This window comes from Camelus bactrianus, chromosome 9 (assembly GCF_048773025.1).
Source record: "Camelus bactrianus isolate YW-2024 breed Bactrian camel chromosome 9, ASM4877302v1, whole genome shotgun sequence".
Classification (NCBI taxonomy): Eukaryota; Metazoa; Chordata; class Mammalia; order Artiodactyla; family Camelidae; genus Camelus; species Camelus bactrianus.
The window spans coordinates 55,457,462-55,745,819 of NC_133547.1; the positions used below are offsets into that span (position 1 = coordinate 55,457,462).

The window sequence follows — 288,358 nt, forward strand, 5'->3', positions numbered from 1 at the left end:
TCCCCTAAAACCCTGTGAATTTATATAGTGCTCCCTGGCCAAGTTCTCTGCCGAAGTAAAAGGACGTCAGCCAATTTAAGCATATAATAACTTTTCAGTAAACAGTCACTAACAGTCAAATCTTTGTTCTCCAGCAAAATGTAAAACCTAGTTTAACTTCCTTTACCTTGTTATAATCAATAAACATCTTTCTATTTTTTTCTTTCATCTCTGAGTCCACGTAAAAGGAAAAATACATTATACATGCAGCTTTTGTTAACAGTTCAGAATAATCATGGGAGGTATCAAAAGGTTTAAAAAAACACACACACCAGTAAAGAAGGCATACATCGACACATCTTTTTACTGTTTTGAGAAAAAAAGGTCCAGTATAATTCCCTCATTTTAAATTTTTATACAACATTTCAAAATATATTCTGCATTTTACTTCAAAAATGCATTTTATTAAGAAAAGAAGAAGGAACAGATTACAAATCAGGGAGTGAAAGTTCTAGCATACAACGTGCCGGCGTGCTTTGATGGCACCGCGCTGCAGGTCCCAGCAGTGCGGCCCGCAGTGCGACCTACACACCCGTCTGCCTTCTGCTCCCACTGGGGTAACTCTGCTGCTGAATGACAAGAACGCCTCTAAAAGATTCGGGGCTGTTACGCTGTCTGTATTCAGCTTTTCATCAAATGGAAACTACTACCATTTCTCTGTACAATCCTCTGAGAGCTACCACAAGCCTTTCAATGAAGAACAAAATGCCATTTATCCACAGAGGTCCTTCATAAACTACTGTTAACTCATATCCTTAAGATTCACATTTACAGAAACATCAAAATGGAGATAGCGCTTTGGGGAAAGACAGGCAGGTTTTGTAAAGAGAGTTAAGAGGGAAAATAAGGAGAAAGTATGTTTAACGTACATGTTTTCAAGTGGTTCTGGTGTGGACAAACCAAGGAATCCGGTTTTCCCTCAGCAGACGCCTGGAAAGCGGGAGTGTTAATGCCGAAGTGCGCTTATTATTGAACTGACTTGTTTGTGGACTTTAAATATAGCCAAATGCAAGCATCGTGTTTACATGGCCGCAAAGATAACTATCACAACAGGTTCATAAAGTTACTAACTTTATGAATTACCAGTGTTCTCTGATCTTCTGGTATGTATCTACCCCCTAATCAGAATGTACTAGTTAGTAAGTTACATTGATTTGGGTACTTTTTGAAAAATTTACCCCATCATTGTAAATGAGAAGCAACTAGAATGACAGACTTAGAATAGGATCTATAATATGTCATTACCCCTTAAGATGAGCATTCTTCAATAACTACTGGTTTTGCAAAAAGGGGACGTGACTGCAGCTTACATTTCAAAAAGTATGTCCTGGAGGTGAGTGCACAGCAAAATAAACGCCCAAAGAGGGGATGTAGTTTAGAGTGGGGAACAGAGCGCCACACTTCAAATTAGTCTTTTTTTCACTCCGTAAGAAGATGCTCCATGGAATATAGTCAAGGGAGATTAAAGGAAAGTTGGTGATAAACTTTAGAAAAACAGAATTACAAACCTGTAAAGAAAGCTGACATAGGTTTGGGGAAAATATTCTCAGAAGTATACTTCATTTGAGATATTACAGTTGTAAATAAAAATAATTCTTTGCAGTGTTCAGAATTGTGTTTTTTACACCAACAAGTTTAGTTGCAAACATTTCACATTCTTTGGGAAACTGGCATTACCTGGGGTCTTAACTGCTGCCAGTACCGAGCCATGATAGCAAACTAAACAGAAAAACATTTCAAAGACAAGACATCATATACTGATGACCAATGCACTTTCTGATGCTGTCACATATGAGTTTTATGGTCAGAGCTGGAGTCTGACACTCAAAACCTAATGTTTTCAAAATCATTAAGAAGAGTCAAATAGAAAAAGAGCAATACAAACAAACCAGTGACAACAAAACATCTTTCGAGACTAGTGATAAATTGTATTGAATGCAACACAGAGAAAGGCAAAGGGGGTTGTATACTTTTGGCCACTTAAGATGCAAACACCAGCCAAATGGGATCTTAGAAGCATTTCCAGGTCTGTGAACAACACCAGGGGGACACGAAAGCAAACACAGCGTATGTTCTCAAATAAAGCAAGGTCATTATAGTTCAATTTTGATTTTTACCTCTAACAAAACTTACGTATCACGTGTTTGAGAGACCAGTGCTACAGTTTTCACATTGAAAAGCTGTAGTTATCAAGCGAATTAAATTTCCGTTTTAGATCGTATCAGGACAGTTAGAAATCAGCAGCAATATCTCACTCCTTGGTATACAGAGTGACTGCTAGGGGGAGTATGTCACCGGAGGAGGCTCCCTGGCCACCTCGAGTCTGACATGGCAACGTGGCAGGGCTGCAACCCCACTGCCCATACATTCAGTGAAGGAACGTCTTTTTGTCTGTTGAGCGCCCTGGCGATTAAATCGGACTGCTGGAATTATAAGGTAAATCATCGCTGCCAATCAGAAGAAGTACTCTTTCTGATTTTCACCGACTGTATTTTGTATCTTAAGCTCACTTTTCAAAACAGCCTCAGCACTGTCCACATTCTCTGACCTTTTTGCCTCATTTCTCTGGTACAACCTTTTCTGCTGGTAAATGCGAACAGCGATGGCAGCGATGCACAGCAAGATAAAGATCACAACAGCGATCAGACCTGGGGAGGGAAGAGAGAGGAAATACAAAATCAGAATTGTTCAGATGGAACCTGTGTGGACTTCACTGTGTAACAAGGCATAATGAAACTATTTTCTCCTGAAATCAAGCATCTAGTGTATACAACTAGAAATATTGAAACCTCAGGTATTTCTGGACCAAAACATGGTGCGTTTACTTGAGTTCTTCTATCAGTCCTGTGGGTTCACCTTCATTTATTCTGAATGCATATACAGGGCTTATTTAGTGTCTTTACATATACAATATATTAATAACACAAGCCATTACCTACATGTCTCTAAGACCATCTGGTTACTTCAGATTAATATCTAGACAAATTTTAATTATTTTTGAAATTATAGAGCAGTAGTGACATCATAAAATAATTAAATGTTTTTAATGCTTACATCTGCTGACATTTTATTCAAGTTAATTATCAATAATCTGTCATATTGCTAAATAGCAGGCACAGGTTATATGAATGATCTTGACTAATGAAATGTGGATATTGATAATATAGATTAGATTAGGTTGACAGGAGGAACACCGATTTTCTGAAACATCTTATTGTAAACGAAAAATTTAAATACCGCAACTCTTAGTGCAAATGCTGATCAATCCTGGCATTATGTTAGTTCAGTCATCTTCAAAGTGTGATCTCTGAATCCCGGGTGGTTCCCTGGACACAGGATCACAAATATTCATGATAATTCCAAGATCCTTTTTTAATTATGTTGACATAGCCACTGAGAGTACAAAACAAGATCAGGCAAAATTCCTGATACCTTCATGAACCGAGGCAAGGCCACCCAACCCGAAAAGTGGTCTTTGAATTCATAAAGTAGAAAGCAGGCATTGCACAGCCAGAGTGTCATTTAAGAAGACTGTCCTTGATGAAGCACTAAAAATTACTCACTTAATCAAATCATGACCTTCGGCCGTAAGTCTTTTGAACATTTGGGGTGATGAAGTGGAAGTATGTATAACGCACTTTGAGTGCATCCCCAAGTGTGACAGCTGTCTCCAGGAAGAACACTCGTGTGAACGTCTGAGTTGAGTTGTGAGCCGAACTAGTTGCTTTTTGCTTTATAGAACACTGTTTTTATTTGAAAGAACACCTGACAGACAAACTATGGTTGTCTTAACGTGGATATCTGGCAGATATTTTCTCTAAAACGAAGTAAACCTGTCACTTCAAGAAAAACAACTGACGGCGTACGATGCCAACGATAAAAGCCAAGCTTTCAAATGAAAAACAGAATTTGGAAAACTGTTGTCTGTCACCCAGAATTTGAGAGTTCTCTTACGCTTAGACTTCTGGGATGAAATCAGTGGAGGTATTACTGTAGCATTTTCAGACAGAAACAGGAATAATGAAAACAACCTGGATGGAGTCTTATACTGTAAAATGAGGACTTTCCATTCTAGTTTAAATTAGGTGTAAACAACTCTAATGAATCTAGCTAAAGGCAAAACTTCAAAGGTCCTCACCGGTCACAATGGATTCCAGAGCACATGATTTGATGGGCAGATTCGCCCCAGCCAATCACAGTATTGCCAGGGGCTAAGCTGACTTTTGGCTGGGTCAGCCTTCTGAGAGGCAGAGCAATTCCTTTCTGAGAGGTCTAACATAAATCTGGTAACTAAATTCTGTACTGTACTTGAAATCTGAAGAATTTACTAATGGATATGACTTTTTTGTTGTTGGTCATATTAATAAAGAATATTTAAATCAGAATACCCATTTGTTTTTTATATACTTTGCTTCTCATCTTGGAAAAGTAATCAGCTGAGTTGCTATAAATACTACTCTTGTCTGGTTATAGGCCTCTAATTGAAAGAAAGAAACCCTGGACAACTTCAGTGTGGGAAGCTGATGAAGCAGTTACATTCAGTGAGCAGGCTACTGCTTCCCAGGCAGGACATCCTGACAGTCGGAATCACGGATGGATGCTCAAACTAGTTTGCTCCATGTATGTGATTCATCTCTTTTAAGTTGGGGAAGGTGTTAGATCAGGGTTTGTTATGTCCAGGAAAAACCTTGATCTAACCTGTTATATCAAAAAAAAAAAAAAGAAGAAGAAGAAGAAGAAGAAGGAGGAAGAGGAGGAAGAGGAGGAGGAGGAGGGGAGGGGGAGGAGGGGGAGGAGGAGAAGAAGAAGAAGAAAGGAAAAAAGATCATCTAAATGAAATACAGCCAACTACTACATTCTACGACGTTGCCATCCAAAGACCTGTGTGAATGTGTTTTTACGAGGAAATTATGCAGCCTTCTTTCTGTCTAAATCTGACCACCCTGGAGAGTTCCTGAGTAGCAAAACTTCCATTTTGTCTTTCTCTGCTCTGGGCTTCTGAGTCAAATGAGAACTTCACAGGTGACCTCTAACTTGCGTCCATTCTAGAATAACACCAAATGACTTACCAACACACCTCTTCCTTACTCTGTAAATCTTGCCAAAATCTTTGCCCAAAGTGACAATATTCTAAAGATTAAGTACTTGTTCCACATTCTTAAGACCATTAATCAGGAAGAAAAAGGTTTATTTAGGGGGCTGATTTTGAATAAATTATGTCTCAGAGAATATGCTGTTTCACTGCCAGGAAGATATACTTTAAAATTTTTTGTATTAATTTTGCAATTTAAAATAAGTATAAGCCACTTTTAATTCATTAGCCTAGTATATGACAAAAATGCAAATAAAACTGTACTCTTCACTGAGGGGAGCATCTAAACCATGGAAATATCCACCTTATTAAGTATTAAGACAACATTAACTAAATGCTTCTAATGTTAATCCCAGGTTTTCCTACTTCTTACATGAACCCTTCCAGAAGCAGTGATACGTGCAAGAAGCCAATGAAGATGCTAATTCCTCAGATACAGTCAGAGCACCCTAGGGAATGGGGATGGCCATTGATAGCTGAACGATATTCACTGGTACGCAGTTTAATCACTATTCTTTGAGTGTGATGTTTCATTGAAATTGTCAACTATTTACACTGAAAATCTCCAAGGAAGCTGGGAATTCAGGATGACTATAAGATAATCCAGTACAAATAATAAACCACCTCCACTGACCTCAGTTTCCCCTGCCTAACTCTTCGAATATGTGTAGATTCTTCATAGTTTCTATGATGCTAAATATTCACCATCGTTAGTAACGATACTAAGTACCAAAGAGGAGCTCATCCATGCTTTCTATTACCTCCAATCACCGCAGAGTCACTTCTGATTGTATTAGTGAGGGGTTCTCTGTCATCTCTTGTCCCAGAATGATCTGCAGTTAAAGGCCAAAAAAAGAAAAAGGAAGGGTGGGAGGTGAGAGGTGATATAGGCAAGTAAAAAATAAAAGAAATTATGAAAAATTCATTCACATTTTGAACCAGAACAGAATTATGGAGTTCAGTGCAGATTGTCTGTAATCTGAAACTTAAGTCATGGCCCCCATGCAATGGTCCACATGAGTAAAGAACTGAGACTCTAGGAAAGAAATCAGAAAGGAAACTGAAAGTTAAACAAAGCCAATTTTAAGAAACCATCTCAAGAACACAGCGTCACAACATCAGAAGATTTTAATATCCAGTGGACAAGCTGTGTTCGAGTCTGGGCAAAGGAAGAGTCAACAGTCACCTGCAAAGGAGTGTGTCCTCTCCCTTGATGTGGCATCAGTGCCAGCCTGGGCCACACAGCTGGACTCCGTAACATGTCCTGAGACGGTGATAGGGGCTGGGCGGCTGGGGTGCAGAGCGGCCTTCAGCGGGGCCACGTGGCTGAGCTGCACCGCAGAGAGACAGCCCAGGAAGCCCTGCGCGCCGGCCAGCGCCGTGTCCTGGTCTACATCGCTGTGTTCTGTGAAGCCCAAGAAACACCGCAATACTGATGACAGTGAATGTGCACACAGGAAGGCCACAAATGGGATATTCCAAGTCTTGATAATGCAACAGCCATACATCATAGCTAATAAATCCCTTTTTCTTTTGTCTTTATTAAAAGGGCTCCATTAAGTCTCTCCACAACTACTGGTGAGACATCCCAGGTTAATGAAGGCAAGTTTTTCAGTATGGCTAATTAAATACATTGAGAGTCCTCTGGACATGATTAAAGCCTCTACAAGAATTGGTCAGATAATGAAATGATCAGGGTTCATGTGGCTGTCATCATGTTAGAGGCTATACCTCAAAGTTTTTAGGGATGCTCTCTGATTATTCACATACAGCAGTGAAAACTTTCACACCTCACTCCCTTTTCTCCCTGTTTCACCGTCCACCAGTCACTCAGAAATATGTGTGCCCTCTATGGACAGAGAACCCCTCCCCGTATTTTAATGAGTGTTTAGTTAGCGGGGGACTATTGTGGAACAGAGACTGGTTTGAATGTCAAAACATGAATTCATAATTTGACAGTGAAGAATATATTTCATGCTTGGCGAGCACGAAATCTAAACAAGGGGAACTAACTGTAGAGTTTTCAAGTCCAAGTGGTCTCAAACTGAGATGCACCCATCCGCCCAATAGGATCAGAAAACAGCAAGACTGCGCTCCCCTCCACTGCACACACGTGGACACCAACATTTGTATTCTGGTCTCTCTTTCAAAACATAATATAATAGATATGAAGTATTTACTGAATGCTTATTATACGGTAGGCGCTATTCTAAGGGATTTGCACATTTGCGTTTAAACCTGACAGGAGCCACAAGCATCCGATTCCAGTTGCACAGACAGTCAGTCCCTTTAGGTCCAGAATTTTAGTGCTTTGCCTGAGGTTACTCAACTCTTGGCATCATGTACTGGACTCCAGGCCTGTCTGACTCCAAATCATAAGCTTCGTTCTGTTTATGAGCCACTTTCTGATTGACACATTCTTTCCTTTACTCTGCTTATATCTTCTGTGGTGCATTTTTTAACTTTAAAAATTTTTTTGGCTTGAGAGTTATTCTTGAAATAACGCTGGGCAACTCAGTTCTGGTTGAGACTGTCTTGTTATATCAGTATTTTGAAGAACACTTCCTTTTGCTCCATTTTCATTCACATTTTATCCCTTTTAATAAAAATACTGATTATAGACGTTCAGCATCATGAATATCACTATGAAAAAAATCTGGAAATGAGAGCGATTATGTCACTTTCCCTCTGTGCTGTGGGATATGGTATTTAGACCCAGGTGTCTAGCTCTGGAGGCCGTGTTCTTGCCATCAGGCTGCCCTGCCTCTCTGCACAAAGAGCCCTGAGAGGTACCGCTCTGCTGCTCACCTGCAAGACTGTAAACCCCTTGAGCGGACAGGGGACCCTCGACATACAGCATCACGACGTTACATGTGAGGCACTTCATCAATATGTATAAACCAAAGAACTAACTCAGTCCCCCTACACAGGAGTCGCTCATTTGAATAGATGTACATTCAAACAAACCTATTTTTAGAAAAGACTGCATTCTTGTTTTGGAGTGTTTTGGTTTGCTTTGTTTTTTACTTTAACAAGAAATAAAAAGGAATACACTTAAATAGTGACATAATCAGGACAGTGCTTTTTGTATTTCTTCTGCAAGGTTAAAATCTTAAATAAAATTTCTATAGACCTTTAAAAAAATCTTTCCTTTTGAATGAAGAAAAAATGTAAATAGCTAAAATTCACTTCTCTGGTAAAGATCTGGTAAGAGGCAATTTTTAAAAACCCTACCCCTCCAAACTGAAAATATTTGCCTATTATCAAGTATTGTAGAAAAAAACATTCAACTCTAAAATTTTAAATGGTCAGTCAATCAATATTTGTTTTAAGAGCTAAATTATACAGGAAACATGTTCCCTGCTGTTCAAGCATCTTACATTCTAACAGGGGAGACAGACAATAAACATGAAATGGGAACGGATGAAAATTCTGAAGAGTGATAATGCTATGAAAGAACAAATCAGAAAATGTGATGGAGTGTATCTGGAACAGAGATTTCTCTTGATGAATTAGGTGATTTTTAGTGTGTCTATTTTCAGGATGACTCTGCAGGGCCCTGTTTGTCTATGGAAATTACTCCAGCATCTTCTGGTTCTACTACTTGTTTCTCAAATTTTGCAGGATTCCCTGTGACTTAGGAATTTTTTTATCAGATTGTACCTAGGTGTGTGTCTTCTCTCATCTATTTTGCACAGAACAGGGAGGGTGGGCTCTTTTGATCCGCAGACACCAGGTTTTTCTTTAGCTTAGAAAACTTCATATATTGTTTGTGCAACTATTGTTTCACTTTCGTCCTCTTTATCCTTGTGGGCTGTGGAGTATTCACGGAGGGTCTCCTCTGCATGTTCCCTAACCGATTTTAATTTCCCTCCTGGCTCCTGTCTTTTAGGACTTGTTTCTGTGGGCGTCAAGAGCTCCATTCACTTGCTCCTCCCAGGGATGATTTCAAGTATCCACAAAGATCATCCTTTTTCAGTCCGGAAAAATCATACTTTCAGTCCTTGAGGTCTTTTTGTTGCTTTGCTAGGATTTCCTTAAGGTGCTTTTACTAAGCTTCATTCAGGATGGGATGGGGTCTGTCTCCTTGGATAGCTTAATTCTGGTTGTTTTGGTTTCTCTCTCATTTGATTGCTGGTGAATCTTCTCAAGGGCAGGGTTGTTTTTCTCACCCGCTAGTGGACTCTCAGGCCCTGCCTTCCTTAGGTGGCTGACCCCCGGAGAAGGAAGACAGAGTAGCCATCCATGTAAGTGAGGCTGCAGGCCACTCACCCTCCCAGCCTCAGGATAGAGTAGGACTTGGCCCAAATTTCAGGATTCAGGAAATCCTCCCATTTCAGGTCATTCTCTCCTTGGCAAGGAGGGAACACAGGAGCATTAAGGTTTTCAATGCTGCTCGTCCTCCCCGGGGCCCAGGGGTCTCTGTGAGCCAAGTGTCTCCCAGGATTCCCACAATCCAGGGTCTCCCCAGAGAGTCTTCCAGGCTGGTCCCCAGACTCTCTTCCAACTAGAAGCAGGGAGTCTCACAATACTTTCTCACAATACTAGCAGCTTTCAGAACCCCTGCCTGCTGGGCTGGACCATCAACTCCTTGTTTCTGGAGAGTCAACAGGTTGGAATTAGGATCTGGAGAGAAAGGGAACTATGCAACTTTGCAGCCGTCTTCCTAGAACTGAGTCCAAACGAAATTAACAGCTATATGAAGGTGCTCAAAAACAACACGTAGCATCGGGTATCTGCATTGGCAACCATGCTTATAAAGCCAGTGACAAAAACATTTATCTTGGGAGGGTATATATAGCCCAGTGGTAGAGCACGTGCTTAGCATCCATGAGGTCCTGGGTTCAGTCCCCAGTATCGCCATTAAAATAAATAAATAAATAAACCTAATTACCTACCCCTCAAAACAAAAAAACAAACAAAAAAACCCCCAAAACCCACCACCACCACCAACAAATATTTATCTTTCCTATTATCTGATTGCTGAAATGCCAACAACATGTACAGGTTAGAACAGGGGAGATGGAGGAACTGAAGACAACTGCTTCCTACTTCACTGAAATCCTGATAAGACAATTATGTTTGGGATGTTTCTGGCATAAAAGTCCTTCACGAACTCATGTTTTGAGGGTGTTCTTGCTTATCAATAAACTAGCCTCAACTGTATTTTCCAACCAAGGGAACGACTTCTGCTCTTGTAAAGAAGAACTCTTCTACAAAAAGCTCTAAAAGAAAATAGAGCACTAAAGGGTTAAAATTTGTATGAAGTGACTTTCTGTTACCCAGAGAGAGGACTGTTCTGGACAGGGTATGAAGTAAATGAAGAACAATTAAAATAGGAGATGCTTCATGAAACTTCCTGTGGCTGTCTGAACACCACCACCACAAAACAAGCCGAAGTAGTTTGGCCACACCTACGAAGAAAGGGCCAGCTTACAAAAAAAAAAAAAAGGATCTCAATATATTTAATCCACAAAGATAAAGAAAGCTTGTGGGAAAACGGTGCAATGAATCAGAGGAGCAGGGCCAAAACCCAACAGGACATTTTTACCATCATCATACTCAACAAGGATCCCACAACAACCGAAGGCAGTGGAAGTGAGACGGCAAAGCAGACAGCAAATACTGTGTGGACAGAGGAGCAGTTTTTCATAAAAGGTACTTATTTGCCAACCAAGCCTACAGCGCTGAGATATGACCTTGAAAACCTGATGAACGTGAACGCTATTTATAGTGAGGCACCTCGGGTCACCCGTGCTTCTCTTTCGCTTTCAGCGTGACCTATCTCATCTGAAGTGTCATATGGCTGGATGTTTGCAAAATCACAGTGTCCCTAAGTGACCGAATTAAACTTACTTATGTACCCTTTGGGTCAGAAGCAGGTTTTACATAAAATATCTGTGAGACTGAAGACTGTTTTTAAAGCTCCCCTCAGGGGATGCAGTAGACATCCTTCCCGCTCGGACCATGCGCTTTACTTACACGTGGCCCAGATCTCCACTGCAGAAATCTCAGTTACTTCCTGGCTCTGCAGCATCAGAAGAGATAAATGATCCCCATGTGCCACTGCCTTGAAATATACCAAAGCTACTGCTCAGGATGCGTGAAAACATCTTCAGGCTTTTAGAAAACGCTTCTAACATAAAAAACAATCTATAAACAGAACTCAGAACTTAATCCAATGAGTCTGAGATAAACAAAGCAAACATAATGCATATTAACTCTGGAAGAATATGAAACCAGTTTATCTGATGCCACCTGGTTTTTCTCATGACCACCATGACGTGCCAAGCAATTTCTGCTGTCAGTGTTCTTGTACCACTACCTGTCTGACATAAAAAAGTAATAAATAGTCATTGTCAACTTCGCTCAGCCTTTGAACGGTGATTTTCTGTCATTTTGCAAGAGAGTAAATTATATCATTATTCAAAACAGGGGCACAGTTTGCTATGAGAGGTTTTATGCAATTTCAAGAGTATGTAATAACTTTAATTGAGATTTTTTTTCTTTCATGTGGTCGAATTGTGACCCAATAAAAGCTGAATAAATTAGTCAACAACTTTACACCTGCATATTTCCTTTGATTAATTACACTGTAAAGAGATCTCTTTTTATATAATTTTTGAGTAAAGAGGTCTCTTAAAGGAATGGATTGAGGAATCATTCACTTTGGCCTCAGTACTTAATACATTTTGAACATACTTAACAAAGAAATGACATGAGACTGACTGCCTCTTTGGAAGGAAGAACAGAAAGGGAGGATCTGCTTTCTCTCTGTCCTCCAGGACTCATTTCTACACATGAGGATGAACCCCAGGAACAATTTTAGCTCCAATCATTGTTAACAAGCATTACTAGCAGCTATTGAGCAAGGAGGATAATTTATAGGTAACAATATTGAATTGTATTATGATGACATGGAAACCATCTCTAACCCTCTGTTACACTTACCAGACAGAACTAGCAGAATTCGAATTTCACTGCCCTGGTTCAGATCAGTCCTATCAGTCATCACTAGGCTGGTCTGTCCAGGATCTCTCTGCGGTGGCTGTGCCCACTCTCCACCCCAAAGGTCCCGCCAATTCCAGCCTCTTTCTCTCTCTCTCTTCCATCAATGCTTGTTCTTTAAATTCACTCACACAAGGGTGTAAGTCCCTGATCATGGCTTTACTTTTCACTTATTCCCAGAGCAGGAACATTTTAAAGCACATCAGTAATTAAAGAAATAAACAGTTGCATTCTCCCTTTTATTTTAAAAAATTATTCGAGCTTTATCATTGTATGAGGGTTCTAGATTCTGGCAGCTGATTAATTTGGAATTTGTGACTTGATTGTATCATTTGGTATTTTCTGAGGTGGAAGGAGAGCTGTTTTATTATGTGTGACTGCCAAATGGAAGTGATGAGGGGGACATCCTAGTCAGAGGAGGGTACCTGCCCATCCCCACGGGAGCACGTACTTGTGATAATACGTGCCTCTGACAAATTCTGAATGTCCACCTCATCATTTGCTCTCTAAGTAAAATCAGCTTACAGTATGTTTCAGCATCATGAGTGTTCTTTGGTTTTGGAACATGACACTTCTGACCCACGCTCATGTACCACGATGAGGAGAAAGGGGTTTTTAAGTTTCTAGGTGAGGCCAGTTCAGAATGATATAGCTGACTCTCTGGAAACCATTAAAGCTTCCACAAGGATGAAGTCATGTCAAGCACTGAAGATCATCTGTGACAATTTAATTGTGAAAATAGTAAAAGAAATCAACCTGATGAATAAAAAAAAAAGACTTCAAGGAGATTCCTTATTCTTCTTTATCTAAACTGAACTCCTCTTTTAAAGTGTGCTTTTAAAATAATCTCTCCACTATTTTAAGAGATGTTTTACAGGATATTTACAAAATTCCAGTGCCTGTAGGTTACCTAACTGACTTTTTCCCCTCACCTCTGGGTGTTGAAGTGAGTTTCATATACAGGATTCCTGACACATTGAGACTGTTCTCAAAGCTCTTCATGGGAGACTGGGTAGGTGTCCTTTCCTAGCTGACTACAGACTTTACTTCCCTCTGGCCTCCATCTCCCCGCAGTCAGCTGAGTGCACTTCTGGGGGCCTCAGAAGAGAAGAGTGATCACGAACGGTCATCAGTCACCTCTAATGCACAAAAACTACTTCTCAAAACAAGTGAAAATAACCGTCCAGCTTTTGCTCAAATAAATCATAAAACTATTCAAGATATTCAGATATGAGTATGAAAAGCAAATTTATTGTACTGTATTGATATCGGAGTATCTGAACTGAGTTGCTGGGCTAAAACCATGATCTTCCCACCACCACCCCCAACTACTAATGACTCTTACTGCCAAAGTTATTGAGTCCTTAAATATTTCAAGTGTAATAGGGAATTAGAGATGGCCTCCGTATCATCATTGTACAGCTTCACATTATTTCTAAAATTTACCCTCCTTTTCAGTATCTCCTAGTAACACTGGGTTAATAGTCACAATAATCCAAAATTACCCCCTATGATTCTTCCTAAGTTTAAGAAATGAGTACTGGAGAAAGGTGGGGTGGGGGGAAGAATTTCCTACATTTCTGGATTTCCATCTAAAATGGCAGTGGATGGTCAAATCCTTAAGCCTTTGGTTGAAAACGTAGGCAAATACAACTCCAAAAAAAACTGGTCAATGTTTATTTTCTGCTCCCTTAAAAGAAATATTCAGAAATTATAAAGTGATACAAGTATTTCAATTTATTTTAATTTGGAGGGTACTGTTTTATTTAAAGCAACAAAGGGGACATTATACTCAATGAGATACCCAGGAACATTCTGTATAATGATCATCTGTATGTAATGACCATCCACTATCCATAAGTTCTGTGAGGGCAGATGCAATGTTGCTTTGCTGAGTGGCATTCTCTGGGTAAAATACATGCTAAATGAATAAGTGAGCCAAATGGCCTTACAAAAATGAAAAACATAGTTGATAACTGGGGGGCTATGAGAATGTGTCCTGCAGACCTGCAACTAGATGAGAGTAACTGACCAAGGGCCTCAGCTGCTGGGCCCTGAAATCCATCTTTATACTTGGGCCAAGGCCTTACTTCCCAGTGGCCGTTCCCAGCCAATGGCTCATCACAGCAGGGACTCTAAGGCAGACCTGTCCTTGGGACACACGGGACTCCTCAGATTCAGGGCCTCCCCAAAGACTGCGTAACCTTTCCTGACTGCACAGAAGTCTAGGATACATCTGTCTAACTTTCCCTCCCTCTCTCCTTCATCTCAAGGCAGAGGTGCATGGCCATCTGATGGCTCTGGCAGTCTTGGCCCCATCTCTCCCCAGTTCTCTTTCACAAGCGTCCCCTTAATAAAACCCTCACGTAGTTAATTTTGTCTTGGCAAAGGCTTCTTGGAGGACCCCGACCAACTTGATAAAAAATTTTAAGACTGAGCAACTCTCTGGAAAATTAACAGCTCCATTTTAGTACTTATTTTACTATAAATTAACATACCATATTACAATATCATAATACACTACATAACATTTTATTATAAATTCATACACCACACCAAATGATCATAATTATCAGTCTTCTTATAATTACAAATGATTTGGATGTAGCATCAGTTGGTCAAGATCCACACCTTCGGTGCATGCCAAGTAAGTTCTCACTGATACTCCTAGGAGAATGAATTGATTCGACCGTAAAGTTCATTGCTGAATTTGAACTTTAGTATTACTTCTCAGCATGAGTGACATGCATTTTCATAATACGCTATTCTTGAATAAAAACATTAATATCTTTAATTCTTTGCTAATCTCTCCTATTCATTACAAAAAGGAGACAAATATTTATATAATGAATGTTGTTATTCTACTTTTTGATTAATATGATCCTCCTTGTAGAATGCAGATCAGTTTCCCAATTGTTTAATAATTTACATAACATATTTCTATTCACACAAAATATTCTCATCAGTAACTGGCATTAAATTTGAAAATGTTATTTCTTCGAACATATGATTTTATCAACATTATGCATAATTGTTAGAATTTTCTATCTTGTGTTTTACATTTTTATGCAATGCCTCATCTCAGACCCTGCTAGACTGAGGAACTCTTGAGATAAGGATTTGTTATGATTATTTGATTTTTTACTACTGTAGTTTAATTTATATAATTTACACCGTGAAACTCACTTGGAATTTTCCAGTTAAGCTTCCAAATACCTAAATAGTACTTTGTACATATTTTTATGTCCACTATAGCATACTGAAAGAACACTGCAATTAATATCTCCCCTGTTTCTTTCAAGAGCAAGAACACACAACACTGGTGCTTATCTTGTAGTACTAGAAAGCCAATAAATATTTATAAACTTAACTATTAACCTTCTCAAAGGCCAATATTTTAATCAGTCACTTAATCAAAAATTCTCAAGATTCTGAGGTTACATACAGGGAATACAAGAAATGATTCATCAAGGTACAAGTAACTGAAAGGTCAAAAAAGAAAAGATTCCACTTACTATCTTGGACAAAATATTCCAGGTTAGTGTCAAATATCAAAGTAGGAAAACTCCAGAGTACAGGACATCCCCCACCCCCACTTTTATAACTAAAAAGAAAATCCCTTTTAAAATTCACTGCCCATCTTTCTATTTAGTTAGTCCTTGTTGGCAAGTATTTTAAAAAATGATACATATTTTGATGTTAAAATGGTAAGAGTATGTTTCTACTTTGATGCTATTATCAGAAGTAACTGGTGGCTAGAAATGAGGATGATAAGATGTGGGGTGGTAAGTCCCAAGTTCTAGCAGGAGTGGCCAGCCACTAACAACGTCTCAACAAGACAGACGGGATCCAGACCATTACCTAAAGCATGTTCACTCGTTAGCAGAAAATAAATTGCTTTCTCCTTCCTTCTCTTCGAGACCTAATCTTAGTTTTATTCTTAGATGATGGTTTGTGTATCTGGCAGCTGACTGATACACAGTCTGTAATTTCTACCTTTATTATCCTATATTTTTGAAGTGTGAGAGCAATATCATGTTTCATTATGCTGGACTGAGGCGTGGCAGAGAGCAGTGTGGTATTACTATCAAAGGAGAATGCTTGCTTCTCTTGTAGAAGTCCTTACTCAATGATTACACACACCTCCAGGAAAGTACAGTTTCTGCCTTGATTATCATGCCCTTCAGAACCGCAGTAAGGCAAGAGAGCCTTTCATTCACCTTTCAGCGTGATGAATTTGTATGTGGGGGGGATGTGTGTTTGGAACATGACTCTCTGATCCATGTGTATGCAACACTATTAAGGGAAAGGTCTCTCCTTTTACTTACCTAGAATCCGGCCCAGAACAAGAGATCTGACCGCACTGAATTCTGTACCTGATGCCAGGTGGACTTGTCTCCTCGCATTCTCGTCAATCTACGATTGTTACATGAGGTGCCAACACCACAACGGATGGCAATGTTGACAAGAGGACAGGAAGCGAAAGGAGGACAAAAGAAAATGATAAAACAGGCAATTGTTAATATGGCCCCAGAGGTTTAGAAAAACCAAATGTAGAGTTTAGCCATCTACAAAGGTGAGTACGATTTTCTGTACTATTTCTGTGGTACCCCCAGATACCACTGCACCCCACCTTCTAGCCCTTTACCTCACTTTATTTTTCTCCACTGTGTAAAAAGTCCGAAATTGGGAAAACCAACAAAAAGATACAAGTTATTTTCATCTTGATATTTTTACTTAGCTGGCTATTTTTACTTGAGTAATCCAGCTAAGAAATTTTCTTCTATGTAGAGAGCTGAAACATTAGTGCTTTCTTCAAAAGCTGGCAGAATGAATAATTCCACTTTCTCTGCTGTAGTTCACATCATTTAAAAAATTTATTCTGGTATTGCAGTCATTAATTTCTGTGCTAGAATCACAGCCACATTCATACCCATCTGAAATAAGCTGGTTGCATGAGAGTAGCCATGGTCCCACCATGCTACTCTGCACTAGGATAAACTAACTAAAAGCATTTCCCTCCTGATCAAAGTAAAACAAATAGAAAAGTTTGGCATTTTAATGTATAAATACTAATAACATATTGGACAGAATCTTACTGCTTAAAAATACTGAGCACATTTGATGGTCTGTCTATGATCTGGGCTTGAGCGGCATTGAAAGGATGTCTTTGTTTCATCCACTCATTATCAAATTCCTGCTGCAGGTCCCTCCTGCTGGGGAGTCATAACTGTAACCACTGCTTGTGCTGCATGTTCTCTGTTACCTCCACAAACACCACTGCTTCTTCTCTGCGGATCTTTACGTGGTGAAGCTGCCCATCCGCCATGTTTTTGAAATCGAAGTTAACAACATCGGGTTCTTGATAAGTGTTTAGCTTGTACCTGATCTGCAGACTCCCTGAAGTAAGGGGGAAAGTTACATTTTAGTTAAAATTGTATTTTAAAAACTACTTTTAAAAACTCAGAGTCCTTTTTCTATTGTTTATTAATTTCTTGGGAAAATTTTACAATAGTTCATTTGGATCTACCCTTTCAGCTTAATTCCTAGAAGTCAGTTTCCTTGTGAAAGTGCACTGTTTTCAAAATCAAGACCAGACACGCTGCTAATAAGCAGGCTCTTTCCCGCAAATTAAATATTTATTTGTCAAATATGTGACTAAGTACACGCAAATCTTTGTAGTAGCCTCTAACATAAAAAAAAAAAAAATTTAGTACATTATGAAATGCCAAACTATTGTAGAATATCGCAGTAACATTCTGTTTCTGTAATCTTATCTTTCAAAAAAACCGTATCTACCATTTCTGAAATGCAACTGATTAATGGAATTATTATAAGCAAATATAGTTTCACTAAAGATGAGAAATAATTCCCAGTGGTCACAGTCATAGAGTTTGGAATGAAATTAGGGTAAAATGAATAGTTTTAAGCCAAACTTACTATTAGAATTAATGCCACTCACTTAATTGTCTGCAAAGATGTCAAAAATTTACTTCACAGGATGTCTTCCAGCTTAACAAAGAAAATGTCCTAATATATAGATTAGCTTCAAGCTCAAAATGTATACAGTGAGGAGAAATAAACTTATTGAACAATGTTATTTTTATTTTGGTGTTCAGTGCCCTGGGGGCCATATAAGATTTAATTGAAATGACACATTCACATGTTTGTATGTTCATTTGTTTTCCTCAACCAGAGAATTTATTTATGAAATTTTAATCTCTAATCCGGATAAAAAGAAGAGAACAGTAACAGTAAGGGGCTTTCTGAGACAGGACTTCTGGAGCATACACACGTCCTAAGCCACCTATCACTGCCCTGCATGGAGGCACTAGCATTTCCCATGAAGGTTTTATTGCCTAAAATTGGAAACAACAGATGATTTTGTGGACATTTTCTTATACATAATGCTAGTTTGTTGACATTCCCTCAAAACTTCTCCACTTTGTTTTGAAGGAAATATTCGTTATGTACAAATAGGCATCTGATTTCAAAATGTACCACAAAGCTGACACTGACACTCCCAAGGAATAGTAAAGAGATTCTAGCAATAATAAAACAGAATAAATATTTTCTATACATAAACTAAAAAGTCATATTGAATATGTTAAATTATCAAAATGACAAAGTGATCAAGGCATCTTAAGTGCTTTAAATAATCCCTTTAGATTAAATGTAAAGGACAGCACTGAAAAAACAACCCTGAATACAAAGAACAGGCACACTTTCTCCTGCTTGTGGTTTGAGGAGCAGGAACACGGGAACCACCCGTCTTATCACTGATCTATGTTCTAGTTCAGTGTCCTCTCACCTGACAAGCACTCACCATTTTTGGCGATGATGACTGAAAGGTACTCTTTATAAAAGGAGCTCACGTAGAGCAGTAAGCTTGGTGTCCGAGTCGTGCGGAAGCTAAACCTGATCGTCTCTCTGCTTAGCCTCGTATCGCCGTGAAACGAAGCAGCGTGGGAGCTGGAATTTCTACTTAAGGAGTAATTTTCTTGAAAATTGTAAATCACAGATGAGCCAGATCCAAAATAGGCAGAAATCTCTGAAATGATATACACATTTTATGTGAAACAATTTTCAGTACAGGGATCTTGTTTCAGTTATATTAACTGATAGTTTCTAAATTAATGAAATAATTATCCAAACTTTTAAAAGTCATTTTACTTAAGTGAGATTAATATCCCGAATTCACACACACACACACACACACACAAATAAATCTGCATAAAAACGAAGAGGCTGGCAGGAGGGGAAACTGGTCTGGGACTCCCTGAGTTCTGCCTGGTCCGATACTGTGATGTCAGGGCAGCTGCTGAACGTGAGCTGTGGATGATGCTCTGGGTGGCACAGCCACATCTCCACCCCCTCAGCACTTCAGGGGCTTTGTCTGTCTGTTTTGCTAGTTTTACTATCTATGACATACACTTCATACCCAGTGTAACATGCAGATGCACAATACTGCTCCTGATTGCACTTCAAAAGATGAACTGGAAATCATTTAGATTCAGAAAATCAAGGCATGTGCTTGTGAGGACATGGTCTCAGTTCTAACTTCAAACGTGAGGCATGTAGAATGGTAGCAGCAAGTGTGTGATTTGTCACCACTGGTAGGTTTTTAAAGGATAACTTACTCTTGATAAAAAGTAGATGAACAGTGCATTTTGGCCAACTTTCTGTTAAATAATCCCAAATGCTTTTATTGCAAATCAGGGATTGCTTCACTTTGGAGCCAATTTTTGTTAGTCTCCTTGATGAAAAGATTCAGTAGCCCAGAAACGCTTAAATAAAGCAACTGAATTAAACTGGATGACAGTTTTCTATGAGGAACCACGAACGTGTAACAAACGTTTGCATATTCAGAGAAGCCTGTTCAGAACGCTGAGTACTACGCTCATTTCCTTCCTTCTTTCATGACACGGATCAGAGAACAAGACTAGCTGGAAAACAGTCCACTGTTTTACTTCACCCACAGACAGCCGGCATTTCATAGAGCAAAATGCCTGAGGACCTCTCTTTTTTTTGTACATCAATATTTAATGGAAAATTTATTTATCTTCTTGGAAAAAAAATTTGTTTAGTAAAACAACAAATCTTCCTAAATGTCTTTGCATTGTTGACCATCTTCATGAAAAATAACAATAATGCCTTTAATGATTTAAAAAATGAGAACTACCCCGTGGGACACATTGTTGACACATGGATTATTTAAGAGCATCAACAGTAGATTGAAAAAAAGCAGACTGAGCAGCTAACACTTTACAACACTTATAAGTGACCACTGGGTCTTTATCATCAATAGACACTAGTTTTTAAATAACTGAGGCAAATATTTAAGTAATGAAATGTGACTGGTATAAAACAGGTAATTTTCAAAAAAAAAATTTCAGAAGTGGAAATATTTTTGTTTGAAATAGCTACACAGAGAAGCACTACTAGAGGTTTTTTCATGCTGGATAGGTCCCCCTGTGGGTACCATGTCTCACCCACCGTCCGAGCAGAAGGGCCCCGTGTACGCGGACAAGGTGCAGTCACAGGAGAACCCGCGGGGCTTCTCCCTGCACCTCCCGCCATGGTGGCACAACTTCCCGTAGCTGCTGCAGTGCCCTCGACACCCTGGCTCCACTCCCGGAGTCACCGTGGCTCTTTCTTCCAGGTCCAGGGCCACTCCGTTCAACTGCAGAGACCGGATGCATCCCAGGAAGCCCCTCTGTCGGGTGGCCGTTCCACCTAAAAGGGAAATACTGCAAATGCAAACACGTTCCTAGGTGTTTCATTCAGGATTTAAAGACCAAACAAAACTGAGGCCTCACAGGGACCGGCCCCAACCATGGCGTTAACGGGGAACCGCCGAAGTTAGACGAGCCAATATAATTTGGGAAGCATGATCTGTGGCACAATGTTAGAAGGATTCAAAAAGATCAAAGAGAAAATATTGATTCAATTTTTCCCAGAAGTTGAATATGTCACAGATTTGTTTTCTAAAAGCGTTTTATTAAACTTTACATTGGAGACTTTTTTATTAGTCTCTTTACTTCCAAGAACAACATAAAGGCTCTTTCATTCCAAATAAAAGTGACATGCATTGATACTCTTATGTAGAAACCAATTTTTTCCTGCAATTTTAAATAAGCGTATATTTGTGGGTAAGCGAAGTTTGTCTTTCACATTGAAACCCGATCCTGATGCCAGGACAATTTTAATTCAGTGAGAAGTCCGTAGGAATCCTTGAGGTTTTCTAGCTTGACTGTGCGTGGGTGTGGTCCTTGAGCTGTTATCCTTTCATCAAAAACTCACAGCATCAGACTGAGCACCAGAGTATTTGCTTTCGTTGGGCATATTTCCCAGTGAATTTTCTCTAAGAGTCAGACCAGCGTTCATTATTTTAAGCTTGGAAAGATTCTCAGCAACATCGGGAGAGGGGATAAATGAAGACACACAGTGATGTAACATGTATTGACTGATGTATGGCAACATGCATTTATCAAGCCCCCCATGAAGACATTTACAGCGTTTGGGTAGAAACAGACCCTGCTACCTTAAGGCAGAAGTTCTCAAATGTTAAGGAATATGAGAACCGCACAGGAATGCTCCTTAAAAATACAGGCTCAGGGACTTGCTCCAAGAAATACTGACTGTGTGGGCCAGAAATATGGCTGTGAATCTAAATGGTCAATAAGCACACAGGTGAATCTTAATCGGTCACTTGCGCCCACGTTTAAAGCACTATCCGAGTGGGAATGAAAGCTCTGGGTGTACCTGCCCATCAGTTTGTGCCCAGCAGTACCATAAATCAATGCTCACAACGCGAAGTAGGAACACTGTATCCTCATGTAAGTAATCTATATGTAATTGTTCTGCATTATGATCAAGCGTTTTCAGGGGAAAAAAAATCTAAATGGCTGATCTACTCGGTTTACCCAGAGGCAGGGGGATGGTCATGGGGCCTCTAAAATGGAGCTTGATCTCTGAGCAGATGCCGCTGCCTCGCCGCCAGGATCGTATCCTGCTCTGTCCCTGTTCTTGTCCTAGAACGTGTTCACCGCCCCCCAGCACCCGCTGCCGCTTCATGTAGCCAGCTCCTAATCTGGTCTTAATTACTTAACATCTCCTCATCCTCAAAGGTTAAACAGTTTTTTAAATTTGTATTTCTAAACCAAAACTTGGCCAGGAAGACCCGAAATAAATAGGTCTTTGTCATCATCCAGCAAGCTTTACATTTTAACAGTTTACTCTGTATATGATCAGCGTCTCTCCATCAAAATGCACATCAAGGGCCGCTTCAATCACACTGTAACCCAGCACACAGAACAGTGCTGTGCAATAACTATTTATAATAACACTAATTATCGATTAACATTAATCATAACTAATTATTAATACTCAACTAATTTACCGTTAATTAATCATTAACTCACTGGTTCATTAAACCAGATTGTACCTTAGGAGTAGGAGGTGGAGCTTGGGGCTTCACAGGGTGAAAAGAGGAAAAGCCTTTCTTCAGAGGGATGCTTGGGTCCCTGAGACTGAGAATATCGATAAAACTCAATGAATATTTATGAATAAATTAACTCTGTATTTTGGATAATGAAATACCATGAAGAGGCAACTAAAAGAATTCCTGAGAACTTTGGACTCATGGTACTAATGCCATTTATAATTCAGATTCATAGACATAATGGTCCCTATTCAAATGACTGTATTTAAGTGTCCGTATTCAAGTGGCTTCAGCTGACATAATTTGTGCTTTTCAATGAAGAGTATAAAAGTCTTGAGGATGTGGGTCATATTTCCTATTTACAAACCCAGATGAAGTACGATATGGAACCAGACCTCTTACAATTCCAGTGACGTGGGCAAGGCTGGCCAGGAGCTGATTTCATCCCAGAGTTTCAGGAACAGTGGACAGTCTTCCTGTTGCCTTTGTCCTACGTTTACTCAATCTCCTGCCATTTCTGAAGTCTCTCTTCTCTCCTGATCTTCGGGACATTTTCTCTTTCCTTCCACCTCAAAGCTGCTGCTAACTCTACTCCGTGAGAATGTCTAGGGCTCAGAGTCAAGTCTCCGACAGAGATTCTTTCGCCATCCTTGCTGGAGTTTTTTTTTCTGGGTAGTAAAGGCATCCTGAAGCCTTGCTTTTAGCTTTGGCCCAGGAACTCTTTGGAGGCGGGCCAGATGCTGTGAAGTCTGGATTAGAGGTGTACTTCTGGTGTATTTCATTTACTTCATGTTACACTACTTTAAATCATGGTGTAGAGTTTATAGTACACAGGAACGTTAAATCACGATCTGCTATGCATTTATCACTCTGAAACACCCAGTCTCTCTGATTTAGGGGCTGATCTCAGTCTGCAAGTGACATAATAATAAGTAAATAACCCAGAGTCCACCAACTGAATACATTCATTTTCATCCATTCCAACTCCTTCATTCTTGTTTTCTTTTGTTTTGTTTCACGTGATAAGAAACTAGAGGCACAGAGAAGTCCAGGAACTAGCCCATGACCATAGCTGAGAAATTTTAGAATAAACACATCTGGTTAGAAGCAGAGTTAAGACTAGAACCTACAGTTGGCCTTTTGTTACAAGGACACCCCTTTCCTCTCCAAACCAAAATATGATCAAAGAAGAAAAGTTCGATTTTCTTCTACCCTGCAGATCATTTTTGGTTTGATTGGCATTTCAGTTCTGTAAGGTTTATTCAGCAGCCCTTTGCCAGACACCATGTCTGGCACTGGAGGTACTGAGTTACATGCAACTGACCCTGCTCTCAAAGCTCTCACGTCTAGTAATAGATGCAGACAGGGAAACACATCATCACCACATGCTGCTAACGGCAGAGACAGATACAGGTGGAGAAGAAGGTCAGAGGACGGGGATATGCACAGGAAAACATACGCATGTATATGTGTGGAAAACATTCTAAAATAGTATCTGGGGTAGGGAGAAGAAAATCAACACAGCTTCACAAAACAGGACTTCTTAATTCTGTACTTTTTAAGACTCAATGTCTGCCTCATCAAATGTTAAATTACATTTCAAATTTTCCAAGAAAATGTAATGTCTAATTAAAAGTAAACATTTGCAGCATACATGTAGTGAGGGTTTTTACTTTACCATTAGGTTTCAAGTTAATAACCTTTTATTTTAAGTTGCAACTATTCAGGAAAACGTGGCTGATGTAAATGGGATTGGGCTTGAAAGCTTAATTAAAGATCCCAGTGACTTTTCCGGGTGAGAGTATGTCCAATTAAAAAGAGCTGCAGTTTGATTAATTGATTCCGGATGTTTCTGCTGAGTTATTATGTTTGCAACTGTCTTCCAATTAATTTTCTATCAATTTACCTGCCATACTATATCACATATAATGGATTCCGGAACTTCACAAACACCAAGTATTTTGTGAAGCGAATGCGCAGCCTTCCTGTGTGGATGGATACAGGGGAACCTGTTCCCTTACATAACAGTATGGGGGTGCAGCACCCACCAAGTGCTTGGTGCTGAGTGGAGACTGAGCTCAGTCCTCTTCTCATGTTCATTACCCTCAGGAAGTTGGTCTCAGTGACAGATTCTATTGTCACAGAGTACAAGCTGGCTCTTTCCTATGCCAAGTTTCTGCTACTTTTGTGGCAGGAAGACCTTTCATTTTTTAATGGCAAGTTATTTATGCGCCGTGCTTGAATATTATTGAGGAGTAGTTGGGAACAAAGGCATAATTTGCCCAGGGGTCTTAGAGGGAAAAAGAAATCAAGATCCCCATGCCTCTCTTTAAAGTCCAAAGTCACAGAAGCTTGTCTGGCAGGGTACAGGGGCTCCCTCTGACCACGGCACCATGCACAGATGCGGCCATAAGGCCCTGACCACAGGCGACTGGGAGCAGGAAAGTGAAGGCACACGTGAGCTGGGCCCAGGGCCAGGACTGTCGGGGAAAAGGGGTCCTCGGCACATCACTGTCGGATCTTTAGTCCTGTCTCCCAGCCATCCCCTACATCTGGCAGAGGATGCAGCCTTGCAGAAGTTATGGTATCAGTTAGTGTACCGAGCTAGGAGACTGGAAGCCCTGCTACAACTTTGCCATGGAATGTTCCTCATTCAGCAAGGTCCCAGGAGGGCTGGGAAGAGGAGGCCTGTTCTGCCTCATAGTCAAAGGACTATTACAGTTGAAAGAGGCAGCTGCTGTAAGCAACCATGTCACAGGCAGAAAACGCAGTCTTCTTCCCTGAACCAAAGTCAGTGTGAGCACATGTCCTGGTGGGAGTAGCAGCAGGGAAAAGTGGGTCTCCTTAGACTTAAGGCCACGGCAGCTGTCCGGTTTGACCATACTAAGGTCTGTTTTAAAGAAATGAACTGTTGATGGTATTAGCTATATTCCCTGATCTCAAGAGATCCCATTTAAATTCTGATTTTAGTCAACAATCACTCAGATTTGCTCACTGGACATTGAAAAGTGCACTGGGAACTTCTTTGGCTATTCATGAAAAAGACGTCTCAAGGAGGGGAGAAGAAGATAATTGAAATAAATGATATGATTACATTAAAGAGAAATGTGACTTTTATTGCACTGGACTTTGGTAATGAGGGAACATATTTATGACTACAAAAGAAAATTAGTCTAATAAAAATTATTCAAACATAAAGTTGTTTGGCATTCTCTTCCTATAACTATATTTTAGCTTATCAAAAACAAAACAAAGCAAAAAGAAAAAATGTAGCATATAATAAAGAACTTCTGTTCATCAAAATACCTCATTGACAATGTGCAAATGCAATCCACAGAGAGAAAGGAAAATATCTGCAATAAATTTATCTGAGAAGGACTCATCCAAAATATATAAAGAATTCCTACAATTATTTTTTAAAGCAGACAACCCTGCAGAAAATGGGCAAAAGATCTGAACAGCCACTTTAGAAAGGAGGAAATCCAAATGGTCAGAGATTGGCAGCGTCTCCTGATGCTTGACATATGCGGATTTTACGACCCAGTAACTCCAATCCTAGGTACACACCCACCAGAAACACAAGCATATGATCAGCCAAAGACCAGCACAAGGATGCATTTGTAACATGCAGCCTTGAAAGTACACGAATGCCCATCACCTCAAGTAAATAAACCTTTTACTGGCACTGCCAGTGTCCCAAAAGCTCCCCAAGTGATAACTGGTGTGTAACTAGGTTGAAAATCAGCCTTCAGAGCTGCAACATGCTTAGGGTTTAACATTATGTATGTTAAACATGGCATTTTGTGTATGGCATTTAGAAATGTTTTGCTCCGGATACTCAATAAATATCTGTAGATTTGATGCAATTCAAATGCAATGCAAATGACTTCTATGTCAGGAGTCCCTACCTCTCCTTTGGGTCCTAGTCCCAAAGAATTGAAATGAAGTTTGCCCCATTTGAAAACCTGTCAGTGAAAGAATTTAGGCTGCAAACAAAAATTGCAGAGCTGGTTGAATGAAAATCAATTCAAGGCTAATTTAAGATGCTTCTAAGAAAAATGCTGAGTTTACAAACCAAAATAGAAAATGACCACTGTCACATTTCAGCTTTAAAATATGGATGGATTCTTTTCTCTACAACATTTCCGTGGTTGGAGAATGTCTGTGGACCTATAATCGCAGCAGTGACTCTGCACGTTGAGTGTTAATGAGGTCAAGGGCAGATGTTAAATACATGAATTGGCATCGTGTTGCTAACCTTAGGTTTTAAGGTAAGGAACAGCACCTCTGACTAGGACTATTTAACAAGATACGGCATAAATCACACACATACAAAAAAGGACAGAATGAAAGAACATGGAAAGGTCAGTCAAGGCCCAGTAGCACAACTAAGAGCACAAATGGAGAAAGAGGGGCTACAAACAGAAGGCGAATGAGCATTTTCATTGTGAAAAGCAATGTGCTGGCTGAGGTCACCTGGGGACGGGAAGACATGCATGGCGTTGGCGCTACTGTTCTCATCTATCACATTGCGTTAATGCCAGCTTTTCCACACGAGGACTCGTGTTCATGGTCTCACCACTCCTTCACCTTGCGTGCCATCCTACAGCGGAGTCAACAATAACTGTGCTAATGCTGGGAACTACATGGACTGTTAAAATCTCTCCGTCTTATAACCCTGTGGTGTAGGCTAACACTAGCTGAATCTCTGAAAGTATAATTTCCTTATTCCTATTTCAACCACCAGATATTACTGTCACCCAGCTGAATCACATTTGTGATCATGCTTTCTATTTATTTTCACTGATTTTTGCTCAGAAGTTAAAGCATTAGTCTTGCCTCCGAGTTTCATTCTGAGATGTGAACACCCTTTATGACTGATCTTTAGGGGAGAGAGTGAAGCAAGCGATGGAGAAAATACACTGGATTCTTCCATGTTCTCCTTCTGCAGGAGTCACTTCTGAGAGACTGCCAAAAACTTTAATCTCAAAAAAATGTAATGTCAATAAATATCATCAACATAGGCCTGCCTATGGTGGCACAGAGCTGGAGAATAGAACTTAAATCAAAATTAACATATATTCAAATACCTGCCACATTTTACTTGTAGATAAAAGTGTTAAAGAAATTCTTTCAAACACATTTCTACATCATTGAAATTCCTAACATTTCATATTTGCAGTACCATAAAATTTGACATTTGAAATATTCCACAATAGTTTTAATGTATTCTGTCATATTTGTTTACAAACAAGAAGGTATCTTTCTAGCTGAAACTACTAAATGCTGGAGTAATAACATAATCAAACTTAAACTGACTGACTCTAACTTTGTTTTGTCCTGTGTTTACAAAAATTGTGTTTCCATGTAATTTAAAACATCATCATCATCATCAGTGTCAGTTCAAATGTTTTTATTAGGAGAAAAAAGTTATGCTGAAAACTGTAGACCTACTCTTTGCAATCACATTTATCTCACTCATTTGTCCTGATACCTAAATATAAATGATAGTCGTTACGCATACTTGAAAATACTGATTACTCCTAATTATTTTTAATATGGATGGGTGAACTACAAATTAAACTCTCGAACTTGTGAGTAAGGGAAATGAAACTGCCCTTTAAAATCTTAACCAGAAAATCAATTATATTGGATTAGAGCAGAGATTCCCAGTCACCCTCGGAGTCGCTGGCTCTGAGCGCAGACTTCACTCCAACAATTTGAAGGAACTAACTAGTACACGGGGGAACAGTTTAGAAGAGAAGGTCCTTCTACCTCTGACTTGTGCTGGCACAGAACACACAAACAAAGACGCCCGATTTCCTGGTGAGGGTGTGATCGTGGGGCGGGTGGAACCTCAGGGAAGGAGAGGACGGAGGTGGGAGACTTTCCCCGGACTGTGAAGAATGACCAGAGGTCTCCAGCCTGGCAAAAGTTTGTTTTGTATTTGTGTATTTGTATTGTATTTGTGGAGCCAGGGGACACCTTCAATCACGCCGCAAGTTAGGACAAAGGAAGAAAACCAGAAAAACTAACTTCAGTTGATATTAAAGACTGAGAAATGACGTGAGGAACCCAGAGACCTTGCTGACAGGTATGAGCAGGAGTAAAGAGCGGAACACCGAGAGCAACAACCGACCGGTAGCGAGCTGTGTGCACCTCGTTTAACAGAGGCCGCCTCTGCTCATTGGGGTCCCCGGCAGCCCAGCCCCCACCGTCCCACACAGGGATCAGTGCCGCAACTGCTTCTACCCTTTCCCTCCACCCACTTTCCTCAAGGCGAGAAGAGAGACCATGGAAAAGGTGGAGTAGGTTACAGCACTCATCTGCCCTTCAGGGTGAAATCCACAGTCCCTGCTGTGGCCGCACAAGGCCCAGCACCCAGCCTGACCGCGCGCCGCACCGCCCTTCCTGATGCCCCTCGGCCCCCACCAGTAGCTCCTTGACTCCCTAAAGCTCATTCCACCGCCTGGAATTCTCTTCCTTCCGGTGTTTACAGGGTTCCCTCTTCTGCTTCTTTTGGCCTCTGTTCAAACGTAGGTTCTCAGAGAGGACTTCTGTGAACACCCTTCTTGAAATAGAAGCCCCGAAACCAAATTGTTGCCTGATGCCTCACTCTACTTTTTACTTTACTGTATTTATCATTATCAGACATTATACATATGTGAATGCATATATATGTGTATGATGCTTGCATGTGTGTGTATTTTATATATATGTGTATATATATACATAGTTTTTTGCCCTATTTTGTCTTTTTTTTTTTTTTTTTTACTTTTTAATTGATTGTCTCTTGTCTCTTCCTGAAATGTACTCAGGAAGGCAGAGAATTACTTTTGGTCTTAGTAAGTGCTACGTCAAGTTACCTGCAATTACTACTGTGGTTTTTTCTTTTTTTTTTTTTTACTACTTTTTCACCTATTTGGCATTATAATTCAGTATAATCTTTTAATTATAATTTAAGTTCCATTGAATCTTTCTACAGGGAAAAGATGTTTTCATCTAGAAATAAAAACATTCTTATTTGTTAGTTAGTAATGTTGTGAATTGACAAATAAATATTTTGTCTTGTACAAGTTATTTTATGAACTTGGTTGGGGCCCCTTCCTAAGAGTGGTCCACTCTGGTGGTAAAGATAAAACAGACCTTATGTGGCCTCTTGACAGCCAATGATGTGCCTCTATTTAAAGCTGCAAGCCTCTTTCTTAACATGGGTCCATCTTTGAGTATTATCACATTAATCATTTCAATTTACTCAGTCACCTGTGAGGAGGAAGCAGGGAACTGTACAAGTACAGTTCTATTAATAGATACCACTTTTTTCCCAGAGATCTTTCTTTCTGCCTTTCCTTTTTAATTTTCCATGACTTTGACTTAAATACAATAAAGATTTCAGTTTTTAAAACTTTCAAGTAACATGATCGCCCTTGAATTTCACACACATGGGAATGTCAAAAGTCTAACCAACTGCCTCCACAGATGAAATCTCTTAGATTCTTATTAAAATTAGAACACATGATTCATGGCAAAAGACTCAAGTCTCTTCTAACACAGTCGTCTGTATGGTGCTATAATAGGACTTCTATCCATTACAGCTACCTGGAATCAAGTCAAGGCCGGATTCCTATCAGACATAATACGCAGGGGCTCTGTTTCTCTGAAGTTAAGATTCATACCAAGAATGAAAGGTCATGCACAAGTAAACTGCAGCAGGTTTCACTGAAAAATTCGAGGACTGTTTCAGCCTTCTCAGTTTCTAAGAATAGTAAGGCTATTTTCTAGATACTGACAGGTTTTAAATTGCCATACCTTTTGTGGTGGCCATCTCTTATTTTCTATAACTCGAGAAATATCTATGTCAATTTTCTGACTGAGCTCCTAGCATGTTATTAAAAGTTATGTATTTCTTCTCATGTTTCCTTTATTATTTCCATGCCCTTAAATAAGTCAGGGGAGCGTCCACAAGATCATGATTAGATTGCCTGTTATACCGCCTTACTCATAGAAGCTGTTCATCAAATATTTATTAAGTGAAAGAATAAGTGATAGAAATAATAAGTACGTAAGTTCATTAGAAATCTCAAATACGTCTTAGCCAAATATGTCACAAATAAGCTTCATCCTCTGCAGTGAGAGAGAGTCAGTGAAACAAGGCTGTTAAGCCACAGAAGATGTAATGGGGATCTGATGAATTTTCTTCCAGAAGGTAACTCTTACAGATGCTTGAAATATAATGTTTGATAATCTAGAACTTACCCTGCGTGATAGTGCTGCTGTGTCCTTATTTACATTAAAATACATGAAAAGTGATCAAGTAAGAGATAATTCCCTGAACTTCATGGTTGATAAGTTCTGTAATTAGCAAAGATGCAAAATTAAACAAACACACCCAGAAGGATTCTGTTATTAAGTCTATAAATACAAGTGAATGTATTTAAAAAAGAAAGGAACATTTGAATATAACTATAAAGTAGGTGATCAGAAGATACCAGGGAAATGGGCAAAATAAGGGATACCAGCAGAAGAACTGGTCAAACTGGTCAAACTGTGGATTTTACACATTTTGCTCATCCTCCCCACGCCCCTGCTATTTGGCCTGTTTTTGGCAGGGGTAACTGGTTGGCATCAGCTGGAATTACAAGGAGGCATCTTCAACTTCCCAGGGAAGAGAAACATTTCCAGTATCATGCTAAAGGCACTAGTGCTAAAAAAAAAAAAAAGACTGTGACAATCATATAATCTGTAATATTAAGAATGTTCAAGTTAGAGTTGTACAGTGCTGTGTGTCAATCACATCTCAATAAAACTGGAAGAGGGGAAAATGCAGGTTTAGGAATCAGTCAAACACAAATTTGAGTTTCATTTAGTAGGTGGATTTCTGAAGCCAAGTCATTTCAAGCCCGTGAACCTCAGTTATCTCTTCTGTAAAACACAGAAAAGACCCATTTGATAGGTTGGCTGTGAGTCTAAGAAAGCCCCGGGCACAGCCTGGAGCACAGGTCCTCCACAAAAGGTGGTGTGGTCATTATCTCATTTTGGCCCGTCTCTGCACTTACATCCTACAGTTGAATGACAAACTGCCTGAAATGGGACTTACCCACGAAGAGCTGACTGTTGAGCTGCAAGAGGACGTGCCCGTCAGCAGGAGCAGGCTGTGTCTTCGGCGGGAGCTGATCCACTTGAACGGACGCCTCCTTCATGTTCCTCTCAACCCTAACGTGGTGCCACTGGTTGTCACTGAAGTGAGAGGGTGACTGCACGGAGATTTCAAAAGGCCCGTTCCCCACGTCAAATGAAAAGGTCACAATTGCAGGAGCTGCAAATATTAGACATGAAGACGGTTCATGTGAGCCCCGGTGGTGGAGAGGTGCGTCTTCAATACACTCAGAACAGCACCACAGCAGAAACAATCACTAAACGTGAAGATAATGGTTAGAACTTTATTGAAGGAACCAGTGATGTCGGTACAGAATAGATGTGAACTAAGACATCAAAATACATTTATATTTGCAGGGAAAAAAAAGGATTCTAAGAAATTCATCCCCATAGTTAATTTTTTATACTGATAAAAACTAAAGCTCTTTAGCTTGGGCAAGAAAACTAACTAGCATCTGGTATTTTATATAAAAATAATTTTTAGAGTGATTCAAAGTTGATATAATTTCAAAAGCATGCAATATACATCTGATATCAAAATACTAATAGCAGTCAGGATATCAAAATAATTTGGCTGGTTGATTTAATTAAGTGATTAAATTAAGTGAGAATTTCGCTTTTCAAAAATTTTTAATTTTTTGAATTTAAAAGACTTAAGTTGGTTCTAGAGAATACTAACAATTTTCCCAAATGATCACACGTTAAATATAAATTCATTCTTGCAAAAATGCTACCTTAATATCATAATTTTTTTCCCAAAAGGACACAATGAAGAGACAGCTGATCGAGTAGAAACACAGAACTCTAAAACTTAGTTAAAAGGTTGCCTGCTAAATAGAATTCCAGACTTGGAAGGAAAAAGAAGACTTACATCGTAGCTCTATCCGTATAAAGTCGGTAATGCCCAGGTTCTCTAAAAATACCCCAGATGAAGCTGTTGTCTTAAAAAAGAAAGACACGTCTGCACTAAGTTCTCCGTGGAAAGTAGGAAAATGAAGATATGAAGCCTCAGTGTTGAAGGAAGCCGAATTCCAAAATAACCCTGTTTTTTTTAAAAGAGAAAAATCAAAAAGAAAATAAATTCATAAAATAAATGGCGTAACTACATTTTGTTTTACTTTTATTTTTGCATTTTAACTGTGAAAAGATTGCTCATTTATACAAACCTGCTTTTCTTTTTTTCTATTAACTATACAGTATACAAGATATGAGAACATGATTGGAGATTTTACAAAGATTGAAATCCCGGATTCCTTCCAACACAGGAGAGGAATGGTCACTGCAGAAATGGTCTAAATGTTATGCTTCATGTAAGAAACACAGCCTTCAGCTTGAATGCCAACGTGTTATGAGAAGGATCTGGCAAACAGTAATAGACAATTTTTTTTAACTTGAAATTTAAATACCTACATTACTTTGAATAACAAAAACTCTAAAGAAGCTCAGTGTTTTTTATTTTAACACTTCTTAAACACACACACTTCACAGAGTTACACCTTCAACTAATTGTGTTCATTAATGGGCTTTGTAATTTTCTAAACTGAGATTGGCAGTCAAAATATTCTCATCTAATTAAAGATCAAGCCACTGCTTACTCTGTGCTATGCTGATTTTCTCATAAAAATGCTCTTTTCACGCAAAATTACATTTTACTTTGCTTATAATAGTGAAGTAGACAGTAGGAGAGGGGTTCTCAAAAAGTTTTAAAATGCTCAAAATAAGGACAAAATGTTTAAAAAACTGGGGTATAAAGTAAGACATCTGCAAAAAATTGTGTGGACTATAATTATAATTTCAGTACAAATACAACTTCATATCTTCACTTTCTCATTCATTTTTTGGTTATATCTACAACTTTCCTTTTGAAAAAAAATTGTAAGTCTTACATAGCATAAAGTATGGGAAAAAATCTAAACGCAGTGGTATGAAGTGACAGGGGAGTGAAATCCACCTGGATGTGCGTGGCTGGTGAGAAGCAGTACCAGAGAAATGAACTATGTGCTGCTGCGGCCACCAGCAAGTCCTCAACACATCAAAAGTAAATACACATCCTGAGTTTTAAGCAACTGCTTTCATATGCACTCACAGCACTGAGTAAAATTCTCCTACTGAATTACCTTCCTGGAAGAAAGATGTATTGATCCTCTGACACTGGAACACAGTAATTTCAAAACAACAGTTCGTTACGTTAGCAGAGAACAGAGACCTACTTAGAGCTAAAAGTCACAAACTTGACTCAGCTTCTATTTGTTCCTTAGATTTTAACTTATTTTCTAGACATTCTGGACCCAAATAAACAGTGCTTATATCTACTGTAATTTTTTTGTTCTTCCTAAGGATCTGATTCAGAAGTCAATTCTTGGCTGATATGAGGACAATTTTAAAGCCAAATTTATTTAGCTGAGAATACACTTTGAGGGCTTTTTTCCCCCTACAGCCAAATAAAAACTGTGCATTTTCTGAGTATGTCCAAGTTTGTCCTTATTTCCATTTTACAGCTATTTCTATGCTTAGACACTTTGATTTATCTCTAGGAAAGAGTGCAAGAAAATGCAAAATATCAAGTCAGGAGTAAGAACACATTACTGTTCTTAAAAGTTTTTATCTGACCTATTTTTAGAAGGAATTAAATGCCTTTTTGTTGAAATGTATGAACGTTAAAATAAAGCTGTAACTTTAAATTATGGAATATTATTAATACTTACTCATTTGGTCTGATTATAAAGAGGAACACAGAATTACTTAGAGGTCTAAATTAGATAATATTACCATAAGAACGTAATATTCCAAGTGTTTCATTTTCGTATCACAACTAACCCAATAGGGCATCATACAGAGAGCTTCAGGGGCCTGGCTGCAGCAGAGAAACAGTTCTTTGAATTGCTATCTTTACAATGACTGCTTCTACAGCGATGCAAACAATGTATTACCTAAGGTAGCTTAAACTCTCACACACATAATACCTAGTTTGTCTAGTGAGCAAATCTTATTTTACAGACTCACAGTAGGTAATAAATGAACATTTTATTGAATTAAGAAATTGCAGCTAATACACAACAATTATAAAGAAAGCGAAGGCCAATGTTTCCACGATCAAATAACATTACTGGCCCGTCATAGCTCAGCTCTTTACAGACTGTGCTAAAAAGCACCCAGGAGGATCTGGGCTGCCTCAGAGAAAGGGGCCCGAACAGAGCCCACCAGGCAGGCACCAGGCAAAAGCAGCAGGTCTTTTGAAGAGAGGACACTCCATGGCTAAGGTGGTTTAAAAACCCCTCAGCCGCACCAGGAGCAGACCTGACGGCAATCACTTGCTATAGGAATGCTTTTTATCATCTCAGCAAAAACAAATCATGATGGATTAGTCTAATCAATTAATTAATAATCAGTAATAATAAAACTAATTAACAATTAATATATTCTCAATTAAATTCAATATAGGGTACTGGAGATTTGAAAGATTCCTTCAGGGATGCCACCTTTTGACCTTCCAAAATTAAAAACAAATTGTAATGAATAATGGGGTTCACACAGTTTTTTACATAGAAAAGGAAGCTGTCCTAAGTGTTTAAGTCCATACATAAAGTAAAAAGAGCCCATACAGGAAAACTTCACTTAGCAGAATATTAAGATTATAAGTACTTTAAAAAATACCCTTTTTGCTAAACTTTTATTTATCATTCATTAATGATAATGATTCTTCTTTTAAAAGTAGCAGACATAGAGACAGAAAGTAGAGTAGTTGGCTGGAAAGATGGAACAACGAAAAAATGACAGGGTGTAGGGTGCCTTTTTAGGATGATGAAAATGTTCTGACATTGATTACGGCCATGGTTACACAATGCTATGAGTATACTAAATGTCACCAAATAGTTCACTTCATATGGGTGAACTGTATGCTATGTGAATTATATCTCAATAAAGATGTTTTAAAAAAGGAATAGTATTTGAAAAATGTTGTTTTTTAAGACACTACGTTTTACTTTTAAAATAAAAATGCGTACGACATGCTAACACTACCTTTCCTTCTCTTCTTAAACCTCTTACACGATGTACGATTGACACGCAAAAAGCTGCACATATTTACCAGCTTGATGAGTGTGGTGATGCTCCCTTTCCTAAAAGTGAATAAGATAAGTGAAATACAGAAATGCCAAAGCAGGGGACAGTTTACTAGTCAAATGAATCTCTCTGAATACTTAATCATTTAAAAAAGCTGGAAATTTGGGTTTCTCTAAAAAATTTTTTTATTTTGAGATAACTGTAGACTTTCAAGCAGTTGTGTGAAATAACAAATATTCTGTATACCCTTTACCAAGTTTCTTCCCATGGTAACATCCTGCAAATCTACAGTACAATATAACAACCAGGATACTGGCACTGATACAACTGAGATGCAGAACATGTCTATCACTGCAAGCATTTCTGATGCTTCCCTCTGAAAGCCACACCCTCTTCCATCCTGCCCTCAACCCCTTTAACCCCTGGAAACCACTCACCAGTTTCCCACTGTCATTTGAATAAAGGCATAGAGTCTGTAGTCTTTGGAGACTGACATTTTTTTCCCCTCATAATTACTCTCTGAATGATTCGACCTGCTTGTTGCGTATATCAATAGCTCATTCCTTTTTACTGCTGAGTAGCATGTCACGGTGTGGATGGTACACGATCTATTTAACCATTTCCCTGTTGAAAGACATCTGGGTCGTTTCCAGTTTTCAGCTATTACAAATAAAGCTGCCATGAACATCCGTGCACAGGTTTTGTATGAATGTGTGTTCAGTTCTCTGGGGTAAATGCTGAGGAGTGTAATTACTGGGTTATTTGAGACTTGCATCCTTGTTTTTTATGATACTGACAAAAATTTCCAGAGTGGCCATATCATTTTACATTCCCACCAGCATGTGTGAGTGATTAGTTTCTCAACATCCTGGCTAGAAATTTGTATTGTCACTATTTTTAAAGACATTTTCAGTCATTCTGAAATGTATGTAATGATACCTCATTGTGGTTTTAATATGCATTTGCCCAAGGGCTAATGACTTTTAAGTATTTTTTCATTGCCCTCTGTATTCCTTACTTGAAATCTCTTCATGTCATTTACCCATTGTATTCCTGGCTTGCAAATGGCTGCATTCTCACTGTGTCCTCACAGGGCCTTTCCTCTGTGCACTGGTGGGGAGAGAGAGCCCTCTGGTGTCTCTTTGTCTTCTTATAAGGACAGGAATCCAACCAGATTAGGGCTTCACCCCTGTGACCTCATTTAACTTAAAACTATCTCCTTAAAGACCCCACTGCCTCGTATAGTCACATTGGGGTTAGGGCTTCAACATATGAATTTTGGGAGCAAGGAAAAAATTCAGTCCATAACATCCATATTTTAATTGGATTGTTGCTTCATTTCTCATTGTTGACTTTTGAGGATTCTCTGTATATTCTAGATACTAGTCCTTTGTCAATTTCCAGCCCTCATCTTAAGCTATCCGTGACAATGAATGGTTGACTGTTTTCCACTCTGCAACACTGTCTTCATGTGGAATCCAAGATACCAATACTCCTTTGCCTTTCTTATCAGTGGGAGAAATCTGTTTCTTTTCTTTCCTCTTCCTCAACTCTTCACCCTGTCAATGCTGAAATGCTCCAGGCCCCATCACTACACAGCTTCACCCACAATAACTCCTGCTGGTCCATCTTGTGACTTTAAATATGCTGATGACTTACAAACATATAGCTGAAGCCCGAATTCCCAAACTAACAATGCCATATCTCTATCTGAATGTCTAATAGTATCTCAACTTTAATATGTTCAAAAAAGAAATTCTTTTTATTCCTCTGCAACTCCATGACCCCAGCAGCAATCTTCTCCATCTCAATGTATGCCAATTCTAAGCCTCTGATGCATTGTTGGACCAAACAGCTTGCCTATTCCTTTTGCAACGTACATCAATCCATCAGCAAATTTGATTGCTTCTTCCTTTAAACTATTCACATATTACCACTATCATCATTGTGCCCACAGTCCAAGTTACCATAATCCCTCAGCTTGGTTGATGATGCAGTCTCATAAATGGTCTTACTTCAGCCTTACCCAGTTTGGTCTCATGAGTTAGATCACACTGCTCCTCTTCTCAAAATTCTCTAATATTTTCCAATCTCATTCAGGTTGAAAAATAAAGACCTTTCAAAACCCTCCATGAGCTAACCACCAGTTGCCTCTCTGACTTATGCCATTTTCCTCTTTGCACACTCTGCTCGGAACACATGGACCAGTTTGCTGTTGCATGCGCGTATCAGCTGCAGTCCCATCTCAGTGTGGTTACTCTGGCTTCTCCCTCTGTCTAAAGTACTCTTTCACAGATACATACATGCCCTGCTCTCTTATCCCCTTAGATTTTTCTTCAAATGCCACCTTCTTAGTGAGCATCTAATAACTACCCTATTTAAAATGTCTAATCCCTCCTCATTTCTGCCTCAACTATAATGCCTTCAGAACACTTACTAGTGTCTATCATACCATATATTTTACTTATTTGTGTACTGTCTATCTCCCAGCCCCCGAAGAAAACTTGAGCTCCAAGAATGTGAGTATTTTTTGTCTATTTTGTTCACTCCTTTCTCTCTCTCTCTCTCTCCCTATCAGTCTTGATGTGAGGAAGATACAGTACAATGTACTATGGGCTCAATAAATATTTGTTGAATGAAATTACAAAATTCCCTTTGTCATAAAAGCAATCAGAAAGCTTAGAGCAATCACTCCCAATGATTTGGATTTGACTGTATTACATATATCTCATAAATATACTCAAATTCTTTGGTACACAAGTAGAAAAAAGAAGGTAAAGAGGGGAAACAAAGAGAGAGAGGGAAGAGGAAAAGAAAGAAGAGGAGGAGGGGATGGAAGGTGGAGAAAATTCAAGAAAATTAAAGGATATCTAAGGAAATAAAATAAAATAAACTATAAGAATAAAAATAAAAAGAATTTCTTAATGGTGGAGGATTATCAGATACAGTGGAACTTGCAAAATTATATTATATGATTATCTGTTAAAATGGAATTGATTCTCATTCTTTTTTAATGGTTTATATGTAGTTCACCAAATGGAACAGAACTCTGTCAAACGGAAGAGAAATTAACCAAATCACTAGTCAATATCTTTTTCCAGTCTAAGAATACAACTTCTGCAAAGTTATTTATTGCCTACATGCACCTTTGATTATTTAATGCATTCTGAGCAGCTGTGATTTCTCAGACAGCTGAACAAGTCGATGCAGACAAAATGAAGAAACTAATTTCAATGACAAGAATTTCTTAGAACAAGAAACTTAAAACAATCTTTTCTAACCATGTAACTTTTGAGGGTGCCTTGATTAGACATAAAATTTCAACACAATGAATTAATTGAGAAGAACTACATTTAGTAAAACTGGCTGAAAAGTTCAAATGCCAAAGAGTTAAAAGTACCACCTTGTTGAGATGAACGAACCGAGAGCAGACATTCAGATCACGCTTGCAGCAACTCTTGAAACAGATTATAAAATGCAGGCATAGGTTTTTACCACATCACATCCTATTCCAGGAAAAATTAATACCAGTACACAACCCTGAGATGCATCCTTGTGAAGCTACTGACGTGTATGGATAACTATTCCTTAAATTACCTCAAGCTGGAAAAGTCCACTTGGCCTCAGAATTTCCCACAGCAGCATTCAATACTAGAAGCTAAAGAAGCACCGTCCACAAATTACTAAGAGAAGGAAAATGTACCCAGCCTAACATTTTTTTTTTAAGTATTAAGGCAACAGGTAGACATTCTTAAATTTGAAAGAATTCTGAGAATAAAGCACATACAAGCCCTTTTGGGGAAAAATAACAATAAAACATCACTTCATACTGAAATATAGCCCATCAAAAGATATTTAGAAAAGCTATAAAAGAGAAGATTGACTGCATCTCTTACTGTAGGCAGAGGAGGATAATATGTATGAATTGATGAAAAGCCATAAAGCGTGATCCAAAAATATTACATCAGTTTCTAAGACGGTTAAACATAGGGTTGCCTTATTACCCAGAAGTTCCACTTCTGGATGTATACTCATAAGAAGCAGAAATATATATGCCCCCCAAACAGATTTATACATGGCTTGTTCACAGCACCATTATTCATAATAGCCAAAAAAGTGGAACCAACCCAAACGGCCAAAAACTGATTAATGGATAAACAAAATGTGGTGTATCCATATGAAGGAATATTATTTGGTCCTAAAAAATAATGAACACTTGATACCAGCTACAGCATGGATAAACCTTGGCAATGTCAGGCTAAGTGAAAGAAGCCAGTAACAAAGATGACATATTCTGTGTTTTCATCTATATGAAACATTCAGAATAGGCAAGTCTGCAGAGATAAAAAGCAGATCCATGGTTGACTAGGGTTAGGATGGGAGTGAGAAGAAAATGGGGAGTGTCTGCTAATGGGTACAAGTTTCTTCACAGGGTCTGAAAATGTTCTAAAATTGATTGTGGTGATGGTTGAATAACTCCGTGTAATACACTAAAATAATTAAATATACTAAAATACCTAGATTGTACACTTTAGATAGGTGAATTGCAGGGCACATGGATTATAGCTTAATAAAGCTGTTTCTAAAAAATAACCTAAGGTTAATCTCAAGTACATGCCAACTCAGGCATGCCCCATTCCTGTGTCTTTCTAGAGGGGAAAAAACCCAGAAAATATCAATTACCTGGCAATGCAATCCAAGAATAAATAAACAAAATAAAAATCACTCAAGAATAGAGAGGCTGTGATGATGGGACCAGTGTTTTGCATTTAAAATTAAATAACTATACAAATAATAGCATAACTAGCAAAAATTGGGAGTTGGGGCGAGAAAAAGAAGAGGAGGGGACAGATGAGTGCCAATTTGCCCATTTTTCAGAATAGATCCATGCTGTCTAAAATTTAAAATGACTTTAATATAAAACCTAGTGACTCTATAAGCTTTTAAATTTTTATAATCTTTTTTTAAGGTTTAGTGAGATCATGCAAGTTGGATATATATTTATTAGATATATAAATAATATAAAGCAATCCCCATGGCTTCAATTTGCTTTCTTCTTCCTCAGTCAATTTCAGTTAATAAAGTTTTGTAAATTTATTTCTCAATCTCTTTTTCTATTCTTCTGTCTAAAACAGTGCTTCTCAACCTGGGGCTATTCTGCACCCCAGGGGACATTTGGCAATTTCTGGAGATATATCTGGTTGTCACAGCTGAGGAGGATGCCGCTGGCATCTAGCGGGTGGAGACCATGGAGACTGCTGAATGCCCACAATGCACAGGACGGCCCCCGATCTTCACAAGGAACTGCCTAGCCCCAGTGTCAAAAGCACTGAGGGTGGGAAACCCCACAGTAGATATATTTAGAAATGTCTGGAATAATACTCACTGGTATTAATGATTATTTCTGAGTTGTATGACTTCTTGGTGATTATAGTCTATTCTCTGACATTTCTGCATATCTTAACATTTTGTAATGACTTCATATCAATTTTCATTAATATTTAACACAATAAACAAAGGTATATGTGTGCATGATCTTGTCACAGAAGGATATTATTGTAGTCCTGAGAATCATCAGGATTCTTAGTCTCAAAAAAATGGAAACCTTATGAACATATTGGGAAGAATGTTTGCTCTCCCCAATTTAGGAAGTTTCTTGAATACCGATGACTAGTTAGTAATGTAAATCTTTTCAAGAGAAAATAAAGCAAAAGAAGTCATAAAATATTTTTTCTCCAAGAAGTAGAAAGTCTTTCAGATTTATAAAGGCACTGTATTATTAAAAGAGTGAAAATCAAAACTATTAAGTAAAATCATGTGCTTATTTGAAAGTTCTTCCACTGCCTCAAGCCCAAGCGTACGAATGAGAAATGGCTCAGGATGGAAATAGATGTCCTCTGTATTATGTGATTTTTTTTTAAATCAGAATAAGTCTTTCAAAATATAATCTAAAGTCCTTTAATTAAAAGCATATATTTGCATATCATTTAATTGCTTATACAATCAAAAACGTCTTCTTGTCTCTCTTGGATGATTCACCAGCTATAGACTTCTCAAGCTGTGTATGATGAATCATTCTCATTCTTTCATAAACTGCTACTTATTGATTATCTTTCATGTAACAGGTAATGTACTAGGTGCCAAGAACACAATGATAGATGAGTGGGGGACCTGCTCTTGAGAGGCTCAAAAATAATTAAAAGCCAGCATAAGCAATATATCTTTGTAATTTACTGAACATTCTTTGAAAGTGTAGGATTAAGTCCTCGAGAGACCTGTGGAAGACTTCTGGAGGAATGGTGTGAATGCAAATATGAAAGGTTTCTGTTTAAGGACTGGGGAGATTTTGCAGATGAAGGAAAGAAAACATGTGAAGAGGAAATGGGGCCAGAGGCCATCAGCGGTCAACAAATTTTCTTTGTGCCGCAGGACCTGCAGAAGTAGGGAAGGACTATGCAGATGCCCTCCTGACTGATGTCCAAAAAAACATTTAGTCCTGGGTGTCAACACCAGACTTCTAGTCTTTCTCCTCAGCCTGTGCGGAGAGTTCTGAAGATAACACAACTACAACTGGCATGCTCTCCAGGTAATTTGTAATGCATGCTGAAGTTGAGGAATTATTGGTCTAGAAGACTTCTGATGGTACCTCAAAGACGAAGATGTTCCCAGTGCTCCCGGGAGAATGAGTAGGAAGGAAAATACGTGTGCGAGCCCTCCTAGTTATAACCTTCCTGCTGACTGTAAACCCAGGGGATTTCCCGTGGTTCTCTTCTTTGACCGTTTTGTCTCTAAAGTTAGTAACAGTCAGAAACATAATCAGTAAGATCCTCGGAACAACCTGGAGAATACTCATGTTACTAAAAACTACCAGTTTGTATGTTTTATGAGTTCACTTCTGGTATTTTTTTAAATGCCCCAGTTTTAAAACTAAGCAACATTCACCTTTGGTAAACAAAAAAAAAAGTGTACCATTCTGATGAGTGATGCGGATAATGGGGAGCTTATCCATGTGTCAGGGCAGGGGATATACTAGACAACTCTGTAGGTTCCTCTCAATTTCGCTGTAAACCTAAAACCATTTAAAAAATGAAGTCTTTAAAAATTAAGCAACAATAACTATTCATATTATTAATTAATTGTGGGTTTTCATTTTTGGGTTTTTTTTTTTTGAGTCAGATGTTTTGAGGGATAATTTACCTGTAATAAAAATGAGTGTTTTTTGTGTATCACTCTAGGAATTTTGGCAAGTGCATAAAGCCACAAAGCCACCACCATACTCAAGATACAGAATACCTCCTTTACCTGTCTCCCTTTGCAAAATTCCTCTCACCTTGAAGCCAATTCCCCAGGGATTATGACAGAGTAAGGGGTATGGAGGAAGCCAGCCTGAGCCCTGAAGGGTTAAGATCAAAGCCAGCAGTGCAGGGTGCGTGTGATGTATGAAACAATTTCTCTACAGTCACGCAAAATCATTGCATTCCTCTGGATGCATCCCGAGTTTACAACCTCATCTCTTTGCACATAACTTTTCTCTCCATGAAATATCCTATGTCAAATTCAAGTGACTGTGTAAGGCCTACTGGCAGAAGAGGAAGTAGAGATGATACAGATTAGGGATGGGAGGAGTACTGGCAGACCGTTCTTTTTACAATGTGTATATATATTTTTATAGGCCAGTGTCATCTTTGCTTTTTAACTAAGCACCTTCTGCTATGTATCTCCATAAATCCAGTGCATTGTCAGATCATCTCTGTCTCCGTTGCACCCCTAGAGTAAAATTTTATTTTAGGATAGATATACTTTTAATGGAAATAAGTATTTCTTCTATTTGCATTTTAAATTCTGGAAATAACTTAAAGCATAAATAATTAATGTGTCAGTCTCTAACCTAATAGATTTCAGAGAGGTTATGAATGGATACATATGCTCATTTCATTCCCTGCTGAAAATATGTATTTTCTGTGAAACTATATGAATTTTAAAATTCTGGTTTAGAGTGTTAATACAGTGAAAATATACAAAACAGTATGTCCCACTGAGTTACAGTAACTACACACAGACACACACACACACACACAGACTGGGGAGAAAAATGACATTAAAAGTTGAAACATGTTTGATGAAACTGACATTTGATTCTAATGATGTTCTAATTTCACCCTCGGCCCAGTAAGAGAAAACTCACCATACATTTTTAATAATTGTATGCAGCGCTGAGGCTTTCCTATATGGATTACAGCAGGCAGAAATTTAGAAATGATGGAGTGAATTTATGAACCAGTCAAATCGAGATGCTTAGTGATTTGTTTCTCTGGGAATCTTAACCAGGTTTGCCATCACAGCTTTTATTCCAGAGCTTTGCACTTTATAGGGGCACTGTGTTTGTTGATTGACTAAAAGAAATATTTCAGACACAGCTTATGCGTTTCCACAAGAGAAGCCTGATTAATTATGATATGATAGAAACATGGCTCTTAAGTGATGGCACTTTCCTCAGATACATTTACGGCACATCATCACTTACTGTCTCCTCGGCAGAGCAGAGGCCCGAGTTTATAAGCTGCTTCTGAATGCGGTCGACCGGTGTCTGTAATCACAATCTTTGTTACTGGCAGATGTTCTTTATAAGAAAGGAATCCGGTGTCATTGGTCCTAAAAAACAGTAACAACAACATTCTTAAAATTATTCTAATTAATATAATTATAAAGTAAACAATAGTCCTTAATGCATTTCAAAGCCAAGAGGTTCTGAGCGAAATTTGGACCCACAAAAAGAGTCAAGATGAAACTGCTCATCTGAGCACAGGCAAATCTGGCCACATTTCAGTGTCTCTTGCAGACGGAATGTAGCGGGTGATTTTTAAATTCAGTCGGCCATTTTCTACCTTTTAAATGAGAGTGTTAATCCACTGCCATTTAGTGTAATGATTGGTGGTGTGTTTTTAGATCTGCCGTTTCGGTATTTGTTTTTTTTCCCCACAGGACATCTTGTATTTCTGCTCCCGCATCATGCCCCTTCCTGGTTTACTCCGTATATTTTTTTGTATTCAGTTTTATTTTTTTGCTCACTTTTTTAGCTATGTGGTCTGTTTTTTGTATTTTAACATTTGCTTTAGGAATTACAAAAAGCATCCTTAATTCATCACAGTCTACTTAGATTTTATGTTGTCTTACTTAATACAAAATGTCAGAAGCTTACTATAGGATAATTTTTAACACCCTTCCCGACACACACACACCTGTTCTTTGTGCTACGGTTGTAATATGCTTTAAACCCAGATGCTGAAAACCTTATAATATAATTAAACAATGAATTTTAATTTTTTCAATCAAGAGAGGAATGTAGGCGCTGGCTTTTACATTTCCTGACATATTCTCACTTTCCAAGGCTCTTCATTCCTTCCTGAGGATCTGTGTGTCCAGCTGGTGCTAGTTCTCTTCAGCATGACGAATGTCCATCAGTAGGCCTTTATCTCACCTTTACTGGTGAGATGTCCTTTCGTCCCTGATGGAAGTCTGGGTGACCCTGCTTCTTCTTTCAGCACATTGAAGATCTCATGCCATCATCTTCTGACCTGCGCTTCTGATGAGAGGTCAGTCTTCGTCTGAACCCTTACTCCGCTGGATGGACTGTGTTCCACCAGATTCGCTGCATCTGGCCACTTTCAACACATTCCTCTTTATCACAGGTTTTTAGCAATTTGAACAATAAGCCAAGGTGTGCTTTTCTCTGGCTTTACTCTGCTTGAGGTCCTCGGCATTTCTGGCATCTGTACACTGAGGCTGTGTTAGTTATCTATTATGGCCTGACAAATTACCCCCAAAGGCAGTGACTTAATGCCTTTTACGATCCGTGGTTCTTCTGACGGATGGTCCTCCGGCGCAGGGCCCCTCCCAAGGCTCCACTCAAGTGCTGGCAAGGGCAGCAGTCATCTGAGGGCCGGAGAGAGGAGGGGTCTGCCTCCAAGCCCACCCCTGTGGCTGCTGGCAGTATTCTACTCCTTGCCGGTTGTTGGACTAAGGGCTTCATTTGCTCACTGGCTGTTGGTAGAAGGCCACCCTCGATTCTTTGTCCAGAATAGCTCACAACGTGGCAGATTGCTTTATCAAAACAAGAAGGCTAGCAGAGTCTGAGAGAGAGCTTCCAGCAAATCAGAAGTCAGTCTTTTGTAGCCTAACCTCTGAAGTGACATCTCATCACCTTTACCATATTCTATTCTTTAAAAGCAAATCACAAAGTCCTTGTAACACAAAAGAGAAGGAAATTACACAATGGTGTGAGTTAACAGGCAGTGTGGATGATCGGGGAACATCTTGGAGGCTGCTACCAGAGATGTTTATTAAACAAATCAGAGAAATTTTCAGTCATAATTTCAGCAAAAAAAGAAAAAAGAAAAAAGCGTCATTTTACTTCCTATCCTTCTGGGACTCCAATTTCTTGCCTGTTAAATCTTTGATATTTTCTCACAAGCCAGAAAAGATCTGTTAATCTTTCTTCCAATCATTTCCCCCATTTTCTTCAGATTGAATGATTTCTATTGATCTGGCTTCAGGTTTACTGAAGATTTCTTCTGCTATCTCCCATGAGAGTTGAAGTCTATCCAGTGAAGATTTTACTTAAATGTTGTACTTTCCTGTTCTAAAATTGACATTTGCTTCTTTAATAAAGTTCTCATTTATCTGCTTAGAATACTGTGTTCACCTGTGGTTATTTTCACCTTTAATTCTTCATGCATGTGTTTAACAGTTGTTTTACATTTTTGCCTGCTAATCAAACACCAGCGTTCCAGGGTCTGTTTTTAACGGATGCGTTCATTTTCTTGACTTTGGATCACAGTTTACTCTTTTTTTGGAATAAGCAATACTTGTAATGATGTTCTGGATATTATGGCTGACAGACTGTAGAGACTCTGGGCCCAGTTATCATTCTCTGAAGACTCTGTTTTCCCAGGCAGTTAAATTCCAACCTTATCCCAAGAAACAGTGGAGGCTTGGTTTTAGACTTTATCCTAGTGGGCCGCTGTCAGTCTCATGTTAGCTTTCAATCCTACTCAGTTCTGAGACAGTCTTTGTTGCAAAGGCGTGGACCTTCTGTTATTTCTATGGAAAGCTGAGGGCTTCCAAAGTCCATCTCAGTCAATGAGACAAACTCCATATTCTGTTTCTCCCTGGTTGTCGCTGCTGAAATCTCTGTGTAGTCTGTCCGGTTTCCCAGTTGGATCTCCCTCCTTAGTTCCCAGAAGCCTTCCCTGTGCATGTGCAGCTTGGGGGTCAGGGCTCTGGGGGGAGCTGATCTAGTGGACTTCCTCCAAGTGGTTTTCTCCTTTCTTACATGTCCAGAAATCAATTTCTCGTCATTCTGGCAGCTTTAAACTTTCCTCTGATACCTTGAGCCAAAAAAAAAAAATTAAGTATTCTCTTTGAGTTCTAGCCACCCCATGGCAGGCGGTCTGGTGAGTAGCCTCAAGGAAAAGGCTTAGAAACATAAATCTCACCTACTTAAGTTCCCTTCTTTCCAGGGTTGAAGGCTCCCAATCCTGGTGATTTCTGCCTACATTTGGTTATTCTCCACTTGCTTCAAGTAGGTGTTTTTTATAAACAGTTTCCCTGGGATTACAAACGTTATCTGGGTTAGGTTAGTTCTATGCAAGCTACTTCACCATAAGCAGAATTTCATATGAGAAGTTTCAAAATCTTATTTTTAAAAGTTATTTTTGATGGATATTTAAGCAGGCATTAGAGAGGTGATTAGATTAGTTTTTAATTTTTTTAAAAAAAAATTCACATTTTAAAATACAATGTTACTGTGTGGGCATTTTTTGTGAACACAGAGAGGAAAAAAGTGTCTTCCAAAAAAGTAGAAAAAAATTGTAGTTTGAGTAAGAGAGACAATATTTTTTCATACTGAACCTGTAACAATAAATGTATAATCATGACTCCACATATCACCTCCTTTAGGGTATCCTAAAACAATCTGTTTTTTGATATAACATAGTCTTTGGAGTTTGCCAAATGAATAAATGGAATATCATACACTTAAAAATGTGAGCTCAATTAACAGCACTGATCACTGGAATTAATGTACATTCTGTAACCAAAGCAATCATATTTACAGCCAGGTGGACAATTAATACTTTTAAAAATAGTTCTTATGTGCAGACACAGTTGCTTTATAAAGTAAGATATATATGTGGTATGTGGAAACGTGAACATGAAAATTTAAAAATATTTTCACTTCACTAATAAATAAAATCAATGTATATTCCAACTCTAGTCTCAAATACAATAAATATCTTTTTTTATTGTTCAAAAGGAAACATATACATAAGACTTTTCTACTTAAAATATTTTAAGCTCTATTTTCAAACCCCTAAATATTATAGATTTCCTAAATATGATAAACAGAACATTAGTTCCTTGTAGCGTAGAGTATCCTTTAAAAAAATCAAAGAGCTACATGTTCAAATAATTGTGGGAAATTCTAAGTTCACATGTTTAAAGGTTTTATAGGCAGATTGCTGAGGAAATACATTAGTAATTAAAGGCTATAAATATATTTTGAGAGTAATGTAATTCTAAATTATACTTAATTTTAAAGAGAATGCTGGTTGACTTACAATGAAGAGCAGATATGAAACAGATGCCTGTTTCACTCTATTACAAAAATAAAAGGTGCATGACTAATCGTCCATTACCAAAAAATTCAAATAAAAAAACAGTGATCTTAACATTTAGAATTAGACTGACTGTAACACATTTCATCAAAACATACTTTAATCTAATTTCTTCTCTGTACTAACTTGTTCAGTGTTTGCCTAGCTATATATATTTTGAGGGATTCATTTAAAAAAAATAAACTGCATTTGCATAAGGAAATCATATGGAAATCACCATTCGTTCCGGTCAGCATCACAGTTGCAGTAATACTGAGAATCAATGCAGCTCCCGTCTAATCCACAAGTACATTTTTGAAGATCAGGCAAAGAACCTCCCCAATAAGTCTGTGTTTCATTGGTTCTTCCAACCCACCAGCTCAGAGGGCTTCCATCTGAAAAGACAAAGGCGAGAAGTGTGATGTCCCATTCACACCCCACTGCCTTCCATCCCAGTATAATTCCCTTTCTTCCCAAACCGTTAAAAAGGATAAAAGGAGAAAGAGAAAGATCTGATTTGATGTCGTAATATTCCAAACACTGTAAATGATGGTATTCCCTTAAGAAAGCTTTTAAAAAAGTATTTCATTATTTAAGCTTAAATGATTGATATATTTTTCTTTGAGTAGAAAAGAAACCAGCAGTTCCTACTTAATTCAGTCATAATAGTAAAAAAAAAAAATGTATTGAGAGCAGTTCACATATGCAATTTCCTTAAAAATACTTTTTTGAAACAAGAAGGCATCAAATCACAAACCACAGTGATTAGCCTATCAGAAACAAAACTGATTTGAGATCATGAAATGCCCATTAAAACATTATGAAGTGCTACATGAAGTCAGTGATTTATCTCAAAGTATTTATTGGCCAAAAGTAGACTAGCTGTTTATTACACATCGGCATGGTATGGCTCTCCCCTGTTATGATTTAAGATCTATTTGGAAGTATGTGCTTTTCCTTCCTTTTGCTGTCTTGGCTACTTACTTGGAGACTGCAGAAATAACACTGACAGACTCTATGCCCAAAGCAAATACTACACTCAAAAACAAGGTCACCCCGAACCAAATGCATCTCTTTCTCCAATGAATGTTCAGCTACCAGTTCAATCAAAGAGCTGAGACTACACATTGATGCCAAGGAACCAGAGCAAAGAACAGACAGAACATTTAGATGTGGCATGTAGGCAGTCTGTCTCAGGGAAAAACAAGTTAGAGAGGAAAAATCATAGTCATTTGAGAATCAGGGAATGAGAAGAGGGTGACATCAAATCTATCAGCTCCCCAAAGGCGCCTGATCATTTTTCCATTGACCTTTCAACTCTAAGTTGTTGCCATCAGCCCTGCTTTTACTAATTTCTCCCTTACAGATGTCAATGCTCATAAAAACTTACTATTAGATCAGACCAATGCTAATGCAGAACACCTTTCTCCCTGTGTTACTATAAATTCCTGTCCATGCCATGCTGAGAAAACAAGGAGTTATTGGAAGCTTGCGTATGCATTAATTAATATCCAGAATCTTCATTTTTCAATTGCATGATTAACTTAATTGAAGGCAAAATCTACTTGAAATATTTAATAGATCTATTTTAACATATTGCTTAAAGTATTATGTGTTCATAGATTTTAAAAAGTAAATCACTATTCCTAAATATTGAATAATATTTTCACATCTAAATTTGTTAACTTTCCTATAAAATAGAAACTACTGAATATTTTAAAAATACCAAATACCTTTGGTTTCCTTCAAGACTTTTTGAAGTGTCCTAAAGAACTTACAAAAGTATAAGAAAGAATTAAAATCATGAGAAATGTTTGAAGTTGAAAATTAAAATGATGAAATATCAGATATCATAGTACATCATTCCAAGTCCCACAGTTAAAATTCCAAATGGCTTGAGCATTCACACTGATCCTCCTTCCAGTGTGCTGAGTTGCAGAATGACAGCCTGCTGGAAACATATTTTCATATACATTTCACTTTATCCACAATTATGACACCATTGTTACTTGAAGCTGCTATATTTTCAAGATCTGAAACTGAAGATTTAACTTGTCTGACACCACCTTCCTGATCGTCCCCGTATATATATATATATATATATATATATATATATATATATATATATATATATATATATATATATATATATATTTCGAGTGACTTCAAAAATCCACATTGTTCTCTCTTTTCCACCTCAAATCTTTTCTGTATGACTTCTAGGGTCATGGACCTGAGGAAAATTGGTGTGTTTAACAGTTATCATCATCCCCTTTTCTACAGCCTTCTAGAGTTTACTGTTTTCTTCACTAGTGGATCTCAAGCCTGACTGAACACCTGGGGAGCCTTAACAGAGAGACGCAGGGGCACCACTGGCCATGAAGGTAGAGGGACCTCCTTCACATCCTATGCGCCCCCTGTACCTTGTGTGGAGCTTGCTTACTAACATCTTTGGGGATTTTGTTTTCTGGTTCTTTTAGACTTTGGCTCAGTTGTGACTGATGATCGTCTTTCCTTTTGTCTTTCTTCTCTAGTTAAGCAACTCAGTTCATTTTACATCACATTCATGTGCCCTTCTATAGTGATGGTTTCTCATTCTTCTTAAAATACACTTCTGTATTTGCTTACCTATTTATTTAATTATTTATTTTAGATCCCAAGACAAATATGCAGCAGCAATGAACAATTAGCTGACTACTAAACTGGTATGTTCACCATGGCCATGATGCACCGGAAAGCCAGGAAGAGAGGGGCTCACTTCGTATGTACTGTCACCCAGTCATGACCACGCCCTGCCCCAGGCTGGCAGGATAAATCCCAATTCGGTGAAAAGAAAACAAAGACAGAAATATTCATCCACCCAAGTCCTGTGCCTGATCAACAAGAGACCTGGAACCCGAACTGAGATCTCTTCTAACCTCTAAATCCTGTGCACTTTGCACAATTCTCTGCTGGTCAGTCTCAGGTGGGATTAAGGCTTCAGGGGGATAAGATTTGAGGGGAGATCAGTGAGATGGGAGGAGTTAGGAGGTAAGAGGCTAAATGAGGACATTCTGAAAAAGAGGAAGAAAGAGGAAGAGGAGGAGGAGGAGTGGAGCGCAAGCATCAGGGAGAAAACCATCAGACTGAATCAAGCGGGTGGAGAGTCAATAGGAGACTGAAGGTTCAAAGGTCATACCAAGGGCTCAGAATGTTTCTGTATGACTGATACAACATATGCTGTCACACAGGAAACACATTTCCTTTTCAAGTTCTCGTCACTCTATCTGGACCTCCAACCTTGTTCAAGACAACAAATGGGAGTGAATGAAGTGGCTTTATTGTGCAGATGTCTTAGAATCTTCTCTGACTTCCGAAAGAAACACCTAAATAAATACTGCTGCTAGAAAAGTGTATTGGGAGACACACGATGGTTCATAAGCAGGTGGGTCCTGTTGAGGTGTCCAGACAGAAGAGTCTGTCCTGGACAGATAGGAGTGAGGGAGGCCCTGGAGCTCCTTAAAGAGGAAGGGGTCATGACAGAAGCAGTGCTTCTTAAAGATGAATTCTCTTCACAAAGATTCATACTTTGGATTAAATATGGGTGGTTAGGAGACACTAGCAGACAGCAAACCGAGAGGCCAGTGGGAGTAACTCCATGAATTAGGTCAGTGAGGCCTGTGTGAGGGCCTCGAGATGTCCTCACATGATGAGACGTTCAGCAGGGAGAAAACACAATGCCAGAATCCTCACTGAGGAGAATACTGGTTATTAAAAGTGGAACAAAAGAAAGAGTTAAAGATAGTTTTCTGGTTCCTACTTGAGCTACTGAAAAAAAAACCTGTGTTTCCAGCAGCCTGTTCTAATTTTCAGTTCTACCCAGAGGGTAGCTGTCAACAATCCATGAAAAAAGAGCCACACAGAATAGTCATTTTCAGACAACAAAGTCATATTTTTATTAGCTCTTTTCCATGAGAAAACAAATGGTACATGTCACTTGCCCTTTACAAGGGATCGACCCTGTGCATTCATCGAGTATCAGAATGAAGCTCTTGTCGGCTCAGCTCTCTGATTAAGGCCAGGGAGAGACTCCAAAGACAATCAAGATTTGGAACAAAGCTCAGTGCAAACTGACCTTGCTCTTTTCTTCCAGCAATAGCATCTCTGTGACTTCCAGACTGTAGCATGTCTGCTGAATACACAGGGGGCACACACCCTTGGCGGCCACATGCCACCGCCTCGGCAGAATTCAGCTCCGCAGGGGCTGGTTAAGTAAAGCGCACCATGTAACATGTGTAGGGGGGCAAGGGCCCCAATTTATTTACCTTGCTTATTTACAAGCCGTGACTTCTTGCAGTAGTAGGTCAGCTCCTGTTCGCAGTGCTCCGCACGGTTAATTGCGGCCTGGAGTTGCTCCATGCTGGCCACATACTGGAAAAACCCAGCGTACGGGTTCTCTGGACTGGTATTTCGGACTCTTGTAACGTCAGAGCCGTTGTGCTGTATGATGGTCCACGCAGTTTCTTGTATGCAGAAATGGGGGAAGAAAGAGAGGAGACCATCACTAGTCTGCAAAAGTTAAAATAAATAAAGAAAATCAAAATCACCTTTTATTGGAGTCAAAGTTTCCTAGTAATCAAACCTCTCTGAGAGGTAGAATCAACACAAATGGATTCTTAAAATTTTTACATTATAGTAAAATGATTCTTTTCCCTGACATGTATATGACTGCCATGCATTTGCAGTGATTTTATTCTACTTTTTCATATAATTCAGCCAGAAAATATATTCATGGTGAAAAATATTAAGAAAACGGATTATTAAAATTTGTGGTACATTTCATTAAATCTGACATTCAACTCTTAAAAGATGCGTCATTATTTTTCTTCTAGAAAAGAAAATAATGCTGCCTATTAAAACTGTAAAACATTGTTGGTTGTTGACACACTCTGAATTCAGAGATGTTACAATATGAATAAAATGCATCTTTGAATTTGTAAAATATTTTAAATTACATAGTGTAAGCAATAACTTTTCTAGTCTTAGAGGTCATTCATACTGCCAGCAAAAAGAAAGTCAAATTTTATGGCCTGTGTAGATCTCTCTTCAGACAACTTTTAATTATGAGTGTACATCTATTTCCTTTTAAGTCAAATTTGAAGCATTCATTTTGGTATCATGTCATCTGCCTATACTCTTGTGAACACAGCATCAGCAACTCAACTAACACAGAAAATAAAATATCTCAGAGTATGTCCTAGAGATATCGCTATTGGCACCTGAACGTCTGTAAACATTTCCATCATACTGATTACCAAAATTATTTCGATGAAATAAAAATCCTACAAGGTTTGTAACAGAAGATAGGCATATTGTATCTATCCTTCAACTTCCCCAGCTATAGACTTCATATTATATTCACTGTGATAGATGCAGGCCCAAGAAAAGATTAATCAAAAAGCCTCTGATTTAATAGGTGAGAAACAGATTGGAAGTTGTCAAAGCTCTGCTATATATGTGCTGTTAAGGCACATAACTCTTCTGTATTACAAAGGAATATTCCAAATAGGAGGAAAACAGTAGGTAGAAATCCTACCCCCTCTTTTTAGCTAATATGTTCACATGGATGAACAATCAGAACAAGATAAGAAATTTCACTCCCACCCCCACCCCTCTCTTTCTTGGTCAACAGAATTTTGAATAGAGAGGCCTGCGAAATAAATGAGGCAGGAGGCAAATTTGACAGCCTTATTGCCTTCCACACGTGGATCATTATTTTTCTCTGAAACAATAGCTGTTACTTTTACTTCCACCATGCATTTCAGCTCCCCCAAGAACTTTATCAGCAAATTAGTTTCCTTAAAGAGGACATGATATATAAGCTAATGAAATTAATTACGGATGGCCAGGCAGCAGTACACAGTAGAGATTATCAGGAGACCTGAGCTGCAGATCTGGTGTGGGTCTGTGCCCTTATGAAAGTCACACAGAATCAGCCTCCATTTCCAAATATGAAAAAAAAAAAAAAAAAAGGCAGAACATAGGAGGCAATATAGTAGGTCTGAAATTCTATCACTTTACCTACACAACCTTGGCTAGTAGAAATTTAAGATTATCAAGCAGGCAAACCCATTAACCTAGCATCTGTTGGACTCTGCCTTTATTATGCAGCAGAACGATTCATCTTTTCCTGCGGTGAATCAATGGCGTGCAGGAAGCCGCTCACCTCTGGCTGAGTAGCTGCCAAAAGAGCAGGACAATAAACCGACTTGAAGCCTTTGTCTCTCTCCCTTCTGGGTCACCCTGAGAGGGATCTCTGTGTTGTTTAGCATCCGCTGGGTCACCATGAACACACTGTGTTCTTTTGAGGTCTTTTAAGGTGTTGTAAGAAATCCAAGGCCATGGTGCACGACAGCGCTTAAAGGGCAGCTCATAGAAACGTTTCCTTCTGAAATTCTAAAATTTCCATATTATGATAGTTCCTGTTAAGTGATTTCATTTTCTAATAAAAAGTGCTACAGAGGATGAAGTTACATGGATGCCTCTCTTACTAGATAATTCAGCTGTGCGGGGCGAAGTGGAGACAAGGAAATCATCACAGCAGATTCTGAGCAATGGAAATGAGGGCCCGGCAGCCACGCTCCACATCTCATGTGCTTTACTAACAGGGGAGCCTCTGCAGACTATTAACCTAGGGCGTCTTTACTGTTGTTTCAGACATCATCATGTTATCTGATGTTTCTACAAACACCTATTTAGAAATTACAACTGTAAAAAACATAGACTTCACAATTCCTAATTCAATACTTTGTGATATATTTTATCAGTTTTTTCCACTGGTCTGTAAACTCTATTAGAAGAGTGATAGGTTCTGATTTGCTAACTTCCAGCATGTAGCGTGGGGGCTTGGCACAACACACAGAAGACATGAGTTACTGAAGGAATAAACAAGTGAATGAATAAAAATTAAAGCAGTGTCCGGACTAGAGCATAGACTTCCAGGTTATCTGGTTGTGATTCTATGGTGGCTCTGAGATTTTCATTGTCTTTTAGCTGTTACAGAACTCTGTAAATGGTAGGTACCTGATGCAAACACAAAATAATGTTAAGGCTAAAACTGTGAAGGTTATGAGGGTTACCCCACTTGCAAGCTAACAAGTTATCTTGCCTCTTATACAAATTATATCTATGTATCTGTATCTAACTGTCTAGATACAGTGAGTGCCAGATGCACCTGTGCACGCTGTAGCTGCACCGCGAGAGGGATTCCCAACTTACACAGGACGGCTGGGACATCTCTCCTTCGAAGAGCGAGAGAGAAACTCTGGCCCTGGAATGCAACAAATCTCCTCTGAGCAGAGGATGGGCAAGTCCTTCCTTAGGTTTTTGTCACTCCTAGAATGCATCTGGGGGAAGATAAGCCTTTAAATCTCTCCAGAGAAATCCACCATCTCTAACTTCTAAGACGTATTTACATTAAATTATCCTTTAACACAGGCCTCTGATTTTTTTTTTTTTTTTTTTTTTTTTTTTTTTTTTTGCTTAACAAGCAAGGCATTGTTTCCTTACAACAAACAATTCTTGTCTACAGACAAGCAAATTCTAGCTGGGGGAGGTCAGCTGAGTTCCTTCACTATGGAAGAAGCCAGTTTTGCCTCCACTGGCACAGTCATTTCAATATTACTGAGATACAGACATATCTGTTCTTTGGATCTCCTTCGAACTGGTTATAACATCTTATCGGTTTCCTCATTAATAAGGTGAAACATTAAAGAAGATCTTCAAGACATGTTTTTTAGCTTTTATTTTTATATGCATGTAAGAGTCACGATTTTATTTTTTGCAAATTATCTTTTACCAAGTGCAAAGAGAGTTGTTAAGATAAGGAAACACAGGGAAATGAGTTAGAAGAGATAGCAGAAAAATCTATGAAATTAATAAATATACTAAAAAGCAGTTTCGGTTGACCTGTGTCTCTCCCTGAAGTGATTCCTAATACAGAGATTGTATGTAAAGCAACTGGGTAATTAAGAACTTGATTTATCCTGGGCCAACTGCTATTTTTCAGTGTGGTAACAGTATAAAGAAAAACATGCTGTTTAAGCAACACAGTTGCAGAGTGCCTGTTCCTTCAGGATTAATAGCTGCAGGTGATAGATAGATGTGATAAAGACTGTCAGGGCAGGTAGGAAGCGCTGTGCTGAGGCAAGCTGGGAGACGAAAGCACAGCTAGCTTCCTGGAGCAAAACTTGATGTAAACAAGGCTGCGTCTGAACAAGGATAGCTAGTTATGAACTCTTGTAGCTCTTAAGAAGATCTTTATTATTGAAATCCCCAAAGTAAAAATATGTTTGCTATTACAAGTTTTACGCTCTCTAGCCTTCTCACGTAAGGGTCTCAGGAACCCCTATCTCAGAATCCCCTGAGAGCCTGTATTTAATAGAGCAGAGACCCAGGCCTTGGTCTCTCAACTTACTGAGGCAGTGAAACTACGTCCAGGAGTCTTGGCAGTGGTGCAGCAGAAAAATATGACTTTAAGCCACAGAATTATCATTTTCACAATGGTTAGAAAGCCACCGCTGTAGCTCTCATCAGTTTCTCCCTGATGAAACCCCCTGTCCTTACAGTGCAATGTTTGATAATGAAACATTTCTTGAACACAAAATTATTTCATTATAGTAAAAGCAATGGTTTTTGTGAAGAAGAAAAAAGCTCTGTACATTTCAACAAGGACAACCACTGGGATTCGTATTATCCTAATTGTTTTAAAGTTACATTTAGAATACTCTGTTTAGAAAGAAGTTGCAGCCTTTAACACAGTTTAGGAAATTACCCATTCAAAAGAGATTTTCTTTTTATCTTTAACTTGTAATGCCTAAAGATGCTTAAATCCACGTGAAATCATCTATTGCACAGTAATTCTAGGCTAAGAACTGTTTTGTTCTTTATGTTACTGCGTCTGCAAGCTGCCGGTTCGGCATTTTGCCTCGGCTTCATGATTGGCATACCTGATAGCTGTACGTTGAGAATATGTTACTGGCTACAAGCGATGAGACATTGATAGAATAGCCTTTTCTAGAGGAAACATTTTCAGGCTGGGAGAAGAGACCAGGGTTTTAGGTCTTGATCTATCCCTAATGATATTCCTCAGCCTGCTTCCCTGAACCTCCCTGAGTCTTGGTTTCCTCGTTTGCAAAATCAGACCAGTAAGGAATGTTGCAAGTTGTAGCACGTACTTCTCACTGGACTGTTACATTCTGGGACTGTCACTTTTGTTTGAATATATTTCAATACTCCAGAGCTTCCAAAGACACTCTGCTGTTTCTGTCCTCCACAGATGCTTTTCAAATGGCTTTAAGTTGTGCAATGTCCTCTTTTTCATCAATACTTCTTGATAATTTTGCTAAAACATCTTTGACCTCTGTGTGTGTCCATATATAAATGTACTTCTTTGAACTGTGAAGTTGAAGTGAGACTCAGGTGACTAAAACAAGACACATTAATTAGTAATGTAATATGATGAGGTAAATGCTGATTTAATAGAAATGAAATAACTCATTCAATAAAATGAAATTGATAATTTCCTAATCATTTAGATGGTAATGAAAAATGCCTATAAATTACCGAGTTATTATGCATAATAAACGTAATACAGGCATGTATGTGTATATGGTCAGTCCTCATTATTTGCAGATCCTCATTATTTGTGATTTTGCCTACTCACTAAAATTTATTTGTAACCCCAAAATCAATACTTGAGGCACTCTCATATGTCTGCAGACAAAAAGCAGCTAAAAACTGAGTGGCCTGATACGAACTTCAGTTGCCCAGCTAAAGCTGAGCAAAGAAACGTTCTATCTCCTTGTTTCAGATTTCATTCTGTAAACACATACCCCATTTGTGGTCATTTAGTCCCTTGATCATTGCGCTTGGTGATGTCACTGTTTATAATGGCCTCCAAGTGCAGTGCTGAAGCGCTCTAAGCACAAGAAGGCTGCGGTGTGTCTTGCGAGAAAACACGTGTGAGATAAGCTTCCTTCAGGTATGAGTTATAGTGCTGCTGGTTGTGAGTTCAATGTTAATGAATCAACAATATGCATTAAATAAAGTGTCTCTGACCTGAAATACAAGTGAAACAAGGTAATGTATTGATTGGCTGATGAGAATATTGTGACCAGAGGCTCACAGGAACCTAACCTTACTGTATTTCCCCGGGAAGTGATGGTCCAGTATTCGCCAATTCAGTGTCTGTGGTTACTTTACAGAACGGGACTATCACAGATAACGAGAATTGTGTGTGGGGAAGGGGTGGGGACAACGGGTGTTCCTTAAAGCTTTAAAGATTACAGATACTTATCAACTTAGACGTATCTGATTCACAGAATCAAAACTCCATAAAGCATGTGCATGTAAAGAGTTCAGGATGCTTTTGTGGGAACGCAGGATTCACAGGGATGCAGTGATAAGACTGTTAAATCTCACTCACAACCCAAGTTACACAAACAAGAACCATCACAAAGTCACTTGACACTTGAATTCATGTCTTTCATTCAGAAACTTTTCCTTTTCTTTCTGTGAAGCCTTTTCACTCTTATTATGTTTAATTCCCAGATAGTAGAGCAGGGAGTTCTCCAAAGTTTGGGAACCACAGGTTTAAAACAGCAATTCCCAACCCTGGATACACAGAAGAATCAGTTGAGAAGATTTTTAAAAATACTGATTTTACTGTCTCACCCCAACCCTTCTGACTCAGGGTGTGGCCTGAGATCTGTACTGTGCAGACTGGGGAGGTTCACTGAGTGGATAAACACGGCGGGATCAGCAGCTGTCTCAGGCTGCTTTGGCATATTAGGGGGCAGTGCTGTGGTCTGAAGTTTGTGTCCCCCAGCAAAATTCATACGTTGAAGCACTAACCCCCAAAGGTAATGGCACTAGTTGGCACCTCTGGGAGATGATTATGTCTAGAGGGTGGAGCTAATGTCAAGAGGGTGGAGCCCTCATGACTCGGCTTAGTGCTCTTATAAAAGAAGCCCCTTAGAGCTTCCTCTACCATGTGAGGATACCGGAAGTCTGTAACCTGGAAGAGAGGTTACAATGCTGACAATGCAGGTGCCATGATCTTGGACATCCTTGTGGTATTTCGCTACAGGAGCCCAAACAGACCAAGATAGGCAGGGACCTCAGTGATGCTCCTGCCTGGTTGTGTTATCTAAAAAATCTCTAGACACCTTCTCTGGTCATTTTCCTAAATATCTGTGGCCAAGGTTTTACCACTACCCTGCAGTTTTCAGATTTTCACATTAATACAAAGGAACTGTTGCTCCCATATTCAGCTGCCTTCTCAGTATCTTATTGGAATGTGGAACAGACATCTCCAACTCAAAATGTGTAAAAGTGAGTTCCTGATCTTTCCCTTCAAACCTTTTCTGACCACATCTCCAATGATGGCAACTCAGTCACTCCAGCTGGCCAAGCCAAAAATGTGGTATTATTTTTTGGTTGCTTTTGTTTTCTCATGCCTAACACATATTCAATGAGAAAATGGAATCTCCATCCACCATCTACATTGCTGTCATCCAGTGCAAGTCACCACCATCAGCTCTTGCATGACTTGAACTTGGTCTCCAAACAGGTTTCCTAACTCCTATTATACAAATATGTATACATTTACATTTTATCTATATGGATGTACATATTTGGTATGTACATAAATATATATGTATATGTCTTCTAACTCCTTTCTACCCCTGCTCTGAGATAGGCATTTCCCAACACATGAGCCATCTTGATCCTGTTAAAGGAAGGCAGATTGCAGCCACCACTGCTTAAAACTCTCCAGTGGTTTCTCATCTCATTCAGAGTAAAAACCATATGCCTTACATGTTAGAAGGACCCACGACTCTGCCTAATATTTCCTTTTTTTCTATTTATTTTGCTCCATAAAATGTTGACTTCCTAACACAGTCCTATCCAATGTAAAGTTTTGCAATGATGGAATAGGTGGTTATTGAGTTAAAATGTGGCTAATAAGACCGAGGAACTGATTTTTAATTTAATCTTATTTTAATGAATTAATTTAAATTTGTAAAATTTGTTTCAATTCACTTAGTTTTATTAACTGCTTTTAATTAAATTTGAATCTAAATAGGAAGTTATTGCTAGTGGCTACCACACTGCACAGCATAGTTCACCTAGAATCCATTTGTGTTTGATGATGAAGGGAACCAGATTCCTTTTTACATTATTTACATACAACTTCCCCAGCACCACTGGTTGTACTGTTCCTTAACTGTAACTGTTCCTTAGCATCAGTGCCACCTTTGCAATGAATTGACTATCCATATATGAGGGAGTCTATTTATAGATTCTCTATTTTGTCTCATTGGTTTATTTGTTTATCCTTGTGCCAATCACACACTGTTTTACTTAGCCTATCAGTGGAATGTCTATTTTTTATCTGGTAGAGTTGAGTCCTCCAACTTTATTCTTTAAGATTGAAATGGTTCTTCTTGTCCCTTCAGATTTGTAGATAAATTTTAGAATCTGCTTGCCAATTTTCACCAAAACAATTACACCAACCAATAAAAACCCTGCTAGAATTTTAATTAAGGTTTGCCCAGTACCTAGTTGGGAAGAACTGACATCTATACCACCATATTGAGTTTACTAATCAATGAAAGTTTTATATTTTTCCATTTATCTAGGATTTAATTTATCTCAAGAGTATTTTATACTTGTCTGTGTAAAAGCTATATACATCTTTCTTTAGATTTATTACCATGTGTTTGAGATTTTTGATGCTACTAAAAATAGAATCCTTTAAAATTTCATTTTAACTGCTTATTACTAATAAACAGAAATGAAATTAATTTTTATGTTAACTCAATATCTAGCGATCATGCTAAATTTTAATAGCTAATGTAGATTGTTGAGAGTAGTCTCAATACATAACCTGGTCATCTACAGATAATGAGAGTCACAGTTCTTCCTTTCCAGTACATCTTTCTTTCTCTTGCATTACTGCACTGGCTAGGACCTCCGACACAATGGTGAACAGAGTAGTAACAGCAGGCATCCTTGTGTGCATGTTGTTAACAGGTGCAAAGTTCTCAATATTTCACAATAAACCATGATATATGCTGTAGGTTTTTGTGGGTGCTCTTTAACAAAATTAAGGAAATTTCCTTCTATTGGTAATTTACTGAGTTTTCATTTTCTCTTTATCATGAATGAATGTTGAATTTAATTAAGCACATATTCCACGACTATTAATTCCTATTTAACTTTATGTAAGTAAAGAATTCAAGAATAAAATTCATGTTTACCCCAATATAAAGAGTATTTTGCAAAGCTTTCAACTGTATCAATCTTTTTTCTGTTATTATTTAAAATATTTTTCAGCTTTATTTGTATTGACAAAAATTGTACATATTTAAAGTATACAATATGATGGTTTCATATAAATATACACTGTGAAATGATCACCATAATCAAGCTAACTAGTATTCAGTACCACATGTGGTTACATCATTTTTTCTTTTCATCCCTTCACTCCCCTCCTCACTGGCAACCACCTGTTTGTTCCCTGTATCTATGAGTCTGTTAATGTTTTGTTATGCTTGTTCATTTGTTTTGTGTTTTACATTCTACATATAAGTGAAATCATATGGTATGTATCAATCTTCTCAGAGGAACAGAATCTATCCTTTTTGTTTTAGGACTTAATATGATACATTTATTATTAGATGTTCTACACAGATACCACATGCATGGAAACTTAAGATATTTTAAATCATTATCATTAAACTTTTAAAGATTTACCTTAGGTTCTTCTACTGAACAATATACATTTTAATCAAGTAGCAAATTAGGTCAACTTTTTACTTGTTTCATTTTAATTTTGTGTGCTTAAAGCATTCATGCCAATTTAACTATGAAATGAAAGTTGATTAACTCACCAGTCATATTGCAATATAGAAGAAATGGTTCCAGGGGCCCACTTCCATCTGCATCTACATAGTAAAATCCTGAAGTATTTCCTTTATGCTTATAGGCTTCACATGACTGCTCATAGATAGCTGTAAAAAAAAAGGGGGGGGATCATTGCAAATGAAATAGTATAAAATTAATATCTTAAATTTTAATTTGGACATAAAATACTCTATCTTGAAATTTAATATGTACATTACTGACCAGGGGAAACAGTAGCACATACTTTAAAATAAAACTCATTAAAAAAAATTAATATGGATGAAAGAAGGTTAGATAGAAAAAAGGAAGAATGAGATTGTGCTTTATGGCATTTCTTTTTATCACTAAGGGAATATGAGATTACTCAGTCAAAATGACAATTTAGCTTCTGTTTACACCAGGCAGAACAGCAAAAGAGAACGTATGTGTTTTAAACGTTAAGATCCCTGTAAGTATAATGTGACATCCATTCTGGACATCCATCCAAATGGATCTTTTGACAACCATTTTGGTTCTAATCCTAGTATCAACTTGTAATAACCCAACATCTGAAGCATAATAGTGTAATCTCCTTAAATAATCTGCTGTTATCCAATAATTATGCAATAAAAAGGTTTTAAATATGCTGTAACTATTCTCCTTTCTCACATAAAATTATCTATAGATAAAAATCCTTTTTTCATTAAACAAATATGACTTACAAAGCTCCTCGTCAATAATTTAAAAAGTAATTTACAGAAGAAACTTTCTCTAATGCTCTGTAATGAGAATTTAAGATAATTAAAATTCAAAGCAGAAGAAATATTTATATGAAATATGCCCTCAAGTGGTCTAAAAATGTTTTGATCCATAATTGGATGTTTTTAATTATACAATTATATATTTGCCATGTACAAGATTTGATATTAACAACTGAATATGATGCAGTCATCTCACCGAACACTTGGCCAATGTACTGATTTTCATCAAGCTTTTATTTTGTGAAATGAGAAATAAACCATCCCTGAATGTCCTTCCCTGATTTATTCTATATTTTGAAAATTACGTTAATGAGTTTTTAGACAATATACAATAATGTAATTAATTTGCTCTGTGTTACAGAAATTTCAGATAGTCATACAAACTTACTTCTTTACTCCACAATTTCTTGGTTTTATTTTGTTCCTATTGTATATCATGTAGACAGAAATATAAGATGGATTGTTTCCTAGTCACATTTGTATTTTGTGCAGTGAAGTGGGCATGTGAAAATGAATTTTTGTATTTCTATATGCACATACGTATGTTCATAAATTCCTTGGAAGAGGCAGGTGGGATACGCACATAACTTTGCAGTGAGGGCTGGTATTACTGAGGACACATGATTACAGGAGGGTAACTGGGAGCACATTTGCTTCATGTGGATTGCTTGACTTTTTATAATATGACTGTTTAACATGTTATTTTCTAATAAAACCTTTTAAAAGACCCCGTCCCTGTCCCTCCCTCCACTCAAGCTAATGATAGGGCTGGCTTCACTATAATCCAGTTTGTCCTCCTGGCGCCATTTCTCAGAATGGTCACTGGCAAAAACCCTTCCCCTCCCTTTAGACTGCCTGCCCAAGAACCTAATAAATTAACTCAATGATTGGATCAAGTTGTGGGCCACAGACGACAATACTTTATTGATTTATTTGCTCAGAGCAGTTTGTGCTTACATTTAGACTCAGTTACTGATAACAGTTGAAAATAAGCAATCAGCCAATTAAAACATATTCAGTTCGCTTTATGTTTTGAGTTAGTTACTGTAATTGGGATGATGGAGGACATGAAAAATTAAACTACATTGTGTCTCTGCTACCGGTGACCTGGGACAAGTGGCTTGGCCCTGGCTTCAGGGATAGCAGGCACTCTAACCCACACAAGTTGACGGCGGGGGGGGGGGGGGGGGAGGACCGGCTGTTAAGGGCAGGGCTCGGAGCTGCTTTGGCTCAGGGCTCCTGAGGGTCCTGAGGGTCCCTCTGTGGAGCCTCTGGGGCTAGGGGGCCCAGGATTCTGACCTCCACGGTGGCAGGAGGACAAAGCAGTGTGGGTTGCAGAGACGAGAGTGGTGAGGCTGACGACTGCACCTAACACCCTTGCCCGTAAGTAAAGGCTACAGGCAGCAGTACCAGAAGCTAAGCTGCCCAGCAATGGCAGCAATAACATGAAAAACGGGAGGGAAAATGAGCCCTGGGTCTCTGCAGCCTGTGTCCTGAACAAACGGGCCAGAAAAATGACACGCGCCTGCAACACATGCAAGCATTCCATCAGAAAACATGCATGGCTTCTAACACAAGAGAAGAGCACTGGCTGCGACGCCTCCTTGTCTGGAGCACAATGGCAAGTGTTCACGTTCTCGCTCGGCCTCAACTATTTCAGGAGCTTTGGGCGAGGTGCTTCATCGCTGCTCCCTCAGGAATAAACTAGGGGCAGTAACTACACCCACCTACCAAGGTGGTCACCGACCTGAGTGAGCTGGGACATGTAGAACACTAGCATAATACCCGGCATTCAGAAAATACTCAGTAAAATTAACTATCATGATTAAGACCATATCTGCCATCCTTATCCTCAGCATCCTTATTAATGGGGTTGTGAGAGAATTTAAAGATTACCTATTCTGCACTGTATTTTATGTCTGTCCTTAGATACCTCTGTTTTCTATATGTCTTGTCCTTTTGCCAGCTCCCTTACTCTTTTCCATCTCATTTTATATTAGGCATTTCTATAAGCTACCTTGACTACATTATGAAAAGAGATGTGGATTAAAAATAAACTAGAGACCAACTGAATGCTAAGATTCGGGGTTGTACATCCCAGTATGTGGCAGCACACACATGGGCACAGCCACACACAGCAAAGAAAAAAGAAATGAAACAAGGGAATCAGAACAGAGGCAAGAACAAGCAGGTGTGTTTGGCTTACAGTTGTGGCAAGTAGCTCCCGTGTAACCAGTGTTTGCACAGTTGCAGTGAAAGGTGTCCCAGGACTGGGAGCATTCGCCGCCGTGTTCACAATAGTTGGGCAAACACCTAAAAGAAGGTGCAGATACAATTACTACTATTCATTTTGAGATATCCTAAAGTATCGATAATTTATATACAATCATGAGAAAGAAGAATGTCAACAGTAACATAAAGAGTAGACAGAGCATGACAAATGGTTATTCCCACTGTCGTTTATGGTACCTAAATCACGGGACTAAATGTTAGGTCAATAAATTCATCAGATTTCAACCAATTCTCAGGTACTTGTGGCTGAATTTCCAACATCTCCTACTATACCAAGGCCCTTTCTTTTCCCTAAGTGACACAACACTAATTCAATATGTTGCCAGAATTATCAATAGTTTACATAAAATAACAACATTTAATCATATTGATTTACTACACTGAATATTTTCAGGAAGAGGGAATAAAGACTAGGGAAGGGAAGAAGGAACTGGGAAGGAGAGACATCTTTATTCACTTGGTGCACACATCCAGGTGTCTAGGACAGACACACAAATTCCAAGCGGTGGGTCAGGGTACACTAGGGTGCTGAATCAAAATCACAGGGGCTCCCAGGATATTTTAAATTTTTAAGAGAAATACAGGCATACTCAACATCTGTCAAACACTGTGCAACTTCCCAGCCTGAGGTAGTTCAATTTCAATATTAGCTCATAATACATTCCTTTTAATGATGTCTTATCTTTGAGAAGCTGGATTTTTAGTGGTTGATAAAAAGTAAGTACCATGTGAAATCATGCTGAACAAAAATGAGGGTGGCAGCGTCTGATCTGATTTCAAGCTCTGAAAGGCTGTACAGCACATTAAAAATAAAGTATTTTTCAAATTTTAGATATATAATAAAAGATACATAAATAAAAGTAGGTATATAATATTTTTTCAAAACATTTCTAAATTGTTAGGACAAAAACAGTTATAAACTTGTTTGGAACTAAACCACTTTTTAAATGAACTGTTAGTTATACCTTTTGGCTTGGAACACTGTGAGAAAATTATTGAAATACATAGGCCCTAGGGACAAAAAAGCTGAAGAGCTTCTGGTACCAACTCAAATAGCCCTGATCAGACAATTGATGCTTTTTAGAATTTAAATTGAAAATTATATTGAGACCAAGGCTTGAAATGCTCTCATTCACCCCAGAATAAAAAAAATTAATTAAAAAACTTGTCAAGAATATATATATATATTTCTTTTTAAGAATATATTCTTGATGAAGTTTCTTCCGCCTCTTTTTATTAAAACTAAGACTGGGAACCGCATGTTTTGCTTACAGGTCTTTTCTAATTTTAACTGAAAATAACGTTAGTGATTTTTCCTGATTATAAAAACTAGGTGTCCACTGTACAGAAACCAAACAATCTAGGAAACAATAGAGAAGAAATATAATTAACAATATCAATATATTAAAATTACCACTAGAAACACATATATATGAGTGTGTATAATGTATTATGTTCATAAAGGTAACCATAAAGTACATGTTACTTTACAACCTCCTTTTTAAGGATTCAAAAATAAATAATGGGCATCTTTCCATGCCAATTAAGTTTATATGCATTTTAGCATTTTTATAGAGTCACAGGAATCCATTCAAAGAATATTCAAAGAATATTTAAAGATGTACTTAATTTTTTGAGCATCTCAAATCAATAATAATACAGAAGAAAGAGGGAGTTTTTTAAAAAGTTTAAACAAAAACAATCCTAGTTGGTAATCAGAAAAGAAAAGGACAGAGCAAGCTATTGTTTAACAGTCCTCCGACCATGTTTTAAAGGGGGGCAGGTATAAGTGACTGTTAACCAAAATTCTAAAGAATGAATCTTTAATTATTGTGATACATGTGGTATTTCTATGTGATCTGCTACTGAAAGATACTGAAACCATTTTGTTCTTGATTCTTGTTAGACTTGACTTTTCACATTTTTAAGTTACAGGGTCAAAGACTGGATTGTGAATTTTATTTAAATTCATCATATAGTAGCTCTGGTTGACTACTAGTAAGTAACCTATGAAAAATGACATGTATAGTGAAGCACTATAAACGTTGTAAACAATTATCTTTTACACTTTTCTCCCCGATTGTCATTCCAACACAAAGTAAAACAATCCACCAACCCATTTTTCCCAGCCTCCAAAGCTCTTCCTTAGGCATTTCCATATGAACTTTCACTGCTTGTGAACTTAAAGAAATGTATACATCAACATGCCCAAAACTGAAGAGACGTGTGTGATTTTGGTTTATCCTGATTTTGTGTCCATTCTGATTTAAACTTCAAAAGACTTTCACACAGTATAGAACTTGGCTGAAATTAATAATACTGAAGTAAAAGTCTGTATAACCTAACCGCATTTAGGAAAATTAAACAAAATTAGATATGAATGGGTCCTAGGAAAATGGTGACCACTTGAATTCAAATCTCATATTCTTCCTCAAAACTATGGGTATGGGAGAGTGTGTGTGTGAGTGGGCCTGTGCATGGGTGAATGAGTGAGGAGGTGTGTGTGTAAGGACTGTATGTGCTGAGGGGCTCTGGGATAAATGAGTGCGTGAGCGTGCAGATGTGTGTGGGAGACTGTGTGCCATGACTATTAGTTTGTAAGTAAAGAACGTGTGTGAATGGGTATATGTGTAAATGTATGCACAACTTCATGTGTAGGTTTGATCCAACTTAGTTACAGTCGAAGGGGAAATAAAAACTACATTGTTTAAGATCCTGTCAGACTTTTAAATATATTTTTAATGTTCCTATTTGTTTTCACTGCAATTTATTAAACCATAAAATTATGTGTTTATTATACACAGATTAAACATTAACCACAATAAATGTTGATGTGCACCCAGGGAAGCTGTACAGCCAGCAGGCAGACAAGCAGGGAGACTTCCTGAACCAGGGGGCTTAGATCTGATGCTGGGCTCTGCCTCTTGGCCTTGTCATCTTAGTCAACTTACTCAACCTCTCTGTGCATCTGTTTCCATATTGACAAGAAACAAACACTCTTAAGAACAGGCTCTAAGATTAATTTAAATACAAATTTATTTATTTAAAATTAGTTTTAGAACATAGACATCGCACAATCTCACACACGTATACATGCAAAAACTCACTCACATATCCAGTCTCCTTACATGTTCACACAAATCCTCACACACACAGTCACACAAGTCCTCACACATTAACCCTTCACACTCACATATGCACACACTCCCATTCAGCCACACCATCCCTACATAGCCACACACACTTGTGAGGTCATTCGAATGCATTCCCAGACCCCTCACACACTCACATCATCCTTACACACAGCCACTGACACACATACAAATTTCAGTACTAATTCATGACAAGTGCTTAGAATATAGCCTGGTAAACAGATTTTAAAAAACAACAACTCTATTTAATAATGTTTGGAAGCTACGTCAATAGGTACAGCATATAAGACCAAAATAGATGAATACATACTTTATGGGTTTAGAGATACTTTTGGAAATTTAAAAGGTATATAAATACAAAAGTTACTTTGATTTTTTTTTTTGCTATTATTTTTAAGATTGCTAGGGTTGTAATTAGCCTAAAATTTTTCTTTAAAAAAATGTATAGTCAAGAATTATCCATGATTTGCTCGCTATTTCTGAAGAGTGTTTTAAGGTGTGGAACTACACCCCACGTTCTTCCTGCGTGCTCTATCAGACTCTATTTTACCTCCAGAAAGCAGGCTACACCGATTCCTCATGTAGCATGGTGGCTTAGAGAAGCCCATATTGGATGGTTGTGGATCTACTCATATTGAAAGAATGTTCTGCAATCTGTGATGGTCAACATGATTATCACTCATAGTGTCAATGACTGAACCTCCCCACTGGTCCCTCGTAGCTCTTATCTACTGGGGGTAAGGGCTCCCTGCTTCTGCGAGTGAGCCCCACCTCGAGAGAGCTGGCCATGGAGGCTTGCTACAGACCTTCTCCAAAATCAGGAGTAAGGTTCCTGAGGTGGTGTGGCTGTAGCTATGGTGAAGGTCACTGTCATTTAATCCCCAAATCAAGACAATTGAGGTTTGTCATCTAAATTCTCCCTTTACGTATCATTTTTCATTATAGAAAGAATTGTTTTATCTACAAATTGATTTAAACACATATTCGAGGAGAGGAAATAATGTTCTTCTAATCCATTACTAAATAAGATTAAAATAACTTTTTTCTATATATATAGTAATATCCATTAACATTCAAAATAGGATCAACAGACATTGATAGACTAAATGGTCTTCAGATGTAATAGATGTGTGTTTGTGTTGCTAAAATGTTTCATACAAATAGAGAGTTATTTTTAAAACTCAGGATTTATGTATTTATTCAAAACATACATTGAGTACTACTACACAATAGGGGCTAAGTTTGTCACACTGTTTAATGTTTTTTGGGTTTTTTTTGACCTGGAATGGCCATGACATTCCACTGAATTCAGCAATTAACAGCCTTAAAATAGATAAACAACAAGTTCATGCTGTACAGCACGGGGAACTATATTCAATATTTTACAGTAACTCACGGTGAAAAAGAATATGAAAACAAATACATGAATATTCATGTATGACTGAAGCATTGTGCTGTACACCAGAAATTGACACAACATTGTAAACTGACTGTACTTCAATAAAATATATATACAAAAAAAAAGATTAACAGCCTTGCTATTAAGGCATGACTGCCAAGATTATTTGGCTATAGTTGCCCATGCCTAAATATACTCTTTAACTATTAACTATCATATTTATTTTAAAAGTTACTTGTCCTCTTCAATGAACTCCCCAATCTTGCACTATCAAATCCTGTGTTGGAGTTCCTATTGAAACTACTGAATCATCCTTACACCTTTATCAATACTGTGGCTCCAAACCTCTCCGCAGGAGAGGTTCCTCTTCATTTTCCATGCAGAGAAGGTAACAATAGGTTTCTAAAGGTCCACAATGGGACCATAGAAACGAGTCACATTCCTACGCCTCTGAAATATTATTCAGCTGTCAGAGAAGCAAAAGCCAGTTTGATAACCAACCACATAGGTCTCTGATTTACTGGTACTTGATGATCTACACTACTGTTAGGGTATCCTAAGCTATTGAGTTTAGTGATATAATTTTGATACATTTATACCCATCTAAAATTATAGCAGCATCAACATCATCTTTCTGGATGATTTAAAGAAACTGAAAGATATTCCACGCTCTTGGATTGAAAGAATCAACATTGTTAAAATGGTCATACTACCCAAAGCAATCTACAAATTTAATGTGATCCCTATCAAATAACCCAGGACATTTTTCACAAAACTAGAACAAATAATCCTAAAATTTGTATGGAATCACAGAAGGCCCATAATTGCCAAAGCAATACTTGAAGAACAAGAACCCTCCCAGACTTCAGACAATACTACAAACCTACAGTAATTCAAACAACGTGGTACGGCGCAAAAACAGACACGTAGATCAATGGAACAGAACAGAAAGCCCAGAAATAAACCTGCATAACTACAGTCAACTGAATTATACAAAAGAAGCATGAATATACAATGGAGAAAAGATAGTCTCTTCAGCAAGTGGTGTTGGGAAAGCTAGACAGCCACATGCAGATCAATGAAGTTAGAACTCTCCCTCACACCATACACAAAAATAAACTCAGAATGGCTTAAAGACTTAAACATAAGATAGGGCACTATAAATCTCCTAGAAGAGAACATAGGCAAAACATTCTCTGACGTAAATCATAGCAATGTTCTCCTAGGTCAGTCTCCCAAGGCAACAGAAATAAAAGCAAAAATAAACAAATGGGACCTAATTAAACTTAAAAGCTTTTGCACAGGGAAGCAAACCATAAACAAAAAGAAAAGACAACCTACAGAATGGGAGAAAATATTTGCAAATGATGTGACTGATAAGGGCTTAGCTTCCAGAATATACAAATAGCTCATACCACAACAACAAAAAAACCCAATCAAAAATGGGCAGAAGACCTAAACACAGATTTCTCCAGTGAAGACATACAGATGTCCAACAGGCACATGAAAAGATACTCAATGTCACTAATTATCAGAGAAATGCAAATCAAAACTGCAGTGAGGTATCACCTCACATTGGTCAGAATGGTCATCATTAAAAAGTCCCCAAACAGTAAATGCTGGAGAGGCTGTGGAGAAAAGGGAACTCTCCTCCTACACTGTTGGTAGGAATGTAATTTGGTGTAACCACTATGGAAAACAGTATGGAGACTCCTTAAGAAAACTAAAAAAACTTACCATATGATCCAGCAATCCCATTCCTGGGCATATATCCAGAGAGAACTCTAATTCAAAAAGATACATGCACCCCAATGTTCATAGCAGCACTATTTACAATAGCTAAGACATGGAAGCAACCTAAATGTTCATCAACAGATGACTGGATAAAGCAGTTGTGGTGTATATATCTATATACATCTCTCTATACATGTATATATATCCATATATATCCAGAGATATATATATAGATATATATATATCTATATCCACACACACACAATGGAATACTACTCAAACATAAAAAAGAATGAAATAATGCATTTGCAGCAACATGGATGGACTTAGAAATTATACTGAGTGAAGTAAGTCAGACAAAGACAAATATCATATGATATCACTTATGTGGAATCTAAAAAAGTGACACAAATGAACCTATTTACAAAACAGAAACAGATTGACAGATACAGAAAATAAACTTATGGTTACCAAAGGGGAAAGGGCAGGGAGGGATAAATTAGGAGTTTGGGATTAGCAAATACAAACTACTATATACAAAATATATAAACAACAAGATCCTACTGCATAGCCCAGGGAACTACATTGAATAGCTTGTAATAACCTATAATGAAAAAGAATACATGTACATATATATAATTGAATCACTATGCTTTATACCAGAAACTAATGCAACATTGTAAATCAACAATACTTCAATAAAAAAATCTTTTGTGAATTGGTAGGTATGTGTACATGTAAATAATATGGCCATGTGTCTTCTTTCTAAATTTTATCATCAGAAATATGAAGTATAAAACTAAAAGCATATTTTTCTTATTTCTAGCATGAATATTATCTATTTCCTGTGGAACATGATGATGGGAAAAAGGAGAGAAAAATGTTCTCTTTATATGTAAATTTCAATCTGCTGCCAAAAGTTTGAAAATGGACAGGTCAAAATCAAGAAGTGAGATTGTCTTTACCTGTCTGTGATTCCGCATGAGTCTATCTGAAGGTCACTGAAGTTCCCGAGGGACCCCTGCTGAACTGAAATCAAATCTACCACCTTGTTACTGATAGAAATGAGCCTCATACATCCCTGAAATCCACCAAATGGACTTTTACAGCTGGATCCAAAGCTGCTGTCAGGACAACCTGATCAAAACAATACAAATCAAAGTAAATCAGGATGCATCATAATGAATCAGGACTGAGTATTGTCATTAAAAATAAACAAATAAAAGAAATAGGCAGTTGACTATTAAATTAAAAGAGAGAGGAAAGCCCATTACATTGTACGAATTGCAGTTTGATCTAAATTACAAATTGCAATCTGTACAAAATATTTCTCTTTATTAATACAGGATTCATAGGAAATTACTGTTATAATAATTATGTGCAAGGATACTGACTTAATTCAAATTTTAAAAATATACATATTAGCTCCGGAGTCCTAAACATGTTATCCAGCAGTAGTAAATTGTGTATAACTTAAACATAGGCAGTTTGTCTCCTGGGATGCAAAAAGAAGAGCATAAAGTATGAAAATACGCACTGCAGATAAGAAAAGGTAAATCAATAATGGTGAAATACCTTTATGCTTACAGCTATTTGGAAAAGGAGTTATAATGACTTAGAATAAATTTATGAATGATTTATTTAATTAAATACTTTTCGTATGCATGGAAGGGTCACATACACACACATCTTAATACATCGTAATGGCTTCATGTCAAAAACATTTCACTGTTTGACTTTATTTCTTCTTTGTCTCAGAAAAGAATGTTCCATTTATAGATGTTTTTCTAACATTTATCTAAGACCTGTTTCTAATTATTTAAATAATAAAGAACTATAATATTAACCATTATTGTCTGAGGTTTAATGATGTTCTAAGTGTTTCTCTATCCAAGTGAAATAAACAATTTTATGGAGTATGAGCACATATATTATACTTATGCATTTTTCATTAATCTTTCTTTGCTGTTATGGTTGTCAACCACTATTACAATTTCAAAGAACAAGAAATGAATCAGCAAGTTCCTAATTCCTGCACAGTCCCTGCTAGTTTTCTACCAGGGAATTTCCATTATAATTAAATATTTTGACTGAGGATATTTCTCCTTAATGCTTTGTTTTCCTAACGAAATACATTTACATGGCAAGTAAAGGCCAGGATTCATATTTAAAACTGTTATCAGGCACACTGAAACAGTGTATCTTAAGCAACGGAGACTCTGAAATTTCAAAATTAATACATCAAGAGAAGGTGATGAAAGCTTTTTAAGTATCAATTTATTGTAGATGGTTCTATACACATTTTTCAGGGCTTAAAATTTTTCTGTTGGTGTAGGATATGGTTACCATAATCTGGATGTATTTTCTAGATGACTTATTAACTAATTAAGAATGTTAAAATAAAAACCGAGAGGATAATAGTTCAATGATACTTGGGGGCAACTACAATATGCCAGGAATATAAACAGCTCTCCTAATCTCCTTTTCTCCAGGTGCTGTTTCCAGACACATTTCAAGCTATTTCAGAATAAAATAAATTGTGTGGTATGCCTCTAGGGAACAAAACTAAGCAAGTTCGTGGTCACAAGGAGAGGTCATGGAACTTGACAGAGAGCACGCTGGTCATATTAGGAGGCCCTTCAGATTCCTGGCTACAGTGTTTAATAAGCAAGAGATTCTAAAGAACAAAAAAGAGGTCAACCGAGGTTAGCCTCATTAGTCTACAAGAACAGGCATCCACAGGTTAATATAATGCAATAGCAGAGAGGCATTCAGCACTGAACCGGTTTGCGATGAGAGTTCTAAAATATGAAGATTTCTGGGGGAATACTTCATGCTGAATTAATGGATGGCTCCATTACTAGAGGCAGGCAGCATGCTAAGCACCTCTGAGGATGGCAGATAAATTATCACTGCACGTCACTGGACCAGAAGTAAGATGTCGGGTTTGACTTCAAGGTGGCGTAGCCAGTTCACCGGATGGATCAAGCTTGATTTACACAAGCGGGAGTGTGAGAATTCGGCACACAGTCTAGTATCTCTAGCCTGGGCTGCACAGTGTGTTATTCAGTAGCACAAAGATTCCACAGGGGAATATACCTCAATCTGGAGAATCCAGATCTTAAATGTATAGTTTATAAATGATAAAAGCTACCCTCAGTAATTTTTTGACAAGCACACGACTGAGGGGGAGGAAAAGCAGATGATGGTGGGCAGAGGGTGGCATTTGGTGTGGCGTGTGCAGGACCCTGTGAGCTCCAGGGTGGCCCACTCTCCCAACACGACTGTCACCCTCAAGACTGGCCCAGGAAACAGATACGCCCCAGGCTGCTGGGACAGACCACCCCTTTGCACAGGGGCATTGCAGCCAGATTAGACTGACTGTCAGTAACATAACTTGCAGTTGAATTTAGAGAGAAGCAAAGAACTGATGATGGCAAGTATCTCAGAACGTGGGGTGTTTATTGACTTGAAGATAAACTGGCTGAAGAAATAACTACCTAAGAAAAGCCTCCCACCTCGATAAAACAGATCCCAGGAAGAAAGGGGACTTGTTCACACAGCAGAGAAGGTTTATAGGGTGACAAGTGTCAGGTTTGCTCTGGAAGTGGGAAGTGAAAAGGTTGCTCCTAGGACTCTGGACTTTCAGTGCTAAAACTGGGGAGAGATGGTCACCCTGCTGCCACTGCCACTCAGGCAATTGGGGCCCCTGGCAGTCCTGCACTTTAGGGGGCCCTATCCTAACCATTCTCCAGCCTTGCTTCTGCCCATGGCCCCCCCAGGAGGCCTCACAGCAGGGGATGTGCCCACTAGGAACCTTCTCCTACTCCAGTTCACTCCCAGAATCCAGCATCCCCAGCCCAAAAGCCCAACCCAAGCTTCCAGAAGAGCGGACCTCCTCCACCAGGTGCTGGAGGACCAGGCTGGAAGAAGGAGGGAGAAGCGGGGCAGCAGGACACCTCCTGCCTTCCTTTGGACCCTTGCTCCCAACCCTGGAGATGTTAGGGTGCCCTGGGGTTTGCCAAGTATGTGTTTAGTGATTAATAACAGAATCTCATGCCAAGATCAAACATATTCTGGTACTGAAGGATACCAACTGAGAAGATGACTGAATAAACAGAAATGTCAAAGTAAACTTACGATGCGCTGTTTAAATAAAAGCCCTGAGGTTGAAATTTTATTATTGGAAGCTTCCAAAGTATACTGTTTAGGAACCCAAAACCATCTTAAACGAGGTCAAATCATGAAGAACACGTTGGAGAGGAATAAAATCCAACTTCAAGACAATGTTTACCTAAGGAGATGAAGGGATATGATCCTGGAAGGACAAACGGATGTTGGTAATACAATCTTTCTCAAGCTGCGAAATGCATGTGTATAGATGTGTAATTAAAAAATAACAGTATTTTTAAATTATATATATACGATGTAAGATATGAACAATGCGAGGGAACCAGGTGTGGGGTATATGGCAACTCCCTGTATGTTGTTGCAACTTTTTGGTAAATCTAAAACTATTCAAAAATTATAAGTTCATTTAATTATAATGGTACATAGCATATGTATCATAATATAAACAAACAAAATTATAGCATGCACATGTAACATATTTCATTATAAAATAATATTATAGTAGGAATCAAATCCATCTATGGCTTCTGTGGCTTCAATGGCTAATTGAGTTAGAGTATTTGTCCACTGGTATAATACTGACCTTCCGCCTTGAGCAGAGGAAAGCAATAAGGATGCTCTAGGAGAGCTAAAAGGCATGATCAAGAAAACACTGCAATGCAATCAGCCCATAAAACCAGAAAAAGACACACTTATAAGGACCATTTAACATTAGGAAAATATAACAAAATTTAAAAGTAAGAACTGAAGAGGGTGGCCTACTTGGAATCAATCTCTGTATAGAAATCATAAACGTTAAGTCAGTCCGCCTCGGAAAAAAAAATGCGTTTTAGGTCACAATTTGTTGCCTCGATCCACTCAATATTTCCATGTTCAAAGAAAGTGAGAAACTACTCCAAATTATTCCATAATATTGACACTCGTTAAAACATGATGCCTGACAGCTTCTCTTACCTCCAAAATAATAGGTGCCACCTGAAAAAATCTGCTCAGGGCCCAGGGAAGGAGCAGCAGAAGCCACTTGGCCGTCCACCACCACACTCAGGTGATTCCTTTTGGCAAATAAGGAGATGGAATGCCATTGCCCATCATTTAATCCAGCGCCTGGGGGAGATAAAATCACTTAAAAGAGGTGTCTCTTAACAGTGAACATCATAAGCAGTTGGTTAGTAACAGCAATGTACACGTCACTCAAGTGCAGCATCACATCTATTGACAAAAGGAAACAAGAAGATACAGAGGAAAGGGAGGTAAGTGGGAAAGGAGCACCCTCTCTGTGGAAATGTGCATCCTTACCTTCCTTTCTGGGGTCTCGACAGAGAGAACAAATTCTCTCCACTTCAGACAGTCCTGAATAGTTAAAAACTTTTTTTGATTATTTGGCATGGACTCATTTTCAGCTTTTGTCATGTAACTTACCTTTGACAGAAAGGGGTTTAGGAAGAGCAAAGATATTTTCTTCCCAAAACTTTAGGTTATACCCAATCAAATGATTTATCTGCTCTGTACACTTTTGTGTAGTCATCTTTTATAATATGAGAATAGAATATTTAGCAAAGTTTATCAAGTCAATCATTATAAAACTACTTGAAGAGGTTATAAGGAATTGCTGAAAGTGTGCTGCTATAATGCAAAGTTTAAAAATAAAGCAGTGTGTGAAACTGTATTTACACAGTTGATAGTCATAATCTGCAAATTTTGTATTTGCAAATTCCCCCAATTGCCATAATTTCTTTGTAATCTTCAAATCAATACTCAGGGTCCTCTGGGGGTCACTCACAGAAATGCACAGGGCAGAGAAATATTTGAGTTGACTGACATGCATACGACATGCATGAGGCAAAGCTTCTTATTGTAGCTCTCACATGTAAGCCTATCTTCGCATTTTTGTGATTTTTGCTGGTGATTTTGCTCTTCAAAGGGCCCCCTAGCCAGTGATGAAGTGCTGTCTAGTGTTCTCAAGTGCAAGAAGGCTATGCTATGACTTAGAGAGAAAACACATATGATAGGCTTCATTCAGGCCTGAGTTATAATGCTGTTGGCCATGAATTCACTGTTGGTGAATCAACAATACATACTAAACAAGGTATCTTCAAACACAGTCATACACACAAAATTGTTCCAATTGGTTGGCAAAAACGTTGTCACCAGAGGCTTGCATGAACCTAACCCTGTTTTTCCTCTGGAAGCAATGGTTCAGTATTTACTAATTCCATGTTCACAGCAACTTCAAAGAAGATAACTATTGCAAATTATGTGAATTGATTCTGTGTATGCAATTCTAATTATATTCCTAATTTTATATAAATATGGGAAGGGACTGAAAGGAAATATCCCTACATGTAAACAAAAATTTTTTGCATAAAAGAAAATAGTGGTTGTTTCTATAATTTTTCTGTATTTTCCAAGTTTGTATATATAATAAAAAATTGCTATGATCAAAAATCAAAATTTTCTTATTGTCTATAAAAAAGATTCTCCAGTCCATCCTTAGGCAGTCCCGGTGTCATGAATCCATGAGCTAATGGAGTCTTTCCATCTAGGAGGGAATGAGGTCTATGAGGAGTTCTGTGCTTGACTAGTCAGCAGACAGATGGAATCTGTGTCTCTGCTGTAGATAAACCAGTAAGGTTTACATCCATCGAATATTCACCTCTGTATGATTTTGCAGATCAAAGTATTAAACAAAATGTAAGTACTCTATTAGACCTTAAAGTCATGGGCCTCTTTCCTGACATTATGTGCAATTTTTAAAATTTCCCCAGCTATTTTTGTCCGTAAGCTTTCAGAGAGAAACTGCATGGAAGCTCCCTTAGATGACGAGCTCTTAGCCCCGGATTCATTTAGTATAACACAAATCCCATCCCGGCCACCAAAGCTCGTTTTTACATTATATCCATGACGCAAAAAAGATTTCCCAAGACTCATGTCTGATTTGGTTTGTGAAAGATAATGACAAAGGGCTAAAAACTGCAAAACGAAGAATGTAGGCTAGATAATTTTAGACACATTATCTAAGAGTGGACTCTCAAATAGGTAGCTGAATAGAGTTACATAATCCCTGACGGTATGAGATTGGACGAAAATAAATCAAATGTCCCAAATTTGTCATCCTGTGCTTCCTCTAAGAGGATACATTTAGAGTGCAAATTCTCGTCTCGAGCTTTGCGTCACAGGGACGAACACCTCCCACCTCCCCGCCCCGCCAAGCGTCTCCTGCCATCTCGTTCTCGCAGCTCGGATGTGCCTGTGCGCATGGCTCCACTTCTGTTACCTCATCTTAGGCTTTCCAGTGGCCTCAGACTATGCTTCTCAACACTCGCAGTGATGCACATTTTCATCTCTGATCTACTACAGATTGATACTTTTATAGAACTCAATAAAAATGAATTACTAAAAAATTAGATAAAGAAGACACATAAAATACAGGCCCACTGACCGCACGCTTAGATGCTGCAGCAGTTATCTTCTTGCTGCAACAGTTTCTAAGAGCTTACTCTCTGTTTTTCTACTCATCTTGGTAACTAGTACTTCACGGAACCAGTGTATTCCAGGAGCGTACTTCCAGCAGCAGTGCTCCGGGCAGCTGCTGGCTAGCTGCAGCAGGATGAAATCAAAATCTTGGGGACATCTTCTGTCAATACAGAAGCTAACTTAGATGATGAACACAAGCCTGCCAGGATAGCCCACTCTGTGATTTTTTTTTTTTAATGAAAATGAAAAGTTGCTTTATTGAGGAGACCAGCAACCTGGGAAGACGATAGACTAATGTCCCAAGACCATCTACAAGTTGCCGGTTAGAGGACAAAAGTTTAAAGGGGGGGTTCACGGGTGCACAAGCGAGGGGCTACATGCAGACCACCACTCCATGACCTGACAGAGTTAAATGCACCTATGTGCCCAGCTAGGTGGGTCATGAGGTTGCACGATGTTTGTGGGGGAGCCTTCAGAAAGCTCTTCTTCAGCCTCACTTGTAATGGACATCATTTGTGTATGATGAGGATTTTATTACCTGTCAGTGGGATTTATTACTCAAGTTAAATAATGAAAGACCCATTTCATTCATTTCACCTTACTTTACATTTAAAAAAAGGATCATTCTTAAATTGGCTTTGATTTTTAAGTCTACAGCTCCTTCCACTTTAAGGTCTGATGGGAAGTGAGCCCCTTTCCAAGGCCACATCACAGTGAAAAGGGAGGAGGGGAGAGAAGCACTGCAGAATTTGTATTCTTTCTGATTCGTGGTATTATAGGTGAATGCTAACTCTAATACACTGTTCCCACCACTCACGAATTCTGAATCTAGGGGAGGGGGCATCCTGCTTGTATAATAACAAAATAGTAACAACAGTTTTAGTGCCTGTTACTCATAACAGGTGCTGTGTGCTTTACACGCATGTCGTTTCACCTCCAGCCTGACTACTGTTGTTCTCATGTTAAATATTGGGGAAGTGGAGCCCGAGGAGGATACACAAGTCACCCAAGGAAGTGCCCAGGTGACCCGATTTCAAAACCCGCACTCTGCTCTGCCTTCAGGACAGACAGCACCCCCTCTGTTTTTTGGGTTTTTTTTTTCCTTTTCACTCATGTTAAACAATTAACCTTGAGAAAGGAAAAAGCAGCCCCTAACAGCTAGGACCTGGCCTGGCGCTCGCAGGGAGGCCTTGGTCGTGTGCGACGCTGGCGGGCACCCAGAGCTAGGCCTTGGCATTCTCCCGCAGAGCATAAACCAGCTCACAGAACATCAATATCAGAAGGTCACTCTGTCACTACAATGAAATGGGATCAAAAACATCAAGACTACTTTACAGTCTGGTCTAAGCACAGACAAAAGCAAGGCTACCACCCAAACCACAAAAACACCAAATGCTTTCCTGGATAATGCGAATGACAACTGATTTTTTTAATCAATTACAGAGTTAGCCTTACTTCAATCCTCCATCCTTCTAGTTAAGATTTACAAAAAAACACTTAATCACACAATTACCTTCACCTCCTGGCAGCATTTAATCCAGAGCAAATTTCTACTTTCTTGAAACTTTCCCCCAAATCAGCTAACACAACACAAAATCCTGGGACAAGTCGTCTTAACACCTTTGCAATGAGACTCTTTACAGTTCCCCTGGGGGTGTTCTCCTTGCTGCAATAAACAAAGACCCAACTTGTTTGATTGCAGGTGTGATCACTGTGGTCTTTGGATGGAAACCGCTGACAACACCAACTGGAAGAATAAATGGAAGGGTTTGCCACTGTAGGTCATAGCAGAATGTGGGATTGTTTAAGATCGCTCTCTCGCTCCTCCTCCTCCTTTTCTTCCTTCTCTCTTTTTTCTCTCTGTCTCAGGCCCAAACCACATAGACACAGAAAATACAGAGGGAGGAAAATGGTTTATCTCTGCCCCTCGTATATACCCTTCAGGTACTGGTCCTAAATTACTACAGAAACATTGTGACAGCTTAGCTGCCATCACTCTCTCATAAGACTGTAACAGACATCCATGGAGGAAGATATGCAAAGGGGGGAAAACCCTGCTGTTTAGGGTATGTTCTTTGCAAAGGAGCAAAAGGCAGTTATACAAAGGCCATTACTCAAGGAGCAACTGAAGGGTTTTGTCTGTTCCAAATAACTTTTATACTCTGAAACACTGCCAGACTTTCCTATGTTCACTAACTATATCCACTAACCAGAATTAAAGATCCACGACACCAGATGGCTCTCGCCAAGAGGAAAATACGGGGGTCACTGCTGCCACTCACTTTAGGGGAAAGTGAGAGTTTCAGGGAGTGATGGGGCTCTAATGTGAAAGGTAGGAATATTCCAACAGTGAAAGGGAAGAAGTGAACTCAAAGAAATGGCTTCCCCAGGATAAGGCAAATCAAGAGGGCTGCCCCACTGCCAGGGCCACAAGAATCACAAACGCCTAGTAAATGGAACACGCAGAAACATCTCATGTCCTGCAAGCCTGTATCTGCTGGGCTCTGCTCACGAGGGCAGGAAGCGTGCTTTCAGGCCTGATTTTCACCTTTAGGCAAAAGTAACTGCAGCATTAAAATCATAGCAGAAATCTCAAAGGTGACAGTAAGGAGTTTGTTTTAAATAGGAAAATATAACCGAATTGTTCATTAGGTTCTTGATACCATCTGAATGATTTCTGCTTTGCCATCTATAAAGGTGACAAAGACTGAAAGCATTTTGTGACATGAGGGATTTTACAGTACTGTTACTGTGTTTTATGATTTAGACTAATATAATACCTTTAATATTTCAAAAATGACATAGGCTGATATAGTATTTTTGAACCATTCCAAATGACAATTTGCAAAACTGCACGTCACATTAAAAATTTAGCTTGATAATTAAAAAATTTGTACAATTCTGTTCTTCCCAACACAATTTAATTTTTATTCCATTATAAAAGACAAAAACTTTGAGTTTTGAAAACATGTAGGATTACTAATCTATATCTCCACTAGCTAAGAAAAATTGAGCCACCCTTATATGATAAAATGATTTGTATCATATGATAATAACCCACCAATAGGTAATGGAATCTCTTCAGTGTCGTTAAAATACACTCTGACAACTGATTTAATTACCAGGCACTGGACCTGTGAAAGTCCTCTCCTCTGAGATAAACATATGGACCACATACCCAGACCACTGACATAACCTACTTTCAAATGCAAAATGTACTTGGCCTCACTGAAACTAGCAAAAATTAATATTTTAAAAGAAATCAGAAAAATAGGAATGGGGGAGTTGGTGAGTAAAGGCCCACTTGTGTTATCTGAATGTAACAACTTCACTATATCAACATTCATATTTTGTTGAGGATCCTTATTGGCTATGAGCACAATCTCACTAAGTCATATGCTGTCATGACAGATTACATGCAAGTGGATTTAAACATTAATTTAGAGATTTAAAAAAATCATTCGGGGTAATCTAGATAGACTTGCATCTAGTAATTTATTAAATTTGCCTGCCTGGAAAGTGTTTAGAAATGGACTAGCTCTGTGGGCCTCACTACAACAGCATTGCACTGAAGCAGCTTGTTTAAGATGTTGAAAATGAGGCTATGAATGCAACCACCTCAGAGGATGTCAAATACATCACAATAAACTGCACATTAATGGCAAGCTTACATTTTTAGACTCTCATTTTAGGGAGCCTATTAATTATTAATATGACACTGATTAATTTATTTCTTTTTGTCAAGCCAGCACATCTACCTCATTTTGAGCATTACATTAAAAAGTCGCAGCACAGTACCTCTGAAAAATTATAATTGATACTGAAATTTCAGTCTCCACATTTAAGCTGCAGTGATATATGAACAACACAAAAGATATATAAAGACTAACCGTATCCATCTGTATACTTGTTTTTCTTACATTTAGTTTCTGACTGTATTGTACCTCTTTTCCTCTCCCAGTCATATTCTATTAATTTTGGTCATAGCTGCTATAGATGAGTAGTGCAATGGCATCTTTAAGTTGTTTTTAAAGATCACTTATTAAATTGATGTAGCAATTTACCCCAATGTGACCTCCAGTTGCTTGGTTTGGGTATTATTTCATATATATGAAAATGCGATGGAGATCCTTTGTCAAGAACTATATAATTTTAATGAAGAGACAAAAATATCCCTCACCCAAAGCACTGACCTAAATTAGACACTAATTTTCCAGACACTCATATAGTCTCCTTAATTATATGACTTCTAATCATTAAAATGATACCGTATTGCCTAGAAATGCAGAGAATTGCATTTGGTGCCCATATGAGGAATTTTACAGGAATCTTTCCATCCTTCCCAAATGTTTGCACCTTGGCACAGACTACATCAGAAAGTAAAATCAATCTGACTAAATGTTTAGGCTGTACATTCACACTAATATAGAGATACAAATATGGAGTCTAGAAAGACCACTCCCCATCTCTCAAAGACCAGGTAAGAGTAATAACTGTTATACGAAGACTCGTTTTCCACTGAGGACACCCAGCAAACTGGGGTCCATTTCAGAGTTTTTCCTATTTTTCCCAAAACACATTTCCTCAGGACATGATGATTCATCTGGATTGGGTGAGGGCCTAGGAGGGACATTTCTATTCCCCCATAACTATTATTCTGGTTAATAAGAACCACCAGTGTTGAAACCAAATTTAAAAGAAAATTGGAATCGAGTTCCTCTAAGAAGAGATAATCTTATTAACTCAAGTATTCATTTATTAAGCAAATATTAATTTGGGGGTTATGCATAAAGTTTTATGGAGAAGGGACAGAGAGATAATGAAATCTTTCAAACCCATATGCTTTGCCTGTGGGAATACACTTATTACCTGCTGTGATGTCACTGGATAATTTTCCTGGATGGTAGAAATTCAGCTTAAGTTTTCCATCATTAAGAAAAAGGAGGAGACCCCCTGAAACCAGCGGAAGCTCACAGAACAGCAGAAGCCCTGCCTTATTCCAGGTTCGAAATTGAAAAGTGGCAGAAACCTCGTCCTTCCTGGAAGAGCCTGGCAGTGCTAAGTAACTCCTGGGGCTCAGAAAAGTCACAGGCACAGACTGCAGTTGTGAACAGGAAAACGACACATTTCCCTGAGAATAAAGTAAAAGAAAAAGCTTTAAGAATAACACACATATCATATTAGTAATACAATCTGAAATAGTCACAGAGGTTGTGGATCAGTCTCTAACTACCCCTGATTTAAAGCAACAACAAAAATTGTCATCAACATGGGTATTCAAAACCTTGCCATGTCTTAAAGGTTCTTCAAATCCAGAGATATTAGGGTCAGGCAAATCTTCTCCTGGGAGTTTTGGGTGAAATTTTCTCCCCATCTCTCAGCTTTCATAAACACATCTAACTCAATGTAACTGAATTCACTAAAAACTTATTTAAAACAATTATTCATGGTTTAGTTGGTTTTCTGTTGTCACTTTTTTCACCCTTTTGCTGCCTTTGGCTTGTAACCCACCCCATAACATAACGAATATTAATGAGCTACCCATTTTCCTTCCATATTTTTTCATAATTTTCTCTGATTCCATTGACATATATATGTATATATACACATATATATCTAGATATATGTTTAAATTAGGTGTTCAGTTATATGTACATACACATACACATAAATAAATGTTTTGAGTACATATATCTACACACTAGGCATTATATGTATTACAAAAACAGGAGCCATGTTTTACGCCCTTTATTGTATCATGATTTAATCATTAAGAAATATCTTATGGAAATTTCTTTGAGTTATCTGGCATAAGCTTAATTCCTACTTTTATTGATTGCATAATATTCTACTATGTGAATGTTTCAGTTGTTAGTCAACTGTTTTCTTATTAATGTGCATTCACTTTGCTTTCAGGTTTTGCCTCTCTTACCAATGCTGGAATAAATAACTCTGCAGGCTTCTCTTTGTGCTGGCATTTTCAGTCCTGCAGAACAGGGTTTGACATATAGAACTACTGTATCTACATGTTTTAATAAATATTTCCAGCATCTCCTCCCCTCTCCAAATAAAAGTTAAAATTCTCCACATTTCCAATAGTAGTATACAAAGATATGCTTTTCCCCACATCCTTGACAGCCATAGGTATTATATGTCCTTTAAATCTGCACAAATTTAATGACAAAATGACAAAATGATGTTTCATTCTTTTTTACTTTGTACTTACCTGATTAATAGTGAACCTGAGCATTTTTCATGAGTTTGTTGCTTTTTTGAACTTGCTTTCCCTAGAATGGTCTGTTCATAATCTCTGCCTATTTTTCATTTTTCTTTTCTTTTTTTTTTTAGGTTTAACATTGCACACTACGATGTACTATTGGCATTCTGTTTTTGAAGATTTTTATCTTTTTCTTATCATTATGCCCTTGTCATCAGATTTACATGTATTACTTCTCATCTAATGGTTTTAAAATAGATCTTCAAGATACACTAGAATTGTGTGAATTTTCATTAAAATATTGTGCATGAAAAATCATTTTACTATTAGGGTTAAATATATATTTATGGATTAAAAAATGTTAAGGTATGAACTATTTAGAAATAATTAGCATGTTCCTTAGCAGGCTTCAGAAATAAAGATAAATATTTTCATTTTTCCTGAAAATAATCTTTAACAAATTTTCTAAGCATAGATTTGAAAAGTCAATGAAATGACTTTATTTAAGAGAATACACACTGGAATTAAACCACAGGTCTTGGTTAAACGAAAACATTTAGTTATATTGTGATACTGCTAAAAGTGAATTAGCTTTCACTGCAGACAAATATCCTGTCCCAATAAATGAAATAACGAAAGCTGAGGAGTGAACTACACTGACCCGTAATGTAAAGGCAATTATAAGACTAACAAACCTGGTAAAAATGGAAACATTTACCAGCTGCATTTGGACAGCTGTCTACTACCCTGCAAGCAGCAAATCCTCTTGGCAATGAAGAGTGAGTGTTAGCTGCGTGAGCAGTTTCTGGAAACTCATTTTGCAATGAAACACTCACATCTATTTCTTTGTAATATTTTTCTTTTCTTTTTAAATTCTTTTCCCTTTTATTAAAAAAACCATCTAAAAATCTTGCTGGATGGTGTACTCATATAAATGCTATCAATTCACACAGATAATTAGGAATAAAATCTTTTGTAAACAGTAAACATTCCCACGTTGTGTGCTAGGTTTTGCTGACACAACATGAGCTAAAATTAACATATTTTGAATTTTGAACAATTACAGAAATGTATTCAAATGATAGTTATGTCTGCTTTTCTATCATCAAGCTCGTTAAGCTGGAAACCACATTTTCCCAGAATCACCTTTCTTGTCTGGTTCTGATTAAAAGTTAGCCAAAAAGGGGGCCGGTATGACATTTGAGTCAGGAGTGAAAGGTCGGCCATTTCACTCCGAAGTTTTTCTGTGTGATAAAGCACAGTGAAGGATGATCATGTAATGGAGCAGGACCCCATGGGGCCTTCCGGGGACAGGCCCCTCCCCCAAATCTCTGCTTGTAGCTCCTCTCTGAAGTACCCAGATAACAGTAACCAAAGATGGCTTTCCTCATGCTGAAGCACATTCTAGCCTGACTCTGAACGGCACATGCTTCTCTCTTCCTTAGAGCATTCATCTTCCCTCTTAAGCAACCTTTGTTCCAGGCACAGAAATGTCCAGGGATATGACTTGTTAACTCCTGGTGCAGAAGACAAACACCAGACTAAGGCCCACTGGAGGAGGAGAACATGGTCTGATAACCAAAGAAACAGGAGGCCCCATCATTAGGTTTTCTTGACGCCAAAGCAGCCATGTCAGGGAGGAAAGAATGCAGCCCCTACACGTTCACAGGTGTTTATCAGAAGCTTTGTTCCTTGGACTCTCACTATAAAGGTCCTTGCTACTCCTCCCCAAATCGGGCTCGCGGTCTTAAGGCATTAGCCTGCTGTGACCCCCTTTGCCTGGCAAAGAAATAAAGCTGTTCTTTTCTGCTTCACCCAAAACTCTGTCTCCAGATCTCAGTTCAGTGTCGGGGCACAGAGGCCGGGATTCGGCAACAGTCACAGAGGGGCTGGTTTGTTCCAGCTTGTGATGGTTCTCTTTCACTCTGCTCCATCTCTTCTTCCAGACATCTGGCCTCCATTTTTCCCCGAGCCTGTGACAACTCTTAAGATCCAAGTCCTAAAAAATAGATTCCTTGTTCTAAACTCACACTGGTGCTGCTTCCCTGACTGGACCCTGACCAACACTGTTGTATTTAAATTTGGCCGCACTTCCATATAATTAGAATACAATGCAGCCTGATCAGCATTGCTCTTGGGACAGATCGGCAGATGCAATATTGTAAGAGCCCGTTACTTTCTTTTATCAGTTATGATTGACCATGGCAAAATACAAGTTTTTCAAATGCTTTTCTAATATACATGGATGTTATGATTCCAGGAACTTGGTATGCTTCTTTAGAGAGTGTGTCAGTGAATATCTTATCAAGAAAATTACAAAGCAAAAGAAATTAGTCTCCTAGGACTAATAATATCACAACAAAATACATTAACAGCTGTACCAAAAAAAAATCTGCTTTACTTTATATAGAAATAAAATAATCATACCCTGTGAATTTTAAATTTTTTACATAGAATTAATTCCTTACATGCATGTTGCCAAGCAGAGAAATCTTTTTAAAGAAAAAGAGTAAATTTTAAAATATCGTATCAAGTGGAAATCCAGAAAGAAGCAAAATGTTTTGTGTGAAAAAGCCACATAGTTTTCCTCGTTCATTCACTGAAGACTTTCTTACCGTGACGATGATCTGTGGGTTTTGCTGCTTGGCCAAATCAATGATATCCACTCCATTGAAATAGAGATTTTCTAAACAGCCATGAAAATTTTTATGGGGGAATGACACAGATTTTCCAGGTGCTGGAATCCCTCCAAAGCTGATCTTAGAAAGAAAAATGGCATCAATAATATTGTTTAGTGATTTCCTGATAATTTGCTTAAATAATTATGATTAGCAATTATAGCTGTAATCATCACAGATAGATCAATTTTTCATTTTCCTACACTGCCGTATCATCAATTTCAAAAGGAGATTTTTAAAAAAATTAAGATGCAGATTTTTAAAAAAATTTATATACTTTCAGTTTTTATTTATATCAGAATTTGCTTATTCTTACAAGTTGCTAATCACACCTGATTTTGGTATTTATCAGTTGCTGAAGAAAAATACATCTTTATATCCATGGTAAACCTTGACTTCTTTAACAGTTGTAAATGATTATGATATTTTATTTTATATACACTTCTGGCATTGATACTTGTGCATTTGAATTGATTATTAATAAATTAATTAATCTATTTATTGCTACATTCTCTTCACAATAAATCTACACTGTGGTGCCCTGTATCCCCTCAGAATCATGGAACACACTCTACAGTTACTTGTGGTAATGAGATCTCTTCGTGGAGATTTCCCACATGTGGCCATTTGTGACTATACATTTCTCTATAATAGTAAATTAACATATTGGGAGAAAAATGACGTCTCAGTAGTGTATACCCAAAACCTGCTACTGTGAGTTAGGTCACCTAGAGGACCACTTCATCAGGACCTTGATTTACTCTGAAGGTGGGTTTTCTATACTGCATTTTCTTTCGTGTGGCTACACCACAGATACATCACAAAACCTGTATTAATCGAAAGGTAACCATCACACCTCATAATCAAGATGCAGGTAACTGAATTCTCCCTGGGCGTGGAAAAGATGCCTGTGCTCATCCACCGTAAAGTTGACTTGTTTGCCCAAGTGCTGGACAAGCACAGAATGCCAGTGCTGGTCGTCCAGCAGGCTGCCCAGGGTGAGGGTGATCGGGGTGTGTGTGGAGGGCAGCTTAGCTTCACCTTAGAAGAGAAAAAAATAAAGCACCATTATTCCCCATTTTAAAAAAAGGAAAAAAAAAGTTTCTTTTTTGTGGAGCAGAGTCTCTCATAATAACTGCAATCTCTTTCCAGGCACTCCTTCCAAAACACCAATCTGAATTTACCCGATGTTTGAATATAATATCCTCTCAACCTTGGTGTAATTTCTTCCACTGTTAATTCTTTTTATTAGTATTACCCATCATCACACACTCATTTACAATGTAAATTTTATCTTTGCTACAACCTCATTATTTTTACTACCTTCAGTATTTTTCAATGACCCATCCCCTTCATCATCATTTGAAAATAGCTGGGTAGTTCTATCAGCACTACATTAGAAACATCAAATGAGAGTCCTGTACAATTTTCAAATTAGGAACCATTTCTACCCAAAAGTGCAATAATGGCATTTACACATAAACTCTTGAATGTGGAAATAAGGCACCTTAATTGTTAAAAAGATAAGCTATAAAAGCATAAAGTTACTAAAGTGATATCTAAATGGCCAGATTTTTAAGACCAAATAGTTTTACCTGAATTAATAAGTAAAAAGAGTTTTCCTTTTCTTAATTCCAGTGTGATGTGATCTCCACTTTGCCCTTCCCGGTGGAGTAGAATCCCATCACTCTGCATGGTTTTAAATTTCAAAGAAATTATATCCTTTCTGGGGCTCAGGGATTTTTGATCAAATCTGTAGAGAAGGGAACTTTTTCCATCAAGATCAACCACCTCTGATCCTAGAGACAAAGAAATTAAAAAAGTTACTCTAAGGATAAATACGCTTTTCACTAAAGCATTTTAAATGTACATATATAAAGAGAGCATTATACATACACCCGTACATGTGGTTCAGCTCAAGGCAATCATAGTAATGGAAAATAAAACAGCCAAACGTCTTATTTCCTTCTTAATACCTGGGATTGATTCCATTCCAGTCTTTACACACCTATTTACAAAATGCATGATCCAGAAGTACATTGTGAAATGTATTCCTAATTCTCTTTTATATTATTAAAGACTGTTTCTCATTCCATAAGAAAAAAAATCAGGGAGAAGGTTATAATCAATATCCATAAAAGCACTTTGCATATTTCATGATCAACATTTTAATGATGTTCTTGAAATGTTGAAGTTAAATGGTTTTTGAGTTCCTAAAACACGGTTCTGAAATCTCACAATACTTTTCTATGTGCTATATATAAAAGAGATCCACATATAAATACATACACGTACCAGACTCATCAAATGCCTCTTCAAGTATATATTAAACTGCTCTTTGTGTTTTATTATTTGTATGGCTAACTAATGGTATTTAAGAGCAATGCTATCTTCTGTCTTCTCAAGGGCATTGTTGGAAAGATAGTCACTTAATGACATTATAAGGGCTGTTCTGCTGCATTTGTGTCACAACTGTGACACTGACAGGTTTTTCAGCTTTCTGACAGTGTCTTATCTACTCATTGTCAAGATCACTTTTATTCAGTTCATCTGAAAAAAAGATGTCATGTTATACTAGTAACATAACAGTACATCTGTCAAAATCAGTTGCACCCTGAGCAAGAGACACAAAAAAGAACCGATGATGCTCACAAAGCCTAGCAGTGTTTTCCACATTTCACAAGTCAAAGATTTTTTTAAAAGCAATTACCCTTGAGAGCGCATTTATGTAACAAATGAAGAGGTTAGGGAAACCCAATAAAATAGGAAGCTATTTTTCAACTGGTTAGGTGACTTCTCCCAGTCAACACAATGACATTACAGTTTACTCATCTTGTTTCATTCGACAAAATTATTACGTCTACTTGTGTGACCAAATATGCATTTCACTCAGATTATCATCATACCTAATGCAAACCATTTATATTTACCACCGCCCCCAATTTTTTTCAACTATTTTATGCAGCTATCTTTTGGAAATTCAGAGGTTTGATTTTTCCACATCTTGTTAATGTGCTTATAAAGAATTCATTCACCAAGTGCACATGAATAAACATTGCATTCTGTAGAAAGAATAATGTTAACTGAACAATTATTCCTTGTTATATAGCTGAATGAATGTGCATGGCAAAAACATAACTCTGTGTCAAATACAAATAATGTGTTCTATGATTATTAGATTACAATAAATTAAGAAAATTCCAATAAGACAGACTTTAAATGCTGACACATTTGGAGCAATGCAGTTATCTCTGAGTTAATGCATCGCTTAAAGGCAACCATCATTATAATGATTTTATTTCCGATAAAGTCTATTTTTGGAATTAGCTAGAGTTTTTTTCCTAATGAAGGTCTAGCCTGTGTTACTTTAGCCTTCTATTTCTTTTTTTCTCTCTTCTTCACTATTATTACATTATAATGGTCATATTAGCCTTTCATGGCACCTAAAGCCTTTGTGCTGGGAACATTTCCATCAGCCACACGGGACAGTGAAAAACATATTAGAGCAGTGGCGCCTAAAGCAGCGGGATACTGTTTCTGTCTCGTGTCTTACACAGAAGGCACGTGCCATTTTCTCTCACTCTTACCTATCATCTTCTTACTTCACAGGCACCACACTAAGTAACTGGATGCTTTCACTCAAGAAACACTTACTCAGCGCATCCTGTCGGAGGCACTGTGACGGATGCTGAGATAAAAAGAGGGATCAATACCAACATGGTCCCTGCCCTCAGGGAACTTACGTTCAGTGAAAATGGACAAGTAGCCAGTGAACAAATATGTCCATAAATCATTACAGATTGTAACAGGCATTCTGATCAAGAATAAAAGCAGCCTGGGGTCTCTTTAGTTAAGGTAGTTGGGGAAACTCAGTTCTCGGGATTAGAAACCTGAGGCTTAAGCAGATAGTAATCAATAATCTTCTTACTCTTCTCAGTCTTCAAGTCCCATGCTTGTCCCCATAAACTAGAACTGCTCTTATTATGTTAATTTCAAGAGGCCTAGACATTCTCTCCTTCACTGTCATGAAAGGAAGCTGTGAGGACGCTGACACACTCCAGTGGCAGTCAGAAACTCAGCTCCCAGAGGGAGGAGGGAGGAGTAAGGGGGCTGCCCTTGAAGAAGGGGGCCTGAAAGCAAGAAAGGAGCACAGGATAGGATTCCACAAACTCACCACAATCACATCACAGATTTCACAAGCATGTGGAAAATAATACTCTCTGGGGGGAGAGGCTAGATACAATTCAGAATGTGAATACAATGTCAGTACAGGAGAACTGCAAGTTACATGAGTGCAACACATGCACACGGATTCTTACAAAACAGCCAAATTCAGGATGGCTTCTGACAGCAATACTTTAGGTAGAAAACTCACTCATAACAGGTCTGATATAAGTCATTGTTATAAAAAGCTATTTACAAACTTATCTGATATATAAAAAGCATACAATTTTGAGCAATAATCACAAAACACTATGCTATGATACATAGTTAGTGATATAAAAATCTGGAACTATCTGAGAAAAACAATCTTTTGAGAGAGACACAGAGGGGGGAGTGGGAGAGAAAGAATGTGAATTTAACATCAGCACCTAGTTCTCCAAGGATGCCAGTGGGAGAGAGAGGTATGTAGCCGCTCTTGAAAGTCATCTTACCACTGTTAGGAAAAATTGGAAAAACTGGAAATACATCAAAGGAATAACTTCATATCCTTTCAGTGTCATACTGGAGCTTTTTAAAAGAGGCCTGTCTAAAGATTATTTAATACTTGGTGAATTCACAAATGTCTGATTTTATTCTTTATTACTGATTAGGGCCAGACTCTAGGTTTTTACACGTTAATTTACAGAATTTTTTCCCCCAGTACAGATGTAAATAACTTTCATCTGGTAGAAAATATATTCCCAAAAGTTATGATTTTATTGCCCTGTTGAATATTAACCATTTGTGTACTTAACCTAGTAATAGTAATCCAACTTTCTTTCTTGGATTCCTATATCTACTCAGTCTCTTGAATTTTCTTTGAACTAGCTTTCATTCTTCAGATTCCTTCTTTAATAAATCAAATGCATCTTTAATATGTATTTATTCTATATTTGAATGAGAGCCATGCTTTCACATTTTTGAAGATTTTGCTTTTAAACTCACTACTAATTTAAAAGTGCAAATGGGCTTCACATAATTGACTGGGGAAAGCAACATTTCAAGTCTGAGCCATCACTGATAATGTTTAGGGTGAATTTGTTTTCACTATTTCACAAAGATTTTCAGATTTTCTAACTCTTGAAAGAGTACTGCCAAGCAAACACACGTTCACAAAAGAGTGAGTTCAGATGATTTGTAACAGTATTTCTTCATGTTGAAACTAACCTATAAAAGATCTAATATGAATATACACTATTAATAAAATTAATCCAACTCAATATTTATTTGTTTAGATAGGAACACTAAATTAAGCATCCAAAATAATATTAATATTTAAATTAACAGTCAATAACACATTTATTCCAATCTTCTGTCAAACACTTTTGGGAAAACAATCTTTTGTACACAGTCCAATTGTATACATAGGAAAAGTTGAAAAATACCCCATTATTAGAAAATGGACTATGGGAAAACCTGAAAATTAGAAGTTAACAAGATCTGTAACAGTGAAAGGTCTACAGTCCAAAGACACAGGAGGAGACATGTTACTTGATTGTAAGGGAGATTTATTTTTCTAATTGTAAATTTGTTCAGTAGTGTGCTTATGTTAACTGAGGTTATTATTTTTAAGTGGGTATTTATTTCATTGCTTTATCGCACTGACTTTCAAGAGAGTACTGAATAGCAGTGATAACAGTAACCATTCTTGTCTCATTCCTGATCTCAGGGGAAAACTTTCAATAATTCACCATTAAGTAGGATGCTTGCTGTTAAGTTCTTTGTAGATAACTTTTATCAGATTGAAGTGGTTCCTTTTGTTTCCTATCTTGTAAAGAGTTCTCATCATGAATTAGGTATTGAATTTTATCAAATATTGATATAGAATAAATTCAGATGACCATATTTTTTATTTTTTACTCTGTTAACATGGTGAATTATATTACTTGATTACCAAAAATGCTAAATTTGTATTCCTGGACGCAAATGTGCATGTTATGTTATCCTTATGCATCACTGTATTTGACTTGCTAATATTTTGTCTAAATTCTTTTACTTCTTTTTGCAAAAGAGATTGGCATATAATTGGGGTTATATTTTTAATGACTGGATTATCATCACTATGAATAATGTGGCCACCATGGGGAGGCCATGAATTCTAATTTTCTAGTAACAAGTTGCAAATTCTTTTGACACGTTCACCTCCTCTTACTCTAGTCCTCTTTTCAGCCATTTTTCATAATAAATTATAGTTTAGCCTAGTAATTAAGGCAACTAATCAGTGTGGATTTGACTATTCATTCTATCTTGGGCAAGGGTATGAGTTTTCTACTGTTGCTGTAACAAATGACCATGCCCTTGGTTCCATAAAACAACACAAATTTCTTATCTAACAATTTTGGGATTCAGAAGTCCTAAAATCAGGGTGTTGGCAAGGACTCCACTCTTGCCACTTTCTGTTTTTAGAGACCACTTGCATTCCTTGGTTTATGGCCCCTTCCTTCATGTACAAGACCAGCATCACAGCATCTTCAAATTTCTCTCTCTCATTCTCTCTCGTTTCTGCATTCCTAGTCACAGCTTCTTCTCTGACCCTCTCATCTCTCCCTTATTAAGACCCCTGTGATTATACTGGGTCCAGTAGGGCAATCCAGGACAATCTCCCCAACCCAAGATCCTTAACTTACTCCAGCTACACTTTTTAAAAACCTGAACTTGATCAATGTTATGGTTTTAACTAAGTGCTTCTATATTAAAGATATTAAGCACCTGCCTATCACACACACAAAAAAAGATCCTTAACTTACTGACAACTGTGAAGTCTCTTTGTTGTGTAATGTGACATATTTATGGTCAAAGGGAGTTACTCTATCATAGCAAATTACTTACTCTCTTTGCCTCTTTGTCCCTGTTCCTGCATTTGTAACATGTGAATACTAATAGTATATTCTTGTTTTTATTGAAGTATGGTTGATTTTCAGTATTATGTTAATAACAGTATATTCTTCATAGGATTGTTGGATGAATGCATACCTACATAATTTTTGAAGTTGCTGGCACATAATTAGAATTCAATAAATGTTAACTACTAGTAATGCTAATGTTGTTATTTATTATTAGAATGTTGGGCAGGGAAAAGGGTATAGCAAAAGTAGTTTAATAAATACACTTGGTGTGTTTGTTTTTTTAAAGTGGACTCTTTAAAAAATAATGAATTTCTGAAGTGCACAAGAAATGCTCAATTACCAATGTCATTGCCAGGTTATGCAGCAAGAATGATTTTGAGCCATCTGCGGGTTCTGTGGCTTTTTCTGTCTGTCAGCAAATGCCTGCGCTGACTCACCACGGCAATTGTCAGTGACCTGAATCCCCCTCGGTGAATACCTCCACCTCAGATCTTCTCATTTACAGCAGGAATCAGGGAAAGAAGAGGCCCACAAAGACTGCAGGCCTACTCCTGTATCAGTGCTCCCTGTGACTCCATAAATCAGCTAAAGAAAGCCTGCTTGATTCACATGATTCAGAAATACAATCTCCTATAGAATGAAGTCTTCTGATAGAAAATATTCAGATTTCTTTCAGGGAGCTATGTCAGAAGTGGACTGCTGAAACACATACTCTGTGCTCCTTCCTGCCACACATATTTATGGAGACCTTTCTGCGAACACAGTGGAAGACACAGCAATGCATAAAACCAAGTGCATTTTTTTTCAGGAGCTTATAGTCTAGCGGGGGTGTGGGGGGACACATGTCCCTGAGTTGTGATTATTCATGCCGGTGCTCAGAGCTTCGCTTCTGTATCAGGGCTGGGTCCCGAATGACTTCTAACATGTGTAGCGGGAGCTGAACCTCTCAGCCTCAGAGAAGGATGTTAACTAAATTGCAGAGATGCTTCACCTCTGTGAGCAGCAAACTGTTTTTCTACCGCTGCATATTTCACGTGCAAACACACTCATCATTGTAATGTCTTCCACTTAACCCAGCATTCCTCCCTCCCCCCGCTTCCTACTCCACTCCAGAAGTTTGAGGCTTCTTCAGTTGTGAGAGGTTGCCATTTGAAAAAGCAATGTCTTCCCCACCCTACAAGTGAGTTACTAGGAAAAACATATCCAGGAGCATGGTTTCTCAAATTGTGCTCCATGGTCCTACCATGTTACAAGCAGCTAAGCAGAGTCTCCTGTGGTTTCCATAAACATTCAACATCCTGGGCTCTGCCTGATGTCCACTAATTTAGAATCTCTGCGAGCTGTCTCAGGAATACAGGATCCTGAGTGATTCTGAGGCAGACGACAGCATGAGGGTTATTCGACAAGAACGAGTACCTTACAGAAAACTGTTCTCTGAAAATGAACAACCTCATTGCATATTGAATTGTACTATGGAAAACAAAATTGTTTTATTTATTTCTATCTTAGGTGGTACTTGCAGAAAATCATGGAGGTGGTAGCGACTTGTCTCAGAAAGATGTTTCAGGGAGAAATGGATTCTGTGAGTTAAACCATGAATCATCACCCTATTGATGAGGTTGGTTAACTAAGAAACTTAAAAAGAGAAAAACTGGAATAGAAAATGCATGAACTGAAGAACAAATCATTAAAAAACAGAACGTTGACTTCACTGAAGGTCATGAAAGAGTTCTTGAAAAAGACACAAGAGTCTTCTAATAATTCTTTGGGAATCACCCTAGAAACATAAACAAAAAAAGAGTGCTACCACTGGAGAGAAGAGCTATGGGCCAAACTCTTCTTGTCTAAATTGAATTCAGTCTTAAACACCGATCATACTGCCTCTTTATTGGAAAATTACTACCTATGAATCACCAAACAAAGTGAGGTCCAATTTTGACTTCTAAGAAACATTAATCAGACTGAGTCACCGTTAAACTATTATATAGTGAAATATGAAAGCTACAGCATGATGTATAGGCACTTGAGATCTGCATTACAGAACTGGGTTTTAAAGAGATGGAGAGGACAGACCATGCACTCGAGAAATCAACAGGAAATAGGTTGTTCTATTTTTGCACAGTAGCATAAGAGAACACAGGATGATTTAAGGGACTCAACTTTAAAACAACTAAAATTAATACAATAAAAAGGAAGAAGGCACAGGATCAAGTGCTGTATATAACCACAGGGAAAAGGTGACTTTACCATCATGGTTTTAAATAGACTGAGTTAAGGTCAGTGTCAACACTCCAGGAGGTTATGGGAGCAAACATGATCAGGCACTAACGTATCAATCTAAATTAACCTTTTAAATCGATTTGAAATAGGTAACATTTACAACATCAAGGACACTTGAGTGTGTTGCTGGACTATGTTAAGTTGGGTTTCTTAACATTAGTAACTTTCATAATGTCACAGAAATCAATTAAATGCTGATTCTCAATTTCCTTATTTGGAATATGTGGAGAATAATTCCAACCTTTCATGCTACACAAAAAAGCTGTTGGTATCCAATGGAAATATCAAAATGCTCTGACATTTATTATTTAGTATATTATTATCATTTTAATAGTAACAGCTTTGAAAATCTCGTATGTTCATTTCAGAGATATCTCTCCTTTTGTCAATTGCTACTGCTTGAGTATAATAAGTTTGGATGTTTACATATTTATTCATTTTTTTGGTTTATATCATGTCTAATCAGATATTTTTCTGAATTCATCCATTTAACAAATAGTTACTGAACGTTTTCTGTGCAAGTCCTACAGGAGGAGCTGGTGGTACAGTAAACACACTCTGTCCTCTTGGATCCTCTAGTTGTAAGGAAAAGAACGACACTGGGCAACTCACCCCATGTGAACAGATGTTTTCACAAATTGTAAGTGGAGCTTAAAGGAAGAGCACAGGGTTATATGAGAGCTCTGAGCAGAAAGATCTAAATTAGGTTGTTGATTAGGAATGACAGCTCTGAGGAAGTGATCTTTAAGCTGGCTAGATGACACCTATGAGAATGTCTAGGGTCAGGAGAGGAGGGGAAAGTGAGGTAACGAGGAAAGGGTGAGATGAACTAGGAGGGTGGGAGAGACTGCGGAGGGATAGATGGCATGGCAGGAACTCAGCAGAAGAGATCCACAGGGAAACGAACACTGGCAGATGACCTTGGCCCTGTGAAAGCTTGGCTCCAAGTTTTGCTGGGACAGGTCTATTTTGGTTTTGTCCTTAGTCCTAAGACATAACAATTGGTCCGCAGTTATGGTCTTTATTCCTAAGGCAGTACACTTTTGGCTTTTCAGTTAAAAGCCCAAAGTGTTTGTAACAAGTTTGTCTAAATTGGCAAGACTTGAACTCCAAAGGTGTCCTTCCCAGAACTAGGCAAATGCTGAATGAAGTCTTTAGGACTTTAATCTCCTGATGCATCGTGGGCATGCGCAGGTCAGGAATCAGGCAAGAATTTAAGAGGGATGTTTATGAAGGAGTCGGGGCTCTCCCTCTCTGACTCCATTCTTTTCAGTATTCCACCTAAATGTCAAGCCTCTTTGACAACCTTGAACTGTGACCTCTGTCTCCTCAGCCTAGTAAAATCTGGCTACTCTCTGCTCAAGCGTTATGATGTCATAAGGAGAAAGTCAGTTAAACGTGGACCTCTGGGAGTTTGCTTTCCATCTTTCAGGCATCTAGTCTTCTCAAGTTTTTGCCTGGTTTGAGTTGAACTTCAAAACCCTGGACCAATTTTTAAAATATTTTTTTTATTCAGCAGTTATCATTGCTGTGGGCAGCAAGACAGTCCACTAAAAGCTACTCTGCTGTGACGGATACCTAAAAGCAAATAGTCTCTCTTCTTGTGAAGTTTTATAATTACTGACTTGGTCTATTAATTTATTTAGGATTGCAAAATGGGCATTTGCTAAGTCTGCTATTCCTTCTGTATTTCTCACCTGGAAGAGAACTTTAAAGAGAAATCCCCTCTTGTCTTCTATTTGGGCTTCTACCTGATTACCCTGAGGTAGAGATTACATAGGAAAAGTAGGATAAATGCTTCATGCTCTTCCTTCACTTAATAGTTTTCAAAATAATGAGTTGATCCCTTAATATCTCTCAGAGGTGACCAATGAGTTTTTTTTTTTTTTTAGTAAAGCATGAACCTGTTCATTTAAGTATATTTAACACATTTTATGTAGTTACTATCTTTATTGATGCTAAAACATTTCCATCTTGGGTCAGTGAGAGCCTCCTCAGTTGGCTCTGAGTTCTTTTGACATAATCCTGGTAGATTTTCATAGTTCCCTTATCTTCTGGTATTATAATATCTAACCTTATTTTAAGTTTAACATAAACTCACTTAGGATCAAGTTAAAATATTAAGACTATAAACTTGCAAAGAATTAGAATTTATCCTCTTTGATTTAAGATGGACCAGAATCTACCTTCTTTTTAAACTCTGACATAAAACGGGAATCCTCAGTGCTCGCTTTGGCAGCACATATACTAAAATTGGAATGATACAGAGAAGATTAACATGGCCCCTGCGCAAGGATGACACGCAAATTCGTGAAGCGTTCCATATCTTTTGACAATGTATATATATATATATATATGTTCATGTATAACTGAAAAATTGTGCTCTACACTGGAATTTGATACAACATTGTAAAATGATTATAAATCAATAAAAAATGTTAAAAAAAAAAACAAAACGGGATTCCTCAGGTATAGTATTAGCTGATAAACAATCTGAGAACAGGGTTGTATTTAAAGCACCTTGTCAGGATTTGAGCATTTAGCATATTGGAGTTGCTCAGTAAGTAGGCACTGGATTCAGTCACAACTATTCTGGAGAGAACATCTAACAAACTCCCTGCTTTTCATCTTTCCCCTAAGCGGGCACGTGGTGTGAGAGCAGCATCCTGAGGAGACAGAAGACTGTTACTTAGTTTTCTCTCAGGGTTTTTTCACCCATGTGAATATTTGCAATTCTCATGCTCTTTTCTTACATTTCCTATTCAAATATTTTCTGTATGGAAATCTCCTGATGTAAGTGGTTTCAACTTCAAGATTTTTTACATTGTGAAATGCACATTCTTTACTTTTTAAACTACACACGAGTTCTGTAATTACTGACTTGTTTCCATTTATTAAACACAATCCATAATTTTCTCTTAAAACGGTCTGCATTTAAGCAAATAAACACAACAGCTTAACACTTCTGTACATTTCTTCTCTTCCAGTTTTCTCACTCAGTTCTTTGTGGGTTCGATGCCTGATCATTAACAGGCTGAATGTGCCGCTAGCATGATAGGAAAAGGCTTCCCCAGGTTCCTCAAACCTGCCTCCAGTCATCCATTTATCTATTCAGAAGACTAATGCCAAAAAAAAGGAACATCTGGTTACAACAGAGCCTAACGTGTGCATGATACGATCGGGAGCAGGACAGCTGTTCCAGGAGCCGGTGGAAACGTCCTCTGACCTAAGCAGGAGGTCCTTGAGAAGTTGTCAGAAACAGTGATTCCTATGCCAAGAAAAGACAATGAGTAAAAGAATTATCGAGGCAGAGGGATGAAGGCTGGGTGTGTGGCGATCGCCCTACGAACTGCACAAAGATCCTAAAACCAGAAAAATCCTGAAATCGAGGCATGTCAAAGAAACTGAAATTAGTTCATTGAGGCCAGGCAGTGGGATGTGCTTATTCTGCTGAGGATGAGGAAGGAGGGGTCACTGACTGCAAAATGAGAATGTTTATGCAAGAATGAGAGAAAAGAAATTTAGGATTTATACTCAGGGCAATCGCCTCAGCAGCTCATCCGCAATTAAACATTACCTCCTGCGGCTTAACTGCCACTTCCCAGGGACTTCTCACACACTCACGTCCATCGAGTTCTCTTCCCTTTTTGCTTTTGTTTACTATTGTTTATCCTTTGGGACACAGTAAGCGGAGTAATATTTCTTTAACATCAAACATGTCCTTGTCTTCTTCTTTCTTCCACAAGTTACTTTCTTACATGCACCTCCTGTCTAGATCTATAAACATGGTCACAGTTGTAATGGCCAAGACATCTGAAATTTATACTTTCCCTTTGAACCCATAAAATTTAGCTTCTGTTTCTCTCATTACTCAGGAAAACAACTTCAGGTTTACCGACATAAAAGTAGAACATGCTCTTTGATATGGATTTTCCGTTCACCTGATGCTCCTTTATAACAAGTTACTGCCCTAACTCATTGAGAGAGAGGGTAATAAAACTATGTGTGGTTCTCACAACAGCTTCTTTCCCAGCAATATTCGCAGAACCCGCCTGCACCTGTAACTTCAGCCAACACACACGTTAGGCACAGGGCGGGGAGGGTCCTGGCATAAAAAAGCACCCTACCTGAACCTGAAAGACACTATAAAGGGCCTGCTTTAGTTATGATAAAATGCATTTCTGTTTTTCAAAGACATGAGTAGTTGTTCAAACACAGCACTTTAAACTTTTACTATCAACAGTAAGTGGAAATGTGATTTAATAACAATAATGATATTTTATAGGTTTCAATTCTATATCTTCAACCCAGAGGGTGTAGTGTTCCAATCTTCCATATTTCACAGGCACTTGAACTCAACGAGTCAACAATGGAATTAATTCTCTCTCTGGCTCCCTTCCAGAGCTTACTTATTTTCCAGTGCCCCCTCCCAATAGAGGACACCACCTTCCAGATAGCTGCTCAAATCTGATAACTCAGTGCTAAATATTAAAAGACTAATATTCTGCAAGGCTGATGCTATGAGTAGGTGGAAAATATGAGTGCTGACTATGGTGTAATTGAGGAGTTACAGTCAATTTGATCAAATACATTCCCACAGGCATTCACAACCAACCCAGTATGAGGTTATTTTAGGTCATCTATGAGAGTATTTTTCTATTAAGTGTATTAGTTTTCTCTTTTATCCATGATTATCCAACAGCCATTTTACACTGAATTCTGCTGTATCGTTCTACCACATGTGTTTATGTTTGAGTGCCAAATGTTGGCTCCCAGTATTGCTCCCTCAACCATGGGCCTGTGAAAGGAGGCTGACTAAACGCATGGACGATGTGCTTACTCCAAGAGACAGCAAGTGAAGTCACAGCAAGAAGCATGTGCCGCGGGGGCTGCAGACCAATGAAAGCGCGGGATGACAGGAATCCGGGCTGTCACCCAGCACATGGCAGCAGAGAGCTCAGCATCGGGAGCCTGAACCTCAGCAGTCACTTTCCCAGGGACGTTAGGACTGGTGCGTCAGTGTCGGCAAAACGGCGTCAATAGCCTGTGAGACTGATGCTGAATTTACATACTAGATGGAATGTGTACTAAGTGTGTGCTGCTGGGAAAACTGCTTGATATTTCTGTGACTCTACTAGATGGGTGATTTTTAGAATTAAATTAGAATGCCCATAAAAAACTGTTATCTCACACAGAATAAGTGCTCAAAACCGCTCGCTATTACTATACTGTGATAAATACATATTTTGCAAGGTGGATGCTCTCAATCAGTAGAAAATGTAACTATAAATACGAATCATCTTGGAGTTGGTTTTGCTGATTGTCCACTGCATGGCGTGGGCTTGCTAAAACTCTGTAATCCAAAGACAAATAAGGCTCACTGTCCAGATTCTGTGTTCCAGAACTGCAATTCTGGTGGGATCTTTTTTTCTTAAGGATGATTTTATTCAAGTGGGATCCTTGTAAAAAGAGGAGATAACACATACCAGGAGCAGCTAAGCTGAATTGCGGAAGCCAAGGAAGCAGGAAGTTAGGCAGATGGTGAGAAGCCAGCGGCCCGTGGCTCATCACTGACTCAGCCGCTGGAGGAGGCATGAGCCGGAGATGGGCCTCTGGAGTCTGGCAGACTCGGCTGCAAACCCAGCCCTGTTGATTCCTATCTGGGCGGCTGGAGCAAGTCATACAGCCTCAAAGTCGACTCTCTAAGCTGTAGCTTCCTCGTTTGCAAAGTAGGGGAATGGAATAGTTAGTTCTCTTACAATATTTACCCGGGCTTTGCATGGAATTATAAACCAACTGTTTAATATGGGTGTCAGGCATATAAAAAGCACTCAAGAAAGATTACTTACGTCTAGAATTATAAAAATTCACCCTATCAACATCAGTGCTATTGCTATTATTATGATTACTATTGATATTACTACTGTTACTACATTCTGTCAACGTGGTTTCTCTGTCTGAGTGGAGACAACTACCACAAGCTGTCTGCCCTCCCTCTGACATGCCTTCCTTTAATGTAAATAAAGTGAACCTGAAAAAGTGATGAACTATGTGTGTGCAAAAAGCTTTAGTGGCTAAAAAAAAAAAAAAAAATAAAGGTTTACTAGCAGAATAAGGGTATAGTGGAATTGAACAGGTCTGGGTTCTTTTCCGGATTCTCCTCTGGACTAGTTATGAGACGCCAGGCAAATTACTGACTCTCTCCAAACCTCAGACTGCTCGTCTGATAACCGTAGATCATGTTAACTAACTCATTGTTCTATAATAAAAGAGCATCTGACAGGATGGTATGGCTTGAGGTGGGCTATCAATAACCGTTAAGTCCCTGTCCCACAAAAAGACATAATAAAATGCTTCATTAAGAGGAGACTAAGTGAAATCTGTGGTTTCTACCTTTTTTTCTGTGAAAGTGTTTCAAACACATTTTACATTTTGGCAGGGGTCTTTACCTTTTGTAGGAATCTATGCTCAGGGCATAGCATATTTATAAGTGCGTTACACAGCGTATTATTTTTAGTCTAGAGAGAAAAACATTCTTTGGTCTCATAACAGATGACCGGTTATACTTAATGGATCACTGTCTCTTTTATTAAATTTAGGGTGCTTTAATGAAACCTCATCAAATATAGTCCATGGGGGGAAAGTTCTGATATTTTAAAGCTAGTATCTAGTCAATAATATCAGATTTGGACACAGGGATTCACATATATAAACATATATCTATGTCTGTTTATCAACTTGTCTATCTATGAAATGCTTCCATTTCTGATATAAAATAGAGCAGCTAAAAACTTAAGTAAATATTGGCATGTCTGGGGCACAAATAAAAAAGCTTTCTGCAAAAATCACTCCTGTTTTTATGTCTCTTTGCATTGCTCTAAAGTCAATTTCAGTGTACAGTTGGCGTTTAAAACATCTCCTCTGATATCTATTTCACCGTGTTGGATAAACAAACACTTACTATATGCGCATCCAAACACCTCAATTCGCATTCCAATTCTGCCCTTGGGGTTCCACTCTAAAGGGATGAAGCGCAGAAATCTGGCTTTGATAGAAGGCTGGAGTCTGTAGTACACAACACTGTCTGCATTTGCATTTCCTGAAAATCCCTAGAAGAAAAGAGAAGAAAATCAGCGTATCTGGAGAATATTCGTCTCACTTTGTCCCCTGTAACACCAATAAGCAATGTTGGATTTGCTTTTTTGCTACAAAATGGCTACCTTCTTTAAGAAAATCACATTATTAACAGTTATGCCATGATGTGTTTCCATCCGCAGAAGTTACTATTGTCTAAACTTTCTATATCGAGTAATTTAAATTCCACCATCCTTGTTAAGGCATCTTTCAACTAAGATACCCTCAGTAAAGTGTGTTTCTATTAAGTGCAGATGAAACTTAAAAGTTATTAACATTAGGAACCATGCAAAATATTGAGAGAATCTTCTCCCAGTACTCAAAAACTAGGTCTGATTTAGCACAGAAGTTGCTCACATCGTCAATGAATGAGGAAGGTTAAGACATGTTTCTATAGTTTTACTTTCTCATCTTAATAACATAAAAGTATCACCTGACATTCAAATCAGAACTACATTCTGTTAACAGGTTGTTAAATTTCATTCACCACACAGTGAATAATTGATATTTAATTTTTATTTCTTCTTCCCCTCCTCCTCCTTTCTTTTTTGAACTGTAACCATCAGCATATGGCAGGACAAAATAAGGGATGATGCTACTGCCTATTTGCTTCGTGACAGGCCCCCTGACCATGACTGGATCAACAAAGAAGGTCACCCTTCTCATGTAGGTCACATGAGACAAAGCAAATATTTTAGGAATACCAATACCCAGGGAGTCTATTCATTTGCCTCTTTTACTTTCTACTTCACTTTAGTAGCATTTACCAAGATATTTCCTAATACAGTGAAAGAAAGGAGTTGGGTTTCTCATAGTCATACTAATTTGGTTTGTTTCCCTTTATCAGTCAACACTCTACCCACTGCCCCCAACCCGCCCCAGACCTCACACACCCTATCTTCAGGCTCACACACCACAGGCAGCTCTGGATTGGTGCCTTCAAATTATATCCCAAATCTGGGCATCTCGCTTTATCTCCGCTATGACCACCTAGTTCAACAGATTATCATCTCATCAGAACCACCTAGGCCTCTTATCTTTTCCATCCTCATCCAAATCCCTAATCTCTTCCCCTCTGAGCAGTCAGTAAGATTTTTATAGGTAAAGTAAACCGTTACCTCCATTGCTGCCTTTACCGCTTAAAACAAAACCCAGTCTCCTTACCAAACATACACAGTCTTCGGCAACATCCTCCATGATCCTTTAACTGTACAGGGCCTCCTTGTGGAAGCCAAGCTCAGCCCTGCTTTCAGAGGCCTTTGAAGCAGCTGTTAACTCAGCTCTGAAAGTCCTTCCCTCAAGCTCTTTGCGCAATCAGCTCCTCTGGCCACCTCAGGCCTCGGTGAAAACACTACTACGGAAAACAGGCCCCTCCCGATCACAGCTTCGGAAGCAGTGTGCCTGGCACCCCACGTCTTTTCTTCCTGTTTTATTCTCTTCATGTCACTCATTATTTGGGGGTCTTCTTCATTATTTGTGTATAGTCTCCCCCTAGAAGACAAGCTCTGTTATAGCAGGGACCAGGGACCTTTACTGCCTTCCTTCCTTCTGGTACCTAGAACATGGCTTGGCTTAAAGTGGTTCTCAACAAAATATCTGTTGGATGTGTATGTTTTGAAAAGACTGGGCTTAAAAACAAAAAATAACAAAGTTCAACAGGTTTCTTGATTACAGTCTGTCTCAGAACATGTCAGATGAGGATGTACAGATGAGCACAGCAGCTCCTGAGGGAGGAGTAGTTATCCAGCATGTTTCAAACATGCTAGGCCCACATTCCTGTTGATATCTCCCAGGACATAAGTCGGAGGACGTTATTTAATCTCACAGATGTTTAGACGCTGATAACCAGACCCTTCTAGAATGTTCCATTCTATTCCACCAAAATTTCACACAGAGGGTTTGACAGGAAAGGTTAACTGTATTCTGCACTGCACTGCCCAATCCCCATCCCCAGTCCACCTCTAGGGCACCATGGTCTCCATCTGATGCCCATTTCTACCACCTCTGTCCTTAGAATGGCTGATGTAGGGCAGTTCCCATTAGGACAGTGTTTCCCAAACTTGGACTATACATTATGGCTCCCAGTGCTCAGACCCTGGGCACTGCTGTATGTGTGTGTGTCCTTGCAGGCTCCCCAAATCAGGGTAATGTGCCTCCAGGGTGGAGGATCTGGTTTACAGACATTCATCCTAATCAGACCTTCTTCCACTTCTGATTCTATTTTCCTGGGTACCACTGGCAGACTAATACAATACCTAATTATGATTTTTGCAGTGAACAGCTGGATGATGAATTCGATAACCCTCCAAAAGAGATCACATTTTTTCAAAATTAATGTAAGTTCACAGACTGAGATAGATGGCACTACAACGACCTCAGCATTTCATGGCACTGCAAGAAAAGATGCACGTGACAGTGACAGCAGACAGGTAACTGGAAAGAGGAAGTCTGTAAAAGGAAGCCTGTCACAGTTTACCTAGTCGATTTATGAGTTATTTGAATTTTTAGAACATAAAGAAGAAATGTAAATTACTTTGTGCAAGTAATAAAAACATCTGGGCACATTCAAAATTTTAAGTGATTATTTCTCACAAGGGACAAAAGTAATTGCGAGATGGGGGATATGGGATTTTTACTTGGCACATTTTACCCATGTCTGGATTTTTTTAATGAGCATGTATTAAGTTTATAAGAATTAGTAAAATAAAGTAAGACATAAGCATGGAAGTGTGTACAGTGATAGAACAGGCAGAAATATCACTTAGTGACATTCTGGGCACCTTAAATCATATTTTAATATCAACGTCATTGGGAAAACATGCACCATTACTACTACTTAAATATATTTAACTGAACCACAGTATTGGTATTGTTTTGATCCACTTGACATTTTTAATACATAAGATTACAAAGATTCTTCTGTGAAATTCAATATCTAGTGGGGATTTTTTTAGAATGTCTGTGAATGTGATATGGAATTGATATGTTACTTTATAAATGAAAAGTCCAAAGCAAATTACTGTTTCTAATGTAATTCCTTTGCCTAGGGGACTTTTCTCAATTTACTATGAAGATCGTTTTCATACCATCACAATTCATAAAAGAATACATGAGTTTAAATGTCTCATTCTCTTTTTTTAAAAAATAATTTTAGTATAAGAATGTTTATGTCTTCCCTTATATAATAGATTCTAAATTTTAGTGCATGTCAGAATTACCTGAGATGCTGTTTAGAAACACAGATTTCTAGGTCCTGCATCTCATGCACCAAATCTGAGGGAAAGGCCTTGGAATCTGCATTTCAATGAGGCCAACCTGATTCATCCTTTTGGTCTTTGGCCTGTTCTTTAAACATTCTTCCACCTTGGGGGTAAATCATGCTCTTTTTTTCTCTCTCTGTTTTATCTCAAAAATTTTCGGAGCAGGACAAGATTCTAAGAGAGGAGTTCACTAGGGCTAACTTCCAAAGAAAGAAGTAAGTACCAAAATGTCTTCTGTGTCACCAATCTAAATGTTTTCACTGTAAAAGTGTGCGTCTCAGCATCAGACACAGCAGAAACACATATTATGTAGCTTTACTATCTGCTTCAGCTCTGTGAAGTAGCCATTTTTGTACCCACTGTAAAACTGAGACTAATGAAAATTATAGAGGTTATGTGCCTAAAACCACATAGCTAGAAAGTGACAGAGTAAGGATTTTAATTCCAGTCTTTTCTGAATCAAAAGACCATAATTTAGCTAAGCCATCAAAAGGCTTCACTGTAACAGAACATGAAAGCAAACAACTCACCCCAGAGGAAACTTGATATTTTATCTGAGGCTTTTTTTCCTTTCTTTCATAATTTATATTTAAAATCTTTGACACATTGGAAAGTAGTGCAACTTAGATTATTGCTGAACTGGGACACAGCTCTACCAGTGGACTTTTATAGACAGAAGGATTGTTCTATTAATTTTACATCTCAAAATTATTGCAGTTGAATAAAAATAAAAGACAAATATTCAATCATCAACAGGAATCTTGCATATAAATGGCAATCTCCTAATAGATGCAGAATGCAAAAGAATGTGCCGTTAGATCATCAAATATATGAAATATCTACAAGTAAAATTAAGCTGATGTGTCTTACGTGATAAAAATCAAAAAGCCTTAATTGTATTTTTCTTTTCTTTGAGACCCAATGATTTTCAAACTCAATGAGGTGTTCATAGATGGCTTAGAAATGTGTGCTAGCCAAGATAATTTATGGAGTTAATGAAGGAAAGTTTGTCACAGGATTTTAAGTATTTTCACAGCGATTCTAAAGTTTATGAAGAAGTGTAATAGCGTTCATTTCTTTTTCAAATATTAATTGAGCAACTCATCTATGAAAGCCAAGGTGCATGAAGGGAGATGGCCATATGGCAGTCCACGAGGGGCTCCAAAACCCTGCTGTAACAAATCAGAAACACGACCAGTTCCATGTGGTCATATAGCAGGTCTGTCATTACATAAAAATTCATCCAGCTCCCATCAAAATAAACAGCAACACTAGAAGAAATTCAACACAACACACAGGCAAACATTAACATCTTCTCAACTCTCTCATTCGTGTGACTTACATATGACCTCTTTCCAAGAACAGCTCATTCTGACACGGTCAGCTAATATGCAGACACTAAGTATATCATAGCAACATACTGTCTAATGGAAATCAGCTCTTTATTTTATGATGTTAGTCATAAATCTTTACTAAGTGTGTCTCCCAGGAGATCTTCTCATCTAGAAAAGTGTAAAAGAAAAGTAAGAACTACCAAAAAAATGGGAAATTTGCCAACATAAACCCAGATAAGAGTACCACTTAAAACATATGTTGAATAAGACATTATAACAATATCTACAAGAGTTGATTCTATCTTGAGTGTGAATGGAATTCATTTATTGTAATAGAAAAACAGCAATGAGAGTATAGCAGTCAAACCAGAAAGTGAAGTTTTATTCTGTATATACACTAACTCTCAATTTTCAAAATGAGAATGTACAATTTTATTAATATTAAAGCCGTTTGTACTACCCCCTCAGAAAATACTCAGTGTCTTGAAAATATTTACTTGAAGGGATACCAAATTATTAATAATAGTTCATTGAGAAACCACAAGCCAGCCATTATACCAGAATCTGTGGAGGTACAAAATTGTAAAATATACTGATTAGGACTTCTTAGCATAGAAGTGTTTGAATTCTCAAGACAGAAATAACCAAAGGGCAAGAGAGAAAAAGCACATGAAAGAGACAGTCTTTGCTACACTCTGTAACTATTGTTGAGACACAGCAATAAATTGTTTCATGAATGATGCATGGACAAATCAGTAAGCTTAAATTTATATTAGGGCGGTATATATATGTATATATGTATGTATATATATATATATATATATATATATATATATATATATATATATATATATATATATACACACACACACACACACATACAGTTTTATGGAAGACTAAAATTTGACTGAGATGGAAAATAACTAAAAATTAATTATATTATGGTAATGGTAGATGAGGAGTTCCTGAACAACTCTCCAGCTAAAAAAACTATACAAAATGCAAAATAAGAATGGAAGTGCGGAAAGACAATAAAATATTAAGTGTTGAAGATCTGGGAGAAGAACACCCAAGAAGATCAGCCCTAACTTTGTGGCCCTTTTTCTCCTCTTTAGGTGACTTCAGAGCTCCTGCACAAAAGAAACTAAGCAGATCTCTTAACAGCTTCATAAGATTAGAGACTTTTAAAATTTTAGTTCTAGATCCTCAAGGATAGTAATATGCCATAAGCTTCCACAGGTTTTATGATAGAACTCTGTGTCTACAACTCATAATATATGGTAAGTCAGAGAAAGACAGCCCCCCCGCCAGAGATGAAAATTCCTCCTCCCATCTTCTCCATCTGTGGAATTACATCACAATGCTCAGAGATGCCTTGTGCTCCTTGCTGCCTGCAGAAGCAATTGTAATTATACTCTGTAGGAAGACAGTCTTCTAGATTCAAATTATCTGTTCAATTTTTCATATATAATGACCTACACACAATACAAAATAAAAAAAATCAGCAAAAAAATGTTATTAAAGGGAAATTAAGGACTATACTCCTAAAGACACACACACACACACACACACACACGTAAATAGTAAAGGCATCAGCTATGTTATTTAAAGAACTTGGAAATCATCACTCTATGCTATACAACAAGAAAGCAGGACAAACTGAAAATCAATGAATTTTCTTAAACTTATCAGAAAGCTGAGGTTAAATGGTGCTATGGACTGAGTTGTGTTCCTCTAAAATTCATAGGCTGAAGCCCTAATCACCTGCAATGTGGCAGTGATTAGAGGTGGGGCCTCTGGTAAGTAGTTAGGTTTGCATGAAGTCTTGAGGGTGGGACCCTCATAATGGAATTAGTGTCCATAAGATGAGGAAGACAGACCAGAGCTCTCTCTCCCTGTGCCAGGTGGGGACTCAGAGAGAAGACTGACATCTGTAAGCCAGGAACGGGGCCTGACCAGGAAACGAATCAGCCAGCACCTTAATCTTGGACTTTCTAACCTCTAGAACTGTGAGAAATAAATGCCTGTAGCCACCCAGTCTATGGCATTTTGTTACAGCAGCCTGAGCTGACTAACACACATGGCAAATCACCCCTCTGAAATCAGAAAAGTCCACTCAAAGAGTCAGAGCAAAAATCTGTCCACCCAAAGCAGAATCCAGGGGTGCCATAAACTGATAGGAACTCTCCTCTGGTAATTTTGACTGCTGGAGGCCGACCGTGGCCTAGGATGAAAGTGAGACACTTCTGAGGACTGCCGTCTCAGATCTGAGGACTGCCGTCTCAGAGGGCCTCCACGTTTCACAGGCCCTACTGCCAGGAGCCTCCCTGTACTAGGTGAAGGTCAGAGAAAAAGACTTCCTCTTGGCTGTGGCAGGGAGCGGGGAAGGAAAATACTGTGAAATATGCCCAGAGTGTTCTCCATAACAAAGGGCTACCTTCTGGGGGAAAGACTTGGCCAGACCTTCCCCCAATTAGGGAAGGACATTCCTCCCACTCCAGTTTCCCTAGACTTCCTGTCCCACCTAAGAGGAAGAGTAGTCAGCAGGAGTCAGGGATTCAAGGATATAAACTGGAAAATCAGCAGCCAAGAAAAGAAGAGGAAGGGGAGGAATAAACTATACACTAGAAACACTAGTGAAGGCCACAGTTTCAAGACAAAGGCCCAATAAAAACACTGACTTAAACTGCAATACTGTATCATGAGCTCATTCCCTTACATCATACCACCACACCAACAGGACTCCAGTAAAATAACATTGGATAAAACTGAAAGAAAAGCAAAACCCAGACCATCTCTGAAGAGGATACCAAAGTCAAAAGGAGAGGCAAGTACAAGGGTGCTGGATGAATTTGAAGCTTCTGGCACCTAACGCTCCTACAGCAAACAAATACAGTGCAATTTCTAGCCAGATTAGTATAAATTCTCACATGAAAGATCTATTTGCTTCAGTTTCCATTACTAGAGACAACATGTCCAGATTTCAATAAAAAGTCGCAAAGGGTGCCAGCAGGCAAGGAAAAACAGTGTCTGCAGAAACAAAACAATCATCAGAACTAGCCTCACATATGTCACAGGTGTTTGAATTATCAGACTAGGAAATTAAAACAACCATGACGAATACGCTAAATGCTCTCATGGAAGAAGTGGACAACATGCAAGAACAAATGGGTAATATAAGAGAGATGAAAATCTAAGAAAGAAGTAAAGATTCCAAAGTGTTCTGAAATCAAAAACACTGTAACAGAAATGGAGAACGTCTTCCATGGGCACATCTATATATTCAACACAGTCAAGGAAAGAATCAGTGAGCTTGAATAAGAAAATGCAAACTTCCCAAACTGTAATGCAAAAAGAAAAAAGTGGAAGAGAATACCCAAGAACTGTGGGATAACTGAAAAAGTTACAACATGTGCAGAAGTGGAACACAAGAAGGTAAGTAAAGAGAGAAAGGAACGGAAGAAATATTTGACGTAATAATGTCCAATGACGTTGTAAAATCAATGACAGACACCAAAGCAGATCCAGAAAGTTCAAAGAATAATAAGCAGGTTAGAAATCGAACTAAAAACTATACTGAGTCATAACATATTCAAACTGTAGAAAGCAAAGATAAAGAAAACATATTGAAAGAAGCCAGAGGTAAATAAATACCTTTCCTTTATAGGAAAAAAGATGAGAATTACATTGGACTTCTCATCAGAAATCACAAGAGCAAGTAGGGAGTGAAATGAAATATTTAAAATGTTGAAAGAAATAAAAATAATCATAGAATTCCACACCCAGAGAAATTATCCTTCAAAAGTAAATGAGAAATAAAGATCTTCTCAGACAAAAACCGAGAGAATTCATTGTTAGCAGACTTGCACTGCAAGAAATATTTAAAAGAAGTTCTTCAGACAAAAGAAAAATGATATATGTCAGATATTTGGATCTATGTAAGAAGATGAAGAGTATCTGAGAAAGAATAAAAGGAAATAAGATAAAATAACTCATTTTTCTTATTCTTAATTACAAGATTACTGTTTAAAGAAACAATGGTAAGAGATAAAATGGAATCATACAAAGTGCTCAGATGAATTTATAAAAAGCATTTAAAAGGGGAAGCAAAAAACAAAAGACAAATACAACAAATAGAAAACAACTACAGACCTGACAGGTATGAATCTAAATATATCAAAGATCATTTTAAAAGTGAATGATCTAAATACACTATTTAAAAGACAGAGATCATCAGAGTATAAAGAATGACCAGACTCATTCTTGTTATCTACAAGTAATCCAGTTTGAATAAAAGACTGAAAATTAGATTAAAAGTAAAGGGATGGAGAAAGATATACCATGCTAGTGTCAAAATCCAGAAATAGCAAATTTAAAACCAACAGATCAATAAAATACTAATCAGCAAAGAGATTATTTTGCTTCTAAGAACCACTGAAAATTGGGAGCTTTCAACCTCAAAACTAATATGAAGCTCAGAATCATAATATTACAGGATGGCTTATAAGGTGAAAATGAGGAAATGGCTTAACCTTTACAATGATTGGTTACTACAGTGGGGGTTTCTAGACAGCAGGAGATTGATTAAAAGTGATTGTCTTATACAATTTTTAGGAAGATGACTAAGTTTCTTTCATGATTATGAGGCTTTTACAAGAAGTAAACTAAGTTAAGTTTTGCTTATGTTCACGAAATAGGCTAGATTTAGTTTTGCTTACATGGCTTAAGTTTTGTCTGCTCAGGTAATTTTCAAGTTTGGTTTTCATTTTGTACTTTACTTTTTACACTAACGCTAAATCTAAGGGAAAAACCTAGAATAGCTATATTAATTTCAGACAAAGCAGCCTGCAGAAGAAGAAAGATTATCAGAGGTAAATAGGCACAATACATAATGACAAAATGATCAATTTTCCAAGATAGTATACCAACCCTCTATGCATATGGACTTAACAAGAGAGTCAAAATACAAGGGGCAAATACTGACAAAACTGCAAGGAGAAACAGATAAATCCAGTATTACAGTTGGAGTAACTGATACATCAAGGAGGCAGAAAAAAACAGTTAAGCATGTAGAAGACCTGTGTATCACTATAAATCAATTGGATCTAATTGGCATTTTAGAATATTCCACCCAGCAACAGGAGAAACTGTTTCCTCAAGCTCATGAAACATACACCAAAACAGACTGCATTATGGGCCCTAAAAATATACCCTCATAAACTTAAAAGAATATAAATCATATAAAGAATGCTCTCAAATCACAATAGAATTAAACTACAAATCAGTAACAGAAAGATAGCTAGGAAATCCCAAAATGTTTGGAAAGAATTCGAGTTAAAGCAGAAATCCCAAGTGAAATTAAAAAGAAAAAATCTAAATGAATTATCAAAATTGGTGGGATACAACAGCATTTATAGTATTAAATACATAAATGAGGAAAAAACAAAGATCTAAATAAATAATTAAGTTTCCATCATAAAAGCTAAAGAATGTAGAACAATTTAAGTCTAAAATAAGCAGAAGAAAAGAAAGAATACAAATTTAGACCACAAATTATTGAAATGGAAAACAGAAAATCAACAAAACCAAAAGCTGGTTCTTTGAAAAGTTTGCTAAAATAGATAAATCTCTAGTCATGCTGTCCAAGAAAAAAAGAGAGAGAAGACTCAAATTATTAATATTACAAGTGGAAGGGAAATCACTGACACGGAGCACATGGACATCAAAAGAAGAAAGGAGATCAATGACCTGAGGATAAATGAAGAGATTAGAAAAAACACAATAAATGAGAACCAAGAATGAAACAGAAAGTAGATGATAAAAATAAGGCTTTGAAAAATATTTAAATGAAAGACACCCTAGCTAGACTGATCAAGGAAAAGAAAACGAGCAGACACAACTGATACCAGGAATGCAAAAAAGCATCTTACTGTGATCCTACACACATTACAATGATAATAAGAGGATATCTGGAATAATTTTATGCTAGTAATTCTGAAAATTAAGTGAAGGGGACAAATTCCAAACAAACTGCCATTTACCGAGGCAGATGAGAAACAGGAAAGTTTGAGTTGCCCATATATAGGAGAAATTAAATCCATAATTTAAAAACATTCCCATGCAGAAAATTGCAGGCCCTGTTGTCTCCTCTAGTGAATTCTTCTAAACATTTAAGGATAAAATAACATTGATATCATATAAGCACCTTCAAAAACTAGAAAAATAGAATGCTTCCCAGCTTGTTTTGTGAGGCTGGCAAAACCTTGATATCAAAATCTGACAAAGAACTTGTAAGAAGGAAAATAAAAGCCAATCTTATTAAAACATAGACCAAATAATCCCTAAAAGATAGTTGCAAAATTATTCTAGAACATAAAAATAAAGTATAATAGGTCAAAACTCAATCAAGTCTATTCCAGGAATATAGAGATTCCTTAATATTTAAAAACCCTCTGATGTAATTAATCAAACTGAAGAAAAAAAAAAAGATGGTCTTCTAGACACATGCAGAAAGACCATCTGATTAAATTCAGTACCAAAACAAAGTTAAAACTTTTAGCTAAGTAGGGGATTTCTAACTCTGTAAAGAATAGCTACAGAAATCTTAGCGTTAGCATCCCAAGTAGGGTGAAATGCTGACAGCCGTTTTGAGTTTGGGACCCAGACAAGCATATTCTCTACAGAGGCGTAGGAGGAGGGGGAGGGGGAGGAGGAGGAGGAGGAGGAGGAGGAGGACGAGAAAGGCAGAAAGAGAAAGCCAGAAAGAGAAAGAAAAATACCATATGAGATCGCTCATATGTGGAATTAAATTAACAAACAAACAAAACATAAATACAAAACAGAAACAGACTCATAGACATGTAATACAAACTTGTGGTTGCCAACAGGGCAGGGGGTGGGAAGGGATAGACTGGGTTTTCAAAATGTAGAACAGATAAACAAGATTATACTGTATAGCACAGGGAAATATACACAAGATATTATGTTAGCACACAGAGAAAAAAATGTGACAATGAATATATATATGAGCATGTATAACTGAAAAATTGGGCTCTATACTGGAATTTGACACAGCATTGTAAAATTATTATAAATCAATAAAAAGTTAAAAAAATAAAATATTACTAAGTAAAAAATAAATAAATAAATAAAAAGAAATCTGGCATCAAAAAAAAAAAATAATAAGAGAATGTCACATTGACAGAGGATTACTCAAACAGACCAATGGAACAGAACAGAGAATTCTGACAATATCTGCAATGCAGAGCAGTAAAAAAAGAGGAAACAACAATAACTTCTTTTAAATGCATGGAGCTAGGTCACTCAAATATCCACACTGGAAAAAAAGAAAAAAGAAAACAAATTTTTGTGAAAGGTTGATCTTAAACCATATGCAGAAATGAATTGAGTAAGACTGTAGGCCTAATGTGAAATGCAAAACCATAAAGCTACTAGAAGACAGCACAGCTGAATATCTTCACAACTTTGAGTAGTCCAGATTCTAAAATATGACACAAAAGGCATGAACCATAAGAGGAAAGGCTGACAAATCAGAGTCTTATGAAATTGCAGAACGTCTGTTCATTTGAAGACACTGTTAAAAACAGTGGAAAGAGAAGTCACAGAATGGGAGAAGCTGTTTTTCAGCATATTAGTAACCAGAGCAGAGAGAGGACTACAAAGCAATAAGAAAAAGAGGGACAAGAGAAACATCTAAATGACTAACAAATCTATAAAATAGTGTCCAACCTCATTAGTCATAGGGGCCTTACTAATTAAAACCACAGAGGAAGAGTTCTGTACATCAGCCAGGGTGGCTAAAATTGAGGGAAACATTAAAAAGCTAAAATAAATGTGACAAGACCAAGTGTGGTTCAGAATGTCGAGCAAACGGAATTTTCATACACTACTGCTGAGAGTGGAAATTAGCACAATCTCCATAAAAAGCCTTTCACATACTCTAGTAAAGTTCAACATACATTTATTTTTATGAACCAGAAATTCCACTCTGAAGAACGCACCCAACAGAAAAGCAGACATGCACCAAAAGACAGGCATGGTCCAGAAGTATTATTCAGAATAGTCCTAAAATACAACTCACATGTCCATTTGCAGAATGGATAAACAAATTCAGACACGGTCATATAAAAAAATGTTGTAAAGCAATGAAAATAAATCAATTACACCTACACACCACAACAAGGATATTTTTAACAAGCATAATGTTAACCCAAGAAGCCAGGTATAAAAAGGAAAAAAAAATATAACATTATCTCCCTTGTACATAATTCAAAACTGGCATTAGAAGTCATGATCGTGATCACTTTGGGAGAAGAGGGAGGTCGTAGGGATCAGGAGGAGCATGAAAGGAGGTGTTTGAGATTCTTTAATTACCTCTTGGCAGAGGTAATATTTATATTAAAGGGTGTTCACTTTTTGGTAATTCAATGAGCTATATACATATATGCCTTTCACCTTTTTCTGGATGTGTGTTGTACATCAATATAAAAAGTTAAATGAAAATAATCTTGGGAGCTATGGAAAATAAATAGGTCCTTAATGCTTTAAAAGGTAGTTCAGTGAAGATAATCCAGATTTAAATTCGCATGTATTTAACTAAAAGCAAAAAAAAAAAAAAAGATTTTGAAAAATACCTCATTAAATTTGTATTTTTCACTATGTGCTTTTCTACAGATCATTAAGAACACCATAAGAAGTACCTTTCAACTTCGGGTTTTAGATAACGTATAATTCATCATGCATTATACCATAATGAGCTCTGTTAGCATCTTTCCTTTTACCATTAATGTTACAAAGAATAATGGCATTCTTAAGACCATTACCACTAAAATAACTATTGTTCAGTGATGAACAAAAACTACTGAGTTTTCTATTACAGATATTATAAAATTTACAGTAAAATATTCTTCACTTACCTCCATATCCTATTAACGCTCTTATGCAGCCTTTCTAATACATTGATTAGTCTTTAGAGTGCTTCAAAATGCCATTTATTTGTTAAATAAATTGTTAATTGTTTTTCAACTAGAAACTTAAATATATGTTTTAGAAAGAGACTAAAAAACCAACCAATCTTTCCAACAGAATAAAATAAAATATCCATTTATTATGCTTAAATTGAAAAACTGAAATGTTTAAAAAGCTTGAATTGAGTTCAATCAGCCCATAGTGTTTTAGTTTTAGAATCAATGGTTCTCATTTCGGCCTCTGAAGCTATTTCCTATTTAATATGTATTAAATACTTCATATTATTACTGTATATTGTATGTGTATTCATTGATATTGCAGTAGACACTGTGATGTAAATTAAATACTATATACTTTATTTAACTGGCGGACACTGTATCTTCATTTAGATCATAACCTAGACCTTCAAAGAAGCTTGTCACTCAGAGAAGCCACGCAGTCTATGAGGACTGCCTTACTGTAACACTGAGTCTTAGCAAGATACAAAGATTAATGGCCTCTAAAGTACCCTTAAAGTTGGTGCCAACTTCAAATTTAGCCAAGTATTTTTAGAACACATAGATGAAAGTACAATGCAGTATTATTTTGGGTTGTTTGACCTTCAGATTCTGTATAATTTGGACACACAATTAAAGTTTCATTACACACAAAGTCAAAAGAGAGACTACTTTATTTAGCAATAGCACAGTCGGAGAGGAAAGACGTGCAGACCTATTCCACTCTTCACCAAAGAGACAAACTCGCTGGTCCTCTGGGAGCACAGGGTGAGTAACTGCAGGCAGCAGACGCCAGGTTGGAGGGCCCAGTGCAAAAGTGTTTTCACTGCAATCAATAATTACACCCGCCTACTCGCACTGCCTTCTGAAGCTCTGCCAGGTGCAACAGAGGAACAAAACAAAGCAGTAAATGGCTCACATGCCCACAGGTACCTCGACATAGACAAATGGAACACAGAAAACTTAAAGGCCTTAAGGCCTGTGCTCCATTTTTAATGCTAGGATGTCTGTGATTTGGGAAATAGTTCCTCTACCCAACAAAGACGACAAAAACTCACTTACTTCATCACGTTCAAACCAATCTCTCTCTTACGTTTGTAGAAAACTTTTTTAAGCCCCAATAATCATTATCATTATAACAACAACTGAAATGTTAATAATGCCTTCACCTCCTCTCCATAAGGAAAAACTCAAGATGTCCATCTAAACTCTTGATCTAGAGACCTTAGTTTGCCCTGGAAAAACAAGATGATCGTGGCTCTTAATAGCTAGGGATCTACCACTTAATAGCTGAAGAAACTTCAATGAGATACATTCCTAAACCTCAGTTTCTTCAGCTATAAATTGGGAATAGAAATAATTACTCTCCAAGTTTGAAGTATGAATTAAGTAAAATAAAGAAATTAACATCCACATGGCTCATAACAAGCTTTGATAAGTGCAGTTGCGGTTGCTGTGTTGTGTAGCAATCAAGTCCTCGCAGATGGTACACTCTCACTGACAGCGACTTAGTCTGACGGAATAGCACTATCTGGGTTTAATATCTGAGTCTCCCAGCCAAACAGTCAAAAGAGAAATAGCATCTCCTCTAAATGTCCTTTGATCAAAATGACAATCCCATTTAGGAACTAAAGCTAAATACTTATTTGAATATAGCTGGCAATATTTTTAACTTTAAGACAAAAACTATCAAGAAAATACTTCCCAGAAAACTTACTTAAACAAAAATAGTTTTAATTTCTTGAATATAGAGTTTTATTTCTTTTTAAACTCATTTGCGTTTGAATATAAATTTTGGAGATTATACTTCAGTCAGTGTAATTATAGCACCACGCAGCAATAAGAGGTTCCTAAATGCCCATATTATTTCTGTTTCAATGAAACTGAGATTAGTTGATGAACATTTGAAAAATTTTCCAAAAGTATGTAATACATTTAAACAAGATAACTTTAAGAGATATCTGTCTGCATCCTTGAAGTCTGTTTATAAAACATATTGCATGTGATTTTAATGATATTGTGTAGGTATTAAAATTCTGTTTATTTGAATTTTAAGAAACTACATTGTTTATAATATACAGAATAACCATAAATATGTCCTTAGGGAACCAGATGAAATGCCTCCTTCCTCTCTAGAGATAAAGAAGCTAAAATGAATGAGTCTGAGAGCAACCTCTAGTCAATTCCAGTGACATGGTATTGGGGATTATTCTTCTACCCTTAAATAGTATTTATCTTAACATGAAATGTAATGTAAAGTGTGTTCTTACATCCATTCAAAGTTTCCTTTGAATACTTCCAGAACAGTCACAAATTTTTAGAGCACAAATGTGACAACTATTAGTAAAGGAATGATGGACACAGTGACCTATTCTGGCCTTGTTCTCAGCTCAGGTATGAAGGTCACGGTTCTATAAGAATAGACAACAGTACTGTACAGAGTACATGTGTGGAGAACAGGCTCTGGCATCAACAGTCCTTAATATGAACTTTATTTCGTATTAGATTGAGGTCTTTGAAAGGTTATAGTCTTTACTTGTATACTCGGAATAAGAAAATGCAGTTTTTTTCAGTTATCTGTTAGAAATTTGAAAATCAACTAGATATTTGATATTATAAATGAATTTTTGTTAATTTTTTAAAATTTGGTTTTAAGAAAAGCTTTATCTTTAACAGATTCATACTGAAATAGTTAAGGATGAAAGGCTAGGATGTTGGTGGTTTGCTTCAAAATAATGCAATGGGGGTAAAACGCTGGGGAGATGGATGCAACAGGATTGGCCATGGCTTGGTGCCTGGGGAATGAGTACAAACGTGTTCATTTTGTTACTCTTTTTACTTGTGTGTATGGAGTACCTGTGGGCCATGATTGTTGGGAAGATTAAATGAATTAGTGTATGTAAGAAGCATAATATATTTACAAGCTAACCCTTTATAAGTAACATTTTTTCACTCATCAAAGTATATATCTTGAAAGTTACCTACTGACGGGCAAGAAATTATTTATTAACATACATAGTCAACTTAAAAGCTCCCAATGCACCATAAAAAAACTGATTTATATAGTAATCAAGATTGATAATGTTTGATAAAATTATCAGTTTCTGCATTATATTCTTTAGTTATATAAAAAATTATAATCTGTCATACATTACATTTCCAAAATAATTTATTACAGCACTGATGATATTGAAAATTGCAATTCTCCATTCTATTTTGCTCAGCAATTATACTGGTCAAACCTAAAGGACCACAGGGAAGGAGTGAATGGTAAGCTTCCATGGTTTTGGGGGGGGGGTGTCTCTAGAATCATGTGACCCAACATTACCTCTGAGAGTGAGCGCTAAGTGCTCACAGAGTGACACTGCAAAACCACAGCTCTACTGATGAGAAGCTCATTAACAACTGTGTTGGAGCAATCTACTAATTCTGTGTCATTTTCTATTCCAGACTAAAGAAATGAAATTATTTCCTTATTTGATACACATGCTTTTATCATACATTCATCATAAATTCTTTACCACAATGTCATTGTCGTAAGTTCTGAAGTCCTCAAAATACGAGTGTTCATATGAAGCACTCTGCAATCCTTGTATAAAATCTTAAATTTCTAACATGTCTATTCACCGTGCTAAATGATTCCATGTATTCATTTAATGCTCACAAAAATCTTGCCAGAACCTTATATAAAGACACCACGTACCAAGCAACTTAAGAATGATTCATCAATTTTGCCAAACACCCACCTATACTGAGAGATTCTAATTCACCCCTTAGTGCACCTTACTCTGCGCTGTTTCGCTAAAAGAAGTAGAATGGTGTTGTTTTAAGGAAGGGCCCTAGAGAAGGGACTCCTGTACAGGTTCTTCCAAAGGTCAGAGCCTTGGTTTGTTCCTTCATCTCTAACACAGTAATAATACCCAGATTGCCCAGATCACAGTGCCTCTTGCAAACAGTATTACTAAAAGTGTTTGCTCTCTATAGGGCTATGCAAATATGAGTTATTATTAAGCACACTGACTTCCACTAAGATATGTTAGCATGTCTAAATCCATTTGATTAAAATAATTTATAACTTATACTATACATTTTTGAAGATACTGAATTGCTTTCAAGTCCAGAGCACTAAAATATAATTACCCTGGCACATGCACTTGAGGGAATATTATGAAGCAATTAAAATGGTGATTTTTGCAGACTATTGAAAAATTAGCATGCTCTCTTCATTACTTAAGTATGGTACATGATTGTGTGATCAGAATACTTGTAAGTTAATTCAAAGTTAAGCATAATAAGAAAAGAATAAAGATGATACATTAAAGTTTTAATAGTGGTTTGTTAAGGGATAACCTTATGGATTTCTTTTTTAACTTCCTCTTAAATTCCTTTATTTGGCAATTTTTAATGACATGATAATACTTACACACAGACATGTTAAAAAAAAAAGAAAAAGAGAAATATACTATTCATCTTTCATCCACAGTTAGTCTCTTTCCTTTTGCCCTCATCCTGGACATTATCAGTTTCCTACACATTATCAATTGCGGTTTCTCCCAATCTCTTATCATGGGTTCCCGTGACCTCATAAGAATATCCCCTAATTGAATTCCAAATATTGGCAATTTTATAACAACCCAATTCCCTAAATTCTTTCTAAATTTGCCTTTTGATAAATCATTTTTTATATCATATTGAAGAAAAACAACAAATATAGATAATTCCTTGGGGGAGCTTACTTCTCTGCAGACCCAGTACAAATCACTTTGCATGCATTATCTCATTCCATGACCTTCCTATGAGAGAGAGATTTACCTTCTCCTCATTTTATAGATGAGAACTGAAACTCAGAAAAGTGAGAAGACATCCAAGATTACACAGTTAGCAAGTTAAGACAGGAAAAATAAACATACTGTACAAACAGATGCTCAACACCATTATGCAAAAAGACAGTAAGAAATAAGATATCTCTTTGTGTGTGCTTAAAAGACTGGCACAATTCAGGAAACTGGATAATACTGTGTGTTGGCAGGAATGCAGGGGTACAGGGATGGTCATGTATGGCTGGTGGGAGTGTAGACTGATACAGCTTCTCCTGAGAGCACCCTTGCACCATGTGGCGCAGTCACTGATTGACCACTGATATGTGAATCTCCTATTACCTAGTGACTGCTCCTAGTAACGCAGACAGAAGTAATTCTCACATCAGTGCGTGCGGGGAGGTATGGGGTGCTCTTTGCAGCATGGTGGCTGAGAGATGACAGCGAGTGTCCATGGCTGGGAGACTGGGTATTAGGAGAAGTAGACACCCAGCACGCAGTATTATGTGGCAGTTAGCAAGCCGTCTGGATGATTCTGACGCAGGCTAAACAGAGTTCGAGAACCTCTGCACTACATGAGTCTAAGTTTTCCTATAGCATAGAATACCCCCCTCTCTCTGTCTCCCTCTGTGTGTGTTGGGGGGGGGTGTACACATTCATACATTCATCTATATTCACTTGTTTATTTATTTATAATGCTGTGATGATAACTATGACCTTTTATTCATGAAAGGACAGAATTTATGAACTGACTATAACATTAGTATTTTATGGTTTAGACCCTCATTATTTTTGGCTTTTTACTATGACCCTTAGGTATGTAACAGTTGCTATAGTTCTATTCCGAAAAATGCATTATAATGAAACCAAACCTACCCGCCACCATCCAATGCTGCTCCATCGTGATCTGAAGCTTCCTTCCCTCTACTGCACGCCCTGCCCCGCTGTGCTCAGAAGTGGGGCAAACAGCCACTGCCGCTGCCGCTTATACCATTCCTGTTCATATTTAGCCCTTTATGATTGAACTTCCCCACAATTCTGACAACAGTGCAAGAAAAAAAAAAAAAAACCTCATGGTCACCCATACTCTTCTGTCATATCCAACAATTTCTCCCAGTTTTAGTCTTCCTTTTCGCCATCCCCCCACCAACATCATCCATGGATCCCCGACCTGGAGACGGCGCCCCGACCTCTGAACTCCTAGCTCAAGTGTCACCTACTGTATAAATTCATCTCTCGTGCCCATATAGGATATGTTGTTTCTTGTCCTGTAGGCCCCTGGGTCTCCTTCACATAGTTACTGACACAGATGCTGGATTATAAAGTCTGGTTTGCATGTGTGATTGTGACATCCTCAAAAAATTAGCAAAGTGCTTTATCTACGATTAATTCCCCTGCAAGTATCTCACTGCCTAAATGCGTAACACTAAATAAGTATTTGCTGAATGAATGAATGAATATTTGATGCTAAAAGCTCATTCTTATTACACACGGCCCACCCCACTAGGAATACTGTTTAGTCCCAGGTCAAAAACACTCTGTGATGAATGGAGCCCACCCTTCTCAAGCCTCCCGTTCAGATCCAGCCCAGTCCTGCACCCCGGGTCTTCCACTCCTGACTTTCACATACTCTCCCCCCGAGCCCCGGCCCTGGGTGCCATCATTCCGGCCAGACGGCCCTTCATACTCTCCCACCTGCTCTCTCCGCCTTCTCTCCCAGTGGACCTGGAACGACTCCCAAACCCCGTCTATCCAGGAAACCTCTCTTGGAATTTCTATCACTACTGAAATTACATCTCAAATGCCCCAAGTTCCACAAATCTTTGGTTCCCCTCAACCACTTGTGTCTCTGCTTCCTTTGAAGCTTTTCCTGGCTTCTTGTGTGTTTGGCTATTGACCTAATTATGCTTTTATAACAAATAGCTTCAGTTCCTCCCGGACAGTCCACGGGCAAGCTGTGGGACTTCTGAGCCACGTGGAGATTTTATGTGGAAACTGGGAACCATGAGACCTCCTGTTCTCACCGGGCAGCTCTGAAGAGTGAGTGAGCTGTGTGCAGGCCCCGTGTGCTGACTGAACACAGTATGCGGGAGGTGAAGGACAGTGAGAAAGATCAAAGCAGCCCTGGCTGCTGTCAGCTGGGAGCCAGGCCAGTGTTTTACTACTGAACACAAACAACGTCACAAGACACCAACATCACACAAGGTCACTCTAAGACTGTGATGGAGGGAAACAAAAATAAGGCCCCTCTGTAATCCTGCCTGAACACATACCAAAGCTGCAATAACGTCTACACCTCAAAAGTGTAGTGCCCGCCTCTTGGGCTAGTGTGATTGGCTGCTCCTTCTTTACCAGTTGCGGCTTTAGCTCTGTGCATCTTCCAGGTCCTAGACAAACATCAGGACACTCAATACGATGCGCCCTCTCCCTTGTTAGAACAGGCAGTAAGCCCAACTTTAGTGGAAGGTCTGTTTCTGGTGGGGACGGGCCGGTGGTTAGCATGGCAGGGAGTGCTGAAATCAGTCTGTTTGCTGTTCTTTGTTGAATTAAATGGCTTGCGATGGTGTGGGTTTCAAGGAATGCAAAGCTATTCCTTTTGCTCTCTTAGATGTATAAATGCCTAAGAAGTCAGCTCAAGGAAGCGAAATTTGTCAATGAATTCCACGTCATGAAGTCACTTAAAATGTCTTATTTTTTAGTTGATGTTGAGAGCTTTCCTTATTTTTAATCAACATGATTTTATTTTATTGTTCAGGTTAATAAAAACCAGAGATCTTTTTAGGGGGCCACGGTGTGGCTGGTGCCTGTTACTAGTTTGAATGACCAAGATAGAGCTGCCAAAAGGTTCTCCTCATACATTTATTTTTACTGAAGACATTTTCAAAATACAATTCCTCTCCAAATGAAATAATTTATCACATTCTATTTTAATAACCTTCAGCCTGAAAAAGGAATAGTGAAAGTGGAAAAAAAATTAATCATGTCCAGTCCTCTGACGTCCCCCAAGGATCTGATTTGAGCAATTTCAGAAGGTCGTGATCTCCCTGAAGCCTGATCTGAGTGCTTTCCAATCGGCTTCTGTTTAATGTCATTATGCACATTCCTCCAAGACAGTCATGTGTTGTCATCAGAAGTAAACTATTTCAAACATACAACTGTCTCTGGAAAAGAGAAATGTGTGGCAGCTCTGGTCACACTGATTTGCCTAGTTGTTTTACTAAATCAGCAGAAATTTGTTTATCATGTTATCACTTTGGAAAAGGGGGAGTAACAGCAGCCCTAAGTAAAAAGGGCCTATGAACGACCTGTTATAGGGTTGGCAGGGGAAGAAGACCCAAGAGGGGATTTCAACTTTGGGCACTTTCCATGGTGGGAAGATGTGACTGACCCATCACTCATCACAGGGGCTGAATTCTCTACATGCTCCTTCTAGGTTTTACACATTCGTTCACTGACACTGCCAAGGGCCTCTGTGATAATGATAATGTTCTTACTGAACTAAATCATATTTAAGTAGATACCAAGAATGCAGAAATTTAATTTCAATAAGTATTTTATATCAGAGTATAACTTTCATTTTAAATAGCAAAAACTTTCATTATAGAAGGAATTTTTAAATGTTGTTACAGAATTTCAGGGGAAAGAAGAAGGGAAGAAAAAAGTCTTACCATCTCAGCACTCTAAAAAGTAGCAGAAAATTGGGTCATTTCCTCTAGAGCTACTTGTTGAAAGTTATAGTTCCATCTATTAAGTAATTTTATAATCGAAATTTGATACCAACAAATACGGTATCTTTCATTTTTGTGACAGCTAATTAGCATTTGGAAGACATATCTCCTCTTTCACACTCCAAACACCGTGGGATGTGCACGTGTGTGTGCACTTGCAAATCCAACCTCCCCGATTTCAATGACAGTAAAGGACATGGCATCTGTGATTTACAGAATAAACTCCATTTAAATAGACACTATTTAAATAGCTTGCTCGAGGTCAACTTGCAAAACCAACTCTATTCTACCACCAAGATCAGAGCCTCTCATGATGAATGTCAAATGATAAATTTTTAAAGGTACATATTTTCTCATGAATTTTCAGATGTTGTAGAAGCCAGAGCTTCCCATAATAAACAGGCATAACTCTTCTCCCTGCTCCATTTGATCTCCTTCTTTGGCTTCTCTGTTCATCCCCATGAAGAAGTTTATCCAGAGGAACAACAATCAGAGGAAATATATGACACACTAAAGTGCTCACAGCCTAATAGAGTTTGTTTTATTAGGGAAAAAAAACAAGTCATTTGCACTGACTCTCTTTTTCTCTAACCACATTTAAGCCCCCAATGTTTAAGTTATTTTATAGCTACTGGATAGATGCAACGGATCTCTGAAAAGGCATCAAGGACTTCTACATTTCAGCCAGACCTCACAGCACAGAAGGCTGAAGAATCTTCTTACGGAGGCGGGCTGGGGGTGCAGCTCAACACCAGAACGAACTGTTTGCAGCCTCCCTCCAGTGGCCCTCCCCTCCCCGTGGAGCCTCTCAGCGCTGCCTGAATGTGGCATCCACGAGCCCCACCCCCACTACCATAACTGCATAGCTTCTCCTCTGCCAAAAGTATCCTCCTCCTCTCACCCAAGCCCTCACTAAAGCCTTCCCGACCCCCGCAGTCAGGACACTGTCCGTGCAGCATGAGCTATGTCACCTGAGGGCCCAGAGCTCTGTCTCCTCCACCTCTGCAAGTCCTGCAGCACAGAATAGGTGTCCAGTGCTGAGCACGCTCTGATTGAATAGAGATACGAACTCCCACATGATAACTGGAAGGCATGTTCACTGGGATAAAAAAGTGTGAAATAAGGGATATGGTACAAAGTAGGGTCGACTTGGTGACATGCCCCTCCTCATTTTGTGATCTGAGTAATACTACTTCTGAGCTTTACTGATCAATTCATTACATGTCCTATCGAGGGTGCATTCTGGAGTTCCTCAGTGGATATGAAAACAGTTCTCAATTGTTGAGAATAACCATGGTAACAATGAAGTATCAATTTATAGGGATTTTTTTTCCTAATGGAAAAATGTTGTAAGATAGTGAATTTGGTGGAGCTTCTTGGAGCATGATGTGTCAGGAACAAAAAGGATGACGAAGAGCTTGATCTCAGAATGCAATTCAGACAATCACAGTTGTTACATCCATTTCACAGGCTTAGAGTGATTAAAATCTTTGTGGTAAAATTGATAAGCCTCTTACAGATGACTGGATAAAAAAGATGTGGTATATTTATACAATGGAATACTATTCAGCCATAAAAACCAACAACATAATGCCATTTGCAGCAACATGGATGCTCCTAGAGAATGTCATTCTAAGTGAAGTAAGCCAGAAAAAGAAAGAAAAATACCATATGAGATCACTCATATGTGGAATCTAAAAAATAAAAACAAAAAACAAAGCATAAATACAAAACAGAAATAGACTCACAGACATAGAATACAAACTTGTGGTTGCCAAGAGGGTGGAGGGTGGGAAGGGACAGACGAGATTTTAAAAATGTAGAATAGATAAACAAGATTATACTGTAAAGCACAGGGAAATATACACAAGATCTTATGGTAGCTCACAGAGAAAAAAATGTGACAATGAATATATATATGTTCATGTATAACTGAAAAATTGTACTCTACACTGGAATTTGACACAACATTGTAAAATGATTATAAATCAATAAAAATGTTAAAAAAAAAAAGAATAAAAAAAACTAATTTGCCTGTAACATTAAAACATTTTTGAAGGATGTAAAAAAAAAATTGATAAGCCTCTTATGCTGAGACTCCATTTCTCAGACTTGGCAAGAAGCAAAGGGCGGGTCTGAAGCAGAGACACTGGTTTAAGCGCTCTGCTCCCTTCCGCCCAGCACTGCACCTGCAGCCACCTGCCCTGCCGCGGTGTTAGTCCACGGTCATCTTGTCTCCAGGCAGGATGCTCAGGGATGTCTGTGCAAAAGGATCAAATCTGTGCCCAGGTATCCGTGTCCATGTGCAAGTTTTAAAAATTCAAATTCCACGTCCATTTGTTATTCCAAATAAGAGTGCTTCCCTAAGGACTCAACACTCCAAAAAAATTTATTTTTTTTCTTTGTGTTTGACTGAGCCTCGTTTCCCGAATGACAGTATGTGCCAGAGCAGAGCTGGCAGTGTTTGCTAGAAAATAAATCTCTGCACCACGCACTGAGAGAAGACATTTTCCCCACCTCCTCAAGGATGTGTTCCAGTCATTCTGAGTAGACTTATAGTGTCTTGTCTTTTTTATAAAAACATAATGAAGTTGAAAGTAGGTCTGCCGTGTGACTTCCTCTACCCTTCTTTCTCCAGCTGCTGTCTTCCTGTAGGCCTCATGTTGTGGATACTTAACATCCTGGTTCCCGGCTTTCCAATGAGAACTTTGATTTCAGAGTTAATGTGCCTTCTCCTTTTGGGTGGGTGATATTTAGGAATATTTCTTTAACATAACTCTCCATTTAAAATATATTAGGATCTGTTTCTAATGCTAATTTCATTGAATAATTTGACACATCTCATTCACTGAAACGAAAACTCGAGCTAAATCCCATGGAACCGTGCTATTCAAATTTTAATGTGCTCACAAGCTTCCCGGGGCTCCTGTTAAAATGCAGATTCTGACTCAGCCAGCCAGAGAGGTGCCTGAGATGTCTCATTTCTAATGAGCTCCCCTTTTGGTTGGTGCTGATGCCGCTGGTCCCAGAACCACACCTGGAGCAGCAGAGCCGTGGGCTGTGCTCCTGGAGCTTGGTGTGTGACATAACACGGAAAAACTGTTAAAACAGGATTCCTGGGCCCCAGTCCCAGAGTTTCTGACGGGGCAGGTCTGGCGTGGGGTCTCACATTCTACATTTTAACAAGCTCCTAAGTGATGCTGACACTGCTGATGAGTAAACCAGATTATGAATATCATACGAGGTCACCTAGGGTAGTCTAGTTGAGCCACAAAATGCCACCCTGACCTTTACTAAGCTCACCACGCAGTTTAGCATAAGAGGACATTTTAGATAAATAAACGTTAGTACGCTTCAGAAAGCCCCCCTCCCATAAAAAAGCAATTTCTACAAGTCAGATACAAATTGGAAAGACGGCCATTGGTGAGAAAAAGAACTGGAGGCAGGGATATGACTGAAAAAATCATATTATGACTCATAATCATATGAGCCAATACCTTATAGTAAATATATATTTACACACACACACACACACACACACACACACACACACACACACACACAAATAAAACTGGATTTGTTTCTCCCGGGAACCCTGACTAATACAGATTTTGGTACCAGGAGTGGAGCTGCAGGGACAAGCTGGGTTTCAGGCTACATCCTAGGCTTTGGATTTGGACTGCCCTTGTGAATGTACTGAAAAGAAGGAACAATGCCTACTTCTCACAAGTAGAGTCTCTTGGTACCTATTATTTGTGGGGCCAGAAGACAGAGGGTTGAATTCCAGTTCATGAACAGAGCCCCTACTGGGAAAGCTTAATGAATGAAGAACACTGGGCTTCTTTAGTGTAATCACATACTGAGGTTTCGAGGAGGAGGTGAGTCCTGCCAGAGGGATACAACCCAGACCCTGGTCTTCAGAGTGTGGTACAGCCCAACAGACCTCGAGTGCAATGATGAAGAACTTAATGGCTTCAGCAGATGAGCTCCAATAGATAAAGCAGGACCACTGCAGCAAGGGATGTCAATAACTCACCATACACCTGAGGTCTTCGCCATTTCCAGATTCATCTTGCTAACTCCCAACTTCCAGCACCATGTAAGTTTATCTGAGGGCTTCATATGTCTCCCAGGGAGGAAGGATGAACTCTCCACAATGACCGCAGGGGAAGGTGGATGACTTGCCCCGTGGGTGATAACCCTGAGACAAGCAAAGCACACCGGCTCCAAGAATTCCCTGCCGGGATCAAGCTCCCGTGGCCCAAATGGCACTTTCATTAGCCGCCCTCCCTTCTCTGTTTCATTTCCCCGCTCTCCTACTGTTGTTTCTTGGGATCACCTTCCAAATAAATAACCTGCACTTAAATTCTTGCCCCCACATCTGCTTCTGGGGGAACCCAAACTAAAATACATGAGTTTGGGTAGGCATATTAGAAAAAAGAATCAGAATATCTGAGCACAGACGAGGTCACCATTGTGAAATAATGAGGTTCCCATAAACAGAATCGCTGAGGCACTGGCGGGAGGAACCGCTGAGAGCAGTGCTGCAGAAAGAACTCCCGTGACGTTGGTGTAAGTTTCAGAGGCCGATACAAACACAATGTAGACTCAGTTGATACGTGCTGTGTGTGCACGTCTGTGTCAGGACACGGACTTCGACAGGTCTACATGGCCTATGTGACACCACTGCATTCCTGATCCCACACAGAGAAAGATTTACTCTGCTCATTCATTTTCTAACACGTGAGCTTCCCTAGTATCCAGCAATATCCATTTTCTTTCTTTCATCAGTAAAAATATTTTTGTACATACTTGTATCTTGTTATATACTATATAGTGTGCTGTACACTATATTATACCAATAAATAATATTTTGGCTTATACATATATACAAAATATTCATTAGGTGCATGCACATTTTTTCATTTTTTAAAGAACTACTCCCCCTTTTTTCTAGAATTGTATAAGGGCACAGAAGTTCTTAATAAATATTATAGTTTAAAGCACAATATGAATGATTTTACACTAGAAGCAGAACATACTGGGACAGACTTTACTTTGAAGTCATATACTACTCAGGTTGTCTGACTGGGAAAACATTATTTAATTTCTCTGCTTTTAGTTTCCTTGAATGTACAATGTCAATGAATACTTCTGTTAATGTAGGCTTACTTGAGGAAAAAGTATATACAGTCTAAAATACTTCCTGGCATGGATAGGTAATAAATCAATATACACATATTCGTTTATCATAGAAAATGATACTACTACACAGGAGATGTTACGACAAGTCATAGTGTGACACATGATAACTTTGATTTTAGTATCTTGTGTTTTTCCTTTTATTTTGTGTTCACTTCACCTTGTGTGAAGTGACATATTTATGAAAGTACTATAACCATATTAATGTCACCTTCATTTGTTTCAAATCCATTTAATCAACAGTCTACTAAATGTACAATTCTAAATGTTTCAGAACCACTTCATCATTGCCCCAAATAAGAAAGAATGGTGTTTTGCTGTGCAGAGGAAAAGTATTTTCCCATTTTAATTGTTATACCAATGTTTGAAAATTGCTGACTTTCTAGGAGAGTGAATTTCTGGCACTACACGATGCTGCTGCCTTTCTGATGATGGATGAAATAAACAGCATGCTATAATGAACTCTCCGGGTAAACGTCTCAGAAATGTTCCTGACACCACAAGATGCTGACTTAGCTAAATCCACAAGGTAGGAATTTGTGAAGTAATTGCTACCCACCTACACATGAGGGTAATTTATATGTAACTCAAGTCAGTGACTGATAGTGAAACACAAAGCCTTTCACTTTGGGGGCAAAGCAGACTGGCAAACACCTCTAATGACTAATAGTTACATAGTTTAGGTTTCAGAAAAATTAATGTTTTTAATGAAATATTTTCACTAGCCTAGAAAAGAAGGAAAGAGGGAGACACAGCCCTATTGTGTTTCTGCAAAAACAGCAATGACATCAAGGATTTAACAGTAACAACTTCACATTTACTGCACACAGCCTAAACATTCAGCAGCAGAAACAAGCGCTTTGCATCATTCTAGTTCATCCTCATGACAATATAATCATCCTTATCTAAACCTCTATTAAATCACATTAGCTGACAACATGCAATCAAGATTTTGTCCATGTTCAATGGTTTTTAAAACAACATTAATTTTCATTACTTCTTTGCTAAATTATTTCATGAACATTAATTCTGAAGTTTCAGAGGGTGATTTCTTCTTTTTTAGTACTGGGACATTCATTGAGCTTACCATATTTTATCACAAAACCTTATTTAAAAATTTTAGAAATAAAGAGGGATCACTAAGTATATGATTTATAAATATATAAAACAATAATTTATCTCACACGTGAAAATGACAGAATAGTGAGATAACAAAATCAATTATTTAAGCCCTAAAGCAAGATAGACAATTGGTTCCAAAGGATTTACAAAATCAATCAGTCATCTTCATGAATAGCTGCCAAATTATATCGTGAGATCTGAAGACTGCGAATGAGTTTCTCCCTAAATATCAGTTCCAGGCCTCATCAGGATATTGACGTTGACACCTAAATATACATTGCTGTGTGTCTTAACGGCTTTTCAAATTTGTGACATCACTTATCAGACTATAAATACCACTTGGTGAGGGCATCAATTTTCTATGGCAGGGCTGTGTATCAAGTTGCCAAAAAAATTTAGGGTCTTAATACAACAAAAACGTGTTATCTTACAGTTCTGTAGAGCAGATATCTGACACGGGTCTTACTGGGCCAAAATTAAGATATCAGCAGGGTGTGTTCCTTTGGGGAAGCTCTAGGGGACAATCCATTGCCCTGCCTTTTCCAGCTGCTAAAGGCAGCATGCATTCCTGGACTCATGGCCCCATCCTTCATCTTCAAAGCTGGCAACAGCAGCTTCGAGAGTCTTTTTCACATCATAATTCTGACCTCCTTCCATAGCCATCTCTCCCTCTGAATATCCAACTCTGCCTCATTCTGTAAATTTTAAGACCTTTATGATTACACTGGGCTGGCCAGTATAATCCAAGATAACCTTCCTATTCTAAAATCAGCTGATTAGCAACCTTAACTCCATTTGCAATCTGAAATTCCCTTCGTGTAAGTTAACATATTCACAGGTTCTGAGATTTAGGATGTAAATATCTTTGGAAGGCCATTCTTCTTACCATACTAGAATGCATATTATTAATGACACATACTCATTTATTTTTGTTGAAATATTTCCTGAGCACCTATTATGTTTCCAGCACCAAGTGAGGCTCTGGAAAAGTAATGTAAATAAGACAGACTTATCTTTGGGAGGCTGCATTGTAGATTTTAGTCTTACTAACTCCTGTAAGCAAACACAGACTGAATTTTGTAAAAAGTATATCCCTGAGAAGGAAAAAGTTTCTAAGAGAAAATAATGTGCTCATTTCACGATTTTGCCTAAGCCTGGTTCTGTAAACATCACAAAAGTTGTAGAAAATATACCTGAGCTAGTGACCCATATTGTACTTTTTCAGCAGATAGTAAATTACAGCCAATTTTCAATACTCACAGATTCTGTATTGGTAAACTCACTTACTCACTGACACATATTTGTAACCTCAAGGTCAGTATCTGTGGTGCTTTCGTGGTCACTGGTGGACATGCGCAGAGGTGAGACCCTGAGTTGCCCCTGGTGCCTGTTTTCCACTGGGCTGAAACAGGGCAGTGCCCTGCTTTCCTGTTTCAGTTGTCATCCTGTAAAGTAGAGTCCTTTCCGTGGTCTATTTAGTGTCATAGATTCATATTTTTTACTTTTGTTGTGGATTCTGCTATTTGAACTGCCCCATAAGCATTAGTGCTGAAATGCGGTCTAGTCTCCAGTGCAAGAAGGCTGTGATGTGCTTCATGGAGAAAGTATGTGTGATCAGTAAGCTTCGTTCAGGTATGAGTTACACAGCTGCTGGCCGTGAGTTCAATGGCAATGAATCAGCAATATAGGCAGACCTCGTTTTATTGTACTTCACCTTGTGGTGCTTCACAGATACTGTGCTTTTTACAAATCAGAGGTTTATGGCAACACTGCATCAAGTAAGTCCATCCATGCCATTTTTCCAACAGCATTTGCTCACTTCCTGTCTCTGTGTCACAATTTGGTCATCCTCACAATATTTCAAAGTTTTTCATTATTATTATCTTTGTTATGGTGATCTGTGATCAGTGATCTTTAATGTTACTACTATGACTGGCTGAAGGTTCAGAAGACGGCTAGCATTTTAAGCAATAAAGTATATTTTAATTAAGATATATACATTGGCATAATGCTATTGCATACTTAATAGGCAACAGTATGGTGTAAACATAACTTTTACGTGTATGAGGAAATCAAAACATTTGTGTGACTTGCTTTATTTCAATATTTGCTTTATTGTGGTGGTCTAGAACTGAACCTGCAGTATCTCTGAGGTATGCCTGTACATATGAAACATAGTGTCTTTAAATAGAAACACACATAATACAAAATTATGCACTGACTGGTTGATGAAAATGTGACCAGAGGCTCACAGGAACCTAACCCTGTACGTCCCCCAGGAGCAACAGTCTACTATTGGCTAAGTCACAGAAACATTAAGTATCACAAATAATTAAAGTTAATTGTACTTATGGTATAACTCTTACTGCTTTAACGAAGTGTTGGAAAATCTGTAGTAAGCCTCAAGGCAAATCAACAAAATGACTATAATGTCATAAACAACTGATCTTTAAAGACTTGTAATTTCCCTCCTAACATATAAGCTTTTCATACTTTACAAGTTGCACCTGTCAGGTGTCAGAATAATTCATATGTATATGTTCACTATGTGTATGCCTTAGATTATTTTTCTTAAAAATAATGTTGCTGGTTGAATAGTGACTGTAAATGAAATCACTGACTTTTTTAAATTTTAAATGCACACTTCAAATGTAGCTCATGTACTAAAATATGTTTTCCATGTTGTTCCCATTTTCTAATTTTACTTGATATTAGGTATTTTAAGAGGAAAAGACAGCAGAACTATAAACATTGATGCTGATGAATCATTATAAAAGAAACTCTTATTTGTGAAAATGTGTTATCAATAAAGCATATATATTTGAAAAGTATGCTTTATACTTTTGAAATTATTTTTAAAAGCCTGGACAAATGCAAATTAGGTGATTTTGAGGTGACCAGAAGGCCTGGCTAACACCAATCAGCACTTCCAATCACCTTCCGTGAGTGTCCCTGTGAGAGAAGTGAAGGAGCTACCCCACTGTTAAGGTCGGTACCAGACAAGTTAATCCCCTAGTCCGCTCCTCTCTGCCCAACATTCTCCAAGTGTGGAAAACTGAGTGGCAAGTCAGTTACAGCCAAAGCTACACGTGGTCGCTGGGCTCAGGCATGACTTAGCCTGAAGTGTAGGGATGGAGAAACAAGAGAAGATGTGGCCATCCTCTTATTTCCTTCTTTTCCTCATTTCTTTCCTTTTTCTCTCCTGTAAAACCTGCCTCTCCCTCCTTTTCTCTATTTCTTAGTGGCAGTAAGAATCTCTGTCTCTCCGCTTCCAAGCTCCTTTATCAGAATCAGCCTCCCTCGGGTCTGGGCCACCTCCTTTCATCCTTGATGAAGACAGCCAAATCCACATTGGTCTTGATACTTTATTCAACCTGACTCTAATGATGTTCATTACTGTCAGCCTTATTGCAAGTAAAATTATACTGTGTAAGAATGGAATGTATGCTACTAAAAATTTAAATAGGAGAAAGCATATATCTGGCATTAAAATTTTTACTCCCTATTTGAGTATATACAATAGAACAATAAAGTCATCCATATCCAGTTTCAAAGACCACTAGCTTGTGGCCAGTTTTATTTCAACTCTATCCATGTCCCCTCCTACTTCACGACCTTTCCTTTCAGATTATTTTAAATCTAGACTCAGACATTATATTATTTCATGCATAAATATCTCAAAATATGTCTTTAAAAGGATTACTTTGAAAACAAAAGCACACTTTAATTTCAACACCTAAACAGTTGACAAGAGTTCTCTCATATCATCAACATCCTGTGATGACCGCTTATCTCATAAAAGTGTATGTGCCTGTGTATGCAAAATTGTTCAAATCAGGTTACCCAAAATTTCCATATGGTTGATGTTTCTCTCAACTATCTTTTTACCTATCGATCACCTCCCTTTCATTTTCTTGCAATTTGTTATGGAAAACTGCTGGTCATGGTCTTATGGTTTCCCACAGTTTGCTAACTGCCCCTCTATGGTGTTGTATATGTCCTGTTTCTACCCAGTTTATAAGCTGGTAGTTAGATTTGGAGGCGTGACCTGACTTAGGTCTGACTTTTTAGCAAGAATCCCTCAAAGAACACACTGTGGACATCCAGCAGGAGATGCGTTATACGTGGTTGGTTGTATGATTGTGGTCCCTGATGTTCTCCAAGCACGTTACTTCACCAGAGGTTATAAAATGGTGATATTCTGATTCTAGCATCCCTTCCTCAGTATCTTTTTAAATCTGGAATACTTCCGTAAAGAGAAACTTTCTCTCATCAAATACTTGGTTACTCTGGGATATAGTTTAATCAGAAAAAGCACATAGTATTGATTATTCCTTTTATGAACCAGTGCTCAGAATAGTGAGTTGATTCTCTAGTATCTTCCAATGATGGTAAAAAGGAACTTTTTGTATTATTATGAAGTAATGAATGTTTAACTTACTTGGTGTTTCAATACATTTCTGGTATTATTCTTATTGATGTTCCGGTTGTTTTATTTTGGCCAGTGAAATCCTTTTCGAGTTGGCTCCTGAGTTTTTTGACATGACCCCAGTAGTCTTTGGTAAAAATCCTAGTTTTCTGGTACAATGAGATATCTCAGATTTATTTTGTATGTTTAATGCTTCAGATATACATTCAGCTATTTTTCACAAGGAGTCCTAAGTTCTTTTAGAATAAAGTGATATTTGGGGTCCACAATCTAGGTGCTAGGGGAGACCAGTTTTAGGTTGGTCAGACTTTCTTGATCAACAGAACTAGGAAATAGTTCAATTTCCCTTAAGAGAAAATACATTTGAAGTTCACATTGATATGTTCAGTTCAAACTCAGAACTGTAGAATATTTACTTAACCTCTTCAATTTTAGATTTGTTTCTTTCTCTTACACTATGATTTCTAATGATATTAATATGAACACTTAACTGTTTCATCAGAATAAGTTTTAGTCATGATATAATATTTTAAATAAAATATGAGTATAATTAATAAAATATGATTATTGGAAACAGTTTAAGATTTTTTGTCAATGGGATCTCAAACAATAAGGATACACAACTGTGTGTTTTAAAGTCATTTAAAATAATTCATTTCTGTGTGTGTCTGCCTTTAACTCAACACAGGTTTATTTGTTTCATGTTATTTTTGAGCTTCAGAAATAGCTTCCTAAATTTTATTTAATATTGGTGCACAATTATTAAATTGTATCTATCACTTTATACTAATATGTGAAAAACAAAGTATATTCAAAAAAGTCTGGCTCCTATTCCTATTCCATTCCCCTGCCATAGGTTTTCACAGAGCTAACTTTTTAAAATTGTTCTCGCTTATCCTCCCATTTGTTTAAAAAATATGAGCAAATATGTAAATATATGTGTGAATTTCCATTCCTTTTACTTAAATAAATGGTAGTATACCCTAGTCATTTTCTTCATCTCATCTCCGTCAAGATGATTGACCAAATGTGAGTGGTAGACATAAGCCACGTGTTAATCTTTTGAAATGGTCTTCACCCTTGAAGGGTTATCCAGATGAAAAGTGATGACCCCGTGAAGGAAGGGTAAGTAGAATCCAGGTCATCCTACAGTAAATTTTGGAGCCCTTTTCAGCCTAATCCCTCAAGTATCACTGGCTACCTGTATCTTCTTCCAATAGCATGATGTCAGAATTCTTATTATGACTTTTCATGGAGAGAGCAGAACAACTCTCAGAGCCTCTGCTGGGAAAAGACTCGGGTTGGGGGACAAGGAAGCTATTGTGTGTTTTCTCATGTGTCAGTTTTGGGAATTCACTCCACACACTCGTGAGTGGCTTCTACATTAATCTCTTCAGGGGCTGCTGAGTTTTGGACAATGTTCCTTCATTAAAGTTCCTCCATTAAAGTTGTTGGATTTTAAAATTTAGCCCATCCAATGAAATGCACTTTGGGGAAGATAATGTGAAAGTATCGATAAGTTCCTGAGACAGTTTTAGGAAAAGGAATTGTGGGTAAATGCGAATAGGTAATAGAGAAAAGCAGTTACACAGTATGGAGGAAAACTTGGGGAAGTTGCTGAGCACAGTCACAGAAGACAGTAACAGAAGACAAGGTCCAGGGATGGTCTGTAATATTATAATAATTATAATGGAAGGGAGCTAACTGAAAAGAAAGTAACTATGACTTCATGATGGCTCATAATTTTTTCTTGGCTTTCTGAGGCGCACATATTGATGCTTGTGGTGTGGAAGAAGCATCCCGTGTACATGACTTCCTGAGCGCACACTGGCTCTATCCTCGGTAGCTGCTATATCATCAGAACTTTTAAATATTTATGGATGGTTGAAGTACACATTGTTCTGTTCCAAGCATTGTCTAGTGGTAAGAACACAGCTCTTCAGCTCTACAGAAGCAGTTTCTCTAATAACGAATAAGCAATTGAAAGTTTTTAAGGAAAAAAAAAATTCCCCTAATCACATTCAGTTTCAAAGTCATCTCTTAGTCCTCTTATTGTTACACTTTGCCTGAGTCTATTCACATAACTGTTTGCATTTTAAAAATGGGGAAAAGCAGAAAAAATTACAGAACACAAAATGCACCCATCATTTTCCTTTCAAGTACAGCACCACTAATTTCAAAGTAATCTTGCAATCTGAAGGAACTTAGTTTCTAACATACTTTTCATCAGTGAAACCGAGACCAATTATGTGATACAGAGAGCTATGGAGTTTATCAGAATATGCAAATCCTAGGCCTGTATGCAAATGCCAGAAACAGTTTGATTCCCTCAGCAATCATACGTATCTGTCACCACCCTTAACCCCACTGATTTCCATATTAGAATAACGCCACAAACCGCAAGATACTGCATTTTATTCAAATTTTAAAAATACAGTGTATGTCACCTAGTCCTAAATATATAGGGTCATTTTGAACACATTTTCCAGCAGAAAATAGTGGATCTAGAATGTCTGAGATACTGCAGTAAACCTCAATTTCAGTTGGTGGAATATTTTCCTCAACAAATAGGTAGAACCAGTCACTATGAAATTCTGACTTTCTACAGCAAGCATTTGAGCAAGTCTCATTAAACCAGAGAGACGAATCTACTCATAGCCAAGGATTTCACACCCTGAGGTCCTCAAGATGCATACCATTTTGTAGACGTTAAGCAGATCTTTCTAAATCTGAACTTAAGTATAGAGAAATCCTTCACATATCATTAACCCAAGTACGGTACAGGAAGCCAGAATATTACACATCCATGAATCAATTTAGACAAAAGATGAGGACCATTGTCCTGGTCAGAACCAGCTAAGATCAGTCAGTAGTGATTGAAACTGATGTGTGTGCACATAACTACTAAATTAAAAGTAGAATATCGGAAGTCACTCAAAAGATAATGTCACAGCTTGGTTAATCTCCAGTTCCACTGGGAGGAAAAGCATGATTAATAGATGCAGCTTACATGAATGATAAAACAGCATCTGAGTAATGAGGCTGTGACCTCTGGCTGCCATGCACAAGGTAGAATGGCAATAATAAGACAAAATCAGTTAAGAGGACGAGTCTCATTATTTTGGAATCGACTCAGCTAAAATCAAAAACAGACAAAGACAAAGTAAAACCAATGCCAACTCCAAATTTCAAAGAAAGTTTAAATGATGAAATAAATTTAACAAATTAAATTTTTAATGGAAAAGAAACTTATACATAGAATGAGAACTAGCAGAGGAAAACTATTTAAACCCTAGATTGTGGTAAGAGTTCCTATTAATTTCATTCTTTTTCCAGGTATAAGAACTTCCCTGGGATGCCTTCCGCAGTCGCTTCCAAAAATTATGAGCAATTTGCATTCTTTTCTCCTGTTTCCAATATCTTCCTGTGAACTAGAGTGATGTGTTAAGGACCAGAAAATAGGGCTCAGATTTAATTACATCCTATGATAGCCGAGGAACAGTGCAGAATAAAAGGCATCTGTGATGGCTAATTTTATGTGTTAACTTGACTGGGCTAAGGGATGCCCAGATAACTGGTAAAACATTATTTCTGAGTGTGTCTGTGACAGTGCTTCCAAAAGAGATTAGCATAGCCAGTGAAATTCAAATTAGCACTTTGGAAACTAAAGTGATTTTGTTCACTTTTCCCAAATGCTACATTGTCTGTGGAGTAAGTATTTTTATAGATCTTTTGTCAATTCCATGTGATTTTTCTTTCTTCCTCATGAAAATAAACCAGCAAAAGGAAAAAGAGAGAAAGAACACATTTCTCCTCCTTTTTACGGATATTAGCTGGTTATAGCAAATTCTGGTCCTCTCAGCTTGGGTCCTCTCCTAAACTACATGTCATTTTCTCATCTTCATTGCAATCTTCTTAGCAACTCTCTGCTTCAATACCCTTTGGATGACCCATAAAACATCCTAGACTTAAACAACCTTCATATGCTCCTTTTCAGCACTTCCCTACTCACATCTTGGTCCTTAATCATCTCCTGTGATTGCACCGTCTTTGAAATTATAAATGCTCATATTCTACTCTTTGATCCCAGACCACTAGATCTCTCCAGCTCTCTCAATTCACTCTTACTTGCTTTTCAGCCTCAAAAATTCCACTGTTCCTTTGACTCCTTCCATCTCCATGACAGTTAATTTTGTGTGTCACCCTGACTAGGTCACAGGATCCAGACATTTGGTCAAACATTTTTCTAAACGCTTCTGTGAAGGTGTTTTTAAAATGAGATTAACATTTAAATCTCCAGACTTTTAAGTAAAGCAGATTACACCCCATAATGTGGGTGAGCCTCATCCAATCAGTTGAAGGCCACAGTAGAAAAAAAGACTGACCTTCCTAGAAGAAGAAGGAATTTTGCTTAGGACTCAAACTGCACCTCTCCTGTGGGTCTCCAGCCTGCCAACCTACCTGGCAGATTGTGGACTTGCCAAACCTCCCTAATCACACAAGCCAATTCCTTAAAATAAGACTCTGTACATCCTATTGGCTCCATTTCTCTGGAGAACCCTAACTAATACAGTCTGCCATCATCCCCCCTTGACTTCACGTCCTCCCCTACACAGTGCTAACTCTACGACACTTTTCTTTCTCTATGCTCTTGCCAGCCCATCTGTGTCCTCATCCTAGACACATCCACCACAGTATCCTTAAAGATTCCAACCCTGGATCAAACTAACAACCAACACCCTCTGCTCCTGCACATGGGCAGCCGCTCATGGATGGAGAAAACCAATCTACAGTGCCCACAGGTGCCCGTGTGTGGTCTCTAGCCTAAACTGGGCACTCAGTGCTACATGGGGATTCTCTTCCTTGTCAGCACGATTCTTACTTCCCTCTCTTCATTCTCAGAAAATACAGGACATTTCTCCTCATTGAGGACCCTTCATGGACTGAAGTTCAAACCCACCTTTACTTTTTTTTCTTCTTTCATAAGAAGACACGTCTCTCTTCAAAAGCAGCTGTGATGTGGATCCCCTGCTCCATCAACTACCCTCTGGAGTCACCTTCATGTTCAACCTCTGGACCTCTATGAGCTTCCACTCAAGTTTTAATCAAGCTCAAGTCTCTCCGCTAACAAATCCTCTATCTGTCTACACATCAGCCATCTCCATCTCTTTATGGTCCTTCCATTTTCCTTCTCTACACAGCCAAACTACTGGGAATAGTATGTGCCATCTCCTCTCTCCTCCTCCTCACTATGTTTCCTTTCCAAAAACCACTGCACTCAGTCAGGCATTTATTTTTACCTCTTAGCTGAAGTGCTGGTAGCCTACAATCTATTGTTCTGCATGAGTTTTGCATAAGTTCTGAGTTTGTTTGGGTTTTTTTTTTTTTTTTTCGCATTTAATTTGGCAAAGGTTTCTTTCTTCCTTCCTCCCTTCCGCCCTCCCTCCCTTCTTCTCTTTCTCTTCCCTCACTTTCCCCCCACCCCACCTCCTTCTCATCTTCTTTTGTATTCAATTTTCATACAAATTCTTTAAGGCATGTGTTATTGCTATGCCCATTTGGAGGAGGTAAAAGCAACTTGTACAAGATCGCACAGCTTGTAAAAGATGAAGCTTGCACCTGAGGACATGCAATCCAGTAAGAGAGATGACATCTTTAACTACCATCCAGAGCCTCCCATCTATTCCTCCTTTGGCGTGCTATAGCGCTGGTACTTTGAATTGGACTTGATTTGACATTCCAGCTATTTAAGTCACTCTTGGCTCAGACTAGAGAAATAGGGCCATGGTTTCCAGAAAGCCACCCTAAGCATGTGTACAAAAATTGAGACAGTGTGCTGATGGTGTTTGCCACCCTTGTCCCAGATGATCAGGTCCAGTTATGTTTATTCTGCTTCCAATCCAGAGCCTGGGCATGGTGAGTTTCAATGGAGGAGAGGAAGGGATGACTCCCAGGGGTTTTCCCTGGAGTAGAGCAAGAGATAGTCATGTTCTACGGTGTGGCCCAATGTGAAAATTTGTATAGATTCCCACGTGGCAAAAGGGTCCAAATGCAAAGCCCTATGCAATGCTCAAAGTAGAGTGAGATAGAGGAATATATTTCACGAATATATGCCTGTTCTAATCACACAAAATGTAGTTCCTTGGTGGTGAAAATGTGTTTTAAAAATTGTGCTATAATCAAGTTTACATGTTATTCAGCTCAGATGGTTTAAATACTTGAAGGCTAAGATTTTTAAAGTACAAACAAAGAAAGTGAGAGAAGCTCATACGGAAATTTAGTATTTGTGTGCTCATGTATCCAGACAGTTTGATTTTATGGGAAAAAAAAAAAGACTAAACTGACTAATTTCTAATTTAGAGAAGTTTGAAGTATCTACATGTCATCTTTGACATGCAAATTTTAAAGAGAACATAAATATCACTGTGATCTTAATTAATTCACGTATTTATTCTAATCTAAGGATCAAAATCTATTTCCAAAGTAACCTATTGAAAAAATTTTTTTTTACATTTCAGAGTGTAAAAATGGAACTGCCATTACCATAATAGTTTTGTAGCCCTTGGGACAATTTTCTGCAACTTTCTACAAACTTGCTAAAATAAATACAAGTTTTCTTTTCCCTGAAACTGATATTCCCCAGCCCACCCCCAACTCATGATGAGCCTGACATATTGTAATAAAGCCACTGCTCCCTGAGGATCTCTTTTCACTGCTCCAGCAATTTTTCTCTTCCCTCTCTCTTATTGAAAAAGAACCCTATTATTAAGTACTTAAAATGTTCAAGGTTCCAAAAGGAAGACAACCTTTCAGTATAAGAGATTAATAATAACAATAAGAAGCACAGAAGGGAAGATAGGAGTTCAAAGCCAAATAAAATTTTCATTTGCAGAATACAAATCAAATATGATTTCTTTTGAACTGCATCTCTCTGATTTATAGACAAAGCTCTGCAGAATATTTCCTGGTATTTTTGCTTCCTGTTTTCCTCCTTTCGTCCTCATGGCTACTTCTGGCTGAATGCCCTAACACTTTGCTAAAGCATGGCTCTCCTAAATCAACCAAAGGATTATTCTTTGTGAACATTTATGAAAGGAGTTAAGATGCAGATAATAAAGAGAAAATCTTAGACAATGCCAGCTCAGAGGTAGGACTCAAATGGCAACTGAGAATAGGGATGGATAAAGACATATAGATCTAGTTCTGGTTCTTATGACTAAGATTTCTTCTTTTACATATTTATACAAAGTATCAGATGGATCTCAACACATAAGCAGACTTCTGCATTGTAAACCAGGAGACAAATCATCGGACTATTGTTTTTTGGGGGGGGATTTGCAGTAATAACAAAAGCATTACCTTTTATTATTTATAGCATTACTAATATCTGTTCTAAACCACATTAGCAAAAAGGCATGGTGTTCCCATCTCTTAGAATTCACTACCTTAAAGAAGAAATGGTTACACTATTTAATAAATACAGTATGCATAATATGCATCTTAGCCAGTAGCATTTGGGTATTTTTTTATGTCAAGTATACAACTGAAATAAAGGAAAACATAAAAGTAGGGTGAAAAAAGAATGAAAAAATATATGAATGGGTTTGAGATTCAGCCGATGAAGGTTATACAAACCATACAAAGTAACCCAAAAAGACTCCCTAGAAATAATACCGTGGAAGATGTCACTGGAAATAAGACCCTACAGATGGGTTGGTGACTATTGGAAAAGTGACAGGGCAAGTTGGACTAGAAAGTAAGTGACTGGAAGGTCTTGAGTTGGAAGGGATGAAGCAGGCCTCAGATAAATGAAGAGCACGACCCAGAAGAGAGGTGTCAAAGTACAAGAAACCTTGGTGAGTGTCCTAAGAGTGACGATTAAGTATCTGAGATGAGCTTGGAGCTGTGGTGCATGAGGAAGCCGCCAATGAAATGTGCCAGATTTGGAGTTGGACTGGGCCATCAGTTCTGCCAGCCAAGCAAAAACATTTCAACAAAACAGCAGCATGCTGGTTTTGCATAACAAACGCGTGTAACAGCCCCATTCCAGGCCCAACAATAAATGTGTACTAATCCACAGATAAACTCTTCTACCCAGTCTTCTTCAGGGAGCCCTGGCACGCATCTGCAAAACGTCTGATGAGAAACAGAGCAATGCTATTTTTCCCACATAGAAAGCAACCCTATACTCTGAACTACGATCCTTTTTGGATAAACAACAAAGGGCTGAATTCATAATTTATTATGTTTGTTCTCTTGCCTTAGAGTAGATTATGTGTTAAAAAATGACACCAAACCAATGATTTAACCTTCATCATGAATTCCTTTCTTTCAGTATATTTTGAAATACTGTTCTTTCTTAGCTTTGCATATTCATCAATATTGGCATGATGTGAAACATAAAACTTTATAAATCTGGCTCTAGTTAACATGAACCTAGGTGGGAACTTATCTTAAATCTCAATTTCTTCAGGATCAAATATTGTGGATCTATTTTCCTCATGGGTTGGCGGGGAAAGCATGCAATTTTACAACTGAAAGGGGATGAGCGATCACTCAGTAAGTACCTAGATTCTCTCTCATTCTGTAGGCAAAGAAAAAGAAGTTCACAGAGGTGAGTTGTCCTTAGGAACACACTTTCTTAGGGCTGTGCTGGTCATTTGCTTGCTTCACTTAGAACCATGCATCACCATGTGCCTGCTCTGTTCGGAGACACCAGAGGGCTGAGAGATGGAGACTGAGAATCCCAGGCTCTTGTGTTAGTGAGCTTAGGGCTGGACAGGGGAAAGGAAGGGAGGAGCCAGGATATTTCTTCCCACTCTTGCTTTGCCTCAGGCAGCTTCTCCGGAGGGGCTGAGTCTCTTCCAAGGCTCCTGCTCCCCATGGACACCGTCTGCTTCCAGAATCCCCTATTGGGCAGCCCCTGCCATGGTTCTCGCACTAACTGGACGATGTCAGCCTCTACGCTTCTCCTTATCCCTCCAGCTCTTGGAGTCACTGTATCTGCTATCGCTAGGCTCTGAGTTTCTCACTACCTCACATCTGATTTGCTTTGATCAACTTTTCCATTACCTAGAATCAATTTCCTATGATGACTTTGCAGTTTCAGATGCCCAGAGTAATTTCTGGTTTTCTGACTGGGTACTGACTCATAAACCAATTTAGCATCAGAACTATGGTGTTTTTTTATTCTGTCACAATATGATCAAAGATTAGATGACTTGCTACAGAAATAAGTGCCATCTAACCATTACATACGTAATACAAATATGTATTTTAACCTACTAAAATAAATGTTAAAAATAATATATGATGCTGCCTGAGAACTCCCATAGGCTCGAAAATATCAATAAATGTTACAAGATAATGTCATTTAACAAGGGGGAAATGTCCATTATATATTTTTCTTAAAAATTCAATAATTGGATTATTTCCAATCCATTCCTTTATGTTAATCCTTTGTTTCTTTCACTCCCAGATTACTTTATTCCTTTTGAAACCTCATATAAATCTAATCTTTACCTGTGCTTTTATGCTGATGGCTGTCCTAGTCTGTGGTGGTCCCACCCACTCAGTCTTGTCCGTTGTGACTCTTTTTATCCCAATTCAAGTTGCTGGGATACTTGGAAGCTGTTCAGCATAACTGAGCACCCACTATGCTGCTGCTGCACGTGCTCTGCTGTTGCTTGTCCTTGATCCTTTCTTATACCTAAGACAACTTGCAGGTGAACGCAGTCTATTCAATCATAGTCAGTCCGAATATCAAACTTAACCCAAGACCACTGCTGCTGGTGAATCAAAGTGGGCACTACCATCAGACAGGCTAGAAATATTTTCTAAAATTTATACTCTTTCTTTAAATGTTGTTTATGTTATTTTTTATCAGTTTTTAAAATACTACCTAATTTTTCATCTTTGTGGCATCTGGGTTTAATTCTCTTGCTTAGAAAAACATGCCCCTTCCAATATTACATTACACACTGTCCTTTTAATACTTTTTTTTCTGTGTCTGTATTGTTTTTAAATATTCAGTTCATCTGGAATCTATTTTGATATAAAAAAAGTTATTTGTTTTTCTATAAACTACACCTTACCAAGTTCCATACTGACTAATTTTCCTTCACATATTTTCAATGCTATATCCATCTTAGGCAAAACTCTAAATGAGTTTGGACTTAGTAATGGATATTCTAATTAGTTCTTCCACTATGTTTTAATGTGCCGGTACCAATGTGTTTTAATTAACAAAGATTTGTAAAATTTTCCTAACATGTAGATTCTCCTTACTACCGTTATTTTTGCCAACTTTTCTATTTTCTCATAGTCACTATGTATGAAATTCAGAATGATTTCCCTTTTGTGAGTTTTAGGTAGAATTAGTAGCTGTATAATATTGTTTTTTATTTCAAAACAAATACGTCCTTGCGGTTAAATACACTATCTGTTCATTTCTTTCATAGATCTTTTACAATTTCTTTTCAGTTTTTCTTAAAGATTTATTCATTTTTGGTTCTATTGTAAGTGGAGTATGTATTTCTTTTATATTGTCTACCTAGTTATTTTCATGTAGGAAGATAAATTACTGATTTTAAGAATTAATTTTATTGTTAGGTGCATTACTGAACTATCTTTTTAAAAATAATAATTCTCTTAGCTTTTTAAGGAATATATTATATCAATGCCAAATCTGATCTTCTTTTCTAGCTTTATATATATTCCTGTCCTCTTCTCTGATAGATTCATGCTTGATAAGTTTGGAAATTAAAATTAAAAATGTGAAATAGGAAAGACAGACTCATGCACTAGTGTTCTAGAAGACCTAGTTGCCTGGGTCTTAAAGGACAACAAAGAAGCATTTCAAAAGGACAGAACTGCTTCCAAGAGAGAAGCTCTCCAAATGTAGCCTCCTGGGCCTGGGGAATCAGAAAAGTCAGAAGCAGTCATCCAGGATGCTGCATCACAGCAATAATAAGAAAGAAGGGAGAAAAGAGGGTGATGTTTGGTCACTGAACTAGCACATGGTAAAATGTGAGAAACAAATTGTGAAGCGTTTTTAAAACATGCCAACCTCTGGTTGATGACTTGAGAATAACCTGAATGTGCTTGTGCACTCTGAAGAGGGCACCAAATCAAATCAGCTAACTCTAATTACTCTCTTCAAATTATCTGTGTTTAGCTTGCTTAGGGACAGGTCAATGGGAAGAATGTGAAGCAGCATTACCATTTAGCTTATATCCCATTGTATGTGTGCACCCACAGTTCATAGGCATTCACAAAATTTTTGTGTATTAGATATTGCTATAAATTTCCGATATACGTGTGCCTAAAGAAGATTGTGAGAAGGGACTGACAGAGCATGCTATAGGACGGACATGGATGCAACAAGGAGAAATAAACAATGTGGCTTGATAGAGAGGGCGCCTAGCAAATGAACTGGGCTGATCCTGATTGACGCCACATTAAAAACCCAAATGCAGCCACCTTTAACCATCCACTACTAGGGTAATCATTTTCAAAAGGGTGGAGAACTCACAGTCAGAAATATAAACAGGAGATTCCTTGAGGATACAGACAAATAATACAGACTTTCGATAAAAACATCCTTTTGGCATTCAAGAAGAGGCAATGTTGAAGGCAGAAGCAGCTTAAGGCACTCTGCAGGCATTTGCCCAAGTACTGAGCCAAGGATTGCAAGGCATTAAGCTTGATGATTTGACATTCTGACAGTGACACGGGACCAGGACTTTTACACTTTATATCACCACACGTGATTTTTGTAGGCTTAGGTCACTAGAATAAGGGCTCAATACAGGGAAAAGTCCAGGAAAGACGGGCCTCATGAAGCGGGGAGTCCACCAGGCTTACTGCACACCCCCTGCTTACACTTCTGCTCTTTCGGTTTTCTATTAAACGCCCCCAGTCACTTATTTATTTGACTAGAGATAAATACATGTTAAAATCTTTGCAGGTGGTGTTTCTGCCCTGTCTAGAACATAAGGTTGACAACTCAATCATTCACAGTGATAATAATGGCATGAATATCGTGTGACAGGTGATACTTATGTCTAATTGACTATTCATGTCATAGGGGCTCTGTGTCTTTCACCAGCCAAACCCAAAACCATGACATTTGACACTTCTAATTAAAAACAGTAATACTAACTTTAGAAAATATGCTAATATGAAATTATGGATTTTTGTTTGAAAAATCAGATACAATTGAAATCCACAGAAAAGTAAACTATTGTGCTTAACAGTCCCACTTACTTAAATATGATTCATTTCATAAAAGTTCATAAAATTAGTACCATCCAATTCTTTGCCCTATAGTCTGCAGTGTTAAAGGGAGAATTTGTATAATTTGGCTGTAAAGTTCCTGCACATGTTGATCTGCTTAAAATAATTTCTAAGATGTTAGTTTCATGAAATTTCAGCAATTGTTCTTAAATGGGTGAAAATTATACCTTACATTTCCTTTTCCAATCATTTACAATAAACTGGCTAAAAAGCCTTGATCATAGAGGTTGAGGGATTTTATTTTGTCTTCAGTTTGAGAGGAACAATTTCAGCAGCATGCATTTTCTAATTTTTTATAAAATATTTATATGCCATCTAGTAGAGTACTTTGTATAAATTGCATTTATGAGTATTAGGCTATAATTTTATTCTAAGGAATAATTTTTTAATATCATGTATCTGTTGAGTTTATAGTTCTATTAAATATATGCATGACTGCATAGATAATAAATAAAATATTTTGTCTTTTTTTAAAGATTATTTGCAAGAAGCAGCAGAGCATTTGATTAATTCTTTCAGGTATACAGAAGTCATTGTTCTCTCTAGTGCTTTGGGAGGGATAAATTAAGGGAGAATGAGGAGTTGTCACTGCAGCATTTCCATCCACATTGATGGGTTTTATTTTATTTGTTTCCAACCTTACAACAACTGCCTTTTCTTCCTCTTTCCATCACATACTCGTATAATGCCTTATGTGTTTCCTAACTTTCATAGATTTATTTGTATCATCTGGAGCAGACTGTGAAGCTCTTAAGGAAAATTGGCATGTTTTGTGTAATTTGGATACATCCCATAATATCCAGAAAAACTGGGCCCAAAAAAAAAGACCAAAGAAAAGAAAAAGAAGTTAGGAAATACATGTTTTTTTACATGTAACAAAATGTTAAATTCCTTACTATGTACATCAATTAAAAACTGTTCTTTGGCTGAAAAAAAAAAATCAAACCAAATTGATCTGTGTTATTCCAGGTGAAAATGTCAAGAGCCAGAGCACAATTCACCATGTTTCATTGTTTCCTGCTTTGTCAATTGTAGATTCACAGAGAGGGGCTTCCCTCAGAGTGGGACCTGAATAACTGAGTGATAAGAACAGAACTTCAAGCCTACCTGGGATGAACAGGGAGTATGGGTGTGTGTGTGTGTGTGTGTTTGTGTGTGTGTGTGTGTGTGTGTGAAGATCTGAGGCTGTTTTACCTGTATAATAACCTTACAATCGTTTTATGTGTGGTCAGGGCATCTGGGGCACAGTCTCAATTTTGATCTTGACGTTCAGAGTTATCCATCAACTTTCTTTACCATATCCAGAATTATAGTCCAGTCCTTCTCAAACTTGACCGTCCAATCTGACCACAGTTTCATTGGTTATGACATGGGAAACCGTATCTCTGGATATCTCCAGTGTCCGTGCTTTTGTTTACACTTTTCCAGCTTCATGGAATAGCTTCCTTAATCCTTCCATAATCTAAGTTTTAATACTTTTTAAAATACCCAGGTAAATTCTCCTCTTTGAACAATTCAGTCTATAGTGATCTCCATATTCTGTCAATTTCGAAAGCTCTGGGAGTCTACCACACACTAGCATGCTCCTCTGAATCATTCTTTGGTTTGCTCTGGTGCTTTATCTTTTCCACAACATTAACATGAGCTCTTTTATTACAGAATTTTGTACAAAGTTAGGCACAGATTAGGAAATCAGTGTATTCAAATCTATTCATTCGCTGATTGATTTTTTTTCACCAATTCACTGATCAAGTCATGTGCCACACTGGGTGTTGAAAGCTAGAAATGCAGAGATGAGAGAGATAATCCCTCTCCCAATAAAAAAGTTCAAAATGACAGGGGAGAGAGAAGCGTAGCATTCTAACTCTAAGTATATTAAACTGGTACAATATAAAAGTGCTTAGGGAGGAGTTGACGGGAGGGGGAAGGGGTCACTTTCAGTTGCTATGGTCATAAAAGTATCCTACAAGAATGTGCATTTCATGATGGTTCATTCACTCATTCCCCCATTCATTCATTCCATAAACATTTAGTATTAGCCTGCAACATGCCAGGTACTGTTAAGATTGGGGATGCTGGGATGAAAGGTTGGAAGAAAGGGCCTCTGTTTTCAGGGTACTCACACTCAAGGGGGAAAAACAGTGAATAAGCCAACAAATTATAACATAGCCTAAAATCTAGTATTACCTTAACAGGTAATTTGGATAGATGGCATCTGTCTTTACAATGATTGGCTTGGATTAATTGAGGATTTCACTCACATCGCTATTCCACCCTGCGCACCTCACCTTTAATAAGAAAGCAACAGAAGGCAAATAGTACTTTCTAGGTTTGGCTTTCCTCAGACTTGATTAATGAAAAATGATTAATTTTCATGGTTAATCTATCATTCAAAAAAATGTCAAAAACATACATTTTACTTAACACAGATAAATATTAGCATGAATTAGCCACTACTTATCTAGTTTAAAATCCAATGCTTAGTTTAGAAAAAAGAGTAAAAGATAATCCAAACACCTAGTTAAAATAAATACCTCATTAAGCTTTCATTGCTCTTGGTTCATAATTACTATTTATATTATCCCTAGTTTGAATGGTTTTCATGGAATTAATTCAACCATAATACCCATTTTTTCTGCTCTTATACAGAACTTCAACTTGCTTTGGACTTCAAGGCAGCTTTTCTTAAAAATGCTTATAGAAAACTTCTTCCAGCCTGACTGTTGTTCTCTCTAGAGAAAGAGCAGGACTACATCTTCTCAATTACACTTACATCAATAAGCATGTGCTGAATGGCCACCAAGTGCTTTAGAGATACAAAGGTGAATAAATCACAGTCCATTTCTTCAATGAGTTTATCATGTCTAACAGAGTTGTAGGAAGTTTCAAAAGAAAGGCCACTGACTGATCAAAGAAAATTGTCATTATGTGCCCAAATAGGCTTCCAAATTATCTGTATGCTAAGAATGATGCTTCATTAAGTTACTCATTTTCTTTGGTTCCAGCAGCTCAGCCAGAGGAAAATTTTTTTTAAAAAAGTTTTTTGATTGCACTATGTTGTCCCTGGCTCACATAAGATCCAAACTAATACTTTTCTACACTAACAAAGAAGTCCTGTCTTCATCACCAAGCAAACCTCCTTCAGCTTCCTTCTTCCATTGGGTGTTTATACACCATCAGTCAACTACAAATACCACCCACTGTGTTAAAAACTGCCTCCCTGTCAGTCTCTCTTATAACAGCTGTGCCCTTGTCCACAAAACACAGCATTTTACACACTTAACACACTTGAAAAGACTTTTCAAGTTTATATACAAATCATATATATATATGTATATGTGTACATATAACATATATAAATATTCCAAATATTATATATAAAAACCTCCACATACTAGAGAGAAAGAGATTAATTCAGAAATCTCAGTCACCAAAGGAAATAAAAGGAATAAATTCTTTGCACTAACCTTAAATAAAGACAATGCAAAACTACTACGTTACTGGGCAAAGCTTAACATTTTTTATACAGGTTTTGTTTACTTCCTAGACTTCCACACTATTTTGTGGACTAGTAAGATTTTTTTTTTCTATTTCTGAGGACTCTGTGAAGTAAGTTTACAGTTAGAATTTTCATAAATTATACCATAATATATACTAGAAAATGAATATTAATACCTCTTCTCTTGAAAAATGTTTCTTAAGTAATTCTGAAGATTCTGTTTCTAGACTTAAAGAGACTCATAAACAGCATGCAGGGATGACTGTGCGTCTTTCTCTGAGAGACTGTGTATTCTAATAAAGAAACATACCCAGATGCTGTCCTCTTGCCGATACTGCTTCCAGTTTCTGCCACTGTCACTGAACATCAGGAGGTAGCTGGTCACCCAGTTGGAGCTCCCATATCCCCCTTGAGTGGCCACAGCGGTGATCTCCATTCTCTCTCCGAGGTCAATCTGCAACCACTGGTATTTGTTTGACACAAGTGGAGACCAGCCACCAGCTCCTTTTGTGAAAACAGAAACAGGAGAAATTGGCAAAGAAGAATTCATTAAAAATCTATTAGTGAACTAGAAATGCCAATTAAGACTGTATTGCTCTATGGAAATTAAGAAAGTCAAATTTCCAAAATTTGAAACTTCCCTTAATTGTAGAAGAATACAGAAAAACAAGAATGTAATGTAAACGGATGGAGCCTGTGTTTAATTATGCTCATTTCTAGTTGTTACAACCTTCTGACACTGGGAAGCTTAATTCAATGAGGTTAAACTCATTCAGTGTTTAAGTGCTTAATCCAATAGGCAGACATCCATGTCAACACTTGGAGCTAGCATATTTACTGCCCACATGCATGACTACGTAATGATTTGGCCTTCTGTCCCTTGGCCCGGGGCTTGATTTACCTTCACACTACAGCAGGACTAGAAAACTCCCTTTCTGATCATGTTTAGGCTCCTGGGAAAGAAGTACAGCATTAAGCTCAGGAATACAAAGATGATCAAGGAACAGTTCCTGCTTTCACTGTGTCTGCAGTCTTAGGGGAGGAACAGACATTGAAAGCACGTTTGAAACACAACATGAAAAATGTTAATGGTGAGGCAGGTGCAGGCAACAGTAACACAGTAAATGCTGGAGAGGTCTATCCAGGGGTAACTGGCTTGCAACAGTGTGTGCAATTTAAACGATTAAATTTTCAGGAATTTTGCAAGCTGATGGGTAAACATAGCCATCTTTGCAACTGGCCCTGGTGGGAGTATTTAAACCAAGAAAATTGGCAAACTCTACAAATCAGTACCCACTCCCACCTCAGCCAGTTTTGAGTACATCCACTGGTTGTATCCTACCTACCTGGGAAAGGGAGTGGTGGGTGAGAGTATAGGGGATGGGAAAGCCATGGAAAACATCATAGAGCAAGTTGTGTTTCAGCACACAGAGGTTAGAAAAAAAAAAAAAAAAAAACAGGAGTTTGTTGTATAGTCAAGGTGGTATGGATAGAGCAGAATTTATTGTTTGGTTTTATCCAATGCACACTAGGAGATTACAGATTTGACTACCTAATGTATGTCCTAGTAAGATGTTTCATTCTTCCAATTTACTATAATAATGCTTTATTTGGGAATTTATTTATTTTAAGTAATACTAACATTGCTTATTTTGTAAATAATAAGTAATCACTGTAAAAGTCATGAAATACAATTTAACTCATTCTTGAATCCATGACTATCTAGTATTCAATAACCATTAAAATATAGTATCTGTTATATAACATACCAAATAAGAATCTTAGTACATGTTTTCTTTCCCCTGTTCTTCTGTCATCTACCTTAAGGCTCTAATAAGTGCTGACATTTTAGATAGAGATGACCATTAATTTATATACAGTTTTTATTCAAGCATTATTCTTGGCATCCATGCCCTGTTTTATAAACCCTGAATCAGGCCCTAGCACAAAGAGATACCCAGTAAGTGTTTGCTACCCTGGCGTGGCACAGATCTACATGGTGTGGCAGGTGTACTACTATGGTATGCCATTGTCAGACCTAAAGGGACATGTGTGCGTTAACAACTGTTTTATAAGATTTAAAAATCCTCTGGGTGGCAGGCACAACACAGTGACACTCTGAGACGAAAGGCAGAACTCTGTGCCACTTACAGCTCCACGGAAGAGAAGACTGGCAGGCAGGGCCCCTCCAGGGGTGCACCCACAGAAAGGGCAACAAGCGGAAGCCGCAGGGGGCAGCTGATGCAAGACAGGGAGGGAGGGCTTGGCGAGGCTTTGTGAGCTCCCTGTGGACCGGCCAACCTGAAGGGGCTCATCCAGGTGTCGGGGACCCAGCTCCAGAACAATTAAGGATGACACACGGCGGTCACAGAGCATGTGAGCCCAGTCAGGGACGTGGCTGGGTCTGGAGGTAAGCAGCTGCTCAGGAAGGGGAACTGACTGTTTTCTAGTCAGGGCCTCAAACTGAGTCAAGAAAGTATTTTGAAAAAAGAATTCTATGACAACAATGTTCTCTCTCGACAGTACCACACTACCTCCTGCTTGTATCAGGGGACGGTTCCCAAGATTACCTCATACATTGTTTTTAGACTACACACTTTTTTTTCCCAAAAAACCTTCCCCCCTGGAGTTAACAAATGACCATGTCTCTGAAGTAAGGGGGCAGCGGGTGCAAGCTTCCCCCAACCCCCGCGTCCTTTCTGATCTTACTGTCCTGCCTCAGGGCCTATCGAAAGCTTGGAAGCTGACAGTCTCCTGGGGCCTGACGTTAACCACGCATCCTTGGCCCAACTGCAACATAGCCGCAACTGCCTCTCTGTATTTTTATCATTTTTTTACACAGAAAAGTTGAAAAAGGATGAATGAAGTGCCCCGAGCCAGCCATCATCTTTACCTGAAATTTCTACATTTGGAATTTTAGCTCCATCAACTTATACCTCGGGAAAGTGCTGGTTATTTTGCTTCTTGCTCTTTCTGGTTAATTTTAATGGTCTAAAGGCAGTAATGAAGATCCATTTTTAATACAGAATTTTATAATATTTTTCTGGCATTTTGACACTTCCTTACAGACCAGTATTTAAAACATGGACACAAGAGAGAAGCACGGTGAAAAAAAAAAAAAAGAAGAAGAAGAATCGGTGTGATTCCAGTGAGTTAAAATTGGATCATCAATTCTCATCAGGAGCAAGAGGAGCCTCTCACTGACCGCCCCTCTTCCCAGCATCGCTCACCGTCACAGCTGCACTAACCGACTTGAAACATTCGCAGTTAATTGACCTTGAACATTTCAATTTCTCACCTGTGGCGAAAAGGTACTACTGATATGCTAATCAAGTGATATCATTAACGAGGTGCACCAATAAAGTAATGGAAATTCAGCCGCTCCTAGGCATTACCAAGTAATTTCAGCAGGATAATTCGGCCACAGGGAATCCAGAGATTCCTACCGGGTTTTCAACTGTGTGGCTCTGCAGACACATACGGTCTAAGTGTGTGATGGGGTGTTATGCTTGTTCTAATTTTAAAACAAACGTTGAACAGTAATATGGAAAATGCAAATACACAGAGACAGATATAGATATACAGACATGGATACAGAACTTGGCACACTTTGGTAGTGCCAGCCTATGATGACATGTAGGGACAACAGTGACATTAACTGAAAATACAACTGCAGCTGAGGTTCAGCTACACCAGCTGAATGGCCACTGCCAAACCGTCTAGTCTTCTGGAGACACATTACTGTCATTTTTACTTTTTCAATGGAGAAAATGATGGCTAACTCCAGCAAATTGTTAACCCTGAATTAATACAAAATAAAGTGAATATTTATTAATTAAACCTTTCAGTTGCTGATTGGGTGTTATTTGTCCTTAGTGATACTTTCAATATGCCAACATTTCCAACATCACAGTAGACCAATGTGACACCAGTGACCATCTTCCCATAACCCCACTGTTCCATGGTTGCTGACACAACCCACAAAACAAAGAGACTTGTCCCTCCACTCATGTTCTTCCCCATATCACAGGCTTCCTTCCCCTATTCCATCCTCTTTCTTCTCCTGCCTTGGCCTTGTTACTGAGACTTGGCTTAATAAAATGTCATAAATTTATTCAAACAGAACCATTTCTTGCATCTTCGTATCACAGCATGAAAACTCACACTTAAAAATAAAACCCCTCTCCCTACTGATGAGACTTTTAAAAATTAAGTGTTGCAGTAGCGCTATGAGATGTAAATTTAAAAAGCACAGTTAGTGCCTATTGATTTCTCTCACACACAGCAGGCAGGTGAGGATATGGTGGTTGTTACTTTTTGAATTATAAAACAATTATTACTGCTATTGACTCCAAAGAGTTCCGATCACAGTAAAGCTAAGCTTTGAAAAAATTTAGTTATTGAATGACCACAATCAAAGGATCTCTTGTATCTGTTGCCTACCACTTTTAAAAATCAGGTTCCAAAGGAACTGGCTTCTATAACACATGTTGCTATGAACTGCCAGGAAAGAAGAGCGAACTAAAAATTATCCATTGCCTATTATATGCTAAGTATGCTACCAGAAATTTTATGTACCATATTAAACTTAATTATTAAAATTACCTAGTGAGATGAAACATGTTTTAACCACTCTTCTTTTCAAATAAAAATTTACAAAAAGAGATTTACAGAGGCTAAGTAAAATTTCCCAATATTATACAAAGTATTTTGGTATAGATGAGAAATTACCTTTTAAATGATTTTAATCTGTTAGGATCTCATTTTTTAAAATTGCCTCCTTTTTCATTCTTTACCCTTGAAATAATTATACAACTATTATTGCCCCAGAGTGGTATATTTTATTCCAAGAATAACTTCAAATAATACATTCAGTGTTATTTAAATAGAAATAGCTAGCTGGCTGAATTATATGTAAAACTCTTACATCCCATCTACCAGGCAGCACCAATATTTAGTTCTGCACATGGAGGCACATCTTACAATTTCACGGAAGTAAAAGAAAAACTGAAGAAAAAATACTCTTGGTTGGAGCCTTAAAATACAGAAAAGAATCACTTCTATTCCCTGCTAATATTAAAGATGGCATGACTGCCACTCCTGGTGGTCCTCAGTGAAGGTGAGGTGTCAGAGTCTGTCAACATTGCAAAGGTTGGAACCACAGAAAGGGGAGTCATATTTCTTTCTCAAGATTTAAAGTGTAAATGGACACAGATGTTCAAGGATACAAAACATAAATGAACATAGTTGAATGACAGTCTTTGCCACCATTAGAGCATCTACATTTCTAGAAAATAATTGGCTTAATTAAAATTGTCATAGGCATAGAAAACAAACATGGTTACCAGGGGGAGAGGAGAGGAGGGATAAACTGGGAGTTTGGGATTTGCAGATACACATTACTATATATAAAACAGATAAACAACAAGGTCCTACTGGGAACTATACTCAATATCTTGTAATACTCTGTAATGAAATAGAATATGAAAAGGGATATATATATCTGAATCACTATGCTGCACCTCAGAAACTAACGTGACACTGTAAATCAGCTATACTTCAATAATAAAGTAAAAAATAAAATAAACATTTATCAAAAAATAAATAAAATAAAATTGTCACACGTGTTTTTTTTCACAAGTGATTTCATCTAGAAATCACTTACACTTCACTGAAAGTGTTAGTTTGCCCGGCTCATCTTGATCTTGACATTAAATTACAATAATGTAAAGAAACAAAGAATATCGTGCCACTACTTGTCTGGCTCCCTAAAATGGTTTGCAGTGTCCCGGGACCACCATTTAGAATCTTATCAAGCACTGTATTTTTACTGGTGCAGCTCTTTTCGCCGGGAGGAAATATGACACAATTCATGCCGCGTGCCTGGCTCATCTTTGCACACGGACACTCCTGAATCTTGGCAGTGCCGCACCTGGTCACAGCAACTGGTACAGGGATGGCCAGGTCAGCTGAGCCAGGCCAGTGGGGCAATTCCAGGATTGTGCTGGGACTATGGGAGGAAGACTGTCTTTCCTGCTGTGAATGCTGAAAGGATGGGAATCAGGCATCGAGCTGTGTAGGAGCAATCATTGTGGGAAACCTGAGCGAAGTAGCGTCGAGCCAAGTGGACTTGAGAGATGAGGCGAGACCCAGTTCCAACGGCTGGGTCGGCACCAGGTCCACTGGGCCTGCAGTGCATGCCCTGCGCTTCCCAGGCACGTGAGCTACTAGCCAGCCTGTTCCACTAGTGCTGCACCTGCTCAGACCGCTGTGACAGCAATCCTCCTCTCTTTCATTATTTTTTCTCTCCTCAGTGGATCATTCCCATTAATGTACATGTGAGTTGTTGTTTTTTTCCCACTTTTACTTTCCACTATTCCCAATACCTTGATATTCTCTGTTCACTTCGCTTCCACAAAAGCTCATTCCCTTAATTTTCTTCTTAGTTTATTAGTTGCTCCTTCTCAGTCTGCATTGCTGGTTCTTCCTTTCGTCTCCTCCCTCTTAAGGCTGAGATGCTCCAAGGCTCAGTCCTGTGCCCTGCTCCTTCACAACCTGCACTCATCCCCTGGTGGCCTCTTTTGGCCTCACGGACTTAAGTATCACCTGACGATAGCTCCCTAATTTACCTCCCCACCTCCCACCTCTTCCCTAAACTTCAGACTTGTATATTTACTCCCTACTTGATATATTTCCTGAACCAAGCCCCTCTTTTTCCCCCCAAATCCTACTCTATTCACATACTTCTCCTGCCCAGTCTATGATGATTCCACTCTTGCAGTTAGTTACCCAGGACAAAAAAGAAAAAAAAAATGGAGTTGTGCTTGACCCTTCTCTTTCTCTCTCACCATTCTACCAAACCAACAGAAAACACTGTCAGGGCCACTCACCTCTCCAGAATTGGAGGGTCCCTCCATCTTCACTGGTACTCCTTTCCTAAAAGCCACACCATTCCAGCCCTGGTTCCTGCCAAAGCAACCTAACAGGTCTCCCTGCTTCTTCCTTTGCTCACTGAGACTCTATGCCCTACACAGCAGGCTTAAAATAGTATTCTAGGCTCAAAAAGCTGCAGTAACTCTCACTTTCACATACAATGAAAGATAGAGTCATTACTATACAGCCTTCAGATTCCTATATGACCTGCCGCTGGGCACGGCTCCCAGCCCAGATCTGACCTCCTGTCCTCCTCTTCCCAGCTCACTCCCCTCCATCAACAATGGCCTCCTTGAGGTTCTCTGAGCAAACAGCATCCTCCTATCGCCCAGTCCATGCTTTGTTAGGATATCCTCTCTGCCTGGAGTGCTCTTCTCTGAGATAGAAGGGTTAACATCTTTGCTGCCAGCAAGTCTTTGCTCAGTTGTGATCGCCCTTATACAAGTTTGCGTCTCCTGGGCTCCCTTATTCAAATTCCTTCCGCCCAGCAATCCTGCTCCCAATCATCTTAATCTTAACCACTTCTTCATTTTTGTCAGATATTGACATCTTTATACATACATTTCTTATTTATTCTATTTGTTTATCCTTTACCTTGCCCTATTAGAATATAAGCTCAGTGAGGCCTAGAGTCTTTGCCTGTTTTGCTAATTGATAGATCCTAGATCCTAAGCATCTAGCACACTGACTGACACACTGTAGACACTTAATAAATACTTACTGCATAAGGGAATAAAAAACTCCACAGTCATATGGGTATAAACCTGTAAATTCATACACCAAACTAGTGGCAGAGCTGGAGCCAAACTAAGCAAAAGCACAGGACACTTCTCTTGGTAGAATGGTGTTTTCAATGAAGTCCTCAAAGAGAAAGCTTATGCACTTGGTGCACACATACACATCATGCACATGTACACAAAATGTCTATCACCTGTCTCAAAATTACACAGTTTAATCACGTGTAAACTACATTTCCTAAATATACTTATTGCTTGGTTTTTGGATCTTGTGATACAACGAAAAAGAGGAGCTTTTCAGTTCATCTCCCCAGCAAGGTTCTAAATTAATAATACCTCACTAAATTCTTGTAGGTTTAAGTTCTTTGCTGTTGATCAATTTCTCCTCCCAGAAAATTGGCAGCCTGACTTTCAGTCCTACTTCTTGTATTGCCAGATCAAACATTTCTGAAGTCTTCAACAATTCAGTGGATTGATCAGTAAATATTTACATCCTTTCTCTGCTCAGGCACTGTGATTTGTATATTTGATGTGCAAATTTTGGGACAGTCAAATTTCCTCTAGAATACTAAAATAAAATTACAAAAACAACAAATTCTGTGCTTTAATTTTTTTTGCCACAGCCAGTTTTATTTCATTCAAATTAGTAGTTTCGGAAAAATGACTTTGAGCACATGATGTCTACAAACTCAGATGAGAATCAGGACTGGCCCATGTTTGGCTTTCTAACACCATTACACTACTTTTCTAAAAGTCTTGATTTAGATCCACCACAGTGAGGCAGGTCATTTCAGTAAATGACCTCATGCATCACAAAGAGCATACTGACAATATCCCAGAGATTGAAAAACCATTTTTTGCTTCCCTACCTTTTTTTTATATCTTCCCCAGCCTGAGGGAGATGATAAGCTGTCATGAGTCAAATGTCCTCATATCACTCGTGGGTCAAGAAACCGAAGCTGCTCTCTTGTACCCAACAGACATTATTTCCAAGTAATGATTGGAAAAGCCAGCAATACTAGGGCACAGTACAGCAGAAAGATAAAAAGTGCAAAATCAATTCCAGGCATTTGACTGATTGAATCATTCAATGTTTTCCCAGTGTGTAAAAATGCTAAAACATATTAATACAGCATCATGATTCCACTTAATGAGATATGTTTACCTCTAGGCTTAGTTATTTGTTGAATTAAGTCTTGAATACACACTCTTTATTTAATTCCATGATTTAGTCCTTTTTAAGTATTATTCTGTGGAAACTTTATTTCACAGGCAATGGGAAAAATGATTAGTGATGCCTATGACCAAGATAGCCTTAACTTTCCCCTCAGCTTGACTAAACTTTAGACAGGTTTTTTCCTGACCATAGGCACCCCCTGACCTCTTTTCTCAGAGCATTTAATTTAGGGAAGTTGCAGTTATAAATTGTTTCTCTGCCCCTTGAGATGTAAATCTTCATCAAGCCTCTTCACAGTTTTACAATTCAAGAATGTTTTTCTCAAGGACCTGAGTCATTCCTCTGAAATGTAGTCATCAAGAAAGATAGCGCCCCTGTCTCCCAGCCTCCATGGGAGGGCAGGAGCCTAACTTCCACAAGCACCAATTAGCAAACACAAATGGCCTAATCACGCTGACCAACTTTCCCCTGATGCTCTCCAGTACTTTTCCACTAGCTCAGTTTAGTGTTTAAAAATTTTCCCACCTTTGGTTCAACAGAGTTGTGTTCAGTTTTCCTTCCCTATTGCAAAAGTCTTGACCCTCCACTGTTACAGTCTTGAATAAAGTCTTTCTTGTCTGTTTAACTCAATCCAGTGTAATTTTTCTTTGACAGGAGATAATGGTTTTTTTTTTTTTATTAGAACAATGCGTTTTTCATTTTTCCACCTAATGAGTCATGATCCCCAGAAACCATTATACAATCACAGTCTAAGGAGATAAAGAACAATGCTTAGAAGTGAATGAGGGTCTGAACAGGGCTAACCAGAGGGATTCTTCATGCTAGGGACAGTACCCAGAGACTACCACACACCTGCTCTCCCCATCAACCAAAAGAATGTCACAGCCAGCTTGAGGGAATCCCAACAGCAACAAGAAGTGCCATGGGGCCCAGCCAGAGAAGATGATGGCCTTTGCCAAGAGAATAGTCAAAGGGACAAACTGGCCACTAAATGTGGCAGTGTATGTCAATATTCAGGGTTAAGATCAACCAAATCACGCTCAGCAGGTATCACTGACCTGGGACACGAGGATCCAAACAGTGATCCTGTGTGGACATCAACACAATAACCAACATATGCCAGGGAAGCCCAACCACACCATGGCGTCTTCTGAGTTCCTCTATGCCAATGGCCATTTTGTAAAGGAACAGAGAAAATATTAGGAAATCAGAAGGTCTGAGCATTTACCTGGAAGAGACTGACACAACCAAAGAAGGCCAATTTACCCAGCAGAGGATAGAAGGTTTGAGGTGATCTGATAAGTGGGCACTCATGGAAATAGTCTCTGGACTGAAGAGTAAACACGATCTCTGTCATCTTAAAACAATACTCCATATGATGAACTTTTTAAAATACTGAAAAATATGCAGTGTTTCCATGTTACTTCTCAACTACTAACATAACTTGCAGACTCAGAGGTTTGAAACTGGCTTGAGAAAATCAGATCAACCAGTATTTCAGGTATAAATGATTAGAAGATACTATCTTTAAGAATATTTTGTGTGCATGCTTAACATCCCCCAAACTGCTGCTTATGCATTTTAAATAAGTCATAATTTTCTAAAACTGTATGTGGATTGTCAAGAACAATGTCACTTGCATGCGTACATGGCTGGTCAACCAGAATCGATTATATCTATCTGATTCAAAAAATATTTTGCCATACGCATAGCACTGACACAGTCAGGTCTGCATTCTAGAGCAGAATCACTCAGCATCCATTAGGCATCACAAAGATTTTTGGTACAAAGCAGACAGAAATAAACACATCAATACACACACACAGACACACATACACAAAATCTACTGGCTTTAATAGTTATAATGTTCTACAATAGCATAGTGGAGTAGGATACAAATAGAATTCAGTGTCTGAAGCCAGCAGGTACAATATTCCTTATTGCGCACATTCAATTCTAGAAATGCTTTTGATTGCAGACTCTTTCACTATACAAATGAATCGCTTCCTCTAACATCTGAGCACCCAAGCCAGCTCCATCTGGCTCCTGGCCTATGTACAAATATAGGAGCACACAAGGGTTACAATTTTATTTTTAAAATATAGGGGAAAATATGCTCTTATGAGATTTTTGTCAAAATTATGATACATGACCATTAATTTTGCCAGTGATTGTCATACATCTAGATTTTTAACCTACCCTAAATTATTACATGTGTTTAAAAGTTTCTTTACTTCATTATAGAAAACAAATCAAGTTTCAGCATATTTGATTTTGGGATAGTTTATTGTGCCAAAATACAGAAGAGTCCAAATAGATGTAAATGTAACAAACCACTGCTGGATGATTTTTTTCCAGTTAAGCTCTTTTATTTATTAATCTGATTTTAGCCTATGGTTATAAACTTGTCACTTTGTCATTGTATCACCTATACTGAGCAATAAAGACTTTCTAAAATTATACATCACCAATTATTCTATATTAGAAAGAATAGGCACATAGTGCCCTGGCTTCACCAAGATAAAAATCATCTTATTTTTAAGGAGAAAGATCGAGTCCTTCAGGATGTGAAAAGTGGGGAAGCCCAAGCAGAAGAGGGAAAAAACATCATTTTGCTCTGTTTATCTCCATTTATTTCTATTTGTAATGTAAAATGGAAAGTTCTAACTGTTCTTTTTGATAAAAAGAAAGTCTCACAAAGCCACCTCATTTCCACTCAAACCAATGAGGCCTTTCACATGACTGTCAGGCCACCTGTCATGGTGCACGGTTCCCAGTGTATATTGATCCACTGAGTCAAAATAAAGTAGGGCTTCCAGCTGGGAATGAGGGTTAACGCAAACATTTTCTGGATCGGAAAAGATGGACCCCCAAAAGTAGGTCATGTTGGTGCCCAGCCAATTTCAAATCGCTCCTGGCAATGCTGTGACTCTCACTCACACCACTGCGTCTTCCCGCACACTGTCGCCACACGGGAGAGCGTGGCAACTGAAAAACAGCATCTTAGCAGAAGCAGCTCAGTGCATGTTCATGAGGACAGCTATAATGACTCTGAAGAACACTTTGATAAGCAAAATGGAAAGTCAATTATCAACGTGGATTATTATGTTGCAATTGTTGTTTTTACTATCTTCTTTTTCTGAAAAAAAAATTAAGGTCAATTTATTGATACTGTTTGGAATGTACCTTTGGAGTTCAGAATTATGCATTTTAATTTTTTAAATTACCACCAAAATTTTAATTTTTAAGAAAAATAAATACATAGATACATAGATTGATAGGGTAGAAAGAAACTTTCGGAGGTGATGAGTAAGTTTATGGCTTTGATTATGGTGACGGTGTCGTGGATATATACTTATCTCCAAACTCATCAAGTTGCATATAAATACGTACAGTCCTCTGCATATCAATCATACCTCAACAAAGTGGTTTTAAAAATTAGCAATTCATAATTTTAGGAAATATGAATGTAGTATTTTCAGAGTCAGCTGAGCTTGCCAAACATAAATGTCAAGAACTTCATATTTTTATTTAAGGCACCAATTTTTCCTTCATCAGATGTGTAACTGAGTAGAAGAAAACTGTGGTGTCCTAATTGCCTTTTGTAAAAAAAATTTTTTTGCAAAACTCTATAGAAGCCTGGATACAAACTTCCTAGGATTTTAGGCTCCTTCACATAAAAACAGGAGGGACAGTATGATTGTATCGATGTTATATATAAGGGGGTCCCCCAGATGATCTACATTTAGAGTTTCAACAACAGATTCATGATTTACATAATTCTTGGTAAGTGATGCTTTCATAAAAAAGAACAACAGCTTTTTGCTTTTGCTCTGACATCCTGTATCTTTAAAATATCTATCTAGGTCAATAAATAAGCTGCAAATAAAACCATCAGGAAAGGTTTCATGACCAAAATTTCATCACTTAGAGCAAGTCCCCCCTTTAGCTCCAGGTGACACAGTGACTTCTTGAGTTTCTTCTCACCCCTCCGCCCAGCCCTTTTCAGCATCCTTCATAGAGCTCCCTTTCTCTACTTTTGTTGAGAAGCTACCACAACTCTCCTCTCCTCTTTCACATTACATTCTCAGTGGACTACATTTCTCATGCCTCTGGCTGCAATAATTAATTTTTTTGTTTTCGGATGATGAGCCTGAATCTTTATTTTTAGCTCTGACTTCCCTTTGAAATCTGTATCTCAGATCCTAAATGCTCCCTATACGTCTATTCATGGATGCCCTATAGATATCTCAAACTCCACATTCCAAAAATGGATGCCTTCCCTCCTGTCAAAACCAGATGGCCACGTCATTCCAATCTCCAAGTCACTCAGACTAAAATATAAAAATCATTTCTAATTATTCCCCTTCAATAACAGAAATTTCTCTATGTGTAGAAATTACCAAATTTGGTCAATATTACCTCCACAGTGATTTTTTGTGCCCCTTTCTTGCTTTTTTGCGATTCCTACCTTAGTTTGAGCCCTTATTATGTCAACTATTCAGTTAAAAACTTATTTTCTGTATTTATTTTCAGTTACTGGGGGTATGACTTTGAAGTGAGGGAATGAAAGAATGACAAAGACATGAAAGCATTTGAGAGATCTTAGGGAGGCAGAACTGGCAGAACTGAGGACCTGTGGATAACTCCTTAGACATGAGACGCTGGGAGGGCAGGAGAAGGGAGAGGACAAAGCCAAGGCTGGCAGCTTGGGAAACTTCTGGGTGGCGGGGCGGAGAGTGAAGAGCCATCAGTGGAAGGGAATCTGAAAGACGTAAAACTGAAGGAACGGGAATCACAAGGAAGCAAGAAGAAGTCAGAATGTTGTGAGTGAGTCACTTCAGCACAGGGGCAGGTCTTCAGAGGGTGAGGAACATGAAATAGGCAAGGCCCGGGGGATTTGCATATGGTTATAGGATTCAGAGAGGGAATCAGGAAATTGTGTTCTGGGCCTGATGGCCTACCCTTCCTAAAAATCTTCAGTATGTGTCTTTTAGATAACCAGTCTTTTTTTTTTTTTTTTTTTTTTTTTTTTGCCATTGTTCCCAGAGTTGTTTTGGTAAAAGCAGGTTGAGTAATCTTTCTCCTGGTTGCAAAAAGCATCCTTTTTAGCACAGCATCTAATGCAACTTCAGTCTGGTATTGGAGCCTCAGAAAAGAGTCCATTTTTGTCTGAAATCTGTTCTCATTCTCCACAATTTTATTTGAGTTATACTTATTCCTGTGCCTCTCTGCCAGGACTGTTTCCTCCATCTCTCAGTTGCAGCTCAAATGCCACCTCTCCCATAATCTAGCTATAAGAACTTTGTAATATGAGATAAGATAGTTTACTTATGTTTGTTAAATTAATAACTAAGACTCAAGTTCCATATTAGAATACTGCTGTCGTATTTGAAACCTACTTTTAAAAAGGTTTGTGTGCTGCTCAGACGTGACAGTGAGGCCTGCCATCAGCTGAACTGCTATGGTTCTAATACAGCCAAACTCCGAGCAACTGAAATACAGCAGATTCTGAGATGACTTCAGAAGGTCAAAGGGCCTGTAAGAGTTTTGCTTTCTAGTAACAAAGTAAAATGACAGACTTTTTAATGAGCAAGGTCGACATACCAAAGGATCTTACAGGATCTCTCTTTATGTCATCGCTTTCCTAAGATATAGCTCTGATTGATTTCCATCCATCTTTTTTTTTTGGAGTTATCTGCAATTATGCCAATGAATAAATGAATATTGGCTATATTAACGTAATAAAGTGTCAACATAATTAAATATCTTAAAATTTAAATTACTGTAGTTTGTGTGTAGATTACAAAGTGGTTAGATTTCATATTTTTGAACAATCTAATAAACAGACAGCCCCTCATACCTTTCAACATAGGAAGAAGACAGAAATGGGATGTTAAAAGTTGAATGAAGGAGAGGCTATGAAATTTAGGATATTTCCAATTCTTAAGAAAAATTATTAAGCACAAGAAACTGGAAGGTTATAAAATACCACCTTCTTTAAAATCCATAAATGTCATTCCTCATAATAAAGTATATAGAATTTATCTCCCTAATCACAAAGACTAGTCATGGTTTTCAGTACTACATTACACACAAACTCTTCACACAGAGAAAACTCCTCTACACAAGGAACTATCAATATCCTTCTAATCACCATCATAAATACCCAAAATTTACATCCTAAATCCTGATCAACATATCCATCGGCACTGCATAATGAAAAGGTGTAGCTGGAAAAGACAAAGACTCTAGTTTGAAAACATACATACCCCCAATGTTCACAGCAGCACTATTTACAATAGCCAAGGCATGGAAGCAACCTAAATGTCCATCGACAGATGACTGGATAAAGAAAATGTGAGATACACACACACACACACACACACACACACACACACAATGGAATATTACTTGGCCATAAAAAGAATGAAATACTGCCATTTGCAGCAACATGGATGGACCTAGAGATGATCATATTAAGTGAAGTAAGTCAGACAAAGACAAATATTACATATCACTTATATGTGGAATCTAAAAAATAATACAAATGAACTTATTGACAAAACAGATATAGACTCACAGACATAGAAAACAAACTTATGGTTACCAAAGGGGAAAAGGAAGGTGTGGGAAGGGATAAATTAGGCATTTGGGATTAACATATACACACTACTACATATAAAACAGATAAACGACAAGGCCCTACTGTATAGCACAGGGAACTATATTCAGTATCTTCAATATCTTCTAATAAACTATAATGGAAAAAATTTGAAAGAAATATATAACTGCATCACTTTGCTGCACACTTCAAACTAACAGTATTGTAAATCAACTATACGTCACTTTATAAAGAACGAAAGAAATGCTAGGAATGACTCCAGACCTGCTAGTTAGAATAGAAATCACCTATGTGTTCTATGATGTACTAAGTCCTTCACTGTCCTAACTTACCTGATTCTCACAATCAGCCTAAGTGATAGAAACTATTATTTTTCCCATTTTACACATGAGGAGACTGATGCAAGGGGAGGTAACGTCACTTGTGAAAGGTCACAGAAGCTGTAGTAAATCGGGCAAAACCCTGAACAGGGTCCACCTTCAGAGCCTGTTCTTCGTCACATACGATGTGGCTTCCACCTTCACAGACTTCATCCTTTATGAAAGAATAAGATGGCACGTCGGCGGGAAAGACATGTGTTATGAGGAACAGAAACGGAACACAAACTAATGAAGTTTGGGATGGGAAGAGTGCTGGCTGAGTGATCAGGGGAACAGACATCTTTCATGCAGGCTCTAAGGTGGGATCTTGAAAGGTCAAAAGGAAGGGGGTGAGCAGAGGGATGATGTGAGGGCAGACAAGTGCAAGGCCCACTTCTCAGGACGGCAGTAACCAGGCTGAAGGGAGTGAGTGGGCCTGGAGAGGGCAGTGGGCATTACGACAAGAAAGGAGAGCTGAACCAGGTTGCAGAAAGATCTCCATTCAAAGCTAAGAAAACAGCCATCAAATTTTCAGCATCTGAGGACCATCTAGTATGTGTTTTGTGTTTGGCACACATGTGGATCACCAATTTTAGAAAACTTAATAAAGAGCACCAGCCCTGATTTCAAATGTACAGAATAAACACTATTTTAAGATCACTAATAATATGCATGATTCTTCACACTGTTTTACAAGAAGATGGTATTTGTAATCTTTTACCAAGCTATATAGTTTGGTGTGTATGGGCAGCTTCCATAGCTAATTGGTTTAACTTCTCACTCTTGATATTTATTAAAGAAAAAAAACCTTAACTCAATTTAAATGTCACTGAGAAGAACACATATGCACTATGAATACACAAAACAACATTTATGGAGTTATGTTTTTGAGCAACAAACAATCAAGCACTGGGAACATGTCAGACTCTTTTGGTTCATGTCTTTTGCATCACAGTTCAGTTTTTAAAAGAAATTCTAACATCTTTCTCCCAACATTGTGAGATCTTGGCTCATGAGAGGTAAGTCCAGGTATGCTGGTAAGGGTTTAATAACTTGTCCTCTAGGGGGAAGTCCTGCTTTACAGCACCTGTCAATTCCTGCGGTGTAAACGCTCCCTCTGTGGCTGATTGCAAGCTCCCAACTTGACAATGCTGAGTTGGGGAGAGCCCCTTTCACAAGCCAGCAGCTTACAGACTGTGTCTCAGATAAGCTACTTGGGCAAAGCAGCTGGAATCACACTGCAGTTATGAATTTCTCGGTTATGGCCTCAGGTATGAAAAACGCATTTTTTTCTAACTCAATCTAATTTTCTCTCTTGAGCTCCTATTCTGTCCGATGTAAAAAATCAATCTAATCATTTCAGAGAACTCAGTCCAATTCGTGGGTTTCTCAGTCAATTCAGGATTTTATTTCTGTCACCTTCAGCTTCAAAATCTTCACAGGGATCTGCCTCCCTTCCTGCTGACCCAGCAGGCAGTGGAGATGGGGACCACCTCCCCGTCTTTAGCGCGACCAGTCAGGCAGCTTCCGCTCTGCTCTGTGGGGATCTGTGGCAGGTGAGTCGGGACGTGCCTCATCACCACACGCTGATGCTCTTCCTCCCGCCCCACGTGTGATGCCCTGCCCACACCCGCCGCTCCACGCCCTAACCCCTGCATCCATCCTTGGTGCCCGCAGCAGCTCCTGCTTCTCCTCGCACGCCATCTGGGGCTGATGTGGGGTCTCTGGCACACCACATCTTTGCACTGCAGCAACAGCAGGATTTAGTGACTTCTCCTGGGGTGGGCAGTCTCCTCTCCAGGCACCCACTCTAAGCACACCTTTCACATCAGACACCTGAATGGGAATGAAGGGTTCTGTCAAGCTTCCTACTGTGGACTTAGTTTGAGGACAGGACCTCTGGGAGCATGATCCTTCACACCTGCTTCCTCACATCTAATCGTCTTCATTCCTTTCCACTCTCCTTCTCTCTTCCCTCAGTGGGGTAAGGGGTTCCTTCAGGCTGGTCATTTCCCCTTTTGAATTGTTTATGTTTTAGATCTAAAAGGTACCCACTTAACTTTGTTCCCAAGCTGGGCAGTGATCCCCTTTCCCTTAAGCCTCAGGTGGTGTGTGCCTATCTGAGCTGGGAGGGGAGACGAAGGACCATGCCTACTCCCCCAACACCCCAAACACAGAAATAGCCTCTAAGGCAACTGTCATTGTCATTAAAAATGCTTTTAGTTCATCCTTCATTAAAGGAATTTATGCACTCACCTTTCCCAACATTAACCAGTTTACTTTCATGCAAAAAAAGCACAAACTCCTGCCCACTTTTTCTGTACAACACAATAAAGAGAACCGCCAACCCCACATTTTGCAGTGACCTCGGTTTGGTGAGACTGTCCCGCTGAGACCTGTTACTGCCTGCCCACTCTCCTCCATGACCAGGGCTACTTGTGTCCACCCACTGCGGCCTCTGCCCTGCTCCACGGCATTTTCCGGTCAGCAGCATGGTGCACCAAATGATCCAGAATGCAAGGAACAGCGTCTCCTCCTACAGTGTGAGTCACCAAGGCTAACTGGTCTGCAAGGCTGATGAGTGGTTTGCGCTTATATAGGCAGAAGCAGGATTAAAACTCAGAAATCAAAGTACTTCTTCTACTGAAGAAAGCAGGGGTCCACTAGCATTTCATCATAATGTTTACTCCTCCACATCCAGAACTACTAAAAAAATTTACAGGTTGTGACAGTGTTTTTCAAGAGAGGAATCTGTGAACAGTTCATTCTGCTTTGCTCCCAAAGCATAATATTGTGATATTGATGGGGTGCAACTTTGATCCATATCTTGTTCTGTTCTTTTCTACCACTGGAAAAATTCACAACATTCACATTAGAAAACACTAGTTTAGTTCCATTTTATAATCTGCAACTCTATACTGATATTCTCTATTGGTTGAGACATCATTCTCCTGGTTTCCTTTGGCTCTTTGAGCATATTTAAGAGAGATAATTTAAAGTCTTTGTCTAGTAAGTCCAATTGTCTATCCAGTGGTTTTCTTATTTAGATCTTTTATGAAATCACCGCATTCTAATATTCACATATCCCAGCCTGTATAATTTAATCTCTGTACTAAAATCATGGTCACTTCTCACATTTATGATGCTGTATATTTATTCGATTTGTAGAAGAAATATAAGTAATAGCACACAAATTAAGCAAAGGAAGGTCAGCTGAGAGAAACTATCAAGGTGTACCTCAGAGATATTGCAGAATAAAGACCACACAATAAAGCAAATATCGCAATAAAATGAGTCACACAAATTGGTTTCCCAGCGCTGACAAAAGTTGTGTCTACACTACACGGTCATCTCCTCAGTGTGCAAGAGCATTATATCTAAAAAAAACCCCAACATGCATACTTCAACTAAAAATGCTTTATTGCTAAAAACTGCTAACCATCATCTGAGCCTACACCAAACCATAGTACTAACAACAAAGATCACTGATCACAGATGACCACAACAAATATAATAATAATGAAAAAGTTTGAAATGTTGTGAGAATTACCAAAATGTGCCACAGACAGAGTGAGCAAATGCTCTTGGAAAAATGGCACGAATAGACTTGCTTGACACAAGCCTGCCAGAAATGTTCAGTTTGTAAAAACACAGTATCTGCAAAGCACGATAAAACAAAGAGCAATAAAATGAGGTATGCCTGTAACACTCTGTTAGTGAACTGCAGACAACTCATAAATTCTTACAGTTTAATTTGTGGAAAGTTTATGGATATTTTTATTCCTTTTTCCTTGAAACTACCAAATTATCTGCCCAACCACTGTAGAATATTAGCTGGACTTTGGAAAGCACATTCAGAAACACCTATACGTGCAAGGGGGAAGGGGAAGGTTGAGTAAGTCTTAAGCAGGCAAAAAACAAGGTCACAGCTGTGCTTTAAAATTTATTTTTATTGAGGAAAGCTTCAAAATTGCATGACTTCAAAAATGCAAGGTCATTAAAACCACCTTAGTTAGAAATCCAAAAAAGTACATTAGGGTAGTAGCAATGGAAACCACCCCCTGCCAAAAAAGAGTCTGAGAGGGAGAGATTGCAAACCACGAATACACAGAATTTATCATCTTCACCAGCAGGGATCAGGGGAGAAATAAAAGGTGATTCTAAGATCTTTAAGCCATGGTGATTAAGATAACCACCAGGAACCAGAAAAGAAAAATAATTACAAGCAGAAGCTGGTTTAGAGGCAATATATTTAACTTAAGATACGTTGAGCTTTTTTTGTGTGAAGACAAGACATCTAGCAGGCAGCTGGAAAATTCCAGCAGGCAGTTGAAAATATAAGAAAGGAGATTGTTAGACATGTTCCTCCTCCAGCTCGAATGTGGGAGGGGTCTGCACGGGCAGAGGACCAGCTCATTCAGGGAGGGCGTGCCCAACGCCAAGGTCAAACATGCAGCTTTGGAAAAAACCCACACGAATATGCTTGGCATGGAGTTTTTTTATTTTGTGTTTTATTTTTATACAGTCAGACAATTGTATACAGTCTATTAAGTCAGTTATATTTTATATAGCCAATTATATAGTTAATTTGATATGTGTCTCTTTTATTGTTAATATTCATCATGTGTCAATTTTTTCAAAAAGGCATCAGAGAAAAAGATGAGAAAAATAAGTAATTATCAAATCACTGAAATGTAATTTTAGGCTAGCTTCCTACTTAAATTATTAGACCTTTAAGGACTTGATAATTCCCACTGAGGGAGAAAATCTTTGCTATAAAGTCCTCTTTAAGCAGAAACAGAGAAGTCCTAAAATCATGTAATTTTTCTTTTCTCATGGAATTACATCTGCAGGGCAGCCTTCAAAAGAGTTACAGTTTAAAATCAAATGAGATAATTTATGGGCAGAGATTTTAAATTACAGAACTATTACATAGATAGATACATAGACAGGTATGAAGTGATGTCAGCAAGATGGCAAAAGAAAGTCTCCCACTCATATACCCCCTCAGCAACAATAATGTGGCAGCCACCCCTGGACAAAAGGGCCTGTGGTAGCGGGTGCATTTTCATGCCGAGGCCGAGCCCGAGTCCCTTTATACATGTGTGCTAATATTTTGTTTAGAGTATTTCACATTTATATTCATGAGAGAGAGTGGCTTTTAATTTTCCTTCCTTGTTTGTCCTTGACAGGGTTTGGTATCAAGGTTATGCTGGCCTCATAGAATGAGTTGGGAAGTCTTTTGACTTTTTTCCTATCCTTTGAAAGAGAATGAGTAAGATTAGAGTTAAAGTTTCTTTAAAAGTGTTTGGAAGAATTCACATATGAATTCATTTTAGCTTGAAGTTTTCTCTGTTGGAGTGTGTGAATTACGGATTTACTATCTTTACCTAACAGAGGAATATTTAAATTTTCTGTTTTACTCCTCGGGTACAATTTTTTAGGTTGTGTTTTCCAAATAAATTTTTTAGTTCATTTAAGTTTTCACAATAATTAGCAGGAAGTTTGTTAAAATAGCCTCTTATTATGTTTTTGTCTTGCTGATTGTCTATATTGCATGTTCTCTATTTCAGTAATTAATGTGCCTTTCTTTTTTTCCTTTCCTTTTCCTTACTGTGGGTTTAATCCGTTGTCCTTTCTCCAATTTCTTGAGAAACTGAAGTATGCAATGGTTGGATCATTAATATTTAGACTTCCTTCTTCTGTAATATGCACAATTAAGGCTATCAATTTGATCTAAGCTGCATCTCACAGTTTTGACCTATTGTATTTTGTTATCATTGAGTTTAAATGTTCCCTAATTTCCATTGAGATTTCTTTTTGAGAAGTGTATTAATTAAATTCCACACCTTTCTGGGTTTTTAAGTATTTTTTAATTATTGATTTCCAGCTTAATTCAACTGTACCCAGGGCACTTACTCTGCATGATTTAAATCCTTTGAGATTAGCTGAAACAATTTTTATGGCCCAGAATAAATTTAAGTAAATATTCCAGGTACCTTGGATAATAATGTGTATTCTGCAGCTGTTGGGGGTAGAGTTTTATATAGTTATGCATTATATAAATATAAATTACATATTTAAATATTTTGTTAAATTTGTTAACTTTGCTGTTAAAATCTGTATTTCCACTGATTTTTTCTTTTGCATATTTCAATAAGCTACAGAAAGAGAGAGTAAAAACCCCTCAAAATGCTTTGTGTTTCAATTTGTGATGTCTATTTCTCCTATTATTTCTGTCCATTTTTCTTTCTGTATCTTGAATATCTGTGTTATTTGGTGCAGAAAATGTCAGGCTCACTATATGGTATTTCCTTTCTCTCCAGGATCTTTGACCCTGAAGGCCTTGCTATCTTGGTTTCTCTCAGATACTGTCAAGCAGTTAAACGTTCTAGTTAGTTTACTAGTTTATAGAAATGCAGCTAACTGGTATGGCCTGAGTGGTCCCACTGGCCCAATTCATATGTTGAAGTCATAATTCCCAACGCGATAATATTTGGTATCTTTTGGAGGTAGTGAGGTTTAACCTAGGTCTTTAGAGCGGGACCCTCATGATGGAATTAGCGTTCTTATAAGAAAAGGAAGACAGAGAAATCCTTCTTTCTCTCCCCACAAACAAGCACCAAAGAAAGGCCAGGTGAGCACACAGCAGGAGAGTGGCTGCTACAAGCTAGGATGGGCTCTCGTTAGGAACCGAATCTGCCAACATCCCGACCTTGGACTTCCCAGCCTCCAGAACTGTGAGAAATAACATCCGCTGTTTAAGAAACCTAGTCCATTGTATTTTGTTATGGTGTATGAAGCGAGTGTTTAGACACTAGCTTTTCTAAGTGAGTCATACAGCCAGCCACTTCGCCAGATTCAGTTCCCTTACGTGAGGTCAGTCTTAGGTAAAATTCATCATCCAGAGTTTCCTGGGAGATCAGGCTGTGTGTGTGACTTCCCTCAAAACTGCTTTCTTCCCCTTTCTAACCCTGCCTCCTACACTCCCTCACTGCCTTCTCCTGGGAGCCACCCTCTAAGAAACAACTGGCACCTCAATCTTTGGCCCAGGGTGTGCTTCTGGGAGAATTCAACGCAAGACACCACCTGATTACTTCCTCACTGTTTATTTTCAATACACATTCATGTGAAATTTTCCTCAACATAGTGAAAAATATTAGATATATACAAAGGAATATAAGTTATGCATTAACAATAATTTTTCATCTTATGAATGCATTTTCATTGACCTAAAATTTAGCCTCTGTATCAATTTCAATAGGATCACATTTATAACTTGAATTCCTACATTTTATAACATTTCCTACATCAGGAGCATCCTGTATCTTCCAGTTTGAGGGGACCTAGAAGGGCTGTCTGCCTTAAGATTCTCTCCCTACTTTTACACCAAAAAGCCATCAATGTCACTCACTCACATACTTTAAAAATTTCCATTATTAGAGTGAGTTAAAAGGGAAAGAAACATTCCCTATGGAATATTACAAATAAAAAGAGTGCAAAGTCCTATAATGTAGAGATCTTCCAATTCAAACCCGTACTTCTACAGGAAAGGAAAAAAAGACAAGAAATGTCATTCCCCCAAGGCCACCCACAATTTAGTATTATAACCTAGTTTTTGTGATTTCAAAAACAGCATTTTTTATCAATATAAATTGCTTAGGATTGGCTACTTGGTATATTCACTGGGATTACATTATCAGACTGATTTATAGCTGAAGAAAGTATGCCACAGGGCAGACAAGGACAACAAAGGACTCACGAGAGATTCTAAGAGGGTAAAACATGTCCTTAAAGAAGGGGGCCCAGCAGGGAGAGCTCCAACCCAAGTAAGAGAGAACCCAATGGTCAGGTGGGCAACATCTCTAGTGTTAAGTCAAATTAACTGACAGAAGAATAGAACTGATTCCGTATTAATCCCAGAAGTGACCGCACTCGCCAGTGCTTTAATGAACAGATGATACGGGCAGATGGAGAAATAAGATATAAATCTTCACTCATCTGTATTTCATCTTCTCAAGGCCAGTACACAAAAAATAATCTTCAAGCACATGTGACACACCACTGACCAAAAAATGATCTGGAACTTCATTTTCCAAATTTTTATCAAAATGTTAGTAAGTTTTTTTTTTAAACTTCATAAACCAATTTCCAATTGCTAAAGAAGTAAATATATTTTAAATAAAACCAACAGATTACCTTAGTTCACAGACTTTGACTAAGGATATTTGAGAACATTTTATCTTTACTTCAAGCTAATAATGAACATATAAAATATAATTCTTTGATCCTGCTTTGTTCTATAACTGATCAGGAATAAATAGACTCTTTCAGAGTTATGCAGAAGCCTGAATTTTCTGAGATTACCTTTGTATAAATTAATGTATATACTGGTCCTGTGAGGTTTGCTAAAGTGGGGTTAATTGGCAGAACACGTTCTGAAACTATTTAACATCCTACTGGGACTGCGCTTTTGTGATTCTTGCAGCCACACCACAGTGCCATGATCATTTTCAATAAAGCCAAAGCCATTTCAGTAGTACCTCTACTATTCCAATAGAAAATTAGTGAGTTAAAACCTTGAAGTTAAATATTTCTTCTCTCCTTAAATGAGTAAGAAGTAGGAGTGGTTTAAACCCAGGAATGGTGAATTTGATCCCTGATATGTCTAAGATGGAAGTGTTCGTTTTTCAGCTAAAGTTTCACGATCCACTGGAGAGAGTACAAAGGAAGAAGTAGACGAGGTTAGCTGAGGTTCACGTGTGCTGGAGAAGCCTGTGTCCTGTGACTGCAGGGGTGACTCTCAGGGATCTGATGATTAGAGATTTCGTCAGGTTTAAGTGCTCTCATCCCAACGTTAAGAGCTGTACATCACCTAATCTCGGCGATCAGTTAGGGCAAGACAAAAAAATCAGGCAAAGCTACAATGGAGCCATGTACTTAGAGCCTGACTCAGCATGGAGGTGCAGGACCCTTGCAATTCAGGTAATTATTCTGGTGCTGAGGGCTTACTCAGGCACATCACACTCTGGGGGTGATGGGGAAGCAGTTGATACAGAAGGAAATAAACTGCTGGCATCTTTTATTCTTTAACAAACTCCACGAGAACAGACCGGCCCCAATGCAGTGAATTCTCTACACTCCTCCTTCGGTGAGGCTCACCCTCCATCTCTGGTCCTGTGGACCACCAGGCGTGTTTCAGCCCTACACCCACTTTGCCAATGAGGCTCTCCTTCCCTGAGGCTTGAGCTTCTTCATCCCAGACAAAATTCATCTCTTATTCTTTTCCTCATAAAGAAAGAATTGATTATTGAATATATTAATGCTATCATTTTTTAATGTGATAATTATGAACAATTTTATGCAACATGTTTAGCAGCAGGAAATATTCACCTCATCTGTCCTCTTAAGCACTAATATGTACCATGCAAATCTTGGGAATTTATCTTTGGACTGAGATTTTAATTTAAGTGTAATAGTTGTATGCAAACAAGCTCAATGATTTAGGGCAGTAAGAATAGCCAAACAATTGTGCACAGAATGTTATAATTTTTCTCACTAGAAGTACATCCAGAAATGAGAGTTCTGTCAATTAACTACATATGCTAATTTATTTACAGATAGATGCTTGATTTTAACAGCAGACGCTATAGGCATGAGGAAAGCACTGCTTTATAAGCGCTTACTGTAGAAGGGCCTGGCTGTGGATAAATAAAATGGACAATGGGCAAATATAGACAAATATTCCACTTAGCAACAAAGGAAATATTTTGATCTTACAGAACAGATGAGAAAAAAACTTAATAGCATTTTTACTTATAGAAGCAACCTGCTGTATAATTTTAAAAAAAAGTACATATATGTGCTTATATTCACACATATAAATATTTTACTTTTCCGAGTACAATCATTTAATTTACTGCTTTGTTATTTTACCTGAATACACAAGCACATTGGTTGGCAATAATCCATTTCCAAGGTTTCCCATGGAAATAAAATACATGAAAATAAAAACCATTCATTTGGATTATACTGCAAATTAGGAACAGTGCTATATATATGGCTTCTTTATATTCTGTCCTAAGAACACACTTGGACTGTCAAATGGCACACTAGAACCTGTTTGACCTCTACACTGATAATGGCAAAAATTTAATGTGCTGATTATCATTCAAACTACACTGAAACCGCAAAAATGGGAATATTATATAAAAGCAGAGAGATTTAACTCCATTACATAGCCAATATAAGCAGCGACTGGTTTTTGTTTGTGTGTGTGGTTAACAGTTAAGTTTGGATCACATGTCTCCAAGCTATGAAACCTGTTGGGTTCAAATAGAGATGCATGTTCCCAGTGCAAAAGAGACACAAAAAAGAAGTCACTTAGTCAGCGGCACTTGTACTGGCTTCTCAATGCTGCTACAGCAAAGTATCACTAACTGCACAGCTTAAAAGAATAGAATTTACTCTCTCACAGTTTTTGAGGTTAGAAGGCCAAAACTGATGTGTCAGCAGGGCCATGCTCCCTCTGCAGGCTTTACAGAAAAATCCTTCTCCTTGGAGTTTCCTGGCAATATTTCTTGGTTTGTAGCTGTGTCATTCTAATTTCTGCTTCCTTCTTCTCATGGACCTTTTCCCTCTGTCTCCTCTTCTTTATGTATCTCTTTCCCTTCATAAGGACACCAGTCACTGGATTTAGGGCCCACCCCAACCCAGCATGACCTCATCTTGATTACATTTGCAAAGACCCTAGATCCAAACAAGGTCATATTCTCAGATACTGTGTGTTAGGACTTAAATATAGCTTTTAGGGGTACACAATTCAACCCACAGACATCTACCCTTTGCTCCTCCAAAATTCATAACTTATCAGCATGCAAAATATATTCACCCCATTCCAACATCCCCAAAAGTTTTAACCCATTCTAGCATCAACTCTAAGTCCCAAATTTCATCTAAATACAATCAATACGAGAACTCACAAATCTTATCTTCGAAACCATCTAAATTAGACTCTGGGTATGGTCCATTCTGGGGAAACAAACCCTTCCATCTGTAGACCTGTGAAACTAGAAAATAAGTTATCTGCTTTCAAAATAGAATAGTGGGACAGGCATAGGACAGACAGTCCCATCCCAAAACGGAGAAATTGGAAGAAATAAAGCGGTTATGAGACTAAAGCAAGTCTGAAGCCCAGCAGGGCAGACTCCACTAGGTTTCAAGGCCCAAGAATAACCATCTGTGGCTTGATGTTCTGCCCTGTGGTCCTGCAGAGGCCCCACTGGTCCCAGAATCTGGGCCCATGGAGATCTTGCTGGCCCTAGCTTCCACCTCTATTAATCTAGGCAAGTAGTGTTTCTGCTAGGATAAAGTTCTCTAAAACACTGTCTCCCATGCAATTTACAGAGCATGTTCTCCCCAGATCCTTCTGAATAACCTCATCTATATTCCTAGGTTCAACTGAGATGACTAGACTCATGAGTCACACTCTTTAGCAAAATTTGCCCAGCCACATACTTGATGTTCTCTCTAGAGCATTTTTTGCACTATGGATAGGCTGAGAACATTCCAACTCATCGAATTCTGGTTCCTTTTTTTGCTTAACAGTTCCTTCTTCAATTTATCCCTTTCCTCCGGTGCTTTACTACAAGCTGTGAGAAGAAACCAGGGCACATCTTCTGTATGTCGCTTGGAAACATTCTGAGCTAAATATGAAGTTCATCATTTACAAATTCTACTAGAACACAATTCATCCAACAGTCCCACCACTTTATAACTAGGATTGCCTTCCCTCCAGTGTCTCATAATATGACCCTCTTTTCTTTCGGAGACGTCGCCAGAAGCACTTTAGCCTCCACATTTCCACCAAGAGTCTCTTCAAGGCAATCTAGGACTTTTCTATGATACACCTGAAAATTCTTCCAACATCTACCCATTACGCAGTTCCAAAGCCACGTCCATATTTTTAAATCTTTGTTTCAGTAGCACAGAACTTACAGTACCAAAATCTGTATTAGTTTCCTAGGGTGGCTGCAACAAAGTATTCCAAACTGGGTGGCCTAAAATAACAGAAATTTATTCCCTCACTATTCTGGAGCCTGAAAGTCCAAAATCAAGGTGTCACAGCAGTCACGCACCTTCTAAAAGCTCTGGATAAGAATTCTTCCTGGAATGGGACTGCTGGATCATATGGTAAGTCTGTTTTTAATTTTTAAAGAAATCTCCATACTGTTTTCCATAGTGGCTGCAACAAATTACATTCTCAACAACAGTGTAGGAGGGTTCCCTTTTGTCCACACCCTCTCCAGCATTTATCATCTGTGGACTTTTTAATGAAGGCTATTCTGACCAGTGCGAGGTGACACCACATTGCAGTTTTGATCAGCATTTCTCTGAAAATTAGCAATATTAAGCATCTTTTCATACGCCTATTGGCCATCTGTATGCCTTCACTGGAGAAATGTCTGTTTAGGTCTTCTGCCCACTTTTGGATTGGGTTTTTTTTGTTTTTTTTTTTTTTTTTTTTGGTTGTTGTTATTGTGTTGTATGAGCTGTTTATACATTTTGGAAATTAAGCCCTTGTCAGTCCCATCATTTGCAAATATTTTCTCCCAGTCTGTAGGTTGTCTTTTTGTTTTATCTATGGTTTCCTTTGCTCTGTCAAAGCTTGTTACCATATGATCCAGCAATCCCTCTCCTGGGCATATATACAGAGAAAACTATAATTCTAAAAGATACAGGCACCCCAATGTTCATAGTAGCACTATTTACAACAGTCAAGACATAGAAGCAACCTAAATGTCCATGGATCTCTCTGTCTCTGTGTATCCAAATCTCATTCTCCTTATAAGGCCTTATCTGGAGCCTACCCTAATCCAAAATGACCTAATCTTAACTTATTCACATCTACAAAGACTCCAAGTCTAAATAAGGTCACACTTATAAAGTAATCAGGGTTAAGACATGAACGTATCCTTTCAGAGGACACATTTCAACCCACAGTGGATTAAGTGGCAAAATTAAATTAATATATACCTCAAAAAAAAAAAAAAAGTAAATTTTTCTTCCTCCCTACCAGTAGAAATAGAATCATTATGTTTAACAGCAGTATTTTTCTGATCTCCTTTCCTGATTACAGGGCTTACTCATTATCACAGTGTTATCCAGGGCACCTCTTATCTTATAGATGGAAAGCAGTGTGTTATTGAACTTGATTCCTCATTTCTTGCTTGTCTATTCTTTGGCTCCAAATTTTATAGATTCCACAGCAAAGAGGTCACCCTATTTGTGTTTCTAGGATACTGGAACCTTTGCTGATTTAGTCTATTTATATATGACCTGCTGACTTAGCTGAATACCCTTACACAGCCTGATTTAAACACTACAAGGAATACTGCCATACTAGATATAATATATAACTTCTAATAAATCACTCAAAAGCTGACAATTCTTTGTGAACACTTCATTTAATTAATAGGAAAAAAAAGGAAAACTAAATAAAAAAGAAAAAATGTAATCAAGTAAGTTGACAACCAGCAAAAGATAATTAAAAAGATCCTGTTTGTTTCTCCATTTCATTAACATGCAAATGAGATTCATGAAGTTTAATATTGTGTTTCACCAAGAGCCATAGAAACAAATTAAGAATGAAAATGAGTCTCAGTGATGGAAGCTCCTGATGAGTATATAAATTAATGAAAAATACGATTTGATCCAAAAAATAACATATATATTTTATATACATAGTAATTTATTGAACCTCAACAAAGGAAATAAACAGTGACATTAAATTTTGTATCCCTTTTCATGGGCCAAATCCTATGATAGCTTTTATTACTCAAATGGAGTGGTAGTTAAAACTCCTCTTTACTTTAAAAAGAAGTACAAAATGGAAACTTCATTCTAAGAGCAGTATTGTGATGACAGCATTCCTACAGAGAGGACCCTTGGTACAGGATCTGGATCGACCCCCATAGGGGAAAGGAAAGCCCACTTGCCCATGGAAAGCAATTCAAAATTGAAAATAGAAAGAGACAGTCCAGTGTGACCAATAACTTTCACTATAAGGCAAATAAAAGCAACAGACAAGCATTATCTACACAAATATATTCAAGGCCCCTCCAATTCCCCATTTGTTATAAGGATCTTAATTATTACTCTCCAGTGATACTCTCACACTAAGAAATACATAAAGCTATGGCAATTATATACAATAAAAAAAAGAAATACACATAGGTGACTGTCTCAATATCAGATAAAGATTTTAAATAAACTTAAATTTAAACTCATGCTACAGTCTTAGATATTTATAACATGTACCAGATGGCAAAACACACACACACACACACAAACATGCACACAATCTACTTGTTATGCTCAGTGTTCAGTGTCCTCAAACATTAAACAATAGCACTAAGGATAACATCAGGGAGTAAAATTAGAAGAAGTGGCCGACATATGGCATGTGAGAAGGGAATAATGAATGAATGAATCACAGTTTTAATAATATATGATGTTGGTGTGTTTTTTTATTGTTGCTCAGAATGTCTTCTTTGTTAGTATTGCCAATCCGCTCTATCCTCTCTCCATAGGATGCATGAGCATATGGGTTTTGCCTTAGCATATTACAGAAAGTGATCACAATGATACTCTGACTTTAAATGCATAGAGTTTTGAAATTCTCTTATTTCTGCAGCAAGTTGCCATTTAATTATCTGCACTTTCCTTTAAACATACTCAAGCAATCAAACACAATCTACCTAGGAGATAGCTAACAATATGAACTGAGTATTCCTAAAGGGGCATAAAAGCTTATTAACTTCCTACTCCTCAACAGGAGAGAAAAATCATGGCATCCACATTGAGAATTAAATAAACAGAGATTATTTTTAAATAACTAGCAACTTTCAGTATCGCTTCTTAAAAACTTCCCTGCTTATCTTGAATTAGAAGGCCAATGGTTTTCATGGCTAGTGTATACATAATGGTTGTATATTGTTGTAGAAAAGTTCATTTTAGGATCAAGATGGCAAAGTAGGGAGACTCGGAACTCACCTCCCCCCATTGGCACACCCAAATTAGAACTACGTACAGAGTAACTATCTATGAGAATGACCTGAAGACTAGCAGAAAAGATTTTTCACAACTAAAGATATAAAGAAAAAGCCACAATAATACAGGTACAGAGACAGAGATGTAGTCTAGTCAGGACCCAGAGGCAGGAGGGAAATCACACCCACAGAGGTCCTCCATGAGGAGCAAGGTGTCCAAGCCTCACATCAGACTCCCAGCCCAGGGAAAATCAGACCCCAGAAAGCCCATCTTCAAAAACTAGCAGGGCTTATGTTCGGGAGAGCCAGGGGCCTAGAAAACAGAGACTCTATTCTTAGAGGGTGAGAGCAAAATCTCACACACTCCAAGTCCAAGCACAGAGGAAGCAGTCTGAAAGACACCCAGGTCAGACCCACATGATGTCCTTGGAGGCTTCCAAGAAAGGCAGGAGGAAGAAGAGACCACCCCAGGGGAGTGAGACACTGGTGGTGGCCATTTTTGTTAGCTCCTTCTACTGCATTGACATCAGCATTGGCAAGTGCCATTGTGGAATCTTCCCTCTGGACTATTAGTGCCAGGAGCCGACAACACCCACCAGCAGGCCCACAACAGCTATGCACCAGTGGGTCACAAAGCCAGCCAGATGGGGGACCAGCACCACCTACCAGATCACCCACAGTAGTAGGCCCTGCCACAATAGTAGAGTGTATGCAACCTGCACAGGGGACACCCCTGCAGCATCTAGCTCTGATGGCCAGAGCAGTGTGCCATTGGCCCCCTAGGCCATCTCCTATGGAAGGCACATCAACTAGATTTGGAAATGTAATGGACCTACATAATACACAGAATTAGGCAAAATGGGGAGCAGGGGAATATGTTCCCAATGAAGGAATAAGACAAAACTCCAGAAGAAGAACTAAATGAAACAGAGAAAAGCAATCTACCCAATAAAGAATTCAAGATAAAGATCATGATAGAAGAATGGATGAACACAGTGAGAACTTCAACAAAGAGTCAGAATTTAAAAAAAAAAAAAAATCAGAGAGGAAGAGTAAAATAACTGAAATAAAAAATACACTAAAGGGAATCAACAGATTAGATGATACAGAAGAACAGATCAGTGATCTGGAAGACAAAATAATAGAAATCAACCAAACTAAACAGGAAAAAAAAAACTTAAAAAAATAAAGATAGTTTAAGGGCACTCTGAAACAACATCAAGCATAGGAGCATTCACTTCATAAGGGTCCCAGAGGGAGAAGAGAGAAAAAGGAGCAGGGAATTTGTCTGAAGAAATAACTGCCAAAAACTTCCCTAACCTAGGGAAGGAAACAGACATCCAATAAGCACAGTCTCAAACAACATGAACCCGAAGAGGTCCATATCAGTACACATTGTAATTAAAATGGCAAAAATTAAAGTGAGAATATTAAAAGCAGCAAGGGAAAAGCAACCAGTTACATACAAGGGAACTCTTATAAGACTATTAGCTGACTTTTTAACTGAAACTTTTCAGGCCAAAGGGAGTGCATAATATATTCAAAATAATGAAAGGAAAAATATCTACAACCAATAATACTCTACTTGACAGTTATCATTCAGATTTGAAGGACAGATAGAGTTTGCAGACAAGAAAAAGCTAGGAGTAAAGGAGAAATAATAAAATGGCTGCACTTAGGCTAACAAATTCTTGGCTTTATGCTTACTGTTTGCTTTTAGAATAGTCAGCAAACCTGACTGACCAGACACTGCTCCCAGCCCCAGGCCCATTGTTAAAGCTAAAGTTACTGATTTTACTGTTTGTTTTTGCCTTACTCTGGCAATTAAAATTTACAACCGTATTTGGCTTCTGAGTTATTCCCCAGTAAGGGAGTCACAGGGCAATAACCTTAGGAGAATGACCAGACCTCCCAGAGTTTCTCCATGGCACCAGATGAGTCTGACCAGATAAAGAAGGTCATGGGTTGACGACCTTCCAGACCACAGGACGGTTCCATGATGCCAGACAGACTCATCAAGATTTAGGAGGAAGTTTCACCAGCGACCCTTGTTGACCATTATCACCTTTACGCTCCAACTTGTTTGTCTATAAAATCACTAAGCTCCACCCCAAGACAGGTTCACAGTTTTGAAGACACTAGCCTGCTGTGAGTCCTCTTTGCTCAGTAAAGCAATAAAACTGCCTCTTTTCTTCTAAACTCTAAGACCCTGTCTCTGTGTTATTTGGCTCGTCAGGGATGGGGGCCAATCTTTCGGCAACAAGAGTTCAGCACCACTAAATTGGCCTACAAGAAAAGTTAAAGGAAGTTCTCTAAGCAGAAAGGAAAAGGCCACAACTAGAAATAAGAAAATTACAAAGTAAAAAAAAATCTCACTGGTAAAGGTAAACATATAGTAAAGGTTTGGAATTAACCACTTCTAAGCTGGTAGGAAGGTTAAAAGACGAAAGTAGTAAAATCATCTATATCTACAATAAGTAATTAAGGCATATACAAAATAAAAAGATGTAAAACATAACATCAAAAACATAAAATGTGGAGAGAGGAGTTAAAATGTAAGGCTGTTACAATGCGTTTTAGTTTAATAGATCATCAAATTAAAACAGATACATATATATATGTCATTATATATGAACCTTATAGTACCACAAACCAAAAATATCTGTAATACATACACAAAGAAAAGAGAAAGGAATCCAAACATAACATTAAAAATAATCACCAAATCACAAGGGAAGAGAAAAGAAAAGAAGGAAGAACAGAAAAGAACAACAAAGATGAGCAGAAAACAATTAACAAAATGGCAATAAATCAATTCCTATCAATAATTACTTGAATGTAAATGGACTAAATGCTCCAGTCAAAAGACATACAGTAGCTGGATGGATTAGAAAAAGAGACCCATATATATGATACCTATAAGGGACTCCCTTCAGATCTAAAGACACTCAAAGCCTGAAAGTGAGGGGATGGAAAAAGATACTCCATGCAAATGGAAACAAACAGAAAGTCAAGTTAGCAGTAATTATATTAAACAAAATAGCCTTTAAAACAAAGAGTATGAGAAGAAACAAAGAAGGACATCACATAATAATAAAGGGATCAAGCCAACCAAAAATGTAACACCTGTAAATAAATATGCACCCAACATAGGAGCACATCAATACATAAAGCAAATATTAACAAACATAAAGGGAGAAATTGATAGTAATACAATAAAAGTAGGTGACTTTAATACTCCACTTACATCAATGGACTGATAATCCAGACAAAAAAATCAATACAGAAACAATGACCTTAAATTATACATTAGAACAGATGGATTCACAGAGATATACAAAACATTTCATCCAAAAATAGAAGACTACAATCTTTTCAAAGGCACACAGAACTGCCAATTAAAAACTGTCACTTGCCATCTGCCTATACAAGGAACAGGTCACTAGTCATTGTAGTCGCTGACCTTCATACACCTTGAAAGGAGTTCAGGGTGGAGATCAGGAACGAGGCACCCTGTGCTCTGGGAAAAACTGGCAGACTAAGGCCTTCAGATAGATATTTTCAGGAGAAGATTTTATGAGCCCAATTTCTTGCATCCTCTTATATCTAGAAAAGTCTCATTAACAGACATCTGCTCCTTGTGAGTAGCAGCAACTTTCTGCCAAAATGTGTGCTTGACTACATATCCCCCTTCAGCAAAATCAAATATATACTGACCTCCCCCTTACCTCTTCAGAGCAGTTCCTCAGAGCAATCTGAGAGTCTGTCTCCCCGGTGATAGTCCCCATTATGCCCCAAATAAAACTTAACTAACAACTCTCATGTTATTCTTTTTTTTTTTTCAGGCAACAGAACATTCTCCAGATAGATCACAAACAGGATAGGCCCCCAAAAAAAGTCTCAGTGAATTTAAAGATGAAACCATAGCAAGCTTCTTTTCTGACCACAGCAGTATGAGACTAGAAATTAACTACAAGAGAGAAACTAGAAAAAACATAAAAACATGGAGTATAAACAATATGCTACCAAACAACCAATGGGTTATTGAAGAAATAAAAAAGAAAATCAGAAAATACCTTGAGACAAATGAAAATGGAAATACAACATTCCAACATCTATGGCAATACAGGCTTACCTCAGGAAACAAGAAAAATATCAAATAAACAATCTAGATTTACACAAAAAGAAAGTAAAAAAATAAGAACAAACAAAGCCCAAAGTCAGCAGATGGAAAGAAATAATAAAGATCGGAGCAGAAATAAATAAAATAGAGACCTTCCCCCCCAAAAAGAAAAGATCAATGAAACAAAGAACTGTTTTTTTAAAAGATAAACAGAATTGATAAACTTCTATCCTGACTCATCAAGAAAAAGAGAGAGAGAACCCAAATAAATAAAATCAGAAGTGAAAGAGGAAAACTCACAATCAAAACCACAGAAATACAAAGGATCATAAGAGATTACTACAAATAGTTATATACCAACAAACTGGACAACATAGAAAATGATTAAATTTCTAGACACATACCATCTTTAAGACTGAATCTGGAAGAAATGGAAAATCTGAACAGACCAATCACTAGTTATGAAACTGAATCAGTAAGAGAAAAAAAACAAAAACAAAAATAAAAACTCCCAAAAAGCAAAAGTCCAAGAGCAGACAGCTTCACTGATGAATTCTACCAAACATTTTAGGAGTTAACACTTAACACTTCTCAAACGATTCCAAAAAGTTGAAGAGGAAGAAATACTTCCAAACTTATTCTAAAAGGCCAGCATCATTCTGATACTAAAACCAGAAAAGGACACCACAAAAAAAGAAAATTACAAGCCTATGTCACTGATAAACATGAATGGAAAAAATCCTCAATAAAATATTAGCAGAACAAATTCAACAATACATTAAAAGGATGATATACCATGATCAAGTGGGATTTATCCCAGAGATGCAAAGATGGTTCACTATCTACAAATTAATCAATTTGATACACCACATTAAAAAAAAAAAAAAAAGAAAAAGAAAACCCATATGATAATCTCAACAGACACAGAAAAAGCTACTGACAAAATTCAACATCAATTTATCATATAATAAGCTGTCAACAATTGGGTACAGAGGAAACAGGAAACACACCCCAATATATTAAAGGTCATATATGACAAATCCACAGCACACATCATACTCAACAGTGAAAAGCTGAAAGAATTTTCTCTAAGTATAGGAAAAAAACAATGACACCCACCCTTGTCACTTGTATTCAATAAAGTATTGAAAATCCTAGCCACAGCAATCAGACAAGAAAAAATAAAAGGAATCCAAATTCAAAAGGAAGAAATGAAACTTTCACTGTTTGCAGATGACATGATCCTATATAGAGAAAATCCTAAAAACTCCAGCAAAAATCTGTTAAAACTAACAGATAAATTCAGATAAAGTTGTAGGATATAAAATTAATATACAGAAATTGGTTGCTTTTCTATACATTAATAACAAACTTAAGAAAAATAAACTAAGAAAATCACATTTATAATTCTATCAAAAAGAATGAAATACCTAGGAATAAATCTAAACAAGGAGGCAAGAATATGCAATAAATGGAGTTGGAAAAACTGGGCACTTACATGTAAAAGAATCACACTGGACCACTTTCTCATGCTACATACAAAAACAAACTCAAAATGGATTAAAGACTTAAGTGTAAGACCTGAAACCATAAAACTTTCAGAGGAAAAAGGCAATACGCTCTTTGACATTGGTCTTAGCAATATCTTTTTGGATCTGTCTCCTCAGGCAAGAGAAACAAAAGCAAAATTGAACAAATGGGACCTAATAAAAATAAAAAGCTTTGGACAGTGAAGGAAACCATCAAAAAAACAAAGGGGCAGCCTGATGAATTGGAGAAGATATTTGCAAATGACATATCCAAATAGGGTTTAATATCCAAACTATATAAAGAACTCATAGAACTCAATACCAAAAAAACAAACAATTCAATCAAAAAAATGGGCAGAGGACCTGAATAGACATTTTTTCAAACAAGTCATACAGATGGCCAACAGATACATGAAAAGATGCTCAACATCACTAATCACTAGGGAAATGCAAATCAAGACCACAATGAGATATCATCAAAATGACCAGAAATAACAAGTGTTGGTGAAGCTGTGGAGAAAAGGGAATCTCATGCACTGTCAATGGGACTGTAAATTGGTGCAGCTGCTATGAAAACAGTATGGACATTCCTTAAAAAATTAAAAACAGAACTACCAACAATTTCACTTCTGGGTATTTACTAGAGAAAATAAAAACACTAATTCAAACAGATATGTACTTCTACATTTGGCTATTTTACAATAGCCAAAATATAAGAGCAATCTAAGTGTACTTTGTGGGTGAATGGGTGAAGATGTGGTATATATACACAATGAAATATTCAGACATTAAAGATGAAATCTTGCTACTTGTGGCAATATGGATGGATTTAGAAGATTATTATGTTAAGTGAAATAAGTCAAACAGAGAAAGACAAATACTGTATGATCTCACTTATATGTGGAAACTAAAAAATAAAACAAATGAACAAACAAAACAAAAACAGACTCATAGATACAGAGGAAAAAGGGGTGGTTGCCAGAGGAGGGGGTGCCGGGGGGCTGGGCAAAATAGATGAAGGGAATTAAGAGGTACAAACTTCCAGTTATAAAATAAATAAGTCATGTGACATAATATACAGCATAAGGAATATGGTCAATAATACCATAATATCTTAGTATAGGGAACAGATGATTACTAGACTTAAAATGGTGATCATTTCATAATGTATTTAAATGCTGAACCAATATGTTGTACACCATAAACTAAAATAATACAGCATATCAATTATATTTCAATAAAAATAATAAAATTAAATAATTTTTTAAAAGTTTCTAAGATACATTAAAAAATCACCAGATTGAGGGAATTCAATTCTTTGGGTGCTAAAATGATGAGACAGGATTTTGAAATAGGATGCATCCCTCTGCCGTTCCAGAACCAATCCTATATTTCATGTACATCCCATGAGTTTCTCCCATTTGCTTAGTTGGAAATTTTCCTCCTTTTATAACATATCACTTAAAATGATTTTATTAAAAAGAGAATGGAAAAGGAATGAGATTCATTATGAACTAATCAGAGGAAGAAAAGCAGACTTACCATCTCTTCGATTTAGCCTTGCAAATCCAGGACCATGGCTGCTAGAGAGTTCAGATGAACTGCTAAAGGATGCCTGAGACAAGGCAGACACCAGAGGGTCATCACAATTATCTGCCAAAATGAAAAATTCCACATTCAGGTTAGTAACATGTTGACAGCTTTCTTGGATTCAATAGATAAAACAAATAAATAAGCAAAGAAAACAAAACAATAAACCTAGGATCTCTAACAATATGCCCACTGCTTCTGTTTAGTATTCTCCTGGAGGTCTAATAAGTTCAATAAGAGAAAAGGAATTTAAAGACAAGAGAATATGGAAATGGAGAAGGACAATGTCAAAGAAATTATAAAATGATATCTTGAGGTAGAAAAGGTTTACTTAAACAAAAATACCTAATCAGTATACCTAACTTACACAAATAAATGTACATTAGGAAAGAATTATAAATTTAATTACATTAAAATTCAGAACTTGGGGTCACCAAAAGACATGTGAAGAGAAACATCACAACATGGAGAAAGTACTCACAAACAGAATATAATTAGTATTGCAAGAAAACAAAGCAAAACAAAAAACAAACAGAAACAAAAATTCCCTTTAAATCAGAAAACACACAAGAAAAAAAATTATAAACAAGGTTAGACCGGAGAGTTCACAGCACAGAACCTCTATAAAATGATGCTCAAACCCAAAGTGTAAATTAGCACTACAATTAAATGCTATTTTATGAACAATAGACCAGAAAGATTTAATAAGTCTGACAACACCAAATGGTCCATACAATGTGGACCAAAAGAAGCTCCAACATGCTGCTAGTGGGAGTGTAAACATGAGCACCTACTTCAAAAAAAACAATTTGTCATTAGCTTGCATATTAAAACTTCTATACCCTATGTTCCAACAATTCCATTGATGTGTGTCCTCCTGGGCAGAACCTCCCTATTATGAGCTGCTGGTCTCAAGAAGCCTTGCCTTCTGGGTGTCACACAAATACTAGTATTTACTGTGTGCCATCAGAAAAAAGTTGGGAAGCACTGACCTAGAGCAACTCTTGTATTAGTGCACAGGGAGATGTATAACAATCTAGCACAATATAATAGCATACCATAATAGCAGAAACTGATGAACAATCCAAACATTTACTAATCAAAGAACAGATCAATAAATCATGACAATGAAATAACACAGCAGTAAAAAGAACTATACCAACACGCACCAAAAAACAAACAAACAAAAAAACGGTTGGATCTTAGAAACAAAAAATTTAATGAAACAAAAAATTTAATGGTCTTCAAGTTATAGAAGACCACAGAGTATATGTTGATAGTTTTGAGAATCTTAAAAATAAGCAAGGCTAAGTAATACTCTGTTTAGGGACATATGTGATTTAAAAAAAGTATTGCAAAAAAATAAAGAAGTGAAAAGCATATAATTCAGGATAGTGCTTACTTCTGAGGGGAGGCAGTGTGTGTGCGTGTGCGTGTGTGTGACAGATGTGTATATTAGTGAGTGTGTAAGGATATATAGGAAAGTATATACCTGTCTTATCATCTATCCTATTATGTGCATCACATACCAAATAAAAAAATAAGGCCCAAAGGGTGAGGAAAAGTCTAAGAATAATCTCACATTGGCCACATCTATACATGCTCATTTTATTCAGCTGATTTTCCTCATTCTACACATCTTCAGAGTATTTGTCTTTCATTTTCTACCATTATTAAGTTGTTGCCATTTTTGCTCTAATCAGAAAATATTTCTATTTAGGATTTAACATATATCTGTAATGAAAAATCATGCAGGATTATCGCACCAATTTTTAAATTAACAATAAACAATTTAAGTGAAATAAATCTATGAATTATCTAGATTCAGCTGCAATTTTATAAAGTCTATTCTGCTTGATATAGTTTTTTAAAATAGACACTAGCAATTTTACTGCTTAAATATACAAACAACAATATTTTTCTGCAGTCCTGCTATTTGAAATATGCACTTTTCTTTAAAGTTAAAGGCTTTAGGTATAAGTGGTAAGTAAAAATTTACCAACTTAACATATGAAGGCCTTTCACAAGAATTTGCTAAAGACAGCATTTTATTTTTTAAGGTTGTTTCATTTTCATTTAAAGTCTACTTTATCTTTTCACACCTTCAATTCTTTAGCTAACTCCTAGGACAGACTTGATAACCGGCCCATAGTTCCTACATGTCTATTGATTGGCTTAAGTACTGACACTGCCAATCTAGCTGTAATTCAAGTGTTAAAGAGGGTAGAAATAAAAAGACATAACAATCCTTGGAGTGTTGAAGGAAATTTTGATCACATCCAATTACAAGCAACAACCAAAATGCTTTAGTACATTGTGGAAACTATGATGTGTATGTTTGCACACACAAATGAGTACATTATCTATGGGGGGGGGGTGCGTATGTGGGTGTGTGTTTACCACAAGCACAGTAATTTTTTAAGCATTATCAGTATTCAGGTATGAGTGTGACCCCAAAAGGCTGTTTAACTGCAATTCACAATCAACAATGCAGATTCAAATCAATGTTTCAGATGTAAAATGCCTCTCTATTGCAATCACTCTAGAGGGCATATATTTATTGCTCATTTGTTTTGCCACTATAAATTGAAAATCAATACTGTTCTATGTTTGGCTTCAAAGAATGGGATTAATACAAGAGAAAGGGTGCTAATTCCATCTATGGGGAGGAGGACATGTGACATGGGAAGTGGATCAGGGGTGGGCAGATGAGAGCTTCCGGTGTTCGGTAAAGTTCTAGTTGTTGGCCTGAGTAGCGGTTACATTGATATGTACATTTCCCCACAATCTGTGGAATGTTTACTTACCAATAAAATATTCTAAAGTTATTCTTATATAGTTAACACACACGTTCAGTGAGCACTCTCTAGTAAGAACTCACAACCATTTCACACATAGTTACCAATCTTGACCACGCCTGGGGCTGCCGCACTGCATGCTGGGACTCAGCTCCCACCCTCTGTCTCACTCTGACCGCGTTCAGGTGCAGCTGGTGAATTGCGCTGCCCCTACTCACAGCCCAAAGTGGAGAGGACCGGGTACAGCTTGGTTAACACTTAATAAAGAAGGGGCTTTGACTAGGCGAAAAAAAGCACTTTCTTGGGGGGGGGGGGGGGGCACAGGAGAGGCTGAAAGACTCCAGTCACTAGTGAAATTTTAAAAAACGGTATCAAAGGAGAAGGCTTGTACAATTCAAAATAGCAGCAGGCTATGTTTGGTTAATTTGTCTTTTTTTTTTTTTTATTAGAAGGAGAAATGACCATCACTCTTACTATTTATTGTATGCTTTTCCAGAATTATATTACTTTTCATACAACTGTTTTAACAGTCACATTAGAATTTCCACATTAAACTTGATATACAGTTGGAAATGTGAAACTATCATTTTGTCTTTTTTTGTAAAAAAAACTGTTCTATACATAGATTACATCTAGAGAGTTTTAAAGAATTCTATTAAAATAGACATAGTCCAAAGAAAAAAAAAAGACCTAATTTTAATTTCTGTTGAGACTTTCCTGAGCACGTGTACACATAAACACACACATACATACACACTCACACACACTCACACTACACACACACAAATCTACAGCTTTCAGGTCGATATCTCAGAGAAGTCATCATTTACTTCTCACAGTGAGGGAAGAACTTACCATTGTCATTAAAAAGACAATGATAAATTAGATCTCTGGCAAATTGTGTATTTGAAAAAACTCAATAGCCTCTTATAAACAAAGATGCAAGCTATATTAATATAGCTTGATCAAAAGTAACTTAATAGTATCTTACAAAGGGCTTTAAAGCATAAGAGCTGTTCAGTTTTTAATAAAAGTAATTTAGTTTTCTTAATCTCTGTAAAATATTATCTGTACTAAGATAATGGGTATATATTATTGGCTGCTTAAGTTCTCAGTGCTTGTATGTATTAAATCCTGACAAATACCTTATACTATTTGATACTATTAACTCCACTATACAATTGAGGAGAAGAGGGCACAATTGTTCAAAATTTACCCAAAGACACAAAGCTGCTGTTCTGAGCTGGCACATTGGTGAAACAAGTATTGGTAATTTAAAACATACTTAAGCAAAAAATAGGGCTGACTTTCAGTAGCATTCAGCTTAGTTGCAGCTGAGTAAAACAATCATCTCTGTTATTTGGAAGACCTGCCAAAATCAGTTGTATGCCAGCTAATTAATCATGTTCTCCGTGGGGATATTCATTGACGAAGGATAGGAAAGGACAGGATAGGGTAGGTAGGAAACATGCGTAAAATCTTCCAAAATTCCCATATACTAGCGGCAGGAGTGGGACCTTTACAGGGAGCGTTGGAAATGTTGGAATTTCAGTCTTTTCAGAAAACAGTTTACTATTTAGACCTAAAGCAAATATTCCATTGATAGATTCAGGATGAAGGAATGACTTTCCCTTCAAGAAATCCATTTCCTTGAATAAAATGATTTATTCTAATCTATTTTATTGAAATTGTCATTCAGTTGAAATTGGAAATCATGGACTAATTTAGGAAAGTGTAGAATTATCAAAAATACTGCTGACACACATCAAAGATACTGTGTAGAAGGCAAGAGTTTATCGAAAAAGTGAAAAACAATATTGTTCTCTAACCACAAGCCAAATATGAGTTAGTTCTAGAGATTATTCAGGTCCAGTGTCAGGATTCCAGGAGGAGTCCCATCTCCCTGCCCCGGCATGACACAGGATCCAGTCCCTGATGCCCCACTCCTGCCCGACAAGAGACTGAATACACAAGCGGACAATGGCCACACTAGATACAAAAATAGAACTCTCATCCACAACCTGCAGCAACCAGCCCAGGAACCAACCTACCATCCTCAGTAGCTTCCTCAGGAAGCCAAATAATAACCCCCGTAGTAAATGGCCCCAAACGGCCAGGACTTGATAACTATCTTACAGCTTCCTACCTAGGACTGGATAAATCTCTACTAAATACAGAGGAAGTCAAATGTACACTCATAATCAATTACATAGGATGGCCTGCTTCTGGTTAGCCTGCCTACAGCTTTCTCCTGCCAACAGCCTCCACTCAGGGCATGCCTGAAGCCTTCTGTTTTGTTTTTTCACAATAAAGCTTTCCCGTGCCTGCCTTTGAGTCTGTGCCAAACACAAGCCATGGTGACTGACCCCTTGCTATAGCAAACAAAAAGTATGCGCTTCAGACATAGAAAACAAACTTATGCTTACTGGAGGGGGGGAGGGGAGGAGGGGTAAATTGGGAGTTTGTGATTTGAAGATACAAACTACTATATACAAAACAGATAAACAACAAGGTCCTACTCTACAGCACAGGGAACTACACTCAATATCTTGTAATAGCCTATAATGAAAAAGAATAGGAAAAGGAATATATATACTGCAACTTTAAAAATAAATAAATTTTAAAATTTAAAACAAGTCTGTGCCTCTTCTCATTTGGGTGGTCTTCACTGATTTCTATGCCAGTGAGCTCTTCCCAGCTCTGCAGGCTCATCCTCACAGCTGAAACCACCCCCAAGCATTCACTCAGCACATCAAAGAAAAGCCATTGAAGCCCACCCTAAGAGCCTGTCGAAGAACAAGTTTGAAAAGTACGTTTGAAAAGTAGCATCAACCTCCTGATTTAAAAAAAAATAGATGGACCAGCCCTAAGATGTCACTTCCATAGAACATGCACCTTCAGTAATTCATCCTGGCTACTTAGTAGAATCATATGGAAGAGATTTAAAACTTGCCCATGACTGTGCTCCATTCCAGGTCACCTTGACTTCCTTTGTCTGGGGTGCAGTTTAGCCAGGACCATGCTAATTTGGAAACCACTAAAATAGACTTGTAAATTAACTTCTATCCAATGGAGAGTTTTGTTCCTTTCGCCAAACTCGTTATGCTTTTCATACTGTTTCATGAGGCTATTTAAAGATGGAAGAAATGGTTATGGCATCACACCCCATCTCTTTCTCCCTATGCAGCTATGTCAACTGACAGTGTGTGGAGGCAGCTACCGCACAGTGACATTCTGGTGAGAAAAAAGAAAAAGAATAAATTTTAGGGAATAGTGGTGATACAACTGGGCTTCAATAAAATGTAATTTTTCATAAGAGTAGGTGATAAAATACGGGTCTATCCTGATTTTCTGTCTCATCATTACCCAAAATAACATTTCAGCTCAATTAACTACCACTGAGTATAGATCACTGCTGAAGTCTTCAGGTTCTTGGAGTAGTGATTTGACTTTGACGTGAAAATTAACATTTACTGAGGATACTAGTTTTAGAAATAAGACAAACATGAGCTTTTTAACTTTGTCAATCATTGGCTTAAATCTAGAAAGTAACATATTGCTGCAATTTAAAACAAGTAAATATTTATCAGTATTTTTTCTAGAGCTGAGTCAAAGACAAGGATGATTTTCTAGTTGTCAGGAATTTATTTTGGCAGCAGCCTACAAGCTTCTATGCATTTTCTCCTACATAAGCCATGGTGAATTACATACACACACACACACACACACACACAAATATGTCGTAGTTAATACTCTGTGACGTTAACAGGATAAGCTTTCACTTGGAGGTAAATGCTGGCTTACATGCCCCAAGTTATAGCCTTGGTTTGAATAGCTTTCCCAATTATTCTTCACAATTAATGGATTAATGGGAAGGCAGTTAACTTTTAATGACAGGACAGCCAGAGGCTGATTGCTTTTAGAGGTTTAATAGCAACCATTTAAAGTCCAGATATTAAGACAAGGAGACCTACAAATCCACCAAACAAAACCAACCAAAGGTGAAGGGGTGGAAGAAATAATTAAAAAGTAAAGAGGGTATCAGTGTTCCAGGAATCTGCACACAACACGGATAAAATGGTCACATGAGACATCACGATAAGTAGATTTAAGACTTGTAACCATATCTCAAATTTGTTCCTTTTATGACCAACCTAAATTTCAGAACTGACTTTTGACTGAAAAAGGACTTGAAGAGAGAAACTTTAAATAAGCATAAAACTCAAAATCATTCAAATAATAGATTATAGAATGTAAGATGTTTAAAACAGTGATAAAAGGGTCCTCTCACAAACTTAGGACTTTTGTGGAGTGGAGGTGGGGGGAGGTTTAGAACATTAATAGGCATGTAACCTGGATAACATATGCTTCAAATTAATAAAGATGAAGCCCAGTCCAAAGAAAATTCTTATGTAAGGTTAAAAGCTGATAGGTACAAAAAAAGAAAATTAATGCAAATAAAAATGATGTTTACCAAGCATGCGGTCTATGCTGTTGACAATCTAAACACATAACATACAGTCAAGCAAGCAAAAGGATGGAAGATGTAGAAAGTATTACAGTTAAATGAATCCAAGGCAGTTCTGTCTACAGTTGCTTATACACGGATTCTGGGATGTATACAGTATGAGCTCATGCATAGAAGTTTATGTGAACCCTCCTCCATTTATTGCAAACAACATAGATTAACTTGTCTATAAATCTATGATAGAACAGCTAGTCAAACAGTAATGAAGGCTTGTCTTTAAAAGACAATAGGTTTAAATGTATAGTATAAAGAATTTTTCTTCTGTTTTTTTTCTTCCTTTTTAATAGGTTCGTGTAAAAACTCTTATTTTTCACAGCCCAGGAATCGAGGCAGAGGATGTGAATGGCTGCTGTATTCGTTTGCTGTTGCTGCTATAACAAACTGCGACAAACTAAGTGTCTTAAAGCAACACAAACGTATGGTCTTACGTTTCTGGAGGTCAGAAGCCCAAAATTAGTTTCACTGGACTAAAATCAAGGTGTCAGCTGTGTGAAATTCCTTCTGGAAGTTCTAAAGGAGAATCTGTTTCCTTCCCTTCTCCAGCTTGTAGAGGCCGGCTGCATTATGCATGGCCCTCTGATCTCTGCTTCCATCATCCTATCTGCTTACTGACACTCCTGCCACCCTCTTTCACTTATTCTTGTGATGACATTGGGCCTACCTGGATAATGCAGCATATTTTCCCCATCTCAAAAACCTTAATCTAATGACATCTGCAATGTCCCCTTGCTAGTCCCTTTGTAAGGTAAAATATTCAGATTTCTAGTGATACACGAAGGGGGCAGCGCACAGCCATTCAAGGAATGATGCAGCAATTAACATCAAAATGGTGGAAGATTCAACCCCCAGTAGGCCTTGAGGCTCAAGATGGTGGGAGATTTGACTTCTAGTAGACCTTGAGCTTCATTATGTGCCTATTGTAATATATTACCATGGTGAATAATAACATGCTCACAGGTGCCATGACAGCCTAGCCACAAAAGGTCAAAGAGTGGGAAATGGCCAACTTCCTGGGAATCCCAGCCCCTTCCCCAGGCTAGTTAGACTGGTCCTTCCACTTAATAGCATATGAAGCTACCAAGCCCATAAAAACTGGCAACAAGGCGCCTCGTGGCCACCTCTCTCTCTCTCCTCTTCAGAGATGGCCCACACTCTGTCTATGGAGTGTGTACCTACTTTTACTCTAATCTGAGCACCCAATCCTCACACCTCATGGCCCTTCCTCTTACCTTTTGAAACAGCCTATGCTCTATGCAGTATGTATCTCTCTAAATAAATACGCCTTTACTCAAACTGTGGCTCGCTCTTGAATTCTTTCCTGCGCAAAGCCAAGGACCCCACACTTGGTAGGGCATGTCCCAGGGGCTCAACTGAGGCCTAGGACATGGCCCTCCTCATGCCCCACATCCATTTTTCCTGCATCACTAGGACTGGGACTTAGGCACCCCTGCGAGGTCATTACTCTACCTCCCACAGTCACCAAACTGTAGGTGCAGAATCAAAAAATGACTTTATTTTCAGATTTAAAACATTGCCAGAGATTGTTAAAAAGTAGTTTTGAGTCTGATGTAGTGACAGATAAATACTGCTTTAATGATGAGACCTCCTATTGTGAGTAAAGCCATTAGAGTTCACAATGGAATCGACCTGTGTGATTATAATTTGAGATAGACAAGACTGCATCATTCCCAACATCACTTGGAAGATGATCCCAATCCTCTCCTCAATGCACAAAGGTGAAACATGTTCTTCCCTTCATTTTGAGCACCTGCTTCTCCAAGTCTCAGCTGCGGCTCCCCATTCTCTATGATACCCTTCCTGAAGGCCACCACCCCTCCCATCACTCAGGAAGGTGCCTCCTTAACCTGAACAGGCTTCTATTATGGCACCTCTCAGGTGACCTGGGTCTCCATTTGCTGGGATGAAGGTGTCCAGGGGGTCAGCATCGTAAGTTACCTGTTACCTCGCCCAGAAGCCAAGATACAACATAGCATAGTGATGATCAGTGTAGCTTCAGAGCCATCCCCTAGGGCTTAGGTCCTACCTCTGCCAACTGCTGACTGATCTCAGGCACTTTGTTAAAACTGCATTCCCCCATCTCTAAATGAGGATAATGACAGTACTAAGGTAAGCAGGGCTTTCTGAGAATTAAATGAGTCAGCATATAAAGGGCACTAGTACCTGGTATATAGTAAGTACTATGTGAGTGTCTGTTATTCCACCTGAAGTAATTATTATTATAAACTCAAAAATTTCAAGAGTTGGAACTGACTAAAATTTAGCTGCATATCTCTTATAAAAATCTTATTATAAGACTTAACCCTTGAGAAGGAGAAAGAGTGGGCAGCACTTAACATGCCTAGTCACACTGATATTTTCTCTCTAAAAAAGTGGCACAGAATTATTAACCTAAAAAGGAAGTTAAATGTTCTTGGGATGCATTGTTTTTCTATTAAGGAAGAACTTAAAATGTTCTGAAAGCCGTATTTTTCTTTATATCTTTTAACTTTTAGAGTTGTTTCATTTACTCCAGAAAAATAGAATTTAAGACTGCACATAGTGCAGAAATTGAGCAGCCATGATTCATAAGGAAAGCGGAAAGGACTCAGAGAACACGGGCATCTCTTCATTTAGACACCTCTGATGATGTAGCTAGAATGTTCGAGGCATTCATGCTGTGCCTGGCAACATCACACGTGCGTGAAGCCACAGCAACGGTGACCTCCTAAGTATGTGCTATTTCCATTAACTGATAATTTCAACCTGAAATTGCCATGTTTTAGACTTTGATTCCTGGAGGGAAAATTGGGTAAGCCTCAATTCAATTCCTTTTCTAGTCATATTAGGTGATATTTTGGTATTTCTGAACAAATATTCCATTTTATTACCAGATTATTTTGAGAGTTGTTATTGGTATCTCAAAATATCACACTTAAAGATGAAGGTTCAAGTCCTGTGATAAGAAAATCTTCTGCAGATAAATGCATTTTAATGGGTGAATCCATAGAGCTATTTTAATAAATAGTTATTTTAACTAAGGGGCAAGGGGTTGCAGGTGGAGGGGGAACCAAGTTAACGAAACAGAATAAGCTTCTCTGAGTAATAACATGAAGTTAGGTGGAGGATATTTCCATTTCATTGGCTGAGATTATTGTGTTTGATTTCATAACTGAGCAAGGGACAAGCCTGGCTGGCCTCTGGGGTTGACCTGCACTGTTTTTGACAGCTTAGTTAAAAGCTGGCTGAGCAGGTGGGAGTTAGCTCAACGGGGGAACAGGCTGATACCAGTTCTGAGCTGTGGAACCTTCCTATTTCCAACAAGGCCACACTCCCACCAAGAACCACCACAGTTTCAAGGACACTTAGATGTTTCCAGCCCCTGCTCTCCTTGAACGTAGGTAGCATCACGGCCCCATAGCCAGGTGTGTGAGCCTCTCAGCAGGCCCGGGGATTCTAGCCCCTTGTTGTAGAACCTTGTACAACCCTCCCCCACCTCGAGTGCAGGCAAAACCTGCAAATGTGATGGCATATCACTCCTGGGATCGTGTTACATTACAGAGCAAAAAGGATTTGGGGATGTAATTAATTAAATAAGATCCCTAATTTACTCAACTTTTAGTTACTCAAAAGTGAGATTATCCTGGGTGGTCATGACCTGATCAAGGAATCCCTTCAAAAAAGTCTTAAAGGTTAAAGACACAAAGAAGTCAGAGAGGACATGAAGTATGAGAAAAATCTTTCCCACTTGTAGGAGCAAACTGCCATGTGTTTTGTACCACAGAGTGGTCTCTAGGAGCTGAGAACTACTCCAGACTGACAGCAAGAACAGAATTGAGGGCCTTGGCTGCAAAGTAGCTCTGCTAATAAACATGAGAGTTTGGAGAGGACTCCAAGACTTAGAAGAGACCACAAGATGCACCCTTGATGTTTCTAGGTCCTTCGTCTCTTTTTAAAATTACTGTAACCCTGCCAACATCCTGATAACAGTCCTCTGTAACTAAACCAAATCCTGGTAACTCATTTACTTTCTGCTCTTTTAATGTATATGATGAGTATACATACTTTGTAAATTGTTAATATTACCTTAGATATGTGTACTTTCTTGAATTAGATAAATTATTTAAAAATAGAAAATACATGTTTCAATTTTTGCATAATCCATGATTTGCTTTTGGCCTCCAAACACAATTTTTGAAAAAATCTTTGAATATTTGTCATTTGACTTTAGTACTTAAAATAATTAGCTTAAAATAATACTTAGCGCTTTTAATATGATGATGATATTACAAGTGGCCATGATATGTCATGTTGCTTTCCAAGACAGCCACACTTAAAAACTGATTATTCCCATAATAAAAGATAAAACTCAATAGTCTCATTCAAAAATTTTCTCTTTTTTACAGTAACTTTTTGTATACTTCTACTCTCACTTCTCTGGATTAGAAAGAATGAAGTATAGTGTTTACTTTGTTTTCTTGTATATAAGTTATCATTTTCCTGTTAGTTCCTACAAAATGCTATTGAGTTGACGAAGTATTAGTGACCTGTTCACACCATCACCACTCCAATATAAAAGACATCCTCTCCTTGACCCATCATTCAGGTACTTCCCTGACATATGTCACAGCATCTAACCTACTGCAAAATGACTTACAGGTAGCAACTGAGGCATTAATAGGATGACCTGATGCAAGCCAACGTACCAGTGATATTTTAACTGGAGCCCTCTAGAGAAAAATGCTAATAACAATAATAGTTACCAGTATTGCATGCTACGTCTTGGTCACGTTAAATCCTTACAACAACCTTGTGAGGAAGATATTATCTCCGTTTTCTAGATGGGGAATTGAAGGTCAGAGAATTTAAATTTCTTGCTGAAGACTTCGGGCTTTTTTTTCCTCTTCAACATCTTTACTTTTAATGACTATATTATGCTACCAGCACAACTCTCCTACTTTATTGCCTGAATTTTTAAAGGGTTATTTGAGCAAGTACATTGAGTACATTATCCTAAGTGGACCTGATGTGGGCTAGGCAAAGTTCTCTATATAACAGACAACAATGGAACATATTCTCTGTTGTGAGCCTTCTTTAAATGCATCTTTGATATTACAGATATCGCCTTCAAAATGCTGGCTAATTTAATTTTTTGAAGATAAAACACTGTAAAAAAAGAAAAGAAAAGAAAAGAAAAGAAATAATAATCTCTACCAGGTTCTAGATAACACTGAGTCACAATCAGGAAAGATGAATCCGTACAGTACGAATTTCACTTGAACATCATTTCTGCCCTACCCACTCCTCCCCAATCCATAATCAATGTTAAAAGCCCACCATGCACACTCCTTTGCTTGATAAGAGAGCTGAGGGTCTGCATCTCAGAAGATATCCTCACTGATGGGAGTGTGGTCCTGGAGACGGTTTACAAGCCAGTTGGCCAATATCCCTGCATACAACTGGGCCCTTGAAGAGCAAATGGCTACAGCCACCTATTACTTCCACAATGTGGTCACTCCACTTACTGGTTTTCTGCCTTAATTTCAGATTCTAATGAATGTCTCCACTTGGTTCAACCCTAGAACTGAGGCTCTGGCTCGTTCCCAGCACTGCCTCTCAGCCTACATGTGAATGGGGTAACCTAAATTATCTAAGCACCGTCCATAAAACCTGGAGCACCCATTCTAAATTCATTTTCAACTCTACTCACCCCCATCCCAGCAACCCTTCATATGAATGCTCCAGGACTATAACATTTTGATGATTATGTTTTGGTTAAACTCGACTATTACATTTTGATTAAACTAGCAGTTCTATTCAGGTTCACTGCTCTGTGCTACTGCTGAGGCTGTCAGCTGAGAATGGCCTCTACACAAAGAGCCATCATCTGACCTCCCTGGGCTCAAGTGTCCTCCTTGTCCTCCTGGTACCACATCTAAGACTCTTGCATAGTAATTAAAATAATATATTGAAACTCTTTGTTCACACGTTTCTTGTCCCTGTCTAAATTCTCAGCCTGACAGTTTAGTTGAAAGGCTCCATCTTTCTGACTGTGACAGTAAAACGAAAGGCAAGGGGTGGATGCAGAGACACTGAAGAAGGAAGACCCAGTAATTTGTGACCACTTGAATAGATGGCTGAAGGTAGCAGAGAAATCCAAGTGTCTTGTAGGGTCTCTGACCATGGGTTGTCAGGAAAAAATAACACATTTGATACAAAGAAGAGGGGGCAGAAGAGCCAGACATGATCTCTGGCTTCTAGGTTAGTATCTGATTTATCAGATCTTGTGGTATGAGTAATATTTTTCAAAGAAATATTTAAAACATTTTTACATGTTGCAAATGCCAAATAAAATCAGAAAGAGCGAGTTATTTGGAATCTTTGGATGAAGGGATCTGAAAACAGTATGTTGGATGATCACATACAACCATTAGCAGAGTGGAAACCTATCTACCTATCTATCTATCTGTCTATCTATCAATCATAACTTTCTGGGCTTCTTTTTGTTTAGTAAATGTTGACTAATTTAAGTGACAACAATCCATTATTTCATAGTCTGAGAATATATATTTAAATTAACTTGGAAGAAGTTTAAGTGATAGACTGGAATCAAGATTCTGTAAAATCACTGACTCATTCCTCAGCACTAAGGATTTAATTTCCATTGTAAAATAACTCATAATACGCACATATGGAGCTCATAATATGCACATATGGAAGTCCCTTTTATTTTTTAAAGCTGCAACATAATAAATTAAATATATTACTGTGGTTGAGTAAAAAATAAATATAAATAATCATCTTTTATTGCAATTCATTCAATACCTCAAGTTCTTTGCAATGTAGAGCACTAATATGGGTAGGGCGCATTCCTACCTAATAGAATTTTGAATACATGTTTGCTGGTTTTAAGCAAAATTCAAATTAAATAGTAATGGGTTACAAATGCTTAAATGTAAGTGGCCAAGAGAGTTAGCTAAATGATTATCATCAATTAAAACAGCTTGTTAAAGACCAGTTGCTGATTTTGTTGTTCTTGAAATTCTGATGTTCAAAATACTAAAATACTTTTTAAAATAGAGCTTTTCTTCTTATTTTTCATAAATCCTCTGAGTTTACTTCTAAGTTAGTGAAGGTTATTTCTTTACTGCTTTGTTGAGTAAAAATCTTCAGGGTTTTTCTTCATAGCTAGGTATGTCCAGGAGTATATTTTAAAAATGTAACAGTTGCCACTGGAGAGCAACTGTAAGCCTCAAATGTTTCCTGCCACAGATTTTTAAATCTCACAAGACTGTATAACCTTGCAAAACACACTGGAGAATTAAAGCTCTCTGGAGGGGCAATTACCTTGGCTCTTCTCAATGCCTGGGGTATCAAAGATGGTCAGTAATTCAACAGCATTCACATATGGCTTCTGAATCCTTAATATAGCAAAAGAAATGGACTTGATGAGGCATTTCCAAAAATGGTACAATTAGTACCACTGCAGTGAACTGTACCATTTCTCTCTATTCCATGTAGAGAGCAGAGTCTATACTCTTTATATACCCGTTTTCTAGCACGTGCTTCAACATGGAAGGCACTTAACTAAACGTTTCTTTAATTAAATTAAACATAACTTAAAGTGCATGTTGTAAAATTTTAATCGAACTTTGCTTTTCCAATTTATCTATGCCCTCTTTTTACACATCAAGTGATAGAAACTTCAACCCATACTTTATTTGTCCTGAAGCATTTAAACAACTCAACTACAAAATCAACCCAACTACAGGAATTCAACCTTTTGTCATAAGGAGAGAGTATTGAATCTCTACTTTCTAAGCCATCTGGGTGGGGTGGGTAGACATTTGAGTGGGAGACAGGAAAACATCATAGTTATCAGTGATGAGGAAGAAGAATGTTCTATGAAAACTTCCATTCAGAATCTACTCTTGTTCTTTCCAAAAATAAGAGATGTCATTAAAATGCAACAACATGTGATGCCAAAAAGTACTCTGAGCCTTATTTCAAAAAGATTTTACTCAATATATCACCATGGCACAGAACTTCATAAAATATCGCATCATACATATTACACACAATCTCAAAAAAATTCAAACATGATCCTTTGTAGAGAGGGTGGGGAAGAGAATAAAAAAAAAAAAGAAACGATAGAAATGAATTAAAATTCCTTATTCAGAAGGAAAGCAGCTACATACAAAAAGCACGTTACACTTTTTGGCATATAAATATAGTTATAATAAAACAAAAGTAAAGCCACCAACTGGAATTGACCATTCCTTGCCCTCATATTTCTCTAGGTTCAATCAGTCCTGGTGTTCTGTCAGTCTTACATGTTTACATGGAGCAAGTCTGTTGTCAGTGTCACTGTCTTGGTTATTCTGGGGCTCTTATTACTTCTTACAGGAATTAAATCACCAGCTAAATATCTGATTCTGTTTCCAAGATAGACTCCATTCCCTTCCCCTCATCATTCCATCCTTAACTTTACAAAATGCAAATCTAATCAGTGTCCCCCACACGTGTGCACGTAACACTTCTAACATTAAGATGACCCTCTAGGGAATAATTAGGTCTTTGCTTTACATATAAGACTCATAACCTGGGATGCTTTGTGATTATTTCTTTAGCTTTATCTGCTGCCACTCCTCACTTTTGGCCAGTCCTTCTGGATTACTCGTGGTGCATTCAAATGCTCCAAACTCTGAGGCTCATTCTAACTGAAATACGCTTCCCTCGACTTACCTTTCCTGGCTCTTCTATTTGTCCAAGAAAGAGCTTTCTTCCTTTGATGCTCTGATGCTCTGCCTATAATCAGCCCAAATGCCTTGTATTTCTCTCTCTCATCATGCCCATCACACTGCTGTGCTTTTCTGCAGAACTAGAAAGTGGTGATGCTGAGCTTTGAGCTCAGTGTGGGCTGATTAAGAGTTAGCCAAGACAGCAACTGAGCACACTGTCTGTAGTAAAACTGGCCACCCTGTAAGCACCCTGAACAATACTGTACATTTCCTTGTAAGAAAATCAAAATCTTAGCCATAAAACATGATCTCAAAAGCTTCAAGTATCTAGGAGTCAAAACTTCCATTCTCCACTGTTAGCAAGAAGTTACTGACTCTGACCATTATAACATTTCAAAACCACCGATGCTGAAGTACCACGAGTAGGTAGCAGAGGCTTACTAAATGCAGAGGCTTACTAAATATCTGTTGAGTGAATAAATGAATAAAATGAGCAAAGTAATGTGAAACCCCAAGAAGCCTCAAATTACAAGGGTAAGGAAGACTTTAATAGACCCAACCCAGTGAAAAGTAATTGCTTGTCTGAAGCTAAATATGTCTAGGCAATGCAAACATTATTTCACTAAGAATTTTCATAATATTCTTAGCTACTCTTTCTTTCTTTCTTAAATTTAAGTCTCTAAATCATCAGTGCCAACTGAAAAACAACCAGAGCCCCAAAGAATGCAATTACAGGGTTCATTTAACATGGAACATATCCACCCAGTGTAATTCATGGGGATAAATTCCCAGACCACCAACTCACAGTCAATGAAAAATACAATAACTCATCTTACAACTCTAGTAATATTACTGGTCATATATTGATTTTTAAAGGAAATGAGAGGAAACACATTGGTTACCAAATAAATAAGAATGGAATTACATCAGGAATCTAGATTGTAGCGTGTACCATAGTTTTTCTTTCATTTGAGTTACTTTAAGGCATGTCTTTCTGTCTTCCCCATATGGTTTTCGGGCCTCTGAATGGCAGGGATTTATGATTTTTACCCCACTACTCTGACTAGAACAAGAAACTCACATGTAGCTGTTTTAAAGGCTGAACAGATGGACAGATAATTTCCTTACCTAGTCCACTCACCCTCCAAAATCTGGGAACTCTAGAGTAACTCTGATTTGTTTTTCTGTGCATCACACTGGAAGCTCACTTAAAAAATAAGAAAATAAGCAGAATCCCTGAAATGGCAACCGGTAGACAGATAAGGACTAACTCTGTTTACATCTTTGCACTTAGAAGGATGTATGGCTTAAGAGATGCTTGCTGAACATAAAGAATAAAAGCTGATCATAACTTTCAGTTCAAATCACTCTGCTAAAAATGCTAAACATTCAGTTCTGGGCATCAATTGTATATTTTAATTTGAAAAAATATGGCTCATTCTAGAAGATGCAATAAATTTCAATTCTCAGATGGTATTTCAACCTGGTATTTTGCCTAGCAGATGAAATTTGTAATTAAATACATTTATTTTCAACAATAGCCAATTAGTTCCAAGCAAAGAGCCACAGAACTATGAAGAAATACTTCGTGAAAGAGTGCTTAAGTGCAGAGTCACAGAAGTTCACCCCAAAAGTGGACTGTACAAACTAAGAATAAATTCATTTAGAGCCGATTAATTAATGTCCAATGAAATCATTTTCCCTTAATATTTTTTACCCATGTGATTGGGAAGCTAGAGAACTAGAAAACATTCAATATTGGTATGTCAAGAACTAGAAAGCTCATCAATATTGTTATATCAAAGATAATATAAAATCTATCTCATTGCTTTGTTCAACAGAGCAAATTTTTAAAGGGGCAGTGTACTGCTTGTGCAGAGTAAGGAGGAAATTGTAAAGAGCCTCAGGCATAGATATAAAGAGAGCTGGACTAGATGAATAGGGGTCAACAGTCAGAGAAAGAGTGAGACACAAAGTGCCCTGAATGTCTGATATTTTTCTTTTTCAGAAGGAAACTGGGATTAATGAACACCATTCAAACACACATCAGATATTTCACAGAATCATCTACTCTCCGGGAGACTGGCTCAACATTTAGCTATGTGGAAACAGTTCTTACTGAAAATTGTAAAATCTCAATGAAATTGTAAATCTGAAGCTTTTCTTTCTGAATACAATCTTCATTAAACATAGGTTGCTTTTCCTGACTAAGGAGAGAATAAAAGTATTGAGGAAGACAAGTCTGTTTTCTTGAGATGTTGAAATTTTTCTCAAAAAGATGGAAGAAATTATATATATTTTTTAAGGCAGATGAAACTCGATGACGCCAGAGGGAAATCAAAATCAGTACCAAGGGAGGAGTTGATATGGCAGTTACGAGGTTCTTCCCATAAATACTGACTCATACCTTCTGGAGAAGACACTAGGCTCATGGTTACAACTGAAAACCTGCCTTTGCAACAGCCCATCAGAGGCCACGGGCACCGAACTCCTGAGAGGGACACACGGAGGGATGATTGGTGGTGCTGCTGAGGGCTGCAGAGACGAGACGGTTATGTGTATAACTGACAAGACCAATTGATGAGTGAGCAGGTTTCCTGGAGGGTGACAGATGTGCTTCTGCGATCTGTCAAATGTGGCAATCTCTACCCACCACCTCTGATTTATGTTTGAACAAATGATACTGCTGGAAGAGACACAGAACCATCTTCAAGTGTTATAAATTCTTGAGCAGGAAAGGGAAGGGTGTAAGACAGCTATTGCTTTGAATTTCTCCTTCCAAAATAAATTTAGATTTTCACTAAAATGAGACAAAGACATTGAACACTTCGTGACACTGCCATTTGTAAATGGCTTAAGATACTGTGATCTTAGAGAATTACAGAAATCTTAAGATAGCTGTACACTACTAGAAGCAGACACTGACAGACTAAGAAAATTTAAAAATAAATCAGTGAACAACCAATTGGTTCAAAATAGAGGAATGTTTAAATAAGAACGCATCCACATGATAAGTTACTAAGTGCCATTTAAAAAGATAAATACAAAGATTATTTAGCCACAAGAGGAATGCACTGGAGAGGATGGGAAAATATGCATAAGAGAAAAGACGGGTGTGAACAGATGCTGTGTTAAGATTGAGTGAAACAATGTATGGCAAACATCTGTCCCAGTTCCCAATGCTAGGAGGGCATTCTACAAATTTTAAATCAGACAAATTTTAAATTGAATTTAAAGTAGTTATTATAATGATGATTGCTCGTTTGTTTTACTTGTGTTTTGTTTGTTTTTTAGCTAGACATAGAAGGCATCACAGGAAAAAAGGGGAGAATATGTGTGCTCTGAGTTTAGAGCTTAGAATTGGAAAAGTGCCAGAGAAAACAAATTGTAAAATCAACTTTTGGGGAGGGGACGTGAGAAACACGGAGAGCGAATCACAACACATTGGGAGCTTGGTACCATTAAGGAGAAAATAATTTGGAGGGGGATAAAACAGTATTTGTGGTAATAGCTGTGTGAGTGCAGGTGATAAATAGAGAGGTAACTTTAATAGAGGACAGTAGAGTATTGTCTCATCTGTGTCTAAGACTTGCTGGAAGGATTATTTAGAACAGAATCATGCACTCAAAGGGAATGACTTGCTTCCAAGATATAAAACTAGTGTGACATGATGGGAAGGCATTTTTTTGGTATCCTTACAATGCAGCCCTCTGTGGGACATCAGAAACTCCACAGCAGAAGCAGTTGGAGAGTACCAGGAGCAGGTAAGAGGAAAGAGAGGTGGGGCGGGGAGGGGCAGCACCCCTTGGCAACCAAGCAGTGGGAGCTGGGGGACGAGCACACTGCGTGTGATCCCAGCAACCCACTGAGGGTGGTTCTACCTGAAGACGACTTCACTCACCTGATAGGTTTGAATAGGTCAAAGCAATATATCTGCTGTTGAACTTTCAAAAATTCTCCCAAATACCAAGGGCAGTTGAGACAGGGAGAGCACTTACTATGGACTGAATTATGTCCTCCCTGAATATTCATACAGGGAATCCTCAACCCGCCATGTGACTGTATTTGGAGACAGGGCCTTTAAAAAGGAGAAAAATAAAATTAAATGAGATCATAAGGATGCAGCCCTAATGGGATAGGACTGGTGGCCTTATGAGAAGAGGAAGAGACACCAGAACGCTCTCTCTGACATATCACACACACAGAGGAGAGGCCCTGTGAGGACAGAGAGAAGGTGGCCATCTACAAGTCAGAAAGTGAGGCCTCACCAGAGATCAATCCACCTGGCACCTGAATCTCTTATTTCCAGCCTCTAAAACTTTGAGAAAGTAAACTTCTGTTGTTTAAGTCACCCAGTCGGTGGTCTTTTGCTATGGCAGCTCAAGCAGACTAATACATTGCCCAAAGGGAGCATATCTCTGAATGTGGGGAGGGAGAGGGGTTTTACAGAGGAAAGAAGCAAAGCGGCAGCATGCTTGGTCAGGCAGTGTTGCAATCTTGCAGAAAGGAGTTGGTTTCTCTTTGAGATTTGAGCTGTTCCAGCCCCTTAGAATCCGTTCTTGAAACTGTTGTCTCAAAGGAATTTAGACAGAATGGATAGGTCCTTGGGTACCAAGGAGCATGGGTACAGGAGTGTCAGCACAATTCAGAGAAGAAAATTTTACACTTACATATACACTGATATATATAAATATATTATAATTGCAACATGAAATAGATGAGCATGGAAAGAATGTATGTAGTATCATTAATCTCTGAAACATTCTCTAGAGAAGATGCCAGCAGTGCTCTGTTTTTCTGAGTTAGCAGAACTGAGCCTTCTGTGAACATTTCCCTCTTTCATTTTCCTGGATGTGAGGATGATCTGCTTGTGGCATCTGTCATCTTTGCGATTGCCAGGGTTGATTTGGCTGATAGGACTGGCGAGGCAGCTGTCCCCTTCCTTCCTCACTACTTCCTGTGACTCATGCAATATTTTTAAATACTACACATATTATCGTATTTTTAGGTAAGTCTGCCATAAGGCATTGATATATTTAATCAAATTTTCAGGTTTTTATCATAAAAGAAAGCAAGTCTTGCCTCAGAGCTGTATTTCACTGTTAGGTGTATTCAAAATTAAGTTCAAACTTATTAGCATAGAAAACAAGTATCTTCCTCTTCTGTGCTTGCTGATCTTTCCACTTTTATCTGTTGTATCTGCTCTCTCTCCCTCACAATCCTGCCCTCCAAGTGCTCTCTAGCCTCAGTCACAGGGTCTTTACATCTGCTGTTCCCTTTGCCTGATTGCCCTCAGTCACTTCCCTCTAAATGCCCCTGGAAAACTTCTACTGAAAGCAATTCTCACTCCTTCCTCCGTGGAACTCTCTCCATTCTCTGAGCAGAAGTTCAGTAGGACCTTGAGTGTTCACCTGTTCCTGACCGTAGAGTATCAAACCTGATTTTTTAGAAAATGTATGTCTATCTGTCTCTGCTTCCTTTTTTATTTATAGCAAATGTAACTTGATAGGCCATGATATCAGATGACTTTTGGATTGAAGACATTCAGTGGACAAAAAATACATGAGTATAAAGTTGGAACAGCACCTTCCCCCTTCCAGCCATCCCCGTGCCTCTCCATCTCTGTAGCACCTCCTAGCTCGCTGCTTTCTATTTGGAAAATTGTCCTACAAAGTTCTTTCTGTATGTCAGGAAGAGATTTTCAACTCCTTCATCTATTTTGCACTTCAATTTCTTTATTTTACATTTCCTCATTTGAAGACTTTTCTCCTTGATGGAGGGTAAAAGAAAAATAAAATCAGTTTTCTCTTTTTTTTTCTGTTTATCATTAACTTTATAAAGAGTGTGCTTGTAGCTTCTTTGCTCTTCTTTTGCCTATAAACATTTGCAAAACTTTTTCATTGTCTTTAGTAATTCTGACCATTCATGAGTCCTGAATTTTTATTTTCCTCTTTTAATTGCATGCATGTTTTTTTTAAATTATCTTCCTGTAAAATGTCATCATCTTTTAAGATTCCTCAAATGTATATTTGGATATATAGATATAGATATAGAGAGAAACATTCCATAAGCAAGCACATATCAAAGCTTTCAAGAAGTGACTATGATCATTTAGAAGGCCATGCCAGCAAATGACTCAGTTTCATACATCGAGCACAGCATATTATTGCGATCATAATTTTATTCTTAGTACCTAAAATTCTACATCATATTTTTAGTGGCTTCCTTTTCCCCTTTCTCTAGTAGACATTTGACTATGAAGTATTTTATCATATTCCGTTTTGTGATTAGATGCTATAGGATGCTATGAGTTTAAAAAACCAGAAGTTATCTTCAGTGTTTGCTCTTTGCTTTCTTAAATGTATCCTAGTTCTCTCTCCAAATTTCCTCTTTTGTGTGTTTTAGGAAGGGCTACACATCTTATGGTACTTAAGAGGTTGTGTTATGACATTTTACAGGTGCCTGACGTTTTCTTAACAGGATCATCATACAGGCTCCACGTAAAGTACAACAGTTCAAATAAGCACAGAAATCATACCCACAATGGAACAAAAGAGCCTCACTGAGCAGCTTTATAACCTTGCACAGAATTCCCTCCCCACCACTTTAGATAGAATTGCTTTTATTTTAGCAATGTTCTTTTAATTAAGTCCTAAACATCTAAAACATGGCAAATGTAAATATTATAAATCCTTAATTATGAGGATCGCTGAGCACTCAGGCAGCTTTCTGCCTTGGACATAGAGTCTTTTTGCTTAAAATCAGCCAAAATTGAGAGATAAAAGTGAGTGGCATGAAAGACGCACAACTGTTTAGAATGCCCTTCTCTTGGTACCAGCATCACTTTATTGCATTGTCTTAGAGAGTTAAATTATATTTCAATTTACCTAGTGGCTTTTAAGTGTCAAAATTTCTCCTGTTGTTTTCTGCCTTCGTCTGCCATAGAGACTAGCACCCTAGGACTGACTAGAAGCTGAGCTAAGTGTGGGGAATCCTGAGGTCTTCATGGCATATCCCAGAAAATAAAGCACTTTGGGCACAAAAAGGCAACACTGTCCCTCTGTTTGGGATGAGTTTAAACTGGATCCAAAAAGACCTCTCACTATTTTTTAATCCCACATGCTATTTTAAAACTATACTGGAGACTATTCTGGTACGGTAGCAATTAAAAATCTTATTATATATCTGAACAATATTTAATTAAAAATGTGCCACCTAGGGCAATGTTTTCCACTTCTCTACCAACGTGGCCTGTATTCCAATTCCCACCCACAATATCTTCCAACATATGTATGCACATACACACACACACACACACACACACACACACACACAATGACAATTTCACTTCAGCAGTTCATTTCCCTTACAGACCACTTTCTATTTAGTTCCTTCTGTTTGGTTATCTGCTGATGAACATAATCTTAAAAGACAAACACATATCAGTATCTTTGAAAACTAAAAACAAGCCCTGAAGATCTACACACATATTCAATCTTTTAGAACAGAGCTATTAGTCCAGAGAGAAATTGAACTTTCTCAACTTTTCTGAAAAAATCTCTCTTTTGGGTCTGATATGCAAATATAATTGGTTTCTATTAAGAGGAAAATGTGGCACTCTCAGCCGTGGGCCACAGGGTTCAAACGTCTATTCATTGTCATCCAGGCATCTACCACTCCAAGGCATGCAAGCAACTTCTAGGAGGACTGTGTCCTTCAAAGGATTTAAAAAATATGTCTCTATAGGTTATAACTTCAGAGCAAGTCTAAGTAAATGAAATGACAGGTTGTAGTTTCTTAAAACTATACAATAAAAGTAATTTAGGAAGGCAGGTGAATTCATATATTCACATGCTGTTTCTAAACTAATGTCAACCTGTGACCTCACTAATAAGTACCATAATTGCCAGTGGGGGAAAAATGGTTACAGAAACAAATGTGTCTTTTACATTTTAGAAGCACATAACATCTTAGAGCACTGCCAAGTAATGAGAGGTACTTAATAAAAAAGGTAATTAGAGGTATAGGCCAACTGATACATACTACACTATTTTTTTCCTTTGTGATTTAAAAACCTTAGAGGTAAATTTCATCACTGCTTTATTAAATACTTATGGTATAAAAAATTTTATAGTTACTAATTTTAAACTACTTAAAATGTCAAATGTTTTCAGGCTTCACTCACTTTTCCAATTATTACATTGGAATGACTCATTAACTGTAACATAAACAGGCTCATTTTTACCTCCTGTTATGCTATTTCTCCAGTTTTATTACCAGAGTACCACTTTTCTGTGAACCATGACGAAAATTCACTGGGAGAAAAAAAATGAAGTACATACTCTTTCTCTTCTAAATACCAGTTTTCCTCAGGAGAACTAAAGTAATAATAATTTGTAATGTATTAGTTCTAGAAGACATATAAATAAATATAAACACATACAGACATACAAACATGCCCAATTGAAGCCCACATGATCGCCTTAGAACTCACTGAAGAAATTTAAATGTTGAAATCTCAGACATCAAAGTTTCCCCCAAAAAGTAACTAAGAAGATAATCCAACGGTCAATGACATCTTTGTTATTTAGAATTGCATTTAGTGTAACATAGTGGTATGGGTAAAGTATCCATTATTTCTCAAGAAATTTTAAACTTATAAAAAAAAACTCAAAGCCTTCAAATTACAATATTAATCTTGTGGGTAAATTATTTATTTATGTATACTCAATTAATTGAGGCTTTTTGATGAGTTCATTCTTCCTTTAAGGACTTGCAATGATATCCATAAGGTCTTCTAAAGTGCCATCATTTTTGTCTGCATTTAGTTTGGGGCATTTATCTCTCTTTCTAAGATTTTTTCTTTTTAAAGGGACCAAAATCAATCTGACTTTAGCATACGACATCACAATTCAAGATATGTTTTTAAAGATCTGTTGTTAAAGAGTATTTCTAAAAGTTCCCAACTGAAATACCCATTAAAACAATGCTCCATATATTCTATGAGAATTCACCCCACCACCAACAATAACACAGCTCAGTTCACTCTATGATTGTGGTTAATCCATGAAACATCCTCTGTTTTGAACACATATTTTATGTTAGGTCCATCCTTCCTTATCATGCTAGTTAACTTGAAAAACCACAATAATTCTAGATAAATACTAACAAGTTATTGAGGCCAAGACTTCTGAATCGATAAAAATGTAAAAAAAAAATTAAGCTAAGCAATAACTGAAACACCAGGCCACTGAAAAAATCAAAGTCTGTACTGTTTAATGTTTCACCAGAAACATTCACCTACCGATCTGAATACGCATACCTGGGACTTATGTAACAATGCTGGATAAATTCTTATTATTCTCCCTACTGTTTTCTGAGGCTAGGTCACTCTGTAAACTTCCAGTCACAAAGGAGGAAAGGAAAAGATTTTTTTATAGGATGGAGAAGGATTTCTTAAATAACCTGACTAATTGGTCATGTGATTCATAAGTTGACAATATTAAGGCCTCAATATTGATTTATCTAAGGTCAAGGGGACTCAGATTCTAAATATAGTATCAAATTGTGAAAAATAGGTATCTGTAAAGCAAGATTGATATTCTGTTGTAAAAAACCTCAGAACCATGTAATTCGAGTGTCATGATCCTTTATCATCTATTTATTGTGGAAGAGTCATGGGCCCCATCACCATTCTTGTTGACACCCAGCGTAAGTCACATTAAGTAAGCTCTACGAGAGTGTCCTAGGTTGTCTTTGATATGGAAACTGGTCTTTTTATAAGACAGAAATCTTTATTAGAGCTGAACCATCATAAACAGTATTATGAAAAATAAATTATTCCAACATATGACCATTTATTTGGGGGGAAAAAATGGCACAATGAAATTCCAATCAAAAGAATTTTTAAAATATTATATCCCATCATATTTTTTAACTTAAACTTTTTAAAAACACTGTCATAAACAATGTAACGTAAATAAAATGAGGCCAATCATCAGCTCTTAGAAATGAAAATTAAATACAATTTCGAATGGACAAGGCATTTACGAATTAATTATCTTGGCATGAGTAGGTGAAAGGCACCTGCTTAATTATTATGAATTCTCAGTGGGCAGTGCTTAAATGAAAATCTATTTTTCAATTTATTCTAGAAAGTTTGCCAATTTCAGAATTTTAAGGAAGCTACTACTGTAAAAGCCATAGGGACAAGAACACTCTTCCAAGTTAAGACGATTTCCTCATACAATCAGTGATTTCAAATGCAAGTTCCTGATTAGTATGGAGTGGAATATTTTACACTCATGAAAGTATAAAATAACAACAGAATTTTCTTTCAAAATATCTAAGACGTAATTACTTACACCCTTTATTGAACTTCTGATAATAATGCGGTTACTTGAGATTGAAAGTGCCTCTTTAGCAACCAAAACTGCTGAAACTTTACAAATAGTTATAAATAATTCATACCCATGGAAATAACAAGATTTCTGAAGGATAAAGTCTTTAGGAAGACACACACAAAGAAGATACTAACAAAGGCTTCTTCTGTTACAGTTCCTGGCAGTAGAGCATACCTTCACCACTGCAATTCTTCAAGAATGTATTTTGTGTGCTAAATAAGTAAGACTAAATTTTATCACAGCACTACACAATTTATACACTATCCATGTCTCATATTATATTGTATATTATTTAAATGAAGGTCAATGAACTTTTTTATAAAGAGCTCAGTAGTAAAGAATATTATATAGGTCCTTATATAATAAAAGGGAAATCAATTTTAAGTAATTTTACTGATTAAGTTAAAAATATAATAATAATGGGATATAAATGTTTGCCATACAGGTTTACTAATGAGAAGGAAGAACAGCTGAGATTGAATTTCATAGAACTGTGCCACAAAGAATTCTTTGTTTATTTTTTTTCAAACATTTAAAAATGTAAAAACCATTCTTAACTCACAGGCTACACAAAAAAGTCAGTGGGCCAGATTTGGCACATGGCACATAGCACAACCTCTGAACTAAATATTAAATTATCTTACAATTGACATTATAGAATTCTATTAATTTGTTTTCACTGAAGAGCTAAATTAATTCAATCTTGATATAGAGATTCACTCCCATAAAGGAATTATTTATGATACAAATTCTGAAATTAATTTTAGAGGACATTAGAGTAAGCACTAGGCACCACGCGAAAGTCATGTGTTCAATCCTCGGGTTGGCTATGAACCGTGTTATCCCCATAGCTGGAGGCTGTCCTTATGAACTGATTTGGGGCACACAATCAGGAGTGGGGAGGATGCACCTGACTGACGAAAACAAATCAGTATCACTGTCAGGAAAGTGAGTCAAAGTTCAGGCTCACATTTACATCCAAAACCCAGCTACTTATATAATGCATCATATAATTGTATTTTATCAGTACTTAACTGTTTTATCCAGTTATTTTTTGAGATGGGAAGGTATCTGGGGGAGGAGGAGGAAAAGAAGGGGGGTTCTAGAAAGAAGTCCAAGGCTGAGTTTTCATAATTTGAGAATCTGTCCAGTGGCATGTAGGTGGCATTCCAGAGCCCACAAGACTGATCATCTACCCAAGTAATTACCTTCACCTAATGTTAATTTTAACATATTCTTTAGTGCTTCTTTCAGGGTAGATATCAGATATAACCTTTACTTGAAGAAAGAAAGCAGCAAGAAATTAACTTCTAAATTACATCATTTATAGGCTACTTGTGGAGCAATAAATATTCTCAGTATACCTGAAGCCAGAGAGCATCCATCACATGATGTGCAAGAATCAAAATAAAAGCAACACTCTTACTTGCCTCACTGCTTACACCTGTTCTTTTCTAGTGAGTCAGCCCCTCCCCCAACAATGTCTTAACGTTCAGAAGGAAACTGTGGGCTCATAAGAGTGACTGTAAAATAAAGAGATGACTCCCCTCTCAGTGCATGCGTTTTAGTGGCAAGTGAAGAAACCAACGATAGCCTGTGCAACTCATTAAAGAGCAAGCCCTGCCACAAGGCTCTCTCTCTAAACTTTCATGGAAGGAAACCCTTCAATCTAACAACAAACTCACCTTGACCAGAACAAAGAGGAAAGATCTGGGACTGATTCAATGATTTTGAAATGTCAAGTAGGGTGCTGGCAGGCAAAGAATGCGGTCCATTCAACATATATCATCTTTAGACAGCAGAGGAGTAAGCAGAGCCACCAAAAATGCGATGAGCACATGGGTCTAGTGGTTTACACATGTTTATACAGGTATACACATATACTCACACACACATGAACATATACTCATGAGCATGTATATGTGTGTGTGTGTTTGCACAGAATCCTTCTAATGTAAAGTTACCTTGTTGATTCATTAGGTCAACTGACACTCAAATTAAAGTGTACTGAATCCGTGAGCTATCCCTGGTTTGCAGGGTCCTGCCCCAAAGACACTTTCACACTGGCAGCCTCGGACAGCCGTGGCATATCAGTGGATAGCAGATTAGCTCCTGGTGAATCAGCTGTAAATAAAGGCGAAATATTTTTGTATTCACCTGAGAGACTGGCCTTTAACTTTATTTTTATTCTGTTCTCCCTGACTTCAATACTGGTGTTCAAGACTGATTCATGTTTTAATATAAAGTCTTGTCCAAAAGAATTACTGGAGTTATTGCAACACTATAAAAGTGCTGAGGCTGGTTGATGTGTCCATACAATGAATTCCAAACTTGCTGGTAAACATATAGGTTTGTTCCCCCTAAAAAAGATACAACATAGGAAGTACCATGACTCGGTACTAGGTAGAAGTTTCTTCCTTCCCCACCTCCAAAATACGTACTAAATATTGAAGAGTGCAATAAAGATGAGGAAATGATTTTTTTTTCTTTTATATCCACTTCTGTAAATCGCACTGTCAATGCGGTAGGAACAAGAAATTACTAAATGCAACTTTAATTATCTAAAGTCATTTAATTGCATGTTTGACACTTAAGAACAGTCAACCCTTAAAATATATGGTAAACATGAATTCCAACTTTAATATTTAAATGTTCCTAATAATTTTGAATGTTATAGGTTCTTTAATTTTACTGAATGTTCAAAAGAGCATTAAACTACCTCCTGAAGACTAAAACCAAGGCTAAAAGAATACAGAAACAAGATTGAAACTTCAGGTGTCAGGAGAGGCCCAGCCAGAGCTAAGCACCTACGAATATTCTGTTCTCCTCAGATCTTCTTAGCAGCTCATCTTTCCTTTAAAAAAGATACATTACAAGGGAAGCTATTTAATTTTGATCTGCCTGTTATAGGACTTCAAGAAAACAGACAAATGTAAACACCCAGCAGCCCAATCAATCACATTAATAGATTTCAAGCCCAAGCACAGGCAGCATGCTGGAAAGACAAGACTGCCTCTAGGCCAGACTTAAGCTCTGCTTTTAAGGGAAGGATGCTTCAAATGATGTGCTTTACATTGTAAGAGTGACCTCTAGTGCCTTTCTTTTTTGTGAAACTTCGGTAGTTGGAGGATGAATTACTTATGCCTTTTCTACATAACTTTCTGTGTGTGTGTGTGTGTGTGTGTGTGTTGTTATTGTTTGTTGTAATGTTTGTCAAATGCTACCATTTACAGCATTCCAAGACTTTGAGTAGGTAAAAATATGCACATTTTATTGACTCCTGGGATTCTTACACCCCACCCCAAGTTAAAACAGAAGCTGAATCAGCGCAGCATCCGAGTGAAGTTGTCTTCTTTCAGAGTGATAGATACACATTAAGTGAGCTAATACGGAATGGAACAAGGCACAGTGGCCTAGCAGTGCTCATGAGTATTTGACTTGCCCCAGGAAGGTCATTTATAATATTCTTCCCACATCAGAGCCCTTCAGTGCACACCAGGGACGTGACATAGCAAATGCCTGGCTACTGTCTTATTTGTGTCCCCCAAACATACAACTGGATGAACAGCAGTGACATAAATTCCTGAATAGGCCTCAGAGCCCTTTCTTGAAAAGCAGATGAGCTTTTCCTTTAAAATCCAAGAAAGAGAGAAAAAGTTGTATTTGCTGAGCTCATGGATCCAAGGAGGGGGGAATTCTCCCATTTAGAGATTTGAAGCCAAAGGTAACTTTTAAAAAACTTTCTCTTACCTCTAAGGAGAAGTGGATGAAGGGGTTCTGCCAAATTATTTTGGATGATACTCAAATTAGAAATAAGGTCTTAGTAAATCTTCCCTGAGTTCATTAACTCAGAATCATAATATTCAATCACAAATTTATAAAGTTAAAAATTCAACCCCCAAAGAATAATACTTTTGAAAAATCACCTTAATGTTTTTTCTTTAAGCAAAACATAGGAATCAAGTCCCTTCTTTCAGGAGTGCTCAAGCCTCATTCTTGTAGCAGTGAGGGCACAATTCCTAATACTGAGGTTCACCTCCACCAATTCTGCTCCTGAATTCTGCAGTACATTTCAGTTATTATCCTGGCATCATTTTAAAAATGCAGCTGGCCACCAGTCTGCCAAATTGCAAACTTCAGAAATCTAAGCTAATGCAGCATAATGTAAAGTCTGCCAGTTGTTTTCCTGTTAGACATAATTCCAATAAAATTCAGTAATCCTAAAGCACGGAAGAAGCAAAGACATTCACAGGCTAGTCCCTGGTTAAGATGCAAATTTAATATTTTACTAGAACTTGAGTTTTCTCAATGAAGATACAAAGACCAGAGGATAAGATGCTGCTCACAGACAAAAAGAGAAATGACACTTTGCAAATTGTGACCAAACCGGGAGGAATGGCATGTGGAAACCCAGCTACATTTGCAAGATTTTTAAGTGATGCTTCACTTATAGCAATACACTTGCAGTAATTCCAACTGCAAATAAATAATAATAATAATAATAATAATAATAAAAAATAGAATTAAAGTTTTGCAGAGAGGCCCCCTGCAAGTTTTAAATCATTTGCTGTATACTTACAGGAATTTCCAGCTAAAACCTTGTTCCAGTTTGGAGTAGATAACAGAAGTAGCGTCTTGAGGACAGCTCTGGTGATAGACCCCATGTTCACATTTATTGGGCTCCCGCAAAGGATCTTGAGTGGCTCTCCGAGCGCTCCAGTCCTGCTCTCAGTCCCTCTCCCAGCTCTGTCTGGGTCTTCAGCACCTCTGGGTCTCTCAGTCTCTCTCTCTCTCCTTCCCTCCCTTCTCTCTTCCTCCCTTTCTCTCTCTCTCTCCCTCCCTCTCTCTCTCCCTCCCAATCTCTCTCTCTCTCTCTCTCAGTCTCTCTCCCTCTCCCTCTCTCACACACACAAACACACACACCACAGCCCTGACTGCTCACTGAAAAGCGCCCAGCATCTTTTCTAACAAGCATCCACACAGCCGAAGCCACGCCCACTCCTCGCAGCCGTGGTCCCAGAAATTGGCAGCAGCATCCCTCCTCCAAATTCACAGCAGCCCTCAGAGCTCCACCGCGCGCAGCGCTGCTGATGAAAGCTGGACCTGGAGGCGAGGCCTGCTGCTCCCGGGCCTCCTCGGGGCTCCCTCCCCTCTCCTCTATTCTTCAATAATCCTTAACCCTTTGCTCCCCTCTGGAGACGTCGGTGGGCAAAGGGCGGGGTGGTGAAGCCTCCTGAATCTCTGGAGGTCTTGCCTTCAGCAGAGCCAGGCAACATACTGAGCTAATTCCTGATGATCCGGGAGTGTATCCAGGTAAAACTGCGTTATGTTTCAAAACAAAGGCATAAAATGAGACAGAAATAACCAAGCAGCATTGGTAAATTGTAGCTAAAACTGTCCTTGGGGAAAATACTTGCTGTTGTTTTTCTCTGTTTATATAAAACTATCCTCTTCAGCTATGGTGCCAGGATTTTATTATGGAAATGCCTCACAGGGAAACAGACATTCCTGTTTGGCAAATATTTAAAATCATCTAGTAATAGTTTGCAAGAAATTAACATTTCTTATTTTAGTGTATCAGGAGTACAAATCCACAAACTGAATGCTTCAGATAGATCTATTTTGATGAATGCGTCAGTCTATTAATACAACAGTGGCATTCTACATCAAATTCTTTAATAATGATTCCCAAAAGGCCCCAAAATAAAAATAATGGGACCACTGAAGGGAACCCCCTATACATACACACACACACACCCACACACACACCAAACCTAAGCAATATAAAGATGTAATTCAAATGGTCAAAAAGAGAGAGGAGTAAAGTTGAATTCAGAAGATCACCGACTACAGAAAAATTACTCTTCTAATGGCTGGTCCATGGACACTGCCAGTTCTTGAATAGAATATTAAAATAGTTAAATAATGGAATTAATGTCACATAATGATAAGTGTATCACATGGTGTCACAGAAGGATAAATAATCTCTTTAAAATAATGTCAACATATTTAACTGAGAATGTGCTACATTTTGTAAAAGTAGTGAATATTGGAGCTCTCAAGCACTTTCTGGTGATTACAAATTAGAAGAAACACAAGCCAGCAGCAGCAGCAACCTTGCTGTGGAATAAATGAAATAGGGGAGAAATGACGAAGCATCCTCCTGTATAACCACAACGGCTAAACAAGTATGTTTAGCTCTTGCAGAATAGGTATTTTTACTTTTCCTATTTTACAGATGAGAAAACAAGAACAGGGAATTTAAGTGATTTGACGAGATCACAGAATTAGTATGTGAAGAACTGAGGACTGGACTTCATTTATCTGACTCTAATTTTACTGGCCTCACCCTTAGGACGCACGTCCCTCGGATAAGAGTACAGCTCCTCCCTGACCCCTGGGAGTGGTAGTGAAACCCCTTAAAAAACAGCACTGGAAAAGAAGGGTCATTCCTTGAGTGTTCACTCTGTATTTCTAGGCCTACACCCCAGATTTTGCTATCTTCAAACATAATGTGTTAAGCAAAAGCAGATATAAATGCCATTTGTTACCTAATTAAATTATTGTAGCAATCTTTGAGGGCAGTATCACCATGCCCCGGTAACAGACAAAGAGACCGAACCTCAGTGAAGTTAAGCAGTGTGTCCAGAGTGCCACAGTGAGTAGGCTCAGTATTCTGGTTTGCAAAGCTCTAAAACTGTTACCTTCAATGAATGGCTCCCAGGCTCTCTGGAAAAGCTGTCTTCCTATTAATACTTTATACTTAATTGTTTCCATAAAACAAACTAGATAATACATTTTCAAAGGCTCTGAACACATACCAAAAATGAAAAATAATGGAACCTCTCCTGCCAATAACTTCTCTATGACAAAGTGTAAATTATCATGGCAGTCATTAATGATGGATTTTTCTATATCAATGAGCTATGGTAATAGGAGTTGAAGGCTGGGACTGAATAGAAGCACTGAGCATTTCAAGCCACTGCACCAGCACCCTGCCTGATGGTCACAGTGGGGAGAGACCGTAGACTACGTGAAGCAGTGGAGAGTCTGGACACTGTAAACAGAGAAGACTGGATATGAACTCAACTTTCACTGTGGTTCTGATTAGGTGATTCAATTACTCTGGTCTTTGATTCCTTTTTTTTTTAAAAAAAGAGAATAATGACTAAAAAGCCGTTGTGATATAATGTGTGACAACCCCCTGCTAGGTGCCTAATACCTAGCAGGTCCACAATTTCTGGCCTTAGATCTCAGCCTTCTGACTGTACAGAGTAGTGGTTGAGCGGGCAATGCAGAGACCGGCAGCCCCAGTTCAAGGTCTGCTCCAGCATCACCTCCCACCCAGCCTGCCATTGAGCAAGGTGCTTATCCTCCCTGATTCTTAGTTTCCTCATCTGTGAACCAAGGATGAGTAGAGTATCGACCTCATGGCTGAGACAATGCCTGTTACATGAAAGCCCCTAGGAGTTACAGTCAATGTTGTTGTCATCATTGTATGATGACAGCTCACTTTCACAGATGAGAAATCTGATGAGGAGAGAGATGACAATGTGCCAGAGGGACATGATTCATTAGTGGCAGGAAAGTGTTGGTCACCAAGTCCCACTCCCCTGTGCTTCTTTTCTCCAACTCCACCAGAGTGGTGCTTAATGTCAGGGGGAAGAAAAGAGTCTGAATGGGAAAAATCAGAAAAGCACAGAGACCTAATTTTGCACATTACTTGTACTGCTGATTCAGACGTCACAAATCATTTCTCCCTGTGTATGCATTTGTGGTTATATTTTCCACCGATTAAGATAAAAACAACTGCTGGTGCTTTGGGTTTGGCATACGCATATTATGGGCCAGACCCTGCCTGAGAAAGCATTATAAATCAAACCAAAGGGTTAGAATTTGTAAAATAAGGCTTTCAATTTCCTCTTGGTACAACTTGCCAGAGAAATGTATGTCCCACCACAGTGTACACAGAGGCTCCTGGACTGTACTTAAGATTGGAAAAGGATCATCAGGTCATAGTGGAACAAGGTCACATCAAAAGATTGGGAAGAGATTAAGATGCAACTCCTTTGTTTCCCTTCCTCATGTAAATTTTTATCTGGTGCCTAAAACTTTTAACTGGTTTCTGGATTTCTTACAAAGGCAATTGGCTTGTGAGTGTCTTCCTGAGGGAAGGAGAGGCTGGTCTTCCTATCTTGCAATTTTGTTGATGTCACTACTCAAACTTGATTCTTTTTGTGATTTATAAGAAGTATATATTTGTTCATTCAGATGATCAAAAAATATTCCTCATATACATGTGGTCTTCCTCCATGGTTCCTGGCTCAAGAGCTCCCACACCTCTGGAATTTCTTAAGTGTTGACAGTGGTAAAGGTGTCTTGTGTTATGTGAGTGAGGTGACTTTCAGAAGCACCTAAGGATGGGGGACTGGTTGCCAGGAGAACCAAACATGTGTTTGAAGAATTGGAAATTTCAGTCCTACCCCTGACCTCCAGGGTGGGAAGAGGGGCTGTAATGAATCATTCGTGCCTATGGAATTAAAGATTCCATAAAAATCCAAAAGGACAGGATTCTGAGACCTTCTAGGTTGGTGAATACGTGGAGATTCAGCGAGAGTGGTGCTCCTGGAGGGGATATGGAAGCTCCACGCCCTTCTCCATAACTTGCTCTATGCATTTCTGCCATCTGGCTGTTCCTAAGTTACATTCTTTTATAATAAACCATAGACCTAGTAAGTAAAATGTATCTCTGAGTTCTGGGAGCCGCTCCACCAAATTAACTGAACTCAAGGAGGGGTCATGGGAGCTTCTGATTTATAGCTGGTCAGTCAGAAGCACTGGTAACAACCTGGGCTCCTGACTGGAGTCTGAAGTGGGGGGAGAATGACTGTCTGGTAGGCCTAAACCCTTAACCTGTGGAATCTGATGTGATCTCGGGACACTGCTAGTGTCTGAGAATTGCTTGTGGGTGTGGGGAAGCCCACACACACACAATGAAATTGGTCTCAGAAACCTATTTATGAGGTGATAACATTTTTGCCAAAAGCCCCTTCCCAAATGTATTTCTACTCAATATAAATAATGTTTTCTTTGCCATAACAGTCAACATATAAAAATATTCCTTGTTGTCATTATTGGGATTGAAACTTTATCTAGTTAATATCTTATTAATGGTATTTTTTATTTTGTGTTACATTTTCAGTTAAGGAACTTGACATTCTGTAACATACGTGCACTTTTCATAAGCGATCTTTATATTGCCCTAAGTGTTACTATTTTGTTTTCTCTCAAATAGTGTAAGTGATGACTTTGATAATAACACACATACTGAGTTTTGCAACTTCCCAAACACCCACAGCTCTAGCAATGTACTTTTCCTATTAACATCTCACCTGACACAACCCTTATATAATAAAGACTTAATCTGCAAATAAATGTAAAAATTACAAGCAACACAGGATGCTCTCTTCAGAAGATTACACATATGCATCTCTATACATAGTTTACATAATTCAACAAGATTTAAAATGACATACAGTTTTTAATAGGAAATATTTAGGATATTTAGATATTCTGATTAACTATTTTGCAGTGAGTGTAATGTCTTTAATGACTTTTTAAAGTTTTTATAACTTTTTAAAATATTATTTTAAATAGTTAATATTTCTTAAGTATTTTTAATAAAAATAAATTTTAATTTTAAAAGTTTTAGACTTACAGAAAAATGACAAAGATAGTACAGAAAGTTCCCATTTACCAACCTCCCCAACACAGTTTCCCCTATTATTGACATCTCACATTAGTTTAGTACATTTGTTATAATTAATGAATCAGTATTGGTATATTATCATTAACCAAAAGTTCCTATCTTACTTATACCCTTCATTTTTCCTAATGTACTTTCCATGTTCTAGGATCCCATCCAGGAAACCACATTACATTTTTGTATTTGTGGCTCCTTAGGATACTTGTGGCCATAACTGTTTCTCAGACTTCCCTTATTTTTTATTATTTTAACAATTTTGAGGCATACTAGCCAGCTATCTTGTACAATGTCCTGTTTTGGAATTTGTTGTTTTTCTCTTGATTAAACTGGGATGATGAGTTTTTTGAGAGAAAGGCTACGGACGTTTCCATCCCACCATATCTAGAGTACACACCATTAACATGACATCACTGATGACACTGACCTAGATCACTTGGAGGAGAAAGTGCTTGTCAGTTTTCCCCCCGTCAGGTTACTCTTTCTTTCTTTTTTTTTTTTTTTTCATCCTTTCTTCCATCCTCTGTGGAAGGAAGTCACTATATGCACCCCACACTTGAGGGCAGGGTATCTATATAAATCATCTGGAATTCTTTCGAATGACAGATTGGTCTTTTCTCCCAATTTATTTACTTAATCAATCATACGGACTCAGGGATACTTTGAGTGTATGTTAACTTATAACCCATACTACTTTTATTTTGTTGCTCAAATTGTTCATCTTTAGATAAAAAGGCTTCCACTGGGTAGCCTTTTCAACTGAACCCTGCACGCACGCACACAAGCACGCTTTAGCACTTCCTTACTTTCTGGTACCATAAGATTCTCTAAGCTCATCTTTTATACTTCCTGCCTCAGTTCTAGATTCAACTTTTATTTAAAGAGCCTTGGGTCCTTCTGCTGGAGAAGGGTATCAGGAACCAAGATGTAGGTGCTAAGTGTGCTTGTTGCTACTGGGTATCCTTATTTCCAAGCCGTCTCAGCTGAAAGAGCACAGAAATACATACGTACGTACTAACCTGTGTATATCCAGGTGTCTAGAAACATGTCTATGAATATCCTTTAAAATCTATATTAAGCTAAATATGACTTCATACTGATGTCTCCAACTCTAATCTGTCACCACCTGGACTACTCTGTCCTCCCCTCTTTCTTATCTATAAACTGCCATTCCAGTAGTGAGAAATTTGGCTCCCTCCCATTAACCACCATCATTTATTCATTTAATTTTTCAATTCAGTATGCCTTTAGAATAGCACAATGTATAATCTGTACTCCTATGGGAACACCTCCACCAACTACAGTGTAGTGCTTGGGTACTATTTCTTTAGTCTTACAGACTCCACTTATTTCCAAAGTTACTTAGTTCAAAAGCTTTTTCACCCATCCCCTTGAATAAGGCTGTTTCATATGTTTCTAACACAGGTAATTGTTTTGTCACATTCTACATTACACCCAGGGACTCCTGCCTTCCTAAACGATTTCTTTCCCCCTAATTTGCTCATATTAAGTCTTTGTGCTGTAAGATTCTATCGTTTCTGTGCCTTATGACAAATACATAGGGTCATGTACCCATAATTATAGCATAGTACGAAGTGATTCTTGGCCTTAACAAAAGCCTCCCATCTTTTACCTATTTAACTCTGTCCAACTTTTCTCCCAACCCCCTGGTAACCACTGGTATTTTACTATCCCTACATTTTCATGAATGTCTTATAATTGGAATCATACAGTATGTAGCCTTTTCAGTCTGGCTTCTTTCTCTTAGCAATATGCATTCAAGATTCATCCTATATTTTTCATGGCTTAATAGCTCCTTTCTTTTTATTGCTTAATAATACCCCATTGTTCAGGTATGCCACTTTTTGTTTCTCTACTCACTACTGAAGGACTTCTTGGTTGCTTCCAGTTTGGGGCAATTATTATTAAAACTACTATAAACATTCACACGCAGTATTTTGTGTGGACACAAGTTTCCAGATCACTTGAGTAAGTGTCTTAGAATGTGACTGTGAGAGCACTAGTAAGATTATGGTTAACTTTATAAGAAATTGCCAAATTGTCTTCCAAAGTGGCTGTACCATTTGGCATTCCCACCAGCAATGAATCCTCTCTGGATTGAATGAATGAAAGCTCCTCTGGCTCCACACCCTCATCAGCAATTTTACTGTCAGTTTTCTGGACTTCAGTCATTAGAACAAGTAGGTGTCTATATTTCATTGTTGCTCTAATTTGCAATTCTCCAATGACAAATGATCTTGAGCACCTTTTCATATGCTTATTTGCCATCTGTGTATCTTCTTTGGTGAGGTGTTTGTTCAGTCAGATCTTCTGCCTATTTTCCAGTTGGGTATCTTATTTTCTTACTGTTGAGTTTAAGAGTTTTGTACATTTTGTATACAATTTAGTAACTGGATATTATGGTCTGACAATACCTACTCATCACCTGTGGCTTATCTATTCATTGTCCTAATGGTGTCTTTCACAGAGCAGATTCTTTTCATTTTAATAAAGTATGTATTTTCACTTACATCTTTCATGAATCTTGTTTTTGATGTTGTATCTACAAACTTATTGCCAAACTCAAGATCTCATACATTTTCTACAAAGCTTTTTTAGTTTTATATTTTTCCTTCTGAAATATTAGGTTTATGGATCAATATTGAGTCCGTTTCTGTGAAAGTTGAAATGTCTAAAACAATTATTCTTCTTCAATCGAATTCCCTTTGCTCCTTTTCAAAGATTAGTTGACTGTAGAAATACACTATGGGCATACTTCTGGGCTCTCTCTTCTGTTCTATTAATCTATATCCTATTCTTCCACCCAACAGCATGCTGTCTTGATGACTGTAGCTTTACAGTAAGTCAACTTGAAGTCCAATTTCAAGTTGGATTGTGTCAGTTTCTGACTTTGTTTTCATTTAGTATTGTGTTTGCTATTATAGGTCTTTAGTCTTTCTGTATAAACTCTAAATCAGTTTGCTAACATTTGCAAAAGAGCCTGTCTGGGATTTATTTGGGATTCTGTTACATCTATAGATCAAGATGGGAAGTCATGACATCTTAACTATACTGTGTCTTCAGTCAATGAATATGAGTACCTCAGATCTATATTTTATCATTTTCATCAAACTTGGACAACTTTGGCCATTATTTCTTCCAATTCTTTCCCCCTCACCTTCATCAGAGACTCCAATTACATGTATATTAGGCTGCTACAAGTCGTCCTGTAACTCGCAATTACTTTTTTTATTTTTAACTTTCGTCTGGGTATTTTATTTTGGATGCCTTATATTTCTATGTCTTCAAGTTCACTAACATCTTGTTCTACCATATTTAATGTGTTGTTATATCAGGAGTGTTCTTCATTTTAGGCACTGTGACTTTTAGGTCAAAAACTTCGATTTGCATCCTTTTTATTTCTTCCATGGCACAACTTTTCAGCATATGAAATACAATTATAATAAGTGTTTTTAATGCCCTTATTTGCTCATTATAGCACCTGTTAGATTATTATAATAATATTATCAGATTACTATTGATTATTTTCCTCATTGTGGTTTGTGTTCCCTGATTCTCTGCATGGCTAGTAAGCTTTGACTGGATGACAGACATTGTGTGAATTTTACCTTGTTCATTATTGGGGTTTTTTTTTGTATTCCTATAAATCTTCTTAGCTTTATTCTGAGATATAGTCAACTTACTTGTAAATAATTTGATCCATTTAGGTCTTGCTTTTATGATTTTTAGGTGGGTCTGGAACAGTCCTTAGCCTAGGACAAATTATTCCCCACTACTGAGGAATGACCTTCTTCAGTATTCAATCCAATGCCTTGTGAATTATGAGTCTTCTTGTCTGGCTGGTAGGCATAGGCATTTTGCCATATCCTGTGAAAGTGCCAAGACCTCTTTCCTCTAATATTTTTGGATGTTTGTTCCTGGTCTCAGATAATTTCTTCACACACATGTGCTGATTAGTACTCTGTTGAATACTCAACTCAAGAGGAACCCTCTGCTGGAGAGGGTGTGGAGAAAAGGGAACCCTCCTATACTGCTGATGGGAATGTAGTTTGGTGCAGCCATTATGGAAAACAGTATGGAGATTCCTCAAAAAACTAAAAGTAGATTGACCATATGATCCAGTAATTCCACTCCTGGGCATGTATCCAGAGGGAACTCATTCAAAAAGATACATGCACCCCAATGTTCATAGCAGCACTATATATAATAGCCAACACATGGAAGCAACCTAAAAAGCCATTGACAGATAACTGGATAAAGAAATTGTGGCATATTTATCAATGGAATACTACTCAGCCATAAAAAAGAGTAAAATAATGCCATTTGCAGCAACATGGATGGACCTAGAGATCGTCATTCTAAGTGAAATAAGCCAGAAAGAGAAAGAAAAATACCATATGATATCACTCATATGTGGAATCTTCAAAAAAAAAAAAAAGACACCATGAACTCATCTACAAAACAGAAACAGACTCGCAGACATAGTAAACAATCTTATGGTTACAAGGGAAAGGGGATGGGAAGGGATAAATTTGGGAGTTTGAGATTTACAAATGTTAGCCACTATATATAAAAATAGATTTTAAAGAAAACCTTCTTCTGTTAAAAAAAAAAAAAAAAAAAAAGACCACTCCATAGATGTCCGAGGTTCTCTCTCTGTGCAACTCTTTCCTCTGTGGTTCTCTCCTCTGTGAATCCTAACAGATTTGGTCTTCTCAAATTCACAGCTCCAGATCCTCAGGGAATCTGCCAGACTCTGTCTGAGTTTCTCCTCCCAGAACTATGGCCTAGAAACTTTCTAGAGGCAATAAGCTGAGGCCATTGTAGAGTTCACCTTGCTTGTTTCTCAACTGTCAGGGATCATTGTCTTTTTGTACCTGACATCTAGTATCTTAAAACAAATTATTTTTCATATTTTACCTGTTTATTTAGATTCTTTCAACTAAGAGGATAAGTCTGATCCTCCATGGTGCTCCTCCACATTGGTTGAAAGTATTAAAAATGGCATTAAATATCTCTGCTATATGTCAGGTGAACAGGCTGTTGTATGAAGAACCTTCTTACTAAATTATATCCCTGACCAAAAGTCAGTTAACTATCTATGAGGAATTAAGAAGTTAGAAGAGAAGAAAACAATGTTTTTTAAAATATCTCTTTTCTAAATAATTTCCTTGGATTTTTCTTTAAGGTATGTGATGTGCTCACGTCTGATTTAATATCATAAGACATCATAACATCAATATTTTCCTTATATGATCTTTCTTTGATTTAGATGTCTTCTTTGATATAGAAAGACTAGGATGATCGTAAATCAGGATTAACTTTACACATAAGAACAAGAGTTACACAAAATTAAGGTGAGATTTCAGGAGTTAGAAAATAAATCCTTGATCTCATCAAATTGTTTTAAATATATTTAGCATAAGACAAAATACTCAATTCCTTAAACAGATACAACACTGTACTTAAAATTCAAGCATGCTAAAAAGGTGAGATTGTCTTTGATCATCCTCATCTGAATTTCAGCCCTCTTCCTAGGAACGGACCATGATTTAGGAGAGGGCAAAGATCATCAGGTTCCAGAGGGTTGAACAGAAAAGGAAAGGGGGTTGGGAGACAGAATAGAGGATAGATGTGGTGGGGGAAGAGAAGAATGCAGAAAAAGATAACTACATGTCAAAGATGAGTTTGCCTCCTGTACAGTTTTGTCTCAGTAAAACCTTATGACTACAGCATCCAGAGTTTTATTTCTCTGTTAGAAAAAGCTTGTCCCAGTAGGAATGCATAGCGTTAAGAATTGTCATGCCTAGATTTGTGACATCTTTATAGTGAACTGATTTAAGCATAAGGGAACAGTTATTATAGAAAACAAAGAATTGTGTAGATAAGGACCTTGAATTTTTTTATATCCACCAGTATTTATGTTTTAGAACTCTAGAAGTCCTCATGGAAAGTTTCCATTTCATCAAACAATGAAGCAGAAACAATTTGGCCTCAGGCAGGACCAGGAAAATCAAATCCACCCACCACCTAGATCTCAGAACCTCAATACACAGCAAGTTTTGTGCCTAACAGCTGATGTGCCTTAAAGTGCCTAAAGGGAGCAGTTCTCCAACTCTCAGGGAGAAAACCACTGTTACAGAAGAGTGAGGATGGCTGGGGTTAACCTCCTACAAGTAAAACTGGTTGTTACTTTTGCAAACATGGTTGGTGCCATCTTTACAGTAGCAAGAAAAAGGAAGAGTGCAGTTACAGCATTCACTTGCTTTCTTAAAGAGACTAGCTCATTTTCTGTGTGCTGTCTGAACAGTAGGGGACATCAGCCCTATGAGGTGGATGGATGTAAGAAGTCATTTCATTTTGACCTGCTGCTCAACATGGTACCCACTAGCCATGTTAACATTACAGTCAGTTGCTCCATCACACCACCCACACTTCAAGTGCTCAATAGTGGCTGCCGTGTTGGACAATGCAGATATAGGACATTTTCATCAAAGCAGAGCGTCATATTGGACAGTACTGCTCTAGATGTTTGCAAAGGCTGGAGAAAGTTTCTATAACATGCCAATATTTCAGTACATAATTTTTCCATTAAAAGCAATTTTCCTGCCAAACTTACTGAAATTATGTGCATTAAAATTTCAGATTGTAAAGTCTCGAAAGAGAAAAAATGTCTCTATGCTCTTTATGGATTAAAAGTGAGCTCAGTTGCCTGAAATAACTACCTAGATTGCTCACATACAACATTCCTCTATAATAGTAATAGAGTAAATAGTCCTCTCTAACACAAATTCATGTGATATCCTGGTTCACATTTTTAAAATAAATAAATAAATTTAAAAATAAAGTAGCATGGATATTAGAAAAGAAAAAAAAACAGTTTAAAAAGGACTAGAAATAAAATTAAATTGACTGTACTTAAAAATTTAGAGAGCACCATGGCCCAGCTGAATGAAATGGTGTAGGAAATGAGATTAAGAGCAAGAGTTTTGAATTTCCACTTCTTTCACCCACTGGCTCAAGTTACCAAATCCACCAAATCTCTCTAACCCTTAATATTTATACATGACTTCCAGGTATGTTGTGAATATTATATGAGAACAATTAATGCAAATTTCCTATTTCCTATAACACAATGAGTGTTTAATAAATGGGCCCAATCATTATTAACATAAAAATAAACCCAAGAAAGCTTACTAAGTTGTAGACATTAAATGTATACAGCTTTATGTATGTCAACTATACCTCAATAATTAGCTTTAAAAACATAAATCCAGGAAATTGATTTTTTTTAAACTTTCAAAAAACACCTAATAATTATAAATGTATTTAATGTCACTAAATGTTTGGTCCAAACCAAAGGTTTAATATACTCACCTTTAGATTTTAAACATAGATAGGATACTTACCAGAGAGTAGTGTGGTAGAATGCTAATTTTAACCCCTCTGAATTCTTGTAGTTATCTGTTGTATATTCAGATGATGCTACCCTAAATCCATTTTGCACTAAAAAAATTAATTGAAATCCAGTAATATTTATGATCTCTTACTTGAAAAAAAATTCTCAAAGTAATGTGAGCCTTTTTAAGTTATAAAGCTCTTGTGAAATTCTTTTACTTCACTGAATGCCATGATTGAATTAAGAATATCAAAATTCTCTTGCATAAGGACCATCAATTACATGCCGTTGAATACATATCCACTGTCAGATTACAATTACTAATTTTTAATGTGTTTGTGCTTTTCCTTAACTTTGTGTTTCTTATAAATATATGTGTATATGTATAATTATATATAGTTATGTATCTAACAACATTTCAGTGATATTAGATTTTGAGTAGGTAGTTTTGTAGGTTCCATTTCTTCACTAGACTCATTTTCAAGAAAATTTCAGCAACACAGGATCTCCCTCAAAAGGAGGGAGATTTATATATTAGTAGCAAATCAGAATGTACACTCTGCTTCTGCTGCAGTGAAGGGAAGCTCAACCTCGACAACACTGAACTAGATGCATATTATACAAATTATAAAGCTGCACATTCTTGAATAAATGTACCTTTAACCAATCACCCTGCTAATTTTGTTAAAAACATAAAGGGAAACTTTAAGAAACTCACGGGTTCCTTTGAAAGTATCTTATTACATCATTGTCAAATCAAAATCATTGGCCTGCTCATTAAATGTTATTTTTCCCTGAAGGTATTATCTAGTATTAGGGTGAATATTTTGATGGCTCATAAAAAACTGCCCATCCGTCTTACCTACTCACTTTGAGACATCAAGATTTCTGACAATGACAAAGATTTATTCACTCATGGAATAATATCTAAAGAAAATATAAAATTGACTATAAAAATATTTTCATTTGGTAAAATAACCAATTATTTATTGTTTTATAAGAACAAGGATATTGTCTTTAAAAAGTAACAATTATGAAAATATTGCAACTCTCTGCTAGTAACTAAAATAACCTAAAACCGAAGCAAGGGTTTTATTTTCAGCCAAACCCTGCTGTGTAAAAACCACCCCAAAACACAATGGCTGAAGACTATAATGATATGTTATTTCTCATATTTCTGGTGGTTGGTGGACTAGAAAATCCAAGACGGTTTCTTTTCATGTGTTTGGTGATTGGGTGCCAGATGAAGAGTGTCTCTTCTCCACATGGTGACTTGGCTTCCTTACACAGATGTTTTAGGGCAGTGGTCAAAGAGGATGAGGATACAAATTGCAAGGTATCTTGAAGCCTAATCTCTAGGCCACACTACATCACTTCCAATACCTTTTATTTGCCAAAGCAAGTCACCAATCCAGCTCAGATTTAAGGAGATGGAGGAAGAGATTCCACTTCAGTGTTGGGTGGGTGGCCTGTCACATTACAAAGAGAGACATGCAGTGGGATGGAAAGAACTTGTAGCCATTAAATGACATAACTCATGCTGAGTCTTCTTTATTTTTGCATTATTTCCCTGACAAAACTGTGTGCCAGCATGATAAGACACTGTTTGCATCTGTCTCACTTTAACAACATAAATACAAAAGGTAAATTTTACAAAACTATTCGTGGTCTTCGTCAATTTTTCCAAGGGCCTTCCTTAATCTTTTATATTCAAATCATTATCTTTTGAAGTTTGAAATAAATTTGCATTTAATTTGCTGGGTATATATAGTTCACAACATTCACAACTCAACAATGAACTAACTTACAACTGACCTAACACCGTGAGTGAGGGGGTCTCTGCTAGGGTTGAACAGAAATGGTAATTGAGCGGTGTCTGATTTTACAATCATTTTTAAATGACCGCTTTGCTATTAAGAGTTTTGTGCCCCTACAAAGTCTTATCATTGCAGCCCTGGACTCATTAGTCAGTAAGGACCTTCTCTCATCCAAATTGTTTTTTTGCTCCTTATTTTGTATTAAACATTGCACTAGCTCCAAATATGAATAAACAGAACCATTCTATGAACTTCAAACACTGGGAGTTCAACAGAATTTTCTTACGTGGCTATTGAAAGAGCTGTGAGCACAGAAGGAAAGGTTATCGGAAGATTAATAACTGCAGGAAAACACCACCACGCTGGAGTTAGAGGAGCAAAGGCGCATTCAGAACCCTGCCCGCCCACCCAGACACTCTCACTGGTGCTGCAGCCTCGGCTGCTCCTGCTATCACCCTGTGGCTCTTACAAGAAAGTCCAAGAAAGGAGTAGCTTCTCCTCTCTTTCTCTTCTCATTAACTGAACCTAACAGGATCCAGAAATAATAGGAGTCTGGGAAATGTAGCCCACAGGTTCCCAGCCTTCTGCGACACAGGCAGAACACGGAGAGGCAAGAATGGTGCTCTGACCAAAACGGCAAAGGACCAGTACAGTGAGTAACACTCAGTAGCTGCCTCCACAGGGTCACAATGCAATGGTGGACGAACATGTAAGAAACTCTAGAGCTGGTTCTACCGTAATGGGTACTATGATTACGGGAAAAGGAAACAAGCTTAATACATTGGGGGATCAGAGGAGGTAAAATATAAACTGTATTTCAAATGTTAGACTGGAGTCTATGTCACTATCCTGGCAGGAGGAGGTTCTAGGTAGAGAAAATGATATTTGGGGAGTTTTTTTGTTTGTTTTATTTTTAGGTGAGCCTAAAATATAAATTTGAAAGACAGATGTTTCTTGGACTGGATAGCACTCAAAGTGCTTCTTTGTATTAATAGGAATAAGAAATATTTTGACAAGAGATTGAGGTTAGATTTAATTGGAGTTTCCTCAAAAGTGGCAACTCTTTACAAATACATTAATAAAGTATTTTAAAACTTCTCCCTATTTAAGGATAGGAAAAATAAACTAAGGACATCTCCCATGTTGTCACACCAGTTTTATTCCTTTATATTTTAAGTAATCACTTATTTCTTTCTCTGTCTTCACTAACTTTTAAGAAAGTTTATTTGAAGAGGCAGTAGAGGCACTGCTCATTGGGGAGCAGCTGCTAAATTCCACTGTGATTGCACTTTGTAGAAACATAATAAATTTGTGGTAGAGCCATCTCCCATGTGAGGAATACACCAAAATATTTGGCAGTCACTTTCTCTTTCTCAAATTGCTTCTAAAAGCATTATTCTGTCCAGAATGATGGAAATCCCTTAGGTCACTAGATCAGGGCTAGAAACCTCCATGGATTTAGACACCAGGAGAAGTGACCTTGAGTCCAGACTTGGCTATGAACACGGTAACCTTGGGAACTTTATCTACAAATAAGATTTGGAATAGATGATCTCAAATGCTCCTTTCAGCTCTGATAACGTAAAATGTTATGAAAATGCTATAAAAGATATTTGAGTCAAAGTGTGTGGGAGAATGCATTACAAAATTTGCTTTCAGTTCATTGTAAATATTTAAAATGTCAGTGCTGCTTTCTGCATTTTTGTAAAGCTATTTTCTTATTTCATTATTTTCAAAGGAGGCTAGAAAATTTTTAGGGGAGACAAACTATAAATTAGGTTTATGGATCTTAGAGAATCATGTTGCTAAAGAGTTGCCAGGAACACACAACTTCTTTAATTTTAGAACTTTTGTGTAAAACTACTCCCTGTTCTTTGTGGCCATATGGTATGCTGGAAAGACATTGGACTTAAACCTCACTGACTGAACTCAGTTTCTGTACACTGTATTTGTATAACATTTGACAAATAAAATAACTTCTCTGATCTCTGATTTCTTTTTATCAGCTACATGAAATGGGATAAATCATAATCTTTGGTTCACAATTTCCTATCACAAGTTCACACATGATTCTTAATTTCATTTTAATTTTCAGTCTATTTCTTAATTTTGAAAAAAAAATGAATATAAGATAATTAACATAAGAAATACCCATGAGCTAACCCTCATTTTGCTAGTTTTTGAAGACATGAAAAGAGCCATTCTGCATGTAGTCTATTTTTCATTCAATAGGATATTACAAGAATAATCAACTTTGTCCTGTTGTCCTTGGATAGTGTAGTTCATTCATTTCATTGCTATCTATTGTGTGCATATAAACAATTTTTAAAAATTTAATTTGGCTGTCTCTGAATTTTTTAAATGACAAACATTGATGATACGGATTATCTTCTTTATATCCCCTGGTGCAATGTACACAATTTCTACTAGATATGGATGGAATTTCTGGGTATATAATTTTTCAAATTTGTAAGGCAATATAAAACTAGATTTCAGTATTGTTGTGCCAATTCAAATTGCTGCCGGTAATGAATAATAAGTTCTATTGATCCATGTCCTCTCAAACACTGGGTACTTCCCCTCTTCTTATTTTCTGCCAGTTGAATGAACACAACATAGTAAGTCATTCTGCATGTTCTGACTATGATGAATTTAAACTTTTCTTCAAATGTTTACTCATTGAACATACATCTTTCCTTTTTGAGGAAATGCAAGTTCATATTCTTACCCATAATTTTATTGGCACCATGTATGGACTTTGTATGTTATTGTGTTGGTCAGTTTATACACCCTTGTATGGTACCCTATATTAATTACCATAGTTTTTAAAATCTTGATCTCTAAATAGGAAGCATTTCCGTTCATTATCTATCTTCTTTTTCAGACATGCCTTATCTTTCAGCACCTCTGAACTTCTATATAAACTTTAGCATCAGCTTGTCAAGTTTCATGGAAAACTTTTGCAGATTTTTAATGGAGAAGTCTCATTTCTATGAAAATCAATTAGAAGGAAAAAACATCCTCAAAAAATAAGTGTTTCCATCATGAGCACAAGGTACATAGCCATTTATTAAAGCTTTATTTAATGTATTGTAATGAATTTTTAATAACATCCATGCACTGGGTTTGCAAAACTTTTGTTAGATTTATTTCTAGAGCCACTATAATTTTAGTTGTAAATTATATATTTAAAATACACATATACACATACATGTATATGTTCTAATTACTTTTTGACGATGTATTAAAAAACTATTCACTTTTGTATATTGATCCCATATGCAACCTCATTGCTGAGCTGCTTGTATGAATCATCTACAGTTAGAAAAATAAACGTGAAAATAGAAAACAGTATTTATATCCAAAGGTTGTCTTTCCTTCTACTACTAAATTTTCTTTTCAACCATAAGAGTTAATGAGTTTTTAAAAAAAAATCCATGTCCATGTAAAATCAGTAAAGAACAAATCTTTCCTATGTATAAACATCTATTTTTAAAAGTCTAATATGTGGTTTTCATGCCATATACAACTTATAAAATTCATCTGTTCTACCTTCCTTTGCTTTCCCTCGGATTAGTAAAATGCAAATTAAGAAATCACATTGGATATAGTCAGTTCAATCAAAGAACATATTCAATAGTGGAAGTCATAAAATGCTGGCTTCATCATTTTAAAAAACATTACATATTTTTTAAATACCATGAATTATGTAGTACCCCACATGGAAAGTATGACCAAAAAGCATTGCTGACTTAGATGACACTGTTGGATATAGAATTACTTAACGATCCTCATTTTAAAATGGATGAAAACAAAATTTGTTGACATAGATAAAACAAATTATCAAGACTTAGATTCTTGGGGGCGGGTATAGCTCAGTGGTAGAGTACATGCTTAGCATACATGAAGTCTTGGGTTCAATGCCCAATACCTCCATTAAAAATATTACAAAAAAGATTTAGATTCTCATAAACACAGAATTAAATTATTTAGCTTATTTCCTATGTGAACAGCAATAACAAAACTAGAGTGTTTGGCACCCCTTTCCCATCTCCACAAGAGAGAAGTCTTTTTTGACTAACTGTACCTAGTAGCCACTCTGATTTGAATAAACTCTAATGGGAAAAGAAAGAGCCTGAGAAAGGTCCACATTGCCTTTCATACAATTATTATATAGTAGTTCAATAAATATGTGTTTATTTCAAGGTTCATTAATCAAGATTATTAATTCTTAAAGGTAATTCCAATATAGGTAAGAGTCTCTAACACATAATTGGATTGCCTGTGGATGACCTCAAAACGTTTGATTTCCTTGTCATGGAATTTATTTAACAAGGACTGGTTATTTATTCTCTGGGATTTTTGTAGAGATGCCTGTAGACCTGATCTAAATTAGACTAAACAATCCTTAAAGTCTCGTTCAGATCCAAGGAAATGAAGAGAAATTATCTTAAAAGAAATAATATTGGTTTCTCTGGGATAAAAGTTAAAATGAAGTTAATTTATTTTACGTTGTTCAGTTTTATCTGATCTTACTCTAATTTAAAATTAACTCAATCTATTTGGATGTATGGTGCTCAGTGAAATAGAAACAATGATCTAAGTTATGTGTAAATGCAAGATTTGCCAAAACCCGAACCATTATTTTCTTTCAAAACAACTGACATTTCAGAATAGTGTTTATCAAAAGGATTTCTGGCTGACACAAAGTCCACTTCCAAAAGTGTTGCTGGATATCACAAATGTAAATGTCAGTTTAAAGTATCATGTGGTGTCTTCAGATCCAAAGTTCTCAGTGTTAAATTTTAAGAACATAATATTACAACATAAATTGTAAAAATTCAGGATATTACCTAAGAGATACTTAATTTCTTTAAAAAAAATACAAGTGAATGAATCTTCAGTCATCGGAATTTTTAAATGATTTTTTATATTCATTATACTAATAAAGGTGCTTAGTGAAAAAGCAAAAGTTCACTAAAAGTTTACAGTAAACAACAGCAGTCTCCTACTTCAGCTATGTCCTCTATTAACTGTGTGACCTAAGTCAAGTTATCTGCTATATTTCTGCTTCACTTTATTCATCTGATAGATGGAGACATTAAAAATTCTCTACCCCATAGAACTGTATTGAACAGATGTGTAAAATTCCTGGAACATGGTAAGAACATAATAAATTTTAGTTATTTTTATTACACCCACCTTCCCTGTCCTAATTCTCATGGCAGCCACACTCCATCTTTCCCCTAGCATTTACCTCCATATTTTAAAAAGTGATGTACTCTATGGAGAACAGTATGGAAGTGCCTCAAAAAACTAAAAACAGAGTTACTTTATGATCCAGCAATCTCATTCCTAGGCATTTATCTGGAGAAAATTTTAATTAAAAAAGATACATATACCCTAATGTTCATTGCAGTACTATTTACAATAGCCAAAACATGGAAGCAACCTAGATGCCCCTCAACAAATGAATGAATAAAGTAGATGTGGCATATATATATGAATATTACTTGTGTGTGTATGTATGTGTGTGTACACACAATGGAATATTTTTATCAGTCATAAAAAAGAATGAAATAATGCCATTTGCAGCAACTTGCATGGACCTAGAAATACTTACAGTGAAGTAAGTCAGACAGAGAAAGATAGATATCATGATAACACTTATGTATGGGATCCAAAAATGATACAAATGAACTTATTTACAAAACAGAAATAGATTCACAGACATAGAAAACAAATTTAAGACTACCAAAAGGGAAAGGGTGGGGGGAGGGATAAATTAGGAGTTTGGGATTAACATATACATACTACTATATATAAAATAGACCAACAAGGACCTACTGTATAGCACAGGGAACTAAAACTCAATATCTTATAATAACCTATAATGGAAAAGAATCCGAAAAAAAATACGTATGTGTGTATATAAAATTGAATAGCTTTGCTGTACACCTGAAACTACCACAACATTGTAAATCAACTATACCTCAATTTAAAATTTTTTTAATTTAAAAAATAAAAATGATGTACTTTCGTACATTATTTATTTGTTTTTGACTCTTGATAGATGATCACTTTGTGCATCCTCACCATCCCCCAGTGCCTCTCAAACTACCTGGGTAAAGTTGCTACTTCACAGTTTTCGTTAACTCAAGACGCAGCTTTGTTTACATTTTCAAGACATCAGTTAGGAATTTCAGACACAAGTAGTTGTAAAGCCAACCACAGTGATTTAAACTAGCTGAGGTTCTATTTTTATCTAACAAGAATTCTGGAGGTAGATGGTTGCTGTCCTTCCCTGCTGTCCTGAGTATTTTACTTTGTATTCTTACAGTTGTCAAATCACAATGCATGATGGCTGACTCAGCTCCAAGCAACAGGACCACCTTCAAAAGCAAGAAGCAGGGGCTAGCCAGGCTGATAAAACCCTTTCATCTCCTGTGGTTTGCTCTTATCAAGAAGAGAAATAACTTCCTAAGATGTTATGCAGTAAAAACTTCTCCGACATCTTACTGACCAAAACTGAATCCTATGGCGACTCCTAACTGCAGGCTGGGGCAGTTAGGATCTTACACAAAAGAATGGCATTGCTTTAATTGGCTTAGACCAAAGGGTCCCAACTCCTTTGGTGTTTCTGTGATTATTTTCACAGTGCCCCTAGGCAAAAGAAATAACAAATAATCCTCTTTTTTAAAGTAGTTGGGATCAAACAATGTAATATGTATTTATATCCTTAACAACTTGGTAGCCATTTGAGTAACATTATGTATCAATTGCAAAAAAAGTAATAATAAAAGTTTTTAATATAAGGAAGTATATGCCTGTTAGGCACTGTACAACTTTTCAAATTTTAAAATCAGATTAGACATCAACACCCTCAGTCCCTATTCCACATGAATTTCCACACAGTACATTCTTTGTATCACTGAAATCACTGAAGAAGATCCTACTTTACTAAGATATGACATCCTGGAAAAGAAGGTCGTCAGAACTAAGGGTGAAATGAAGGAACTGCCTTCAGCTAGCTAAACTGTCTGTGAAGAGTGGAGAAAGATTCCCTTTGTGTTCTGTCAACAGAATTTCAGCCAGGTTTTTCTCTTTTCAGCTCGGGGCTTGACACCTCTCTAAGGGGTAACTGAAATCCCTCACTACTGAGCTTCTCCAGGGCTAATGATTTGACTACTCATCCACACAAGGTTCTGGGTTCAGCATTACTTTGCTCCCTAAATTAGTTACCATTCCTCAGTCACCTTCCGATTCCCAATAAAGCCACTGATGTCTTAGGTCAATGGTGGACTCTCAGAACTCCTTTCATTTCCATAGGTGTTAATTATTTTTAAAATTATATTCTTATTATTAAAGTAGAGTTTGAGATAGGAAAAAAAAAAAGTGGTGAGCATTGTGACATTTTTAACTGGAAGTCCAGGGTGGGTTCTGAGAATGACTCAATCTTGGCAAGATAAGTGATAAAAGTAGAGAATTCCAGATATTACCCCATATGAAGGATGTGCTATTATTAGATAACACACAGTTCATCCATCCTCTATACCAAAGTATTGAAAGTCATATTTTGAATATCATCAAAACTCCCTTTGCTGTCCAGGTACCTAATATTTCAGAATGTTCTAATGTTCAGCTGATCACCACCCCTCCCCACACCAGTGCTGCCCTGATCACTGCAGAAATATTGTCTAAAACAAACCACCTCCTATTCCAAACACTGATTCATTCTTTCACAGTGACTTAGTTTCTACATGGGTATAGTATGAAAATAAGTTTTAAATCAGACATTAATTTTAGGAAATTGGCAGAGGCCAAGAGATTAATATTTGGGTTTTATCAACCTCTAATTCAGAAACTGTTTTGCATTATAAAAAAAAGTCTTTTAAAAATACCTTTATACTTTTGCTTATTGTCTATTTCTCGATAACATTTTTGAAGACAAAGGTATTTTTTCATTCCTGTTAAGGAACAAGATACGTTATGCTAGGGGAGAAAATTATATATATCCAGATTCAGTTGCAGATTAAACATTATCAGATTCAGAAAGTTCCTACATCGTTCCCCCAACTCAGCTCTCTGAACGACTATGAAAGAGTTGTATCTTTGTTTTGCTGCCAGGAATCTTCACATTTGTAAACACATAACTAGGTCTCACTGTTGAACCTGGAATCAAAGTTGGTAGGTACAACTTGATCTATTTTAGATGGAAGTGTACAGAAATAAACAGTTTGTTTCCCTTTTATCTTCTCACAGGCCTTGAGTTAAGTTTGGAGTTTAAAAAGGGAGAAATGCCTTAAATATATCTATTTCTTTACATCCAAGAAGAGGTTATGCTAGCAGGTAGGTTATGTAAAGTCACCTATGCACTTGGCCCTCAGCACATTTGGAAAATAAACTTTCCAGTATTTTAGCAGCTTCAAAACAGTTGAATTATTAGTATTTAAAATGAGAAGTTGTTTTCAGTTATCAGAAAGCAAGAGAAAAGATGAATTACCTTTATTTTTATTAGAAAAGTCAGTCATTGGATTTTAATCTTAAAGCATCCTTTCAAAGCATATTTGTTCTCTGGAGATATCAGTTCATGTTAAAAAAAATAAGTTTCTGGGTTGAGTAGCTTTGATAAAGTCATGCATAGGTTTTTAAACACCTCAAAACACACATGCGCATGCACACACGCACAAACACACACACACACAGAGTTCTTTTGCAAATTTCCCCAATGAAAGTAGGGCTACCATGTGTGGAAATTCCTTGGCACTTTACTGAGCTGCATCAAAATCCTGTATAATATTTTGGTTTCTTAATATGCATATTAAACAGAGATTATTTTATTACTCTGTACATAGCATTTTCCATACTGATTCACCTCCTGCTTGAGGTTGTAAATTTTTGGAGGCGTAGGCCATGGTTTTCCTTAGTAAATAAAACTGCAACATCTGCACATTACTAAAACTGTAGCAAACCCTTAAGAAATATATGCAAAAATCTTTCTTCAAAATAAGAGATCTTGCAGGGGGAGAGTATAGCTCAGTGGTGGAGTGCGTGCTTAGCATGCATGAGGTCCTAGGTTTAATCCCAAGCGCCTCCATTTAAAAAAATTTAAATAAATAAACCTAATTACCTACCCCCCAAACAAACAAACAAACAAAAAAGAATGTTTCTCTGAATGTAATGGAATATATATTTTATAAACAAAATTGTGCATATCTGTCCTTCAAGGAAGGCAAAGTCTCACTCAGTGCAGAATCACCGGATCATATCTATTTCTCTAAAATCATTATTTCAAGTTTCCATTTTTCTGTCACTAACATGGTACTAAAGTGTGCAAATTAATTAAGTTTGCCATATCATAGGTTTCCTCTCTGTTCAATAACTACAGAAACCTCGATTTCTTGCTTTATCTGTGCTTAAAATATCCCAGTTTTTTAATTCCAAAAAATCTAGTATTTGATTTAAGTACCATCTTTTATTTAATTGCTTTTGGTAAATGTCTTCTAGTAAAAATCCCATTTTGTTACTTGGTTGCAAATGAGAAAATGAGTGCTTCCAATTTTCTTTGCATTGTCTTTTGAATAGACTCCACAGCAAAAGTAAACATAGCTCTTTATAAGTTTGGTTCCAAAAGAGTAGCTCATAAAGCAACACTTAATAAATAGGCACTATGCTCTTGCATTATTCTTAAATTCTGATTAGCTTTAATGGGAACAGAGTGAATCTATTTATGGAAGAATGGGTTCCATTTTCTTATTCTTTATTGCATTTTCAATACTGTACCATTCTTTGAAGCCACGAATTTACAGACTCTCAACATTTAGAAAATGATGAGTTGGACTGAATGCGCTATAAAAAAGAAAACTTTTATGAATTCTCCAGAAACTCCTCAGCCTGGAACATGTCCAAATTCACAACACCATAGTTACAGTTCCTTAGGACACAATCTTTACAAAGAATTATTTAAATAGAATGAAAATCAGGATTTTAATACTTTTTAAAAATTAAAAATCCTTTTAAACCCCACTTTAAATGGTACAATATTAGATGGGAATTTTATAAATATTAAACATGAAAATTGTTTCATAAAATTTTATTTCACTAAAAGCTTTTAGGTTAACCTAAAGTCTTTGTAGACATAGACATAGAAAACAAACTTATGGTTGCCAGTAGGGGAAGGAGGTGGGAAGGGATAAATTGGGAGTTCAAGATTTACAGATACTACTTTATATAAAATAAACAACAAGTTTCTACTGTATAGCACAGGGAACTATATTCAGTATCTTGTAGTAACCTATAATGAAAAAAAATATGAAAAGGAATATATGTAAGTATATGTATGGCTGAACTATTATGATGTACAGCAGAAATTGACACATTGTAAACTGACTATACTTCAATAAAAATAAATAAATAAGTAAAATAAAGCCTGTGTAGAATCTGTTCTGATGAGTAGAATTTAATAGTCCCGATGATACAAATGTTAAATTTTGAGTGTCTATCCAATACTCTTTTATAAATGTGTGTTTCAGCAGACTGATGTGTACAGCGGGAGTAAGAGTTATTATAAGGATTGAAGGAAATAATTTACGTAAAGAAGTCAACATACAGTTTTAATATTAACAGTTTAATAATAACAAAAACAAACATACGGATACAGAGAATAGAACAGAGGTTACCAGAGGGGAGGGTGGGGACGGTGAAATGGGTAAAGGGGATCAACACTATGGTGATGGATGGAAACTAGATTTTTGGTGGTGAGTATGCTATAGTGTACACAGAAGTAGAAATACAATGTTGTACTCATGAAATTTATGTAATGTTATAATCCAATGTTACCTCAATATATTTGTTAATTTAAAAAATAATTATAATGGTAGTAATAAGAATACCTATATTCCACTTACAGCCTTTAGGAATAAATAAGCTTTAATTTAAATTTTTTAATCTAAAATCATGATAGACACTATGACTTCTGTAACAATCTCTCATGTGGAAAATTTTAGATTTTAATAGAGCATGTTCAAAACTAAGCTAATACAAGACCACAAAAGTATTCTTAAAGTTTTATGCCAAACTGAGTGATACGCCTTTTGTTTATACATAGCAATCAGAGCAAACACTTTATGAGTTTGAACATATGGGGAAAATTTAGCAAATGAACTTTTTATCTTAAAAGTTAATAGATTCTCCGCATGTAGCAATACATTAACGAAGCTATTATCTGGGAAAGATTAAAGAATAAAGACACAAATAGATGGAATGTGTGTGTGTGTGTTTGTATGAGAGAAGAGGGAAGAGGGGAGAGAGGTCTTACCAGAAAACGTGCACAGTGACTTGATGCAGGGAGTGACAAAAGTAATTGGAGCAACAAGTCATGTGAGGCTCCTCACTACTGATCTAGTCCAGTTATTCTCAAACTTCAACATGCCTCATCATAATCACCTGAAGGGCTTGTTAAAACATAGATTGAGGGTGCCCCACCCCAAGATTCTGATTAGTAGGTGTTTAGGGGGCCCCAAATTTTGCGTTTCTGCAAGTTCCCAGGTGATGCTGATGCTGCAGGTCCGGGGACCCCACTTTGAGAACCACTGCTCAAGTTTATAATAGAGTGACAGCCTATTGCTTCACTCTCCTGCTTGATAAGAAATCTAGAACATGTTCTGATAAATATATATGACTGATACTCGGATGTTTTCTCAGATTTTAGCAATTATTATGAAGAGTAAGCTATTCAAGTTTAATTACTACACACATATACATTGAGTGAAATTATCTCATATCCTGAGAGTTGCATGGAATATTTATAACATATCCATAAGCATATGTTAAAATGTTTAAACATAAATTAAATGTAATAAGCATTTTTGGCCATGGCAAATAATTAAGAATAGAGAACATCACTTATATTGACACAAATTGAAACAACAATGAAACACCACTTTTCCCTTTTCAGAAAGGCAAAAACTAACTAAAATGCTTTCTAATATTCTACACCTTGTTCATGGAACTTGCAAGAGAAACCAGCTAAAAAGGGTGATTCCAGGTTTTATCTAGTGGTGAGATTTGGATCTATTGTTTATAGTTTATTATAGTCTCTTGTATTAAAACTATAAAATGTCATATATGTGTTGAAAAATACACTGTAATGTTTTAAAAATAAGCCACACTTCAGTACAAGTTATGGATATAAGTAACAAATTTAAAATTAAATTTGTTTCTTTCGTGCATTCAAAACATCCTTTATTCTATAGTTAAATTCAATAACTGTAAACAATATATTTAATAAATTACTGATGGAGAGTGGTAGGGTGGTACAGGAAGAGAAAAGACCCACACAGACAGGCAGCAGAACAAACCGGAGACGGGGTCTGTGGTTGTGGAATCATGATTCCGTCCATGTGGGCTGTGCGACTCATACGTCATCACCAGACACCTTCTCCCAACAGGAAGGTCCATTAGCTGATTAACTGCCCCCACATGACTCCAACTGCCCTGACCATACAGGTTAATAGCATTGCTTCCGGGCTAGCTGATGTTGCTATATTCTCATATTTTTAAGGAATTACATACCAAGGAAGCACAGGCCAAATAAAGTCCATGTATTACTTAACAGGGTGCACGGAACAAAGGTCCTGCCAGGTTTGCCGTCATTCCCTTTATTTCCTTGAACAAATATCCCTTATTCACAGGAGAATCTCTTCTATAGCAGCATGAAACTCCTAAATGCCATCAGAGATCACACAAATGTGTATATAAATATATATATCAAAATATATGTGGAGGTAAAAGAACAACAACAAAAACCTAAGACCAAAATCAATATCAAAACCTCTACTGCTGTACTTCCTAAAATATATCAAAGGAATCAACATTTTCTGAGAGTTCATTTTCTTGATATTTAAATCAAATAAAAATATGAGGTGAACTAATCATGTTTCCCACTAAAGAGGTTAAATGAGGCTGGGAAATAATAAAGAAATTAATCTACATTTAGGACAAAGTTAACCTGTTTTGGAAGCCTCTGGGAACCACTTAACAGAAATTGCATAATCTTGCATAATAGCAGATCGACTGAATACTCTGGAAGTTTGCTGATTTAGCATTTAAATCTTGCAGAGCAATTATTGGGAAAAGAAGTTCTGTCAGAAAATAAAATTAACATTGCTACAGTATTTACATTTTAAAAATCTCTAGTGAGAAGTTGAATTTCATGGAGACAGACAAAATGTGTGTATGTGTGCACTGTGTATGCATACAACACACACAAATGCCTACACATACACACATATATACACACCCTCCAGTGATATAATAAACCTCATTAATTAACCATTCAGATGTGTCTCTTTTCATGATTCCAGTTGACTCAGCTATGCCATCAAGCATTGACCAAAGATAAAACGCATGGCTATTTCTTCTTCAATTGATCCTAAACTTGTACAGACTGGTTTTCTACTTTTCTGTTTTATAATGTCACAAAACAGGTATCTTTTAATAAATCTTGATACACTTCCCCAACCCTGATATATCTTCTAAGTTGATAATTTTCCCATAATTTTAATAAATTTTAAAAAATTTCAACAGTGAAAACAATCAACTTGTCATACTTACAAAATAGAATATAAGAAATCAGAATCTCTTTTTTTTTAGAAGCTATTCTTTCTTGTGCTTACATTTGAATGACTTCAGTACTGACTTGCCCTCCCTCCACACTGACTCAAGTTATCTTTCTGAAACCTAAACAGATGAGAAATGTCAACTGCTCAGAAACTACAGATGATTCCCCTTTGGTTGCAGAATGATATTCAAACTCCTTACCAAGGACACAACATGATGCAACTTTTCCGTGCAGACTCTACTCTCACTGTGTAATTCCACATGGCCATTTTTCACCTCTCAACATCCTTGTAACCCCTATGCTACCCACTGTCTACACTTCCTTTGCCCTCCCCAGGGATCAATCTCCATTATCATCATCAGCCCTGAAATCATCTGATTACAACTCTGCCTTGCTTCTCTGATGACCTTGATACATGCTTGCCTAAAACTCCAGGACCGTGGACCTTCCTAAGTGAGCTGAGAGCCATCACTTAACAACCTTATCTTAATCCCTCAGTCAGCCCCTGGGAGAAAGGCTGAGAATGAGGAACAGACTTTATTGAAGGTTTAGGGAAGTCTGGAAGAAACTACAATATGGCAAATGGAATGTGACTGTTTACAAGAGGAGGGAAAAAGACTAAACCCATCTTATGGTGTGTGCCAAAATGACCCTCATTGCTACTTTGGGTCACTTGTCTCCATGTCATTTAATGGTCTACTACCCCACAGATTAATACCATGGTGTCAAGCCCCACAGTCTATACCTTCATTCCTATATAGGAAAATCCAACTCTTACTGACAAGGGTTAATATAATCTCAGTATCTTTCCCCATCCCCATCCCCATCCCCACCCCCAACCAGGACAGTCTGGTGGACACAACAGTCCAGTGACCACAGTATTTTTCCAAAGCCTGAGATAATGATTTCAAAAATCCCACCACAGCTGCATTAGGGCCATAAAACGCAGTGTTTGCCTTGGTTCTCCATGTCCTGCAGGATGGTTCAGAGCAGACTCCAACATACTACATCATTCACTCTGAGTTCTTTTCACATGAGAGGGGAATACATAATTCTTTATTCTCCCTGAAGTACCCCAGCCACTTCCTGTAAGTTACTCTGCACAGGACACACACAAATGCACATGAACACAAACACGTACATTTGCCTGCACGCATTCATTCAACAGCTATCTTTTGCAACTTCCTACGTTTCAGCCACAGCAATCAGAGATGTGTTTACAATGGTGAGCAAAGCAGACTTGGAGCTTACAGTCTTGTGAGATAAACAAGTCATGTCAAACACAAACCTTTAACTGGATAGTGCAATAAGCGGACCCAAAGAAAGCTGCAAAGCTTGCTCAAATTATCCACTCAGGGGTCCTGACCCCACCTTGGGGTCAGAGAAGGTGTCCCTGAGTCAGTGACTCAAAATTTCTATCTGAACCATAAAAACTGACTGGGTGAGAGAGGAAAACTTGTGAAAAGAGGAAGCTTAGAAGGCTTAGAAGTGCTCCAAAGTGCACCAGGCTGCGTAAAACTGACTCAAGACCAATCCATCACTCCAATGAAACTTAATTCCAATAATATACTCCTGTAATGGTGCATCAATAAAATCATATTCATACATGAAGGGCTGTAGTTTTTAAGCCCCAATCTGACTAGATTTGAAAGTAAATATATACATTTATCTTATATTTGAAAAGCTCTTTCTTTCAACATTTTAACACCAGCTAGTGCTAAAGTTACCTTTGGAACCATTTTGCTTTGATTACACAAGCCTCAGTGGCACTTTATCTTCTTGCAAATAATAGACTGATTATATAGATTTGCTTTAACCTTCTGAAATTGCTGGGAAAGAGCATATCTATAAATACACAGTGATAATTGATGGTCAAAATGCTAGCCAGGGTTTGAGCTCATTGAACAATTTTAGGCTTAAGAAAGAGAACAAGTTAAAATTGCTTGAAGCTTGTACTGCTTCTAAAGATTCTTCCCTTTATGCACTGTGATTTCTGAATGGGCTCCAGTGACACTGTCACAGTCATAACATCTCTCTTGTACGTAGTCAGAACACAACCACCATATTCACTTAGCCTATTAAGTCAGTAATGCTTGATTAAATGCATATGTGAATGTAAAATTCAAAAAGTAAGTAACCTAAACAGTACATAAGACTCACAAGTGAAATAATAAAGTCTCTCTTTTGAGCCCCCACCCCAGTTTTGCCAGCAGAAGTTTCATACTGTAAAAATTCCCTCTGTTTTCTTTGTTGTCCTTAACATTACATCTTAAAGCTCTTTCCAAATAAGCACAGGAGGACCTCCTCCTTAAAGTTCCACCCCATAGTATTCCACCCTGCGGCCACATTTAAACTGTCTATATTGATGATCATTAGTCCCTTCTTTTTTGTTTCTGTCACAGACGCCACAGTACTAAATATAAACACTGTTATAAAGTATACAAAACTTCTGTAAATATACATTGTGATGTCTGTAGCAGACATGCTAATACTCTACAAATATTTATTTTTCTCCCCTATGTGGTTAGGAAATACCATGTGACTACTATGTCCAGTGAAATGGCCAGTGAAAGGCCACCATTTGATCCTCCTGGTTTTCCCTGCCCTGCCATGATGACCAGAACTCTGAGTGTTCCAGAAGTTTCAGCTACAAGATAATGGAGTTTCCATCTGACTGGCTATGTGAACCAGAACCTTCCCCCAACCACCCGATCATATCCTGCATTCGATTTCCAGCAGGAGTGAGAAATAACTGACTAGCTATAAAGAAAAATGTTCATTTTTGTCATGGCCTTGTTCTGTGGATCTGGGGACTCGCTCAGTCGACAGCTTGTAAATATAACTGTACCCCTACATCTCGTATTTATGAGCCATCATATAAATTATCTCTTCTTATCTTGCTGACCAAGGAAATTTATGCTCAGAAATTTAAAACCCTCACATTTTTCTTAATAAGATTTTTACCAAATAGAATTGTTATTTAAAACCTTGTATGTATATATGACTACAAATACACATATGTGTGTGTATATTTCAACAGTAGTCTTTATTAGAATGCATGTATTTTCTTTTTTATTTTACTGTATTATATCATTCTTCCTTGTTTCAGTCTTATTTCTTTAGACTATGGACTGACAGTTTAACCTGACCCTCAGCCTTTCTTCATTTACTTGAAGCTGTGATTATCTACCTGAATGGATAACTGAAATCACCTGTCCCTTAATTCCAACCACCTATTTTAGTACTCTGTTGGAATTCCATGAGTACCAACATTGATTTAAATGATAAGATGACCACTGTTGACATGTGACGTATATATGATTATACATAGCATATGTACTATAAAGTCACTTCCATGGAGAAGTGTCTCTACTGTAAATCTTGTCTTCAGAGCTCATGTCACAATGGTTAATTTCCTATTTGCTTGCATGATTATTTAATTATTATATGATTCCCCTCTACTGTAAGCTTCATAAGGACGGGGATCCATTTGCTTTACTTCTGTACTTCAGCCTAAACCCTTGGAATAGCATCTGGTTCATTCAATTTGCTCAACAAACTTTTTTAGAATACTGTATTTTGTTTAATTATAATGATGGGTGCTTTTATAATTAACATAATGATATTTGAAGCATATGTTCAACAAAAAAGCCTTGGCTCATGAATATATAATTTGAGAAGATCATTATTGCCCCTCTTGATTTTCCTTGACATTGATTGCACTGAAGTTTTATTTCATGTATTTTGTAAAGTACTTACACATGTTACGATTCTTATGAGATCATATGCACCAGTACACCCTGATAAAGATCCAATAAGTGAGCAGTGTATTACACACATGCACACATATGTAAGTGAACTCTGTAAAATATTAATTTAAATCAGTGGTTCTCACGGGGACAACTGTGCCCTCCTCCCCAAGATATCTGGCGAACTCTGGAGACATTTTTCTTCGTCACAACCCAGGGACAGAGGCTACAGGCTTCCAGGGTAGAGGCCAGGAATGTTGCTAAGTATCCTCCAATGCACAGGACGGCACCTGCCCCCAAAATAGAATTATTCAGCCCACAATGTTAATAGTGCCAAGACTAAGAAATCCTGATTTAAACCATGACCTTTAAATTTTAAATATAGAAAAGGTATAATGTATTTTTTTCCAAGTTAACATACACGTCATTATTCAGAGCAAGTAATGTATTGGTTCCTTTTATTGGAATTGAAACGTTTAGCTTCATCAAACTGGTGCAGTCCATATAGTCTCCATGTCCTCCTTGAAACTGGAGGAAACTGAAGTAAGCATATATTTATACATGTCTCCCTGGGCTGTGCTCCTCACAGTGGGATCTCACTATGTCCCAAGAGGGTCTCCATGGTGTTCAGGAACCCCTGTCCAGAGCTGCAGGGTCAGCTGTTGGAAGACAGTAAATGTGAACTAATGTCTGACCCCAAAGTCCCCTCCAAAATCTGCCTCTATAAATCCTTGCTCTCAGTGTGTTATGTCAGGGCTCCCTCATCTGCTGCCTTAGCAGCAAGTATAATTCCCTTGTGTGCACAGAATGGACAATGTGAAAGATAAAGTGGTGTTTTCTATTCCCTGGGGGAGATGATCATCCTTATGATGCTCTAAGCTACTCGATTAGCCTTTTACAAGGGAACAAAGTAAGCTGTTCTATGTGCCCTCCAGCAGCAACTCTTCTAAAACACATTTACCTAAAACACTTTGAAAACTGAATTTGACCATTCCTTTACCGCCTTGGAGAATTTAATAATTTATAGGTCTGCACATTGACCATAGGAATATTTTGTCATTGATGTTTCCATTAAATTATACTTGCTTGAAGTCAGCATGGGGTTGAAATTCTTTCCAGTGAATACTCTGATTCCTTTCACTCATTTATCAGAGGTGCTTATTGACAGTTTACATGGCTAGAATCCTGCCTTTCGACATCATTTTTACAAGAAAGGAACAATCACAACATTGAGTAGGGTTCTTTATGAAGGAAAAAAGAACTTGCACATCAGTAAAAAAAATTTGTATTTTCCATCACCATTTCCTTGCTTTTATGCAAGTAGAAAATTTTCTACTCCACTTATCCTTGAATTCAGCATAAGCAGCTTTAGAGAAGCAAGTATCAGATCCCATGTGGTAACTTGCTCCAGCTACTTGATTGAGACCTAATGACCAGGTTGGGCCTGGGGAGGGAGGGAAGCTTGGGTTTTCTCAAATGCTCTGAACTCAGAGAAGCAGTTTACATAAAGGTTTTATTTTACATCTTCCTGCTCCCACAGAAGAAATGACAGGAATGTACTGGTAAACTGAAAATACTGGGTTTTTAGCTAGCTTTTTATCAGAATTTAGAACATTAAATGGATATTTATTGAGCTATACCATGTGTTTAATTATAAACTACCATGGGAGGGTTAGATACAAAAAGGACCGTGTTTCAGTGTGAGGAATAAAATGATACAAATATAACCATTATAAATGAAAAATTAGTCTTAAGTAGCTCAGTGCTGTAGGGAGGAGGGGCATTTAAGCTGGTATTTGAACATGCTGGTATTTGAACATGACAGGTAGGCAGAAATGGAAGGTAACAGTCCTTTAAATGGGGACCAACACAAAGGAGAGAAATACCCTAGGTACAGGGGAGGGAAGTCTTTCTAGAGCCCTACTGACCAACAGAAATTTAATGCATGCCACACATGTAGTTTTAAATTCCCTAGTAACCATATTGTTAAAAAAAACCAGGTAAAATTCATCTTAATATTTAACCCAATGTATCTAAAACAGTATCATTTTATCAAGCAATACATATGAAAATTATCAAAGATATTTGATATTACTTTTATGCTAAGTTTCTGAAATTCAGGGTATATTTTTAAATTACAGCACTTCTCAATTTGGACTGGACACATTTCAAGTGCTCAGTAGTCACATGTGTCTAGTGGCTACCATACAGGACAGTGCAGCACTAGAGTTTTGAACAAAGGCTATGGGGAGCCAAGAACAAGCTGAACAATGTAGAGGAGCAACATGCATCTCTCCACTGAGGACACTCTCTGCACTGGAATGTACGAAATAGGCAAAGGGATGCATGACTGCTTTGTAAATCCTTCTGGGCTGTGTGTCGGTGGTTCGGCTTGTAGGAAGGTTGCTGGATAATACAGAGAACCACCACCCCTCTTCTCCATGACTGGAGTTACCCGTAGGCAATAAAAGTCTAAGCATCTTCATAGCCAGTGGAGAGAGGCTCTGGAGAGGATGGACTGTCAGCCATTTCAGTGTTCGGCCCTAGAGGTACTCAGGCAAATTTTGGCTCGAAAAGTGATGATGGAGATCTACAAGTAGGAAACGGAATTAAGAACACAGACAGAAGAGTAGAGACTGGCATGAAATATTTACATTCATGCATTTGTTGTGTGTTAGAGAATCTGTATTTAGATATAAGATATGAAACTAATACATTACAAATATAAACATTAATATTTTAAAATTAATAAACACTTGACCTAGACAGCGTTAACATTCTCTTCAATTTCACTATACTTAAGACAGATTACTTTCTGACTATAGGTTCTGACTTCCTTATTCTTAGAGGATTTACTTAGAAAGTTTGCAATTGTAAATTCCTTCTTCTCTGCCCTTTGAAATGAATGTAAATCTTCTCCCAGCCTCTTGTCGCTTTTACAGCCCACCAAATGTTTTCTCAGGGACCTGGGAGCCATCTCTTTGAAAGTAAACATCTGAGGAGATAGCATCCCCATCTCCCAGTCTCTGTGGGAGAGTAGGAGACTAACTTTGATGGACACCAATTAGCAAACACAAAGGCCTAATCACAGTGAAAAACATTTGCAAACTCAGGAATAGTTCTGATATGCTCAATACATCCCATTGATCAACCTCCCTCTTAATGTCCTCCAGGTCTTTTCCACTAACTCACCACAGTGCTTAAAATCCCTCCCATCTTATGTTTCAGGAGAGCTAAATTCAGTCTCTCTTCCCTATTACAATAGTCTAAATAAAGTCTTCCTTCCCTGTTTAACTTCATCTGGTACAATTTTTACTTGGACATAATTTATTAATGTATAATTTTCCTATTTTGAAAAACAATGTAGGAAATAAAGTAGAGCTAAACAATAAACATGGGATTTAGAATAAAGAGAAAAAGAGACAAATTAAGATAGGAGACTTACAGTGCAGCCAAACAAACTACCTTGGAACATCTAGAAGAGGAGGACAAGAGAAAAAAAAAATAATCAGGTATTCACTGGGGAAAGATGAGGTAGGATTTAACAAGCTAATCTGAGGCAACAGTAGTTATGTGGGGAAAAATGAATTTACAAATATTCCTTTGAAGTGTACAACCCTATTTATAAATTGAGATGATCCAGGCAAATCACTCATCTTTTATCTGTCTAGCTAGGATGTCTTTCAACTTCTCGTGGATGTCCTTAATGTTATACAATCTATCATCTTGTCACTTCCTCAATATGTCCCTTTTTACTCCAAGTGGCTCTGTGTTCGTGGCTTTCCTGGCTATGTGTGAACTCTGACCTGTATTTTAGAGGTTAACCTCTAGTTATCCGGAGCCTCTCATTAAGTCCTGATGCATAGGTCAGGGCCCATCATCAGCTTTATCCTCTGAATTGTCCTAACTGCCCAGGTAATTTATTCTTGTTCTAGGTATGTGTTAAAACAGGAGGATACAAAGGGTAACTCTAAAAGATCTAAAATATATACCAGTTACGGGAGTCAGAATACTATTTCAGATGAATAAATCATTAGCCTGTGGAGTGTGGCATTTAGAAGTGTTTTATAGTCAAACACCTGATCAGAACATTTATGAGTAGTGCTCACATAAATCCTTTAGCAAATTATATCTATAAATGCAAATAAAAACATCTTGGAAGCATATTTTCCATCATTAATCATAAATATGTTGCTCTTCACAGTTACGAATTCAGCAAAGCAAGCAGAGTTTTATATAACAATGGATCTTAAAACACTGTTACGTGAAATATAAGATTTATAAATTAAGATATTTAGCCTAGTCAAACAATAAAGTCATTGAAACTAGCAACAGTATAAACAGATATCATTAGAAACTAATCTTTTCCAAGTCTTCAGCATAGAAACCTAAGATAATTTACATGAACCAACAATCATGAGATGTATATTTCAAAAAATGGGATGAATAAGGAATGCTGTGTAATTGGGTGTCTTTTCTTTTCTGGAAAGTTGGCTCATTACTTCTTACATGCTCTAATGTTAAAATAGATGCTAAAGTTTGTAGAGTCAAGAATCCCCAAATTGATAGTAAATTCTAGAAATTATGGATGAGATGGAATTTTAAAAATCTTTTTTACAGAGTTTTCATGTTTCTTTCATCAAATGAGTTCAGAACTTTTCATTTTAGCAAATACACATTAGAATTCTATGAGTCACAAGAATAATGGACACAGTCTGGTATTTCATGAAAGGAGAGTTATATTCTCTAGCTTTGTGAAGAAACAAGTGCTTCTTTGATAGAACTCATCATTAGATTTTGTATAGAAAACAAAAGAAGAAACAGATGAGAAAAGAACATAGGTTTTTTTGTTCGTTAGTATACAGCAACTCTGACAGTGCATATATATTTTAAATAAACCTCATTCTATTGAAATAAATTTTATGTCTATATTTTACTACTCTCAGTGAAATATTTTCCATGTGCTTGTGGTCATTTTTCCTGTTCCAGATAAGCTCTTTTTTAATTAAACTACCAGATTTAAGTGCAGAGTTATAACACAGAGTATTCACCAAGTGAACTATTGTGTTCTTAATAACTTATCATTTCTAAAATAACCCATCAAATCATGAAACTTATAAAAAGAATGGATAGAAAGACAAGTGCTTGCCAGTATTTATAGCTGGAAGACCATTTAAAGAAACAGTTTCTTTGAATTTTAAGTCATATCATTCTAAATGTAGAGAATAAATCTTTGTAAAAAAAATAGATTATGAAGAGAAATGCAAACCAGAATGCCAAAATGTAACTTCGAAATGAAAGGAGACATTATCTGGGCTCAGAGACAAATACACTTCCGGAACTGGCCTCAAATCCTATGTGATATTTTGCTTAGATTTGTCCTTTTGTTTCTTCAAGGATTTAATATTCTAGTGCTTTAGTTTCTTTCCAAAGTGAGAATTATCTGAAGAGAGGAGGGAGCATCTGACAAAGTGCATTGATTTTTCATTATCTGCACCTTTGCTGATTTACTGTATTGGTTTGTAGAGGAAAAGTAGTTAAATTATTGCAAAGCAGTGATCAGTTTATGAAAAGCTAGAGAGGCCCAAACGAAAACTCAGAGCCACTGCATTATTGATCCCATGGTCTATCTCAATAACTGTGTAAAACACCCTCCGTTAGGAATGCTGCTAGCTTACCTAATTTCACATTGTTTCCTCCTTTAAATGTTTCAGACATTGAAGTCATAGAGTATTCTGAGTCTCTATTGAATGCCATCTCCAGGAGCACTCTCCCAAGCTCTACCTGAAGCTGGTCTAAAATTTTTTTATTTTTTTACATTTAAATAACAAAATATAGGTGGCTAGGAAAGGTGAAATGTGTTTTACTCTTCAAGTCAAAAAAAAAAAAAAACAAACCCAAAAAACGGAATTTGTTTCACAAAAATGTCAGATGTATTTTTCCTTTCTGCCTAAGAATGAAAAATGTGACTCAGGTACTGGTTAAAGCTATACCCAGATTCACACTTTGCCTTAGTTTCTCAATGATCAGAATATTTTTCACTGAGATGAACTCTAAGTGGACCCAGAATTCAGCACTCTTTTTGAAAAGCTTTACTAATTCTTCTCAATGTTAGTCAAACCTATGGATTATACTCTGGATTAAATAAATTATAACGACAACTCTGACTGATTTCAACCCAACTATCAATTCAAAGTCAGTTTAAAGCAATTCTTAATCATCCTGCATTATGTCAGTCCTCAGTTCTCTGCTAGGCTCTGAAAGGGCTAATATGCCTGCCCTCTTGAGAACCTACTATATAACACAACAATTTCAAATACATCTGTGCTTCCTAGGCTTGATTAAGTGTGGGTACGTGAAGCACTTTATTAAAGCATTAAAACGTACAGAGATGTCAAACACTAGCTTAAACCCTAAACTCTACTAAAAGGGGAAATGTTTGTTTTCACAGGCTAAGTGCAATAATGTATTCAGAATCACTGACACATATTATTTGATACGTGACATCTATTGTAACTTTTGCTAAATTTTTAAATTAAGAAAGTTTAAGATTTTAAACGTTTTGCTGAACTATACGTGCAGACAAGTGCTCATCTCATCAATTTACAGGCCAAAGAATTCTTGAAGGCTAAACTTTGAACACCAAAGCTCAACATTTCCAAATAAAAGTCTTCTGGTTTACATTACATTTTTTTTCTTTTTTTTTAATCTTCATGTTATCTAAAGCCTGAGAAATGTTCAGTTAATGACACAGAATTCAAAAATACAACAGTATGAGCTTGAGGGCAGAGTTTTACTACCTATACATTGATCTGAGCCTTTGTTCACAAAGCAATATAAAAAGATGATTTTTCTTAACTAGGCATTACCTATTAAAAACAGATTCTTTTTGCTTCTTGTGTGTGGGTGTTGGGTAAATTATAAAGACTGGAGTTAACTTTTATTGAGTACCCGTAAAGAGCCTGGCACAGTGATCGACACTGTCATATGGTTTTCCACATTAGGGATATTGTATCCTCACAACATTCCTGTGAAGAAAATATTTATTTTTACAGATAAGGTAACTGAAGTAAGACCGGTTGAGTAACCTGTCCAGTACCCACACCTTGTAAACAAAACACTAGAATTTCAATTCCAGTGTGACCTCATAGTCTTGCTACCATACCAGGTTACCACTGACATTGAAGTTGTATTTCCATGATCAAAAAATCCACCTCCAATAGTTCCTTTTCCAAGACTGCTGCTAATGAGTTTTACCATTACAAATATTACTCCTCACATCAATCAGAGACTTTATAAAAAGTGTTTCTCATGTTCAACTTGACAGAATTCTTTCTCATCCATAAGCCAATAGAACACTTCACCAAAGACACACACCGTATTTTTTTGTTGTTGTTGTTCTCAGTCTCGTATGTCCATCTTTGGCATTGTTAGTCAGCATCAGAGAAAGTGAGCCAGAGAGGAATTTAAATCCATCAGCTAAAGCAAGTCAGAATATAAAACTGACCGATGCCCCTGGGTATGTTTCAATTGGGAAAATCAGAATTTCGGCTTCTTACTTTATTCCATTCCCACCTAACTAATTACCTACTGAAAATTTCTACTTGGAAGTTCAAATTCATTATTTTTTTAATCCTACAGGATCCTGCCTTTGTAAGTATTCTTCCTCATTCTTGCTTCCTCAGATCACATACTATATAAATCCTGCATAAATATTTGACTTTTCATTCCCCTTTATTCAAGAGGTCAGTAAGTTCTGTAAATTCTTCATGTGAATTGTCCCACCCCCATCCCACTGGACAAAACAATCCAAGTGCTCACTTCCTAATTCCTTCATTAGCATCACATCTCTCAATTTCATACTGCTAGTCTGCCCTAAGTAATTTCAGTTAATGGTCCTGCTGCCATGTAACTTCTTCTGCGTGCTTAACTTTTAAAGTAAGTTCCTTCCTGTTTCCCAGTTTCCCAGCTCCCCATAATCTGCCTTGACCAGGCTTTAAGGCACAGATATTCTAATTCTTCTGTCTGTTGGGCATGCCTCTTCCCACAAATACCCTACACACCCTTTTCCTTCATAAGATCCAACTGTGTTATTTCAAGAGAGGCCACAACATGCTATTCTAAGCATCATGCTGAACTAAGATAATAACTGGTATGTGAAAATTAAATAGATGAGTGAACTGAAGCAATATTTGTTAAATAGTGTTCAGGATTTTTTTCTTTTCTTAGAAGCATCAAAATAATGTAATTAACTAATACAAGTTATTTGTAGTCGCTCTTTTAAAACAACGATACTTGCATAAAAGCCCATTTAGTCTGCATTGCCTAAAGGTTATTAATGAGTTTTCAATATGAATGACAGAACAATTGCTTTAATAGTTAATTTTTCATTTTTTTAAAAACTATCCTCCATCAACATCTTGTTATATGTATGAAGTTCATCATTTTGTTATCAACAACCTCATTTTTTTCTTTTTCTTTTTGGAATTCTTTTTTCCTCCTTATTGATTTCTTACTTCATGCACCATGCACTTTATTTCCACTTAATTTATATCAGGCATGTATTAGTTTTCTGTGGCTGCTATAACAAATTACAAAATGATACTCTCTTTTTCTTCTTCTTTATTTGTGCTGTACCCCAGTCTTGAAGAATTGCCTGATCCATGACAAATGCTAATTAATATTTGCCAAATGTATAAATAGGTCTTGTCTTCACTTTTATCATGATGCATGAAATTATTTCAAGGAATTATGGATGGCCAGCCACTGAATGTACTGCCTTAAAAATGGTGAGCTCCCTGTCTCCAAAAGGATTCATGTAAATGCTTAATGAGGTTACTACAGAGAGTTCCCATATTGGGAATCAGTGTGGACCAAATGATCTCTTAACTCACCTCCAAACCTGATCCTACAGCTCTGTATATACTGGAGGAAGTGGCCTCATTCACATTCATGCATGAACCCATGAATGGAGCCTTCCTTTTTTAATCTTTTCTTCCAACTATTTCTTAAGATACATTTTGGTGCCATGTGTCATGTATTTTTTTTCCTGTGGCTACTGTCACAAATTGCCACAAATTTAGGGGTTTAAAACTACAAAAATGTATTCTCTCACAGTTCTGGATGCCAGAAGTCTGAAATCAGGATCATTAGACTGAAATCGAGGTGTGAGCTCCCTCTGGAAGCTCAAGAGGAGAATCCATTCTCCCAGCTTGTGGTGGCTGCCAGCATTCCGTCACTTGTGGTCACATCACTCCGATCTCAGCCTCCATGGTCCTATTGTCTTCTCCTCTGTGTCTGTCTTTTTCTCTTTTGTCTGCATCAAATCTCCCTCCGTCTCTCTCTTATAAGAGCACTTGTGATGGCATTTAGGGCCCACACTGATAATACAGAATAATCACCCAATCTCAAAATCCTTAACTTTATCACATCTGAAAAGACCTCTTTTCCCTATAAAGTAACATTTGTAGGTTCTGAGGAGTAGAGTTTGATATCTTTGGATGGTCATTAATTAGTTTCCTACAGGCATATAGGAGATTACTGTAAGCCATTATGTCTTAACTGTTACTCTAGCTATGTACAAATTTGGGGTCAGAAATTTCTACGTCGCTGCAATTAAGTGATAACCGATAGGTGGTATCAGGAGTCAGACTCTCTCACGTTCTTTTGTACTGAAGAAGAAAGAATTTGAGAAAATATTTTGCTTATAAAATTTCAGTGCTGATGAAAATGACGATTTAAAATATAATTAAACATTTTTATAAGTAAAAAGACCACAGGCATCCTCTGTGGAAAGCATTTCACTGACAGGTAGCTTTAGTTAAAGTACTTTTTTAAAGGGAAGAACATAAAAAAGTGGATCTGTGTGAAATACAGAGAAGAGATTGGTGGTTGTCAGAGGCTGGGGATGGGGAGGTGGGAAAAATGGGTGAGGAGGGTCAAAAGTGACTATAGTCACTATATGGAGACTATTGATAATAATCTGTATTGCATATTTGAAAATTGCCAAGAAAGTAGATCTTAAAAGTTCTTATCACAAGAAAACATTTTTGTAGCTATGTATGGAGACAGATGTTAACAAGGCTTACTGTGTTGATCACTTTGCAATGTATATGAAATATCGAATTGTCATACACCTGACACTAATATAATGTTATGTCAATTATACGTATGTGGAGATGACATATATGTAAAAACTTCACAAATTATTTTTGAAATTTAAAAAAGAATATGGGAAAAAAAGGTACATTATAAGAACCTGAAAGGCAGGGGGTAGAAAACTCTTCAATTCTGGAATCGGATGTCATGGAAATACATCAGTAAATGAGTTTTCCTAATTACCTATGAGCAAGAATGGGAAATTCTCATTACACTTTCAGTTAAGCTTTTTTGAGAAAATGTGATTACTATTAAAAGTTTTATCTGTGATATTTAAGAAAATTCAGAGTCTCAGATTCTCTGTTTTCTGACAGCTTTTTAACCCTCTTTTCCTACTAGTCCTCTATGAGATTTCCAGCCCTTTCGGTCTGGGAGGATGTTTTCCTACCCAACTTGGAAGTATTTCAAGAACTGTTTTCGGTAGTAATTCAGTGCTTTCCTGGCTGATGTTGATTGAAATCATACACTTGAAAAAGGCATAAAAATTTAAAGAACTATTTTAAACTTCAGAACTATTTCCATTTGATTTCAGTTTGACAGTTTAAAGTAGCTCTTATTTTATAAGAATTCTTTCACCTACCATCAACTAATATCATAAAAAGGAAGGATTTGCTTACACAGAACTTTATACCTGGAATAGAGAGAAAGACTGAGCCAGCACACCTTCATAATCAGTGTTATGTTCATGTTCAGATAGGTTATATTAACTTTAATTTTAATAAAAGGATAAACAACCTTGTTTATTGAAAACCATACATATCATTAATCTTGCTTGGCTGCAGTAATAAACATTATTCAAACATTTTTTTCCATGTAATAAAAGGCTTAAACTGTTGAATCTCTTACATTTTCTCTTAATTTTCCTTTTCTGCTATTAGAATTTTAATCCTCAATTACTGTGATTTCTCTGTCCTGTATCCCTGTCTCCCACTATTTCCCATTCTACTCAAATGTTTAACTCCCAAGTAGGGAAGCACTGTTGTTGGTTCAAGTACAGTCAATGTCTCTGTTATTGAACAAACACTTTCTAACTATTTATAAAGTCATGCATACTTTACTCCCTTCTTTCATGCATTCAGGAAATATCGATTAAACATATGAAGGCTTTGAACTTAATGCTGAAGACACAGAGATAAATAAGATAGAGCTACTAGCCATCGGAAGCTTATAACCCAGTCACTGAGGCAGAATAACCAGTATAAGGTCTTCCAGCCTCAGCACTCCTGACATGTGGAATCAGACAATTCTTGGTTGTGGGAGGCTGTCCGGTGCATCACAGGACATTTATCAATATCCCTGGCCTATACTCACTAGATGCCAGTAACATCGTCCCAGTGGTGGCAACCAAAATGTTTCCAGACATTACCAAATGTCCCCTATGGAAAAGGACTGCCCACAGCTGGCAACTACGGTTATACATCAGTGTGTCAGATTCAGAAAAACACACAGCCTAAGGCTGGAGGATGAAAAAGATCGGAGAAAGCTATGTAGCAGAGATAGAATATGAACCAGGTCTTAAAGAATATTCATCAATTAGCCAGTTTGAAAATGCTGGAGAGGTTGTGGAGAAAAGGGAACCCTCCTACACTGCTGGTGGGCATGCAGTTTGGTGCAGCCACTGTGGAAAACAGTATGGAGAGTCTCAAAAGACTAGAAATAGACTTACCGTATGACCCAGGAATCCTGCTCCTGGGCATATATCCAGAAGGAAATCTACTTCAAAAAGACACCAGCACCCCAATGTTCATAGCAGCACTATTTACAATAGCCAAGACATGGAAACAGCCTAAATGTCCATCAACAGATAACTGGATAAAGAAGTATACTTATACAATGAAATACTACTTAGCCATAAAACCGACAACATAATGCCATTTGCAGCAACATGGACGTCCCTGGAGAATGTCATTCTAAGTGAAGTAAGCCAGAAAAAGAATGACAAATACCATATGAGATCGCTCATATGTGGAATCTAAAAACAAACAAACAAAGCATAAATACAAAACAGAAATAGACTCATAGACATAGAATACAAACTTGCGGTTGCCAGGGGGGAGGGGGGTGGGAAGGGACAGACTGGGAGTTTGAAATTTGTAGATACTGAAAGGCATATGTAGAATAGATCAGCAAGGTTATACTGTATAGCACAGGGGAATATATACAAGATCTTGTGGTAGCTCACAGTGAAAAAGAATGTGACAATGAATGTATGTATGTTCATGTATAACTGAAAATTGTGTTCTACACTGGAAACTGATGGAACATTGTAAGCTGACTATAACTCAATAAAAAAATTTTTTAATTAAATAAATAAATTGATATTGAGAAGTAAAAAAAAATTAACCAGTTTTATATTGTTTCTAGAAAATTCTGAGTAAGGGAAATACCATACACAAAGACACAGAGGGGATTCTGCATAATTAATTTGCAAATAGGACAAGGGAATTATGAAACATGGGTTCTTTGAGAGCTACAAGATAAAAGCAGCAAATGGCAATAATTAAGGCTGAAGTTGTAGAGAAACATCCGATCACGAGAGGCTCTGGATGATGCATCACAGCCATGGACTTTAGCTTATAAAAAACGAGCAGCTGTTGCAGCATGATGGGAGAATGGGATTTTTGAATAGATGTCTTCCTTATCCTAGTAGAGTGTAAGATATACAAAGACAAATCATGTGTGTTATATGTTTTCCCCTTTTAAAATATGACATGCAGCAGAATTATTATATATGTTCAACAAATATTTGTTGAATGAATAACAACACTAACAATAACAACATTAGGCACTGGTATTTATCACACCCTCACAGTGTGTTTGGTACTCCTCTAAGAGTTTCCATGAAAGACAAAGCTGGGGAGCATACCTGTGATGGGAAGGATCCTGGAGGCAAGGAAATGGTTAGGATGTGTTGAAATGCTATACATTTTAGAAATAATCAGAAACTAAGAGCAACACTAGCAGATGCTAAGGCCAAAGGATACCAAGTGATATCTATCCATCCAGTTGGTGTCGAAACTCATGTTTAAATTTATGCTAGTTTATTATCTAGTGTACTTCTTAGTGTGACACCGCCTCTTTTGTACCACGGTTTCCCTCTGTTAAGCTCCAAATTCCTCTGTTTTTGCTGTTGTTGGTAGGCCTTCATTTAGTTCTTTATTTTTCTGTTTATACATATAACCAAGATAGGGAAGCAACCTAAATGTCCATTGATAGAAATGGATAAAGAAGATGTGGTATATACAGTCAGTGAAATACTACTCAGCCATAAAAAAAACTTGCCATTTGCAACAATGTGGATGGACCTAAATGGTATCGTGCTAAGTGAAATAGACAGAGAAGAAAAATTCCTCATTTTTAAGCAAACATTACTATTTACCTTGTCTTCCTCACTTACGTTCTATAATGAGCAAACGAGATAGCCCTTGAAAGTTGCTTAAGCAACATAAATGATCAGTAAGATCCATGGTTTAAATGTTCTGCCCAATGTGGCATACATTTATATGCTATCAACTCCTTCTTAAGAACATTTCCAATGTGCCTACATAAATTAGTTTATTAATTGTGTTTCAGTGCAAATGCAGGCATACCTCATTTTATTGTACTTCAATTTATGGCACTTTGCAGATGTTGGATTTCTTTACAGATTGAAGGTTTCTGGCAACCCTGTGTCAAACAAGTCTATCAGCACCATTTTTCCATCAGCATTTGCTCACTTTATGTTTCTGTGTCACATTTTGGTAATTCTCTCAATATTTCAAAGTTTTTCATTATTATTATACTTCTTCTAATGGTGATTTATGATCAGTGATCTTTGATGTTACTATTGTAATTGTTTTAGGGCGTCATGAACTGTGCCCATAATGGTGAACTTAACAAATGTGTTCTGACTGCTCCACCCATCAGCCGTTCCCCAGTCCCTCTCCAGTTCCTCAGGCTTCCCTATTCCCAGAGATGCAACAATCTGAAATTAGGCCAATTAGTAACCTGGCAAGGGCCTCTACGTGTTCAACTGAAAGGAAGAGTCACACATCTCTCACTTTAAATCAAAAGCTAGAAATGATTAAGCTTAGTAAGGAAGGCATGCTGAAAGCTGAGACAGGCCGGAAGCTGGGCTTCTTGCACCAAACAGTTAGCCAAATACTAAGGAAAAGTTCTTGAAGGAAACTAAAAGTGCTGCTCTAGTGAACACACCAATGATAAGAAATCAAAACAGCCTTATTGCTGACATGGAGAAAGTTTTAGTGCTCCAAATAGAAGATCAAATCAGCCACAACATTCCCTTAAACCAAGGCCTAACCCACAGCAAAGTTCTAACCCTCTCCAATTCTATGAAGCCTGAGAGAGGTGAGGAAGCTGCAGAAGAAAAGTTTGAGGCTAGCAGAGATGAGTTCATGGGGTTCAAGGAAAGAAGCCATCTCCATAACATAAAAGTGCAGGTGAAGCAGCAAGTGCTGATGGAGAAGCTGCAAGCTATCCAGAAGATCGTGCTAAGACCATTCATAAGGTGGTTACACTAAAGAACACATTTTCAATGTAGACAAAACAGCTTTCTATTGGAAAAAGGTGACACTTAGGACTTCCATAGCTAGAAGAGAGAAGTCAACGCCTGGCTTCCAAGCTTCAAAGGACAGGCTGCCTTTCTTGTTAGAGGCTAATGCAGCTGGTGATGAGGTTGAAGCCAACGCTCATTTACCATTTTGAAAATCCTAGCGCCTTTAAGACTTATGCTAAATCTACTCTGCCTGGGCTGTGTAAATGAAACAACAAAGCCTGGATGACAGCACATTTCTTTACAATGTGGTACACTGAATATTTTAAGCCCACTGTTTAGACCTACTGCTCAGAAAAAAAAATAAAGGAAAAAAAGAAAAAGATTCCTTTTAAATTAATACTGCTCATTAACAATGCACCTGGTCACCCAAGAGCTCTGATGGAGATGGACAACAAGATTAATGTTTTCATGCCTGCTAACCTACATCCATTCTGTAGCCCACGGATCACAGAGTAATTTTAATTTTCAAGTCTCATTATTTAAGAAATACATTTTGTAAGGTTATAGCTGCCACAGATAGTGATTCTTCTGATGGATCTGAGCAAAGTCAATTTAAAACCTTCTGGAAAGGATTCATCATTCTAGATGTCATTAAGAATATGCATGATTCACGGGAGGGGGTCAAAATATCAACATTAACGGGAGTTTAGAAGTCACCCTCATGGATGACTTCAAGGTGTTCAAGTCTTCAGTGGAAGAAGTAACGCAGATGCAGTACAAACAGCAAGAGAACTAGAATTATAAGTGGAGCCCAAAGATGCGACTGAATTGCTGCAATCTCATTATAAAACTTTAATAGATGATGACATGCTTCTTATGGATAAGCAAAGAATATAGTTTCTTGAGATGGAAATTACTCCTGGTGAAGATGCTGTGAAGTTGTTGAAATAACAACAAAGATTTAGAATATTATTACATGAACTTAGTTGATAAAACAGTGGCGGGGATTGAGAGAACTGACTCCAGGTTTGAAAAAAGCTCTACTCTGTAGAAAATGCTATCAAACAGCATTGCATGCTACAGAGAACCTCCTGAAAGGAAGAGTCAATTGATGCAGCAAACTTTACAGTTGCTTTATTTTAAGAAACTGCTAGAGCCACCCACAAACTTCAGTAATCATCACCCTGACCAATCAGTAGCCATCAAAGTCAAGGCAAGACCCTTCACCAGCAAAAAGATTAGGACTCCCTGAAGGCTCAGATGATGGTTAGTATTTCTTAGGAATAAAGTATTTTTTAATTAAGGTGTGTACATTGGGTTTTTTAGACATAATGCTATTGCACACTTAATAGATTACAGTATAGTACAAATGTAACTTTTATATACACTGGAGAAACCAAAAAAATTTATGTGACATGCTTTATTGCAGTAGTCTAGAACCAAACCTGTGATATCTCTGAGGTATGCCTATAGATGCGATTGAGATCTCATCAAAGTAACTACAGAGTGCACTTGAGTAAAAGCAAGTGTTTGCTACAAAATATTTTGAAATATTTTTTTCTTTCCCTCTCCAAAATAAATGCACAGATCTAAAAGTAAGAAGGGCTAATTATCTAAAAAGTTATGTGAAGTTGTTGAAAAAACAGAGATTTTTATCCTCAACAAAAATTAAACAGTTGAAACTTAACTCTGGAGTTTTAAAAGAATTTCGTGCACACGGCATTTAGAAATAAATCAAGCATGTACAGACTTGATATCAAAAATTTTCCTGCTGCTGGTAACAATGTTGTGACCAAGAATTTTGTCCTTTGTCTGTTTACAGCTTTTATGTCTGTTTTTCAGATGAGAAACTTTAATGATGGAAGTGCACAGTCAATGAGCCAACAGTGTCCCTCTTCGGTTTCATTCTATTTTGACAGTTCATTTCTTCCATTTAAAAAGGAAATTTTGAATCTTATTTCTGTATTACAGCCTATATGTCTTCACAGTCATCATGATGCCATTTGTGATTTTAATGAGACACATTCCCAATGCCTTCCTTTAAATCACTAATATCTACTTTAAAATAATACCCGCGGGGAGGAGGCTCAGTGGTAGAGTGTCTACCTAGTATGCATGAGGCCCTGGGTTCAATCCCTAGTACCTCCATTAAATAAAATTATACTTGCCCCCTGTTGAAAAGTACCAGGATTTTTTTTTCTCACTCTGTTGACAAATATCTGAATGATAGCTTACTGAACAGTTACCTCATACTTCTATAGTCTACACAGTGCTATAAACTGACCAGTCCTTTCTGCGGAACAAATCAGTTTTGCCTCTCATCCCTTCCCTACCACTGCATCTGATCAGTTCCAAGATTCTGGATACCAAAAGTATTTATTTTAACAAAAGAAAAAATTCTATTTCAGAGTAATGAACTTGTTATGTTAATGAGTCTGGATGAAAAGTTCTCCCACTGACTTAATAAATATACTCCTTCTATTTGTTTTTTACCTTTTTGTCTAGAATCTTCAATTCCTTTTTATCCAGATTTTCACACATCCCAAGTTCCAATTACATGCAAACTCCTGGGGGCATGGAGTTTCTCTCTGGGTATATGCATGAAATATATCCAACCATGTATTTCTTTTAGTATTTTTTGTTTTTAAAATGTATTAGTCTTACCTCTTTGTTCAGGTATTAATTTACATAGTGTGAAATACAAATTCAGAGTAGGCATTACCAACATTCTGCCTTGAAAATATAAAATTTTCAGTAAAGCATTCATAGAATATCTAATTTTAAGGAAAAACACACTTCTTTTTGAACATTACCACACGAAATTGTCAAAAGTGTATTTCTGTGTACCTCAGTGACCTAATATGTAATGTAACTTCATTAGCCTTTAGCTAAATATATATTACAGCATGTGCACAATAAATGACAACTTTGGCATAGCATGGTAAATCATTCCTAAGAAGTACAATACGTTGTTTATTAAGAGCTCTCCTACTGCAAATGATAATAATCATGTTTTTCATTTTCTGTATTTCCTGATGCTTTGACATCTGGGGCCTTGCTGACACTGGTAGAGACATTCCTCCTGGATTAACTAATTCCTAAAGACAGCAACAACTCCACAAAAAGAGTGTCTTTCATATGCAAACCAACAATTCCAAAGCCCACCTTCCTTTTTAATCTGGCTCTCAAAGGGTGTCACACTCAAACGGATATTTCTCTGCCCTAATCACCCCACGACCAGGTTACAGACAACTAGGGGTAGCCCTCCACTGCTGCAGTTACACAAACTAACCAATCCTAAACTTGCTTGCCCTGCCTCACCCGATTCTTCCCACAGAAATAAAGATTCTTGCCCACATTTTTCCTTTGCTACTTCTGCCTCCTGATGGACCCTGGTGCTTCCCTATGTGACCCAGCACAACATGATGTGCCCCTCCTCTTGGGAACTACGAGAAACAAACTATTCAATGGCAATTGCCTCCTTACCTGTTTGCCTCATTTTAACTGAATAAAAATAAAACCTACGTTAAAAAATACCAATTAAATTTGACATTAATTTTTTTTCCTGGGACAAGGTATACCTTTTCACAAGACAAATTCAAGCTCTTAGTTCGGCGGGGGGAGGAAAGTGGTTCAGTTTTATATTTGAGGATTAATTTGGAATATATTCTGTATGTATATACTACTGTGAAAGGATTTCGATCTAAAATTGAACTGGAAAAAAATAAAAAATAAATAAAATGGAACTGGAGGATATGAAATGGAGAATCTTATGCACGGACCCTCAGGAAAATAAAGTGTCAGAACTGAGAGATTGATTTCCCATAAATGCCTGATATACAGAAGACCAAAACTTAGCTCCTGACCAATAAACATCCACCAAGGATCTCTCCCCATCCTCAAGCCAATGAACTTACCATTTGGCCTCTGACTGGACTTCCCCCTGTTTGCACTTCATGCCCACCACAAATACAGCCCACACTAAACCCTCAGCAGACTCGCCTGTAGCTTGCTACAGTTTGCATTTCCTAAAATGCAATTCTTCTGCTATTTCCAAATAAACTTAATTTCTGGCAATTCAAATTTGCTTCAGTTTATCTATTTATGTTGATAGAGATCAATAGGTGGGTAGGTAAGTATGTAGGTAGGTAGGTAGGTAGGTAGATACATAGAGATTTCATCTCTGCAGTATCATTTTTTTTCCTCAATTTTGTTCGTCATATAATTTAAAATAGTTTTATCTTTCCTTTAAGAAATTTGTTCAGGGAGATTTTGATTATGCAAATCATCTTGGTGATCTCCTCCTCTGGGCAATTTTTCTTTATGGTGTATATTCTTTGTCTGCCTATATTTTAATTCCTTTTCTCTTTTGATTGGTGGTAGTGGGGTGATTGTGCTCAGATCTCCTGCTAGTTGTTTTCTGACTGGTCCTCAGCACATCCTTTTTCATCCATGTATCTCATGGAGGCATCCATAACAGGTTTGGGTATGCTACTTCAAATACACTCTCATCAAATCTGTGATTTCTTCTGTCTTTCTGTACACCGTCCTTCAGTTTTAGTACCCATGATGCCAGTGTGCTCACAGCAAATGTCTGTATGTTAATTTTGACCTGGCAGTTATTATTTTCCTTCCTACCTTTCTTTAGGTCAAGCAAACCCCCACCCTTTAGACAATAGCTAAACTGTAGATTATTTTTTTCCTACAGTGCTGTAGCACAGGTTTCCCTTCATCAGCATCTCCTCTGCCATTCTGAGGTGTTGTCTATTCACATAACTGTATGCCGTCTCTCTAAACTAAACAGAGAAGCGTTATCCAGGACTCTGAGGAGAATCTTCAACTTCCCTGATACGTGAAACGGTATGTTTTGGTTTCTCCTATCTTACTTGTCTCTACGCATTTTTCACAATAGTTAACACATCTTCTTCCCATTTTGGTGTGTTGGGATGTGATCATATCCTTGCTTCCATAAAAGTTAGGGGTTTTTTCCTCCCTTTTTTTCTTGTTTTGCTTTTTTTCCCCAATGGATTCTGAAGCAGGGGAAAATAGGAAATTGCCTATTCTCTGTCTTCTTCGACCAGATGGCACCTGCGTATCTTTTTTTCTTTTTCATTAGGTATGAGGAATATGCAAAAGCAATTAGAGCAAGATCTACGGTCAAAAACTACAGTTAATATTGTTGAGTGAATTACTTACCCTAAAAGCTGACACATACATGAGATAAAATAGCAAAAGTAATTTCTATATGCATGCAGCATGAGTTTAGTGGGTTTTTTAAATCTCTTTGATTTTCACAATAACCTTGTGAATCAAGCAAATCAAGAGTTATTATCTGCATACTATAGATGAATAAACTAAGCCTGAAAGCAAATATGTAATTTGCTGTAGTGAGGATTAAAATGCTAATAATTCACATTCTACTGCCATTTCTTCTAAATATCTCTACTTTTTAGGATTTACAATATGCACTAAATGTAGGAGGAGATATTAATAACAGGTAGTTGACTTCTAAGAGAAATAAAAAAGCAGATCATTGTGTCTTAATTAAGAGTCTCCTGGATGAAAGTGACAAAATTCCAATTCAAACCAGCTGAAAATAGATGTGGTAGACTGAATAATGTGCTCCCAAAGATGTCCAGGTCCAAATCCCTAGAACTTGTCAATATGTTATCATAAATGGCAAAAGGGACTTCAAAATGTAAGCTTTGGATCTTGACATGGGGAAATTATTCTGGATTAAAGGGGCAGGTCCACTATAACACAAGCATCCATATAAGAAGGATGCAGGAGGGTTAGAGTCAGGGAAGGTGAAATGACATTGGAAGCAGAGAAAGAGAGAAAGATGAAGGTTCCATATAGTGAATGGTGAATGTGGAAGAAGGTGCCATGGGCCAGGAATGCATGCAGCCTCCAGCAGCTGGAAAAGGCAGGGAAACAAATTCTTTCTTAGATTCCAGGATGAACGCATGTCTGCTGAAACCTTGATTTTAGCCATGTAAGACCAATTTTAGACTTTTGACCTCCAGAACTATAAGATAATAAACTTACGTGTTTTAAACCACCAAATCTGTAATCATTTGGTACAGCACAAATGGGGAGCTAATACAGTAGGTAACTTACTGGTGCACACCCTTGGAAAGCCCAAGACCTGGCTAAGGTATGAGACGTGGCTGAATTTCCTGGGTATCCAAAGGTCTATTTCACCTCATCCTCCTGGGCCACCCCCATTCAGCTGGAAGATGCTCTTGGTACCCTCAGGTTCCCATATTCCCTCATCAGTCTCCTTACAACTAGCGATGACTCTTCCTGTGTCAATGTGCCCAGTGTGGTATGCCCTGATTTGCCCACTTGAGATCAGGTGCCCATAGGGCCAGCCCATGTGATGGATGGCCCCATACAGTTCCCAAGAAGAAAATAATGTTTAAGCAGGTAAATACGTAACTGCATTTTATTCCTGCCTCATTAGCAACCACACATACACTCTTTTCCTAAATATAATGGAAAAATAATCCTGAATAAAATAATGCAACTTTCCCCCATGCATCTGAAAATACTAATCCTGCCAAGGTCTGGTCCACTGACTGCTCCAGCTCGCAGTCCAGGACCCTTCAGTGATGTGCATTTCTTTCAATGAGATCCAGAAGTGCTAACACCAAATGATCATCTCCTGACCCTCAACACCTCTAACCCGTACTTATGATGGGACAACTATGTAAGGCGATGAGCACTCCCATTTGCAACAGGAAGAAAGAAAAGTGCAGTGTACTCACTGATTCACTGCTTACAACACTCTCTGGGGTTAGTGGGTACGTGTAGCATTCAATCCTGCCCTGGCCCTGATTGCAGGGAGGATGGCTCTTGGCCCCTGTTCTATCTGACATACATGTGAGGAACTGAGCTGCATCATTTTTGCCTTTTATGTCTGGTTAAAACAGCATAATAGCCAGGGCAGGGCATTAGGATGGTATTAATCCCAGACCACCATTTTTCAGAATGGGTTTTTCAAATAATAAAATTTCCTTTTGTTGGTTTTTCATACCTTTGGTCTATAACCCAAAAATCTACCATCCGGATCCAGATTTTTCTCTCAGTTCTGCCTGTTCCTAGCACCTTACAATGATGGGCTGCTTGGATGACAGGCCCTCTTGTCTCCAAGCTGCATCTAGCAGTTGGCCTTTGCAAAATGGGTGACTGTTACTCTTGTCAGATAACAAGTCCACCCCAAGGAGTATGTCAGACAAGCCCAAGAAATCTGGCTTTGTTAAAAAGTTGCTCTGTGTAATAGCTGTGTATAATCTTATTTCTTGGTTAGTTGAGTTTCTCTCCCCTTGTTTTATTCTCACTAATGAGCATTTGACTTAAAAAAAAGTAAAAATTACCTAACTTTACATGTGTTCTTTCAATTAAAGATTGAACCATTTCCAAAGCCATATTACCTTATCTTATTAATTTCAATAATAATAATAATAATTAATAATATCTTTAACTTGTTATTCAATTCTCAGGTTGAGAGAACATTAGATTTTACTGAACACTGCTCTGCTATAATATAGTTTTTTCCTTTCATGGATTTGTTATAAAGCAATGCCATTAAGGATGAATGGCATTTTTATAACCACAAACACACACACACACACACACACACACACCCTCCCCAGTAGCCAACATCATAGCAACCTGCTATGTGTCTGTTTTTATCAAATGACTTCAAAGTTGAGTCTCTTAGGAGAATTTGCAAGAATGACACTATGTGTCTGTTTTTATCAAATGACTTCAGAGTCTCTTAGGAGAATTTGCAAGAATGACACGATGGAGTGCAGCAAAAGGTAACTTATTTAGAGGAAACTTAGGTTAAATTCATATGGGGAGTACTGTCTCTTTCAAGCAATACTAGAGCATATATCCATTAGTAAATATTTAGAAATAATGAGAAAATGCTCTGGCAAATGACAGTAACTTCATAAGAAGATAAATTGTAACACACCTAAAACACTTTGTAATTACTCTTCATATATCATATACTTAGGTACCTATCTTAATTTGTGTGTTAAAACTATCTGCAAGTGACTCATAAAATTTCATGGTGACTTGCAAGTTTTATAATATTAAAAAGAAATGCTATTTATATTGAATATGTTAGGCTCACTTTTTAAAACTCAAAACTCTATTAAAATCGGTAGGGGTTTTTTTAGAGTTACTGCACCCTTGGTTGTCCTATTTTAGGTCTTCATCTCTCTTTTTCTTGCATTATATATGAGGATCAATTCCAGATCCTCTAAAGGAATAAAGATGAAATGATTTTGTAGTCATTAAGAATCTGTACAAATGACATCAACACATTTTTCTTATTTATCACAGTGTTTCTTTCACCTTTGAACACTTGTTTATTCTCCATAGTTTTGAATGGCAGACAGTAAAATTAAAACAAAAGAATAACTGCTATAAAATGAGAGAGAAAGAATGGAGAGAGATTGTGCGTCTGTGTGAGTGTGTTCTCCCATGTTCCCACATATGCACAGGCAATGAGAAAACATACATTTTAGTTCTGATAAACATTTGACCAAAGTGTTTAGGAACAGAGATTATCACCAAAGTATGGAATTGTCAGATGCTATTTTTGTTTCATCAATGCACTCCGTCCACTGTGTGCTATGGATATAGGGCACTCAGGCCTGTTTTATGATCTGTGACAAAATGTAATAGAGGTTTTGGCCACCAACCAGGTGAAGTGCCTCCAACGAGCATCAGCAAGTGCTGGTTTCTAGATTTCAAACCATTAATCTCTTGCGTCCCAACAGAAGACGATACTATATTAATTGTTCCTTCATTTGGAGGACCAACATAAATTGTTTCATTAAATCCAGAAAGGGTAAGAAAACATGATTGTCATGTGACCTGTACTTAAAAAAAAAAAAAAAAAAAAAAAACACTGTGATGGTACCGAGGCCCTCATGGTCTCAACACTTACGCAGAAAACATATTTTAGCTCAGAATGTTACCTGTGGCGGGTGTAGGTTACATGCCTCATCTTCAGTATCTCTTCCTGTCGTCATCACTGACATGTGATTCAGAGGAAAAGGTGGATTTCACAGTTTAAAACCATCACTATATGGAGGAAAAAAAAACATATTTGGCTGTGAATATATTTTTTGTGTTAACCTAGAACACAAAAACCATTTGCAGTTTTGCATTTAGGATTTGGACCTTGGGGATTTTACCAGCTGCCCCATAAAGGACTCTCCTGAGTCCTCACGTTTCTGTCGTGAACACAGACTGCCCCCAGCCCAGGGACAGAGAGCTAAGGGAGAACGTAAGCACCCGAGCCACAACAGCACACGACTGCATTTTATCCCTGGTGTAACAAAATAGAAAGAGAACTGGAAAAAGGACATGTCTAGAGAAAAGAACAGACTGAAGCATTTTGCATCCAGGCAAATGATGCTTTGTTTTCACAGAACTCTCCAGAGCCTGCCCCCTACACATGAATAAGGTAGCAAGGTAGCATTTACTAGAAATAGTGCCTTGTTTCTGAGATTCCTCTGCTGAATTAGGGTACGAAATGCTCTGGCCACTTCCCCAGGCCGTACGTTCTCTCACTGAGCTCTCTGAGCGTTCAAGATGGTGAAAGGGCACAGAAGGCAGCCTGTTTCCTCTTCCCATATGTGGCCTCCATCCCTACCCAGAAAGCCGGACTATTTACATTTCTATCAGCCTTTACACAAGGATGAGGTGCTCTGTGTGCTGTTAACACATCAAAGGAAGAGCTGATAAAGAAGAACAAAAAGAAAGTAACAGTGGTCCTCCCTGTGTGCAGGGGATTGTGTTCCAAGACACCCAGTGGATGCCTGAAACTGCAGATAGCACCAACCTCTACTTACACTGTTTTTTTCCTAAACGAATGTACTTATGACATAGTTTTACTTATAAATTAGGCACAGTAAGAGATTAACAATTGCTAATAAAAAAGAGAAGTTATAACAATATACTGCAATAAAAGTTATATGAATATAGTCTCTTGCTCGCTCTCAAAATAACTTATTGTATAAACGCAATGCCTTTTCCATCTTAACTAAGTACTTATCACACACTGTGGCTGTAACTTTTGCAGTTTGAGGCGTGACAGCAAAACTAGCACAAATTTCTTTTTCCTTTTTCACAATTTCACAGATAGAAGATTTATTCTTACCATAGATCTTAGCAACCTCAGCAGTGGATTCTTCTCCTGCCTTATTAAGTTGAGCACTTTCAACTTTTCACTTAAAGGAAGCACTTTATGGCTTCTGTTTGGCATATCCAAATTGTCAGCATAGTGCCCCTGCACTTTGGGGCCATTATTAAGTAAAATAAGGGTTATTTAAACGCAAGCACTGCAACACCTTGACAGTCAATCTGATAACCAAGATGACTACTAAGTGACTAACACTAAGGAATATGCTGGACAAAGGGATGATTCACATCCCAGGTGGGATGGAGTAGGATGGTGCAAGACTGCATCATGCTACTCAGAATGGCACACAATTTAAAACATGTGAATTGTTTATTTCTGGAATTTTCCATTTAATACTTTGGACCGACGCTGACTATATGTCACTGAAACTGTGGAAAGTGAAACCGCATCTACTGTATACACCCAAAGCCATGGAGATAGGGTGGATTTCCCAAGCAGTACATTTTTATGAAGGAGGAAATCCAAGAATGGAAGTAGATGTTGGCACCCCAACCAGGGCAGAGAGGACGGAAAAATCGTAGCTCACCCTTGGAACATAATCTGTGTACCACAATGTCCTATGTGGCTTGCACGTGTTACATCATTCAAGCCTCCTAACAGCATACGGGCTTAGATCTTTTTTTAATGCCCATTTTACAGCTGAGGAAACTGAGAAACAGAGTAAAAAGTAACCACCTAAGGTCACACAGCTAGTGAACAGTGGAGGCCAGATCTGACTGGAGGCAATCTGTCTCTGGAGTCCTAAATTTTAACCTTGTTAAAGAGAAAACCATAGGCCCAAAATGGCATCACTCATGCTAAAGTCCATGATACCAAACATAGATTTAATACCTGACTTAACCACAGTTTTGACCTTCCCCAGATATGTAATCTCAATCACCCAGTCTGGAATTTTCTGGTCAGCATCAATGAAGTAATCTGTCACATGGGCCTCATCTGCACACCCCCTCCCCGCCCCCAAAGCATACACGTGCACACCATGCACATATACACACACACATACACAAAAGGAGAAGAGCTAATCTACATGAGAGACCCTAACACTTCCCCCCAAAAGAAGGTGACCTGGCCTGAAACAATTCTTTCTTTTCTTTTGCTAGTAATTTCCTTGCCCCAACCTCCTCCTATAACCACCAACTCTTCAGAGTACCCTTCTATTTACTAGATGGGATGCCACCTGATTCATGAATCTTTGAATAAAACTGATTAGATTTTCAAATTTACACTGTTGAAATTTTTTTTTTAACAATCTCTACAGTTTTCCTCTCTCTACTTCTGCAATATGATAGATGACATCAGACTCTGCTATCATGGCTTGGGAAATAGGGAGTTCCTTTTTATCTACAGGCAATTTAGGTAGAGGCTAGGAAGAAAGGTTTTCCTATGTCTATGTCCTAGTTAACGTGCCACAATGGAGCAGCAGATCACACAAAAACCAGAAGAACTCTTGAGTAATTATTTGATGCCACTTCTGATAGCAAGAAATAGGAGTTAAATATTAAGTAGGGGGCATTGATTTCATTCCCTGGGATCTGGGCACAATTTCTTGTAGCATATTTTTTTCACATTTGGAGTCCTAAAATATTTCTTTCAAAACACTGACTTCATTATGATCAAATGTGCATATCCCATAAATAATATGGTATTGAATTATACATTTATATGGAGAATTATTTTTGAGACTCTACAATGAACAGCACATTTGTTTAGGTATTGAAATAGGCTGACTTCAAGGGAAGACAGACATTCCTGAAGTAAACACAGGATAAAGGAAATAATAAAAAGAAAATAATTTTGATTTTTTTTTTCATTTGTGACTGATTTTGTATGGTGGTTTAAAAAATGCTTGTTGAAAACTTTCATTAGTATTAACTTTGAAATCTAGGCTATAAATCTTCTCTTATATTTTTAAAAAACAAAATCAATTCAATCTACTTAAAACTACTTTTACCATATCAAATATCTTCTGGAAAACAGCACCCTTTCCAGCATCTAAACAGTTTTATTTAAATAGACTCCAAAATGCCAAATCGTCTTCATTAAAGTTAATTTACATTTGGTCTTTCCAATGATATTATATTCTCCTAAAGGCAGTGGCTATTCCCTTCATATTTGTATCTTTAGATCCAGAAAAAGCAGGCATCAATAAAGGTTTAATAAATAAATTAGACTGATTAATGGAAACATGTCTGTGAAGGATGGTATACCACAGATACTCTACACAGACTTGTAAAATGCTTCTAAGGACGTATAGGCTAGAAAGACAGCATTTCCAAATTCCCAATGAAATGGAATGGAATTAAATTTATTTTAGTACTATCTGAATATGCTTTTCCATATGTACATTTGAGAGATTTCTCTAGTAAAAGAAAGGTAGTATATTGCTAGTCATATTATAGACATAGGTAAAATATTATCAATAATTTTTGCAGAAATGATCTTCAACATGACAGTAACCCTCATATTTTAGAGGTAGTTGATGATGATTGTAGACAGCAGACATATACTTACTGTACCAGCTCTCTGTCTAGCTATCCCAAAACATAGTAGTATTAAATAAGATTTGTTATTATAGCTCATATGTCTGTGGGTTGACTGGAGGTTATCTTATCTAGAGTGGCCTTGGCTGGGAGGCTCTGAGGATCCTGGATGACTTGCACATGTGTTCATGGCTTGGGTAGAGAAATGTGTGGTAAGCTGGACAGCTCTGCTTCTTGTGTTTCCCATCTTCTTCCTGGGACCAGTGGCTTAGCCTGGAAATATTCTTCTCATAACAGTTTCAGAGGCACAAGAGAGCAAGCAGAAATACACAAAACCTACTGTATGTGCCTTCCCAGGTTTGGACAGGCATAATCATTTCCAACTAAGTCTCTTGGTACATGGCAGAATCTAGAGTCAAGGAAAAATTATACCTATCTATAGCCAGATACTGCATACAGGAGAAACTGCAGTCTCTTGACTTAAGGATGTATGGATACTGGAAAGTGGACTCAGTAATTCCTAGCATTTCTCATTCTGGGTGCTAATTCTTCCTCTAAATGGATGCTAATTTCAAAAACAACAAATTAACAAGACAGAAATGAAGGGAGGAAGGAAGGAAGGGAAGAAGGAAGGAAGGAAGGAAGGAAGGAAGGAAGGAAGGAAGGAAGGAATCCCCCTATCAAACTGGATGAGTGGATTCAGCAGATTTTAGGGACAATTAAGTTTTTAAATAAAGACTGGGAGTATAAATTTTGTTTGTTTTCATTTCTGCTACTGGAAAAATCAAAAAGCCATCCATCTTAAACATTATTCAAAGAACATGATTTCAAAATCGTTTTATCTCTTTAGATGAACATGAGATGTATTTTGCAAAACAAAAATGTTAAAGGACATAAAACATCTAATTGAATACTTAGCAGATTTTAAAAAACAGTTGATTGAATTTTATTGGAAGGAGCTTGTGTCTTAATCTAGAATACAAATTAATATTTCTATAACAACAGAGGTTTGATTATTTTTTAAAAATCTAATGGCTAAATATATCCTAAGATTCAGTCTACACACAGTTTACCTACCCTTAAAAAAAAAAAAAATTCCCAGCAAAAGCCAAAATAAAAGAAAGCTATAATAAACATGGTCCAATGTAACACTGCTTTTACATACTTACTTATTTTTAAACCTCCATTTGCCTATTGTAGCTCAGTGTTCTTAGCAAACCATTTTAACTAAAATTTCCCAAGGGAGCATTAATACAAATAAGCATGAGTGACTATTATCTGAGCTATAAGAAATGCCTTCATGCTCATATGTATTGGATAACATCTCCTTATGTCTAGGTCTTTGGAGTTGAACAGACGAGACTTGTCAAATGAAAATGGACACATTAATGTCTCCAGAGATTCCTGAGTTGAAATGACAATTATTAAGAGCAGATCTTTTCAATGGCCCTATTATGTCAGAGACTGAACTTCCACATTCAGTTGGTCATGTCACATCAACTAGTGCCATAAAAGTACACTGAAGTTATTTTTTAATGACTACATTTGTAACTCCTAGTGTTCGTAAAATGCAAATTATCCCTAAACATTTATTATTAGTAAAAATTGTATTGAGCATCTGTTTTGTGGCAAACTATGTTTCATTTTGAAAATGCAGAATGAATCCTGTAGGAGCTCTGTATTTTAGTTGCTCAGAGAGGACTAAATTAGTCATCTCTTGAAATATTAAGAACAGAATTCGAAGACTATTTTTAAATCCTCCTCTACTGCAGGAACTTTCACCCGTGCTTCTGCACAGACCAATAACCTACAGGAAGCAACTGTCTTGTGCACTGGACACATCATAGGCTTCAACCATCTTCTATTTCCACAGCTGCTGTGACCAGCAGCTCTGCCTGAGCCCTGGCTGACTTCTGACAAACATCACCCTGACAGCATCTCCACTGCTACCTGGGCCTTCCCTGTAAACTTCTCCGGGAAAACCAATGGGATACAAGTGGCCATACACATATCGCAAGAAATGCAAGACCCCACAGGGTGTACCTTCCAACAGAAATGGGATTCAGTCAATGAGTGCTTCTCCCTTCAACCTTTAATTTGATTATAAGGCAGTTTATTCAGCTTCTGGGGGCTTGTTACCATGGATCTGGCAACCAGCCACACTGAACAAACTCAGTAGCTTCCGCATGAAAACGCACCCTCCTCCTTTTTTGCCTCTCTTCACTTCCCCGCACTGGCTCACTCAGGCTTCCTTTGAAAACAGCACATCCACCCTCTGCCCCAGGTTCCGCTTTCAGAAGAATCCAGAATAGGATTCAGTCAAAGACAAATTTGTCACGGAAACACGGAATGATAGAAATAAAAGAGAAGAAAATAAGCAAGAAACGAAATTCCGTTATGAAAGATAAAAATAATTATTAGAAAAAGGAAACAAAGTCCAGCGGAAGAACTTGAGAGGAAACATCTTAATCACTGCGAGCAATGCAGTGACAATGCTCTGAAGAGCCAGTCATCTTACTCTGAGGTTTCCTCTGTTGTAAATCCTTTTTACTGAAAAGCTCTCGAAAAACAGAACTCATTAGAGAGTTAAGGTAATGGTTCTCCTCCAAAATGTCTACTCTTCACTTTTATTGCTGTGTTACTGCCAGCAGTACTGAGAGTGCTGCGTCACTCCAACAGCAAATGGGTGGATCAGTGTCTTTCCCCAGAGATAAATGAAGCAACAATGTGGTAAAAAGCTCTTGGTTTCAAGAGGTGAACAGTTGGATCTTTAATTACAAAGGACTGAGATCCATTACAACACGACGGGGAGTGTGTTTAATTTGCAGAAAGAGAGAAATAGCTGTTTTTTGTGACTTAAATGACCTTAATACAAAAACCCAGCAGTCTCCACTTCTGAAGGGCAACATACAGCCTCCATTATGAACACACAGACATGCTGGGGACTAGGAATTGCTTCCTCTTGAAAAATTGAATGAGAAAAGGATGACACATAATCTTAACTGTTGTCTCTGAGATTTACTATCATGAGTTCTGCTTTATAGTTCAGTGAAATACTTAAACCAAATTTGACTTGTTTGTAGAAATAGAGCTATATTGGAAACATGTATTATATGGAATTTGTGGTTTTTAAATTCGCCTTCTTTTCAAAACATGCAACATCTCTGGGTTTTCGTTCTCCTAGGTGTTTTTTGTTTGTTTTTTTTTTAAGTTTTCTTGAGGAAAGCAATATGCTTTTATCTTATTCAAATAGTTTGCTGAGCCCTCTATCTTATTAAGGACACAAAGAACACTGTGAAAACATCTGTTTTACCCCACGTTCTGAAGATGTCACTGCTACTGTGAGTCTTGTAAATAGTATTAAAGCTTTCACCTCAGCAAGGTCTTGGCCCTGAACTAAACAAACAGAAGCAGACTCCTCAGGAGATTCCTGGTCTTCAAAACCACCCTTCAGTAATTCTAAAGGAATCCAAAATGGTATTCATTTTGCATTATAATATTTGATATTACAAGATTATTGAGTGGTAAAGACAACCATTTCTAATTCTTGCTGTTTCCTTCCACAGGGAAAGTAGAAAGGCATCAACTAGTTTAACAATCAGCCCAAGCCAACACCCCATTCACTTCTCCCCAGGAGAAAGGAATGATTAAACATAATAAGGGTGCCGGAGGCTCCACCCTTGCTGCCCCGTCCTCCTGGGTGCATATCGCTCAGAGAGTGCCCAGCACACTGAGGGCTCACTGGAGTTTCTTTGAAGTTGATTCAAGGAAAATGCAATACCATCTCTAATTTTCTTCAGCTGCTGAAGACTCTCCCTACAATCACCCCTCTTCTCTTTCAAGGAAATTTTGATCTCAAATATGCTCAAATTTATTTTATGAACAAATCAAAAACACTTCTAAATGATTTCAAAACACATTTTGCTAAGCCTCTTCAAAGAAATTATTGAGTTTGTCTACCTTGTTTAATTTACAATTCAAACAAAATAAAGTTTTTAAAGTCCACATTGCAAAAGTCCATAGAATTTGCATGCGTATTTCTAAAAATGAGAAAGAATGCACAAAACCCTGTAGACAAATGTCCTTAACACTTTTATTTGCAATAGCCAAAGACAGAAAACAAACAATATGTTTTTTGATGGATGAATGGTTAAATAAATTGTGGTACATCCATACCATGGAATACTACCCAGCAACGAAAAGTAATGAATTACTGATACACAGAACAATTTGGAAATGCTGTCAACGGAAAAGTACTGAGTGAAAAAACGCCAATTCAAAAAGTTACATATTGTATGATTCTATGATAGAAAAGAACAAATTTGACTTCATATTAGATCTGCTCCTTTGGCTCTAACCCTGTGTTCTGTTTCCTGGGCTTAGCCGTGCTGGTTCTGCACCTTCTGTAAAAGAACACTGCCTACAGCCTGAAAAATACAGGAGAGCTCATTCTCAAGGCTCTGACCTTTAAGGATATAACGCTTTTCCATTCAAATTAAGATAAAAAGTTGCAGAATGGAAGATAACACTTGTTTTGTTGGAAGTTTACAGGGACACCATGATCTGACCCACCTGGACAGCTGCAAGAAAAAAGGATTCTGACACCAAGAAGCTTGCAACAACCACACCCCCTTCCCCTTTTTAGTATAAAAGGAGCCTGAATTCTGACTTGGGGAAGATGGTTTGCCATCTTCTTGGTCTGCCGGCTTTCTGAATAAAGTCATTATTCCTTGCCCCTACACCTTGTATCCTGATTTACTGGCCTGTCGTGCCATGAGCAGAACAAGTTTTGACTCAGGACATTAGTTTGCCATCTTCTTGGTCTGCCAGTTTTCTGAATAAAGTCATTATTCCTTGCCCCTACACCTTGTATCCTGATTTACTGGCCTGTCGTGCCATGAGCAGAACAAGTTTTGACTCAGTAACAATTCCATTTATATAATCTTGAAATAACAAAATCATAGAAATGGAAAAGAAATTAGGGATTGCCTGGCATTAGGGATGGGAATAGGGCTTGGGAGCAAGGTGGATGCATTCATAAAAGGGTAACATGAGGGTTTCTTGTGGTAATGGGATTGTTCTGTATCTTGACTGCAGTGATGGATACACCAACCTGCACACATGATAAAAATGCATGAAACTATAAAATTAAACACACACACATATATACAAGTCCAGTTGACCCTTGAACAACATGAGTTTGAGCTGCATGGTCCACTTATACTTGGATTATTTTCAATAAATACAGTATGTACTATATGATGAGTGGTTGGTTGAATCCAAGGATACAGAACCTCCTTGGATATGGAAGGCTGACTATAGGACTTGAGAATCTCACATTTTGATATCCAGGGTGGGTCCTGGGACCAATATCCCATAGATACCAATGGAAAACTGTCTTAAAAAAATGGAGAAATCTGAATAAAATCAGTGGACTGTATCAATGTAATTATCCTGGTTGTGATATTGTACTGTAATTTTGCAAGATGGTGCCATTGGCAAAACTGGGTAAAGAGTACACAGGATCACTTAAGTTATTTCTTACAACTGCACACAAATGTAAAATTATCTCAAAGTAAAAAGTCTGATGTTAAAAGGAAGAAAAAATAAAATATACATTTTTCTCATCAGACTGATCCATATCATGACAAGATATCAATACTGTAGCCATAGAAAGAAAGGTTTGCAAAAGTGAAGGAAACAGAGTACATTCAGTTCTGCAGATAAAGCTCTCTCTGGTGCACAGTATATTTCACATGTATACAATTATTTTTGTTTATGAATCCTCTTTGAGTGGCTTAGCTTTTTAAAAAAACATTCACTTAACAGTTTATAACTGATTTTCAAACTATTTCTTTTATGTTTTGAATTTATTTGAAATCAGTCCAATAAAATCATTTTCATGATTTTACCATGAGAGTTATGATACCCTTTATTTTCCATTTATTATCTTTGTTTGGAGTTACAATGAAATATAGAAAAGTGGAATTCTTTACCCTATTAAACTGATCTTTCATTCAAATTCTTAAGGCAGAGTTATCTCTATTCCCACATGACAGTCCTAAAAACAAGCACTTTTCCTTATTTTCAGAAAATAATATGGGAGAGATAAACCATTCTAAGTCTATGATTTATCTTGTGTAACTTCCATGAACACTATGAGACTAGTGAGTTGGGATATTTTAATTATGAGGATGTGAGTTGATTCTAAGGAAATTTATTATAACTTTGGATTCCCAAAATACTGTTTCTGAAAGTCAAGCAAAAGTAGACTTTCATCTTTAATAGCCAATCCATGATTATGTACTGAGTCTTTAATATTCAAAATAATCATTCAATAGTGCATTTTACTTCTTTTATCTAGGTGTGATGATTATATCTTTATTTAACTAGAAGGAGGAACAGAACTAAACCCAGGTCAATTATCATGATTTATGTACCTTGATTAGTACACAGGAATAGAAATGTGGCTAACAGTACTCACTATGATCTAATTTCAAATAAGACACAAACAATGGGTAATCTAGACATCATTCTGAACAAGAAAATAAACTTATTAAAAATGTAAGAATAAGACCCAAAATTCTAATCTCAATAGGCAGTTTAAGTGATCACCATTTTTAAAAGACTCTACTTAATTCTATTTTCTGTTTATCTTTAATTAAAATGAACTTTTTCCTC

The 288,358-nt window shown here is 37.5% G+C and overlaps 1 protein-coding gene and 1 non-coding gene across 2 annotated transcripts; one reads left to right on the forward strand and one right to left on the reverse strand.

Annotated features, from left to right (window-relative positions):
- Positions 1-334: 334 nt before the first annotated feature.
- Positions 335-222,732, reverse strand: CNTNAP4 (contactin associated protein family member 4). Its single transcript, XM_010967398.3, has 24 exons — positions 222,526-222,732; positions 191,432-191,542; positions 153,667-153,860; positions 104,512-104,659; positions 89,817-90,020; positions 89,078-89,262; positions 88,159-88,302; positions 84,196-84,457; positions 76,807-76,956; positions 72,687-72,858; positions 65,351-65,457; positions 62,392-62,511; positions 52,759-52,956; positions 48,693-48,849; positions 44,326-44,453; positions 32,611-32,781; positions 31,681-31,899; positions 20,636-20,875; positions 18,966-19,190; positions 17,406-17,539; positions 16,468-16,555; positions 6,318-6,536; positions 5,893-5,964; positions 335-2,687 (listed from the first exon to the last, which is right to left on the reverse strand). Exons 1-24 carry the CDS (start codon positions 222,608-222,610, stop codon positions 2,494-2,496), a joined length of 3,927 nt encoding a protein of 1,308 aa, XP_010965700.2. The 5' UTR covers positions 222,611-222,732; the 3' UTR covers positions 335-2,493.
- On the forward strand, positions 99,774-99,880 carry LOC123612690 (U6 spliceosomal RNA). The gene has a single exon (XR_006719978.1). It is a non-coding gene; the product is annotated as a U6 spliceosomal RNA (small nuclear RNA).
- Positions 222,733-288,358: the final 65,626 nt, after the last annotated feature.

Coding starts and splice junctions, on each gene's coding strand:
- CNTNAP4 (XM_010967398.3), bottom strand. CDS start 222,610: ATGGGGTCTATCACCAGAGCTGTCCTCAAGACGCTACTTCTGTTATCT. Junction 153,861..191,431: donor AAGGCTAAATCGAAGAGATG/GTAAGTCTGCTT, acceptor TTTTCACAAAAG/GAGCTGGTGGCTGGTCTCCA. Junction 62,512..65,350: donor GGGAGCTACTTGCCACAACT/GTAAGCCAAACA, acceptor TTTTTTTTACAG/CTATCTATGAGCAGTCATGT.